Source organism: Corylus avellana, chromosome ca7 (assembly GCF_901000735.1).
Source record: "Corylus avellana chromosome ca7, CavTom2PMs-1.0".
Taxonomy (NCBI): domain Eukaryota; kingdom Viridiplantae; phylum Streptophyta; class Magnoliopsida; order Fagales; family Betulaceae; genus Corylus; species Corylus avellana.
This window is the reverse complement of record NC_081547.1, coordinates 29123906-29364327: the sequence shown is the minus strand read 5'-3', so window position 1 is coordinate 29364327 and position 240422 is coordinate 29123906. Positions and strand designations below refer to the sequence as shown.

The window sequence follows — 240422 nt, the reverse complement described above, 5'->3', positions numbered from 1 at the left end:
TAATAAATTTCATAAGATGGTGACACATCATTTAAAAACTAATTTTAAAAAAAAAAAATTTGAGATGCATATCACTTTTACTTTTCGTTTATCTTATCTTATCTTATCTTCTGTTCGGTGGACTAAAGAAAGCTATCTGTCCTTGTCTAAGCACACAACTAAATGAATAGAATTTTCGCGCCCATTGAATAAAATGATGTTTCATTATCTCTACAATGAAGGGTGGCCAGGTTTTGTCTGACTGTCAAAATCGAGAAAAAAAAATAAGGGTACGTTTAAATATGTGGAATAGGACCTTTATTATTATTATTATTATTATTTTTTTTTTTTTTGAGGAATAACTATTTCTTATTGTGAGAATACATGTGGTATATATGATGTATATATATATATATAACATTTTTTATATTTAAAAAATAAATAAAATGTCCTTGAAAATGTAAATTATAATTGTATTATATGGATGGCTTAAGAAATTTAGTTTTATATATATATTGGATGATCTATTTCATTATTACAACTAAATTAAGGAATGAAAATAATTATTTCATTCCAATTTTTATTATTCTCAATAATAATTATTTATTTTTTTAATAAAATAGTCATTTTGTTTACTAAATGCCATAAGTAATTTTTTTTTTTTTTGTTAAAAAAAAAAAAAAAAAAGACGTACTAGAGACTCTAACGATGAACAAGCAGGTGAACCTCCCCCGGCTTGCGGCGAGAACAAGGTGAGAACCATGTGGTCAACAAGGTGGGTTAGGTCGGTCGTTCAATTATCGAAAAGATTATGAAATTATGATATCTAGATGATTGGAATTATTCCACGAAACATTAAAATATTGAGAGTCCACCAACGTAACAAATAAATATGTGATAGAATATTAAGCTTAATTGTCCCTTTACGATAGAAATTATTCAAATAATTTAATCATTCAAATTTCCAAAGTAATTATAAAAGAATCAAATTTCGGACAATTCGCCTATTGGAATAATCTCCTCAGACTTGTATACACAAGATGAACCAAACAGAGATAAAGCTGAAGATCAAGTAAAATGCAATATTAGATAATATCTTATCTAATATTGATTTACTTGTTACGTTCGAAATTTGTATTTACTGTTTGTTATTGTATTTCAAAGCGAAACGTATATCTTGTATTTTGCTATGAATAGAATTATCTTTAAAGACCTCATTGAGGTATTACAAATTCAAATCATTTTATTATATTGTCCACCAATTTAGATAAATAGGTTTTATTGAGAATTTAGACAATAAATATTTATTAAAAAATCAAATTTAATAATAATCATCCGCTCATTGGAGATGTCGACTTGGCAATATAAATCCAAGGTTTAAAGTAGGATATGACTTGGCAAAATCAAGACCAAAACGTTGCAAGCAAAAGAAGACAATCTATCTTTATTCGACTCGTCTTTTGTATCTACATCTCCCATTCAAGACGTTAAATTGTTCACGACCAATAGCTTTGCCTTATGACTTGATTTAAATTATTTGATTTTCTTTTTTTTCTTTCTTCATTTTTTGAGAGGAAAAAAAAAGAAAAAAAAGGAAGGAAGATGTGTTATGATATCTCCATCACTTGTCCTAAAATGATATATAAAATAACACATTGAACTTTTCTTTAGGGAATCGATTCAAATTGCACTCAGCTGAAACAAGAATATAATAGCATTCAAAGTTAGCGTTAGAGTCGAGTTCGAGTCGTGTCAAAATATAAGTATAGGGGTGGAACCACTCTTTGGCTTGGGGGAGCCCCCCTCCAAGCCAATAGGGTGGTCCCAATTTTTTTTTTATTTATTTATTTTTAATTTTACCCCCCAAACTGAATGTTCTAGTTCCGCTCTTGCATATATATGAAATTATATAGGTCAACTCTAATCCGACCCATTTAATTATATAGGTTAAGCCCTCCAACCACAACTATCTAATTTTGTATTGAAAATTTTAAAATCAAGCAATTACAATCCTTTTCAAAATTTAATTGAACCACTACATCATCATAGTGAGACAAATGTATGGTTTTTAGCATTACTCATTTTTAATAGAGCATGTGATTCTTACATGTATTTTTGATACACATCAATTTAATAGATTGAGTAACAAAAAACTTCTCCAATTTAATTTGAAAGAAAACTTTTAACTATAATGTTTTATTATCAACGTTCTTTAATGCATTTACATCGGTCTACATTAAATCAAATATTTAATATTAGGAAAAATTTCACTAATCCCTTGAAGTTGAAGTATCATGAGTTTTGCAATTCTAATCTTGAATTTTCAAAATTTCAATGTTGGAAAACAATGTTTTAACCTTTTTTAATTTCACAAATACTGTTGAGGGTTATGGTTAAATCAAACGGTAAACAAGGAAAATGTCTCTTGTACCCTTATAAAGTTTATAAAAAATACAAATTTATCCTAATTTAAAAAAAAAAAAAAAAAAAAAAAAACCCCAAAAAAATTAAATATGACCAATAATTTTTTTGATAATTCAAAATTATAATTGCAAAACCTCGAAAAGTGATGGAAGTTTCTCCTTAATTATGAAATATTAATGGCAATTTAAAGTCAACCAACTAATCATTCACATTAATGTTATAAGTGTTCCTAAAATCTTTCTGGAAATCATTCCAAATGTGATGTGACTTTTAAAATCACGAATAGATCAAAGTTCAATACATCACATCTCAAATTCAACGATAATTTTAAAATTCATTTGCGAGGACCCTAAAACAATTCTAAGAGGACTCATAAAATTCCTCAATCACACAAGAGACGTCGTAGAAGTAACAAAAAATCGTCGTAGAAATCTCAAATTCCTCAATTCAAAACCTCGAAAAGTGATGGAAGTTTCTCCTTAATTATGAAATATTAATGGCAATTTAAAATCAACCAACTAATTATTCACAAGAGTAATGATATAAGTCTTCTTATAATATTTTTGGAGTCATCCTAAATATGATGTGCATTTTAAAATCATCAATAGATCAAAATTCAATATATCACGTCCCAAATTTAAGAATAATTTTAAAAGTTACATCACATTTATAATAACTCTAAGATAATTTTAAGAAGACTTATAACATTAGTCTATTCAAATGTCGTAACAATAACATTATCGCCAACAACTTTGCAAGTTCCCGTTGGATCCAACAGTCATCAATGTATCTGCTTCTATATTTAATTATTTATTGGTCACAATCAATGAGGCCTAACAAATCCACACCTGATCCTACAAGGGGAGGACGCTCCATCTCGTGGAATAATCAGACCCATATCTACTTTTTTTTCTTTTTTTGTGTTCTCTTGGCGTTAAAATACCCAAGTGTTGTTATGGAGAAAATAAATTATTACTCATTTTAAAATTTCAATTGATAAAAAATATAATTATTTAATTAATAATCTTTGAATTAATCATTATTAAATATAAAAAAATCAAATAGTTAAAAGCTTTGTAGCTTAGTTTCTCATAACATTTGGTGAATAAAAATAAATTTTTAGTTTAGGAGACCACGCTCGCTATATCAACCTTAATTAGTGGATGGAATGAGAATACTTGTGAGCACGCTCTATATCAATTGATAAAAATATATATATAATTATTTAACTAATAATTTTTGAATTAATCATTATTAAATATAAAAAAATCAAATAGTTAAAACTTTGTAACATAGTATCTCATAGTATTTGGTGAATGAAAATGAATTTTTAGATTAGGAGACCATGCTCTATATCAACCTTAATTATTGGATGGAATGAGAATACTTTTGAGCATGGGCGGAACCACCCTATGAGGTGGTCCCCCGAAAAAAAAAAAAAAACAAAAAAAACAAATAGACATTTAAAAATTAAATTTTATTCCCCCAAATATTTTTTAAAAAATTTTGCCTCCTTCAAACTAAAAGTTATAGTTTCGCCCCGTTGTCGAGTATATAGCATTTTTCTATAAATATATTATCTAGCTTTTAATTTTCTAATATTTCATCTTGTATGAGAGCTTAAATATTTGTTTTAATCTTTAAATTGATAAAAAAAAATAGTGAATTTAATTAGTTAATTACTATTTTAATATTCATTATTACTTGTAAGTTTAAACCATTTTGAATAAGCGAGACTCGTGAAATATTTAATTAAAATTAAATCAAATTATAAAGTAAAAATTTTAACTTTATATCTTTATTAAGATACTTTGTTAAATTATCAATTATCTTATAAACTTAAATCCACAAAATAATAATAAGAAGAATAATAATCGTTTAATTAGTAAGATAAGCTCCACGTGTTGATAAATTGGTAGTAGATGGCGACTGCAAAGATGGTGGGAAATACATTTCCAAATAATTATTCTATGTAGTGTGAGCTTCGAGGAAGCTCACTGTTTTACTCAGTCCACTTCTCTTTACGTAGGGTAGACTTCGGTAGCCCGTAGCCAAACAAAAAACAAGGGAAGTATCTAAAACGGTGAGAAAGAAAGAAAGAAAGAAAGAGACTGTGTTTGTCTGGTGTCATTTTTACAAAGTCAGTCGCCGGCACTCGAGTCACCAAAACTAAAGTTATCAGAATCCGAAACAGCCAAACGCGTCCTAACAGTGCTGGACCCCACGACTCAAAGACGAGGTCGCTTTCAGCCAGGCGGCTCTGCCGTAAGCTTTGGTTATTAGAAAGAAAAATTAGACCCAGTCCAATCATTCCAGTAAACTTTCATACAAGGAGATAATAGAATAACCAAATTACACTTTCAGTGTACGCGTTTTCAAACGTTAATTAGTTGGTCTATATTAGCTTGCATCCATGCGAACATGGTTTTGATTTTAATATCTAAGTATTATTTTTCACCGACTTTCAACGTGGGTTTCTTCGACAAGTTCTAAGCTTGATTTTTCCCCCGATTGAACTCCGTTTGTGATCAAACTGGAAGAAAAATTCGGTTGGAAGCGTCGTGTTCGTGATTGGGTTTACGTTGTTAAGGATTGGAATGGACCAGGAATGGAAACTGGGACGTTTGGTAGGCGTCATGGTGGTGTGCCTCTTGTGTATGAGTTTGCGTTTGACTTGGTGTCTCAACGATGAAGGTGCGGTATTTGGGGTTTCTGGGATCTGGGTTTTTCTTGTTCCTTGTTTGTTTCTTGGGAAGTGAAGGATAATGATGAATGGGGTATTTTCTGCGCAGGTTTGGCTCTGCTGAGGTTTAGAGAGAGAGTGGTGAGTGACCCCTTTGGGGCTTTGTCCAATTGGAAAGACGAAGATGGAGTCGTTGATCCATGTTCATGGTTCGGGATCGAGTGCTCAGATGGAAAAGTTGTGGCCTTGTGAGTATTTATTTATTTATGGAAAAAAGTGAAGACTTTTATCATTCTATCATCTGTTTGGTTTCAGAGAATAGGTAGGAGAAGGAAAGAAGGAAAGAATTCAAAACTTTAGAGTCTTTTTTTTTTTTCTTTTTTTTTTTTGTTTTTTCAGTTATTAGGGAGCTTAAGTTGACATGAAGGGCAAGATTTTAAGCTCTATTTTCTTCTTGTTTCCTCGGTTTTCTCAGCAACCAATGGAGGTTACTGATTGTTTGATTTAGTTTTATTTTAAATAGATCAAGAAAGCTTTAAAAGTTTGCGCTTTCCGTGAATTGGTCGTTATTATTTTGCAATTGAGATTTGACTTATGGTTTTAATTTAACTTTTAAGTCATTAACTAAGTTGTTTCGGCTCAATTTGTTCATCTGGTCATAGAAGTTATTCAAATATTAGGATTCCTAATTATCCTGTATCTTCTTAGAGAATTGTACTACACCGGTAATTTAATGTGCCTAAGGCACCCTAGCTTGTTCAATCAGCGATATCCAAAGAGACTTAATTTGTGATCTAGAAACCCATGGCGGTGGTGTTTTATATTGAGTTTACAACTCCTCTATCTTCATCCTAAATATCCTGATTAATAGCAGAGACACTGGAATGCGTCAGTCAATATCATATAGTTGTTTAAATAGCTACGCTGTCCTTTTGTTTCATGTTGTATGGAAGTAATACTTATAGGATGATGTTTGTTTTCTGCTTTTTGCCTCTAGTCAGTTCAAAAGGTTTGATATACTCTATGTGCAGGAACTTGAAAGGCCTTTGTCTTGGAGGAACACTGGGACCTGAGCTTGCAAAGCTAGTTCAAATAAAATCTATGTAAGCATTTATAAGTTCATTACCTAGTTGTGTAAAAATTTATAGTCGCTGCAGTTTTTAAGTTTATCTCTTGTGTGAATCATTGTCACTTTGCATTTCCCTGCAGTATTTTGCGCAATAATTCTTTGAGCGGAATCATTCCTGAAGAGATTGGAGAGCTGAAGGAGTTAGAGGAGTTGGATTTGGGGTACAATAACTTCTGCGGAACACTCCCAGCTGAACTTGGCAGTAATCTTTCCCTCACAATCCTGTAGGTTTGGTGTTAAACTGTTCAATTTTCACTAAGGAACATCTTTTTTATACGTTTCCCCCCTGTCCATATGCTAAATTTCTTTCCTGCTCACCTTGCAGTCTAGTGGACAACAATGAGCAACTTGGTAACTTATCTCCTGAGATTGATGGACTTCAGTTGTTTTCTGAATCTCAAGTAGATGAAAATCAGCTTTCTAATGCTGCTAAAGGATCATCTTGCCATAAAAGATGCGTTGCTTGGTATGCCACCACAATCAATTTGAAGCTGTTATTTTGTGGGTCAATAACTCAATATAATACCTCAACCTGGTAGACCTTGGGAAATCCCCCTTGGGAAATCCCATGACCTTGGGAAATCCCACATGGAATTTACTTCAATGCCAGAGCCAAAATGTAAAATGCTTGGGTACATTTCTTTTTTCACAAATTTGAAATTGGAAATTGCGTTTACTGATGTTGTAAACAATAGGCCCCCCTTTGATGATTTTGGGAGTTTTACTTTTTTTTTAAGGGATTTTATACATGGTTCCTGAATTCTACTTATATCATCTAAAGCTTGCCTTTTATCTTTGCTAGGAGCATTGCCCAAAATGAAGTCATGGTTCAGAGGAGACTGCTCCAAAGGACAGGACCGGGCGGTGAACGTGCAGACCCACCACCCCCAATCCCATCTCCATCCCCACCGGCACTAAAGGCTGGTCCTCCTCCACCTGATTCTCCCTCATCATCTCCCAATTCTGCTCCTACTACAACTAATTCTTCCTCACCATCTCCCAATTCTGCTCCTACCACAACTAATTCTTCCTCACCATCTCCCAATTCTGCTCCTACCACAACTAATTCTTCCTCACCATCTCCCAAGTCTGCTCCTACCACAACTAATTCTTCCTCACCATCTCCCAATTCTGCTCCTACCACAACTAATTCTTCCTCACCATCTCCCAAGTCTTCTCCTACCACAACTAATTCTTCCTCACCATCTCCCAATTCTGCTCAAGTGCCTTCCTCCCCAAAACTCTCTGGTTCCCATTCAAATATTCGTTTGGTTTTAATATTGGTTGGAGCAATAGGGGGTGCCATTCTAATTTCCATCATTGGTGTATATCTTTGTAAAACCAATAAGGTGGCCACTGTAAAACCTTGGGCGACAGGATTAAGTGGACAGCTTCAGAAAGCATTTGTAACTGGTATGTCTTCTTACTCACTGGGAAGAAAAGCAGAGGAAAAGAAATATATAATTTTGGACATATTTGTTTCATTTGCTTTACCATCTCATTTGTAATGGTCAACATCACCACACCATGCATAGCTCGTTTTGGAGCATAGTCTTATATGAGTGCATAAGTTAGAAGCTATCCTTTGAAAGATGAAAAATCAATCTAGTCAAATGCTCCCAAATCTGAACTGGATGGTTGAGATCATCTAATATATATGATTGGGAATTTGCATTACAGGTGTGCCAAAGCTCAAGAGATCAGAGCTTGAAACAGCTTGTGAAGATTTCAGTAATGTCATTGGTTCTTCACCAATTGGTATAGTTCACAAAGGGACCTTGTCTAGTGGAGTCGAAATAGCTGTGGCTTCTGTTGCTGTGACATCTGCCAAGGATTGGTCAATAAGTTTAGAAGCACATTTTAGGAAGAAGGTATTTGACAAACAAATTGCGTTGAACCCTCTGTGGCTTTTATGTGGTCCTAGAGTCCCTAATTGTTTCTGTGGTTCTGGTTTCAGATTGACACAATATCAAAAGTTAACCACAAGAATTTTGTCAACCTTCTTGGATTTTGCGAGGAAGATGAGCCTTTCACCAGAATGATGGTTTTTGAATATGCTCCAAATGGAACACTCTTTGAGCATTTACACAGTGAGTATTTCTATCATTATTGGTATTTTTCTGGACAGGCCATATATATTTGATAAATTATTCCAAGTACTGGCAAACTACTTTTCCTTAAGTTGTTTTCAGATGCCATTAAATGTTTTGAAAAGAAGTATGAGGTTTTCTTGAAAAGGTCTTTTTGTTACTGAATATAGGATTTATGAGCTTAACAGAAAAAGAAAAAAGAAGAGTAGTGGTTGCAAGGTTACTGACTCACTTTTAAATTCTAAGTACTCAAAATTCAACTAATTATGATATCAAAGTTCTTTAGCTGTCTCAGTCATTACAGAATTAAATTTATCTCTACATCATAAAATTTAAATATCCAAGAGCTCCATGATATTGTAACTGTGCCCCATTCAGGTTACTCCCAAGATGACTTGGCAGTCCAATTTATTTCTGTCGAAGTTGATGTGAACCTTCTGTAACAAGAAATAAAAGGAACTTGTTTTGCATGTTAAACTTAAGAGGTAAAAATTGGGTGCATTTGGCCTTGTCTCCAATTACTGTCATGTACTCGTATAAAATTTCTGTATCTTATGTGAAAAGAAATCTGCTATGGATGTGCAGAAGTAAACTTCTTGCACCAATGATGTGGCAACCTCTCAAATTAGAGGAGAAGAATAGGGTAATATTTTGAAACAATCAATGTTAAGAGGGTTCATTTGTTTTTTTGTTAAGGTTGCCAAAACATTAAGTTTTTGAAAACTTATGTCTTAGCATAGGAGGTTGAGGTTGCCACATAATCATCAGACCATGGAAGATTATAAGGAAAATTATTTGCTGTTTTTGATGATAGCCTCTTTTATCATTCAGCTACTAATATTATTGCCTAAGATATCTAATTTTGATGGTCCCTGCAGTAAAAGAGGCTGAACACTTGGACTGGAGAATGCGGCTGAGAATTGCAATGGGAATGGCTTACTGCCTTGAGCATATGCACCAGCTAAACCCACCTATAGCCCACAACAACCTGAACTCTTCAGCTGTCTGCCTCACTGAAGATTATGCAGCCAAAATCTCAGAGTTCAGTTTCTGGAATGAGATCGTCGCAGCCAAGATAGAATCAGCTGGATTAAGGAATATACATACACCATCAGTAGGCCCAGAAAGTAATGTTTACAGCTTTGGTGTGATATTGTTTGAAATGGTTACCGGTCGGGTTCCTTACTCTGTGGATAGTAGCTCACTTGAAGACTGGGCATCTGACTTCTTGAGAGGGGAGCAACCGCTTAGAGAAATAGTTGATCCCACTTTGACATCCTTCCAAGAGGTGCAACTGGAGCTGATTGGTGAAGTGATAAAATCTTGTGTCCACCCTGACCCTAAACACAGACCGGCAATGAGAGAAGTCTCCGCAAGATTTAGAGCCATAACTGGAATAACCCCTGAGGGAGCAAACCCAAAACTTTCTCCTCTTTGGTGGGCAGAGCTTGAGGTTGCTTCGGCGGATGGAAGCTGAGGCACAAAACTTATACTGAACTTCAAATTGCAAGCATGAAGGGGAATTTTCTGTAGTTGTATGAGGCACTAAAGATCGAAGTTGCCCATACGTTGATACAGCTTGTATTTATCATAGGGTAAAAAGAATTATTTGTATATAACTCCTACAAAGGGAAGTTTGGCGAATCTTCTTTTATTTTGATATTGTTGTTTTACATTTGGCCGGGAAACTGTGAAAGCAGACAAGGGCCGAGTCTACGTCCAACTGAGGAAAGATCCTCTTTTTTGTTAAGAGCTGCCCTGGTCGATCAATGTCTTGCAAATTCCTCTCTCTCTCTCTCTCTCTCTCTCCATGTGTCTTGGGTGGGGATGCTTAGCAATTAGCTCATGTGGGAAAATTTTGAGCGTGCATCCGTCCAGTGTCTAACATAACAAAAGACCTACTAATATTTCAGTTAATATTGAAAAATAATAATAATAATAATAATAATAATAATAATAATAATAATATTATAAGCATTACTTTCTCCAGCAAGATAATCCTAGATTTTTTTTAGACTTTATGGAAGAGCTGCTGACGAACTTGGTGCACATTTAAGCAATGACATTATAGAGGGTTTGCAAATGGGTCTCCAACAATTACCTGTTCAGGCAAGCAATTGCAAGAGATTCTCATGAGCCCATTTGTCCGAACAGGTGCTAAACTGCCTGAATTCTGTGAGAATTTTCTCACAATTACCTGTCTAGCAATCCGAACAAATAATTATTGACAATCTCAATTCGTCCATTTCTTATGCAAACAAGCTTCAATACAATGCCTTTATGAACTAGACCTTATAAGAGGGCCACAAATTTTGAAGACTCCACTCTCTTATCCATCATAGAAAAAAAAACATTGACAAAACACAGGGTGGCCTTCACGTCTATCTATACCTCTTCCAAGCAGTGCAAGTCGTTGACATGCAGCTTAATTAGTAGCCCCCACGTCCATCAGAAAAGCACTTGGCGAATCAAAAGATGTTATCTTTCCCTAACAAACTATAAATACAACTCTATCCCATTTCTCTTTACCCCAAACTCAAACCACTCTCCCTCCTAAAGTCTCAGAAAATGGCATTCAGCAGGCAGCTCTTGATCCTCTTCTCAGCGCTCATGGCCTTCCCAGCTGCCACCATAGCTGCTGACGCAGAGAAGAAGATTGACGTGGTGGTTGAAGGCGTGGTCTACTGCCAGAGCTGTGAGAACGCTGGAACATGGTCTCTCTCTGGCGCCAAGCCAATCCCGTCTGCTAAAGTCAGCGTCATCTGCAAGAACTACAAGGACCAAGTCAGCTACTACAAGGTGTTTGAAACAGACAGTAACGGCTACTTCTACGCACAGCTTGAAGGCTTCACGATGAGCCAATGTCTTTTGGAACATCCTCTTCAGTCGTGCCATGTGAAGCCCGTCTCGTCTCCTCTTGAAAACTGCAACCTCCTTACCAACGTTAACTACGGTCTCTATGGCGCCTCGTTGCGTTACGAGAACAAGAGATTGTTTGGAAGCAGCTATGAGGCTGTTGTCTTTGCTGCAGGCCCCTTGGCATTCCGCCCAGATCATTGCCCTGTTCCCTAATCACGTCTATATTACCAATTACCTTTGACCCTTGATTATTACTATTTTTTTCGATGTTTGATCTTTTCTTTTCTTGTGATTAAGGCGCTCTGTTTTGATTGATTTGAGGATATTTATATGAAATATAAGGCACTCTGTTCTGTTTCCTGAATAAATTACACTGCTGTAATGCAAAAATGATAAAAAGGATTTGGCCATCCCTTTGTCTAAACATATACGTAATACGTGTAATATTTATATATGGACAACAAGATAGTGGTAGACTGGTAGTGACAGTGAAGGTGCCGGTGACAATGGAGCTATGGTGATTATGGTATAGGTAGTGATAGAGGGCTAGAAAGAGAGAGTTTCAATTTTTAATATGCATCGAGATATGAATAATGAACATCTAATAAAGACAGTCGTTTCATACGCATTATTTAAAAATTAAATTTTTTTTAAAAAAATTCAAAGGTGGCTCAAGCTACCCTCTTTAGCCAAATGAGGGTGGCCGTCAAGTAATTCAACAAATTGTGCAATGGGACAATATGGCCCAAACTCATGCATATTTTGAGTAGAATGCTGTCGCAACATGCTATATTATTGTAATGACTCAAGAAAAAGTTAGTCATATATACGCTATTACTTTGAAATATTTAGTGGAGTTATGATGGGAGCTTCCTAGTCTTAACATAGGACTTAACACACATGAGCTTCTTTATAATCCACATATTCAATGTGGGTAATTCGCATTTTCAATATAACACTAATTTTCTGAGTTGTCACAATTGTGCTCTCACTGAAAACCTCTTTAAGGTGTAAATTTCCCTAACAAGTAATATTAGAAAACTATTTAAGTTGTAAATTTTCCTAACAAGTAATATTAGAGCCTATTGTAGTGTGCGGTATGGTGGAGTGACACATGCACAAATAAGAGTCCTTAGAGTATGAGCAAAGACGCAAAAGTGTGGGTATTGATGAGAGTCCATAGAGTATCCCTAGAGTAATTAAAGGCAAAGGTTCATGACACGAGCATAATCAAAAGTCCCTGAAATAGAGACAAAAGTGCAAGGTGCGGGCATAAATGAGGGTCCATGAAGTAAGGAGAAATTTCATGGCACAGGTACAAACGAAAATCCCTAGACTAAGAGCAAAGGTGCATAACATGGACAAACCCACATAAGTAATCTTGGAAACGATCCATAAGATTGATAAAAAAAAAAAAAAAAAAAAAGCTTTCATTTGAAGGGGAGTGTAATTATGCAACGATATAATCACACGTGAGAGGAAGATTGTTGAATAAACATGTGTGAATGTAAAAATATTGAATTCTTTATTAAAAAGCTGTTATATGTGTGAGTGTTTAATATGTTAGAGTTAGGCCCAAACTCATAAACTTAAACTTTTAAAGTAAGTAATATCTCAAAGTGCTATATTACGGTGTCACCGAAAGACTCACTAAATTGTAAATCTCCCTAACACATGCCACCCACAACACGTACAAGTCTACAACTATCCGAGACAACCATCGAGTATAAATCCCATCATGAAACTAGAATAAATAGACTCCATTGGAGCCTTCTCTCATACAGGGGTCAAGCAAGCTGCAATTCAAACATTAAATTACGGAATAAAATAATAATAATAATAATAATAATAATAATAATAATTGAAATTACAGCCAATCCCAATCCCTGTAAACCTGGCCGGCCGACTTTCTTTTTCTGTATTTTTTAATTGTATGTAGCCGGCCGGTCTTTCTCTCTCAAAAAAAACATGCGTACTTCTTAATTTTTCATGAAAAGAAGATGGCGTTCACGTTTCCAATTATGAAGAATGTCGTTGATATGCAGCTTAGTAGCGCGCACGTCCATCAATTTTTTTTGCAAAATTCACCCGAAAGTTGCACGGACAAACTATAAATACAACTCTAAAATCTCTCTTCACACAGGCATTTCCTCACAAAAGTGATCTCTATTCTCTAAGCAACAATTACTCATCGAAGAGAATGGGAAGCAGCCACCTTGTAGTCCTCTTCTCACTCCTGCTCCTCCCTTTGGCCTTCCCTTCCATAGCTGCTATTGGAGATGTCCCAACAAAAACACCAGAGAACAAAACAGAAGTGGTGGTGGAAGGCATTGTCTACTGCCAGAGCTGCGAGCACGTAGGAACATGGTCTTTGACTGGAGCCAAGCCCATCCCTTCGGCTAAAGTAGGTGTAGTCTGCAAGGACCACAAAAAAAGAGTCAGCTTCTACGAGGCTTTTGAAGCAAACGAAAATGGCTACTTCTATGCACCACTGGAGGGATTCAAGATGAGTAACTCTATATTGGAGCATCCCCTCCAAGCGTGCAAAGTGAAACTCCTTTCATCTCCTGTTGTAAACTGCAGCAACCCCACCAATGTTAATTATGGACTCTACGGCTCTCCTCTTCGTTATGAAGAGAAGAAACTGATTGGAAAGAACTATGAGGCTGTGATCTATGCTGCAGGCCCCTTGGCTTTCCGTCCAGCTTATTGCCCTATCAAACCTCACAACTAATATTGCTAACAATTGCTGTTTGGTCCTTGAGTAATCTTTGTATTAAGTGTTGATCTATCAGTTTGGATAGGAATATGTTGCCAATGTGTGCTATTTGATTGAATAAATGAATAAACTTAAATGTTTTGCATGCATTACAAAATGATATTTACTACTGCTGTAGAACACACAAGGGATACAAAGGACACATCATTGAGATAACAATGAGCTTCTGCTGAAATTTGAAGATAAAACAGCATAAATACACACAGAAAACTCATTAAGAAAAATAAATCCATGGACTCTAAAACAATTCACTTTCAAACACATGGGGCCAGATCAAAAGCATGGCTGACTGATTTTCTTTTTTGCTGTTAACAACAAATCCAAAATTTTGTAACACCTATAGCACTTTACCTGTTTTTAAAAATCCAATGGCATGCCAAACAGCTTATTTATGTCATCCATGGCCTCCTTTGTAAACACTGTTGGCTCAAACAGATCACATTCTCTTGATGTTCCAGATAAGTTTGACCGCAGCTGAACTTCTTGGTGTTCCAAGTCATCATCAGAAAGTATTGAAAACCCACCAAATTCTTTTTTACTTTCGGGTGCTTTGTCCTGCTTTCTCAATCTCTTGGTCCTAACAAAATCCATTGGCTTCCCAAACATGTTATTTATATCATCCATAGCCTCCTTCAAGTTGATTGTGGGGTCTACTAAGCCATGGTGGCAAACATTTTCAACTTCGACCGGCTCATCTAAAATAGTTGACCCAACAAACCTACAAACAACTGTGTCCTCTCTAAACTTTGGTTGCGGCGAGCTCTCAGGTGCAAGATCCTTTGGGCTAGGAAACACAAAAGCATTTCCACGTGAAGCAGAAGAAAGGGAACCTTCTGTCATACTTTCAACATCATTCTGCTCAAGGTTATCCTTCTCCTCATTTCTCTCTCCAATTTCACTACTTACTTCATCGTCAACGTATATTGCAAAAGGTTCTTGTTGAGGCAGGCAATTTTCAGTTCTACCATGCTGCAGGATTGAAGAACCTTCTTCTTTTGGTTGGCTTGTGCGTGATCTCCTACCAACTGGAGCTGTCTCTATAGGTTCTCGAAACATGCTGTTGATGACATTCATAGCCTCCTTCATATTTATCGTAGGCTCAACCAGCCCATGATGGCAAGCATCTTCAGCTTCAGACTTTCCAACAATGACAGAGTCTACAAACTTCACCGCAACCGTATCATCAGTGCAAAACATCCTCTGTCCATCTGACTCTCTTTTGGTAGTTGCCTGTTGCTTAGAGATACTTCCAGGTCCAATCTTTCCAATAGATTCCTTCTTTGTGGACAGATCTTGACTTGTTCTATCGTCGCAAGAGTTTTCTGAAACCCCGGTATAATTAGATTCCATTAAATACCTTCCCTCAACTCTGCATATATTTTCTTTGTTTTCTTCAGTTATACTGCCATTGGGAGGGATGCTGCAACCAGATAAAAACCCTTTGGCAGTTCTTCCTTCCTGGCGCTGCAGGATGTCTGATCATAGTTAGATAACCAAGGACTCTAACTAACTAGTAACACAGGCCCAATACACAAAACCTTAAAAAGCACTACCAGGGTCCTCTTGTTCTTGTATCTCTCCATCCGGTGAAGGAACTGCTCATATGATTTCTGCAACTCATCCATAGGCTCTGCAAGGCTGCTTAGCAGTCAATTTGAAGGTGAATGCAAGTATTTTCCAAGCCTCACGAAAAAACAAAAAGAAAGTATCCTATACCATCCAAATACTTGAACTGGTCATTATTATGTCAACGCATTAAATAATAAGAGTAAATATATGTGATAAATGGTTTGTTTACCGAGTTTCTAAACTATGATCTAGTGGCACTGGCAAGTTCAAAATTCTCGCAACAAAAATTAGTCAAATACAATGTAAGGTTACTATTTCAGTAATAAAAAATTAGCTCAACAATCCATTAGACTTTGAAACATTGCAATTGCTGCTACCCACAAAGAAAGTATGCGAGATACACTTCAAAACAGACTTTGAAACATTGATTGAAAGGCCTCTCAATTGCAAATATAAATTACAGTCTCCCATATATTAATTACACTCTTCAATTATTTTCCTATAGCATATAGTCTAAAACATATGGGTAATATTCCAGCACAGCAAACAAGATATAAAACGTTAGAGCACTAAACATAGTCAGAATTCATACATATGGAACAGAAACCATTGAGCATCGCAAGAACATAGGGCCTTTTTTAGAAACATTGTATGCATAGAACCTGAAAGTGAACATTTTTGTTAAACATGATGGTTACCATTTCCAATCAACTCGCTAATTTTTCAATTCAGCTACTTTATAAAGGAATTAATCGTTCACTCAAACCCAATATGAACAAATGTGGAAGGATTCGATTTCTTTTGGACATTCAAACGCCCCAATAAGCTCTAAAAATGTAGGAGAAAACTTACTTCTGCACCCCCAAATGGTACATTTTCTCAGCCTCCTCAAATTTCTTGATCTTCTCGTAGTAAAGAGCATATGCCAGGTAGAACAAAGACCGTTTTGTCCCGATGTGATTCACCTCCAGGGTCCTCAAAAGCGCTCTCGGATCATCAACAAAATCCATCTACTCACAAAGCACATGTAAACACATAACTACATTTTGGGCAACTAAAACAACTTAACCATCAGATTCCAAATTTAATCTTCCATTTTCGCAGGAACCAAACAACGGCTACGAAACTAAACCGAAACTGGAGGACCCAGAATATAAAATCATAGATGATGAAAAGAGTGATGGGTTTATCGATTACCAACTGTAACCAAACGCGGAGGTAGCGTAAGTCATTTCTGTAACGCCGATCGGACTCAAAGGTCTGCGCGCACTTCTGCAAAAACCTGGGGAGCTTCTCGTTCAGAAGCTGCGAAGGCAGCGACTCTTTCAACTTTCGGATCCCTCTATAGCCAAAAACACAAATCCCAAACCAAAAAAAATAAGAGAGAGACGCAAATTAATAAAACGAACACACACGCACGCACACACACAGAAGCAGAGAAATTGGATATACCGGAGCCAAGGGAGAAGAGGGTCTTTGCCAGAGTAGGTTTTGATGTCTGATATTAAGGAGGAGAAGAGGTCATTAGGGTCGTTGGCCATGGAAAAGTTTGGAGCAGAGTTGGAAGATGGTGATGGCGGTCTCGAGCCAAGGCCCTAATTTGAATTTGCGTTCCGGGAAATCTAGGCGTTTGCTTTGAATTTTTGGGATGTCTTGTGCGTGATCGCTCGGACACAATTTGTGGATCCTTTCTTGTTCTGTTTATAGACACGTGGGAGGGACAGGGACAATTGATTAAGATGACCTGATCATCATGACCGCTATGATATTTTCCTTCCTTTTTTTCTCTTTAAAGGCCAAGATTGTGACAACAAAGATAAAACGGAAAATAAAAATAAAGGGATGTTGAGGTGTTCTATCAAATATAAATTTTCTCAAATCTCAACTATCATTTTCAAATGAGATTATTAGGATTCTATAGAATTAGCATTTATCCCTTTTAAAGTAAGATAAAATATGATAAAAACTAAGTTAGTAAATCTTAATGTCAAAATATTAGTCCTTCGAGTTTGTAATTGATAGTAGTTTAGTGAGTTGAGTATAGTTTGAAATTTCGTTCAAAATTCGCATTTTATGAAAACTCGCTCAAAATTTGTATTTGGAGATTAACATGTTGAATAAAAAATTTCGCTTAACTTTTGCGTGACAATCGCTCATGTGAGATGAAACAACGACTTCACTCGACTCTCACTCAACATTTACTCTAGCAAGTTTACGATAATTGTAATTATGTTTTAAATATGATTACTTGTTTAACCCAATTATCCCTCTACCTGTAAATGCTACGTCTTACTCGATTTTTTGAGTTATAAAGGTAATATAGAATAATTAATCTAAAATTAATCTAAAGAACTCTGTAAAGAGAAAGCCTATGTCTCTTCTGAATTTAAAGTCCGGTTATGATGGCGTTGAAAAATATAAATTTTATTTATAAAAGAAAAAATATATATATCAAAAATAGCCTTTTAGAAGAAAAAAAAAAACAAAAAAAAAACTTATCTTGCTTTTCTAAAGCAAAATAAGTTTTTTGTTTTTTTAAGCAAAAAAGTCAAAGAAGTGCACTGGGATCTTGCACGGTTTTTTAATGTATTATAGTAATTTAATTTCTTAATGCAATTTCAAACAAGTTATTAGTATTCGTCGCTCATTTCTTCATTTTTAGATGAAACGTGCAAAACTAGTCATTGTTATTGCATCGCTTCCCAAGATTTTAAAAGTGGTTTAAAACTTCTCACGATAAGTATAAATGATAAATCACCCACCATCCACACTTCCATTTAAGATTTTAATGAAAATTGTTAAAATGGTACAAAAGCATCAATAATAATACAACATGTAACACCTATTGTAAAAAGAATACATGAGATACGTTTTGTATTGTTATAGTGTTTGCAATAAGCTCCTTGTTGTATAAAATATTAAGGTTAATTATCTTTTTAGTACTTATGTTTTCACTCTCTTTTTCTTTTCTTTTTTTTCTTTTATTTTCACTTAGGTTTTAATTCGTATCACAGATGATACATGACTTATAGGTATTTCCACTTAGGTTTTAATTCGTATCACAGATGATACATGACTTATAGGTAAATATCAGTTTAGTACTTCTGTTAGCCAAACTAACGAATTGTAATGGGGATGGTTTTGGCCACCCCTATGCCCAGTTTGAAGGTGGTTTGACCACTCCCATGGCATCTGCAGGGTGGCTGCCACCCTTTTTTGGCTATTGGAAGTGGTTGAACCGCTCCTAAGGACCTTATGAGTGATTCGATTACCTCCAAATTGGCCATTAAGGATGGTCGAAACCACCCCATGACAATATGTTAGTTTGGTTGACATAAGTACTAAATTAGTACTTACCCATAAGTCAGATACTATATGTAATACAAATTAAAATATAGGTGAGAAAAAATAAAAACGTGAAAACCTAGGTACTAAGAAGATAATTAACTCAAAATATTATGAAAGCCCCACATGTTATTTGTTATTTGCAATAACCTGTTTGTGGGATAAAAATAACAAATAAGTCCTTGCATCAAGGACTTATTTGTTAGTTTTGCATACTATAAGGAGTTGTGTTAACATTTTTACACCCACAAAGAGCTTATTGCATATCAGTGTACCAAGTAAATTAATTTTACATTAAAAAAAAAGAGAGTGATTTTTACTACGATATTGTCCAAATTGTGTGTTACGGTGTACTAAATAACATTATTAGTAAAAAAAAATTAAAGCTAAAATAAATAAATAACGAAACGCAGACTGATCTTATTGTCCATGGCACTGCCAAAGACTGTCACTTCGATTTGATACAATTCACCCACCGCCGCTCCTACTCCCTTTTATCGCTCGGCATGGCAGACTCAGCCGAAGAGGAACAACCCCAAATCCCGCCAAACCCTAACACCGACGGAGAAGAACACCAAGACCCCTCAAATGTCCAAGAAGAAGAAAACGATGTCGTCGATGACGAAGAGGAGGACGAAGAAGAAGACGACGACGACGAAGAGGAGCAAGAACCGCCGCCGAAGCCTCTCTCCCGAGAGTCCCAAATCCGCGCGCATAAGTCGAAGATGGACAACCTCTTCCGCCGAATGCAGAGCGAGAAGGTCCCTCTCCGAGTCCACGACGTTTTGATTAAGGGAAACACGCGGACTAAGGACTCGCTCATCGAGGCCGAGCTCGAGGGATTGAAGAAAGCCACCACATTGCAAGGTCTGCTCGAGGCGGCGGGGATTGCCAATGCGAGGCTTCAACAGCTCGAGATTTTCGAATCCGTTAGGGTCACGCTTGATTCGGGCCCGCCGGAGCTTCCCGGGACCGCGAATGTCATCGTCGATGTTGTCGAGACCAGTAGCCCTCTCTCCGGTGACCTTGGGGCTTACATGAAGACCACGGTACGGTGTCTTTTGCTGTGTTTTTGAGGGTTTTGATGTTTGTGTTAAGGTTAGGGTTTTCCTTATTCTGATGAATGAGTTAGCGCTGTGTTTAGTTGCTGAGAAACTGGTGGAAGATGGCAAAGAAAATTTGTAGAAAGATGTATGTATGCATAGTGTAGAGATGAAAATGTTAATCTAGGCTTCAAAGTTGGGAATCTATGTAGATATACTGATAACATAATTGCATTCACATTCACATTCACATAATTGCATTCACATTTCAAAATGTTTAGTTACTGAGAAACTGGTGGAAGATGGCAAAGAAAATTTGTAGAAAGATGTATGTATGCATAGTGTAGAGATGAAAATGTTAATTTAGGCTTGAAAGTTGGGAATCTATGTAGATATACTGATAACATAATTGCATTCACATTTCAAAATGTTACATATTTTCGTCGGCACTTTGCTATTGCTTATGGGCAATCTGACTTTAACAGCGTAGTGTGGTGTTTTTTAGGGGCCAGCCAGGTGAATTGTTGAGTAGGTTAGGAGTTATGTCTGCAATCTGGTTACAAAGCCCTGAACGCACTTTGTCGTTACCTGTCATAGATTCAAGTTGTATGAGCCTGAAGGCTGGGTTGTTCTATTGAGAAAAAAGTTAATTATTTTCTCTCTTTTTTTTTTTTTTTTGAAGGGGGGTGAGAGAGTTCGCTGGGGATGTAGAAGGGCAGCAGAAAGTAGCAAATACTGTTGATTGATTTATTTTGTTGAGGATTGTGGATGGGAGGAAGGTGCAATTTTGGTTGGTGTGCGTGTGAGCCTTTTTTTTTTCTTCTTATTTTTATGAATGGTGTGCCTGTGAGCCCTTCGCTTTATTGCTGGATCTTCTTAATTTCTTCATACTCAATTGGTCTACAGTGACAAGTTATATGGTTTGGTGACTGGTGAGGGAGAGCTACCTTAATATTCTGTGTTTGTATGGCTGTTCACAAGATTGTTTGTTTGACTACCTTTTTGCCTTACCCATGAGGCTGGAGCAGGCTTTTTTGTTGCCTATGTAGTGTACATAGCATGCCTCACTTACAAATGCTTAATTAAATAGGCACGACTACATTTATCAGCATGTACACTCTCATATGGCCAAATATGAAAGGAGATGCACTTTCAGCTTGATGCAATATTGTCTGCATGGACTAGTGACTACAAACAAACTTGAGAGTTTATGCAATATTGTAATGTTAAGCTGGCTGCTATCATGCTACATGTATATGATTTTTATATTTGTATAATGCTTTTGTAGGCTAGATCTTGGACGGTCGAAGGTTCACTTAAGTATAAAAACTGGTTCGGTTATGGGGATCTGTGGGATGGTTCTTTGGCATATGGTCCCAACCAGACATCGGAGGTTAGTGCTGGTGTGTTTCTGCCCAGATTCAGAGGATTTTCAACTCCTCTGCTGGCACGAGTATCCCTGCTTTCCCAAGATTGGCAAGAGTTCTCTTCTTACAGAGAACGATTCTTGGGCCTTTCTCTTGGCTTGTTTTCCACCAGGTACCATGACTTGGTATACAATCTTGGATGGCGTGCCTTAACGGATCCATCACAAATGTCATCCAGGTCAGTAAGGAGGCAGCTTGGACACAGTTTGCTTTCATCTTTAAAATACACATTTAAGATTGACAGGAGGAATTCAGCTGTGAGGCCTATTAAAGGATATGCTTTTGTTTCTACCACTCAAGTAGGTGGCCTCACACCAGATCATCGGAGCTTGCGATTTTTGCGACAGGTTCATTACTGATACTGTGCTTTTCCTTATACTACTTCAATTGTCCAAGCCAATTTTTCTGTTAAAAAATCATTGATTAATTTATGTAGCTCAATTGGTATGTGAATTGTAATGAGTCTTTTTTGATAAGTAAATCAATCTCAATAAAAAGTGCAGAGGGGCACAACTCTAGTACACAAGAAGTATGCAGGAGTGACCTCAATTTGGGAGGAAACAAAGAGCACAAGTCCAAAAATTAAGTAAAACCAGAAAAGTGAGTACTATTGTACGCCGCCATCCAGGCATAAAGGGATTTGGACGTAATGGTCTTTAGTTTTGCCACTGAAATCATGCAATATTTGAAGTTCTTCGTGTTCCGTTCTCTCTCCAAATTCACCACATTAAGCACAAAGGTGCTAGCCTTCAAACTTTCAAAATGTTACTGCTTTTCAACTTATCTCTCCAGCTAGCCAACAACCCTACTGCCTGACCTACTCTGCACCAAAAAGACAATATCAAAATCCATAATTCTCTCACAACTTCACAATGTAGAAGAAGATGATCTATGCTCTCTCCACTTCTCTTGCACATACAACACCAATCCACCACTATTATGTTCCTCTTTCTCAAATTGTCTAAAGTAAGGATCTTCCCTAGTGCTATTTTTCACACAAAAAATGGCACTATCGAAGAGGCCTTATATCTCCAAATGCTCTTATAGGGAAATGGGGAGCCTGTGGGAGTGCAAAGTGCATGATAAAAATATATTTCTTCAAACATTAACCTTTTGGAGGGAATCCAACAAATTTTATCCTTGCCGCCTTGTCTCAACCTAAGAGAATATAAAAGATCAAAGAATGAAGTGACCAAGTCTACCTCCCAATCAAGCACTGGTTTGGTAAAAAAATATATTCCATTGAAGATTCCCATTAGAAAATTGCACATGATCAGCCACCCAACCTCCTTACAACGAGCAATATTGAACAATTCCAAAAAAGATGCCTTCGAGGGATGGTCCTCACACCACAAATCATGCAAAAACTTGATCTTCAACCAGTTTCCCACCTCACATATGAAAAATCTAGAGAAAAATCCCTACCCCTTCTTATGTATTTCCACACCCCCACCCCGAAGGGTCCCACAACCTCATTAGAACACCAACCTCCTCTCGTGCTATCATATTTGGTTTTCACCATTGATCTCCACAAAGCCTGCCTCTTTGTAGCATAACACCATAACCATTTTCCCAAAAAGCTCAGTTAAACTAAATTAGATTTCTAACACCCAAACCACTGGAGCATTTCAGAGAACAAATTTTGAAGATAAATGCTATAGGTACCAAATTTTTTACCAAGTGATGGGTACCAAAATAATTTGGAGCTTATTCATTGGTACTCGCAACATTTCTTTTAATTAATTGTTTTGATCCTCTCTAATGAATGAGCTCCACATCATTTTGGCCCCATCTCTTGGTAAAGTTGTGTACTTCTAGCATTTCTCAATCTTGAACCAACTGACTAAATGGAACTTGAACTCATCACCAACTCCAACCCGCAAAAAATCCCTCTAAAGTTTCTCAATCTGGTTAGACCCATTTTGAGTCTATCCTACGAATTTGTATGAATTATAATGCAATTAGTGTGAGTAATAGGTTCTTACAATCCAATTGACCACATCCTGCTAATGGGGATTAGTATTACATTTGGACTTTCCAGTTTTATGAGTTTGGGGAGCCCAATTTCTCTTTATTGAAATTGTTGAATAGAATAAAGAAATTGATGAATAAAAACTCTCTTTTAAAAATAAAAAATCTCAATTAGATGAAGTGAAATTGGTAAATCCTTGTATAATTAGATTATCTTGCTTCTGCTCTAAACAACAAAGCTATTTATATTCATGGTTATGCAATTATGAGAAATAAAAATGAATACATAAAAGACAACAATTACTTGTCTATTAGTTGAAGACTTCTACTTTCCATGAACTATATACGGCATTGAAGCAAGGTAGCGCCTACCTGCTCAGAGGATATTTCAGTAAATCTTTGCCTTTTGGTTTGTCATATGTACTCACACACAGATACGCCCATGATATGGTATTCCAATTAGTTGATTTATTGTTGTGGTTTTCGCCGTAAGGATTATAGTTTTGAAGCTGATCTAACTTCATTCTAGTCAAGTTCTCTCTATGTATCATTTCTTATAGAATTTTTCTATCTTTACCAGGAGTTTGATCTTCGATATGCTATCCCTTTTGGGTTTTATCACGCTGCACTCAACTTTGGGATCTCTGGTGGTGTTTTATTTCCATGGGGCCGTGGATTCTTGGACAAGCCCTCGCCCCTGCCGGAAAGGTTCTTCTTAGGTGGTGATTTCTCTCCAGTTTGCACTATTGGAGGCCCAACAACTGTGTGGGGATTTAAGACAAGAGGACTGGGACCCACAGAGCCACGAAGGCAAATTAGAGATAAATCTAATGATGAGAGTTCTGATTTTCCTGGAAGGGATTTTATTGGTGGAGACCTTGCTGTTACTGCTTTTGCAGACCTTTCTTTTGACCTTCCAATTAAGTGGTTAAGAGAACATGGAGTCCATGGACACATTTTTGCTGGTGCTGGAAACCTCGCTCAATTAACAGAGAATGAGTTCCAAAATTTCTCTTTTCGTAAGTTCTTGGAGTCATTCCGAAGCTCTGTAGGAGTCGGGGTTGTTGTCCCCACCAAAATTTTCCGCCTAGAGGTGAGTTATCTATTTTGATTTTCTTTATTTTAAAGCAAGCAATCAAGTGTAATATGGTCAGTGTTATATGATTGAGGAAGGAAATCCTCATATGTTGTGCTTGGTGTTCTGGACACTTGTCTCAGATTTCTGGTTTTCACCCATGGTACTGCCTGAATGCAATGTTCACACAAGATCGGGGGTTGTGCTGGAAGTAATTTCATAATTAATTGATATTGTCATCTCTATTGAGGAAAGAAATTAAGTTGCAAAATGTGGTGCTTTTGCCACAAATTTAATAGAATACTTATCTTCCAAAATCTGAAGTGACTATCTCCTATTGGGAATTTCTTAAAAGCTGTTTTAGTTAGGATGGTTACTAGCATGTGATAGATGCTAACATTATCTGAAAGTCCTAATTTATTCATGTGCGTGCCTGCGGTCATGCTCCTTGAAGTTTTCCCCTACGCTTCTCAACTATGTATTCTGTATTTATTTATTGAAATAAAGATAAATGGGGGTGAGTGGAGAGAAAACTTCTATACATTCTTCTTTGAAAGTTCCCTAAAATATCTCTCAACTCTGCACTCTGCACTCTGCTGTGATATTATTTAATGGGTTATGAAGCAGGTATTGCTTCCTTTTTAATTGTAACTGGGATGTGATCCCATGTGATCTGATAGATTGGCATATTCTTGCATGAGTTCCTCAATGTTCCCTGAAAATAATGCCTTCCCCTGCTCCTCTGATTCATGCTTTCTATATTTCTACTTGTTTTAGCAAGACTCGGACCTAGGTTTCTAAACTAATGAGGCTTGATGTTGTTGTCAGGGTAATTTCTACTACATGCTCAAGCAAGATGTCCATGACCGTGGGAAGACTGGCTTTCGGTTTAGCTTCTCTGCTCCAACATAGAATCTAGATTTTTTTTAATGATACTTGATGTTCGGCAACCTTGAGGTGACACATGAAGCACACAACTTCAGGTACTCAAAAGTTTTTTTTTTGAAATTTTTTTTAATTGTTTGACAGCTCAATTTGAACGGCATATGTTGACGTGGTTTTGTAATCTGAAATCTAGACTGGAATTTCAGAAAGCATGATTGCTTTCTCATATTGAGGAAAATAAGCTTCAGATGTTGGCATATATGTCAAACTGTGGAATGGTCTAATATTCAAACATTTAATCTCACTGTTACCTGTATGTTTGTCAATATCACGGCGAGTATTTTGAAATATACTTTTGTGCAACTCCAGTTCAGATTGTTTTAGAAGGCCTTGTGTTCGTTGCCCAATATTTAATGTAAACTACTTTTTTTTTTTTCTGTTTTTTTTTTTTTTTTTTTTTGGAGGGGACTATTTTGTATTTTGAGTTGTTTGTTAATATATTTTATGGTTCAGGATTTGTTTTGTTGTATTTAACGGTGTACATGATGTCAATATTTAAAAATTTTAAATGAGCTAACAACGTATTCAATATGCAGCAGTATATACATAATTAAATATGTTAAATTTAATCCGGACAATGAATTGGATCTCTCCAATCCCTTGTCTCATCACCATCTTAAACAATAATCAAGCATAATTAATTATAAAACCTTTTATTTACATGGATTGAACAATATTTTCAGTTGGCTACTTGATCTGCTCGCTCTCCCCTGCGTAGTTTGAACTTTAGAACTGTTCATATATTGGGTGTCCCGCCCAATGAAGGGTGATCTGGGCCTCGCATTCAAGCTTGACAAATGATAGACTAAAGCCGACTTAAAATTAGGCTCCATAAAAAGTCTAGGTCGATCTTGGGCTTTGTGCTTAAAAACCCAATGTAAATTTTTGGTGCTGAAATTACGTAATGGGAGTTAGGGTATATGTTTGTTAATGTGTTTTGGTATTATTACTTTTTTTTGAAAAAATGTTGTAAAAATTGTTTTTGTGTTTGCACGAGTGTTCTGTGTTAATGTATTTGTCTTGAGAAGACAGGAGAAAACATGACTGAATTTTTTGTCTTACTAACATCTCTGTCGTTTCTTTGTCTTTTTGGACGAACAAGTCATTTCATTAAAGCATTGAAGTTCAAAACACGGCAATACAGCTACACGGATTCAAGTAACCTATCAGTAGGTAGACACTCCTAACTATAGGATACAACAGAAAGAAGAAACAGCAATTGTCTCATTTATAAGAACAGAACAAGGCGAATTCCTCATAGGAAATAGAGCCCTATTCAGTATAGAATTTTTAAAGCCATCCTTGGAAGACTCGAGGCTTTACATTTCATCAGACGATCTTCAGGATGCTCTCTCCACTATATTAGTAGTGTTGATTAGCTCTTAAATTTTTTTTAGATTTTTTTTTTTTTTTTTAATAAGATTCAATGGTTGGTCGGGATTATCATTTTGGCATTGCGAGATAGAAATGTGGTATAAGGCATTATTTTTTTCTTTAAATAATATTTTGGAAAAAATGCAGAATTTATTTACGTGGTTAAAATGTTTGCAATAAGCTTTATGTTGTAAAAAAATGTACAAAGAGCTCCTTGTCGTATGCAAAAATAATCAATAGATCCTTACAATCAAATTTCATCCAAATTTTTAACGAATTTCGTTTGTGTATCATGTGATATTTAATTATATATGACACTGTTACCCACGATAAATATATATAAAAACTAAATACTAAAAATTAAAATTAAAAATTTAAAAAAAAAAAAAAAATAGAAGCTGGAAGTGGGGGGGTCGACAGTCATATTCATTGAAACAAACATACATTCAGTATAAAAACAAAATTAAAACGTTAGACCAAAGCAAAGCATTGAATTAAGCATGGACTGCCCCAGTTTTTAAAATTTTCTTTTAAAATATATATATATATTCACACTTTTTTAAGCTTAAAAATTAATTTTGGTCTCATTTATACTCGGAAAAGAAATATTGGTTGTCTTGAAATTAAGGGTGAGAGTTACATGATGCCATGATGGCGTCAAGCATGGCATGACATGATATCATGGTGGCATGCATAAATGATCATAAGCGCACGAATAAAGTAGTAGGAGTTCGGTATGCAGAAGAAAAAGACAGACATCTTCATTCTGAAAGGATGTAGATCCGCATAAATAGGCTCACGTATTCTCATACACATTTAAAATTAATACAAAAACATAAAGAAATAGAAAAAACACAGGCTGCTGTTGGGGGTTGACTTTACAGCTTGGGTGCTTGATGCCGAATCTTTCATACCAACCTGTATTTTAATAGTCTTCACAAGCAAAAGCCAGCCCGCCATTGTTCACAAATGCTTCCTTCTTCACATCATTTTCTTAACGAAATTCTGACTTTTTTTTTAATTTTTTTTTTAAAATTTTAAAATTTAATTTTTAAGACTATATACATAACCCGTCGAGATATCATTTACTCTAAAGTTTAAGTCTGCGAGTTTAGACCCAAAAATATCAACGACCCTTGTATGTGCCTGTGCCAGTTTACGACACTGCATGTCACTATCAGTTATGATACTACTCATTCGAAAAATTGACAATTGTAGAAGTATTTCAGTGAAATCATCATATAGGCATGTTTAAACACAACTTGACCTAAAAAAACTTAATTTTTTAAGTTTAAGCTATTTAATTATGCTATATGAACTACTCACATTTTGTTACACCTTTTTAATATGCGACGACCTTAATATCAATCGGAAAGTGCTTTGATTAGAGTCTACAGACCACTATTAATTATATCAATCTATGATATTAATAATTTGTTAGACTGATGTTCCAATTAGCTTCCTTTAAAAAAATATTAAGGGAGAACAAAGAAACAATTTAATATAGTTGTGAGTACTTTCTTCAATCTTTCCTACTTTGTTTTGGCCTTTTCTGGGTCAGGGTGAACCAATTGAAGTAATTAAATTAAGTTAAATATGAATTATAGTATATATATATATATATATATATATATATATATATATATCTATAAATATATATGCTTGTCTTTGAGATACATTCTAAGCATAAATAAATTTATTGCTTCTTCCCCATGCTCCGTTCGAGGGGTATCCATCAGAACTGTTGACCATTTCCAAAGATAGCATTTCTTGGACGGCTGTGATTACTCTCAAGATGCCCGTGATATGTAGGGGAGTGGTTGTGAATGATCAATCTAGGTAAATGCATTTGAAGTACACGTACGTTGATAGAATATTCGGGCTCATGCAGGAAATGTTTTTATTAAATTAAAGCCCGTCAAATTTCAAACTCTCGTGCCTAGACTACGTGGTTCTCTTCATGCTGTGTTTAGAACTATTTGACAATGACCCACAAGGTAATTTGATTAATAATTAAAGACGTGATTAGGAATTCTGAAAATGATTTTTTTGCATTCACTTTGTTGGCCATGTCTCCAAATTAAAGTACCTATGGGGTGATAATTCATGTTTGTATATTGTATTTGAGTCGTATTAAGATATGAATATATAAGACTTATTTAATTAAATGGGACAGACTCCTCAACCTTGACCCACTAATTTTGTATTGTATTGAGTTCATGTCGGGTTCGCATACCGTATCAAAAATTGTTAGCCTTAAATGTGACGTGTCAGGTTCAGGTCGTATCAGGCATAAGTATAAGATTATATAGGTCAAATCTAATACAACCCATTTAATTAACGAGTCAGATCCATCAACCGTAAGCCGTTAATTTTGTATTGAATTTTGTCGGGTTCGCAAGTCGTATACAAAATTACTAACCCTAAATATCATGTGTCAAGTTCCGGTCGTGTTGATGCATGAGTATATATATAAGACTATATAGGTCGACCTTAACTTAACTCTTTAATTAAACAAGTTAATTAGATTCTTTAACCTTAAACTACTAATTTTTTTATCAGGTTTGTGGCCATATAAAAAATTCTTAGTCCTACCCCTAACTTGAGTAAGGCTTGGTATCTTGTCATGGGAAAAATTAAAATTTTAGGTTAGAAGGATTTTTTCTTTTTGAAGCAGCTAAAAAAATTAATTTTGAGAAGGTTATATATATATATTAAGAGAGTTTTGAAATTTTAGGAGAGGGTTGAAGCCTCCTACACCTCAATGTGGTTCCACCCCTGCTTCTTGTATTAGGGGTGCATTATTCGTGCATAAATAAGACTAAGAGACAAGCCAAAGCCCCTAACGACGCTAAACTTGAACAAAAACAAGTGGGGAATTCGTAACATACCTTCCCTTGCAATTGCCTGCACCAACTTGAAACAAACGAACAGTAGCATCTATTTTATTTAGGACTAGGTATTTTTTGTGTGGTCCATGACAGACATTTCAACCGACTGCAACACGTGCTCGCATTGCTTATTTTACTGATTTCAGAGCACAGTACTGTCTTTTTTTTGTGTTTTTTTTATCTCATCAAATTCTCAGGATACAAATTGTTTACTTCTCTCTCTCTCTCTCTCTCTCTCTCTATATATATATATATATATATATATATATATGCTACAAGTGGTCATCCCAATTTATTTATTTATTTATTTTTGACATATCTACATAAAAGAGAAGAAGGTGATTCGAATTAGTAATCTCCGCTTCATGAGGCGTGGTTCTAGCCGATTGAGTTACCTTTTAAGGATGGCCCATCCCAAACTACTTTGCATTAATAATAATAATAATAATAATAATCGTTAAACATGCTACTGTGAAACTCAAGAGGCCATCGGGATGGTCGAACTCTCTATAACAAATAGAACAACAAATTCGGTGTGACTTAAAAAAAAAAAAAAAATCTTTCGAACAAACAAAACGTGATATAAGCACATATCATGATAACAAGAAAATCTTATAGTTTAGGAAGCCCTCCCGCCACTCCCACCCTAAAAAAAAAAAAGGGACAATATTTAGATAAAAAGTAAGAAGAATAATTAATCCCAAAATAATCAATTTGTTTTACCCTAAAATGTCTTCTCTATTTTATGATGTTTGGTATGACGAAAAATTGTTGTCAAAAATCGAAAAAATTTTGGTTGACTAAAAAACTTTTAATTTTAATATCTAAAGTCATTGGGTCAACACGGCAAAATTGTTATCTCCCTAAGTTTTTGTTTTTTTGAAAATTTACTCCCTGGGTCAATTGAAATGACAATAAAATTCATGCCGTCAAAATTTTTTAACAGCCGTTAGTCTGGGTCAAAATGCACAGTTTCACTTCATTAAAATATTATTTTTTAAATTTAAATTTAAAAAAAAAAATAAAAAATAAAAGGACAGTTGTGGCTGAATCACCCCCTTGGGCCCTGGAAGTGGTTCAGCCACCCCGATATGGCCGATCTGGGGGTGGCCGAACCACCCCCTTAGGCCCTGGAGGTGGAACCACCCCTAGACGGCCGGTCTGGGGGTGGCCAAACCACCCCCAGGCAAAATGAGGTGGCCGGCCAAACCCTATGGGGGTGATCCCATCCATGTCCTTTTTTTAAAAAAAAAATTTTAGATTTAAATTTTAAAATTAAATTAAAAAATTAATATTTAAATGAGGTGAAACGGTGCGTTTTGACCCAGACTAACGACTGTTAAAAAATTTTGACGACATAAATTTTATCGTCATTTCGATTGACCCAATGAGTAAATTGTTGAAAAATAAAAATTTTGGTGTGTTGACCCAAAAACTATAGATATATTTACCCTTAATTTTCATATAAATAATTTTTCTTTTTTAAAACCGTAAACTATTTTTAAAATTTGATCTCTCCTTCTCAAGTATCCAGAGACTAGAGTTCACCGAACCTCTCCCAAAGACTCTGCCAGACCACTAGTAGAAGTAGACGCTTTTTATTGTCACTTATTTTTCATACGAACAAAACACCAAAAAAATATTTTAAATTAAATAAACAGATGAAGCCTAAATTGTATCTTAGGTTGCCCATGAGGAGCCAAATATCTCTATTTTTTAATTAGATTTGCATTGTGAAGCTGAAGTTATCTACTCATTTCATAATCATTTTAGAATAGTTAAATTTTTCTTGAAGCAACTCCAAGGCATATAATCTGACTCTGACCCATGTCTAAGCTTTATCAAACTGTCTCAACAGATAAGAGCCGCTAGCCAGGACTTGTTACCATCATCGATCTTTTCTAATTAAATGCTAATTTAAGGCAGAGCACCCAGGTGAGGGTTTTCAAACTGTCTGCACAAGAGAGAGAGTCAGCGTTATCTGTATCTGATCGGCAAGTCCAGAGAGAAAGTGGGAAAATCACCGGAGTCAAACCCTAGAGATTTTTCTCGGGATGGTTGACGGAGTAGGGCAAGAGTCTCCCAAAGTAGGGACAAATCCGTCCGTGATTCTCGACGGAAAGAAAACTAGCTTTGGCTTAAATATTCTCTCTCTCTATATTTTATGCATGGCATTGCGTCGTCTTCCAATTTACACGTCACGAGCTGACAAGCCCTTTCTTTTTTCTAGAGCCACAGGATTCCTGTTTTTCGTGCGCGTGGAAACGCTATTTTTTTAATCAATCAGGCCAAGTACGCCTAGCTCGCATCAGGACCCTAGAGAATGGAGCGCAGGATTAGAGGTAGCTACAATATCCGATTGCCCTTTTACTTCTCGTCCCCGGAGTGCACTACCGATTGTCGTCGAAAGTCGGAATAAAATGAAGCGGTAGAATTTTTATTTTGTTGGTTAATCAAACCGAACCGATTTTGGCCCTAGATAGTTTTTCAGTTCGGTGGACAAAAATACTTCTATAATCACTAATTACGTAAAATTGACTTATTATGAGTAACTTAAGGTTAGGGTCCTAATCTACTAGGGATAGATAGGCCTTATAATTAGGGTTTGACAACCTTTTTCATGATGAGTAAATTAGATACAAATCTATGATAAAATTAGTGAGTTATAGTAAATTATAAATAAGTTGGGTTATAGTTCATATATATATATATATATTATGTCTTAATATGACGTAAACTCTACATACGATATTTAGGGTTGACAATTTTTAATAATTCGTAAATTCGACACGATCAATACAAAATTAGCGAATTATAGTTGAGAGATCTTACCTATTTAATTAAATTAGTTAGATTATATATATATATATATATATATATATATATATATATAATCAAAGTCAAACACACGAACACAAATTACCACCCTACTTGCAACCCTACTTTTAAGCTGTCCAAATTTCAATAAAATTGAAACAACCTAATTAATTTCAATAAAATCCCAATCCAATATGCCTAAGTACCATACAGTTTCGTAATGTTGGAACGGGATATATATATACGATATACCGCTATACTGGTACTCTTTACAAACCTTTAATTTTCTCCGGGTTCCAGGAAACTTTTTGTGAAGAATAGCATTTTATGTCAACTCACGTGTAGTTCTATGCGTAGAGATTTTCAAGCTTTCAAGTCATCTTAGCTTCCCAACCATAAAAAATAAAAATAAAAACAGAGATAAAAAATATATATTTAAAAGTCGTGCTATGCCTTTACTTTTTTTTTTTTTTTGCTTGGGTGGGGGAATAGGCAACCAACAATTGATTTTTTTTTTTTCCAGAAAAAAATATGCATTTTAGAAATTTTTATTTTTATTTTCCATTTAAGTACTTTTATTTTTTTAGGGGGTGGGATGGAGAGGAAATGTTGCTGTATTGATGTATGAATAATACATGAAGGCATCAACGCATGACATCATGCAGATGTAATTTACGCAAAGCATAAAAAAGTAAGTAGCTAGGCAAACGTGGAGAGAGAGAGAGAGAGAGAGAGAGAGAGTGGCATTTCAATGTCAAAGGAAAATGGGTTTCTATTCCCAAGCTGGGTTACTTCCTATTTCTGCAAGAGCTCAGCTGCCTTATTCTAAAGAATTCATTTCCATCTGCTTTGGCCTGAGGCAAGAGATCCAGATTACGACATATCAAACCTCATTCCTTAAACACACAATAATCGAATTCTTATCGTTGCTATCTACTCAATCGAAACATCCCGATGGAGATGAAAGAAATAAGCTGTGATCACAGCACTGAAGTCTGCAAAACAAGCCATGATGAGAGTGAGGGTGAGAGTGATGAAACTTGCAAGCTAAACAAGGGGAGTGGAAGCTCAAGCAATAGCACAGTGGAAGAGAGTGAAAAGAAGGAAGCTAAATCATCAGGACCTGTACGACAATATGTGCGTTCTAAGATGCCAAGACTCCGGTGGACTCCTGATCTCCATCTTTGCTTTGTTCACGCAGTTGAAAGACTAGGAGGTCAAGAAAGTAAGTATTTAGATCTTGTCTCTCTTTAGTTAATTCAACCCATCATAATTATTAAAGGGAAAATTAATTAATTACCTGCAGAATATATATATATATATATATATATAATCAATGTGAATTTCAATATTGGTGCAGGAGCAACACCCAAGTTGGTACTTCAACTAATGAACATCAAGGGTCTTAGCATCGCTCATGTGAAGAGCCATCTCCAGGTATATATACTAGTTTGATCTACAATTAATATATATGCTAATCATAATTATTTGCAATTAATTCAATAATTAATCTTAATAATTTTGTGTTTGGGTTTGTCTTTAATTATTAGATGTATAGGAGCAAGAAGATGGATGACCACAATCGAGGTAGCTTTTTGGGCATACAAAATTTAGGGTTTGGTTTCTTTTGCTACTGTCTTTATTCCTCTGATCTCTGATTTCATGGATATTGGATTATGACAGTTACGACAGAACAAGGGCTTTTTATGGAAGGCGGAGATCACAATATCTACAACCTTAGCCAACTTCCCATGTTACAAAGTTTCCGTCAAAGACCTTCTTCTGGTTTAAGGTACCATCTCCCTATTCCTTTCTACTTTTTTGAGCTCTAAGAAAATAGTATATATATATAACCAGCTGTGTATTTCAATATTGAAGATATATTGATGATGGTTTCCGGAGAGGTCAAGAGAGCCAGATTTATAGGAGTGGAGTATATGGTTCAGTGACACAGAGAATAATCGGAAGCAATTACAAAAACAATATTTCAGAAAAGTTAAATCCAGAGATGAGTGATTCATTTTTCAAAGGACAAGCTACTTGGTGGACAAGGCATCAAAGTTTATTGAACAATGATGCTGGCTGTCGGATTGATAAAAATGGGAGAATAGTTGATGAAGAAGCGCAAAACAAAGAAGTGAAAAGGAAGGCTTGGGATTCGGATTCAGATGGCGGCATAGATTTGAATTTATCTCTTAAAGCACCAAACAAATTGGATGAATTTGAAAAGGGTTCGGATAATGGTGGTGATGGGGTTAACGTTGTTAGTAGTTTGTCTCTTTCATTGTCTTCATCTCCAACCTCAAAGCTTGGCAGGTTCAAGGAAGAAGATGGTCATGATACGAAGAGAACTCTGGATCTGACTTTATGAAAGAGACAATTCTGAGTGAGATCTTGAGCCTACTTAATTGATTGTCGTCGAGGCTATAGAGAGAGCAATTAACCCCGTACGTATTATATCATTTTTCATGTATAACAGCATACATACAACAAGGTAATGGTCATCACTTGTTCTTGTTTTGCTGTTTTCAATATTGTCTTTATATGCATGATATATAGCTAAATAAGCTTCAGTTGGTGAATATCGAGGAATTAATAAGATGAATATTTTTAGCATAGCTAAATATGCACGTCGGGTAATGCTCTTTTTTTTAGAATAAAAGAGAGGCTCCCATATGCTGGAGGAAGAACAAAAATATATGAGAAAGAGCAAAAACTATGAGAAAACCAAGGCACAGTTCCCTAATTAGATATATATATATACCCTCAACACAAACAAAAAAAATATGACCTCTCAATTAGAAAAAAAAAAAAAAAAAATCAGGGCCTTCTATCTTGAAAAGAAAATATATATGGTGTATGGGTCAGGGTCTTAATCTGCTTTAGAAAGTTAGAGATATAGATTTAGTTTTGGTGCAAATCATGCTTAATTAATTTCAGAAAGCTTCCAAAACTAGTGGTTTTAATTATGGAAAGGGCTTCGAATTTTAGAAGTAAAAAAGAAAAACAATATATATATTCCATGAAAATAATTATCTTTGATGCAACCCAAGTACTCTCTCCACCTCTCTCTCTCTCTCTTACACACATGTACACACAAAAAGATGAAGTATATATACTGGCAAAATTAGCTGGGAGGTTTGAAGCTCATCTCTATTATTACAAGGTTTATTTGTATTCATTTGCACTTTTTTTTAAAAAAAAAAAAAAATTTATTTAGGTGAGTCTTTATTAGTACTACAATTTTTATTTTTGAGCTTCTATATATTAGTATTACAGCCACATGATATAATCCATTTTCTTCAATGAGCTTATAATATTCAGTTTTTTGAAATTTGTTATTTGTTATTTTGTATTTCTTTTTCAAGTTAGAATAAGAAATTTTGTAGAGGAAGAAAGATTCTCTTCAATTTTCATTATGTAGTCATGAGAGTATGTTTATTAATTTGCATTATGTAATTAAGGTATATTAATATAGTTTCACTTAATATAATGTGCAGGGATGAACATATGATAATGAGGAGGTTACTGCTTAATTATACTCATGATTTTTTATTTTTTAAATTGAGTTATAAAATTAGGTCTATATTGCAAATTTTGACAAAATAATTAATCAAATAATGGTCTGGAGTTAAAAGGTTTAATGAGTTAATCAACTTAATCTTTGAACTTAATTGGTTTGGCCCCCCCAAGTAAAACATCCTAGCACCCCGGCTCCCACCACACCAAACGAGGAAAAACTTAGAAATAAAAAATAAAAAAAATTGAAGCTAATACTTGGCTGAAAACAATTCTTGAAGTCCTCAATTGGCAGGCTAGCCAAGAGATCATTTTATTTTATGTTATCCCTTTTACATTTTGTAAGTGAAAAGGACAAATTTTTTTTCTATTTATATCACTTTAAATATGAGATATGAAATTGTTTGTAGACAGTAGTGATCAGTATGTATTCATCAAGGAGCCAATTCCTATCAATTTAATAAAAACGTTTTTTTTTTTTTTTTTTTGCATAAAATATAGGCCGGCCAAGATATGTACATTGGTATATAATTCTATAATCTTTTGCATATTAATCCGTTAGAGATTACTCGTTATCAGGATTATCATTCTATAATACTCTTATTACATGCATTGGTAATTGACAGGACGTGCATATATATCAAGAGTTAATTAGGTTCAAATGAAATGCAAAATTGTAAATGATTTGGGGAGAAAAACATGATAAACTAAGTGACATGCGTTACTGGTAACAATACATGTGATCCACTAATTAATTATTAGTTTGGCCCATGATTACACAAGCTAAATTCACGTTTTTAAATTAAACAAAATCTCAAAAAGTGTTCAATTTGAGAGCACATTTGAGAGGAAAAAAAAAAATTGGTGTAAAAACGTGAAAAAAATTTCACTTTTTTCAAACCGAAGGTAAGAGATGCATTATATATATATATATATATATAGAAAGAGAGAGAGAGAAGACAGACAGAGAGAGAGAGAGAACATGCAATGCAAATGAATTATATCTTTGACGTAGCCATGGCCTTCATAGTTAGCAATCTTTAAGCGAATGGGTTTAGGTTGATCTAGAAGGTTTGCTTAAAGAGGAGATTGATCGTGGCAATCATTGGTGGAGATGCAGCTTTAGTATGAATGAGAAAGAGAGAGAGAGAGCAAATGGTTTTCTTTCCTTTTGGAACCGAAAATCAATTAACTGTTGATGATGCAAAACGTTTGATTTCCAAAATTATTCGTGTTTTACCATCCAATATATATATATATATATATATGCATGACGGATTTTGTGAATTTGCAGCATTCTTTAATTCTAGGGTACAGTTAAAACTGCTTTTATGGAAGAAAAAAACTTGATTTCTTATAACAGTACATAAAAAATAAATTGGGGTAATTACCTTTTTCTCTCATTAACTATAATGCATTGTTACTTTGTTCCTATGAACTGACAACTCTACTGCTCGACTTTATCAAACTATCATTTTGTGCCCAAAACCCTCATTTCGTCAGTCAAATACGTTAACTCAGACGGTCTACTCGTTACTTTGATCCCATGAATTACAACACATTGTTACTTTGCTCTCTTCAACTACAACGCATTATTATTTTCCTCTCATGAACTACAACGCATTGTCACTTTGATTGTTTGACTGACGAAATGGGCATTTTGGGCACAAAATTGCAGTTTGATGGGGTCGGGTAGTAGGTTGTCAGTTTATGGAGGCAAAGTGACAATACGTTGTGGTTAAATATTAGAGAAAAAGTAATTACCCCAAAGAAATTTGTGAATCTTCGTCGAGTTTGACTTGAGTTGATTAAATTGCTTTGATAAAAGGTATATATATAACATGCAATGCAAATGAATTATATCTTTAACGTAGCCTTCATAGTGAGCAATCTTTAAGCTAATGGGTTTAGGTTGATTTAGAAGGTTGCTTAAAGAGGAGATTGTTCGTGGCAATATTCATTGGTGCAGGTGGAGCTTTAGTATGAATGAGAGAGAGAGAGAGAGAGCAAATGGTTTTCTTTCCTTTTGGAACCGAAAATCAATTAACTGTCGATGATGCAAAACGTATGATTTCCAAAATCTTCAGCAAAGAATGACAACCAAACATGAATTCCGATTTCCTGCATTACTCGTAAATGGTAATGCTTGCATCTCGATGAAGGTGTCGCATTATAGTAATAGAAATGTGTGGTAAGGCTATGGAATACCATAAATTAACAATTCACTTTTAATTTTGATGGAGAGGAACCAGCGTAGAATTTGTGGGAATGCTTCCATAGGAATCGCCGGGGAGAACGGCCTATTTTACAACCTTGTAATGAGATATATTCTTTTTCATTTCACGAAATTATTTTATGTGACAATCTTGTAACACATTTATTAGTTGGCATTTATATATTCCATTAGATCTAATCAGATCGTACCACAATGGTCCTGATAGGCAAAATTAAACGCTCAAGATGGAAAGAGGCCAGCCCAGCCCATTATTTGCTAATTTCTCAAACCTCTTAACCACATGTTTCCTACAGGGCCGAAGCCCATAACCACAAGCACCATACGCTAGGAAAGAACCAAAAAATCAAAACCACTTACTACTGTGAAGCAAAAAACTAACCAATCCCCGCTCAGGAGAGGCCGAGATGATCAGGATTTAGGACACACCCCTCCACAGCCAGACACGCTATGGCAGTCGGCACGTATATAAACCGTACCCAACCGCTCATTTTCTCTCTCTCTCTGATATGAAGGATATGCTTCGGGCATCTCCGTCTTATCCCACCTTCCATTTTTTTCAAAATCTCTTCCTCTCTCTCTCCTGCTCTCTGTCTCTGTCTCTCTCTCTTTTGCTCTCTTTCGCTCTCTTTCTCTCTTGTGAATGAAGAATGGCGCTGAACTTGGCTCCTATTGTGCGCAACAACCAGCGCTTCTTCTTCTCCTTCAGCTCCAAAGCTTCTAATAATTCTCACCTTTGCTTCGACCTCACGAAATCACTTCTACCTCTCCCTCTCCCTTTCTCGTCCTCTCCGTCGTTGTCTTCACCATCGCATAGTCATGTCACGAGTGTCTCCATCGCGCCGGTAGAGTACGCGCCACCAGCGCCAGAGTTCGATTTTCACCGAGAAATCGCTCGCCTGAAGAGCCTCCGGTCCAAGCTCTCCGACTCGACGAGCCTCAGGGAGAAGCACGCGGTGGTTGACCGAGACGCGAGAGTGAAGCGGTTCTTCGATTCTATTAAGAAGGGTGGGTTCTCTAGGGTTCTGTTGGCGTCGCTGAATTTAGACTCGTACGAGTTGTTTCTGGTGAAGTGTTTGGTCGCGGCGGGGCAGGAGCACGTGCTCGGGTTCGGGTTCGAGTTCGAGCCGCTAGAGAGCGAGTTGGAGTCGGCTCGGAGCTCGCTGAAGAGCACGTTCTATGCGCTGGTAGAGATGATTGAGAAGCTGGACGTGGACGGTGGTGGCGGCAATGGCAATGGGCGCTTGGGGAAGAAGAGTGGTTTTGGTTTGGAAGATGAAGAAATTGGAGAGTTTAAGAAGCTCTTGAAGACTCTGGGGGAGATTGAACAGTTCTATAACTGCATTGGAGGGATTATAGGGTGAGCTTTCGTTTTATTATTTCATTTGTTATTTATATATTCATTTCTAAATTCGTTAATCTAATAATGTCTCGTTCTATTGTTTTGAGTTTCGGAACTTAGATTGTGAGATAATGTGCTTAGCTTATATGTGATTGGTAAATTGGATAGGAGCAATTGAAAGCAATGACAGTTGTTGATGATACTTTGTTGGTTCAAGTGAATTTGTTGTGTCTTGGATTGGCTATACTGCTTATGACGAATGTACAATTGGAAATGTGTGTATTTGGGAACTTTAAGCTTTCTGAAATGATCATATTAAGAGCGAATCAATGACTTTTTAGTTTCTTGTGTAATAATTGGAGTGGCAAATAATAAAGAAAATAATCTGAATGTCTTATTCATAGAAGAGTGGAATGAAAACAAAAGAAAGAAAGAAAGATGCATTTGCTGTCTTTGCCACTATAACTGTGCTTCTCTGGAAATTAATTAGTTTATATTTTCAATTGTGCACTTGCTGCAGATATCAGATTATGGTGCTGGAGCTTCTTGCCCGAGCAACACGTGAAAGGCAGACTACAAACTGGTCTAATAATTTGGAAATTCAAGTTCCTAGTGGACTTGACCTCTCTCAGAATACGGAATATGCATCTCAAGCAGCTATTTGGGGAATTGAGGTTAGTACTTTCTAATAAGAGCATATTGTGTACTTAACTTAAGAGATGTGTCACAGATTGTCTTGAACATATCTTATCCTTTTTAGGGTTTGTCAGACCTAGGTGAAATTTATCCTCTGGGAGGCTCTGCGGACAGGCTTGGTTTGGTTGATCCTGACACAGGTGAATGTCTTCCTGCTGCAATGCTTCCTTATTGTGGACGGACTTTATTGGAAGGTCTTATTAGAGATCTTCAGGTATAAGACCTTTGTTTGTCTAGCCTGAAACATTGTTTTTGTCTGGAAAGAAGGAGAATGAACTATTACTGAAATGTTTGATATTGGACAATGAGATTATGTGTATCTTATTTTTGTCTGTTTCAATTGCAAGGCTAGAGAGTTTTTGCACTTCAAGATGTATGGAAAACATTGCATCACCCCTGTTGCAATCATGACAAGTTCTGCAAAGAACAACCACGAACGCATAACTTCTCTTTGTGAGAGACTTGGATGGTTTGGAAGAGGTCAATCAAGTTTCCAACTTTTTGAACAGGTTTTATTTTTAAAACTATGGAATATCTTCTACCCCATTTGCTTCTCTAACATTTTATGCTATTTGAGCTATGAACACTATTGATCATTCAAATATATAATGTGATTTGCCAGCCTCTCGTTCCAGCTGTTAGTGCGGAAGATGGGCAATGGGTGGTTGCTAAACCATTCACACCTGTATGCAAACCAGGTGGCCATGGTGTGATATGGAAGCTTGCTTACGACAAAGGCATCTTCAAATGGTTTTATGATCATGGAAGAAAAGGTGCAACTGTCCGTCAAGTTAGGTTAGCCATAAATAATATATTTAATATCTTCAGTCCACTATTATCCATGAGTTGCACAATTTTATAATTGGGAAGCCAGACTCCGGAATTACATAGACACTGGTGACTTTGCAGTAATGTTGTCGCGGCGACAGATTTGACACTCCTGGCATTGGCGGGAATCGGTTTACACCATGGAAAGGTATCCTTCTGTTTGAAAGTCACCATATCGTTCTCTTTTGTGGCCCTAAGTTACTGATAGCTAAGTGCAATTTGTCATCTAAAAAGCATGTGTCTGTGGGCTTATCTGCTATGCTAAATTCACTTCGTTTATGTGAGAAGACCACTTAAGATATTATGAATTTTGACTCCAGTAGAAACAGTTGGACACATGCTGATATTAACTCAATTAACCAAATATGAACCAAATTTTAGGGACAAATATTAACTCAATTACAGTCATAGACCCAGATATGAACCAAATTTTGCACTCACGCACATTCACACACACATGTATGTATCTGTTTTCATCTGTATGCCAATAGTTAATCCAAATACTTCACGTCTTGGTTATGCATTTTCATTTTTGTGTATGTAACAATTTTTTGAATAATATTCTGCAAGTGTGTCTGACATGGCTGCATATGATTGCAATATTGCATAGTGTTGCATTGCATAAGGGACTTTAAGCAGAAAGGAAAATAACTAAACAATACAAAATTTTTATGTTCAGAAATCATCCTTTTAGAATGTAATAATAAACTAAGACGGTGTTTGTGTCCTCTTACAATGACATGAATGCAGTTTGGTTAACGGAATGCAGTTTTAAGCCTTCTTGTCCTTGTGCTCTCATTACTAATTGCACAATGTCGCAGAAACTGGGGTTTGCATCATGTGAGCGGCGCGTGGGAGCTACAGAAGGAATTAATGTTCTAATTGAGAAGAAAAATCTTGATGGGAGTTGGGCCTATGGGTTGTCATGCATTGAGTACACAGAGTTTGACAAATATGGAATCACAAACGGACCTCTTTCTCCCAAAAGGTAAACATTTATTTATTGATCTGGATTTTCAATTCAATTTATATGATGTTATTTAATGTAGTTCTTGCTCTAAATGAACGTAATGACTTATATGTTCTGTATATTGTATATGTCACATTTGCTATATCAGATCCTCGAGATGATACTGTCTATTCCTGCCTAAAAAAGTGAACACAAAATAAATTATTCTCCTTGCAGCTGAAACAAATTATGCTCAGTATCATAATGATTAATTGATCTTAAGAGTCCAGGATCCTTCTAATTAAAAAAACAATATGGAAAAAAAAGTATATTTTTTGAACTTTGCAATTATTTACTCAGAACATGTGTTCTTCTGATTTAAATCCCAAATTATCAATAATATGCTTGATCATATCTTAGCTTATTCAAAAAAGCAATTTGAGATTGTACTTCTCTTTTTCAATGTGGACACATTTGGACGAGTGGAGCTTATGTGGAATCAGTTGTGGGAAATCAGCTGCCTTTCTCTAAAGTGCATCTTCAGTAGCCTGTTGATGCTGATTGGGACTTGTCCAGTATCTTGTAGGAGTTGTTATCTTATTTGGTATTGATTGAGTTAAATTTGTTCTTGAATTTGGTTTATCAGTTTGAGCCATGATATCTTTGTATTTTTTTCTTTGCATGTGAATATATATTTCTTTGGTCATTCAATTCTTCCACTATTGAAGAGGCTTATATTTTAGCTACTCCAATATCAAACCATATTTTCTGGATTCAAGTTTGCAGGCAAAGTTCCCTGCCAATACAAACATCTTATATGTGGATTTAGCTTCTGCGGAGTTGGTTGGATCAAGTAAAAATGAAAACAGTTTACCAGGCATGGTGCTAAATACTAAAAAGCCAGTTGTATATGTTGATGATTTTGGAAAACGGCATAGGTACGTATTTCATCCCAAACTTGTAGCTTCTGTTCTAAAGTTTACTTTCTTATTGTTAATATATTTGCTGATGGCTGTGTTCTGCATGAACATTACTTAGATATGCATCCTGCAATATATCAACCCAAATGGAAAGTGTTCAAACTATGTTTGAAGTAAACCACTTGCAATTACTGTTATACACTCTATGATAGGATAACCATCATAAGGTACAATTATGTGTAGATGCAGATAACGTCTAACATATATACATCTATAGCGACAGTGTAAATGCCTTTACATATGTCTATATCTTCTGCTGCATATTTAAATCCAAGCTGGTGGCACCGATATACAGTTAAACATCTGTCAAGTATCCATAGTCACTGACACTTGCTGTGATTTATAAAATTGCTTAATGGTATCAAAAGTATGATTATGGGAATGAGGAAATCACCATAATTTATTTTATTGCTTAAATGATGGCACCCCATCTGACCAATAAAGAGAGGCATATGCAATTCACGTAAGCCTTAATCCCAATTAAATTGTGGTCGGCTAGGAATACTCAACTTACCTAAGCATACAAAAGAAGCATGTATTGGAATATAAAGCACATTCTCAGATTTGAAGGATGGATGGATATTTAATTTCGAAACATGTTCAAGATTGCTCGCATAAAATGGGCTTGCAAAACTGAGGGCTGGTTAGGAAGGGAGAAGTCAATTCTTGGTTCTACCAATTCTAACATTTTCATGAGACTTGGTTTTCTAGATATTGTATAAGGGAGTGGTTTTAAAATTCCTTTGTTCAAGTTCTATAATTGGAGGATATCAATTGATTAAAATGCTGTTTTGAGCGTTATATTATGATTCCTCTGCTTTAATTGTCTATTGTTGAGGATAAAATTTCAGTTATCTATATTTTATTATATATATCGTTTTCATAACGTCTTACTGGAATATCATATAGTGCTGGTCACTGGATTTGTTATCACTGATATTATGCTGAGTGCACTTATCAAAAGCAAAGATATTATGGGGAGAGCTAACCACATTTTACTTTTGATGTGATAGTGTCCCTGGTGGCAGGCTGGAATGCACGATGCAGAATATTGCAGACAACTTTTTTGATACAAGTTCTTCCCGTTGTTCTAACAGAGTGGAAGGTCATCTTTGTTAATTTTTCTGTTTGAAGTTTGTAACATCATTTCCTTTCCATGTTTAATATCCTAAGTGCTTATAAATTGCCATCTTGGCAACATTATTAGCAGATAAGCTGGATACGTTTATTGTGTATAATGAACGAAGAAGGGTTACATCATCTGCTAAGAGGAAAAGAATACATGCAGACAAGTCTTTACACCAGGTCAAGCTTTTCTGATTATGCCAAATTTCCATGTTCTCAGTGTATGGGAGACTTCCATTCATAGTTTAGAAGTTCTATTACATGTTTTACGTGTTGGGCCCTGATTGTCCTGACGGAACTGAAGTTTAGAAACATGGTGATCTGAAGTAACTTTAGATTTAAGGTTTTAGGAAATGTATTGAATTCCTGGGGTGGAGTTTGCACCAAAACCGAAGCTTAATCCTTGCAATTCATATGACAGACTAGTAATTGAACCTGATAAGTTCCCCCATTGTTAACACACTTTAGTTTGGATTTGCATGCAGACTCCAGATGGTTCACTTTTGGATATATTACGAAATGCCCATGATCTTCTTTCCGACTGTGATATTAAACTTCCTGAGGTAAATCCTCACAATTTTTCCCAGTGGGTTCGAGTGGGGATGTCATTGCATATTATGCTTTGCCACTGCAAATTATTCACTGCATATACATTGTCTTGTTTACGACCCATAATGTTGTTGGTAAATTTCATTTTGTAGCTACATTCACGTTTGGTGCTTCCTTTTTACCATGTTGCAGATTAAAGGTAATGATGAATATGTTGATTCTGGACCACCATTTCTCCTCCTTCTGCACCCTGCTCTTGGGCCACTTTGGGAGGTCACAAGACAAAAAGTAAGCTTATGATATTGGCCATTATCTCTTTAATGAATCCTCTCTCTCTCTCTCTCTCTCTCACAGCTGAAAATAATGTGTAAATATTGTTAACTACGTTGGATATGCCAACCTGAACTAACTAGAAACTTGATGGCTGGTTGCTTATTTACAGTGTGGCATTCATGCATTTGTTGTGCTAAATATCAATTTCATCTATATTGAAACATGCTTATTTGTCTTTTATGCTGTAATGCTTGATCTATTATTTTAAAATCTATTGCTAACTAAGGCTATATTGTTTGCCATTATTAGTTGAATGAAGCACTCAACCACTAGAGCAACAAAGATTATTAAATATGATATGTATCTCTTGATTTTTTCAGTTTCATGGAGGTTCTATATCTGAGGGCTCCGAGCTACAAATAGAGGTTGCAGAGTTTTTGTGGAGGAATGTTCAGGTTTATATATTCAAACAGATAATAAATTGAAAGAAATCTGGATTATCATTTCCTAAGCTGATCTAGCTTCTCTACTCCAGCTTGATGGAAGCCTCATCATTGTGGCTGAAAATGTTATGGGCTCAATGAAGTTTAACGAAAATGATGAACCTATCCTACAGTATGGGAAGAGGTAGCTTGGTCCCCGCATGTTTTTATTTATTCATCTGTTCTAAAGAATAATAATGATCAAATTCTAAGCTTTTTCATCTGGCTAGGTGTGGAAGATGTAAGTTGCAGAATGTCAAGGTACTGAATAAGGGAATCGACTGGAATTCTGGAAACAACACATACTGGAAGCATGATGTGCAGCGGTTTGAGGCATTTAAGGTCATACTGCATGGAAATGCTGAATTGGAGGCAACTGATGTCATCTTACAGGTTAGATTTTAGTGAGATTGGTATAGATATTCATACAAAATATCAGTGTTTCTTACATGCTAGGGACCAGGTCCTACACACATAATATTCTGTGGTGAGAAAAATAGCATTCCGGTTTAATACATTCTTTTGTGAAGTTAAATGAGTAAAGGACTTTTGAAATATCTGAACAATGGATCAGTGCAATTTCATCGTCCAATCAAATGCTAATTATTTTCATAGATGAGTTCTGTTCAATGGAATTTTCTTATTGCACCGCCATATTTTCATAGAACCATTTTCTTGATAGCTGGTTCTTCATATATCTTACAAAAATTAATTATACTTGCTTCTTATGATGCAGGGAAATCATGTATATGAAGTTCCAAATGGCTACAAACTGAAGATCACACCAGGAAGATCAGGTCTCAGAGTTCAAAAACTTCTTTAGCGTATTTCCTTTCTCTGTTAGTTTCAGCATTTTAGTGCTCAATCAGAAATTTATTAAAGCATGCCTTTCCTTTGTCTGTAGACTCTGTACCAACCACTCATAGGGAATGTAAATATTTCAACAATACAAGATCTAGTGAAATTTTAGTTTCCTTTTTCAACAATCTTTTTCATTTTCTATCAACTTAAAACTTTTAGGATAAGAAGTAATTTAACATGGTATTAGAGCCTAAGGTCTTAAGTTTGAATCTTGTATTCATAGTTCATCGCTCATTTTAATTAAATATTTCACATATTGAGTCTCACTTATTAAGAAATTTGAGCACATACGTGAAAGAAAATATTAGAATATTAATTAAATTTAAATCAATTATTTTCTATCAGCTTAAACTTTTGAGATAAGTAGTGATTTAACTCTTTCTTTCTCTCTCACAGGTTTATCAGTCCAGCTGCATCCTATTGAACAGAAATTGATGGATAGCGGAAGCTGGTACTGGAACTATAAGATAAAAGGCGTGCACATTCAGCTGGAATTGGTTGAGTCATAGACTACTAACCGGATACTTTTAACACCTCGATGTGAATCTTGGTTCACAAATGGTGTTGGAGCTAATAACATGGACCACTTCGAATCTGATTGGTTGAACAGAAGTTGAACCTTCCCACAACGATATTTCTCGTAGTAGATTTGTTGCATTGGAGTCTTGTAAGGGTTCCGGCTGCTGTTCATGTAATTTTTTTTTTTTTTTTTTTTTGGGTTCGGGATGCTTTTATGTCACTGTAATGTAGAAAACAGAAGTTCAAGCAATGAATTTTTTTTTTTTTTTTCATCAACATAGCCCTCTGTAAAATGTAGTCTGAAATTTCCCTTTTGATTCAAATCATGAGTTATTACTTGTAATAGGGAAAAATTTAACCAATTGCAATGAGGTTATTTTTGTGCTATCTACATCAATTAAGGGGTTATACCTAGATGTGTAGTTGACTACTTGTATGCTTGTTGATGGATTGTCGGCACCATTTGGAGTGCTTATGTGTGGAAGATGGACTTTTATGCCTTTTGTGATGTCTATGAAGGTAAATGAACGTAAGAAGTTTTGAGAATGGTGAGAGGATATTGAAGGACTTTAACATTCTGCATCTTTGAACAGCTGTTTTTAGTTTTCATTTAGTAAATAGATATTATGATTTTTTTTTCTTTTCCTTTTAACTAAATATTTTCTCTTGAATACTTCTTATGAACTTGAGGGGTGCATTATGCTTTTAATAATATCTCGATTATTTATTAAAAAAAATAAAGAAACAGATGGACACATCTGGGTAATCTTATTTTCAAAGATCTCTCTTACCATGTGATGAACTAAAACTCTCCCCTATTAAAGAGGCAAAGATACCAGTACCCCTTGGCTATAGCCTGAGATCTTTTTAAAAACAAACAACACATCATTGAGATACACAATTGCTATATCAAATTGAAGAAAAAATGACACCCATTTATATGATTCCCACAAATGTACACGTATGCTGACAGTTTATCCAACAGGATTGTGAGACTCCGAGCAACACCTATCGAGTATTCTAAGCAGTGCATCGGCCTTTCTTCCAGCTCTCAGAGATCCATCAGCAGCCAAACTCTGAAGAGAAGGAATGCTTCGTGGGTTTAACAGCAGACGTCTTGCCACCTCCTCTCCTCCATCTTTGCACAGCCCCAGTAGGAGAGCTATAGAATTCTCCTTACCTTTTGGAGACCCAAATCTCAGAAGATCAATAAGAAGCGGCACCAGAACTATACTCTTCCTTATCTCCTCCAACCCTTCAGAGCAGCCCAAAAGCAGAGCAAGAACCGACAAGGCATCATCTGTTATGCTTGCCTTGTCATCCATCAGCAACTCAACAAGCACGGGAACCGCCCCAGCAACCACAACAATGGCTTTGTTAGCATTATACACTGCAAGGTTAAAGAGTGCTGTTGCAGCATCTCTTTTCCCGGCCGGAGTGCCTTCTCTGAGAAGCCCAACTAAAGCCGGAATGGCTCTCGGCCGGCCGCCAATGGCAACCTTGCTGTCGTGTTTCATTGACAGGCTGAAGATGGCGGCAGCCGCGTTTTCTCTTGCCTCCATGGTTTTCCCCGACTCTAAAACGCCTATTATGCTGTCGACTGCTCCGGCTGCCATTATCAGTATCTTGTTGTTGTCGTAGATGGAAAGGTTTAGCAAAGAAGTGACAGCATTCTCTTGAATTCTTGGATCGTGGGAACTTAGTAATGTCACTAGAAATGGAATTGCTCCTGCCTCGGCAATCACCCCCCGGTTATCCATGCTAGTTTTAGCAAGCAACCGAAGCTCATACGCTGCCTGCCGTTGGATTTCCACCGAACCGGTTGCAAGTTTCCCCACGAGAAACTCCGCCGTCAATTTGACGGCATCGACACTCGCTTTGGCGGCAGAAATGTGGTCGATAGGATTCTCGGATAGTTTTCCTTTGCTGTTGTTTGAGAAAGATGATGCCTTATCTTCAACTAAAGGGATATGGTTCTCCTCGGACCATTGCTGCATTAGGCTCTTCAGTGCATAATTAGGCACAAGGGCCATGTGCAGTAGCTTTTGCCCACTTTTTGGGCAGGTATAATGCCCTGAATTGATCCACCGGGCAATCGAATTTCGATCGTATGTGTGCCCGGATGCTACAATCACAGGGTCTCTCATCAAGTCTAGAGAAACCGGGCAACGAAATTCATCAGGAATATTGGGAACAACAGTTTGAGAAGAAGAAGAAGTATCATGAATATTCCTGCTTATGGATAAAGACCGCTGCTTAAAGTGGTCTTTTTTTGTTCTCTCACAGCTTTCTACGTGATTGAAAATAATGGATTTTGAATATGAAACGAGGGATATGAGATTGTCTATATTGGATACCGCAATTAGTCCACCTGTTCCTGCCTGCTTCTGTCTTTCAATCTCTAGCTTTGAAATTTCTTCTTCGAATTCAAAAGGGCTTCTCAAACCTAGACAAGTCAAAATCTCTTTCACTTCTCCAGAATCAATATTGAAGCCGCCCTTGCTCTTGCTATATTTCTCGTTTGCCATTACTTGTAGAAGCTCTTGTCTTCTTTGAAGCTCTCGAGGGTCAATAAACAAATCAACCCTCTTAGCCTGCTTGTGAAGAAGCTCAACTTGCTCTCTTGTATCAGTTGTTATATTGAGCAAGCTTAGCGGTAGAATGTCAAGAGCCCTCCCCATCTCCTTGACCAGAACATAAAACTGATTTGAAAGGATTTCCGTCTGAATAAGCCCCCACAGACAGCTGCCATCCTTACACCCTTGAATCAAAGCCTTCACTCTCCGAATCACAGAGAAAAGCTCTGTAAGACACAGGACTGAAGAGGGTGGAAGCTGTCTGTTTGTTTCTTGAATCTCCTCGAACAGAGAAGAAAGAAGCTTGATCCTTCTTATCATGGTCGATATGTTTCTAACCTGCACAGAAGGAAGCTTTTCCATGGAAGCAAGCTCATGGGCAACATGAACCAACGACTCTAGCAAAGCCCCAGTTGGCAAGAGGCCTGTGGAGGCCATAATTGGAGCATGAACTTCATCCATGGTGTTCTGATCACTCTGATGATGGTGGGTAATGTCTCTTCATTGTTATCATCATCAACATTACCTTGTGTTTGTATTTAGCTTAACCTTAGGAAACCCTCGTGAGAAAGATTTTACATTTAATTACTATAAAATTAATATTATATTTAGTTGCATGCACTCTTGACCTTTTCTATTTGTATGTTACCGCAATACCGCTTAACCTTAGAAACAGTGGGAAAGGGGGGCTTCTGGGGGGCTTCTGGGTGGCTGCCACTTGGAGGACTTTCAGGCCTCGTTTGTTTTTAGTTTTATTCCCCGCCGAATTTATATTCAGAATCTTACCTGTAATATGGAGTTTGTCAAACTAATATATGCGGTGCTTTCCAGTTTCTTCCTATTATTTATTGATATATTTGGTTTGTCTTATTAGGGAGTGACAAGAATTGGGCAATGGAACCTCAAATAAATAAATAAATAAATTAATATATATATAATCTAGAGAGAGAGAGAGAGAGAGAGAGAGTTTTAATAGAACACTGCAACTCGAACATTTGCTCCATTAAATTAGTGTAGAAACACAAGGAGATGGCTTTACGATTGTTTCATTGATCCCAGCTGGATGTTACAGAATTATGAGAATATTTTTATTTGTTTTTCCTTTTATTTATTATTTTTTTTTTTTTTGTCATTTGGTTAGCCAGGTTAGGATTACAAAGAGTTAAGAGTTTAACCATATCAGCATCCACCAACCCAGGGATGGAGCCAGCTTTGATTTTGGGGGACTAAGGGCCAAACATTTTTTGAGGAAGGATCAATTAGCAAAAAAATACTTAAAATTTTTTTTTTTACCTTGAAAAAATCTTTTTTACTTAAAATTTTTTTTTTCCTTGTAATTTGAGGGGGGACCAGGGCCCCTACTAGTCTCCCCCTAAATCCGTCCTGCACCAGCCCTATGCAATGGTGGAGTTAAAATTTTGATTTACAGAGGCAAGATTAAAAAATAGGCCCCAACTGATCAGTGGCCTTCTCCACATCAAAACCTTTTTAAATTAGTGTAAAAGTAGTACATCAAAACGTAAGGTTTAGGAGGCAACTCCAGGGGTTGTTTGCCCCCTCTGACCCTTTGGCTCCAGCCATAATATTAGGGTTTTTGGATCGATGGCTAGGCCCTTAATACTTTCTTTCATTACTTACCAAATAAACAAAAAAATTATAATAATAATTTAATAAAAAAAGGATGATTTGCTTTGTCATGGTTTTGCCCAGCTACTGCCTATTTGCAAGTGATGCTTCGATGGTAAGGTTGATTGGCTTAGTCCGTGGTTTTGTCATGTTAAATGCTCTGATATTCTAAGGAGGAAGATTTCTTCTAAATTGGATTGAAGAAAATTTTTCAAACCCTACTTATAAAATGGTCATATGTTTCTTAAGTAAGTGAGAAGCATATGCTTTTTTAATAGCATTATAAGAGTTTAGAAAAATTCTATTTAAAAAGTTTTTTTTTTTTAAAAAAAAAAATGTGTTTCTCATATGTTAAGAGATGCATCTAAAATTGGGTTGTACTAAAATATTAATTAAATGATTAAATCAATCATTTCCTATTAACCTAAGTTTTTTTTTTTTTTTTTAATAAATTGTAATTTAACATAATATCATATTCAAAGATTATTAGTTCGAATTTGACTTCACAATTCACCGCTTATGTCAGTTAAATATTCCATGTATTGGCCTGTTGGGTGAGCTCACACGTGACACATGCATGACGTAGAATGCTAAAATATTAACTAACTAATAAAATTCAACATTTCCCATTTGCCTAAGCTTTTTGAAATATGGAGTTAGCTTAATTTTTTTTTTTTTTTCCTATTCAATTTCTGGAAAAGGAAAGGGAGACAAACAAAAAACACAAAAACAAATTATAAGGGAGGGTCTTTGCCACTCCTAATTCTTAAAGCTGAAAGGAAAGGAGAGTTATCAGGAATGCTTTCAAACATTAAGTGGGAAGCGGCCCATTTTGCAACCAAGTGTGCCCGGGAATTGGCACATCTAGAGACCTTTGAAGCGGTCCAAAAACTGAAAAAGGAGAGCAGCTAATGACAGTCGTCAATCACAGGAGCACAAGGCCAATTTGAGAAGAGGTAACCTTGGTTGATGGCCAAGATAGTAAGGAGGGAGTTGCCTTCCACGAGAATAGAGGGGCAGCTATAAGAAGCTGCCAAGCGGACAGCAAGCAAGGCGGCAAAGGCCTCACCAAAAGAAGCTTCAGAGGGGGGTAAATCCAACCATTATGACTACTTAGAACTGTAGAAAAGCAACGTCAAAGTTCACTTTAAAAGACCCATGAGGAGGAGGGGACCACTGGAGAAGAGTGCTCTGAGAATCAGCCAATGCCTTTAAATGCTTTTGAATAAAGCTAAGAATGGCTTTATGACAAACCTGTGGGTCTGGATTAAAGAAATTTGAGGACCTAACTCATATCATAAAACCAATACCACCATGAACAAGACAATTTCTAGCCATCCAAATATGGTCCATGGTGATAAGAGCAATAAGCTGAAATTCATGGACATAATTTATGGGGATGCCAAGAAGGGTAGAGGGATTAATCACTGCCTTAGCCATCCAAATGTGGTCCATCGTGATAAGAGCAGTAAGCTGAAATTCATGGACATAATTTCTGGGGATTAAGAAGGGTAGAGCTTACCTTCTTAACCCTTAACTTGATTCCTCAATAGACCATTTTACCTTGGCTAGCGGAGGGGTTCGAAGGGTCAAATTTGTATTTCAGAAATAAACACAAAAGCACGGGTCTTGATGCTCCATATATAGCTCGATCGATATTTTAATTCTAGAATTATATGACAGAAAAGATAATAATAAAAAAATAGGTATAAGAAAACAAAAATCATACGTATTTTTGAGTGCTAAACACGACCAAAACGTTACTGTAGTTTTCTCTTGAGTTTCCCCATCTTAATAGAAGCAACGTATTTGACTGGTCACCTACTGCTATGGAATTGGCTGTTTGATTCTTGCAGCTACACAACAATTTTGCAGTCAGTTCATATTTCTTTCATTATACCATTTTCCTTGTCATTATTTTACTCTTCTAGAGATCTCACTGAGGAATCAGTCAACATCTCGATGATATATATATAATACAGATTGATAAGTACATAATGATATTAGTTAACATCATTAAAAAGAAAAACAGAAGACATGGGGGCACCCCAATTATTGATTGGACAGTCTGGACATAGGCTACCTTTTTTTTATAGCTTGATCCATCAAGGCCATTCAATAGCCGTAGCATAATATCATAGACTAGTTATTTTACCTTAAAATCTGGTGAGATGTGTAGCTCACCAAATGTAAAGAAGAAAAAAATACTAATAAGTATTAAGTTTTATATTAATTTCTTATTAGATGATACTGAGTTTGTAAATGATTTTAGGAAGGTTTAATTGTAATTTGATTAGTCTTTTTGACGTGATAACCCATATGTAATTAACATTTTTTTTTTTGGGGGGGGGGTTGTTATAAATGGTATGAGAGCATGCAATCTAGTAACACCATGTGGGCACTACATGGCTTGGGCCTTGACGAGGACGTTAGAAATATGAGTGGAAAGATTGTGACGCCTCCATAAAGTTAGTCTCAAATTTGGTGGGGCAATTATCTTATAGTAAGTGCAAGGGTGGAAACAGAAATTTGCGTGAGGGGGGAAGAAACAAAAAAAAAAAAAAAAAAAACTAATTTTTAAGGGTCTACCTCGTAAAAAATATATATATATAATTTTAGATGAACGTTTAAATTTTTAAGCACCCAATTTTGTGCTAAATTTGCCTATGAAATAAATTTGGTTCATAACAAAAAGATAAAATATAAAGGTTTTTTTTTATTATTATTATAAAACTTTTATGGCATGAAAAATAAGTTTTTTCCTCTTAACTAACCATTTTACTATTATTGGTAGAAAAATAAAATAAACAAGAAGGCTGAAGAAGCCTTTAAGTTACAATTTTTCATAGTTTTTTCACATTGCACGTCTTATTCAAATATAATAGGCAAAAGACAACTGTTTTTCACATTGCACAAGAAGTGCAGCCTTATCCCTAGTGGATAAATATAATATAATAAGCAAAGAAGTGTAGCCTTGTCTGGTTGTCCCTAATATAATAAGCAAAAAAAAAACTTTAAGGGTACGAAATAGTAATTTGGAGGGACAACAAATGAAATATAAAAGGTAATAGTAGAGTTTTAAAAAAGTTTGGAGGACACTCATCCCCCAAATAGTGCATGTAGGTCTGCCCCTGATTAAGTGGTTTGCTTATAAAAGTATATTTGTAAGTACTAAGTTCCACATTAGTTTTTTTATTTAGCAAAACTCGGCTTATAGGTGATTTAAGATTAGCTTCAATTGTAACTTAATTAGTCTTTATGAAATAATAATGCAAATATAGCTACTGTTTTCCTTAGGTTATTACGTACACGCAACCAACTGAATTTACTTATCTATCTATTTTCCTTTGTTTAGTGAAACTAATTCTAAAATCTATGTAGTTTGGCATGTTATTTCTCCATAGAATGCCTTCTACTTCGGCCTTGTTCGGAAGTAGACCCAACTCAAATCAAGATTCTAGCTTTCAAAAATTCATGCAGTTATGCATGTTTGAGCGTTTGAAGTTTGTATCGAACATGAATTTTATTTATATATGGATCTCTCAAGTGGCTCAAACTAAATCACAATGGTTTAAAGTTCAAACCCATGATGAAGCCCATTTCATTGGCCTGCCATCTCCTCTCTTTCTCTCTCTAGAAACATGCACTTATATAGCTTTATCATCAAGTGGGCAAAAAAAATGGTGGAGGTGGGAAGCAACAAACACACACAAGCACACCAAAGTCAAGCTACAGTCGATCCCACCGCATTTTAACCCAAAACAAAATCAACCATGGTGGAACTCCATCGTCTCGAATGGGCCGGCCCATATTCCACACTCTATGAGACATAGCCCCGCTCTCATTTCAAAAGCGTGTAAAACACTGCACCGTTCATCTCTCATCGGATTCAGAAAGTGTGGTCCAAGCCATGCAAGATCGCGTGAGAAACACATCCAGCCTTCCATTTTCCAGCTAGTGTCTTTTGGGAAAACGACGTGCATTAACCCAAGTGGACTAGCCCCTTATCATGTTTGTCCCATTTTTCCTCTCTACCACCAAATGTTTGAGGTGACAATTTTCTTTCTTCTTTGCCCAGTACGACTCACAAAGGTAAAAGGTTTACCTATGACCAACTTGTCACGTTTTCTTCTAGATTTGGTCGGAATAAATTTATAAATCAACTTGTCTTTTTTTTTTTTAAGAGTTTAGACTATATATTTTTCATGTATAGGTTATATTTGTTCTTCCATTATGTGATTTTTTTGTGCATAATATATATATATATATATGTGTGTGTGTGTGTTTTTTTCACATTTGCCTAGAGAAGCTTACCAATCTATTCAGTATTTTACCAATATGAACGACACGATGAGGTTGGATCTGAATTATCTGATTAAAGTTTTCCACTTCATTCTCTTTTACTATTTCTTTGGCAGCAGCAGTGGCTAAAGTGGAATATTCTTAGGCTTGTAAAGCAGACTTTTTGGAGAAGAAAGATAAGCAATAATATGTTGCTTTGCCACTGAACCCTTGTTATATAACCTTTTCCATAAATCTATATTTCCAAAGATATTTTCATTGATTCAGCTCCTTAAACCCACAAAAATGTTCGCTGGGAAATTTTCAGTTCCATACTAAAATTTAAATATAAATTAAGGAAATAAAAGAAATTACCCCATAGAGATAGAGTTATCTCATTGTTACTCACTCGTAGGGTGAAAAAGCCTTGCGACAAAGCCTGTTAACGAGGGTATTCCCACCTCCACATGACGAAAAGAGGTGGGGTGGAACGGATGTGACTTTTTCACTCCCACAACCATCTCCTTGAAGTGAGGGTCTCCCATGAACTACCCCTACAAGGGTGGGTTGGGCGCTAAGAACCCTACCACTATGTACATAGGTGTGTAGACTTAATAAGCACCCCTTTTTTTCTTTCTTTTTAAGCAATATGAAGATGTGACAAGAATGGAGACACGGCAATATTTTGCAGGTTTTACGTGACTTTTTATACACGTGTCAAAAATTCCATTAGCTTTTAGATGGAATGACCATTTTGATAATGGTGAAAAGCACGAGAACCAAATTGGTCACCATAAGGAGTGTCGTTATAAAGTGGTAATCCATTGGGATCAAATTTGTGTATAAGTATATATGGTGCACCAAACTAATGAAAAAATATATATATAATTAGACTTGAAAAGATATAGTGCAACTTTTTCGCAATGGGTAAAGATATTTAAACACGAGACTCACACTTTGATGTTTCAAATAGTTCACGGGGGTGGACAGGGGAAAGGTCTGTTTTGGAAAAGCACAACCCAGCATAAGCCTATAGCTTTATCTTTGGCTCCACTATCAAGGGCAGATTCCTAGCTTGCACTTCCCGTTGCCTTCGTGCGGATAAGTCCAACTTTCCTGAGGATCAGTGGCTTACTTTTCTTGTGAAATTTCTTTTTCTTCAATCCAATGACGCATCCCCTCATCCTTGTTGATGAACTATCATGTCTCACACAACCTTGCCAATACATTTTATGTTGTCCCACGTTCAATTATTTGAGAGCTTTCCACTTCCAATACAAAACGGTGGTAGACCAATAGAAAATGGCCCATGCAGCTCTTGAACCTGCGACCTTCATTCTATTAGCACAAATACTAAGAACCCACTGAGAAAAATAGGCACTCTGTGGGTTACGATAAGAGGTGTTGAAGGTTTGAACACTTAACAAAAAGTGGATGTATTGAAACCATGAAGAGCCATGAGCCCCGTTCAACTTCTTCTTGTGCAGCCTGCAAGTTGCTGAAAAGAAGATGCACTCCCAATTGTATATTTGCACCGTATTTTTCCTCCGACGAGCCGACCAAATTCGCCAAAGTCCACAAGGTGTTTGGAGCAAGCAATGTAAGCAAAATCCTGGCCGAAGTGCCAGAGGAGCAACGTGAAGACACGGTGAATTCGCTCGCGTTCGAGGCAGAGGCGAGGCTTAGGGACCCTGTTTATGGCTGCATTGGTGCCATAGCTTTGTTGCAGAGAAAGATGGTTGAGCTCCAACATGACCTGACCATTGCTAGAGCTCGTCTTGCCCTCTACGCTGCTACTACATCATCATCATCATCTTCTTCTTCTTCTTCTTCTATTATATTGGATGATCACGTTAGCATGGCTCCCTTCCCTAATGTCCCTGCTTGCGATGGAGTACTGACTTACAGTTTCGGCCAGAATTCATCTGATTTGAGCAGATATGGACCGGTGAATGATTTTGGCCACGGCCCATACATAATATGACTATGATCTCTCTTTCTTCATACAGCAGCTACTGCAAAACATTGCCTGGTTTCTTTAATATGAATTGTTATCAGTATTATCTTTACTTTTTCCACTATATTATCAGTGTAATTTTTTTTCCAATTAGGCAATCTGAATCACCATCTGATTCTCTGACCAGAGTGTAATGGAAGGCAGAGCAGATTGTCGCTTGCTATAACAAACATATCCCAATAACAGGCAAGAATATTTTAGCCTTGGACGGTGGCACACCAAAAAGTAAAAGAGTTTGTGAGAGTCAATGCCCACTGTTTCCATGCACATAATGGATTATGATTTCACTAACCCCACAACTTGCCGTCAACAATGCGAATCCAAAGTTTCTCTGTAGTGTTTCGGCTATTAATCAACTTCATTGCCATCAGGTAGGGTGAGAATCCAATCCTCTCATTCAAATTCCAGAGAGAGAGAAAGTAATGCATTAGGGATAAATTGCATAAGAGTAATGCCAGAAACCACACTTTTTTTTCCCACTACTACCCCATCTTGCTGAAAAGTCTTCATGCAACATACTTTCTCTGAAGTCTTCATCCTTGGTGGGACTAAAAAGCTCAAAGCCCTGCAAAAGATTCTCTGAATTAGTTGGTAAAACTTTCAAACAGGAAATTGATACGCAACATAGAGATTGATGCAATAGACCATATCAAGTGTCGACCAGTTGATAGTTTCTTCACCAAATTACAGCGTTGTTACTCTTCATTGAGTAATGTTATCGACATGACATATTTTAAGTGACTTTCAATTTGTTTTGTTTTAAGTAACAAACATGAAAAGACATTTAAAACATTATATGAAATAAATGCGATATACCTGATCATAATAACCGTTGAGACTCATTTTGATTTTGATTTTTGATTTTTTTTTCTTCACTAATATATCTATATGTCTCAAGTGCCTAGAACTCCAAGGAAATCCAACGGCCCAGTAATTTGTAAACCATTGTCTTATTTTTACTATAATGCGCGGGGTGACCCATAAACATAAAATTAAGACAGACAAGTTGAAGCAACATAACTTTCCTTCATGTGAAAAACACGAATCACAAACTGATTGGTTCGCCAAAAAAAACTCTCAGATCTATGAGTAGAACAGGGTCTTAGACTCATAATCATACAGTGATTACAAAACACATCATAAGTACAAGAAATTTGGAGCAAAATAACTAATAATATACACTGAACATTACAACGATGGCAAACCATCTTCAAAAGCTTTGAATTTGAAACTGCGAGCAATATATCATGGCTAACGTGTGCTGTAAACAGGGCAGTCCCAAAGCGGGTTTCAAAAGAGATCACCATGCTGCACTTCCTTTTTGAAAATGAGAAGCATTCCTGCAATCTCAGCTTATTGCTTCTTGCCTGTTCAAGGTATGCAACATTCACAAAAGAACCTCATTAGACTAATTGGAAGGCAATGCCAAGTTTATCAGCATCATGAACTTCAGAAGACAGAGAAGACATGGCCTTAAGCTGCAATTGCAGATTTAAACAAGAAAGAATTAACTATAAGCAATGATAAAGGGAATAAATTAGCAGAAATTAGCAGTTACCACTCCTAAGAACAGCAGCCCCTCCGAACTCATGTATATCCAAATCACCACTTTCCTGACGAACTAAACCAGTTAACTGAAAATTGAAATCTACATAATTTCCTGGCCTAATGAACTAAAATATATCCACCTGCATGTTGAAGAATTAACCAAAAGCTTCTCATTACCGCTGGCACAAAACCATCCAACCATTTTGCGATAATTAAATCATGCAACTAACTACTTATGCCCTTTTGAGCATAACACCAAACCCACATCAAATCGTCGAGGTTAACGATTCCCCATCACAATAGTGTGAAAAGAGAAAATCCAAACCATTCCTCCTCATGCCACTCCCTTCTCATGCATTTGCTTCAAAATTCCCATCCAACCATTTTAAGATAACTAAATCTTGCAACTAATTCCATACACCTTTTGAGTAACCCAATCAAATTGTCGAGATTGCCGATCTCATACCACTCCCTTCTCATACATTTGCTTCAAAATTCCCATCCAACCATTTTACGATAGTTAAATCATGCAACTAACTACTTATACCTTTTGAGCATTACACCAAACCTAATCAAATCGACGAGGTTAACGCCTCAACATCACAATAGCGTGAAAAGGGAAAATCCAAACCATTCCTCCTCATACCACTCCCTTCTCAATACATTTCCTTCAAAATTCCCACAAACAATATTTGATAACATCCAACACCCAAAAATTTTAAACTTAGAATTTCTAAAAGTTACAATTTTCCCACACTAAACACTGAAAATCCAAGATCGCCCACAAAAGGTAAACAAATCCCAAAAAAGCACATCCATTTGCAGGTCAAGTAACTGTAATGTAACAAACTAACTCCAACAAACAATAAAAGTTGAATCTTTGATATCATTTTCACCTGAACTCGGAGCATACTTGGGGCGCTTCATTTTCTCAATCTCCAAATGAGCGTCCATGAACATATTCATCCTCTGAAACTCAAGGTCCTTAGTAAACTCCATCCTCTGCCTCTCCAGCTCCATCATCTGTTGCTGCTTCGAGCTCTCGATCCTCTCGTAGATCTCTCCAAACTTCAGTATCGCCCTCGCCAATTCCCTACACGCTGCCCCATCCGACAAATCTACGCTCTCCATCCGATGCTTTCTCGACACCCTCCCATCAAACCCTACACCTCCACCATCATCGTCGTCGTCGTTGTCGACATCATCATCATCATCCCCAAGCGAACTGTCCGTGGACCCCGCACCGGAGTAAACTACGAGATTAGAGTTAGGGTTAGGGTTAGGGCTGGGTTTGGGCTTGGAGGAAGGCTTGACGGTGAAAGTAACGGTGGTGGGCTTCTTGGAAACGGCGTTAGTGCCGATGAGCGAGTCGAGGCGGTAGAAGAAAGGCCATTGGGACGGAGGTGATTTGGCCTTCTCGAGCTTGTACTTCTTCTTCAACGTATCGATCCGGTTCTTGCACTGGATGTCCGTCTTGCGGGGCTTAACGCCGTTTTGACGTCCGTTGACGGTGTCGGCAACCTCCTTCCAGTCCTTTTGACGGAGGTTACCACGGTTGAGCTGGACATAACGGTCGCCCCAGGCCTCGATCAGTATCTCCGTGGCGCCCTCGCTCCAACAGTCCTCGCGCCCCCCGCTGCCGCCGCCTCCGACGGAACCGTGGTGGGGCCGGGTGGTCGGTTTCGGGCTCGGGCGGTCCATGTGTGAAATCGGGTTGGGTGAGTATTTGGACTATGAAGGGGATACGCCGGAGGTATTGTGGGTTGGGATTGAGTGGGAGGGAGTGAAAAGCATCGGATTTGGACCCAAAGGGAAATTGGCCGTGCATTGTGACCGGCGGTGACGTCAGCTCCCGTATTGGGTTTGGACGGAGCGAACTTTAGTCTAAGCTAGTCCCGTGCACATGTGCGACCAAAACACACCACGTCTCTTTCTGTGTTTGGTTTCCACATTTGTACATGGATCTCGCCGTTAAAAGCTTCCACGCCTGTTTTTACAAGGATCTCTCCCATCAGTTGAATCGTACTTGATCAAATTAACATTTCAAAGTATTTATCCTATTCCTAATTCCTCCATAAAATTTATTCAGGCAAAGGATGAGAGAGGGGCAAATAATGAGAGAGAATATGAGATTATTAATTATAGATGACTTATTTAATTAATTAAATTGATCTGACTCTTCAACTTTAATTTATTTATTTTGTATTTAGTTTATATTGAATTTATAAATCATGTAAAAAAAATTATAAATGTCGGTCATGTATTGAGTTCAGATCGTATTGAATCATTAAGATATGAAAATAATACTATAGGTCAATTCCAACATATCCATATAATCAATCAAGTTAATTTCACTGCTCTAAAAGCAATGTAAAAAATTGTAAATTGTCATCCATATATCCTGAAGTGTACATGCATATTTTTAAACCATTCGAGATACATGGATCACTTCCTCAAACACCTCAAGAGCAGTAGAAAAAATTCCCGAGAATCCAAATCCGTAAGAGAAATAACACATTTCTAATATTCTTCTCGCTTTAAGATTTCTCTATTTGCTCACCCAGAAAGTTCCCTTCTTTAGAATGACAAGCCCGAAGAGTGATTAATTTGCGTTGTGTAAAAGCTTAACATTTTCAAAATCAGAAGAAAATCGGGTGGCAAAGATTTGAGACGGGTATGATTGAGGAATGCTTTGAACAAAGTAAAAATATTATAACCAAATCACTATGGATCTTCTAAAATTAGTTCTTTTTTTTTTTTTCTGCAATATTCAGGCTGTAAAAGTCCTTTAATTTTATCTCCAATCACCAATCCTCTTTCTTTCTTTCATCTCCTCCAAGACCAACTCTGCCTCGCCAAACCTCTTCAACCGGATGAGCTTGCTAGCCAAACACCCGAAGTTGTTAGTATCCAGCCACTTGTCTCTTCCAGCAAAAATCCTCACAAACTCAATGGCCTACGCATAATAGCCCGACCTCAACAGCGCTTTTACAACATACATGTGTGTGGACAATAGCATTGGGACCCCATCATCAACCATACTCCTCCACACCACCAATGCAGCCTCCACCTTCCCCGCACTACATGCGCCCAGCACCAGCACGTCGTATGTACGCGTGTCTGCTTTCACCCCCTCCTCTACCATCATGGTCAACACCTTGGTTGCGGAAGCCAAATCTCCGATGAAACAGTACGTACGCCGACAAAAAGTAATTGTAAGCCGTCAGGTATGATACTGCCTCATCAGCTTCATCATGCCCTGCGCATGATTCATTTCCTTCTTCCTCGTGCCTGCGCTCCATCTCGTGCACCACGCGCACGGACTCGTCGATTTGACCTAACTTGCTCAGACGCGATACCAATGAATTGTATGCGCTCTTTCGTGGTAACCCTTTGTCGAGGCGAGCTAGGGTTTGGGAAAGGTCGTCGAGTACGGACAAGGAGGCCTCCGTGTTGGTGATGAAGTTGAATGTCTTGTAGGTGTTGAAGCAACCGCCCCTCACGCGCTTGTTGAGGAGGTGGCAGACAGTTTCAAAATCTTTGGACCGGCCTGCGGTGTGGACCGGGTCGTCATAGTAGGCGGAGGTGGGCACAACAGGGAATGGGTTAGGGTTGTGAAGCAACGGGTGATGACGGTAGGGATAGAAAGGGAATTATGGGGTTTATGTGGAAGCTTTCGGAGAAGCGACATTTCTTAGAGTTTTACAACCGATGTGGGGATTGAGAACGAAGGGGTTTTCAGCTAAAACTGAAAAAGCTCGAACGATTAACGAGAAATGGGATATATTTGATCAAGCCCATTGACAGGAAATAGAAAAATAACTATGGGCCCAGGTATCAGCCCAACCTTTTCAGTTGTTAAAGATCCATTCAACTTTGTTAACCAAATTAGAGTTAACAGCCCACAGTGGTACAATTGGGTCCAAAATTTCTTTAACAGCCCATCAATGAGAGCTGGCTGTGAAATGGAAGTAGGTAGAGTACAACGAGTATTACAGAGTGCATAGTCTCTGTATTAAGAATATTTAGGTTCGTCTGTTTCTGCCTAAAATAATTTTTAGGAAAGGTTTTTCTTAGTTTTGAGTGTGGTGTACGGTAAAATAGTGGTTAACTTGTAAATGTGTTCGTTGCCCAAGAAAAATAATAGTTACAAAGCTCAAAATGGTTTAGGTAAGTTATTTTTCACCTCTCTCCTACACCTTTGAGTAAGCAATTGAAAGAGGACATTTTTAGAACTTACCTGTTCAAGCAAATCTTGGACTGCTGGATTTTTAACCGTTCTCCTACACCTTTGAGCAAGCATTGAAAGAGCCAAAGATGGCTCTTTTTAGAGCCTAGGAGCCCAAGCAAGTCTTAGAGTTGTGAGAACACCTGTCAGAACAAGTGGGCCTCTAAAAGCTTACTCACAATTTGCATGTCCAAATTACAAGAAATATAGACAAACAATTGCACTAGATCTCAATCACACCCTTAAAATGTCTTTTATTCTCGCACTATATCGTTAACCACATAATTATCTTATAGTTGATTTCACTTTTTCCTCCCAAAATTAGAGAATTATATGGTGCACAGTAAATGGTTCGAAGAGATACTTAATTTCATTATATATATATGGTTCTTGATTTGCTGTTTTCTTGTGTTGTACAAGTGTTGTCTTTTTGGAGGAATTTGATATATAGTTTCATGCAGACGACTGATAGGTAGAAATTCAAACCATAAAAAGCTCATCAAGACAAGTGCATAGCACTTGAAACTTCTTTTGCAAAAAAAAAAATTATTTCTTGCCTTACCATTAAGACTTTTTGACTCCCTCCGTCCCTGCCGAGGATGAAAGCTAGCCAAATTGGTGTAGGAGTTCGTTCATGGCAAAGACTAAGAGCCGCCATTAATGACCAAATGAGTTTGTTGGGGGCCCATGGATGGAGATGACCGGAGCCACCAACTAAAAAACGTCAAAATAGTATTCATATTACTGATAAGGAGTTTGGATATTCCACTATGAAAAGCCTGCAAAAGTATTTTTTTTTTTAAGTTTAAAAGATTAGTTTCTTTCTTTCATCATAAAGATGGTGCTTTTGAAACTCATTCAAAGTTGTAAAAAAGATGTGACGGGATGAGGACTCTATGACCAAAATATTTGGCCACTCAGCCCCACCGCTTCATACTGTATATGACGTGTGTGATGCATGCCAGAAAGAAAAGTTTGTAGCCTATTACAATTTTTACTTTAATTTTTTTTTTTATATAGTAAATTATAATATAAATTAACTCAAAAAGGACCCAACATACTCCCATCAGCACCCATTGTTTTCTTTCTTTCTCTAATTTTTCATTAAATAAATAAAATATCTACAGACTCGAAGTGGATTGGAGCTCACGAAGCAAGATTGAGCATGTGAGAAGAAGTGAGGACATAATTTGTTTCCATCTACCAAGAGTACAATATTGTGCCCATTGGATTGACTCTATCACAAGGAACAAAATAATCGGGGGGCCATTAACACGTGTTTGATGAAATTAGTGTACATAAAACCCCATTTTTCACTGTCCCATTTGGTCTCGAGTCCACCCTATGAAAGCCTCTTTTATGTCTTATGTTAGCTACAGATTTTTGGGATCGCTAGAGTGGTGATGGGTTATCGATAAAAAATAAATAAATAAAAAATAATAATAAAATTAACAAAAAAAAAAAAAAAAAAAAAGCTACTGGGATGACATCAGTGAGGGGCCGACGGGGGACCTCCAATAGGTTTAGGAGGAATTGTCTATATTGTCGTATATGGGGTGTACCCCTTTTAATGTTCAGGTTTTTAATCTAACACAGTACTATCAGTGTTTAGGAGGAATTATCTATATTGTCGTATATGGGGTGTACCCCTTTTAATGTTAAAGTTTCTAATCCAACTCAGTACTATCAGTGCCAACAGTGCGTAATTTAACTTGTAGAGCGTGACTTACTATATTGATAGTATTAATGGCCATTTGGGGGCTGATGAAGGCGCACAATTTTCAGGTGAAAAAAAAAAAAAAAAAAAAAAAATTAAAAGTCATTTTCATTATGCTTCCTTGTGAAGGTAATTATGTGATTTGTTGGCCAAGTTACTTGTTTTGAGTGGGTTTAAGAGCATTTTTAGCAACCTCACCAAAATAGTCGGGCTATGACCAATCTGCCAACCTAGCCGGGTATTGGAAATGTAGTCTTTATTCCTTGTTTTAAAAGGCTGACCCCATTTAAATGTCCCATTTGATCTCAAATCCAAGCTATGAAAGCCTCTTTTTCGTCTTATTTTATAGAGATATTGGAGTAGTGTAGGGTGCCCTTACCCGCAAGTTAATCAGAAGTAATATTCGGTATCACAAATTGCATAAATTTTCATGATAAGATACTCAAAATCTTTGTCCTTGTTTATACACATATATCTAGTCTGAGATTTTGCTTTTGTGAAAAGACGTGATGGGTTTAATCACAACCAGTCTCAACCCAACCCCAGTAACCTGAGCAAAAGGTGACACATAAAGGAAGGAATAAGAAAGGAAGCGTAAGCTTGCATGCAGGTCCATACATATCCATCTAAGACAAAAGGCAAGATTTTGATATGCTCTCTCTTCTTATCTCATCCCGTGTTTAACCCTTTTACACCCTTCTTCAAAGATATGCTTCATCTTTTTTTTTTTTTTCTTTTTTTTATTCAATGTGATCAAGAGACAGCGCCGCCCTAAGAACAGTTGAAAATATGTCTCTTCAATCGCTTCATCTTTAGCTGCTTTGAAACCTACTTTGACCTTTAATCGCCAACACCTAGACACCAATTAATATATCATTTAGGCATAATTATTCTTTGGGGATGATAATCTTCATAAATATGTCGAAATTCAAACACTTTAAGAGAGGCTGTGAGACTTACTGTGTTTTGGATCGTTTAAGAAACTTGTGATAGGTGGACCTAACGACTCTTAAAAATATTTAAATTTTTGTGAAATTCAAACAATTTTATTAGGGGGTTTCAATCCATTCTTGTATAGTTTTTATTTTTTTATATATTTTTACCTCAAGGAATGTAACTCTCTCTCTCTCTCTATCTTCCACCCTCTCCTCCGTGTGTGCACAGGACATTTTTCACGGAAGAAGCCTCTAGAGTGCACAGGCCACACAGTAATATTTCTCAAGAAGAATTTTAATAGGGCGGTGGGTAGGTCAGAATTTGGATCCAATTCCTCGGATTTGATGAGAGAGAGTTGAGTGTCATAGTCGTTTTTTTTTTTGTAATTATAGTCGTTGTCTTGCCCATAGATGCCTTAGATATTCATTCGTTATCCCAAAAACTATGTATTGTTTCTTTGGCAAATTGTGTCATTAGGTGGTTGGTGGACAATTTTTCACACAATTTATAGATTTTGTATGAATTGATATAAAATTAATGAATTAAAGTTTAGTGTTTTTACCCGTTTAATTAAATTGGTGACCAGTCAATAATTGAGTTATATGTTCTTATAATTATGTCTCGACTTGAACCCAATACGCAAAATAAGAATTGATAATTTTTAATACAATTAGCGAACTTGATGGAAATTCAACACGAAATTAAATAGTTAAAGTTGAGGGATCTGATTCATTTAATTAAACTGATCCGGTTATAGTTAACTTATATAATCTTATCAACACAATTCAAATTCGACACGAGAACATAAGTAACTTTTACTAATTTCCATCTCATATATTGTATGAGTAGACCATGTATTCACTAAACATCAACATTTGAAAAGAAATAATGGTTGAAATATATATGATACCCAAAATTTTGAAGAGCTTGAACTAGGTGGTTGGATAACCTCAAATTTAAATGGACATGTAGATTTGATATATATTCTGTAATATTACCTACTCGTACCTAAATTATTTGATTTAGATTATAATACATCAAAAGATAACCTTTGACAAGAAAGATGTAAATGCTTCTCACTGAGTTTGTAAGCTAGCTAGAGTTTTTAAATTAACTAGATCCACGTACATACAGAAAGAAATACTGGATAAAAATTGGGTGTTGTTTATTTGGTTTGAAGCCCTTCCAACCATCTCTAAGGTCCGATTGGTATAAAGGTGCCAAAGGGATCGGAAAAGAAGGCTTAAATTCAAGCATATTCCGCAGGCAGTCCCATCAGTAGTACTACAAAATGGTTCCAATCATACGATCTTCACAAACCCATCCATTTGGGATGTAGTCCATATCTGCAGGAGGAATAAAGGGGAGCTTTGGGGCCGGACAGTGCCCTCTTTAAGGTTAGTATTCGAGGACTGCCCTCTACACATAGGGTATAGAGCCCTACGCCAATACATATAAAAACTAGGATATATCATATAAGTATATATATGCTGCTCTGTTTTCTCCTGCCACAAATCTTCACAACAATACGTCCGTCAAAAACCGACAAAGCAACAGTCTTTTATATATGTATACATATGTAAAAGCCTAGCTACCTAGATTCATTTAGGAGCATCCACCTACGGGTCTAAGGCTGCTTGCTTTAAATTAACTTTTCTCCAAGAATTGCAACACAAAAACTTAATTAATAGTCTGACTTACAAGGCAATGCATGTATTTGATTAAAAAGGTAGATCCACGGTTGGGGAAGAAGAAGACAAGTTTGTTTTAATTTTTTTTTTCTTAAAAAAAATTAAAAAAAAAAACCCTTTATGTAGCACCATATACGTCACCTCAACCAAACAAAAGAATTATAGTATAGTTAGATTTGCTTTATTTATAAATATTTATCAAATTGTATGCATATTCTTATCAAATAATATGAGTATTGCTATTTTTCTCATTTATTAATGTGTGATAAGTAATTAATACTTTTGTTTCTACTAAGCTACTTAAAACATCAGTATATGTGAAGTGGATATGAAGAATCTTATTACTTTAAGAATAAAAAATGTTACCGTTCTTCTTAGTGTTCTTTTCATCTTCCATGAATATTGTTTTATAAAAAATAGAAAAAAAAATAGAAAAGGACGAAATGATATTCTTGGAGACTAATTCTTGAAAGCCAATGGTGAGTTAGAGTACCGAATCTCCAAAAGCGTAAACCAAGGGGCAAAGTTTGTGGTGGGAAAGCTTTAATGCGACAATGGTCACCGTTAATTTGATACAGTTGGGTCCCCCCGACAGACACCGGCGTGCGACGTCAGCACCACTTGGTAGTTGATTCCCCTCCTCAAATATTAAGTATACCATGCAATCCAAAGTCCAAACCTTGATACTTATTCAGGAATATATAATTGGACTTTTTTGATAGTATCCCCTCTATGTGTTAATGTTGTCTTGTATTATGACTTATATATATATATATATATATATATATATGTTCGTTCTTGTTTCAATTTTTATTTTTTCTCGAAACAGCAAATAAAAAGAAAAAATTTGCACGGTCAAATTAAATAACAGGCCACCTGTAAAACAAGAAAGAACCATTGAAGTGGTGCCAACCAAAGGCCGGCATGAGCCTACGATGCCTAAGTCATACACTAAAGCATTTATAGAGTTTTTAGGAAGAAATTAAATAACTCTTATCTTCACTGGAAATGGTCTCCTCTTTTATTGGGGTAATTTCACTTTACACCCCTGAATTACCGTGCGATTTGACAAGTTCTCCTAAACTTTAAAACCTCTTAATTTGAACCCATTAACTTTCAATTGCAATCAATTTGAATCCCTCCGTCAAATTTTAAATGTTGAAAGTGAAACAATGACTTTTATACCCTGACTTTTTTATAAAATTCTAAATTAAAAAAATAATAATAAATAAATAAAAACAAAAATTATGGATATTTTGGTCTTTTTAGGTATTTCCGTTAGAAGTTAATGGTTAAATCTGATAGAGGTGTTCAAATTGACTGCAATTAAAAGTTTATGGGTTCAAATTGAGAGATTTTGAAATTTGGGGGGTCTTATCAAATTGCATGGTAATTTAAGAGTCTAAAGTGAAGTTACCCCTCTTTTATTTTAGACTCCTTGCTTAATTGCCACCTAGTAGGCTTGTGATTGTAGAGGCTCCAAGGTTTTTTAGCCTTTCTAAAGCATAGGTGTTTAGATGTTAATTGGGCGCCTCAAAGTCTTGGACACTATGCATACTTATGGTACCACTAACACTCAAATACAAAATATTCTTAAAAACTCAAAAACAGTTTTTAATTTTATGTCACGTCAAAATATTTTTTAAAAAACAAATTAAAAAAAAAAAAAAATTACACTTTAACCCCCCAAAGTTTGGGGCGATTTTCAATTCGACCACCAATGTTTCAATTTTTGCAATGCACCCCCCAAACTTGCAAATTTTTTTCAATTCGACCAATGTCATCCCAAAATTCTCATATTGCCCATAAAAAAATTAAAAAAAATAAAAATAAAAAATTGTAGGGTACAAAAATGGCCAGATGGCCAAAGGCCACCCCGAATATTTTTTTTATTTTTATTTTTTATAAAAAATAAAAAAATAAATTATGGGCAATATGAGAATTTTGGGATGACATTGGTCGAATTGAAAAAAAAAATTTGCAAGTTTGGGAGGGTGCATTGCAAAAATTGAAACATTGGAGGTCAAATTGAAAATCGCCCAAAACTTTGGGATGGTAAAATGTACTTTTCCCAAAAAAAAAAAAAAAAATACCCCTAAAACATATTAACAATCATACCTATGATTTGTGAGAGATGAAGTAAATACAAAAACCCAAATTAGTAATAGATCTACTTTATTAAAACTATAATACTTTCATTGGATATTTACCAATTATGGGGGCTTTATCTATGGAATGTGGGGTGATCATACCATAACAGTAGTAGACACCTTAAGACTATAATCTAGGGGTGATAAGTTGTGTTTGGGTTATGCCACGGTATGAGTATAAGATTATATAGGTCAATCCAAACTCGACACATTTAATAAAATGGTTCAAACCCCTTTAATTTCGTTTTGGGTCCGTATCTGGTTCATTGATTGTGTCAAAAATTGTTAACCATAAATATCGCGTGTTGAATTCGGATTATGTTAAGACGTATAAAGACTACATAAGTTAATCTTATTCTGACCATTGAATTATATGGTTTAGACCTCTGCTAATTTCATATTAAATTCATATAAGATAATAACCCCATAGAAGTTATCTATTTGAAGAGCAGGGAAATAACCCTTCACAAGAATTTGTTCATTTATAAAACAGGTGTATCAAAGCTTATAATTAGGCGGTAAGAGGCATTGATTACTCACATAATTATCAGGACCTAATTATCCTCCTTAGATTTCCACTCTCTCGAGAATTATCTATCCATTATCATTCTCAAAGGGACCTTCATAATTATCAGGACATCACATGCTTGCTTATAGCATTGGTTATGAAACTAATTAATTTTCATTAGGGCTTTAATATTCCCATGAACGGAGTGGCAATTATACTCCTTTAGTCAATCGTGGAGACGTGTAGAGAACTTTAAGGAAGGAGTTGGGCCATAAGATTATCCAAATCTCGTGGCCGTTGAAACCAACAATAATTTTAATGATTATTACAACAAACTATTCGGTCTATGAACCAGTTTTCTTAGGACCTGTTCTTTTCTTAGTTAATTACTTTCAATTATGAAAATTTAAAATAAACTATTAATTTGTTAATTAAACTAGCTAGCTAGGCAGATGTTCAGGGTCCATCCGAGAGACCTGTTGACATCTTGGCTCATTTGCACATGGTATCATCTGAGCATTTTCCTAAAAGACTATTCCAAATCAATAATTTTCGCGTTTGGGTCCATCAAATGTCCCAAAGAAAATCAACGAAAAATGATTTCCCAAATTGCTTCGAAGTCTCTAGACCCCACCCCAAAAGGCTCTCATCATCTTGATGCACCCCACCTGCTTTCATATATCCATTGAGATTATTGCATCCGATGATAAATGAACGGTACAAATAAAAAAATGTGTTGTACAATGGTTCGTACGTAGATGGTTAAATGGTTTTGGGTGGTTCGGCCACCTAACAATTATTCTTTTTAATTGGTTTTTTGCTTTATTGTCACGATACCCAAAAAAATGTCCAAAAAGAAAATCAACGAAATTGAAACCCCACCCGAAAAGGTTCTCATCATCTTGATGCACACAACCAGGTTTCATATATAATAAAACTTATACAGTACGTGCTTTTTGTAAAAGATACCGCAGACAATGGACTAGCTAGACAGGTATCAGCGTGCACGTCCATCAAGTCCTTGCTTAAAAAGAAAAAAGAAAAAAGAAAGAAGAAGAAAAATCACACATGATCAATAAACACCACGCAAATTGATATCAGAGAGGGGCACACACCTGTTGAAAAGAAAACGAAATAAAAGTTTTAGAGAGAGAAAGTGATGTCTATCACTCCGCCGAACAGACAGAAAGCTATGCCAAGCTGTTAATATCTTGTTTTGATATTCATTTTTTCCATAAAGCAATGCCCGGAGAATCTTGGCACAAATCTTTCACAGTTAGAAAGAGAAAAGATACACATGGGGTCGTTTACAATAATAGTTGTTGATTGTGTGTGCCTCCTCTAATTTTTTTTTTCCTTTGTCCTTGGTTGGGAAAAAATAATGTGTGCCTTAATTATAAGGGTCCCCAAATGGGCCAAATCCCTCTCCATACACATATACCCGCCCACCACACAACTCCAAAAAAAACACCGAGACTTTCACTTTCATCCTCAAACACAAACCAGAAAAAAAATGGCAACCTCTGTGCGTGTCAAAGAGGCTGTTATGGTCTCTCCCTGTGAGCCAACTCCAGCGCGTGTTCTCACTCTCTCAGCTATCGACTCCCAGCTCTTCCTTCGCTTCACCATCGAGTATCTCTTCGTCTACAGGGCTCGCCCTGGTTTGGACCATGGTGCCACCACGGCTTGTGTGAAGGCCGCGCTCGCCAAAGCCTTGGTGCCATACTACCCTTTTGCTGGAAGAGTCAGGGCTAAGCCTGATGGTTCGAGCCTCGAAGTGGTGTGTCGAGCCCAGGGTGCGCTGTTCATTGAAGCCGCTTCTGATAGATTCTCAATTACCGACTTCGAGAGGGCTCCAAAATATGTGACCCAGTGGAGGAAGCTACTTTCCCTCCACGTGGCGGACGTTCTCAAAGGGGCCCCACCTCTTGTGGTGCAGCTGACGTGGCTGAAGGACGGAGCAGCGGCGGTGGGTGTTGGAATCAACCACTGTCTCTGTGATGGAATTGGTAGCGCCGAGTTTCTCAACTCGTTCGCTGAGTTGGCCTCTGGGAGACGCGGAGTACTACTCCCCGAGCCGAGACCAGTCTGGGAACGTCAACTTCTCGACCCATTACCCGTAAGGCTTCCATGCAGTAACTCAGTGACGACTCACCCCGAGTTCAACCGAGTCCCTGACCTCTGCGGCTTCTTGACTCGCTTCTCCAACGAGAGACTCGCCCCTACCTCAATCACCTTCGAACAAAGGCATCTCAACCAGCTCAAGAATCTAGCTACTTCCACGAATCCGCCGAGTAATACTGAGTCATCGTACACGTCGTTCGAGGTTCTTTCAGCACACGTGTGGAGGAGCTGGGCAAGAGCACTAAACTTGCCTTCAAACCAAGTTTTGAAGCTCCTTTTCAGCGTCAACTTTCGTGACCGAGTGAAGCCGAGTCTACCCAGTGGGTACTACGGCAACGCGTTTGTACTAGGGTGCGCGCAAACGAGCGTTAAAGATCTCGTTGAAAAGGGGTTAGGATATGCCTCCGCGTTGGTTAGAAGCTCCAAAGAGAGAGTGGACACCGAATACGTAAACAGGGTGGTGGAATCGGTGAGTCATTCATCAGCGAGTCCGGACTCGGTGGGTGCTCTCATTGTGTCGCAATGGTCAAGGCTGGGGTTAGAAAAGGTTGACTTCGGCATGGGAAGTCCGAATCACGTGGGACCCATTTGCTGTGATAGATACTGCTTGCTTTTGCCAGTCTCTGATCAGAGGGACGCGGTGAAGGTGATGGTTGCGGTTCCCACAAGTGCCGTTGACAAGTACAATTATTTGGCAAGGAGTCCATACTCGTGAGGAGCACTGGATTGTAACTCCCCCGTTGACTTCATCGATTCGTTTGACTTTTTTTTTTTTCTTTTTTCTTTAATGTAAATTGATTCCCCAAGTCTAGTCCAAGGGAAGCAGTAGTTCCATTCCATTATTTCCATGAGCTTTTTTATCTGCTTTTCGAAGGAACGTGGTTGTCGCCCCCCCAAATTTTGCGTCTTTTAGTACGTAACGTGACCCTTCAATATCGTGAATACCTCCCTGGGGCCTAGGCTTAGTTTAGCTTATTATCTATCTTTGTTTATTGTTTTCTTCCAACAACTTGTTTATTTGATTAGGTTTGGCCATGCCTAAGTACAATGTTCAAGAGCATCTTGTCTTTTTTTAATTGATGCCAAAAGCATCGTTGGTGCATTGCCTAGACATCAAGCAGTGGCAACATGATCAATTCATGTGTTTCATGAGTAGGAAAAGTTGATTACTTGCCCAAATGCTCTGTTTGATTAGCAACTAGCCAACTACACAGACATGGTCAAGAATATACATTTGATTTATGGGTTTTTAAAAACCCGATGACATCATTGCAATAAAAAAGTTACATTATGATATACTAAAACATACATAATGCCCCTAGGCACTAAGGTTTAGGCCCCTTTGGCCAAGGAGAAGCCCTATAAAAGCCACCTCAACTAGGCACCAGCACTGTTTCATCAACACATTGTAAAATAAAAGTACAGCTTTTAACATTATGCTTTTACTAAGCCTTTTTTTTTTTTTATTATTATTATTATTTATTTAGTAATGTTAAAAATTACACTTTCAATTCTTTTTTTTTTTTTTTGACATGTCCACACAAGGGAAAAGAAATGGGAGATTTGAACTAATGACCTCCGCTTTATTAAACGTGGTCAACAACTGATTGAACTACCCATTAGGAACAATTATACTTTTAATTAATCACGTGGTAATGCCAATTATTGCTAATAGGCACTGTGAGCACTATCTTGTTAACAAAGTTGGATAATTGTAAAATAAAAATTATAATTTTTAGCATTATTATAATTGCTAGCCGGAAACAAAACTGAAGGCAATTTAAGTTACAAATCTTTAGGAAATTTGGGCTCATATATGCTTAACATCCCCAATAAAGTGACAGAATACGGAACAAACTGGGAGCCAGCCCCTCTATTTTAGGTTTCGGCCCTTTGGTCGAAACACACCACATCTAGCTGGTTAAATTTGCATATTTTGTATAGGCTTACCTATTTAACGGCCCATGAGAACTCGACAGGCCAGTTTACATGGATTGAACAAGAAGCCCGCATATCCCTTTGGGAAGCCACTAATGTTCGTGCTGAAGCGGATTTGAAATAGTATAAAAGAAAAATGTTTGGATTACCCTTTTTATATATATAAAAATTAAGCAATAAAATCTAATAAATAAATTTAGTGGTTTAGTGACTTAAGAGCATTCCCAATTAAGGAGCTAAATTTTTATGCAAAATGGCTCCTCAAAACTCACTTTTATCTAGTTTAGCTAATGATTTTTTAAATGCATCCACATTCGATTAGCTATATTTTTATCTATATCATTAAATATTATTAAAAGTGAGAAAAGTTTTGGGAAAAAAAGAACATGTGAGGAAAAATGGGAAAAGTTTTGAGAAAAATTGGAACATACAGAGAAAAAGTAGGAAAAGATTTGAGGAAAAAAAAAAAACAGATAAGAGAAACAATAAAAAAATAAAATGGCTCCCTTAAAAAATGATGTTACATTTAGCTCTTTTTTTTAGCTCTTTCAATCAAATATCTATTTTACATTTTCTTTTGGCTAATTCAATGTAGGGGGTTTTTAAACATTTGAAGAGCCATTTTAGATAAAAGTAACATTTGGCTCTTCCATTAGGAATGCTTTAAGTGGTAAGTGTAATGTAGATTATCACCTTAATTTGTAAGAAATTTGTTATAAAAATTATAATAATTATAGTAAAACTCTACACATGTAATTGTCTCACTCGCTAACCCTCATCCCGAAGCTGATCTAGAGTCTGTTTAAGATTGTGTTTGAGGGTCTTAAAAGTGCTTTTAACACTCAAAAAATTCGTTTGAAGAAAAAAGTACTCGTTTGATAAAAAAATTAAAAATGCTTTTAAAGGTCCAAAAAGCCTAAAAATGACCAAAACGCATTTTTGACAAAAGCCTAAAAACGAAGCTTTTGCCCAAAAGTTTTTTTTAATTTAAAAACTCTATTTTTCAAACGCAATTTCAAACAGATTTTTAAAAACTTTTGAACCGGATAATAATAAAATAATGTTAAACATCATATTTTTATTAAACTTTTATCTCTGTGTTTTTATTAATATGCTTTTGATTGAAAGCAACAGTCATCAAAATAGGATAAAAGTATACTGTATCTTAATATTAAAATGCATCCCGAAAATCGTTGCTAAATAAGATATTGAGAAGAAAGCGGAGGGGAAGGGATTGGAGGTGTACACTAGTCACCATCTTTGGAGGCTACGCACACTTTTTTCTTTGATAAAGTTGCGGCTCTGATTGGAACAGCTCCCCTCCAACCTCACAATTCCAACCAACACTTTTATTAATTATATAAAATGGAAGACAAAGAAGAGCAGAAAGTCGCCGAATACTGCGTGCATGAGGTAGCATCATCGCAGAAACTCTCTCTCTCTCTCTCTGAGAGACTCTGGGTGTGGGGTGGGTCATACTCCAACTTGTGCCTTTTACTGGGTGCCTTTGTGAGTTCCGAGGCACTAGCTGGCTGGGTGGCACCACATGCTATTGCTAGCAGCGGCTCCAAACAATTCCTCTGCTTCATCTGCTACCAAGACTCGTCAGTGCGTCACCCTCTTCATGCAAGTCGCTGAACAGGCTTTCCTCTCACCACGACCGTTTGGTAGTGTTATGAAATGTACACCATTAAAGGAAGGTGGCAACTGGCATGGAGAGTTTTTATTTCCATTTGATTAGAAGAAATTTCTTTTTATTTTGTTTATTAAGTTCAATTAATTTGATATCTATCTTTTACAATGTGATTTGCACGTAAAATCTGTACGAAAATCAATTGCTTTAAGAGATTTTCTTCAATTTAATTTGAAGGGAAATTTGGTTCAGTTAAAGCAATATTAATGTTAATTCTTCCCTTTTTTTTAGAGCTTCAGCATAGTAAAGTAGAGCGTTACACTTTGATCAAGTTTCTTCGTTCTTGTTGTAAAAGAAAAAAACAAAACAAAAAACACTTGTCTCTTCATAGCTTCATAGGGGGGAAAAAATTATTTGCAAATTGCAAATAACGCGGCCCTAGTGCTTTTTTTCCGACAATGAAGGTATAGCAGGTCTTTCATGCGAAGTCTTGTCCCACAGTCCTTGGCACCTTGCTTTGCTGTGTTGCTTTTGCACGTGGCAGGTTTTGCGCCTGCATGCAAATGCCACGTAACATTGAAGATGAAAAGGTCTTTACCTACTTTTTATTTATTTATTTATTTATTTTTATTTTATCACTATCTGCTTCTTTCTATTGGGAATAAGATCCCTCAATTTTATTTTATGATTAAGGTTAAAATGATACCACGTGGCTTCATACATACCACATTATTTAAAATTTTAATGTTAACCTTTACAAATTACACTTAAGTATATAAATATATATTTTCTCAAATTTTAGTATTTATTTATTCAAAAAAATTAATATTGAATACCCGAATATTGAAAGGCCCTTTGGCCCAAGTAAAAACCAATCATATATATATATATATATATATATATATATAGTTAGTTACCACATGCTAATTCAAGCCATCGACTGTTATAAACTTTGGGTATAACTCACCCTTGAAAATTGGCTTGCAAAAAAATAAAGTTTAAGAGCTTATATACGCATGGTCAAGATTAAACTTAACCCATGTGGGACACTAGGATCGTAACATACCACCACACTTCTGTGATTGATGTCTACGGTGGCCCACTCTATTGACACTGACCTGATGATAGCTCTTTCTCTTTTAGTGGCTCCACTTACTTATCAGTATTTTAATCTAGTTCATAAGTCGCCCACTCCGTGACTCGAACCCCTCGACTTTGTGGTTAGCTCTGATACCAAATGTTACAAAATTTAGATATAACTCACCCTTAAAAATCAGTTTGCAAGGGAATGGTGCCCATGAGCTTATATGAGTCCCTATAAAAGCCCAAAATCTCAAGAATAAGATCATCTCAATTTCATTTAAAATAGAGAGAATTCAATTAGTGTAAAATGATTGGTAATATTGTATATTTTGTCTTCAAACTTTAATGTTAAGAACTTAAGCCAATATTACCCATCATTTTATACTATCTTAATAAATGAAATGGAGAGGAACTTCTCCATTGGGTCTCAAGAGGCCGATGGGATTTGAGTCATTTGACATGTAATAAACCACCTCCAACAGATGCGCCCGCATGCATATGGCCTGAGGCAAAAAATGTTGGACCACCATTATGCCACAACCATACACCCCACTCGCAATAACCCTCCTAGCTAGATTCTCTTTGTATGACACTCAACAATTATGGATCATGTTGAATAACTTTCCCGATACTCATGAAAAAAAACCACCCATGTCCAAAACTAGTGTGTTGGAAAGACGATCACGCTTTGTGAAGCCTCAAACTATAACACTATATTTATAATATCTCCAAAACTATAAATGTTACCACAAGAATATGTCTCATTAGCGTCCAGCTTATTAGCAATGCCCTTCTACACACACAAAAAAAATGACAAGAATACTTATTGGAGTCCATAAATATTACATTCTTGAAACAATGAAGAGAAAATCTAGCCCCATGTTTCCTCCTTTTCTTTGGAGGCAAATTCTAGAATCCTTTTATGCACGTTCGAGGAGATTTGCTTCTCGTTTTCACACAATAAATATATAATTTTCTGAGATGAGGTCTTTTTTAAGTCCATGGTCATGAATGAAAAAAGAAAGAAAGAGAAAAAAAAAAAAAGATGCCATTATATGGACAGTACTCGGCTGCAATTGAGAGAAGGAAGACTTTTCTTCTTCTTTTTGGTTTGCTGGGCCCTTCTCTGCCTGCATAATCCATTCGACTAGCTAGCAAGGGAAACAGACCTGCATACGCATCTTGGTATTGGCTGTGGAGGCAAAAACGATCACCAACCCAATAAAAAAAGAGTGGTAATTAAATTTAAAATACAATAAAACTAATATGGCAAACATCCATATCCCCTCCTTAACATATTACTTAATTCAGATGAAGTTGGCAGGCAGTTGCTTCAACGTGCTGGCAACATGTGCTATATAGTATATATCCAACGTGTTCTATCCTAGGCATTTTGGAAGTCAAAGGCCAGCTTTAAAATGAACTTAATTTTGTGACATTAACACGTGTATTCAAATAAAAAGTTCATTATAGTTATTTATCCTAATTTATGAGGTAATTAATTTATGTGTGAATCTAATTGTTTAAACTATTAAGTAATTTATGGGACGAGAATTGAGATGGAACATATGGTATATATAAATTAATTTTAACAAATTAATAATCTCACCACTTGAACTATATATTAAGTAATTTATTAATTTTAACACTAATAATTTTGATTACACTGATAGCTAACATACAGCATATAGGCTTCCCGTAGTCTTATTTTCGCATGGGAACCAGTCTTTTCGTCTGCTTATATTTGATAAACGTCCTAATTTTAGTTACTACACTTTTGTAGAATGATATGGGCATGACCACTTTAGGTTGGAATTTCTTACCATTAGACTATTGGAATTTTACAGAAATTCGAGCAATTTAAGATAAGAATTTGCAGGGTCCATCTATCTCAGATAGGTGAATCTTATGTTGTAAGCTGTTTGGAATGAATAGCGTACGTAACTCTATTTTCTTAAACTGTCCGAATTTTATAAAATTTGAGCAGTACTTTAGCAACAAGGAATCATATGGTCCTAACCACTTTACACTTTACTTAAATGTTAATATGGAATAAACTACTACTATTAAACGTACAACAAAAAAACATGGTAAGATTTTTACATAAATATCGTAGACATTGATTTTTTTTCAAAACTATCATGTCCAATATTTCTATATTGAGTAATGTTAGAAACTATATTTTTATCCCACAATAATAGCTTGATAGTTCCAACTAACCTTTAAAATTGGTTAATATTGTCATGTAAACATTGTAAGATAGTTATAAGACAAAAATGTAATTTATAGCAATACTTCTTTACATCCGAATCATCCGATTGAGTTAGCTTAGTCGTATTAATAAGAAACTTTTGTCACCAATTACTATTTAGTGGTTTTATTCTAGTTTATAAATCCTCGTAGTCATTAATTTGAAGAAAAAAAAAATGGAACCTTCTTGTTTATCCTTATTGAGTAATGATATGGACTATCTTTTTATCCCATTTTTATCTTCCTAAAGCTGATGCGGTTTTCAAAATCACCATTGAATCAAAATTTAAGTATGGTTCATCTAAAATTTAATGGTGATTTTAAAAACTACATTAACTTTAAGAAGATAAAAAGATAGTCACTAACATTACTATCCCTATATATTCCAAAGCTTAAGTTGTCAAATTTGTGTACCAAATCTTGTAACCTTTATTGATCTTGTTTTTTGGTAAAAAGTTTCAATGATACTCGTGAGTAAAAATATTATATTCTTTAAAAAAGTAAAAATAGTAGATAACTTGGTGTACATATAAATAATTATTGTAAGCCCACTCTGTCATCACACTACATATATGGTAATAATCATACGGTCACAAATCTATCCCGCGACAAGCATCCAATTAATTAAAACTGCAATTTTGTGAAGTGGGAATCTAGGATATATACACAAAAGGTTGGCCAATGTTCAAAAGCGAGAGAGAAATCTAGCTAGGTCTCTAAAAGTAAAAATTTCAGTAATAACTAGCTAGGGTTTTTCCAAAAACGAAACATTAAATATCTGATTGAAGATGGAAGGAAAAAATAGAAAAGTAAACCAGTTATAATGATTCCAAATTCCCAAAAACCAGATGCACGAGTCCTTTCGTTCCTTCGCTGCTCTGCAATCGTCTCTCTCTCTCTCTGTGTCAAAAATATAAATACGCAAAAGACAGCACCGCCCTCATCCACCATTTATAGAGATGACATTCAAAACAAAGCTCCAGAGTCCTCTATTCCGACTAGTCAAGAACACTGAACGAGGCGGTTTCCATCTTTAAAGCTCCCTCACCCTATGGACGACAGTCATCACCCTCCCCAAGAGACCCACCCACCCATCCCTTCCTTCTCTTCCATCACAGACAAGATCACAGACACCGACGCGGCCGCCACCACCGCCACCGCCGATAACTGCTCAAGCAGTAGAAAATGCAAGGGCAAAGGAGGCCCCGACAACAGCAAGTTCAGGTACCGTGGAGTCCGACAGCGGAGTTGGGGGAAATGGGTTGCCGAGATCCGAGAGCCACGCAAGCGTACACGCAAGTGGCTCGGCACTTTCACCACCGCCGAGGACGCCGCTCGCGCCTATGACCGCGCCGCCATCATCCTCTACGGCTCAAGGGCTCAGCTCAATCTCCAGCCCTCTGGAGGTTCCTCGCCCCACTCCTCCTCCTCCACACGTGGCACCTCCTCCTCGTCTTCAACTCAAACCCTACGCCCTCTTCTCCCTCGCCCCTCTGGCTTCAGCTTTACCTTCTCCTCCACGTCTTCCACCCTTCCAACCATGCCTTCTTCGGGTATTGTGCCTTACGGGATTTACCCTACCGTTAGTCCATCCGTACTGTGTCCTAACAACATGGTCCAAAATCCCCAACAAACGGTCCAACAGTATCAGTATCATCATCAGCCGTCTGATTGGACTACTGTTGCTGATGGAGTTGACCGAACCGCAACAACCTCGTACTCAAACCCTAATCACCATCAGGGTTACTTGTGCAACGATATAAGCTCGCTTGTGGGCTCAGTGGGTTCGAGCTTGTCTCTGTCTACATCGCCCCTGGCTGCACCGGTGGTTCCGGATCCGGTTGGGGCAGTACTCGGACCTGTATCTCCATCTATGTGGCCGTTGACGAGTGACGTGGATTATACACCGAGCCTTCTAGACTATTGCGATCCTGAGTATGGCGATCCTTTCTTGTTTGATTTTAAGTACTGATCGATTGAGGCTTGCATGTCGTATCGATCGGAAAACAAAGGCTCGGATTGCTCAATTTCTTTCAAGGTTTATTTATACACAGGCTTGCATGCAAGTTCTGGAGGAGTTTTTGATCGCAGGTGAGGGGCCGATTAATCATCTCAATGGTGTTTCTTGCTTGCAACGTTCTCTATAAGGATAGAAGAGATCTAAAGGTACGGTTGCTTGTATCAGTGAAGATATATAGGTATATATATATTTCATTTATGGAGTTCCCGATAGGAATTCTTCATATCATGGATCAAGGTTACTGCAGGGCTCTACTCGATCGGCATGCGCATGTACTTTGGCATTTAAAGAAAGCATATTTTGAAGGAAAATTCTATTTTTATTAATAGTCAATCTAATATTAGAAAAATATATATATATAATCCTTTTTTTCTTCTTATTTTTTTGGCTTGCATTTGGGTTTTTGATTTGTAGTTGCTCTTTGTTCTGATTGCTTGCTTTGAAATAACATTAATCAATTCTACGGCCCACCCAAAATCAATGTCTTTTTTGCCATTTATTTTGAGAGGGAATAGGAAAACAAAATGTTCTTTCTGTTCTATGGTAGGGCACGGTTTAACTTAATTTCATAATTTCTAAGAACTTTTAAGAAATTAAAATCCAGGCCTCGGTGTGGGATGTGGAATTCGATATACATCTACGTGCGACGAGTTCTACAAATGATTATTAGTTTGTAACGAAGTCTTATAAAAAAAAAAAGTTAACTATTCTTTGGTGATGGCTTTCTAATGGATTCTTCATATTTCCAAACTGCTTCAACTGAATTGGAAATGAGCTTTTTTATGATAAAGATTAGATTTTATGGATGGATTGATAAAAATATGCCAATTTGCTGTTGTACACTTGTATATGTTGTCGCAAGTACTATTGATTTTATTTAATTTTTTTTTTCTTTACTATACTACATGATTTTTCAAAAGGGTGGACAAGAGAAACATCTTTGGCTCTCAGAAACAACATGATTTCGAATAAACATCTTTCCCTACTATACTACATGATTCGAATTTATGAAGCAGTTTTCAGAAAAGAGAAGAGATGGCGAATAATATCTATAATTGGATTTTTAAAACAACATGATTTCCAATAAACACATTGCTTTGTTGCGCGCGTCTGATACGTTGAGGTTCTTGGATTGTTATTTTTTTTCATAATTAATCTTCCTTGTACTTCATAATGTTTGTCATCTATTCTAAATATTGTCGTGTCAATGACATATACATATTGTTTTGGATCATTGATAAAATAAAAATGTTTTTAATGATGATTGATCGTATATTTATCTCAGTTATCTTGTGTTGCATTCCATTTGAAGTCTCTTCTGCACGACTTCTATCTAAGCGCTAGCCCAGTATGATAACTAATTCCTTTAGATAAAATGGTGGCCAGAATGGCCATTCTTAGAGTTTGTTCTTGTCTTGTAAAAATTGCTTTCAAGGGGAAAACCCAAAATGAAATTTTTTCATGAGGCAAGTCCTTTGTATTTGGTAGTTTCTTTTGAACATATAATTACATCACCTAAACTGACAAATACTTAGCCGAATGTAATATTGCATTAGATTATCACTCAATAGTCTCAATTCATGTTTTAAAACATGAAGAAGCATGTGTGTTGTATTTCAACTAAGAATTTGTTGACTTTCTTAGTAATCAAAATCAGGTTGATTTAGATTTGTCTGGTTCCATGCATATTTGAAACTCTCTCATCTTTTTTCTTGTTTATGGTGAAGTAAGATTGTCATTTTGCTGATTATGATATATATGTCTGGCCACCGATTGGGTTCTTCAGCAATTTGGCTAGCTAGAATTGTGAGAGAATTCATATGAAATCTACTTGCTCAAATAGATGGTTGATCCCGTATGATCTCTCTCACAATTGTAGCCATTTGTTGCTCAAATTGATAGTGTACATCCCAATTATCCATGTCCCACTACCTATAATATTGTTTGTTGGACTGTATAAACTGTGTAACTTGTAATTAGTTTAGGGTTTTTTTCTTTCCGGAGGTATCAAAACTGTGATTTGCTGAATTGATTTGCTATTAATTAGTCATAGGGAGTTGAATGATTTGGACCGTTGCCTAGTTTTTATCATATAGGCTATTAGAGAGACATTTTTTATTTATTAATATATAGATATTGACACTTTTAGGGAGTATTTTAGATAGAATTAATTAATCACAGCTCGTTCTATGATAAATTTTTAATGCATGATAAATTTTTAATGCATGATAAATTTCAATACTAGAAGTGTATACGTCACTACATTGCTAAATTTCCCTTCGATAAGAAACTTAATTCATTACTTTCAATCTTTTCTAGGGTCCTTTTGTTTGTGCCACAAGTTCTGATCTCGTTCAAATTGCAAAAGGAACCATTATCGTCCAGCATAACGCACACGAACCATCAACTCTAATACAACTTGTTAAATGTAATACAACATGTTAAAGGGAGTAATCTATAGTATGTTTGAGACATCAATCAATTCAAAATTTTGAACGTATAGATATGGGTTAGCTACATTATATCAATTAGTCACTATTGAAACATTTTCAATTTAAGACTTTAATGTTTCCATAACACGTTCACAAGTATTAATATATATAGTTTAAATGCAATCGTAACAATGAACCGTCCATTCAAAGTGTTTGAATCTTCAACCACTTCATGATATGTAAGTTATTGGGCACTCCTATTTTAAGTGATTTTTTTAGAAGTAGTTTGAGTTTAAAAGTCTTTTTCGGGATTTCACATAAAAAGAACCCATGTATATCATTTTTTTTTCTGTCATATTTAACGATTTTAATTAATGGAAGGGATTTTTTTTGCCCACAATTGGTAATTGAAAGAGGTGAAGTGTGATGTGATAGTTCGTGTGAATAATATGTAAATGAGTGATAGTTGAAGGAGTCGAAAAAAATGGAGAGTTATTAATGTGAAGAACTCTAACAAATCATCTTGTTTTTACCTTGATTTACAATGAAAGATAGAAAAACGTTAGATTTAGATTTCATTTATTATGTTAGATATATCATATGGTGTATATAAATGAAAACATGTTACTTTGTTCTTACCTCAAAACAGGTATAAAGTGAGAACGATTCTCATTTTCTTCCCCTTTTTTCCTCTAGGAAAAAAGGAAGAAGAGATATAACATTTGTTGCTTGCAAATTGGGCTCACACATTGGACCAATTCGGATTACTCTTTGGATTTCTATTCTCTAATTAAAATAATTTTGACAAAAATTTTAAAATATTTGAGCCGAAGAATGAGAAAGGGAGATGTTGATGTACATCGTTATAAAATAGATATTATTAATTTCATTTAAAATAGAAAAAATATATATATTTAAAAAAGTATCTATTCAATCGGGGAATAGTATTGTTTCTTTAACCTCCCTTTTCTTTTTAAGATGGATAATCTTTAACTTTCAAAAAAAAAAAGAAAAAAAGAAGAAGAAGACAGATAATCTATAAAAACAAAAAAGCACATCATTTCTATTGTTAGAAAAGGGTAGTCCAGTCACGCGCTGATTGTGGGAGTAGGCTGTTCAACCATTCCTGTCGGCTTGAATACATCCATCTATACAACTATACCCACAACTGTTTAATCTCTGAACTGTCACTCAACTAAAAATCTAACATCCCTCAAAAGCAGCCAGCTATTACTGTTCCTGCTGCCCTCAACAATGCGACAGTCACCGCTGCCGCCGTTAGATCAGCCGTGGTCTTCCACCTCCGCCAGCCCCTGACCACCGCCGATAACCTTAACCCACATACTCATTTGCTCGCTCGCAATGTCATCGTCTCCGCAGTACCCTCAGGCATTCGAATGGCACTTCACCGCTTTAGATGACCACAACTTCGAGATCCAAGGCCGCACGCTCTTCCTCGTCGTGGTCCTCTTTTCCGTCATCCTCCTCCTCACCCTCCTTTTCCTTTACGCGCGCTGGGTCTGCCGCTACCGACACTACATCTCCCACGCGCAGCCGTCGCCTCCGCCGCCGCATCGGTCTCGTGGGCTCGACCCCTCGACAATCAAGAGGTTGCCCATAACCTTACACCGGCCATCGGAAGCTCCGAACTCGGGGGGACAGGCGGAGTGTTGTATATGCCTCGGCGTGTTCGAAGATGGGGACAAGGTCAAGGTTTTGCCGCTGTGTCGGCATTATTACCATTCCGAGTGCGTTGATAGGTGGCTGAGTGGTCACTCGAGTTGCCCGTTGTGTAGAGCCTCTGTCCTGGTTGACACTCCGGTTGGCTTGGCCATTCCGCAGATTGTTGTGGAATGAACCTCCAAAACTAGCTCTCTTGGTGGGTTAATTGTTTTGTGTAATTATATATTTTAAGCCAATTAAAGGTTTGTCAAGCATTAGTGTGCTATTGTTAATTATATTTGGCACTATTAACTTCTTCTTTCACCCAATTTGTGTTAGCTCTTTTACTAATAGCTTGTTCATATGCACATTCTATCAACTCTGCTTTTCTCCAATTCACCCTCGCTACCTTAGCCATCAAAGATGGTTTCACCGTCTCTATGGCATTTTTGGCTTTCTTGCACCGGAGGCTTGACGTGCGAGATCACTGTATCATATTCATATTCTATCTATTTTTCTTCTCTTATTCATCTTCACGAATCGGAACTGGTTCTGCTCTCTACTCTGGCTTAGCATTCTTGCATGGCTCCGACATCATAAGCTTGTCGTGGTGGCCTCTATATCAACATAAAGAACGGTAAAGATCTAAGTCATGCTTATGTGTTAGTACAATGTGTTACAGTCTGTTCAATGGGTCGTGAATTTTGAGTTAAATTGATTCCGGAGAAAATGCTGCTTACGGTTAATTGGCAGGGTCATGTCACTTTGAGTGCCACCTGTTTGATAAATTTCCCTAAAGAATTTTGTCTATCGGTCTAAGACTTGGAAAATGAAGTCTTGTTTTTTAAGCTGTGGCTAGAGAATATATTCACTACTACCAGCAGTAATGCTAGTTGAAGAGCGGTCCTCATCCGATTATTATAAGCGGGAGCATTAGTTATCCCATTGAAAAGCAAGCCAATTGCTCAGAAAGACAAGAAGATAGCAAGCCAATTGAAATTGATCAACGACTTTGAATTGGTGTGACCTTTGGGATTGGCGTCAGCATAATGAGTTTAATGAATCTCTTAAGAACACTCGGGATTATCCCTGAACATGAAGCTGAGGATGCAGGGGTAGGCTTGATGTTACAGGAGGACATCATCGGAACAATATGTTGTACTTTTGTGAGTTTTTTACCACTATGGCAAGCAGGATCCAGATTCCCAGCCTTTATATGGGGCTCACAACAAGTGGGCAGACTAGAACAAGTGGGTCTCAAAAGAGTTCTTTTATCATGTCAAGAATCTGTCAGTTTTCCCATTTAATATCCAATCAGCCAACTGAGCCAAGTGACCTTGGAAGACAAACATCAGGAAATAGATAGGTTGTGCCCTTAAGCCTACGTAGTCAGCCAAAGAAAATCAAATCAGCAAGACTGGAATTAGACACTTCTGGCTTTCGGAGAACTTGTATTACAATATTTAAGCATGTTTGAGATTGTATTTAAAAAATAAAATTATAATTCAAAAAGTATTTTTTGGTAAAAGCTTTATTTTTAAGTTCTTATCAAAAGTGTGTTTTTGGCTATTTTTATACTCTTAGACCCTTAAAAGCACTTTCAACTATCATTTTTTTTTCTTTCAAACTAATTTTTTTAGTGTTAAATATATTTTTAAGCCCCTAAACATATCCTTAGAATGTAAGTATGTAACCTATGAGGTTGTCATTTGCGACTTATGAGTCAGAAACGAGGAAACAATTGGTTCTTTTGCGAAATCAATAAACGTACGTAATCCGGTGAGGATGATACCTGTACATCCACATGCAAAAGTAGATGTCGGATTCAATACAAACATAGACTTTAAATGTTAATTAAATAATAATAATATATATATTTTTTAACATTTAAATAAATAACAATTTAATATACTATCAAAGCATAAATTTTAAACCTTTTAATGGTGCGTTGCAGCCTCGCAGGAGGACAACCCGTTCGCAGCATTCATGCTATGTTCCTAAGTCCCTACTCAAATTAGGTGAGAATTGGTGGGCCGTTGAGTAATTATATACCTAAGTTGGAGTGATGGGCTTCTGATTCTGAAGCATGTGGGTAGGTTCGTTTCTTTGTGGGGCTAGGGCAAGTCAATTTATTTGGATTTATTCTCGCCTACTTCTTCTTACTATTGAATACAAGCCACTGACGAAACTTGATGCTTGGAGTGGGTCGGAAGCTGCATACCAAAAAAGGATTCGGTTTGGATCTAGTTTTAGTTCGAATTGGTGCACATGTTTTAATAATAATATGTGTCTTGTTATAGAACATGCATTTCAATCTTAACAAATCATAACCAAACTCATATTAAAACTCGTTTTAAATTGATGATTTGTATAAATTTTTCAAGTGAAAACTGTTAGTCAATGTAAACTTTGTATCCATTTTTAGTTAGCATTGCGGCACATGTTAGTAACATGTGCCTTGTTATAGAACACGTGCTCCAATCTTTACACTTGGACACAGACCGACACATTAAAAAATTGTTTTAAATTGATGATTTGTGTAAAATTTTCAAGTGAAAACTGTTGCTCAAAAAATTTTTAATGACATTGTGGAGTTGGTGGTAGCTTATGAGGCAACCTTTATCTTATCTTTGTTTAATTTCAATCATATAAGAAGGCTTGGATATGGCATTATGACCTTAACGCATAAATTTAACACAATATATTGATGTCTAACAAGCTAGTAATTGCTTAAGTTAGCACATAGCTTTTTTTTCATATAAGATTGGGATATATTATGGGTGTCAAATACACAATCAAGAGTATTGTTATTTTTCATGCTTATTTATCACTCATTTCGCACTGGTTAACTTCGCTTGCTTTAAGTGTTTTCAATATTAACCACTTAAAAAAAAAAAAAAAAGCCACATAAAACATTTTATGTCAACCACAATCAATTATGAAAAAAATAATAATAATGAAGAAGAAGAATAAAAAATAATAATAATTAAAAAAAAAAAAAAACACCAAACACATGTTTCTATATTTCCAAGCTCTTTTCTTCAAGAAAGAGAAATACCCAAACACAACCTTAACTACTGTGCCCAAAGGTCCAAGCTCAAATACTCCGAAGCCCAAGTATAGCGATCGTTTCGGCCTGCTCATCTGAAAGATAAAAAGCCCACTAATCTCCATAGGCCCGAATGAAGCCGACTATACATTAGGGTTTCTTCTCGAATCATTATAAATACTCTCAAACCCTTAGACGATTTTAGCGTCTAGCCCACTTGCCTTTTGAGCAGATTAGGGTTTCAGAAGCGAGGTAGCGAGGAGAACAAAGGAGCCGAATCACCATGCGTGCGAAGGTAATCTCGGTCTATTGAATGCCATCTTCCTCGAACCTTACTATCTGCTCGATCCTAAAATTAACTTTTACTTTTGGTGTTTGATTTGTTTTTGGGTCTTTTCAGTGGAAGAAGAAGCGTATGAGGAGGTTGAAGAGGAAGCGCCGAAAGATGAGGCAGAGATCCAAGTAGTTCTTCTACCATCAATAAATCGTCGTTGTTTTGTTGTCTAATCGCTTACTGATTAGAGAGTCGTAGCGTATTTTGTTTTTTTTTTTTTTCTTATGTTTGGATTAAAGGTCTGAAAACCGCATTTATGTTACTGCTTAATGAGATTTCGTATTGCACTATTAAATTTGAAGCTTATAGTGATGTGGAAATTGGCTATTCGCTATTTATATTTAATGTTTGTGATGTTCTGGATTTTGCTATGGTTTCCTTCCTTAGTGGCTTGCTGAAAATATTTTAGGATGAAAGAATGAAGCTGTTTTTTAGTTGATTAGTTAATGGAGTTGATCAGTATAATACAACAATTTCCGGCCATGGATACTGTTATTGGTGCTATTATTGGCAACGATCTCTAACTCAGATGGAACAAGGGTGTTGGTTCAAGATTTATTTATTTTTAATTGGGTTTATGTTGGATTGAGTTTTCCTCTATGTTTTGGTTTATGGTGGGTTGATAGAGTGCCTTGGGCAGCTCTCTCTTATTAATATTCTCAGGGGATTTGCTGTAGTGGCCTAGATGACTGGCTGTTTTGATTCTTAGCCTTGGCCATTTGTAAGAGTAAGGAGATAATAAGACCGTGGGTGGCTATTCAATATTTACATACCATTGATAGTCATTGTCATTAGCTCTACGAAGTTTTGTTCATTAGGTCATGTATTTTGTGTTTATAAAGGGTGTGATTGCTGCAATGAATATGTACTCCCTTGATGTTTATGGGTATGTAGATTTTGCTTACTCGGTTTGTAGGAGATGTGTATGGTTAATATTTGCAATGGTGTACATTAACCCTGTAACCCATTTGTGGTGTATAAAGGGTGTTCCCTTAGCTCCCATGATGTTTTTTTGTGGCGGTGGCATATGAAGGCTTGTAGTGTATTATTGTAATGGTGGTGATGTCGTAGATGGTTTTAGGTGGTGGTTTACATGCGCATTTGGGTTTTTCATTTTAGCGTATTGTTAACTATCCCACATTTGTTTCACTTTGGTTGACAGCCAAGTGGTAGGAAAGTCGCATAAAACAGGCTACATCACTGTGTGTTCTCGGGTCTGTAGAATATCTTAAATGGTGTAGATTAATTTTGAAATCATCTTGTCATGATGGCTTGGCTAACATTGAGCTCTTATTAATATTAATATTAGCTTGCGTTGTGCGGATAGACTTTAAATCTTCTTTGTGCAATCTGGAAAATTAATCTTATGGGTTTTTGTTGGAAAATATCTATCACTATAGCCCCATAGAGAAGGATGGAAAGATTTGATCTATGTTGATTAAGTTTTCGAGTCAGTTGTACTATATCAAGGTGGTTTCAATAGATGAAAACCAGGGCTTTGAAGATATAACGGTTAACATTTTATCATATATACGACTGAGGAAATCTCTCTCTTATTGTGGCTGCGGATGAAATTAAAGGGTTGTTTTTGTGAGATTTTAAGTATCGTTTACTTGGGAATTAAAATTTGAGATCCTTCTGTTTTTGGGTGTACGGGAAGAAAGTAGTTCATTTTTTTTCATCTATTTCTCATTTCCTTTATAAATCATCTAGAAAAGTTAACCTTGCCGTCAACAGTTTGATGTTTTCTATATTTGAAAATCTAGAATTTGATTTCTCATATCTGATCAATTTGTTTGCACTACATGTCGCTGGTTTTGTATTTAAGGTGAAAAATTTAACGAGAATAGTGGTTAAAATATAAAATTGCAGTATGTCTATAGGGCCTTTTCTTCTTCACTCCCTACAATAAGAGATGTTATGGGACTTGTGACGGGAATTCCAGTAACAGTAAGAGCATGAAACTAACTATAACGAAGGGTATTTTTGTTTTTTTACTTTTTGAACGGACAAAAATATTTTTTTACTATAACTATAACTATCTGTCATGACTTGTCATTCAAACTTGACAGGTCACGCGGTCGAAAACACACCAAACTCATAAGATTACATTAATCCTTTTATTAAGTTCATTTGAAATGGCTAAAATCCTAATTCAAAAATTGTGCACCCGTTTCCAAATTTTCCTTGTGCGCCATGTCTCCTCTTTTCGCCACAATTACAGCAGCTACATGTCATACTCAAGTTGTGCATTTCACCAAGGAGACAATTATTAGATGCAGATAAGAATTTTTATTTCTGAAGGAGATTGTAACATATAATCACTCAATTATAAAATAGTGTCATATCATCTCCAAAAAATCATCCAAACACGTATCCACACACACAAAAGACCTACTAATGTCCTAAGTCACATATGGTACGAGCAGCATTGGCAACATAAAAGCGTCAGAACTTAAACTAAGCATATATTTAAGTGCATGTGTTTTCAATGGATAATATAATTGCAGTGGGCATATGAGGGTTCTTACTTATAATACAGAATACTCAGGTATATATATTTGAGTATAAATAGAAATTAATAAATGACACATTGGTTCATAAATTCATTATGAAGAATATAAAATTAGTTAGGCCTTCATGTAATTACATATGTTTAACAAATATTTTCAGGCTTTGGTTTCTCTGGGTTCCAGTTACTTTGACAATTCTTCTGCATATTCTTTTGCTCATTCCATTTTTTACTTTAAGAAATGCACCAGAAAGAGTATGTCATATGAATTGGTCAACAAGAATGCATCAAAATTAGCTGTTGCAACACTGTGAACTGGGACAAAAATGTAGTGATTCTGTATAAGGATCCTTTAATTGTCCGTGAATCTTGTATTCATGAACATCTCTAACCTTCTTTCTCTCTTGCATCTCTTCCTCCTAGTGGGCGGTGTGCGGTCATTGTACCAACGACTTTGAAGAAGCAATTCAGGATGGATGCCACTTAACTCACTACAATGCACAGATAATACTTTTTAAGAGCCGGCATTTTTTTTTTTCCTTCTATGTTCAATTATGAATAATAGATTCATTTTCATTTATTTTATGAATGATTAAATTCCATTATGAATAATAAATAGATAACTCCATAATTTAGTAAACTATCATCATTTTGTTGTGAACCCACTAATAACAAGACATTAAAATAAAATAAAAAGGATAGATTGGCTCGTTGGGGCCCCAAGCGCTAGACTAAAAAATGGTCGTGAAAGCAACTCGTATTTGTCTGGTAATGAGGATAGGCGTTTAATGAAAAGTTATAATGAGTATCTCTTTTTTCAACTTTCAATACTGCAAAGCAGAGATATTTTCCACAGAAAAATGTAAAAAACAATTCTGCAAAGTTTTCCCATTTTTAAATATGTTTTTTTTAATAACATTAAAAGAATTAGAAGAAATTTTATTAAAAAAAAATATTAGAGAAGTACTAGAGAATACAAAAATATCTCAAAACATACGTGATTTTTATACGTATTAATGTTCACTGTGGGGCAGTGGTGTTTTGGAGGAAAGCTTTGCCATTTGCAACTTGCAAGGCAATTAAATTAATGTTTTAAATGAATGATGTAGAAGAGGCATTTATGGGTCATATTGGCTGCTCGTTGTTCATTACTATAAATTAAAACACGACATTTGTAAACGACATTTGTAGAGCTTGTGATTAATTCTAGGTTAAAAATTTAACACAACTTATTAAGTTTTAAAAACACTCTAACATATTTTAAGGTCTTTAATATAATCTCAAACATGCTCGTAGAGGAGAACTTGTATTCATAACAATGTCTTCAAAGGAAAAGTAAAAAGCCGACCATTAATGATCAAACGAAGGTATAAATTGAGTAAACATTAGAAGTACTAATTCGACGGCAAACTTTTCATCCCGATTCGAATACCTTAGGGGAAACTGAAAATTCAAAACAGAGGATAGACGGAATGTCTATAAAATATAAAAAGAAAAAGCACTAGACTAATACATATGAGACCTAGAGACCCTTTTGGGCCTGGGCCTTGGCATGGGCCTGGGCCGGTTCAGGGTCACACCCAGGTGGATGCCCATTCGTAGCCCGTAAACTATCCATGTAACTCTTCACCTCCGCCGCTATCATCTTCTGCATGATCGTCACCAAGCACGTCTCCTCCTCTTTCCTCCCGCCACGTGCAGCCTCCTCATCGCCCTTCGCCACAACCTCCTCCTCTTCCTCCTCCTCTTCTTCTTCTTCTTCCTCCTCCTCCTCCTCCTCCTCTTCCATCTCCTCCGGTTTCTCACCCGCAGGTAAGGATAGCGTGAGCGTCAGAGAAGTCTCTTGAGGCCCCACCAAATTTAAAGCCTTTTCCCCAACGGAACTACTGTGCTCCGGGGACGCACTCAATCTCTGCCGCTTCATCCCCGAGTCCGTCTCTGACGACAACTCGCGACGACGTCGTAGCGTGGAGTTCCAGTGGTTCTTGATCGCGTTGTCAGTACGCCCGGGCAGCATTCGGGCTATGGTTGCCCACCTATTGCCGTGAACGGCATGGGCCCGGAATATGATATCGTCCTCCGCGGGCGTAAACGGGCGGTGCTGCACCGTCGGGCTCAACTGATTGCACCACCGTAACCTACAGGACTTGCCGGAGCGGCCGGGAATGCCCTGGCTTATGAGGGACCAATTGCGTGGGCCATGCTGGCCCACCAGCTTGATGAGAGTGGCGTCCTCTTGCGGGCTCCATGACCCCTTGATTCGATCAGCAACGTTCCTCTTCTGGAATACACTCACCATTTTCACACGATTTCAGAGATGTGTTGCGGGGTTTTGATTGCTTTCATGAGATTATATTGGCGTCAGTTTAATGATGTGAGGGGTTGTTGGTGTGAACCGCAAAACCGCTGCTTCATATAACGACTTACTTGTTTCTGTTATTTCATTGATTTTATTTTGTGTGCTTGCATATATATGGATTGGAAATGGGGTTTTGAGTTTTGAAGTGGGTGAGAGAAGGTGGGAGTTATAACTGCCTCTGCTTCTAACTGATCCAAGTAACGGACTTTCCTAATAAATCTAAATGCTTGGGATTTTATGAATTCAACGGCTCTGGGTGTATGTACAGCTCCGAAACCGTGGAAGTTAGATCTCTCCACTCTCTCTCGATCGGTGTTTATCTTATTTAAGTATTAATTAATTAATTAATTAATTTTTTTTTTGTTTTTGAAATTTATAAACTGGAATACAGCGACGTAACGTGTAACGGCTACGCGTAGACGAAGAATACGGGAAGTAGGTGAGAGAGTAATGGTGTCATTGTAACGGTCGACACACGTAGAAGCCGCCGTATATTGCCGAAACCTTAACCCTCCCCACGTGCTTTTGTCCACTTTTGCTCAAACTAGTAGGCTCTAAACTTGGTTTTCCTAGAATTCCATGATCCAAACCAACTGCCAATCGCTTTCGGTGTTGGATTTGGACCGAGATTTCGGTTTTGTTTTGATCCCATCATGTTGGTGAGTCCATTTGGCCCATTTCGGGGTTTTTTGGACCTTCCTGATCTTTTATTTATTTATTTTTTTAATAATGGACCTTCCTGATTTAGTCCATCTTAACTTTGAACTAAGTCAATATATATATATATATATATATATATAAATAAGATTTACCTATAAAAAGTATTTTGTGTTTTGAATTGTTTATTAATAATTTTTGAAAAATATGTATTTTTTGTTTTGAATACATAAAAGTATTTTCAAAACTGTTACCAAACGAGAAATATGTTTTTTTGTTAAAAGTTTTCTTTGAAATTGGAGTAAAATAAATTCATTCAACTCAATATATTAAATTGATATTTGTGTTTAGAGTGCATGATTCTCACATACATTTTTAATTATTCTAAGAACAAATTTCAATTTAATATGCTGAATTTTTTTTTTTTTTTTTTTAAATCTTCAACTCAATTTGAAGGAAAACTTAGTCCTATATTTTTCCATTTTAGCCTTTTCTTGTCTAGAGTAAAAGACTCCCCAATTTCAATTAGTACCCAATAATGTATAATGAAACCAATATTTGCCCTCTATCTAAGAAGCTATGAACACTAACAATGGAAAGAAAAATGAATAAAGAAAAAGAGGGAAGGAGAGAGAGAGAGAGTCATAAAAAAAATGATGCATCCATCTACCATGCTTCCCTACATTTCGGATAAACACCAAAGATCACGGCGAAACTTTCTCTGGGCTTGGGGGGGCCAGGGGTTGGAGGTCCCCCAATTTTATTTTTTTTTTTTTAAAAAAAAAACTTTGTCCTCTCCAAACTAAATATTCTAATTCCACCCCTGCCGAAGATGAAATGCAAAGAGTAATATTATATTATCTTATTTTGTAAGTGTGACACTATTAATTACCCTTTAGATTTTTTTTTTTTTTTTTTAATTTCCCTGTATCAATAAATTAGAATAAAAGGGTGGTTAATAATATTTCTCAAATTCAAAAGAGTAACATTATACCCCTCACTTTTATTAATTTTGTCGACGTGACATTTTCAATTAATTTTAAAATCTATTTTTAAATTAATGAATAATTACCCTTACCATGCTAATAAAGTGCGTCAAAAGTGAAATAAATATAGAGTAGATAACATTTTCCTTTTGCATTAATGTGATGCACCAAGGGGGAAGCAATTAAAAAAAAAAAAGGGGGGAAGCACCTTGGAATGGATACACTCGGTTTACTTTAGCTGAAATAAACGAGTAGCGATGTGTCTCATCAATACTCGAGTATTTCCCTGGACTAAAATGTCGAATCATGGCAACTTGTCCTAAAGCCACGTCGAGCCAAGTATATATTAACGAATTATGTCACTCTCACATGATTTTTGCAGTCGTTATTTTAGGTATGAGGAGGAATCAAGAGTTGGGTCAATAAATTGTGTTATTAAGAGCAGATAAACTAAAATAAAAAGGAAAAATTACCTTATAAATTATTATTTTTAACTTTAATTTTTTTCCTTACGGGTTGGGTGGACCATGACTTATATGGCCACCCCTTTCCTCCGTCCCCGGTTATTGTAGCTGAAAATAATTGATGTGATTTAAAGTTTTAAAAAATTTTGTTTTATTGTGATTTTTTTTTTTTTAATTTAAATAATAATAAAAAAATAAGAAATATAATTAAAAAAAAGTGAAATATATATATTGATGCTGATTTTTTTAGGAAACGGTGGAAACAAGAGATTACCAAAAGGCCTTAAACTTTCATTATTTTCTTAGTAGTGGTGAGACTATTGATTAGTTTGACTTCGAAAATATTAAATATGTAATCAAATCACTCCTCTCCCCTCGATTATTGTTGCACTGAAATTCTTGTTCTGTTTCTGCTACCAATGTGATAAAGTCTGATAGAGTTAATTAAATTTATATAACCTGGACAAAACATACTAACAGATACAACAATTGTTATTATGAGGCGCAGAAGAGAAAGTGTGGTCATACAATGAAGTCCACTTCTTTATATGGTAGGAAACGACATGAATAATTCGCGTACTTTGCTCTTGCCACCCAACATTTTTCTACGGTTCCCTGACAGTGACTGAGCGGGGACAAAGCATGTCTCAAGGGGGGGTAAAAAAAAAAGGAAGAAAAAAAAAGCAGTGTAACTGAGATGACCCAGAAATGTTTCAGCAAGATTTATTGTGAATAATAAGAAGGCAAGAAGAACCTCTGCCGTTTGCTTCTAATACGACAATTTGATGCCATAGGTGATGAAGCAAGCTTTGACAAAACTAATTTAAGGGATCGTTTGAGAGTGCTCAGGGAAACACCCGCTTCATCACTTTCCTTGGTGCAGAGCACCAAAGTGCTCTTAATTCTGCCACCCACGCTGGCCATATCGGCTTTAACTGCCGTCAGTCGTAGGCTCTTGAGGACTTGGATGAGCTCCGGGAATAGCTCCGGCCGGTCATCACAGCAGAAAGAAGCTCTTATGAAAATATTGTGTTCGCCCTTTTCCAAGCTGGGGAGGTTTACGTCTTGAGCATGGTCGGAGTCTATGGTTACTTCATCTACTTCTGTTGGAAGTGAGCAGGATTTGCTTACTTCCATTGCTTTTCGCTTCAGATCCTTCACATGCTCGATCACTCTCCCTAATAGAGCTGCCTTGTCCATCTACATATAACAACAATTCATTGATTTATTTCCGTTAAATCACCCTTATTTCAAAAGCTTCAAATTAAAACGCAGGCGAATTACGGATATCGGGTTCGAACCCAGATAATCATTTCAAAACCCTTTTGAATTATGCGGTAGTTTAACAATTTCAGATTCTAGTATATATGCACAGAGAAACAAATATGTATAGAATCATGTGAAAAGAGAGATTTTTTTTTAAAAAAAATTTTATAATTTTTTACCTTATCAGACTTGGGAATTAGTTTCCTAAGAGTTGCAAGTTGTGCATTAATCCTGTCCCTGCGGCGCTTCTCTGCTTGGCTATGGCTCTTGGAAGGAGTTGCACCTCCATCTTCTGCAACCCCTCCTCCTTCAGATGGGAAGCCATGGAATTGGAATCTGGAGCTGGTGGAGGCTGAGACATGGGGCGGCAGGGGCCAGGGGACTAGATAGGGCGACTCGTCGTTTAGTACAGCAGCATGAGCCCAATTTTCTTCCCCTTCAGGCCAGGCAGAGTAATAGCAATTCTCCATGGCCTAAACACAAGCCTCCCTCTCAGCAATCGAACCACTCCCAACTATCTCTCTCTGCTTTTTATGTGACACTCTCTGCAGCCACTGTTTCTTGTGCTGGCAATGTGCGATCTTCTTATCTTGATTGTGATTGGTGTGATATCCAGTAATCTTTCATTTGTCAAATGAAAATCATGTTTGTCCCTGTTTGCCTGTCACCTCAGTTTGACAATTTGCTGATAAACATAACACACACATCAACTTAAAGGAGTTCTTCAAAGGATCTAAAGAGAAAAATGCATGTTAACATGCCATAAAAGTAAACCATTTTGTATCTAACTTATTTGTTAACGAATTTATTTCATTAAAAAACAAGAAATTTTAACAAACAAAGCCATCAGCAAAGTATATATTTACGCCCATGTTCACCAAAATTAGACAGCAAAACGTTTACAGTCCTGCATGAAGTAGATATTTATCTTGTACTGCAGATCTAGAGGATCATTCATTCTATTGGAATCCGCCAAAAGTATTAAAGTAAATCACACTGGAATTACCAGCTGTTTTCGGTTGGTGGAACTCGTCCTACTAATTTCGTGCAAGGTCCTTGTCTAGGATTTGTTTTCTTGCTCCTTTTTCTCGTTTTTTGGGTGTGAATTTTATATATATATATGATTGAACTACAAAGTAATTTGACCAGTTTAACACAGTAGAACTCATATATTTGACAATGTTTTAAAGCTTATATATTAATATAGTTAAGATTGCTCTTAAATCGTGTTCATTAAACACTTAAAATCGTAACCGATAGCATAAATGTGACTAGCATTTACATTTCGTGCTCGAGAGAAATTCATCTTTGAAATCCTGAAGTCCATCAAAGTGGAGTTTTTAGGCTTTAACCCTTTTTAGGTAGAAGTTTGAGAGAAGAGAATTTCAAGGAGGCCACTCATTGAAAAGATAGCGGCTTGGTTTGTCGACTTCCGCATGTTCTCCTACACAAGCAAATGCAAAGCAGAGAGGTTGAATTGGCATCAACAGGGGCTTGTGAAAATGTAGGGTCCAATACATTGCAACTCACCATAAAGTTTGATACGACCTTTGATCAACCACTCACTTTGCAAACTTCACTCACAAAATTGTGTGGTGCTCATGATTCCCCGTATCTTCTTCTTTCTTTATACAATTCTAAGTTCTATCCATTCGGGACATCTGAGCGCACGCTTTTTGGGTCCCATTTCTTTCAACAAATTTAGTAGGAGCAAGATTTTATTGTCGGCAAAGATCCACCATAAAAATGTGCCGAATCTAGCAGTCCAACAAGTTAGCAGTGCAGAAGTAGAAGAAGCAAAAACATACGATGATTAAACATAACAAGGTCGGTTTAGAAATCATGCATATACGACCGATAAAACAAGCTAAGAGCCTAAGATCATGTGTCAGTGACATATGTTTAACCAAACACAGCTCACAGCTGATTTTGGCAATAAATATATGTCTTATATGATGATATATCATCTCCAATTACGGGCTATTAGTATTAGACATCACATGGAAAACCAATCGATTGCGGTAGCGTGACTAGAAACGGAAACCAATCGATTGCGGTAGTGTGACTAGAAACGGAACTAGATAGATACATGAATGAAGGGCCAAATCTAATTTTGATAGGGACCTCTTGATTGCTTCTAAAAGTGACATTTCGTGTTCACGTGTCGGGTCCAGATCGTGACGAGGAGTGACAAATCGAACCATTTAATTAAACAGGTCAAACTCCTCTACCCTAACTTTTTAATTTCGTGTTAAGTTCATGCCGGGTTTAAGTCACATCGAGGCATGGGTATAATACTATATATAATCTATATATATCAATCATAAACTGACTAATTTAATTAAATGGGCCATTACCTTTTAACCATAACCCATTAATTGTGTTGGATTCATGTCGAGTTCACAAGTCGTATAAATATTGTCAATCATAATTCTGTCCTAGTGTGCCATTTTAGCACGTAAGTTGGCAGTGCAATATGGACCTGCCACGTACTGTGAAATGTAAGACGAAGACATTTATCTAAAAGGGCAAGCTCATATACTTGGCTACAATTTCCCCTTTTATCAGTACATAATGGTATACGAAATGCATTCGAGAGAAGTTTGTGAAGGACCACACATGAACCTCAGCTTATGGCTAACCAGCATATGCAGTAAAAATTCCGAAAAAGGCAAGGCTATGGTTCAACAAAACCCACACGTGAAACACGTGATTTCTACTTTCAGGTAGATGAGATAAGAATTCCAGGAGTAAGTTGAAGGAATTGATTGACTTTCACTATCATATTAATCTCACTTTTATGATGCAAGAAAAACACCCCAAGCAGTAAATGTTGATCACCGACATATAAATAACTCTTGACTGAGAAAATCTTTTGTACAATCAAGTATATATACTGCCTGAAAACAAAGATTCAAAATCCTAGTCTTGCAAAAGATGAGTATCCGAAGTACCTTAACTTCAGCTAATTTGAGAGAGATTTACAAGGAAGAATTAAGAAGGTAATTCGTCTAAAAAATGCAGAACCCCATGGCCCTCCACCTTAGTACTCATTAAAATGGATTGCACCAGCTTTCCACACAATGTACGTCGTAGCAAACATCACTGTGCTGATGAAAACAAATGAAAAGGCAATTATGAAAAGATCAAAACCCCCTGGAAAATCAAAAGTGAGGCCCTGCTTTGGCATTCCTCGCTTGCTGTCATCAAATAAGTTTGTAGGGGCTTCTGGGAGCCCAGATCTTTTCTTGCCACCATCACTTTCTCTCATTGCATCCAAAACTCTGCTGCCCATTTCTGATTTAGTTGGTTTTGATTCCATGTAACGATTGAGAACCCGGGCAGCCCTTAGTCTCTCTTTTGCTGTCAGTGGCGATCTTTTTGGCACGGTTTGCTGGTTTGGAGATGGTGATGTCTCCTGCTTCAAATCTGAAGAAACTGTGGACCCGTTAGAAGCTTCAACGGCTTGAGACCCTGTTTCATTATTAACACTAGCTTGCAACTGCTGATTTTCTGTGTTTCCAGAACCCTCATCACTGGTTTTTGTTGTAAGCCGATCACTATCTGCAACTGAAAGAGACATGCTCCATCTTTTTTCCTTTGCAAGACTCCTTGATCCCAACCTTCCTAGGAAGGGTGTGAATTGGATTACTTTTGGTACTGAAGCTCCGACAACAGATCTTGACACATTCTGGTAATTGGCCTGCAACTTGTAATAAAGATGCTTGAGTAAATAATCAAGGGAAATAAATCACCCAGATAAACTTCGTTCCCAAAGAATAACTAATAGTGCATCAAAGAGTTTCTAACGCAATAAATAATATATGTTACACCACTTAGATGCATCTCATCCACAATTCCAAATTCAGTCATAAAAGTAGTTTTGAAGAGTAAAGTACTCCCTTCTGACTAAAGCTTAACCTGAAAGGAGACCTGACAGCCTACATGCATACTAGATACAGCAATAGAAGACATTTGATAGAAAGAGGCATCCCCTTAGAACAAAAAACGAAAAGCATAAAAGCAAAGCTTGAAACTATCAGTTCACAATCAATATAGTTGCAACAAAGTTGAACATCTACCAGAGATAATTTGAATAACTGCAATCCAGTAATCCTAGAGTGGCTATAGGGCTTCATTGTATCCTGTGAACGATTTTGCCAAATCCCTTTAGCACTTCAGAAATGAGACAAAATATGTTCTAAGAATATCGTCGTTGCTATCAAGTTTTGAATTCCTTATTTTGTTTTTGCCTTCATTTTTCCCTGTCCTACTCATGTTTTTCAAACATATTGAATATGTTTGCAGTAAGTTGCTAATATTTCATCTAGTAACATCTGCAATCGCTCTCAATGCTCCTTTTCCGTATGACGGTCAGAGATTAAAACACCATTTTGATTATCATATAACTTTGGAGGGTAAGATATAATGCAGGAAATACTAGGACAGCCAACACCTGCATTTTAAGCAATCCTGCTACAAATATTTGAGCTCCATTAGACAAAAGGGTTTCAGGAAGTGCTGAGGCCCACAACACATTATCAATATTCAATAAACCTCAACGATCCCTTTAAATTTTAGTAAAGCTTGATCCTAGACCCCACTTCTTTACTTAATAAAAGAGAAAACCAAAACTTTTCCAACCTTCTGTAATTCGAGAATCCTAACACCGAAATTTTGTTAAATCTGGGATTAATTTATAGAAACTAAAACTTACAAATTAGTCATGAGCCTCTGAATTTTTTTCAAAAACTCAAGTGAAATAAAGCCAAATCCCAACCATCTGAGATTGGCTACAATGAAAAATATTTTCACCCTTATCTAACTTTTGTTTATTTTGTTTGAGCTCTACCACCATCCAATACCCACTTATATTGACAACTAAAATCAATATAAAATACACAAACCCATTTGATAGTATCATAAAACATAATCCAATATGACAACAGCACTAGAGGAAACTTCATAAAAGTAAGTGGGAATTCAGACATGTAGAGGAAACAAAGAAAAAAACTGCAAATCTAGTTAAATGAGAGAAATAAGGACAGCTTTACCGTTGAGTTGAAGCCCACGAGTGAACTCAGAGAGATAGCCATCTTCTGTTCGTTTGAGGCTCAACCATGAAGAGAGGGAGAGCTTCTGAGTTGAACTGTGTCTGTGACAAGAAGGTGGGTGGCCTGTAATCGAATGGGAGAAGATGAGAAGTTATCAGAGCTACCGTCATTTTCAGCGCGTGATGTTACGGACTCCCTACTTTGCATATAATTTAAGCTCGAGCCCATTGTCAAAACAAGGATCAGGCCCAGGTCTGCCAATAGGCAGAATCCCACGTAGGCCGAGCCGGCTAATCCGGTCCTAAAAGAATAAATTTTCCCTAAAATATACATTTTGTTTTGCACAAAATCTTGTTTTCAAATTTCATTTTCTTACTTTTTGATAATAAAATAATGGAAAAAAAAAAATCAAAGATTAAATTTTATTTCCCCAAAAATAATTACACGTCGATTGATAAAGGCTATTGATCATTAATGAAGCAGAGATTACTAGTTTGAATTTCCCTCCCCCCTCTTGTGCAGACATGTCAAAAATAAAACTAATAATAATAATTCATATAAAAGGCAAATTACTCTATAAAACATTTTTATAAACTATATTTTTAATAGCAAGTAATTCAATCTAGTTAGAAAGCATAGAAGAACATAACTTAAATACACAAGAAATATACAAGAAAAGCGCCCAATTATAAAAAACAGAACACAAATCCATATAATCAGGAAAACTATTTTATAGATAGATAAAAAAGAATTTAACTTTTTTTTTAATGTAACTAACAAAGGTCACAGGCCATTAAAACCATGAGGCCATAGTGGAGATCAATTATAATTGAGATCCATTCAACTATATTGGAGATCAAAAATGTCGTCAGCCATTTTGACAACAAAAAACTTCATCCACCTTTCAATTAGGGTTACAAGTTACAACTAAATGGGCAAAGGCGAAAGATGTCCACTGGACTGAGTTACAAGTAAAAAGCTGTATGTGTTATTAGTCCATCATTTGGAACCATGGCATAGAATAGGTCGGATCGCGGCTTTGAAATCTTCATAAAATCTTTGCTCAGAAAATCTGCCTGCCCGTCTCCTTGCAGCGGCAGCCATCTGGAGCCTCTCAGTTTCAGGCATCCTTATAATTTTCAGGATGGCATCTGCATATTCTTCCACACTGCGAGCAAGAAATCCTGTTTGTTGTCCATCTTCTTCTAAGACGATGTCCATTTTTGGTCCAGCAGAATTATGAGCTGAAGAGAGAAGGAAAAGTATGAGCAACAAATATACGTAAAAGCATTTCTAAAGTGTGGAAATGTGTCTGCTTTTCAAATGGGTAATTATAAAAGATGCTAACCAATTGGGATTGCGCCTGCAGCCATATACTCTACGACGCTAATGCCAAAATGTTCATCTGTCATGGAGTGGATTCCTGCAACAGCACCAGCCAAAAGTCTCACCAAGTCCCTGCAGATTGTGAGGAAGAAACCAACGCTAAGACAGCAAAAACAAATGAAACAGGTATAAAAGATTTACAAGACAGAAACTAACCGATTTTAAGTTCAAGAGAATTTCTTACAAAATACTAGAGTACTAAAACGATTATAAAGAAATCCACAACTTCAGTGCCAATACACCATGCATGCCTTACTGCCTAATGAAAAAATAATGGGAGCTATGAATTACAGATATTGTTTGATGCAGCTTGATTAATTCCTTTACGTCAACCAGCCCTCCTAAACATATTTTATAATGAAAGCATAACATTTGGCTCCCCCCAACCATCCTTATTTGAGACTTAAGTGGAAAGGCACAGTTCCCAATTTCTTAATCAAATGCTGCCCCACATAAGGTTTATTATAGGCTGAGCATTACCATAATCTGCACCATCATAAAGTCATACAAGGGGTGACATACCCATTCCATATAAGTTGGTTTTGCCCAGAAGCTCTAGACAGTCATGGTTGCTGTTAATTTCAACCATTTGATTTTTCAACACAAAGAAGCACAATCAAGTTCTCTTCATCTGCTTAAGCGAGGACATGTTGTGGAGCAGTAATCTAATTAACCTCCGCAATTGCTATGTGATACATGTAACAAGACTGAGTGGGGGAAACCCATCAAATTGGCAATATTTTCCACTTGTGCGTATGAAATGTACAATACCTCACATCACACGGTTTTTCATCCTCAGAGAGGAAAAGAAGGTATTACGCACATGCATCCATAAAATTGCACACTACATAATATGGCTGTATAAAGGATCAAAAATATAATTTGACAGGCTCAAACCTGTACATCAGATTCTTATAGAATTCCACGTCCCCATCCACCTTCAGTTCAATAGCTCTATTTTCCAAATTTTGCAGCCTTTCCTCATCTGATTTGTTTCGACAACTACCCACAAACTGAAGCTTTGGTCTAGGCAAGTCTGCATCTAACTTTTTAAGGGCGACTGAAAAGGCCTCAAGTTGGAGAGTGTGTGCCTTAGACAAAAGAATCAAGTTACGAAGTATGCACTATAACTTTAAAAGACCCGAAAAATGCGCCATCAAAATCATAGTACCTTGCATTCACAAGGATAATACAAGTATGCGCACCTTCTCTGGACGAAATTGAGCAACAGATATAATTATTGGAGTTTTAGATGGTCTATCCAAAGGAAGAACCTGTTTGGAAGGCAACTTGTTAAAACCCACAGGCTTTTTGGATCAAAATTTTGACAAGAGGTATGCATTATTGTATTCGAAGTACTGTCAAAATGAAGAGAATACGCCACCAACACCACTATATCAATACTGGTTTGAGAAAAAAAAATAAGATGTGACTAAACCAACAAAACTTGGTTAATAAAAATTTAACAAGAATTATATGCAGAAATAAAAATTGAATGCTAAGATCAATAATCATGTCACATTACAGGTCATGAATGCACATGAAACAAAAAAAAAAAAAAAAAGAAGAAGGAGAAATTTGGACCCAATAGAATTGAACCAAAAAAAGTACAAAATAAATAAAAAGAAAAAGAAAAAGAAAAAACTACAAAGGCCTTTCAACCCCACAATGCACGCAATATCATTAGATTGAAAAACAAAAAATTACAAACCTGGAGTCCTGAAGTATCACAAGGAGGATACACTCGCTTAGTTCGGTTAGAAATTCTCCAAAGCTTTTCAATATGAGACTCAGTCCATGAAGAGTTGACCATTGCAAGGTGTGCACAAGAGCCTGCAAACCCATACATCCAGCTAAAGATTGTGTAATAGATGATTTTGCACCGGGATAGCCAAATGCTGCCACATCATAAGAAATTTTTACAATCAACATAACAGGAGAAGGGGTAATAAAGTTGTCTACATCTATGAAAGACACAAGCAGGAGCATTACGAAATCCAAAAGATCTCTAGTAGTCCATCAGTGACAGCCTAGAACAGCAATGTCCTTCAACACATACACTTTCCTGTACGTGTTGAAGGACAGGGGTAAAGAGGAAGAAGGGAAAACCTGGCTCTGGAATATTTTGGAGAGGGGAACATGCAAATTAATTGTCTTTTCCATGGAAGTACCCAGCACAAAGGCTTGATACATTTTAATAATTTAAAGAATGTCTAAAATTCATTTTTGGGTTCATGTCTTAGAAAGAATCCATGCTCAAATAAATCAACACTAGTTGGAAGAATTGTATGAATTCTATCTAATGCACAGCAGATGCACGAGGAGCTATAACTTCCCTACCACCCTCCCTCCCTTCTATTTCTGCCATGGCTTTTAAGTGTTCAATCCTTGTAACCATCACATGATCATAATCTTCGTCTACTTTTTCGCTATTACAGGAGGAAACAAACAAAGAAGGTTCTAATATTTGACACATACCCTTTGGGGCAGCTATCACAAAGAATGCATACAAAAAGATGCTTGACGATCTAAACAGTTAGAAAACAAACCTCTGAGCAATCAAGGCATCGTTGTTATACATCGAGCTCCTATCGCGAACACGAGATATCATGTCTAAACTGATAGTAGGGTAATGTGTGTAGCAGACAACTTTGCACCCAAATATCCGGGCAAGCGGATACGTAAAAGCATATCCGCTGGTGTCAAAATAATATAAGGGGGTAAATTTGCACAAAGCTTCCCATGAGAGATAGACTGAACCCAGACTTTGACCAATCATTGTGAAGTGAGGGTAAGTGGTTTCTTCAATCCACTTCCTTTTATACAGATGCACCACCTGAGCATATAAGATATTGAAAACTAAAATAATACAAGAACGGCTTTACGGTAACAGCAATAGAGAAACTACAAAGATCGAATTCTCAGTAATGCGTATTGTAAGAGCTACTAACACCAAATGAACAAAGAACACAGACCCAAAATCATCATAATCATTGACAATTGAATTACCGATTTTCCCAAAAGTTTAAACTCTTAAAAAGCTGATTTGAATAGTTCCAGATCATTCCACACAAAGTGAAAAATCAGAGGGAAAGAGAGAGTGCCTTGGGTGGGAAGAGCAGCTTGACCCCGAAGCGATCGAGAGCTCGGGCCGTCAAGCTCTGAGGCGAGGCGTCGTGGTCGCCGGTGTAGACGACGCAATCGAGATCAGGGATTTCCTCTTGGATGGCTTTGACGGCGCACCACAGCACTCGCTCTCCGCCGCCGCCATCGTTGGTGTACGGATGGAAGAACCCCACGGCTCTGTTTCTGTTCCTTATACCACTGATTATGCTGAAAGCTAACTTCAAAGTAAAGGCTGAGAGAGCTGTGATCAGAGCCCAAATCAGAAACCCGATTGCCATGATGTTAATTTTTCAGCGAATTAATTTTGCCTTAAGAGGTAGCGGGTGAACATATGGTGATGCACAAGCTCAAAGTGAAGATCCTGAGACGGGGGCACCCAAAGTCTTTGGGAACCATAATGAAAATGAATAGCCGTTTGATAAAAAAAAAAAAAAAATACACATTTGTTAAAAAAAATTAAAAACGCTTTAAGGGTAAAAAGTTTAAAAATAGTTAAAATGCATTTTAACAAAAGCTTAAAAATAAAACTTTTACCAAAAAACACACTTTTTAACTTATATTTTTCAACTTAATCCCAAACAAACTCTTAAAAATTATAAGGTACATTATAAACCATCGGCGTTCATTTCCAAGCTATGTACTAGACATTCTCAAAACTTGTACAGAAAATAAAATTAGATTTTTCCAAATTCAACCTAAAAACCAATATTGAGGTGGCGTTATAGTGAAAGAGTAATTCTATACACTATTCTTTTATCTCCCTTTTATTTCTTAAAGTTTTTTTTTGAAACATATCATACTCATTCATTGATAAAAGTTGCGAGCCTAAATCTCTTACAAACAGAGCAAAAAGTTTTGAAGTAAATCATAGTCGAAGCTAAAGATACAGTCATCAACAACAGACCAAATCAACCAAAACACAGCATCCGCTAACCTATGACTAAATATCAAGTTGAAAACTCAAATCTGCATCAAACAGACACCATCTAATGCATAGGTAGCGCTTATTCCTCGTCCTTGAGAGCAAAACTCCCAAGTCGATACTTATTCCTCGGCTTTGAGAGCAAAACCCTCAAGCCGATACTTATTCCTCGGCCTTGAGAACAAAACTCACAAGCCGATACTCATCCTTCTCGACTCGAAAGCCAGGATAAATTTCACATCCACAACCCAAAGGTTTGGACCAGTAATATCGGGCAGCAACCGGGCGCAACAAAGCAGGAGGAAAAAGCCTTCTTACAAGCATAAATAAAACCATACAGGGAAATAAAGGGAACAATAAAACTAATGCAGGAAAAGAAATTACAGCAAATAAAACCAAATACAAGGGAATTCAAATGAAATGCAAAACAGAAAAACAACAAAACAGGAAAATAAATGCGAAAAACACTCAAAGCGAGTGACGGCAGCCAGAGGAGGCCGATCGCGAGCTGGTCGGAAACCGTCGCGGAAGGTGGCACAAAAAGCTTGGCGTGGGAGGGGCGTGTGAAAAGACCCGACAATGAGTGGTGAGCAGCGAAGCGAGCGCGGAGGAGATCGGCGGCACACACAAACAAACAGGGAAGGGGAGAGTTTGAGTGAAAATCCCCCAAAGCAATACCCATCAAGAGAAAACACAAGCACAACAGAACAGAAAACACCAAAGACAGTAACAAACCTAAAACAAAAATCGGGAAGCAAGGAAGGGAGGAGGGATGCAGGCAACGGGCATCCCTCCTCTCCTAAGGCGGCGGCGCTCTGGAGGGGGGCTTAGGGTTTTACAAGGCTTAAGGTTTCTCAACTACAATTAAGTGGGAAAGTAGTTAACCCTTTTATTTCTTAAAGTTGATTTGGCATAATCTCTCATAACATTTAATGCATAAAATTTTATTTTATTTTTGAAAAACCACGCCACATCAACTTTGAGGATAAAACAATGGTGTATACTATATAAAATTACTCTGAGCGAAACTAGATATCCAACTATAGTAAACTTTAGGCATTTTGATGTTTTTTTGCTCTTAGAGAAAGCCCATGTTTCACTCAAGAGGATCGCACGTCAACTAATATAAAATGAATTTGACAAAGAAGTCTCTTTAGAGAGAACCCGTATATATTTTTAAAATTCTTTTACGCTTTTTTTTTTTTTTTTTTGGGGTCTTACTTGACCATACGGTTGAAGAGTATTTAAGCGTATAGCCCAAATCTTTTGAGGGCCTAAAGGATTGAGTATCAGTATTAACAGTTTCAAAACAGGGGGTTTGAAAAAATAACATTTTCAAAATACAGTTAATGAAAACATAATTTTTAAAAATGCAATTAAACATTTGATAAGTTTGTACACAGTAGGCTTTCGAATTCCTTTCCAACACCAATTCGCCATAGTCTGAAGGGAAACATTTAAATAAACCAGAAGTAAAGAAAATGTGTTACAAATGCCACATTTGAGTAGAATGGTAATTAAACTGTATTAAAGAAAGAATTCAAAACACGTACCCAGATAAAATGGGTCCAACAGAATACTTCTTTTTTTGCCGTTAAAAAATAAAAATAAGAAAACAAAACTCATTCATGTGTCACTTCATTGCACTAAATACATAAATCATTCAAAGGAATACGAGCAGCAGGCTATATACGTTCAAGAAAAATAGCTGTAATCAAAACATAGCCATAATATATCAAACCGATAGTTGATGATCGATAAGAATTGTTTTGTACTATAACTGACAGATTCCTGGACCACAAGAAAAATAATAAAATACAGAATCCACAAGCTTGCCCTCTACCGGCAGCTCAAAAAATGCCTCTGCTACCAAAAGAATATTACAACACATATCCACACCCTTGTGACAAAAAAACAATTGACATTATTTAAACTACACCTTCACCCCATCAGAACAAGGGAAAAAATGAGGCACCAAAACCCCACGCAATGAAAAAGACAAACATGCCATAACTGATTGGTTGCCCTCATCCCTATACTCTAAACTTACATCATTAACTTCAGCTCGAACAATTTGCCTGCGTATCAGTAGCTGCTCCCCATTGGAGGCATCCCAAAGGGTGGCATGGGAGGCATCCCCATTCCACCCATACCGGGTGGAGCATATCCTCCCATTCCTGGTGCACCTCCCATACCAGGCATTGGAGGTGCAGGCAAAGCAAGAGGCAGCAACTGAGCATACATGTTCTGCAACAGAAAACCCATCTCATCAATCAAAGCCACTGTGTGATTGTTAAACAAAAAAGATGAGAATGCCGAAAGAGAAGGGGAGACTGTCAACATGGTGGCTAAAACATATAATTGGGAAAATATTTGACTCGCTAAATAATACCAGCACTCGAAATTTATAAAAAATCCATAGCACAGGCAAAAATGATAATGTTACTCTCAGGAAAGCCCAGAACAATGATCAAACTTATCGTCCGTACATCAACAGAAAAGTAGCCTTAAAATGATTACCTGCTGTTGAATTACATCCTTCTCTTCCTTCTCTTTAGCCTTAACTTCAATCAAAGCTTCAATTTTGTCCTTAACAAGCTCATCAACTTTTCCGGTGTACTCACGGATGAACTACAAGAGATTAATTGTAAATCAGATTTCAAACAGGACGTCCATGTTTCTACAGCACCCCACTGTAAACAAAAGGGTATCACAGAAGCAAAAAATCTTTCCAACCCTCTTCACCCGTCTTCCCAAACCTTTTCCTCCTTCCCAAATCCGATGCAAGTAAGGGGCATATTCATGTACCCAACACAAGACTAAAAATCTTACTAGCAAAGCACGAACTTGAATGATCAACACAACAGAAGCATAATGTAGCAAAGAAACATAATTCAGTAACACCCAACCCTACATCCACGAATGATCTGTGCCAAGCATGAGCTCAATACTCACCTTTGACAAGGCACACAAAGCACCTAAACATAAGCTTAGGCCCAACATAAGAGAATGTAATTGAAGTATAAATGATATAGTAAATCACCTGCAACAGATATGGGAAAGCAAAGTCGATCATATTGTTCATCCAGGCAAGTTCTAGAGCAATGTCCGGCCGAATTAAATCATAACAAACAAAGAGACACGAAGCAAAGCATTCCTTCTTTCCCTGCACAAGCACATACAACACAAATTAAAATAAAGTTATAAATAAACATATATTATCTACACCTTCATTCATTAGATGCAATCATGCTTGAACAGCAAAAGCAAAAGCAAAAGCTGAAAGAAAAGAGGGACTTTTTCTAAATCTAGAAAGTTGATTGTTTGACATCCTTCACATGCCAACATCCCCCTGCATCCACCAGGACTGAGTAGGAAGTAGAACAGAGATCCCAACACAACTAACATTGCAAACTAACCATACTATGAGTGAGAAAGCTTTGGCTAACGCAAAAGTAGATACCTAATCATTCTCTCATTATATTTACAGTGCCTATGAAGGTGTGTAGCCAAGTAAAACCTATCTAAATCTCAATCCGTAAAAGAGTATACATTTTTTAGACTTTGCTAGGTACCTTTTCAATGAAGTAAACAAGTAACTCCTCTGCAAGTTCGCGATCACCGGATTGTGAGGCTGTCTCCATGGCATCTTTGTAAAGGTTGTCTTTCTTTGATAATGCAATGGACTGCTTCCACCTGCCCGCTTTCTTGTAAATATACGCAGCAACACGCCTCATTTCAAGTAGCTCATGTTTCTCAATCTGCTCAAACGCATATCAATTAGGCCTACGCAATTGGACCCATTAAAAAAGAACCACAAAGTAAAATAATTGCACATCACCTTCTGTGCAAGGCCAATTTGATCAAAGTTATCATGCATATCAATTGATTCACGCAATCTCTCATAGTCCTCCTCCTCAACATATATCCCATTCAACGCTTCATTTACAGCAGACACGTTGTTACTCTGAACTGCAACCATGTATGGCTTCACAAGATGCAGGTGACCAGCCTGATGTAACATGATTAAAAACTTGACAGAGTTAGAGCCATGCAAAGAAAGTTGTCAACTTAGATCTCAATAAGATCATAAACCTGCAGAAGTAATACCTTTCGCATAATGTCAACAACACGTGTATGGTCCACACGAAGTGCAAGTACATTGAGAAGATCATTAATAAGATCGGGATGTTCTTGCAAGTAGAAGTGCACAGCCTTATAATATAGCTCCACATTAGCAACTTTAACCGAAACATCTTTAAACTGCATGTGATCCCATGCCTCGGGGGAATGGTTCATTATGGTAGTAGCTGCATTATCAAACTCATCATATTGGATATACAGGTAGGTGAGTTCCTTCCAATGCTGTTGTTCATCACAGGCTCGTATAAGCTTTGGAATATTGAGACGGGTTGAGAACAGTTTGATGTGCTCCATAAGCTTCTCGGGACGGTATCTAGCATACAGAACTCCCAACTCAGTGAAGATGCCCATATGTGCACGTTCTAAACCTAAACCACTCTCCATAAGAGAGATTAGCTCATTGAAACATCCTCTATTCTGGTAATATTCGCTGACCTCTTCCAAGTCATCCACCTATTGAAGGCAGAATAGAGCAAAATTGAGTTAACGGTTACATAAATTTATGAATTATCAATCTAGAACATGCTGGATATGCAACAAAAAAATATATCAAGCATTGACCCCAGCCAAGCACTAAAGCAAATGCTTCATCGTTATACTCTGCAGGGCCCATCTTTCAAACCTGCAACTGAAGCTGAATGAAAACAGACCTTCAAAACTCATAGAAAGTAAATAGAATGCAACAGTTCACCTGTATAATAATGTTGAGCCCACATATCTGAGCTAAGCGGAACTCCTCTGCATCAACACAAGCAAAGCAAACTTCCTTCCATGTTTTTGAGCTGTTAGCTTTCCTTGCTGCATCAACTGCACTTTGGAACTGTCTCAGTTTCACAAGTGTGATAGCCAACTTGGCCCAGTTAGATATAAAGGCAAATATTATTTTTGCAGCCTCGTATAAGGCTTCATCATATAACCGGTCACCAACGTTTTGGAGATTTGCTACATTTGGCATGAGAATGAACTCTTCAATCTCACTCAGCCTATCAATCTTTGCATATGCATAGATGAGCTCACTGTCCACCTTGGGCTCTTTCGCCTTCTGCCTAACCATCAGGAGGTACTTCACCAAGTCATGGTAAACATTTGCATCCTCAGCAGCACGAATTACATCCAAAAATTCTGTTGCATCATCTGCACGAATGAATGACTCAATGGCATCGCTCACCAGGCCCTCCCTGAGTTGAGCCTTGGCCACCTGGCTCCAAACAGCATCTTCTTCAACACGGAATGCAAACTCCACAGCCCGTTCAATGCTCCGGATATTATCCAATAAGACATTGACAGCCTGAACATTCAAGTTAAACTTCTTGAAAATTGCAAATGCTTCCTCATACAGTTGGGCTTCCACAGCCACTTCCCCAACTGCGGGTCCATCGAAGTTATCCAGTCTATTAATGTAATCCATAACTCTAGATGGATCTGCCTTGATAGCTGTCAAAATGAGCAGGTTTTGCAGATTAAAGTTCCCACTGAATGCGGAGTTCTGAAGCACAATCTTTTCAAGGAGCTCAATTAATTCATGAGGCAGATCAGCAGTCATGAAAGCCTTAACAGCTGCAGAAACTTGTTCTGGGCTCTTGCTTTCGGGCAAAGCAGTAGATACAACTTGATCAATAAGCTGTCTTCTATAGACATTCTCAGGGTTAAGAACATTCTCCCAAAGATCACCATCCATCCTTTCAACCACATATCTGCAACCAAAGTCTGAGTCAATAAATCTCCGAAAAAACACAGGTACCATTGAAGACAAACTAAATAACCAAAAGAAGTCACAAACCTTGCTTGCAGCTTGAACAAAGAATTTTTATTCGTGACATTAATAAGCTCTTCATCACATTGTCCTCGCCGGTATGCCACAACTGCCAGGGTAGGATCACGTTTCTCACAATACTTACCCACAACACGAGAATCATAGTAGGGGTTGGTGGTGAGGAAGTGCTCTGGATTGTTGTTGCTATCAATGATGATTTTACCCAGAGCATTGTGAACATGAACATCTTGGCTTCCCTCACTCACGAGATGCTCCAAGAATTGAGTGAGCAAACGAAGTCGATTCCTAAATATCACAAAGAAAACATAAGAAATAAAATCAAGAAATGAGAGTGAGAACCACAAAGGAATGAAATAGAGTTGGGACGCCACCTCTTCTCACATTCGTCCACAAGGGGTTCCACTGGAAGCAAAGAACGGACAGAGAGAATCAAGCCTTTGATAAAATCTTCAGGACACTCATCATCTAGAAGCTGCCCCACAACTAAAGGAGCATTACCAGGGTTCACCTATCAAAAGCGACAAAAAAGTCTCAAGGGCAAGAAACAAGTAAAATTCATATAACAGGTAAGGCATTAGCGAATGTTCAATGCATCACAAATAAGACTTCAAACCTCATACCTTTTGAACATAACCTTCGATGTAACGAAGCATATTGTTTGTGTACAGATAGTGTGTGAGATCCGGGACAAATCCAAAACGGTCACAAACATTAATTAGCGGCCGAGCATCTGGAAGCTTAGCTTCCATTAAAAAGTTCTTTGTTTTCTCAGGATCGTAGAAATTTGACTCTCTCGTAACACGCTCGACCTCTTTGATTTGACCAGTTTTAGCAGCAGCCTCAATGTACTTAAAATGAATGTCGGGGTCCTCACTGTCTCATATATGAAAATGAATTAGCCAATAATAAATGGACATGCCATTACCCACCAAAGAGAAAGAACTTCTTAACAAAATAGATCACCTGGAGCTTAGATATGAACCAAGAAAAAAGTATAACCCTTCATACGACTTAAATTGCTCAAAAAGCTTTATGCATGCATCAACACCCAACTGTTCACAATACTCCTTGGCAGCCTGCACAGAGGTATATAAGCATGCTTCAGTAAATTACTAATCAGATACTTTTCCAATTACACAAGACAATGATGTGTACCTGCACAATTATCTGAAGATTGCCTCTTAGATTGACCAACAAAAGGTCCTTCATACATTCCAAAGCCCATTCTCGTGACAGCGTGCCAAAAAACTCTACAAGTGACTGTAAAGAACCACATAATCAGTAGGAAGTTTAAAAAATCCATCAAACACCAAAAGATATAAGCACTGGAGTACATAAACCTGTGGCTCAATTGCATGCGTATTCACAATGACACGTTTAATATCTGGCAACTCTGTGTAATGCTGCACAAGAAGTGAAACATTTAACAACAATTTTTAACTAAATGTGCCAAAAAAAAAAAAGAATGTTAAAGAACTGCTAGAAGACATTACTTGCAGAGCTCGCATATAAAGACCAGCTTTTTCACAAAGTTGGGCAATTCGAGGACGATCATAGTGGCTGAACATTCCATTAGCTAATATAGCATCAGCTACATTTGGAAAAGTTACCAAATTGATTTCCAGGACCTATATAAAAAGTGTTAAAAGTGCTGCAACCGGGTGCAATTATACAAACAGAAGTCACATAAACTTAACAAAGAAAGAGGTGGTCAATAAAACCTTTGTTTGAAGGAAAGCATGTTCAGGAAGATTTGGCTTCAAAACATCTAATAGAAAAGCTGTCGCCTCACGAATCAAGTTCCTCTATAAAACACAAAGCACAGAAAGCAAAAAAAACTATTAGTTCTCCTCCTCATTTATCGATTAACATTCTGCAATATTGTAACGATGAGAACTAATTAATGCCCTATGAAGCTTGTTGATAGAGTGACAAAAACTAGAGCAATACAAATGGAGAATAAACGAATCTTATTATTAAATCAATAAAACAACTCAAGCACCATTGCAATCAACAAACCTGAAGAAAGAGATCTGTTATGGTATTGTAATCAACTGGACAACCTCCCTCCATTTGAGACATCATTAACGCAAAATTAACAGCTCCCTGCATTCCAAAAATAAATATTAGCTCTATACTTTAAAAAAAAAAACGCAAAGTCTTCCTGGATTAAAATTGTCTTCATAAAACTGGTCTAAAAACAATTTAATACCAAAACAGAAGTTACTAAGAAAAAGGTTGTTGGCAAACATATGAAAAGAAAGGGTTTGACTCCCATAGAACTTGTGATTTGCTTGTGCTTTCGGTCTTAAGGTACTCAAACTTACAAAACATACAAACATACAGATAATACAATGCAATACCTGAGGATCTGAACGAAGAATGGTTTGCAGAAGGAATAGATAGTCTGGAGTGTACCCAACCTAAAGCAACAAAGGAACAATGTTACGCTCAGACCACAAAATAACTTGAAAAACACACTAAAATATACTAATAATCACAACAATAACAGTAGTAATAAAAGCATGTCTTCACCTGCTTTGAGTATATTAGAATTTTGTCAAACTCCCTCCGTTCAGCAAAAGCAGCAACGACTTTCGGAGTTGCTCTGGCTTTAATATATATTTTCAATGCAAGATCATTATCCACAGTCTACAATGAAACAGAACTACCAATATGTAAACAAGAAAATAACTTCAAATCTGGCAGCTTTGGGATAAAGTAAACAAGACATCCAGTAAATTATATTAATGATTAAATCTCAAATTGCACATCAAACCTTCACAAGATCCCCTAGTTCCTCGCTGCATTCCAGCTTATCCTCGGCCAACCAATTTTCCAAAAGATTCTTTTTGTTCTGATTCACAACAAGACGTGATAATTCCAATGACTCAAATGCATTGAGCTTTCCTCTTGTCAAGAGTGTCCCAAAATACTGCAACAGGGGTGGCGTTTGCCCAGCTTGAACAGGAACACTCTGCAAAAGAGCAAAATGTCAACTTCATATGACAAGTCTATTTCAGGAAATGTTCCATTCAGGCAGGGAAAATGAACACAAAACTTAGTAGCTACTAAGATTTCATCAAATCTCAACTGATCGAGTACATTTCATGTTAATTTGGTTTATTAAGGTGTTTATTTCTACCCATCCTTTATAAATTTGCAAATGAGGACCATGCAAAATATGTATTTTGTTTCCTCTCTAAACAAGCACGTCTACTATTTTAGGTCTTAAATAGGCCTTACAGTGAGATTCTGATTTGCAAGAAATCAAATGAAGACATAATAACATATGCACGACATACACAAGGATGAACAGTGTTGAAGCTATCAACATATAAGCAGCAACTAATAAAATATGTAGGATTGGAAAAGCAAAATGTAAACCTGAAATTTGGCAACTGTGTCAGGCGTACGGAGGAGTCCTTGTGGAGACTCAGCAGCAAGCTCAGCAGCTTCTTTGTATTTTGTTTGGGCAAACAATTCTTGGAAACGTTGGACAACCTGAGACACCCAATAGCGCACATCCCTATGTTCTCAGTATTATAGGAAGGCACACAGCAATAAACAATATGGACTATAAGCATATATTCATGCATAACCAGTTAAACAACAAGAGAACCTAATTAGAAGTGTGTGTGTGTGTGACCTGTCATGAAATGCAACATAAAACATCATTGTGTCCATCACCGTGAGACCCCAGGCTCTAACTGCAACAGTGATAATGCATGCCCATAGGACATGCATAACAGAATAAGAGTAGAAGATCAAACATGACACACATCAATCTCTACTCTTGCGATTAAGGGCGAGGCGGCACTAGTATGCTTAGACAATCTACACAGTATTTAAACCTTTTAGATACTTTCACACTAAAAGAGAGAGAACTTTTTTATAAGAACCCTGTATAAAGAGAGTGCCTTGATCATTACAAAAACCAATCTTTCAAAGCATTAGCAAAATCCCAAACCATGGCATGGTTGCATCACTACCTTAAATGCACAACTAAGTTTTAACGTTAATGGTTATTTTTATCCGTAGGAATTGTTAGGTTTTTAGTGTTGGCCTATTTCGGTGATCAAAACATGAGTTGTGGAATTATCTGAATGAACAGAATTAATAATATAAAATAGATAGAACAAGAATCATCTTACAAGCTGCTCAGCACCAGGAAGATTCCCTCTTTTTGCAAGATTGACAGCTAGCTCCAAATTGTTCAACTGTGAAAATAAAAAGAAAACATTTATAAACACAAGAGTAATTCTCCCATAATAGAATGAAGGAAAATGCAAGCCTGTGAATATACCTGGCCACTGACAAATGGCACAATTGTTTGTTCATTAACAGTAGCCAATAACACCTGTCCACGCCTATTGACAGCATAAAAACCTCCCACTGAAGAAGCTTCCGCTGTCAAAAATATTGGATCTGGACTAATTCTATTTCTATATACCGCAGAGGCAGTCTCCAAATCATACACAAATAATAGCCCAAGCTTGGTGATCACGTAGATCAAACTGTATTTCTGGGATATCTGTCAATTAAAGAATTCGTGAGTAACAATTATGCTGCTGTTTACTAAGACAAGTAGCAAGAAGTAGCGACTTTGATACCTGCATTGCAACCGGAAAGTCATCTGCAAAGTCTGGAGGGAAGAAAAGATCTGCTTGTTTCTTTGTAAAAGACGGCTTCCCTACCAACAAAAACAGAAAGATAGCTGTCAGTAAGAACTATAAATTCTGCAAACTGATTCAATCTGCCTCCAGATTCCCACTTTTTTGATAAGTGCTCATAGATTGACTTCCTACTTCCTTTTTTTTTGATAAGTAATAAGAAGATTGACTTCCTACTTCCTACTTTCATAAACTCCAACACATCCCGACGAGTCCAGACATAGTAAACATTTAAAATAGTTATCTTGACAAGCCCAAACATAATAAACGTTAAATAATTTAGTCCAAGTCCAACATCCCTAAAATCACCCCAAAAAAAAAAAAACTCAAAAGTACAGCCATGTGAAAACAGTTATACAACTATCTTCCATAATTTTTCTCATCTCCCCTTCCTCCACTAAAATTTCCATAATTTACAACACAAAGCCACACTTGTCCAGGCTTTTTTTTGGTAATTTGTCCAGGCAGAAGTTATTATCAATATTTCAGTCCAGATGACATGAATATTAAGACTTAGATGCCTATTTCCATTACCATTCTAGCAGACCAAATCCCTTTTTCTTTTCTTTTTTATAATTTTAAAATATATATATATTTGATTACCACCAAAAGTAAATATGCATTTTCATTCTTGACAATCTCTTCTTGTTTCTAGGGCAAAAGGGCAAAAGAACAAAGGTACTCTTAGCTGCTTCTTTCAAGAAGTATAACAGGCCGAATATTAATAACAAAGAGAGAAGAACAATTTTTTTGGACATAGCAATTACATATGTATAAAATGTGGAACGTGGCAGCTAAACTCACAACATTTCAACCATGCGCATAACAGATTCAGTTACATCAAAGTTCCTTTCTAAACATAGCCCTTCACCCCCTATGTGGAAACAACACAAGGATACATCACACCTCATTTTACTGAAACGAGAATCAAACATTGGATGGATGGAAGAAATGAAGGAATATGAAACAGTTATAGGCGTGCCAATTAAAGACTACAAAAAAATACAAATAAAAGGTAATTGGAACTAGTATATTTACCTGGCTGGGCACCAAGCTCAATAACATGTAACTTTGATGTAATCTGTCCAGCATTGAGGGTCTTTGTGGCAAAAGAAATCAGAACAGAAGGATTCTCGTTTCCTGGGACCTGTAAAAACAAAGAAGTTTAGCCAACATTCATAAAATTGTGTGTATGTGCACATATTACACTTTTTAATGAATTTTGTTACTTCTAAAAGAAATTTTGTGAGTCAATGCAATGTTGAAAACGGATTGGGACAGGGAAACCACCACACCTTAAATTGGGCAAATGATGCAGCATGTGCTTCAAGAGCTTGACTACGCTGCTGATCAACGGAGAAAAGTTGCATATTCCCTTTAACCAATTGTGGCCTCTATAAACAAAATCACATGAGGAAATCAAACCATAATACCATGACAGTCGTGAAAATTTTTGTCAGAGTAAAAATCATCATATAGTTCTACACATGGGGTAGCATCTACAAATCACGAGATTTAAAAATAAAAAGATGCATGAAAAACAAGACTCATAAATAATATAATGGCTGGATCTAAGTGCTTGTATGCAGGAGAGAGGAAAACTGAACTGTGTTCCAAAAGTTTAACAAAAAACAAGACCAGGGACACATGGCAGTTTAAACCAGGGACTGCAAACTTGCAAAGCACCCAACCACATTTAGGAACTTCTCAGGCCAAGTTGGCTAGATCAGGCTCAGATAGCTTGGAGCAGCTTGGGTTCAATTACATGTGATACTATCATGTATTTACTAGCTTTTTACTGCAAAGCAGGTTTTTGCTTGGAAATAGCAGTTCTCTATATTTCCCTTAGATGTGAAAAACCATCAGGTGTCCTTCATACATGAGAGCATTGATGTAACATTTTTTTGGCAAGTAATGATGTAGCCAACTTTTCTGTTGTTAGGAAGTTACACATGCACCCAGTGGGTTTTGAATCTACAATCTCACCCTCCACCTCATTCTTAAAAGAGCAAGGAAGCACCATTTGAGGTAGAGCACATTGGCTTAGTGAAGCGATCAACTTTGTATAGCCATTAACAGAAATAGTAACATACCTCAGGTGCACCAGGAGCAATTCCAATCAAAACCAGCCACTTTTCAGAAGGGTCACATCGGTAGTTTATTATCTGATTGTTTGCCATATTAGCGGTTCTATCAAACATCTTTACTGGTTCAGAATCACCTACATTAGAGATGCAGTGAGGACCATATAACTGTAAACAGTTTGAACATAACATGAATCTTATAACCTGAAAAACTATGGCAACATGATACTGAAATAGATTATAAATAAACACATCTTACCCTCAATTGACCAATGATATACCGAGGTCTGTGTCACTAGGCCCAGCATCTTTGGTGTAATCCACTTCCAAAAAACGATCTGTAAACAACACAAGGAGAGTTGGTTTAGTTGAATGATATCAATCTCAATGGAACAAAGTGGACCATCAAAGTATCGCAAACTGTAATGAAGATGATACGAAATTAAAGTTCTCACCTGCTCAGGCATCTGATAAGATTTTATTTTTGCTTTCAGCTCAATGTTAAAGATTTGCAAATGATCCTGATTGGTTCCTTGGAGTTGGGCTTCAAAAGAATGTCACAGTTTTATGAGCCAAAACAATATAAGACCAAGGAATAATAGAAGCATGCACAAACCAAAAATACATACATATACATGTACACATATGTATATATTGGTTTTTATCACCAAAAAACATAAAAATGAGCTACATTAGGGAGTTTCATGATTAGCATCCCAACAGTAATATTCTCATTTAACCTGGAGAGCCAAGATATGTAGGTGGCAAGGAAAAGTAGGCAAGGGAGTAAAACCGGGCATGACACCACTGGTTCTGCTAGTTGCATCAGAACAAAATGGATTATAATATTAACGTAGAAGTACATGAACTATGTCAAGCAGTATGTGAAAAGAAATGAGAACCACAATTTCTGAAGTTTTATGATCGCATGGCATGAGCGGCAACAAACAGAATTCTAATCCTATCAGCAATTCCACACACAATTATGTATCCACAAGGCAAGTACATAACCGATAACTAATCCTACCTTTCAAAGCAAGAATTCTGGAATTTGGATTCATAAGCGCCGAGTCTGCAGTAATAGGCCTCCTCAAAGGCTGCATTGGCATACTCATATCAATAATAACAACGCTATTCTGCGGCGACGTTTCCCGTACACATATATACTTATCCGATTCCATAGTAACATGAGTAAACGTAATGAATTGAGGATTGATCCCAATGCTCGGTAACTGCAATCACATCAGATCACATAAGCCATAACTCAGGTTCAATTTTCTAAATATGGTCCAAAAATAGATAGTGAAATTATAGCCTATGAAATAACTTATGAAGCAACCTCAAAAGAATGTAATAATTAACAGATCTGAGTAGAAACCATAAATTTCAAATCCATATAAAATTCCATAAAGACTGAGCATTAAAAGCACTGTTGAAATAGCAAATCGCAGAAAGTTGTAGCACAGTAAATTGACCCAGAAACGAAATTTAACAAAAAGAGATTACTAAACTTCTTAATTATGAGAACAGTGCCGTTTCAGCTCAAAACACAGTTAAAATTTCAAACTATGCATAGAGTTCAAAGAGCAAGCATCGAATCGAAGCCAAAAAAAGAGGAAAGTGAGAGCGAGAACTGACAGTTAAGGCCTCTTTCATGGTGATCGGAGCGTTGGCGGCCGCCATGGTGGCTCAGATCGATGGCGAGTTATCAAATGCTCAGATCTGTGGCTGTGATTGAATACCAGCTGCGAGGCAGAGATCGAAGCTCGCGGGGGTTTCGAATCCCTGCGAGATCTGAAGCAGCGATCAAACCCTGGGACCCTCTGAGCGAAGGAGAGGGAGAGATCTACAGCTAGATATAGAGAGAGATAGAGAAATGGAAGCTATGATTTTGGGAAAAATAAATGGAAGAAGATTGTGTTTGCAACGGAATAACGAGAAGCAGAGATCGCACAGGCACAAGGAAAGCAAAAGAGAAGCGCTATATAAAAAAAAAAGAATCTTCCCTTAGAGGAAAGACGTGTTAAGGTGTGGCCTTTGTGCGAGATGTGGCATCTGGTTGATACGGTTTTATAGAGTCCGGGTCGGATCTTGATATGGGTCCAACGACTCCTTAGTCGATCCTTCCAAGTTCTAACCTTTATTTGTGCCTTTCGGCTGCTGGGTTTTTTGACCCGACCCGTGTGACATTCTGTCCCTTCGGCTGGAAAAATTATATATGTAGTCGTAGTACATTTTTAACTGCACTATCGATATCAAGTGCGACATTTTAAATGACGTCGCGAATATATTCCCACGTAATTTTTAAGTAATGCTATAAACATTAACGATCTGGTTGACGATTATCAATGGCTTTTCTGAGAATTTAGGCCCTGAGTTTGGCTGCAAAATAGAGATCAAGTGCAACATTTTAATTAATGTCCCAAGTAATGCTATACATTATATTTTTATTTCACAATATTAATATGACAATCCCAATTAATAATTAAATCTTCTTGTTAAAAAAATTAAAAAGTTAATTGGAATAACCACATCAAGTGTTGTAAGATAATTGTAGTATGAGAATAACTTCTAGGTGGTCTGTGTACAAAACAGGGGTTTTGTGCAAACTATTCAGTGGTTGCCACATCAGTTAGAACACTCTAAGAAGAAATAAACATTCACACCTGATTATATTAATTTTTATTAATTTAAAATAAATAAATAAATGTAGAGGATGGCAGACGGAGATGGGGGCGGTTCGCCACCTCGCGCCACCCCACGGCCACCCATGCCGGTGGAGTGAGAGAGGGAGAGAGATCCGACTGGACGGTGGGCGGAGGAATCTAGTCGTGGGCGTGGGCGGTGGTTCGATTCAATTGACGGTGGCTAAATGGCTGTGTGGGAAATTAATCCTATACTTCGCAAACATACATTTTTCTTGCAAATTTTTAAAATAGATAATATGTTGGATGCTGAGTGGTTTGCATAAAAGTTGGCAGGCTTTTGTGCAACGACCACACAGCAGATGCTCTCTTATAGTATATAGCACTTCTTGTCTGCCTTTTTTTTTTTTAAAAAAAATTATTATTATTTTTAAGAATAAGAAGAATTGTCTCTTTCTCCTTCCACAATAATTGAAAGAATGGTAAGATCGATGATTTAATACCAATGGGCGTGTATTTAGCTTACGGATCATGAAGAAAAAAAAAAAAGGTTATAGATAAAAAGTTGATATTTCACAAAATATTGGTAATTTGATTAAAGATTGTCGTAATATTTTATGTGATTTTAATCAAAGATGATATGAAGAGAAAAGGAATCATGAATTAGGAAAGAGGAAACTCTAGCTGCCCAACCCCCCCCAAAAAAAAAAAAAAATCCTTAGATTGACGGAAAATAACTTGAAATGACAATTCAAATGAAAAAATAACAGATTTTGAGCCCATAAGTATCGCTTACACTCAATAACCACATTGGGCGTGTCTAAGGTAGCTTTTTCATGTTCTTATGTCGTGATTTTGACACACGTAACTCAAGTTGTACCAAATTTACTGTCACAGACTCACAAACACGATGTCGCCTAATTAGATTGAGTGCGAATAGACTCATACGCTTTTTCGGGTCAATTGGAACTCAATATTTTACTTTTAAGACTTAGAAACATTTTAGCATCAACGGTCCATATCAAATTAAACAAAACCAAACCACTAACATACAATCATACATGTCGTTTGAACGGAGGATATCTTCATGTGGCAGCACAAGATCGGTTTAATAACAGTGAATCAATAACCCCAATTTTATCATAAGTAGAAAAAAGTTTGATTTGACATATTTAATACCGAAATACAAGATGACATTTGAACGGCGTAACATAAGGAAATTTTCATGTGTCAATTAGCTTGTGATAAGACATGTATTTTGATGCTTATTAAGCGCCATTCAAACAACAGTATCTTCGGTTCCACCGGCTGTGTACAATAATGCAAAATTTGCCAATTTAAAGAGGCAGAACGTTGGGAAAGTTTCACTTTTCTTTCTCCCTTCATTCCACTGCAAACGGCACATTCATAGAGAGAAATATGCAGAACAAAGTCAGCTGCAATGGCAGAATATGGAGTGAAATAAGCTTTCTATTCATTTTGAATAGAAGTATATATATATGTTTTATATCCCTTAATATTGCAAGTGCAAGCATAATACTAATACTAAGATCTACACTTTTTTTTGGGAAAATCCTAGCAGAGGTTTAATAACAAGCTGCAAGTTTCTCCTAAAAACCACTTGCAGGACAACTATAAGCGAAATCATGAATCAAAAATGGCCTAATTGGATTATCATCACGCTTATATCATCAATGGAGCCTCTTATTACTGCTAGCTCAGCAAGCCTTTTACAAGCAAAAGCCGTCATCGGCTTCTCTACTCCCATGCACAAAGGGCGAACCGCATCTACTGCCTCTTGATTATTAACCTTGTCCCAAAGACCATCGGAGGCTAGAATCAAGAACTCACAGTCTGGCTCAATCCTTAACACTCTTGTCTCTGGTTCTGCCGTAATCCATTGTTTGAGATGTCGGTCTCCAATTCCTCTCGATACAGCAAGAGACCCCTGTACTCTCCAAACACCCTGGTAACAATCCACATAGCCACCCTGCAAAATGGTTGTCGCGAAGCTTTGATTAGCTACAATTTCCTCGCAAGTCAAAAGTATGTTTTTAGACAAAATTGTACACCATTATTACTCTGCTTACCAGGGTTTCGATTCGCTCCTTTTCATCTTCCCTGGAGGGCCGGTGATCAGATGTGAGGGCTTCAGCAACTCCTTCTCGGCTCATAACCGCACGACAGTCGCCGGCATTTGAGACCACAAGATTACCTTCTTGTATCAAAGCAGTCACACAGCATGTACCACCGCCAGAATGCTTCTTCATAAATTCGGCATCCGTGGTCAGGTAACCATCTCTGACTGCTTCCACAATTTCTTCCTGAGATATCTTTTTCGATTGATTCATTATATACCTACCCATGTTATCCGCTGCAAATTCAGCAGCATTTGCACCCCCGTGTCCATCAAAAACACCAAAGAAAGCCTGCAATCATAGGATATGATCAAGTCAGGTTATAAGAACTAAAGAAAGCCAATTGAATATACTATTTTACACAATTTATACTTTTTTTTTTTTCTTTATCTTTCTCTATTGAAAGCTTTTCTTACAAGTTCCTGACTTTTAGTCTATCTGACATAATTAACTCCAGTTACTAAATAACTAAATTCATCTATCAAATTTTGTGTAGTAAAAGTTATCCAAACATTTTTCTATATTCTGCAATTTATGTTATCCACTATTGATATCTAATCACTAGGCTATCAGCCAAATTTGAATCTTTTACAAAAGAACTCAGTACCTTCATATTCATCAAAATTAAACATGTTGATTAATTTGCTAAAAATTAAACGAAAAGTCAAAATCCAAATCTTAAATACTTTTGGAGACACATAAAAACAATTTAAGAAATCTTTTATTTTCCTCTATTTCCTCTGCAGCAACCAAAACAGAATCTAAATTGACATTACCTGTCTAGAATCTCCATGAAGATCAACGACAGCCGAGTAGCGGTCCTCCATCATTCTCCTTCTTCCTCTCTTACAATAAAGCGCATACCCATCATCTTCAACGTCCACCACGTCCACTACTCTCTCCGCACCTCTAGGCGTATCAACGTCAAAACCCGATGGCACCAGCGGGATATCAAGCATCGCCGGCCTTTTCCTCTTCGAAACTGCGCCCCCAACCGAACCCAAAGACTCCTTCTTGTTACTACTAGTCCCATTTATCTGTTTATCAAAGCGGACTGAAAAGGGTAACGATGAAGACGGTGATGGTGGTCGTGGTGCTGAAGATGACGATGATCGTGATGGGGTTGGTGGTAGGCCATGGAGGACTCTAGGAGAAGAGCAGGAGGTCGAGGATTTGCAGAGGATTGAGGAAACTCTTGGAGAAAATATGGGGGAGTTTAAGACCGTTGCAGCGCAGGACATGTTTGCAGTTTGTTCCTTTAAGATTTTTGAGGGTTTTGTTTCTTCTCCGTGAAATGCAGAGTGCAAGCAGACGCTCCTTCGGGAGGGAGACTCAGGTGAGTACGTAGATATAGTCATGGAAATTGCAAAGTAAACGACAAAGCAATTGACTAAGTTCGAGTGGTGGAATTTTCTCGTTTTTCTTTTCAATAATTCAATTATTTTTTTCTTTTGCGGTTCTACGTTGTGGGACGAACTTACGGAGAGCGTGAGGGATAAGCCCGTTTGACTTGGGCGCGCTGACTGGGTCCTAACGGCCGTACTTGTGCTAGTGGTGACTGGTAGTACATACACGCGCTCTCATTGCGAGTGTTTAATAATATTCAACGAACTAAAGTCAAAGAAGAAAATAACCGTGGCCTAGTGGGTGGTGGGTATTTTGTGACTGTACTCGTTGAACGGTCAAACACATTTACTGGTCTGGCGCTTTGCTGGAGACTGGGTCTTCTTTTCGTCGCCTCCTTTCCCCTACTTTTTTTTTTTTAGTGCTTCTTTTGCTTCTTCTTTTTTGTTTCCTCTTCCTAATATGTCTATCACTCTATCTCTCTCTACTATGATATTCTTCTTAGTTGTGAGACTGGGTCTTCTTTCGCCGTCTCTTTTGTCTTTTTTTTTTTACCACCGAATAGGTAAAATAAAGGAAATATATGATGTGATATTATATACACAATTAAATATTATAAAATAAAATATTAACTGCAAAATAGTAGTGAAAGGGAGAGAGTTTGAATCGTCTACCAAACAAACTCCTTCGGATATTCTTATCTTTTGCCCCTAAATGAATGGTATTGTGGCTGGTCCAAGCCGGTGGTCAGTTCATAATTGCCTGTTTCAATTCATATTGATCATATGACTACAGTCGGTGAGCCGGTGGCATGCATGTGATGTGATATATATATAATTTTTATTTTCCACCAATACACTTTTTTTTTTAATGTGAATTTGGAATTATAACAAACCTATATATTGGGAAAAGCAAGGAATGATCAGAAGTAGATTGATAATGATGAAATAATAAATTATATTGCACGCTCTTTCTTTTATTTTGTTATTGGCGATGAAAATTTTAGCTCTACCTACAAATTGATTTGGGTAAAGGGTGCTACTTTGCGTTTATGGTATTTTTTCCATTTCAAGTGAATTTTTTTCACAGGTTTTTTTTTTTTGATTTTGAAACACAGTTTAGCTACATTATTTAAAAATAACATGATAACATATTCCTCGTATGCCAATCTGCATCGAAATTTCCTGTCATCTGAAGGAACTGAAGATGAGAAAACATGACATTTTCCAAGGTTTAGCATCTAGATGTTCGTTCTTGGCTTCTGCATGAATAATTAATGCTTCAACAATAATAATAATGCTCCTTTGACGTGATGCATACGGGTTTGACACTTGTTGATTTAGTACGGGGCACTCATTTCTACAGCTGCAGACCCCGGTAAGTTGACACAAAATTGTACTCGCATTGGATCATAATTAGTGGGTCTTTTTTTAGTTAAACCGAGTTCTAGAATTGGGTGAAGCTTTACTTAGACAAATTAATTGAGAATTATAATATTTTTTTCTCTTTATTCTTCGGAAAATATCTATCTCACTGTAGTTCCGATTGCTCCTCCAATAGACATCCAAAATAACATTTCAAATAGCGAAATTCAGCATCAATGCATGAGTCTCCAACCGAAACAAGACATGCATGCATACGTGCCATGGAAATGGGGCTCTTTCACATCGTTGTCACAAAGCCACAACTCGTGTCATTCTCTTTGCAACGTGTCACCTAGGCCTTTCTCCCAAGATGCCATATCATTATCCACGTGTCATCGAGTTCAGTATGCTTTTCCCTCCCAGTGTGTCATATTAAAGCTAGGTTCACTTAGCGAAAAGTTGACGCCAGGGCCAACTTTGTTTTTGCACAACATGCATTAGCTAGGTTCACTTAGCGAAAAGTTTCCAACAAATTAAAGAGAATCATGTCTTCGGAACGGCAAAGAGCTGAACTTGACGCCAGGGCCAAGCAGGGAGAGACTGTGATCCCTGCTGGAACAGGTGGCAAAAGCCTTGAAGCCCAGGAACACGTCGCTGAAGGTCAATTAATAAACTATATATGTATTTGCTTCATGTTTTCTTAATTTATATGCTTAATTTGCACGTATATATATTGTGCTTGTTTCCTACTTTGGCCTGGTTGACTAATTTTTGTTGTGACTTTTGTGTAACGGAAGGGAGGAGCCGAGGAGGGCAGACAAGGAGGGAGCAGCTCGGGCCAGAAGGGTACCGGGAGATGGGTCGCAAGGGTGGTCTAAGCACCGTGGACAACCCTGGCGGAGAACGTGCTGCTGAAGAGGGTATCCCAATTGATGAGTCCAAGTTCAGGACAAGGAGCTAACTAATTAATGTATTTCCAAGTTGTTTGCTACATATGTTAATGTAGTTAGGGAGTGACTCGGCGTACGTGTCTGGTTTTTTTTTTTTTTTTTTTTCAAGGTTGTCAGTATTGTGACCATGCATGTTTGTGTACTTAATGTACTTGACAACTATATATATATATATGAAGGTTTTATTATCCTTGGCATAGAACAAATGTTTACGTTAAAAAGATTTGGATCCCTGAAAATTGTAGGGGCTGTGAGAGGGGTCTTCTTAGGACAGAGGTTCGAGCCTCCCTCCCTCTTTGGCAGGGGAATTATGAGGATCCTCCATCCATAGGTTTATGCCAACCAAGAAATCCAAGAGATTAAATTTCAGGTGCCCCAACTGAAATTCCAACTGGCAGTTGAATTAATCTCATCTCTGGAAGTACTGGCAGCCGATTAGGATTTTGTATGTTAGCTTTCGTTTTTTGTTTTCGAAATTTTGAAAACGAATTCAACATAATAGGCTTTACGAGCTCTTATTGTGTGACTAGCGATGTATTCCAGCTGTTTTGGATGTTGACTTTTGAGTATGCATGAATGGTTGGCTGAATTTTAGTTTGCTCCGATAGATTTGATCGTGTGGCTGATGTGGGAGCGGTGTTGCCTTGTGTTTTTTCTTTAATAATTTTGAGATGGAAGGCCGAAGGTATGTAATATAAGATTACTGTAATAAAAGATTGAAAGAATATTGGATAAACTACGGTAATCAAATGTTGTCTAGACTGCATTTCTTGTGTATTTCCATGGTTGACATGTTTGCAAAATGCAATAAAATTTTTACTTTGGAAAATGCTGGAAAAAAATATCATGTGAAGTGGGATTTAAGCAAACCAGATGCCACATGGGCAAACTGCGAACCAAAATTCTTACTTTCAATGTGAATTTGCGAACCAAATGGGCAAACTGCCCATAGTTTAGGTGATGGCCAAATACCAAAAATTAGTAGTTTTTTTGAAAAATATGTTAAACTAAAAACTTCGTAATTTTCGTACTTTTCGCAATAATAGTGGTCAATGGAAAATATTTTATTTTTTATTGAAAATTATTCTTGTTCAAAACTGTAAACTATTTTTCGACTTTGAGCATCTCATTCTTAAATCGACGGATCCTGCCAAGACCCGCCCAGGACTTCACCGGCCCAGGACCCACCCAGGACTTATTGGGAGTCACCTAGGATTCACTCAAGACCCTGCCAAGACCTGCTCGGGACCTAAACGGGACCCGCCCAAACCTGCTGGGAACTTGACTGGGACCCTGCTCGAGACCCCATCAGGACTTGCCTGGGACCTGCTGGAAACCCAGCTGGGACTTGACTGGGAGTCGTCTAGGATTCATCGGAAAATATTTTCAGCGGAAAACATTTTCCTTGAAAATTATTTCTTATAAAACATTTTTCGGTATTTGGCATGTACAGAAAATCAGGCGGGTCCCAGTTGTCGAAAAACATTTTCAGCATAAAACATTTCCCTGTAAAACATTTTTCAGTATTTGGTGTACGCAAAATCATATTAAACATTAAATTACAGAAATGTCCTTATCGGGTCTTGGGCGGGTCCTGCCAGGGTCTCAGGCTGACCTCGACAGGGTCCTAATAGGGTCTAGGTGGGTCCTTGCAGGACTCGCTTTGGACATTTCTAAAACTTGGTCATGACATTTTCGTAATTTAAAATTTAATATATATATAAACAAATTTTGAATTTCTGTGCACGCGGTAAACGCCATAAAATGTTTTCAGCATAAAACATTTTCAGAGAAAATGACTTCCCTGAAAATATTTTCCGATAGAAACGTCAAAGTAAACGGAACCTAAAAATGTTTTAAGTCGAAAAAAGAAGAAGCTTTGAAAAAAAAAAAAAAAAACGTAAGGATATTATTGGGATAAAGTTTTATTCCAACCTGGTTGAAGGAATTTTTAAAATATATGTAATTTTTATATACATTTTTATTGGTACATGCATTTTAAATAGACCATATCATTTTCATAACATTCTGATTTGTGAACATTTGGGTTGGATGGATTTTTTATAATCTAATTTATAAAATTGTCATGGGTCTCTTAATGTGTGAAAACTACATATTTATTATATACTTATAAGTTCGTGTTAGTTTGCAAATTGTGTAAAAAATTGTTAACTTCCCTTAAATTTTCTCCATGGGAAAAAATGGTTCCATAATTCCTGAAGAGGTCCAGGATAATCTTGGCTAAAGTTAGATAATCCTTGCACCCAAACAGAGCAAATTCTAGGGTTTAAACCCACTATCAACAATTCCCCACCCGTTAACTCATCAAACACTGAAAAAGAGCGGGAGAGAGCTCTCACACTGTCCTCCACTCCAATCTGCTCCATTTCTCTCACTCACTGAGCCAACGCTGTCACCGGTACGGCTCACAATGTCGGTGGGGGTTCGCCAGCTCACACTGCTCGGCGAGTTCAAGCCCTTCGGCTTAATCGCCGAAGCCCTGGACGGAAAGCCCGCCGATGATGTCATCGACAAGTACGACTATTTCCTCTTCGATCCACAAGTCGTTCGAGAAAGAGACGAAGCCGGTGAACCAGACGCGTCAGCCTCCGCGTTCAGCGATCGTAGCGATCACGAGCTTTTCATCAGAGGGAACCGGTAATTCTTTATTTAGTCGCACATAAACAATAGTTTAGAATTCGAAGAGGAATTTCTTATCTTAGTGTTTAATTTGATAAGTAAAAGTAGTTCGTGTGGTCACCTGAAATAGGTTTTCCCTTTCTGGGGCCTTGAATATGGAACGTTGCTCAGTTCGAATTTTGCCTTACATTTTCTCAGCAGCCAAACAATAATCAAAATCAATTCCTAGTTCTTTAAATTTTAATCATCACGTGCGTTAATTTTTGTTCATGAGCAACCTGTTTCATACCCCTTTTTTATTTATTTAATTTTTTTTTTATTTGATTAAATTGTTGTAATTTTCTCCACTTGTTTGTAACAGGATAATATGGACGACAGGTGCACGAGTGTTTAAGAGATTCACCTTACCCTCCACGGTCATCAAGGTACTTATTTTTTCTGATGCAGTGGATAGATTTGATGTTTATATCTTTGAGATATGCTAAATGCAAGTTCACTCCCCCTGACGTGGCACCACCTATATCTTTTGTCGTTGTGGTGAACTTTGGGAGTAATATACCTCTTGTAAAATGATATACCCTTGCTCTCTTTATAGTTACTTTGTTTTTTAATTGCTTTTCTTTATATTAATGGAAAACTTTACTCCAGAGTTAAAAGCAGGGCTCTATAATTTTAATGTACCTATTCTCATAGAGCTGCTAGGGATGGCACCAAAGCACACGGGATTGCCAGTCTTCCTCCATCCGATTGATAAAGATTTAATTATAAGAAAATGAATGCAATTTTTTTACAGCAAATATGTTGACTGACTTGCTTTGAGGCAGATGCTATTACATAAATTCTTTTAGACATTTTTTATTCATTTTTAATTTGTTGTGAACCTATGATGTATACTTTTTTTTGATAAGTAATTGACAATATTATTAAAAGCGTAAAGGTGCCCCTAAGTACATATGAAATATACAAAGGGGAACACCTAACTATAATTAGCAAAAAGAACAAGGAAATCGTTGTAACTACTCGTCAGAGGAGACACATAAGCAGCTGTCCACAGATACAAGTTTTGAAGAATAAAGATATAATAACTTCCTCCAACGACCTCTCCAGGTCCGGTCCTCGACACGTTAATGCATTATTTATTCTCTCTCTTTGTTCATAAGAGATTTTTCATTGTATTTTATAAAAACTTGACATCTCTTGTTACATCTATCACTGTGTATGTCTGTCAGATAGAATGATATTTGTTAAAAATTGTGCTCTATTTCAATGAACTCTCAGTTTTGGCATTAAAAATTTCCAGGTGTGCTGGTGTCGTCTGGGCAATATGGCTGAAGCTCTGCTCTGTGTCTTACAAATAGATTCTTTAACAATCTACAACACGTCAGGTAAGCAGTCCAGGATAGGTTGAGTGGTAATTTAATTGCTTGATAATAGATGTTTCTTTGTTTCTTAGGACATGGCTCTCTGCAGCAAAAAGAAAAAAAGTGTCTTGTAAATATTACTCGTGATCTTGCCACTTCGGCATCAATAAAAAGATGCGAACTCGTTGATGTGCTATCAATAGGCAGTAAATATTAGGGATGTAATGATGGACTATTTTATGGCTCCTGTTTAGTAGTCCCAGTGTGCCCAAAATATCTGGTTTTGTTGCTCTTTGAAGAGAAAATAAATCCAGAATCAGGCTCATGATTATCTATGTGGTGCATTGGTTAAAATCCATCACATGGTGGGTTGCAAGTTTATTCTTTTTAATGCCGATGTGGCAGGATTAGAGTCGGTATCTGCACTTCCTATGTATTAGAGTTGTGCCCCACTGTGCTTTTTTTAATTAGATTGAATTACTTATAAAAAAAAAGTTATGAAGTCACTTGTCCTTTATATGCTGGAAAGGAGCCAAAATCATTCTACCAAACTATATCTCTCAATCTTTAGTGGGAAATGTTATCAGTTTATTTTACTTGGAAATCGTAAGGAGTGACTTTTAAGCTTTTTCTTAAAGAACCTTATTTATTTCATATTATGTGTTGAAGCTGAGTTCCTACTTTGTTGAATAGGTGAGGTAGTATCTATTCCACTCCCTCGTACCATCACGTCGATATGGCCTCTTCCATTTGGTTTATTACTTCAGCAGGCAGCTGAAGTGTATTCACCAGCACATATTCCTTTTTCATCTTCAAGTACTTTGTTAGGCGCATGTGATATACCCCGTCATAGAAGAGAAATTGGGCATAGTCCACCCCATAAATTGGGATCTCTGAGTGCATTTGATTATGGTTTTAAGGGAGACACAAGTTCAATGTGCTCACATCTAATGCTGAAGGATCCGCTGGAAGAACCACAGGTACATACTTTTTTTTTCCCTGTTACTACTCATATTTGCTTGATGGCCTTTTCTTGTTAGCTTTTTATTTTGTTTGCTTCAGATACGTGCTATGCTCATAACTCGTTCCTGGACTCTAGTTTCTGTCAATATAGGCTTAGTTTTTTCTTTTTCCTGTTCTTTGTTTCTTATTTATAAATAATTTTTGTTAAATGAAAATTTCAGTCGACTTATATTGAAGAGAGAGGAAAATTGAACATAATGAAGGAATTTGATGAAAGAACAATATGGACTAGTGATCAGATTCCTCTGATGGCATCATACAATAAAGGTTTGTTATGCATCTGTCATAATCAATTTTAAATTGGCCCTTCCCTGTCTCTCTCTCTCTCACACACACACACAAAAGCCCTTATCTTCGTTTTCAATATGCATCATTTCTGATACAGTCATTCTTATGCAGGAAAGATGCAACACTCGGTATGGGTCGCAGAAGCAGTTAATTCTAACCTTGAAGTGGCAAATGCTAGTTTAGCTGATGTAGTTCCTGCTGATGTAATACCAAAACAGTTCTCTTTTCATAGAATATGGCAGGGGAAGGGTGCCATGACAGCTGCTTGTAAGGTGTCAATGTACTTACTGATCTTTGGTGTCTTTTGAATGAAAATCTGATCAGGGAATCTCTTTTTGTAAATTAATGATTGTCTTCATCCCTCTTATTCTCTTCTTTAGAGCATTATGAAGCTCTATAAAGGTTTCAAAAGAATTTTTCTCATTAATGGATTGCACTTTATATTAGAATGGAGAAGCTGCATTGGCATCTTTGATCAACCAATGGATAAAAAGTAGAGCATGGAGCTTCACATAATGTGTTGGGGTTCATAATGGTTTAAGGTCCGATGAGGCAATGACTGCTTGGGTCTATTTAATTGGATCTGCCTAATTGCGGTTGCTGGCTTGGGTTTGCCTCTTTGATTCTTCCTAAATAGAGTCAGGAATATAGCCACAAGTTTTTACCCCCCCATTGATCTTCAGGGTGACTTTCATTTCAGTGAAACAAATATTTAAAAGAGACATGGAAGAATAATGAGCAAACTGGATTTCAACTTTAAAGAAACGTTTGGATCTTCGCAGAATTGAATTGACTTAACTGATGTGGTTATTGGTGCATGCCTGGTTTAATAACATTTTTGAACTTCATAGTTTTTTGTGGCAGGACTTGACTTTGGACCTCCTGGTTTTGCATGTCTTAAGATCATAATTACCCTGGCCATCCTTTTCAATTTTGGATTGTTGTTTTTCTCTTTGTTTCTTCAATTCTTATTTCTTTTAAGATGCTTTGCTCACCTGGGATTGGGAACATTCTCCTAAAAGGGGGCCCCTTTGGTTTTATATTTTTGCATACTATGTGTGTTTGGTTGCTTGTGATATGTATCTAATTGTTCTTGTTACATTGCTGTTTTCTTTTTGAGTAGTTGACGATAAAGTTCATATTTATATATGGTTCTTCCGTTTTCTTTTGAATTTTACTGTTCTCTAATGTTTACCAGGTTTTTCTGGCAACGGATAGTGATGCATCTCCTGTAATTTGTTTTCTTCACCAAGAGCAAAAAAAATTGTTGGCTGTAAGGCTACAAAGTGTTGAAATAAATAATGAGATTCTGTTTGATATAAAACCTGACATGAGCTGGAGCATACCTGCGGTTGCAGCTGAGCCTGTGATTGTAACGCGCCCAAGGTAGAGTTGAATTTATATACTTTTTTTAGGGGTTTTCTCTTGACCAATTGCTTTATTATCTTGTGCCCCTTTTTCAGAGTTAAAGTGGGACTGCTATCATACTCAGACATCATTGTTTTGACTCCAGAAAATAGCCTTCTTCTCTATGTAAGCTATATGCATATGATTATAACATAGCTTACATCAATTCTGTTAACCTTTTTTTAATTTTTAATTTTTCTCTCTAATTGAATTTCAATGACAGTATGTGTTTTGCATTTTCCACGCCATCCTTTTCAAAATCATACTTTGAGTACCACGTCTTTGACAGGAATTGGTCATGTTTGAGTATTTCTAGAGACAGTTTGTTCTTCACTACTGATATTGGGATTACATTTGCTTGCAATTGCCAAGTATCAAGTATAACTGTTGTTCTTATACTGATATGTTGTATTTATGTTTGTTAAAGTAATGGTAAAGTGATTAGATTTACCTCTTTCTATAAGCTTAAACTTTTAGGATAATTGGTAATTTAACATGGTATCAGAGCTATAAGCTCTTTTTTTTTTTTTTTTTGATAAGTAATGATGCATTAAAGAGCGCAGAGGGACGCAACTTAAGCTTATAGGAAGAGGTAAATCTAATCACTTAACTATTACTTTAACACTCTCTCACGTATGAGCTCAAATTCCCTTTTAATAGGTGACGCTCAACACGTGGAATATTTAATTTAAATGGGGGTGAATTGACGAAGTCAAGGTTTGATCCCAGGACCTTTGTGTTAAATCACCACTTATACTTTTAGGATAACTGGTAGTTTAACATGGTATCAGAACAAAGGTCCTGGGATCGAACTTTTTTTTTGATAAGTAATGATGATATAAAAAGCGCAAAGGGGCTCAATCCACATACACGGGAAGTATATATAGAGAGCGCATAAGAGGGAGAGAAATGAAAAAGAAAATCAGAGAAACTAATCACTAAAGGAGCTAGCCAAACGGCTGTCCAAGAGTAAAGAGTAAAGAAGAAAAAATGAGTCAATTCCTCTATGGTCCTAGTGGAATTTTCAAAACATCTATCATTTCTTTTATTCCAAATACACTACATAAGACACAGAGGGATCATCTTCCACACAGCCGCGCTTCGAGACCGACCACCCGACCACCAACTATCAAACAAGTCCCTCACTCGGCAAGGCATGATCCAATACAACCCAGACCGCTTAAAAATCGTGTGCCAAAGAGCGCTGGCGATCTCACAATGGAGAAGAAGATGATCGACTGACTCTCCATTCTTCTTGCACATACAACACCATTCCACTACCACTATGTTCCTCTTACGCAGAGTATCATGAGTTAAAATTTTGCTTAGAGCTGCAGTCCATCCGAAAAATGCCACTCGCTGAGGTGCCTTAGTACGCCAGATGCTCTTCCATGGAAACTCCTCTTGATTAGACTTGAACAAGGCCTTGTAGAGCGACTTAACCTCAAACTTGCCCTTCATGGACGCTGACCAGCAAATACGATCTGCACTGTCTATGGAAACCTTGCAAGAATACAACCAAGCAAAAAAAGGAGAAACCAAATCCATCTCCCAATCTTGGACCGGCCGTACAAAAATGACATTCCACTCGACAACCCCATTCCTCCAAGTAAGATTATCCTTTATCCAAGCTTCTTTGTGTCTGGCGATACTAAATAAGGACGGGAAGGCTTGCTTCAAGGGATTGTCCCCACACCAAATATCATGCCAGAAACGTATTTTTGAGCCCTCCCCCACCTCAAACCAAATACCTTTGGCAAAAAAAATTCCACCCTTTGCGAATATGCTTCCATAGACCCACACCATGAGAACTCGAAACCTCCTTCGTGCACCACCCACCTTCTTAGTTTTCATACTTAGCTTTGATAATCTTACACCAAAGAGCCCCGCTCTCATTCGCATATCTCCAAAGCCATTTCCCTAAAAGAGCTTGATTAAACTGGAACAACTTCCGAATTCCAAGACCACCATAGCGAAGAGGGCGGTAGACTTGGTTCCAACTTACAAGATGCAACTTATGCTCATCTCCCATTCCTCCCCACAAGAAATCTCTTTGGACTTTCTCAATCCTTTTAGCTACACTTAAAGGAGTCGGAAACAGGGACAATAAGTAAGTTGAGAGATTAGCCAAAGTGCTCTTAATGAGAGTTAGACAACCTCCTTTGGAAAGATACATTCTCTTCCAACCTGCTATCTGACGCTCCATCTTCTCGATCACCTCATTCCACATAACCGTATCCTTGAACGGCGCCCCAAGAGGGAGACCCAAATACTTCATAGGCAACTCAACAACACTACACCCAAGGATATTGGCTAAAACCCCAATGTTCTCCACCTCACCTATGGCCACAATCTTTGACTTTCCCAGATTCACTCTCAATCCCGACACAGCTTCAAAGCATAAGAGAATGAGGCGTACATGCCGGATTTGCTCGATAGAATTTTCACAAAAAATCAAAGTATCATCCGCAAATAAAGAGTGAGAGACCATCAACTCCGACAAGACCCTATTCCCCATCGAGAATCCCGTCAAAAGGCCTTGGTCTACCGTCACATTCACCATCTTACTCAAAGCCTCCATAACAAGCACAAACAATAACGGAGAGAGAGGATCTCCTTGCCGAATTCCCCTCGAACTGTTGAAGAAACCTTCTGGAGTACCATTCACAAGAATGGAGAATCTTACCGACTTAATACACCACTCTATCCAAGCCCTCCACCTCTTGCACCTATGCAGCAAATACAAAACAAAGTCCCAATTTACATGGTCATAGGCCTTTTCCAGATCCAGTTTACAAAGAACACCTGGCACCCCTGATTTCATGCGACTATCCACACATTCATTTGCAATGAGAACGGAATCTAGGATTTGTCGACCCCCAATAAAAGCATTTTGAGAATAGGAGATGACCTTACCCAAAACAGTTTTCATCCTATTGGCAAGAACCTTAGACACAAGTTTATACACCCCTCCCACCAAGCTAATGGGCTGAAAGTCCTTCATCTCCACCGCATCCGCCTTTTTTGGAATTAAGGAAATAAAAGTTGCATTCAAGCTCTTCACTAGTTGACGCCTACGATGGAACTCAGCAAAAACCGCCATGACATCTTGTTTAATAACACCCCAGCAAGCTTGAAAGAAAGCCATGGAAAAGCCATCTGGACCTGGAGCCTTATCACCATCCATGCCTTTTACCACCTCCCAAACCTCATTTTCCTCAAAATCTCTTTCTAACCACCTATTATCCTCCTCATCAATGGGCAAAAAAGGCTGGTTATCCATTTTAGGGCGCCAAGTGCTTTGTTCCGAGTATAGGCTTTGGTAATACTGCACTATGTGCTCTTTTACCTCAGCTGGATCACCGGATAACGCGCCATTGATACGAAGCACTTCCACACGGTTATGCCTTCGATGAGAATTAGCCATCTTGTGGAAGAAGCAAGTATTCCGATCCCCCTCCTTGAGCCACAAAGCTCTCGATTTTTGGCGCCAATGAATTTCTTCACACAACAAGGTATTTTCCAATTCTTTCAACATGTCCACCTTCCGAATCTTCTCCTCCTGATCTAAGCCTCTCAATTCTGCCAACTCATCCAAATCCTGGATGCCTCCCAACAACTCTTTCTTCTTCCTCTCAATATCCCCGAACACCTCCTCATTCCACTTTTTCAAATTCACTTTAAGGGATTTCAACTTATTAGCAAGCACAAAACTAGGTAAACCCTCAAACGAATACGACCCCCACCAAGAAGCAACCTTGTCAACAAAACCCTCTGTTTTAAGCCACATATCTTCAAATTTAAAACACTTCTTACCTCCACACGGATTCCCACAATCCAATAATAGAGGAAAGTGATCGGAGAGCAAGCATTGAAGTCTTCTTTGTGACACTGCTGGGTAGTGATCTTCCCAATCCGAGGAAAGCAAGAACTGGTCAATCCTCGACCAACTCTCATTCTCTTGATTATTTGATCAAGTAAATTGACCCCCCATCATCGGAATATCAACCAAATTGTTCTCTGAAATAAAGTCCGAGAAATCCATCATGCCCGAAGAATAATAAGAAGCACTAGAGCGCTCACTAGGAAACCGAACAATATTAAAATCCCCGCCAAGACACCAAGGGACCTCCCACACCCTCATCAAGCCGGCCAGCTCTTCCCAAAGAGCCCTTCTCTCCACTTCCTCATTCGACCCATACACCCCCCCAAACGCCCAAACCCAGTTATCCTCCACATTTTGAAAAGAGCAAGCCAATGTGAAATGCCCCACACAATCCTCCTTACACTCCACTATCCTCCTATCCCACATTAGTAACATCCCCCCCGACAAACCATTAGAACCTTTATACTTCCACCCCACATGTTGACCTCTCCAAAGACTATGAATCACCTCCCGGGAGATATCCTTCATCTTAGTCTCAATCAAACACGCTATATCAACTTTCCATTCTTTCAAAAGACCCCTATTGCGCAACCTTTTTTTGAGGGCGTTCAACCCTCTCACATTCCATACTACGATGTTAAGCTTCATAATCCACCAACATGCCCCTCTCACCTTCCTCAACCTCATCAAGTCCTTTGAGTGCAGGAACATAGGTAGACAAGCCTCCCAAATCAGAATCATACTGCATTCTAGATGCTTCAATGGCTTTGAACAAAACCTCCAAGTCCTCCTTTTTCCCCTCATCAGAAACACCAATTTTAGGACAAAATTTGAGGCAATTATCAACTACCCAGCTGGAAGAAATCTTGTCTGACCCTAAATCCTCCAATCCTACAGCTTCAGAAATTTTGTCCTCACCCATGCCTGGATCAAACCTTGACTCCATCAAATCACCCCCCATTTAAATTAAATATTTCACGTGTTGGGTCTCACCTATTAAAATGAAGTTTGAGCCCACGCATGAGGGAGAGTGTTAAAGTAATGATTAGGTGATTAAATTTACCTCTTCCTATAAGCTTAAGCTTTTGGGATAACTGGTAGTTTAACAATGTTTGAGTACTTTTTGAGGGTTTGACTTTCAGACTAATATGATATCTAATTGTACTTCACTAATATTGTATGTCTTAAAAAATTATTGTAGTGGTTACCTTGTCGTAGAATCGCTTAATTAGGATTTAGGTCTGAAGCCCAGTGAAGTTTGACTGCTTATCTCCCTGGACCTTTCTAGTGTTTTAATGCATATATCATATATGCAACTGCAAATGGATGTCCTAAGAGATCATTGGCAAAAAGGATTCACATGGCCAATCCAAAGTGACTAGTCTTAAGTTTTCCACTGAGTTGAGTTTGCTTGCCATATGCAGAAATATTTATCTTCAAGGAAACTAAATTTTTATCCACTAAAAAGTGAGATTGCTGTTCTTCCTCTTTGTTATACAACTTAATGCCTGTTCTGTCTAAATCATATATTAGTTTGTTCTGAAAGTATTTCTTCTTTTCCTTTATGAGACATGCTAGAGTTGGTTGCTAAAGTTTGATGTGTCTTTTTCTCAGATGTGTATAATTTGACATATATGTTATAATTGCAGTCAGGGAAGCAATGCCTGTGCAGGTACACGTTACCTTCTGGTTTGAGTAAAAGTCGAGCTTCACATAATTTGGATTTTCCAGAAACATCATCTGTGTGGCATGACTTAAAGATTATAGGACTGGCTGATGCTGTTGAGGGGCGTATCAATGTGATAGCAAATAATGGGCAGGTATGCTTATTTATAACTGTCATTATGTTTTATATATATATATATATATATAGCTTTTTGCCTTTAGTTGACTACTCTGCAAATTTTCTTGATAATCAGATTGCCTGAGTTTGTTCTTGTATTTGTATTAGACTGTCGATGTTTCTATCTGTTTAAGTAACTTACTTTGATAGCTGTTGCTATAGCCTTTTGAAAATTCTTTTTTTATTCTTTCTCCAGATGTTTCGATGTGCATTTCGAAGAAGCCCATCATCTCTGTTGGCAGATGACTGCATCACAGCAATGGCTGAGAGGCTCAGCTCCAGTTTCTATGGTCATTTTCTTGGTCTTCTTTGGAAAGATGGCGACTCTGCCTATTTAGCAGATGCTGATTCTAGTGTTAACTCAGAATGGGATTCTTTTTGTAGTATTATTATGCAAATGTGTAAAAGCCCTTGTGTTGTTTCTCAAGAATTTCTCAAATCAGTGCCACACTCATCTTGGGAGTTCCTTATTAGCAGCAAATTTCACAAGAATTACAAACTTAACTCTATCAGTGGAATTTCTTCCGGGATGTCACATGATGTTCTGGGATTTTCCCCTGGGTCAAATTCAGATGGTAAACGAAGTTTGCAAAATTCATTTTATTCTGAGTTATTGATGGAATGCTTGGATTCTCTGCATGCAGTTTATGAGAATCTGAAACTGCACATTCTTCGCAAAAGGTTAGTCTTTTCTTTCTTATGTATATTCTTGTTGTTTCTTTGTGTTAGAATTTGGAATGGTCGTGAGTTATATGCTTCTTGTGAGCTGAATAACTAATAATAACTTTTTAACTAAGTTGCATTTATATTTGGTAGTGTAGACACTGTGCATCTTTTTAATATTTGGATTTGCATTACTTATATATATAATAATAATAAAAATAAATAAATTAAAAAAAAAAAGAAAAAGGATTTGCATGGTTCCTTGTCTAGTATACATGCCAAGTCAATAAGCATTAGGGTTTGCTTTACTTCATACTAAAACAACCCCTTGGTACTATAGAGTACTTAAATTATTAGTTATTGCACTTCTACTGCCTGCTATATGCATTTTGGGTTGAGCCCTCTTACGTGTGATTTCTTACCTTGAATGGATTGTAGCAATGACTTGTGGTACATTAGTTCTCAACTTTTTTTTTTTAATAATGCTTTAATACTTTAATTCTTGCAGGGACTTGGAGCTTCTGGCAGTTTTATTGTGTAATATTGCTAGTTTCTTGGGTGTGGAAAGCTATTTAGATCATTATGTTCGTGATTTTCCTGGTCTTTTCAAGAAAATTGGGATGTGCACGACCTCCTTTTCCTGGAAATCTGCTCCAAGTTTATTCAGATGGCTTGAGAACTGTTTGCGACATGGAAGTAGTTCTGCTAATATTGATGATCTTCCACCTTTAATTTGTAAAGATGGAAGTTATGTTGTTAGTTGGGCCCGAAAGGTAGTCTCCTTTTATAGCTTATTATCTGGCGCTAAACAGATTGGGAGAAAGCTTTCATCAGGAGTTTACTGTAACATTGCCCCGGGATCACATTGTATAAATGAGGAGCTCGTAGTTTTGGCAATGGTTGGGGAAAAATTCGGACTGCAACAGCTAGACTTACTGCCTTCTGGTGTATCTCTTCCTCTACGGCATGTAAGTTGGTCCACAATAATGCATCAGATGTGATGCTGATCTTGAGTTATTGATAGTAACTGGAATATAAATTGTCTGCGGTATTGTTTAAAAACAGTGTCAGGAAGGTGATTGTTGGAAAATTGAAGGTGCCTGTAGGTTTATTGTATGTTTATGACAGCATACCGCCAGACGTGATACTGATCTCAAGTTATTGATAATTGCCTCTATCCATTGACACCTAAAGTGTGTTGGACAATATAGGATGATTTTACTATTAAATTCTTTTATCTGGAAAAATGTAGGCTTTACCATCATTAATTTCCTCATATTCAGCATATTTTTTTGTTTCTGCACTAATCAGGCATTGGATAAGTGCCGGGAATCTCCCCCCTCTGACTGGCCTGCAGCTGCATATCTTCTTCTTGGTCGGGAAGATTTGGCTTTGTCTTGTTTGGCATGCTCGTTGAAATCTAGGGAACTTGGGGCTCAAACCAATGTGAATTTGATCTCCATGTCTACACCTTACATGCTACATTTGCATCCAGTTACAATCCCTTCCACAGTTTCTGATACAATTGGGCTTGAAAGTACCAAATTTGAGGAAACAGATTCTGTTGATGGGTCAATGACAGATGGTATGGAGCATATCTTCAACTCAAGCACACAGTTGCGTTATGGTCGTGATCTGCGATTGAATGAGGTCAGTCTAGGACCTTTAAGTTGAACTGGTTATATTAACATGTTTTTAATCAATTCTTCATGTACTTACATATTAAGAGCAGAGTTTGCAAACAATATACTTCCTGTGGACCTGGAAATGACTTACCTTTTTATTGATATTTCGATTACTTTAAAAAAAAAAAAAAATGGAGTCTGCAAACAAATCAACGATGAAATGGTTCAAATAGTGCACCTTAGGCAACAAGCAGTCCTTTACTCTACCCACCTGGTTCTTTGGATCCATTCTGCTTAGATTTGTGTTGTGTAATCTAGTTTTGCTCGTGCTTTGACGTTGTAGAGGTGTTCAGTTGTAACCATATATCATAATGTTCCCCATAATGCATAGAATGATTCATACTCTATGGTCTTAAGTTTAGTAACAATGTATACATGGTCTGCAGGCTTGTGATGGGTCACCCTCGAGAGTAATAGATGGAGGTGATTGGACCTCTAGATTTTACTTTTTCCAACTAAAATGTTGTTTTTATTTTAATTTTACCATATATGGGGAGTGGAAAGCTCTGAGGATACAGTCATTGTTTGACCTGTTGACTTCTTTTGGTTTGGCATGTGTTTTTGCGGGTTTTCTAGGACTTCACATCATCCATCTCATAGTTTTGAAGTTCAAGATGTTGACAAAACACGCTTTCAACTAGGATGTTTATAGTATCCCTGTTTCTCTTGCCATATTTTTGTTCTATATAGGTTGTATATTTTGGTAGTAATCTGTGGGATTACAGTATTCTTTTTCCGAGTACACGAGCTTTTGATATGCAATTGTTTGTTCAGCTGTCTTTATGTGTTGTTGAGCCTGTTATGTAGGCCCTCAAACTTCAGGATCTTATTTGATTTCTCTTACCATTATTGTGAATATCTTTCCATGATGACTATCAAGCAACCTCTTACATAGTTATAATTTTGTTTGACAGTAATTTTTCTCTAGTTGCATTCTCAGTTCCCTGCTTTTCCTTAAAGTGTACATGTTATGGTGATGATTATTAAAAGCATAATTTTAAATTCAGTTTTATTACACATGTTTAATAACTACTTTAATTTCAACTAGGTTCGACGCCTTTTGTGCTCTGCTAGACCTGTGGCAATTCAAACATCTGTTAACCCTAGTGCCCCCGATCAGGACCTCCAACAGGTATGCTTTATTGTACTCAGTTGAATGTTGAATTATTCATTCTTTTCCATGATATATTGTAGCTCTTTCTCCCACCATCGTAAATTCAGTTCCTTGGTCTGAAATGGCATGGTCTTTAGTGAAGCTGAATAAGTATGATGGTAGGAATTTGTAGTGGTAAAGCATAGGCCATCAAGGCCTGATATGGTTCAGAGACTGTTATCTTTGGAGAAAGGATCTTCTTTTATTGCCTTTATCCAGCTGGCAACGGAATTTATATATTCCCAAGATGAAACTTGAGATTATGAGACAGGATTCTAGACTCTAGAACTATTATGCTATCCTCCTGGCTTTTTTATTCTTGAATGCAAGACAAGGCTGTATGGCTTTGCTAATGAAGTTTAGTGCTTGTATAAACTTGTAATAACAAGGGGCCCACATAATAAATGTTATTTTCAATTGTGTACTTTGGTCTAGAAAATATTTGCTCTTTGTTGAATCAAAACCAAACTAACTTGCAGATTGAACCAAATTGAGTTGGGAAGCCCTCCCAGGCTGTTGCAGAAAATTTAAAAAGAGCATCCACCTTACATTTTAGTAATTGAATCTGCTTCTTTCTTCATCTACATGACTTATATGCACAGCTATAAGGATTGGATAATGTTTCTTGTCAATTTTCTGTATTTTGTGAAGGTGTTGATATCCTTTTTGCTTCTCCTGCTTAATGGACATAATAGTTCACAATGCTATTGCTTCATTGTGTTGCCTTTTCTTTTTTGGTTTATAAAGGCTCAGCTATGGAACCTTGCTCAAAGAACCACTGCTCTTCCTTTTGGTCGTGGGGCGTTTACTGTTGCTACTATATATACTCTGTTAACAGAGGTACTCTTGTATTAAAAAATCTCTCACCCTATAAGGAAAAGGTTTTTCATGGAATGTGTTTCTTTGAGATACACTTATCTTTTCCTGATAGATTGTCTTTAATTTTTTGTAGGACTTCGCAGTCCCGAAGCTTGTTTTAGCAGGTCGGTTGCCTGCCCAACAAAATGCAACTGTATGTTCATATTAAGTTCTTCTGTTAATATGTTGCATTCTTGACCATGTTCTTTGGAATTCTTGTTTGTTTTCACTGATTCATTACCGCATCTATTATCATAAGCTGACAATAGAAAGGTCTTTCAGTGAGATATGGAATTTGGTAATTTTGTTTTTCTTAATTGTTCAATTGTAATTGTCTTTTCACCCTAGTCATTTCGGTTTGAAAGGTTCCTTTCTTTAATTTGTTTTTTATTCTCCATTCATTGCCATATTTTGTTATTTTGACTTTTGACTTTTCCATATTTTCCTCGTTTTCATTTTCAAATGTTTTTACCTTCACATATCACTTACACATTTTTATTTGGTCCCTTTGTAGGTTAATCTAGATCCAAACTTACGGAATGTACAAGAAATTAAGTCTTGGCCTGACTTTCACAATGCTGTTGCAGCTGGACTAAGACTGGCCCCCCTTCAGGTTTATCTTTATTTTTTAAAGAGTTAAATAGATTTTCTCTATTGTGAATTAAATTCTTGGTATTTCTAATGCAGTCTATATAGATATGGTGAAAGCAAGTTCGTTGTTTCTATTCATTTGGATCCCATCCACTTGTTTTTCTTCCATATAGTGAAAGCAAGTTTTTTGTTTTTCTTGCATTATATCTGTATTTTTACCTATATATAGTATATCTTTAATTTTAGGTGATGTATATCGACCTTTCATTTGCAGGGTAAAATGTCAAGAACTTGGATAATATATAATAGACCTGAGGAACCAAATGCTATTCATGCTGGCCTTCTTCTTGCATTAGGATTACATGGATACTTGCGCGTTTTGAATATTACTGACATATACCAGTATTATAATCAGGTGGAGTTACCATGATCTTTGTCACTTATCATCTTTAGTTTTAGTGCCTCTTATTCCTTGAGTCTTCTTTTCCAAAGGTTAATTTTCTACTATTAATGTGATGTGTCGCTCTGTTTCAGGGTTTAATTTTTTTGCTTAAATTAGTATTCATAAATCTGAGATTGAGTCATATTTGTGCTGCTTCTCTAAGGATCTTTTGGGTCATTCAAGTATATTTTTCGCTTAAGTGTTGGTGATTTTAAAGAAATGTAGTGTATGGGGAAATTAGATGTAGTGCATCAGTATTTTAATGGAGTAAATTAAAGTTACCTTTGGTGATCTATTGGTAGTTGAAATCCTACTTGATTTGTTATAATCTATTCTGTTGAGTATATCTGAAGCCGGTTTTAAAACCTACTCTTGTTTGACTGTCCAAAAAGTTTTAAGTTGATAGTAGATCACATCAACAATGTGTATCAAGCTTAACACACACTAACACTTCCCTTCGCATATAGACTTGCAACAATTATAAACAGATTGTGAGCCTTAATGTGTAGAGCAGAAGGAATCACCAGAAACATCTATAGATAGAATAGGCTCTGATACTTCAATGGTCGCCTATCCAGAAAGTTGAGTTTGTAGGAAATGGGTTAGCTATGTATGTCAAGCTGAATTCACTAACATTTATGCTTGATAAGGCAGTGGTGTGAAACCAATGAGTAGGTATGAGTGTGCACTTCTTTTTTCTCATAACTAATAAGAAGTCCTTTGCAACTAAAATGGAAAAGTAATCTTTCAAGTATGAAAGATTATTTTCAAAACTCATCACATGAACATGGACATTCCTTTGCGTTCGAATGCAGTGAAATCTTGTTTGAACGCGACATCACAAATTCAAAATCTTTTAAACTTTTAAACTCCAAAACCTTAACGTTTTGTCAATTAAAAGCCTATGAGCCTCACTGTGCTCCATTCATTTACACCAAAATATATATATTTATCTCTATTATTTTATCTTCAAACTCTAATTTCTATATTCTTTTTGTATTTTTCTTACGCTGGGTGCTACAACTAGTCTCCATTTAATGTCATTTATTTGCTCCACAAGCAGCGTGGTACAATTCATTAGACTTTACTTGTAGTGAAACATTTATAAAGCTAAGTATTATTCCTTGGTTGTTTTATTGCTAATTTTGCTTTGCCACAATGGTTTGATGGACTTAAATGGATTTTTGTTAAGTTTGTACACAGGTGTTTTGTATAAAAGACATTCGTGTCTTTTGTTTAATGCCTTCCTTTCCATTTTCTCCTTCTTCATCTTTTTCTATTCTCTTTTATTCTTTCTACAATCAGAGTCTCATTTTGCTTTCTTGACACACTGCTTTTTTAGGAACATGAAAGCACAACTGCAGGATTAATGCTTGGCCTGGCAGCTTCTTATAGGGGGACAATGCAACAAGCAATAACAAAGGTAAAAACATATAATCTTTTGATCTTCACCTTTCCTTCTATACTGATCTCTTTTTTAGCAAAAGCAACTTGATGGTTTTCGTTCTCTTTGCCTCAGAAATCTGTCTTTGTTGCTTACCTTTTCAACTTCACATTTTTGCATCAAAACTATTTTTCCCTATTTTTATGATGGAAAACTTCCATTTTATTGTATGTTATATTTTGTATATTGATTGATAAGTTCAAGTTGTTTTGCTTCTATGCGGTGGATTATTGTTTGTCACATTTTCTCAATGCCCATTTTTCTTATCTTTTCGTTAAGTACACCATATTTGTTGTGAATGAGCAGCTCCAAATTGATGATAGGAGTTTTAAACAGTCCAAGCATGTAATTATAGGGCTTTTGTGTTTTGAGCAGCCAGCAAACTTGACATCAAGTTTACTTGTAGATATCCAGTTGAATTATTTCAGTGCAAATTGTAGACATGGATTTATAATTTCTATAGTTTATTTGTTCTAGATTTATTTTTTTTGTTCCTGATTTGTACTCACTCATAATATATGTTGCACATAGTTTAAGCTGATCTTTTTGCATTATCCCATGGCAGTCTTTTTATATTCATATACCTGATCAACCTCCTCCATCTTCCTATCCAGAGTTGGAGTTTCCAACCCTTCTGCAGGTATGCATCATGAGCTGTTGTCTTTTGATTACCCTCTCAATTTGCCTCTTAAGTTTATCTTTTGCAAATACTTGTTTTCTCCCCATATGATTTGTATATGGATATGTTTTGAGCATAAGAGCACCAAAGTTAATTTATATTCTAAAATTGACTTAGAAAAAGCTTATGATCATGTTAATTGGGATTTTCTGTTGTACATGCTAAAAAGGTGCGGGTTTGGGGGGAAGTGGTGCTCATGGACAGTTTATTGTATTTCCTTGGTGCGTTTCTTGGTTTTGGTAAACGACTCTCCTAGAGGCTTCTTTAGCAGCTCTCGTGGCTTGAGGCAAGGGGACCCTCTGTCTCCTTTGCTGTTTGTTATAGTGATGGAGACGTTAGATAGGATGATTTCAGCTGCAGTGAGTGGGGGCTTGTTGGCTGGCATCTCTATAGGGATATGGGTTGATATCTTCCATCTTTTGTTTGCTGATGATACCTTTCTTTTTTGTGTGGCCGGCCCAAATCATCTTTGCAATTTATGGAGCTCATTCTTATGTTTTGAAGTTGTGTCTAGTTTGAAGACGAACTTAGCCAAGTCGGAATTGGTTTCGATGGGTTGGGCTGGCTGGGATTCTGGATTATGGGGTTATGTCCTTGCCCTTGAAGTATCTTGGTCTTTTGTTGAGGGCATCCTATAAGGCCAAACATATATGGGGACGGTGTTATTGGGAAGATAGAACGTTGGATTTTAGGGGTTCTCTTGTATACTCCCTATGTACTAGGGTTGCAACCCTCTCCACCTTATTTATGACATGACATTACTTATATAAAAAAATTGTTTCTATATTTGATAATATGTTTACCTACAACTTCCAAGCAGCTTTTGCATGATGCTGATGCATTTGATTCTTTGTTTAGTAGAATCAGATTTGAAGGGTTACTTGTGAACTCTCCAATATTGATTTTTACCTTGCACTCTTTTGTTGATGCTCCAGTCAGCAGCATTAATGTCACTTGGGCTTCTTCATGAAGGATCGGCGGACCCGCATGCAATGCAAGTTCTATTGGTACTTTTTTGTCTCGATGCTATGCTAATGGATTGCTCATGATTTTTTTTTTTTGGGTACTAAACCCCAACTTCATTCTTGAACTATCAATTGTTTCAATTTAGTCGTTGAAATTTTAAGATTGTCTCAATGTTATCTTTATCTCATCTTATCTTCAATATGACAACAATAATTATCAATTTGGCAGATGTTCTTTTGCATGCATGCTCTTATAATGCTGACATGGCATGTAAGGCCACATACAGGTCTCACAAAATCGAAATATATGAAGACACAAGAATTTAATATTAAAAAAAGTGTAAAATAATAGATAACATTGTGGTTCTTAACTTAGATGTTACTTGTTTTTATATGTTTTGATTTTGTGAGAACAGCATGTAACTTGAGGTGGCATATAAGCACTATAAAGACTTGTATAAAAAGCGTTTGCTAAATAGCTTTGTCATTTACTTAGTGACAGTAAGGCAAATTAAGGGTAGTATGGGGCTGTTTTTTAAAAAAATTGTCATTTGCATAGTGACAGTAAGGCAAGTTAAAGGTAATATGGGGCTGCTTTTGAAAACCTTAAGGACTACATTGAAACAATCATTATGAAATTAGAATTGGACACATAGTCTAGGACCAATATGGGATTTTGTGCTATTTGTTTCTACATTTTGGGTTATGTTATTCATTATATACGAAAATGAGTATGAGTATGCCTTGAGAAAGGATAGATGTATAGAATATTTCAACGACATAGGGCTTTTTCAACTCTCTCAAAATGGAATCTATATCATATATGTATTCCATGGTTCCTTACTTCAACAGTGTATAAGTATCTTTATTTAGCTTTATTGGACGTATAGTTGGCCTTGTATATCAATGTCATTTCTTTTTACAGGGTGAAATTGGTCGTAGAAGTGGAGGTGATAATGTCCTTGAAAGGGAGGGTTATGCTGTTTCTGCAGGATTTTCGCTGGGTCTTGTTTTATTGGGTATGAGTAGTAGACACTACTATTAATTGAATTTTGTTAATCTGTCTTAGCTAACAGTGCTTTGTTAACTGAAGGTCGGGGTGAAGATGCACTTGGTTGCATGGACGCAATAGTTGATCGATTGTTCCACTACATCGGTGGCAAAGAAATTTGTAATGTATGCTGTTAAATTTATGTTTTATTCATTATTCCTCACAGATAATCTGGATTGGTATTATTGAATTTATAGTGCTGAAATCTAAATGCTCTTTAGTCTATTTGATGTATGTTACTTGTAATTTGAATTATTAATTTTCTTTTTGGTTTTATTCTTCATCAGGAGCGGTCCCTTTTCTTGACTCTATCAACAGAGGAACAGAGTCGTGGTGCTGCGAAGGTAGTGTGATTTAAATAGCTTCGCGTGTTCACTCTTTCCATAGTTTAAACCATGTGTCAAAAACATTTGTGGATTTCCTTCTTTTTGAGCAAGTGATATTCACATTTCTTTTTATCCTCTTGTTATCTTGTAGATGATGGATGCAACAGCAGTCAATATTGATGTCACCGCACCTGGAGCTACAATTGCTCTTGCTTTAATGTTTTTAAAGGTGACTTTTCCATGAAGGAGCTACTGAGTTGATTTGTATGAACTTTTAATAACAAGTTCATCAGTTCTAGACCATTCATAAGTACAAAATGGCTCACATTTTATTTTTCTTTTTTTGATAAGTAAATGCCTCACATTTTCATTGTCCTTTATCAAGATTTTCTCAGTTTGCCCCATGTTTATAACAGACTGAATCAGAGGAAATTGTGTCAAAGCTTTCTATACCTCATACTCGGTTTGACTTGCAATATGTGAGGCCTGACTTCATAATGCTCCGTGTCATTGCTCGGAATCTGATAATGTGGAGCAGGTAGAGCTAGTCTTGTGAACTATTTCAACAACTGAACTTGTGACCATTTTTGCTGTTCTTTAGATCTAAGATGATAAGGTGTTTTCTTGTAGGATTCATCCTTCCAAAGATTGGATTCAGTCCCAGATTCCTGAAATTGTCGAAAATGGTGTCAAAGGCCTCGGAGTTGATGCCATTGATATCGATGATATGGAAATGGAAGCATTTGTCCAGGCTTATGTTAATATTGTGACTGGAGCATGTATTTCTCTTGGTAAGTGGTTATTCCCTTTTTTAGATGAAATGTAACTTTTGTCATGAGTCAGTCCTTAGTTTTTGTAAAAATATCATTTCTCGCCTGGAGGCCTTCATGTTATAGGCCTTTTTGGTGGGGTTTGTTTTGTGTGTCTTGGGTTGCTATGTGGTTTTTTTTTTTATTCGTGTCCTTGTGTATACTTCCGTTGTACTTAGGACTGCTTTACGCTTTTTTTTTTTTTTTTTTATAAAGCTCTTTGATTACCTATCCAAAAAAAAAGAAATAGGGATTGTTTGATCCGCCTTACTTCCGGTGTACTTAGGGCCTTCCAGTGGCTAGGGTTTTCCCTAGCAACTTCCACTAACTCACATATGCCTATAAATATGGAGCTTATGTGGGCATTAAGATACACACAACTACATAGCCCCCACTCTTAGATATTTGAGAGAAGGTATAGAGGTCTCAAAACCCTAACCCTAGTGGTGCATAGTGAGTTTGGTAGAGAAAATCAAATCAGCCCCTCTACATCGAGGAGTAGCCGAATTACCATATGTAAGTACGCTTCTTGCATAATTTTTGTATTGGATACATCCATACCTTGCTCTGTTGAAGCTAATTCCTGGGATTCTTCTGCTGTGTTTTATACACAGAAGCCCAACAATTAGTATCAGAGTGGGGCTTCATAGAAAGTAGGGCTTAGATTGAAGTTTTTGAAACTTCTGGCATTCAGGCATACTGCGTAAATTTGGTGCTGCTGCTGGAACTTTTTCCAGCAGTCCCTGCCACTCAAATATGATCGTCCTTGGTCCTTTGCCATGCCTAATAACATGTTAGGACCTTGATTGGATCATCCCAAGTGGCTGGATGCATGTTTAATGCATGATTAAATTATTGCATCAAAAAAGTGCTGCTCCAAAATTCTGCAGCAACATGTTGTTCATGTTTTGCATACTTTAAATTGATTCAAAAATTATTTGATTGATTGATTTAGCACGTTAAATACATGGTCAACAAGTTAGAATCAATGTTTTAGAAGCGTCCTAAACATGTTTTCGAATTGTTTTTATATGATGTATTCTTACTGTTATGGTTGCCATTATTTTCTTTTATTGCTTCTTTTTGAATCTTCTTGTAGCAAATTAGTAGAAGTTTAAGTTAGATCTGTTTTTGTTATCTATGTTTTCAAGTTTATTATCTTCATGTTCAGGGCTGAGATATGCTGGTACAAAGAATGGAGATGCACAGGAGTTACTTTATGAATATGCTATCTATTTCCTTAATGAGGTTTGACCTTAAGCATGAGGCTGCTTAATTTTAACATAAGTTTATCTGTCTATTTAGACATAAGTGATATAGTTAATGTTTATAGATCAAGCCTGTTTCTGCTACAAGTGGAAATACCTTCCCAAAGGGATTGTCTCAGTACATTGATAGGGGCACATTGGAGATATGTCTTCACCTCATTGTTCTTTCCCTCTCCGTGGTAAATGAAATTACTGTTTGATTTTAAATTTTACTATTACTATCATATCATCGTCATCATTATTAAATTTTGCTGTTTTCTGTTCTGAAAATGATAACTGTGGCTTATTGCCTGGTACAAATGTTCTGAGGGAGCAGATTATGGCTGGTTCTGGACATCTGCAAACCTTTCGATTATTGAGATTTCTCCGCAGTAGAAACTCTGCTGATGGGCATGCTAATTATGGTATTCAGATGGCTGTAAGTTTTTGTTTAGTTTTCATCAGATCTCATATTGTTTCTAGAACCGCTCATCTTCACTGTTTTTATCATATTTTGAGATGTCAGACCCACTACTGGATTTGTTATGGGCTTTTCATGATTCTCCTGGAACATGGAGAAAAACTTGCAAGCCCTTATGGATACAAAAAATGCTTTTGGATGTGTTCCTTGAACTTTAAGATCATAAACCAAGAAATGTGTTACAAAACAATGGTAAGGATAAAGTTGAATGATTGTTTGATCCAGGACAATGAATTATGCAGTTCATCAAAGGGAAAGTAAGATGTATCCCTTTATTTCAACCACGTGTTTAAGATATTAATAAGGCTTGCACTGCCTTGTGAATTGCTTTCATTAATTACTGAGGCAACGATAACTGTGGATTTTTTGTAATTTTCTGCTTCCTTCAATTGTATTACTTGCAGAGCGCTTTGTGATGTGAAAATATGGTCAAATCCTTTCTCACGTTATGTGAGGAAGATGCTCAACATTTCTCTTTTTTTGATAAGAGAAATTTTATTAAAAGCGTAAGGCGCAATGCTCACCATTTCTATAAGATCCCTTCAGTCTTAAAATAATATGGAATGCATTAGACACATGTTTGGGTCACTGTTGACCTAAAGGTATATCTGGTTACATTTGTCATATGTGGTGGATTTTGCATTCAGGTGGGCATCTTGCTCGATAACAGCACCATGTTTAAGTGTTTTCATTTTAAGTTGAGAGATAAATTGTGCTGATTGGCTTTCTGTTGAAACTTCACGTGATCGTAGGTAAGCTTAGCCATTGGTTTCTTATTTCTTGGGGGAGGAAAGCGAACGTTTTCAACAAGCAACAGTTCCGTTGCTTCTTTACTGATCACTCTTTATCCACGCTTGCCTACTGGACCAAATGACAATCGATGCCACCTTCAGGTATGACTATCTGTGATTGAGTTAAAGATCAGGAACATATAGTAGAGAAATTTCGTAGATAAACTGGGAATAGTTTGAAGTGCAACAACGTCGTCGTAAAAATTTTAAATTGGTTTTGAACTGTTCAAGTCAGTCTCATTTCATATTAATAGGCCTCATGAGCAGTGTTCTGAAAACTGGATCGGCTGGTTGAACTGGGTTAATGGGGGAATCGGCGTAAGTTCCGGTCCAGTTTACACAGACCATTTCTGTGATGGGAGGCTTGAAGCATGCTTCTCCCCTTCCTACTTTGTCCAATTGTTACTTTTCTTTGTTTTTCTGAAGGAAGTTTATGTCCAGGCATTCCGTCACTTGTACGTCCTTGCTACTGAGGCTCGCTGGGTCCAGACAGTTGATGTTGACACTGGTCTACCGGTGTATGCCCCTCTTGAAGTTACTACTAGGGAAACTGAACATTATGCGGAAACAAGTTTTTGTGAGGTTACCCCTTGCCTTCTGCCAGAACGTGCTGTTGTAAGTTCCATATGTTCATAAATAAACTCTGCAGGATATACATAATTTCTTATCGTGGACTTGCCTTTTGATTTCCTTTCCCTTACACATTTCTCATGGTTGATTGACCTTGGATAGAGTCTTCTCAGCTAAATTTGTCGTACTGGGGAAAGTTATTTTGGTACTAAAGGATTATTTGATATGCTGCTTGCAGTTGAAGACAATACGTGTTTGTGGCCCTCGGTACTGGCCTCAAGTAATAGAGCTTTACCCTGAAGGTAGTTGGATTCCACTGCTTGGATTTTTTTTTTCTTGTTAATGTCTAACAGATAAATCGCTGCTCTGCTTTGATTATTTCATTGTATTTAAGATGCTTCAGATTGATTAAATTTTTATTTTTCAACAGATAAACCTTGGTGGACTTTCAGGGACAAGAATAACCCATTTAATTCTGGCATTCTGTATGTCAAACGAAAGGTTGCAGCTTGTTCGTATGTTGATGATCCTGTGGGCTGTCAGTCTCTGCTGTCACGGGCAATGCACAAGGTTGGTAATTTACCACATATAGACAATTTACTGGTTTATCTAAGATCATTCAGTGTGTATCAAGTTATCTTTTATTCAGGTATTTGGCTTGACAAGCTCTACAGCATGTGATCCAAGTACTGTCCATTGCAATGGGCCTAGTTCTGTAACAGTTGATCAGTTGGTCAGTACCTTCTCCTCTGATCCTAGCTTAATAGCTTTTGCACAACTCTGCTGCGACCCTTCCTGGAATAGCAGGCAAGTATATTTGTATTCACCCCTTGTTTAAGTGGCCTTGTTGTTTTTGATTTCTCGGATTTAAAAACCCTCTAATGTTGGTCTTATGTGAATTCACTCATGTTCTTGTTTTTTAATATTCTTGATCCTGCTATACATTAGATGCTTCTTGAGTTAGGTTGCTTGTATATTTGTTTTCTCCTTGTATTATATTTACATATAACATGATCACGAACAGTACACCATTTAAATGTTAAAACTGCCTTCAAAGTTCAGGAATTCAAGGCAAGGAATTTTGTTTCATTACCAGCATGTTTGAGCATTGCCTTCTTCTAAGAATATTTAATGCGACAACTTATTGGTAACTATTTTTCACAGTGAAAACATTTGGGGTTCCATTTTAATTGGCTATGAATGAGAGGATTATTCAAGACTAGTAACTTATTGGATTTAAAGATAAGCCCCGAATATAATATATTGAGAATATTTTTCAATACCATACCTATAGTGCAGATTGATACTAGTGTCCAACAATGTGTAGAATAACTGACAATTGCTGGAAGTTGCAAAACAAATGGAACCAAGCCTTCCTGGCAAGCTCCCCCAGTTCGATTATTATTCTTGATTTGACTAACACAAATGTAGCTTAATACATATATACGTGCACATGAAATATGCTTTTGGTATGTAGAAATTTCTGAAAGTTGTGAATAGAAGTTTGGAACAAACGTGCAGTACATCATAGAGTGGATTGGTACGAAAGGATTTCATGTATGCAATGCTTAACTTGGTTATCGATTACTAAAATCTGCACTTGCTGTAGAATCATAGAATAAATCAACCTTCTAATTGAACATGTCGAGTTATAAGAATAGTGCTAACTGAAGTACATACAATGCTGCTATCTTTTCTTTTTCTCACCTTGAGCAGAGGATTCATTTCTTTTTTCCTTTATTCTGCTCATTGAAAATCTTTGCAGAACCGATGTTGATTTCCAGGAATTTTGCTTGCAAGTATTATTTGAGTGCGTGAGCAAGGACAGACCAGCTCTTCTACAGGTAACTATAAAATTTGGCGAAGACGAGCTAATTTCTGTGCCTTCTACAGTTTAACCTGAATAACCAAGTTAGTTCGCCTGATAGTGGTAGCATAAATATGTTGTTATCTTGTGATTATTTGAGTCAAAATGCCTTCTGTGAACCCCACATACAACTCATGTGTCAAACGTCGCCCCCACCAAATCAATTTTCCAAAACTCGTTTGTCAAACGTGGACCCTTAGTTTTTCTTTGATGGAACAAATGTAACTCGTTTATGCTTGCATCATTTTATTGAATGCTTGCCAGATTGCATTTCCTACCTTATGGAAACTTCTCTTTTCTTTCTGCCGTGATATTGTGCAGGTCTATTTGTCATTATACACGACAATTGCATCTATGACTGATCAAGTTACCAATGGTACTGTTGTTTTTGTTGACTCACTGTTTATCTCTAGTCTAAAGGTAAGTTTCCCAAGTTCTTGCAGTTTGTTCTGCTAATTGTACCAAGTAAATGTATTCTGAAAATCAAGATATTGCAAAAATTTGTCTGGGTATGTGCTGAAACAACTAGATTTCTGCATTAAGTTGATAAGCAACCAAAATTGGACTGGTGGTTGGGAGGATCCGATCTGAATTGGACCCGGCTAAGATTTTATTTTCATATCGAACCAGTTTTGACAATGCAAATTTAAATCAATCTCTTAATATTTGATCGTAATCAGATTGGATGGATAAAACCCAATTACTCCATTGAAAATAATAATTATATAGCAAGTTATGGAAATGTATGCATATACTATTAATTGTGCCAGTGCTGCCTTTGGTTTTATTCACGAATTATCAGGAGAATAATTTTTCACTGCCTGTTTCTGCTTACAGCTTGCACTGACCTACGCTGAGGCTCTGTTAAGTGGAAGATTGATCACTTCTAGAGGTGGCATTGTTCAATCTAAATTTATAGGGTCTGTTAGGAAGCGGGTAGACGAGCTCCTAAATTGTTCTCCAGCATTGAAGGACGATTTCTGTAATTATTTGAACTCTGGAAGGTGGCCCATCGGTGGATCGCAGGGAGAGAAAGGTTCAATACTTCTTTCATGGTACCTTCAGTGGTTTGGGGTACCAACCCCTTCTATGATCAAGATAGCAGTCGAGAAAATCAAGCCCAAGCTCATATCGTCATCTTTGGTTCCCTTCTTGCGTATGTTATTTCCAAGCACTCACATCATTGCCATTGGTGAGATAGACGAGTCCTTCTCTTCTTGTCAGTCAGCAGCGTGAGTCCTGCTGGGCTATCACCCTCAAGATGATCGGTGAGCATTACTTCACAAGCACCTACAACTACCACTACAACGTAGGTCAAAAACTAGCCATTAACGTCACTGGCAGCAGCACCGCCTCTCCACCTTCCAGCCCTGGCCGCCATCTTCTGGCACCGTGCACTCTCCTTCAAGCAGCACACATGGTCCCACTGCGGCTCAACAACTAGTAGGTGTGGCCCCGCTATTTACTCATCCCCTTTATCATTGCCATGGTTGTCTTCTAGTAATTATTACTGGTTTTTTGTTTCTGTATGGTTTCCGTATTTTGTATCTATTCATATCGCATGTTACCATGAGGCTCTTTCCATGTCTTGGTAACTTCCTCTTGTATAGTTCAGTTTTTTTTTTTTTTTTGGTAATTGAGCTTAATAAGAGGGAAAGAATGGGCAGTGTATCAGATTGTTACCAGCAATTTGTGCCTGCATGGGCGGAGCTTTGTTGCTGTGTTATATCCAAGTCATTCTTAGAATGTGACCTAGACTTGTTCCCAAGTTAAGAATCAACGTCGTAGCAAAATTTTCATGAAGATTGGACGAATGATCATGCGACAGTGTAGGGGTGGCAAAATTACATAGGTTTGGTTCCAAATGGAATTGACCCTTTGGTTAATCCGTAAGGATTGAGATCCCTTGTTATTAAATTCCAAATTTCATAGAAATTTGGGCAGCTTAAGAGAAGGGTTTGCAGGGCTCATTTGTTCTGAACAATTGGGTCTAGCATTCTAAGCTGCTCGGAACAAGTGGGTGCTATAGCCCCATCTTTTTAAGTTGCCTGAATTTGGGCAGCTTAATAACATGGATCCTAAAACAATCTGAAACATATCCAAATTTGGACCGGAGACAAAAGTTAAAAGTAAATGTACAAAACCAAGTAACTGTGCTTTACATACAATTTGTAGTTATTTTATTTTCTTTGGTATACATTGAACAATTCAGATAGGTGTGTCAACTGCCCATTTTGTTGTCTCTCGTTTAGGCAAATTTTGCCTAGTTGGCAGAAATTTGGCTTGCTCAACTCCCACCTCCCAAATAGGCAGAACCCAAAAAATTCAATGGTTCAACCCTAGAATCAAGCCCTAGAAAGCTAAAGGAGGAAACTGAAGGGAAATTACATGGACTTACAAGGGGAACAAAAACTGAGATGGTGAGTGAATGAACCCAACAAAAAAATTTATGAATGGACAATAGTTATGAATTTGCACATGTCAAGATTTTGCGATGATACGTGTGTAGAGGAACTCATTCCACGTGTCGGGCAACCCGGGAAGACACCAATGGATGCAATCTGCATAGGTGGCCGGGTCAGCCTGTTGTTCCTTTGTTAGCATCTTGCCTTGACGGATGGTGTGGACTGATGTGTGTGCATCTTTTCGGTACTCCGAAAGGGTGGTGATGTTTATGAAGTGGACGCCCATTTTCATTGATTTTGTCACATTGCTTGCAATAACAAAAAGCCTTCGATCCGTGCCTACCTCCAATGGGGTGGACATGTTTAGAACTGGGGTAGTCTCCTTAGCACACTTTATGCCATCCGGGTTGTTCCAGTCCTCACTCCTATTACAATTGCAGAAAAGTCCCAAAAGGATACATAATTTTAAACATATGATCATGATTGGAGTATTAAGAAGCATATAGTGGTTAAACCAACCAAAGATTGGAAAAAGACCTAGGTGACATCAAATCATGCATTTAAAGGTCACTGGCCCACGGTATCAACCACCAGGGCTCACCTAATGCAATAATTAGAGCAGGTAATTTGCTGAGCTCAGTGCAATTTCTCAACAAATCTCTTGGGCCTAATTCGATTTGAATAAAAATTTGAAATGAAAACTAGATAGAGTTATACCATATATTTCATCTTACTTTTATCTCAATGGATTAATTCTATATATCATTTAGATGGAGAACGTTTTCGTTCAAAAAGAGTTGAAGAAAATTCTTTAAACCCAGTCTTTTAAACTGATATCTGTTTTTAGAAATTGTGATCTTTAAGAATAGATTCCAGTTTAATAGACTGGGTTGGAGATAAATCATCTCTTACTTGGTTGATCAAATTTTGTTTTTATTGTTTCAGTTTAAAGAACAATGAAAACTGAGACCCAGCAAATCAATAGATAATATAAGATTTAATGAATGAAACATTACTTGATATGCAGAGGAGACATGCTGCTGAAGAAGACCATAGTTCGTTCAGGATCTATATTTTTATCCACCCATTTAGCCCACGTCCTCAAAACCCTCCCATACGCTACTGGCCGTGCGATCTCGTCGTACTCTGTGGCCCCTTCATCGAACGATCCTCGCCTTTTCCACGAGATCAGAAATAAAAGAAATCAACCCCAACGATCTTTTACATAAATACAATAGCGTAGAAGGAGCAAAATTAGGTCAGCACTTACAGAACTTTCATGTTGAAAGTGTTCATCCACCAAATGTACGTGTTGAAGATCAGGTAGTCCACATCCTTCCAATTAACTCCATGCTTCTTGATTGATTCGGGCATGATTATCCGATTCAATATGCTGTGCATGTTTGGATCGTCTGAATTTGACTCAACTAAAAATGGAGCCCAATAAAACTCCACTGTAGCATTATAGCCCTACAAATTGACATGTCATCAGTATGTATATGTTCATGGCGGCATGCCAAAGCAATGCCAGTTCTTGTCCTCCAACTACCATGTCATATCTCAGTTATGTGACCTCCCTCCTAACCATCATACATTTGAAAAGGATAGAATTTTTCTTCAAATTAAATGGGTGAAAAAAATTTTAACCCTTTTTTATTTTTTATTTAACCTATTAAATTGACATTTTTTTTAAAAAAAAAATTGCACGAAAAAATTAAAGACAAATTACTTATCCAATGGGCCTCATTGTAGGCCTCTCCAATTGCTTATGATATTGTAAGGAATTGGTGATGTGTCCATTTGTAGGGTTGTAGGGAATTTGTCCATTTGAAAATGTCAAGTGAATTGGTGATGTGTCTGGTCTATCTAGGTGGCTAATGCGAAATTATTATTATGTCAATCGAGGTGAAGAAAAAGAAAAAACGCAATAAAGTACCAATAACAAACAAACCCGTGTATCACCATTATGATTAATCATCATTAGAAAAGACAAAAAAGAAAGTATTTAATACTGTGCACATTTTGTTTAATTAAAGTTTAATTTTGTAAAGAAGAAAATGACCCAAAACATCTAAGGCTGAGAGAGAGAGAGAGAGAGAGAGAGGTACCTCAACTCTGAAAACAGAGAGAGAGCCAGATTTCTTCAAGCTCTTTCTCCCTGCAGGAACAGCAGATTGAACCAAACAAACCATGGACTCCCATTGATTCCTATTCAACGAGTCTCCTACGAACATAAGCCTTTTTCCTCTGAGCTTCTCAAGCAGCAATCTTGCTTTGAACCTTGACACCAACACACAAAACCATAAGCACAAATAACATTAATCAATAGAAAAAAATAAAAATAAAAATAAAAAAATTCAAGAATTCAAAGAATTCAAACTCGCTAACTTTGGCAAAGAGCAATCTCTGGGCTGCCACTTCCAGTTCTGGTACAGAGAATCCTTTCTCCCATTCCTCATGCATGTCACTTGGGCCGTCAGAAACTCACATTCATCTTCTTTGTACAGAGGATGGGTGACGTTATCGAAAACCCAATCTCCTGTAAACAAATCACACTCTTCTGGTGGCAATTCAACGTCTTCATCATCTTCCTCAACAGCCGGGAATTCGATCTTTTGGTCCTCTTCCTTTCCCAGAATCGATTTCAAATCGACGACCGTGTCCTGTTTTTCCTCGGAATTCCCTTCCTGGGATTCTTCGAGTTTCGTTCTCGATTTCATCGAAACCGAGACCCCACTTCCAACGTCGTCCTTCTTGTTTGTTTCTTGAATTGGGGCAGTGGGTTTGGACGGTTCCTCTTGAATTTCTTGTTTGGGCCTCGAGAAAGGAAACTCTGCAATGGACTTCACGTCTTCGTTGTACATGAAGACCCCGAAAAGGAAAACCGAAAACACGACAACGAAGACAGAGAGGTTGTTGTTCTTGCGGCCTTTCATTGCTCCTGTATCGGAGAATAACAGAGGTCCTCTGCGGCGAGGTGGCTGCATGAGAGAGAGAGGAACAGAGGAAGGGTGAGAGAAGAAATGGGAGAGAGATGGAAATATAGAGAAAGAAATGAGCAACATGAGAGAGAAAGAGAGAGAGTAGGGTTGGTTGAATTAAGCATAATTTTTCTTTAATTGGGGTTTGGTGAGATGGTTTTGTCTTGAAGAAACTGGCTTGCCTTATGATGGAAGGAGTCTTGTCTTTCTCACTTCATTTTCTTATAGTCATTCCCTAACTACTTCCTTCTCCTTCTTCAACAAACAGCAAAAGAGAGAGAGAGAGAGAGGAGTGGTTTCAAAGCTTTCCCAAGTCGGTCCCAATCTCAGTCCGATGAAAGGTATGGAGGTGTTCTGGATCTATGGTAGACAGAGTGTTACTGTCTATCAGACTGGGGAAGGGGAAGATTGAACAGTGAAAAGCTTTAAAATGGCAAACAGAAGCCCAGATTCTATGGAGACAAATGGTCAAAATCTTTGGAGAGGTCACCTTTTCTTCTTTCTTTCTTTGCAGTTACGTAAACTGTGTGCGAGAATTACATATTCTAAAAATATATATTATATTTATTTGAGGAAAGCTTTGTCCAAATGAAAATGTGTCGAATATTGTTTTTTTTAAACAAAATTAAAGATGATGATATGACTATAATTGGATCACGAATTCATTTTTATTTATTTATTTATTTTTGTGATAAGTCATACCTAATTTCACTTCATTGAAACCTTCGGTGTGGATTTATTTCGTGGAGTTGGTGTATCCAGGAAGGTCAATGAAACATAACTACTCAAGACTATACAAGCAATGAGAAATGTGGCATGATGCATCTCATTTTACTCTTATTATTTGAGATGAGATGAAGTATTACTCAAAACAAGAAATTAATATTAAAAAAAAAAAATTATGTAGCTAAACGAAAAAAATGCAGGGAAATGTCTAGTGATTCTCTATGGCTTGTGACATTGTAATCAAACTGGACAATTTTGGACTTCCCCTCAATTAAATTTAGCATCTAGCTTGCTTTTATAGTGTCATTTTATTGGAGATCAAAATGAGGATGTGACTTAAATTGATTTATATCATCACCCAGTGATAGTAGTTCAATAGCCTCGAAAAAATTCTCAAGTGGTTAGATACGTATTAAGGTGGGAATTCTCAATCCTATTAGTATTAGCCGTTTTGAGTCCCACTAATGTCTTGATGAACCTATGCTAAACTATAGTTTAATCGGACTTGAAATAACGCATACGGTTTTCAAACTCCATCCTCTTAGGATTAATTTTTTTTTTTTTTTTTTATAAAGAAAACTTTACCCCATTGGCCAGTCCGACTATGTGTATCACACTTCTTTTGTTTTTTTGTTTTTTTTTTTTTTTGTTCATTAGGATCACGCAACCTGTTCCTAGCAAAAAGCATATCAGTCATACTATCATGGAGGCAAAGCTTTGGATACCCCATCTCTCTCTCTCTCTTCCCCATTCCTCTCAATAACTTTCTACAATGGCACAACTTTAAGTTAGTGAACTTCCCCTAACTACCATATAATTTGTAATATCCTTTCTTTCCAACTTTCAATTATTGTAATGTTCTCTAAATTACCATTGGGTCACAATCTAGTCTCTTCCTGCCAAAAATATATATATATATACTATTGATAAAAAAAATTTAAAATGAAAAAATAATAATAATTCTTTTTTTATTTTTTAATAATTTAATCAAGAATAGTTGTCATTTCTTTGTACCGGTGGGTATATTACAAATTACATGGTAGTTGGATGGGAGTATATATACTTTTATTATTATTTAATATTATTTTTTCTAAGACAAGGTAGGCCCCATCCAAAAGAATGATTATATGGTAAAAATCATTGTGACCAGGTTGTTCACGCTCTCAGCTAATAATTTTCTATGTTTTAAGTTGGCGTAAATTAATTAATTATTTTCATGTAAAAATTAATATTACAACATCACGGATGCCTTCAGCAATTTCTTCTATTTAAACCCTATTCATGATTTGTTTTACTGCTGCCTTTGCTAGACCATGAGCAGCTCAATTTGCAGCTCATTGGTCTCGATGTGATATTTACTTTGTCCCAAGAACTGCTCAACTGCAGTTGATGCATAATTAAGGCTCTTAATGATGTTAACAATTTGTTTGAAACCCAAAAGTAATGAGAATACTAATGGAGTGACTTTATGTTTGAGAAAAGTAAAGGCTAAGGAACCCCCATGTGTGTGAGTTCACCAACATCTTGTTTGGGTACTGCCTGACTTCGCTTCTTTCGGGTGTCTCTTTGATGGTTGGAATATCGCTTTTTTTACAAGCTAAGGCAACTATGCAAGAAAGAGAGAGGGGATTTACATTTCAAGTCAATTTCATAACAAAATAGCAAACCATCATAACCAATTGGATAAAACTTGGTGCCCACAGGATATAATATAGTCCATCCTTTGCCTTATATTACTATTCATGATTCTATTTTCAACAATCTTTTTTTTAATTTTTTTTTTTAGTATAACAAACTGATATGTGTTCAAAATGCATATGATTGTCAAATGCATTAATTTTTTTTTTTTAAAAAAAAATTAAAGTAAATTGCCAGTTTAATACACTGAATAGGAGAGTATCCCTTCACCTCTGTTAGGTTTTATGCTGTTGACAAATTCAGTATCAAAACTTGTTGTGGTGTAAGTCTAAGTTTAGGGTTCAAGTCGGCCTTAAGACGACATTCAAAACTTGGTTCAAGTTGAAGATTAGAAGAGCTCGATCGCAAGCTTGTTGGAAAGGCGTTCAAACAAGAACATAAAAGGCACTTTAAGAGCAAGGTCCAAAATACATCGATTGCAATCATGATCGTAGGCCGTTCGAAGCAAGACTTCGAAGCATTAATTTTTAAGTTCCAGACAGGCTTGATCACAAGTGCGATTGCATTAAATTCGACAACCACCAAGTTATGGGTTAAACCGTTAAAGCGGATACGATTCGTTTGTGACGGTGGTCCTCTACAAAAATGTCAAAGGTTTTAGAGGCATTGTAGTGATAGGTGAATGAGTCGTTTGTCGGCCTTACAAATTGAGTCTTGATAGCTATAAAGATTTTGTAAGATAAATTTATGACATAAATCTTTTATAGTGAATGGTTCCTTAGGGTATCAGTTCAATCGACTGGGAACCACGCCTCATGAAATTGAAATCATTAGTTGAATCTTCATTCTCAATTTCCTTCCTACATGCAAAAAAAAAAAAAAAAAAAAAATCTCATTTTTCAAACGGGGTGTTCCCATCACACTTAAACCTTTTAGTAGATAGTTGACATGCATGCCCCACCGCACTGAACCAATTGGGAAAGTATCCACACCAAACATTCCTCCAAATGAAATAACATACCAAAAGGGGTTTAATAAGATTCCATGTATGTTACATCAATTAATAAGATTCCAATATTTACATCTCACTTCATCTGATTGAGTCTTTTCCCCTACATACCAAGATACCCCCACCCAAAAATTACAATAGTTTTAGTTTTTATTTGTTAACAGTTTGAAAAAATCACATTTTAAATTCAACGGTGATTTTAAAAATCACGTCACATTTGTAATAATTCTAGGAGGATTCTAGAAAGACTTATAGCATACTCGTTTTAAACACTGGGAAAGCTGCATTTTAGGGTCATCTATGTTATTCGTTTAATCCTCAAAATAGATTTACTAAATAAATTTGGAGGGTTTATGAACTTTTGTGTTCGGTTATCGTCAAATTAATTTTGAGACTTGTAGCGGCGGAGTTGTCGACTTTAAAACACCGAGGCCCGCTTCTAGAGAAGGCATCTTGTGGGCCTGAAAAGAAACCCATTTTTCGTCCTAAAATGGAAAGAAACAAAGCCGAGAACGATACCTAAATATTTTTGTAACAGATCTTCATGGGCCTTGAGACTGGACTGCGTCGAGTCCTTGAGACATTAACAACTCAATGGGGCTTCATCAAATCTTTGGAAAAAGAATTGGGCCTTTCATAATGCTACATGAAGCTCCGATAAATTCAATTGACTTGTTCTACTTTAGCTTAAAAATTGGGGAGCTAACCCCTTACTAATTTGGCCAGCATCCTTGCTCACCAAACATTAAAAAATAAAAAATAAAAACTCAATATCATTAAGAACAGATTCATTGAAATAATGATTTTATTATAAATTTGTTACAAACTGACGTAACAGTTTAAACGACATTTACCACGTCAGTCAATAAGCAATTAAATTTACTTTCATGATATGTCACGTGATACCCATTAAACTATCACGTGAATTTGTAAATGAATTATAATACCACAAACATTTTTCACAAAAAAAAAAAAAAAAAGAAGCTTAAAAGCATAATGTGTAAGGACCATCACTCCAATATCATTAAAAACAAACTGGGAGGGAATATGCTGAAATAATAAAATCACACAAAAAAATCCAAAAGATCAGATACGGTATCTGTGAAGTGGGTCTTTGAAGATAAGGCGTTCATGGTAGACCCTCCACGCATAGTCCTCGAAACAGAAGGAGTTGAACAATTTCCCTTCTTCCTCGCCCGTGCTGCCTTCAATTTGTTCATCTTTTTCGTCATCGCCACATATTGCCTTGGGGATGATGAGGGGACAGACTTCACTGTCCATAGGGAGAGTGATCAGCAGCGACATTGATATGCAGCGTGAGTTGTTGGCATCTCCCAAATGCCCCACTGCTCTCCCTCTCACTTTCTTTAACTTCCCATTGCTCCACACCTACGATTCATTCATTCCAATAGGGTAATTATCTAGTTAGCAATTTTTGACTCATGTGAATTCGACGTAAACTCAATATAAAATTATTGAGTTAATATCGAAGATCTAACCAGTTTAATAAAATGAGTTGAGTTATGATTAACTTATATAATTTTTTGTCTAATGTCTCGACACAACTCAAATCTGACATGAGACATTTATACTGAATTGTCAATATGAATTTAGGTTAATTACCTTAAACATGGCCATCATGTGACACTTTAGAGACCAACATTATACAAAAACTTAAAGGATCAAATTCATCAAATTAGAACTTATAAGAAGAGACAACATTGAAAAAAAAAAAAGAGGGTGGGGAAAAGTCTACATGCTTATCTTGATCTATTTTTGACAATTTGAAAAGGTGTTGAAAATTTGAGAGGACATTGTCAAATTGGTGATGGTAGTTTGAGAGAATAACTGAATTTAAAAAAAAAAAAAAAAAAAACTAAACTGAGTATATTTTAGGCAAAAATGAATTAACAGAAAAACTCACGTGAGCAATGTCGCCAAGCGTGATCATGACTGAATCCACTTGTGGCGAAACAGGAACCCAACCCGAATCCGCCGGCAGCGAATACTTCTGGTTCCTGATTTGATAATGTAAACCCACTATATACGGGTAAAACCCACCCGACAAGACCGTTTTATTCCCGGGTACGCCCTCGGAAATCCACATCAACGAACAAAACCGGGACGGATCCTCCCCCACAGGATTCTCAAACCCCACTGCTCTCGAAAGCAGCTCGATGATCCTCAGCCCGAGCTTCTGCAGAGCGCGAGTGAACTCGCGCAAAGAGTCCAAGGAAAACTCGGTTGACGACTCAGTAGAACACGAGGAGTCCAAGCGGAACGACTCGCCGAGTCCGTCCCCGTCTTCGTCATCGCCACCTTCGTAACCCAGAGGCCAGTTCTTGGGAAAACATGACTCTTTTTTGTCCCGAGGAAGGTCAAAGAGAGCGAGCGATTCTGACTCGGCCGAGCAAGCGAGTTGGGAAGGGATCGTATGGTCGGTGACTTGGAAGAACCCGAGTTGGAGGGCGTCGTGGGTGATAGTAGTGGAGGGGTTTTGATCACCGGAGAGAGAGACTATGGGTGGACACGTGGGGGGAGGTGAGCGGCGAGTGGGGAGGGAGAGAGTAGGCGAGGGGAGGCGGTGGAGGAGCCTGGAGAGCGCGTCGGCGGCGTCTGACGTGGCAAGGAGGTTGTCGGATTGCGTTGATGGCGTAGGTGGCGGGGCTGCGGTGGCGCCGTACATGTTTGGTAGCTGTTGTTGTTGCTTGTGAGTTGAAGAGGTCACGATGTATGTGAAAGATTTGTATATATTATTTAACCGTGCAAGTTGCAACAGGGCAAGCTTATAATTTATAAAGAAATGCCCACCCTCGTAGAGATACATCAATTAAATTAAATATTTGCTTTTAAAACATATAATTCTAAAAATTACGTGTCATATTAAAAAAAACATATAAAAATTACATATTAAAACCCGGTAAAGAAAAGCTTTATCTATACATTAATATGTCATAAAAAAAGTCATTTATAAACGTCACTAAGAAAAAGAAAAAAAGAAAAGAAAAAGAAAGGCAGATATTGATGATAAATAAGTCATTTTCACTGAGTTAATGAAATATGTTAAATTTCGTACTTAACTTTCTGTAAACACAGCTTTGATCCAACTGAGATTTGTGGGATGCAAATAAGTTGTATTAATCATTTGTACGTAGCTTCCTTTTTTTGGTAAGGAGGGGTTTTAAATTAAATAGGAAAAGCAAGTGGAATATCTAGATGGAAACAACGAACTGCTCTGCGATCAGCAGCACTGGTGAAATGCATGCTTCTGAATTAGTTTAGTTTGGCTAGTCCCAAAAATTGGCAACTTTTTGGAGGTTTAGTGGCAGGCTGCTCCCTTGTTGTGAGGGAAATTATGCCTCGGGTGGTGTCAGGTTTGAGTTAAAGGGGAGCAATCTTTTCTTTATTGGTTTAAAGCATGGCCATGGGTGAACACTTTTGTGCTTTGTCGGGACAAATACCAATTATACTTCGAAACTTTCAAATACTTTTGTTTAACAAATTGGTGTGTAGGAATTAGCTTGATTCTTGCTTCTGTTTATTATTCAAGAATATCAGCTGGCGTGATCTGAGTCTTCTGAGATAAGGTGGGGACGCATGGTGTAATCAGGGGGAACAAAGATGGGCTTAGGTGGCAGCTTGGGCGAGTGCCATGGGCATGGTTATCGGTTGGGCTACGGTTTTCTTTAGATAAGTCAATTTGTCGTAACGAGAATTAGTTAGGCCTGTAAAGCATGTATAAAAAAAAATTAAAAAAAAAAGCCCAATTGTATTGTAGAGGGATCAGCTGAGTAAAATCCAGATCCAGATTTCTCTCTAGTTATCTGAAATAACTACAAAATTACAACCTTTTCATATACTTTAAAATCTACAATAAATTGAGCATATCCGGCAGAATAGGTAAAAGAGTAATATTAACTATATTTAGTTATTATTGTTTTTTTTTTCAACTCCAACAGATTAGCTCCAGAAGAGCTAAACTAACTTTTTTGCTACAGTAATAACAATATCAAGCTATTCACTATAACACTATGTTCATGTTTTTTAATTTTTTTTTTCTCTCTCTCTCTTCTCTCCTCCCTCTCCCTCTTCCTCTTCCTCTTCCTCTTCCTCACCGAGGCATTCTTGGCTTTCTAGACAAACCCACCCAATAACCCCTCCTTTCATATTTCTTTCTAGTATCAAATCATTCTTCCTCACCTACACCCCATGAGACTGACCCAATTCCTCAAGACCAAGCTTTTGATTTTCTCATGTTTGTTGCATTAGCTTTCGATTCCATATGGTTTTGCAAGTAAGAGAGCTGTCCATTGCAGAGAAAGCACCTAAGCCATGCCCAGCATGAGCACCAAAACAAACAAAAGATCTGAAATCTAGCTCTTAGCTTCAAATTAACCATACCTAAAATCATCTGAAATCCAAACAACAAATTTCCCAACATGAGCACCAAAACCTACCGTCGCAGATGGGGTTTAGATCCACCATTGGCCGACCGTATCAAATTCTTCTTTCTTCTAGTATCCAATCCTTCTTCTATGACAGCGTTGTTTAAGCTCCAAAATTGAAAGTTTTCTTAGTTGTGGTGGTGTGGAGGGAGAGAGAGGAGAGGGAAGAGATAATTGCAGAGGTTGGTCATGGAAGGTTTGGGTTGAGGTGGAGGGAGAGAGAGAGAGAGAGAGAGAAGTGAAAAAAATAAAAAATAATAAAAAGAATAAAAAAGATTAAATAATAATATTTAAAGAAAAGTATATAATAGAATAAAAAAGCTGTTGAAGTGTATAAAAAATGAGTAAATAAAATAAAGAATAGTATTTTTTTCACTAGGTAAAATACATAATGCTGCCAGAGATGATCTTAAATATCAAATTACACAACATAAAATCTAACATCATTGGACAAAGGTATCTCTGGCTCATTTGCTATGGTTCAGACTTTTAGGTTGTGGATGTGAATGTTATTCAGGTTTTCGGGTAGAAGAGGAAGAGTTGCGTTAGTGGATTGGTTTTGGGTTTGAAATGTAATACGTCATCTGTGACGCTTGTAACCTCGTAGTTTTGGCTATAGTTGCTTGTAAGAGCTTTATGCTTATAATTTCTATGAATGAGACTGATAGAAATTTCCTTTAAAAAATAAAAAATATAAAATCAGCATTCAGAAGTTAAAAATAAAGACGGTTTATTAACTCTAGGATAAATTTGTATTTAAAAAAAAAAAAGTTAATAGTTAATAAACATAAAACTAAATTAATTTAATAAAATAAAAATGTGATGAAATGAGAGTGCTGCACGCATTATTTAAAGTCCATTGGTCTAAATATAAGAAAGACCATCATACAAAGCCAATGACGAGAACATGCCCTTTAAGAACTCTGAAAATATAATTTTGTGTTCTTTTTTGTTTTTTGAATGCGTGTTCAATTAGTCATTTGGACCATTTCAGATACGGCAATATGGGGGCAAAATGGGAATGTTGTGGGTCCCCAAATTGTCTATGAGATTGCCGAAGGAAAGTACCTAAGCCCAGTAGAACAAACGAACCTAACCGTCACCGAGAGTCCTAGACTCCTAGGCCCATCAACCTTGCGTTGCCGTCGATCACGAACACAATTCCCGATAAAGATCCAATTCACGACGCATCAAAGTTATCGTCCGTACCATACCTGAAAAGTCGTTACAGAAGCAACGAGTTGTAGCGGGAGAAGAAGAAGAAGGAACAGCTCGTCTTCGATTTTCGCCATGTTCGCCAAATTGCTTCAAAAGATCACCGCTCAGCAACAGTCTTCTCAGGTTCTCTCGCCCAATTTAATTTCCCTTAATTATCGCATTGCAAATTTTATTTTATTATTTGTTAACGTTATCAACTGTATGAATTTAAGAAATACTTGTTTTGATGATTTTTTCTCTCTTCGATTTTGGCCATGTTCGCCCAATTGTTTCAAAAGACCACCGCTCAGCAACAGTCTCCTCAGGTTCTCTCGCCCAATATAATTTCCCTTAATTTTCGCAATTGCAAACTTTATTTTTATAATTTGGTAACGTTATCAATTGCATGAATTTAAGATATACTTGTTTTGATATATTTTTTTTCTCTTCGATTTTCTCCATGTTTGCCAAATTGTTTCAATAGATCACTGCTCAGCAACAGTCTCCTCAGGTTCTCTCGTCCAATTTAATTTCCGTTAATTATCGCATTGCAAAATTAATTTGTTTATTTGTTAACGTTATAAATTGTATGAATTAAGAAATACTTGTATGTTTATCTTTTGCAATTTCTAATAAAGTTTTTTCAACAGCATGATGTGCCTCAGGGAAGTCTGACACCCGCAGACTTGGGTCCACGCGTAACTCTTCACTATGGGATCCCATCTACTGCATCTATTCTTGCTTTCGACCCAATTCAAAGCCTGTTGGCAATGGGAACGCTGTGAGAATTGACATAATTAGACTTGTCAATGAATCTTGAAACATTAAGCATTTGTTGACACCAAACGCATCGGTTGTGATTGATTTGATGATTATTAGCTTCTCTCTTCTTTGCTCACTGCAGGGATGGCAGGATAAAAGTGATTGGTGGTGACAATATAGAAGCGCTTCTTATATCTCCTAAGCAGCTGCCCTTTAAAAACTTAGAGGTTTGTGAGTTTTAAATGCAAAGAGTAAATTGCTTGTATCTAGTTTGTGCACCAATCTCATTTTTACATGTCTGGTTTGCTTCTTAATTCAGCAAATGTTTCTCTGACAACATTATACATTTTTTGTTTTCTGTTTCCACAGTTCTTACAAAATCAAGGTTTTCTGGTCAGTATCTCAAATGAAAATGAAATTCAGGTATTGATTCTTCTTGGGCCATTTAAATTTCTTGTGAACTATTTTTTATTTTTTTTCACTTACTAGACCTCATATGGGTCTTCACTATTTTTTATAGAATTTCTTGTTATATTGATCCTTCTCTCTTTCTTATATTTTATTCTTCCAAATTCCCCCCCCCAACTGACATAGATTAATCGGTTTAATAGGTTACTGATGTTGGCAGGTTTGGGATTTGGAACACAGGCAAATAGCTTCTACTTTACAGTGGGAGTCTAATATAACTTCTTTCTCTGTCATTTATGGCACACCTTACATGTATGATACTTTGTGGTTTATGCTGCATCATGTTACGCTTATATTGGCTGCAAATACAGTTGAAATCTTGACCCTTGAAACATTTTTACACTGTCATTCCGTACAGGTATATAGGATGTGAGTTTGGGATGGTGTCTGTGCTAAAGTATGATGCTGAAGGCAGAAGAATTATACAATTACCATATAGAGTTCCCACAAATATCATAGCTGGTAATTGCTATATTCTTACAATTGGTTGATGCTGAAGGGAGAAAATTTTACAATTACCATTTGGCTATCATTCTTGTCTGAGTTCTCCAAACTTCAAATTATTTTATGGTGATACCTGTCTTTCTGAGTCTAGTTGGCGATAGTATTCTGTGGTTGTAAAGATGTTTCATATATTTCATTTCACATGTGAGGTTTTATAGGGATTTCCCTACTAAAATTTACGAATATAGATATGGATGACAGAATGAGTATATACTAAGAACTTGACCAAACTAGGTGTGGGATTGGCTCAAGTCACTTTCTAGTAATCAAAACATTGAACAAAATGGAGGATGATAAACTAAACAGGTCACAAGCATGCATCCATGGCATTTTTATTTTCCTCAATGAACTTTGCTCAGTAGGAGCAATATTAGATTATCAGAATTATTTCTGATAATCTAATACAAACTACACTCTTGCAAACATCCATTTGTTTTTATTAGTATGTATATTGTTGTCAGCTCGATATGCCAGCCAATGTTTATGTGCTGATCAGCCTAAACATCCCATACATGAGTACTTCAATATAAATTTGAAAATACAGAGATAAAAAATTGATGAGTACAACAAAAACTTAATACATTTAGCCATAACACTAATTTTGCATCTCACCTGCATTATGTGTGGTGGCCATTTATGCTGTGTTTACTTTCAAGACAATTAGGTAGCTTTGTAACTTCTAATATATAAATTAAGTATAAAAATTTGTTCTTGCAGAGGCAGCTGGGATGCCATTGCCTAATCATCTTTCTGTTGTCGGAGTTCTCCATCAACCTAGTTGCGAGGGAAATAGGCAAGACAAGATTTACTTGAAATTTATCTGATTAAAATTTTCTGGTTTTGCATTTCAAAACCATGAGCTTGGGTTTTGCGATTCTCTACTAGTAGCTAACGTCAATACTTTGCATCTAGAGGCTATGGATTGGGTAGGCCCATGCATGATTTGAGGCTTATGTATAGATAATTATATTATTCATTTAGAACACTAAGCATGGCCATGGACCGACCTGGGTTTGAAGAGTAGCAAAACCAGGATAACTCCTCGGGACAAGTTTATAACACAGACACACACTGAATTCAGCAGACATTAATATCTAGAAACAACAAAGAGCTAAGTTAGTAAACATATAAACTAGTAAATTAGGTTTAATGGTGTATGCTCAAATATTCACGAAGAATAACAAATTATTGCATAAAGAGGTTGAGCTCTTTCACCATTTTTTGTTCACTTTTGAAATGTGTTAGTAATGTCTTTTTATTTTTCTCTTTGATTGCTTCATCATTTTCCTCTCTCCCCCCCCCCCTAATACACCCCCCGAGTGGGGAGCCTTCCTGGCTCTTTCATTGGCCTAACTTTAGGGCATTGGTGTCCCCACTAAACCGAGCATGTATTTTGTATGTATAGTTTTAAATCTCTCTCTCTCTCTCTCTCTCTCTCTCTCTATATATATATATATATATATATATCATGTTGTGTGTGTGCCCCTAAAAAAACGTGGTTTATGGATGATGAATCTAGAAGGGGAATTATCCATGAATATTGCTACATTACTTTGATTTACTTGTTCTACTTCATGCATTTTGAAATAATGTATCTTTTCACAGATTGCTGATTGCATATGCGAATGGGTTGATGATACTATGGGATGCTTCTGAAGATCGTATTGTTCTTGTTAGAGGCTATACGGACCTCCTGTTAAAGGACAAAACAGTGGTTGATTGTTCAAAAGACACAGGACATGAGCTGTCTGATGATGTGTCAGATGATAGAGAAGTGGAGAAAGAGATAAGCTCTTTCTGTTGGGCATCTAATAATGGATCAGTTCTTGCTGTTGGCTACATAGATGGAGATATAATGTTTTGGAACTTATCAAATGCTGCCTCTTTCGAAGATCATAAAGCTGAAAAATCGTCTAATGATGTTGTTAAGCTACAATTATCGTCGAGCAACAAAAGACTCCCTGTCATTGTTTTACATTGGGCTAAAAATGGATCTAATAATGATTGTGGGGGCCAACTCTTTGTCTATGGCGGTGATGAAGTTGGATCTGAAGAAGTTCTGACGGTGTGCTTTCAACTCAAAATAGCTTTTTCATATATTGGTCTTAGTTAAGCATACGTTCTTGTGATAATCAACATATAGTGATGGAAAGTACCTGTCTTTTTTTGTGATGATAAGATTTAAACATGAGACCTTTCACAATCCCACCCAGCCCTTTACCACCCGAGCCAAGAGCCAACAGATAATAGTGACCAAAGCATCTTATTTCAATTTTATAGGATTACGAACATGTTAACGTGTACATAGCTCCATTGCTATACTGTGCTATACTTGAGATGAATTCCAAATTACGGCAATATAACAGTAGAATACTTAGTCAGATTACTGATTTTTTCTTTCCCCATATTACAGATTTTGAGCCTATATTGGTCTTCTGGGATAGAAAGTATGAAATGCATTGGACGTGTAGACCTTACACTTAATGGCTTTGCGGATATGGTTCTATTACCAAGTACTAGTGCAACGGAGGGTAGAGGCATGTCTCTAGTTGTATTGACAAATCCTGGAAAATTGCAAATCTATGATGATACTTGCTTGTCTGACTTAATTTCTAAGCAAGGAACAAAGGCTTCTGCGGCTACAGTGCAGTATCCGATGCTCATACCCACTCTTGACCCAATCATGACTGTGGCAAAGCTTGGTTTGGTTTATAGAAATGGGAAGTTCTCAAGAGTTCTGTCTGAGGTACTGTTTATTTGTTAGCACAAGTACTGAATATAGTTTCAGTTGAATATTTTAATAAATACTCTTTTTTTTTTTGTAATATTACCACCCTGATATTAATATGAGTTACCTATTTTCAATTAAATATTCGAAGCTGCAAAAGTTAAATAGAACATACTCCAAGGATAGTACATATCATCGAATATTGCTGATTTAGGTTTTTCTTGTTCATTTAGATTGTCTCAGCTGCAAAACTTAATGCTGCAAATACTTCAGATACAAGGGGTACAAAGTGGCCTCTGACTGGTGGTGTTCACAGTCAGCTTCTCGAGACTGAAGATTATCGTGTGGAGAGAGTATACATTGCAGGTTATCAAGATGGATCCGTTCGAGTATGGGATGCAACATATCCAGCCCTGTCGCTTATTCATATTTTAGGATCTGAGGTTAGCCTTTTCTATTTATTTATTTATTTTTAATTAATTTATTAATTTATTTTTACTTCTAACGTTTAAATGTTACAGAGAGCTTAGCTCCTTACCCTTTTGGCTTTGGATATTAATCTGTAGCTCCTGTCGATATATGTTTTTATTGATAGAACATATATATGTATGACAGGTGAATGGTATCAAAGTTGCTGGTACAAGTGCATCGGTTTCAGCACTGGATTTCTGCTCTGACACTTTAACATTAGCCATTGGCAATGAATGTGGTCTGGTAAGAGTTAAATTCTTTCTGCATTTTTCGAATGTGGTCAAGACTCAATGTTTAGGGCTTGTCTTCACTTTTGAGAGCATGTAGGTTCGCCTATACGAGCTAATAAGGAATTCAGATGAGACAAGTTTGCACTTTGTGACAGAAACTGTAAATGAAGGTTTGGCTCTATCCTCTGTGTATTCCTTTCAAATATCTTTGCTCAAAAATTAGCTCTACAAACAAAGAGCAAAAGGAGGTAAACAGGTGATTAGGGGAATTTTGTTTTGATTAGGGGAACTTTGAGGCCTCAACGGCCTAGAGTCTATATAGAGTTCAATGGTCAAAAAAGATTGACATGGGCGACCCCTAGTGATTGAGATTAAGGATTTCTACAGTTGAGGGTGGTTGGAGTCTCAAAGGCTTACTGTTGTTTTTCTGAAGTTGCTCGATTTTTTTTTTTTTTTTTTGGATGTGACTTATCCTGTTGACCCTACTGGGCCTACTCTCACATGGTCATGGCCATGAATTCTCTCCAGGAGGAACCAAAAGAATATGGTTTTAGAGGGTGTTATATTAGTTTCTACCCTCTTCCTTTCCATCATTAATTCAGTCCATCCATATACAGTTATTATTGTTATTATTGTTGTTATTATTATTATTATTATTTTCTATTTCTGTTTTTGGTGAAGAAATGGTGCTTTATGCCTGTTAAGAATGTGTTCTGGGAATTTTTTTCCCTTTTGTGAAAAATTATCATTGTGGTTCCATGTCCTGCAACCAAATTTGTGATGCCTCAGAAACTAGGCTGATCTGTTAGCGCATATTTGTGGTTGCGTATGAACCAGATTTTAATTGTTTGTAGATAACTTTTATTCTTGTGCTCCTGTCTTTCATAAATGACTACAATGATACTATTAAAATGGCATAAAGACTCAGGCTGATTAATGTTCTAGTTAACTATAATAAGAAGTTGGGCAGATTAAGGTTGACTGTTGGATGGTGGTCTGATGATTAAAGACGGTATTGTCTGTGATACATCTATTTGCCTTATATAATGCGTACTTAATAGTTTTGATTTTTCTGATCTTAAGTATATGCTAATTGTTGTGTAAGCTGCTTGCAGTTCACAATATGGACCAAGGGGATGGGCCTTGCTGCAGAGCTGTATTTTCACTCCTCAATTCTCGTATATGTGCCCTACAGTTTGCAAACTTTGGATCAAGACTTGCCGTAGGATTTGAATGTGGCCGGGTGAGAGTCTTCAGTTTAGGTTTTAATGATAGTACTGTTCTTAAATTTGCGGTAGTCGTTGATTGGAAATTTCAGCTTAATAAGTTTAAGAATTCACATTTTCCATTCATATTACAGGTTGCAGTGCTTGATACTAGTACATTATCATTTCTGTTCCTTACAGACTGTCTATCCGAATCATGTTCCCCTATAATTTCTCTCACTGTGAAGACACTTTCAGATTCTAACAGCTTAATAAATATTACTGAGGTCTCTGAATCTGAAACTCCAGAAAATCTTGGAAAGGGGCTAGTGTTTGTAATGACCAGGGATGCACATCTCATTGTCATAGATAGTGTGACTTTCAATATGGTTACCATTCAGTCAATGTCTCCAAAAAAGGATTCGACTGCAGTTTCTATGCACATTATAGGCAAGTATTTTCATTGGAGGAAATAGTAGATTTTATACCTTTGAATTGTAGCTGAGAACTCTCTTTATGCAGATGGGAGCAATTTTATCCCTGAAACGAGAAAAAAGCATTTGTCGAACTCAGCTCAGAAAAGTGAAGCTAAAAGTGAATCTGCACCAACTAATTTACAGTCTGGAATTACAGTGCATGAAGTTGAACTTGACACCCCTGGTGAAACTGCGGATTTTGGGCAGGGATTGATAAACTTATTCCTTTTACTTTGTTGTGAAGATGCATTGCTCTTATACTCTTTGAAGTCTATGATTGAGGTGACTCTTGTTGTATCCATTATCTTTTTCAGCATTTCCACATCTTTATTTGCTAGTAAAGGGGACTGCCTTATTTCTAGGGTGACAGTAACTCAATTTGGAAGGCGAATCTTGCAAAGCCATGTTGTTGGTCTACAACCTTCAAGAAAGATGAGAAAGAGTGTGGACTGGCTGTACTCTATCAGAGTGGAGTCATTGAGATAAGGTGAGATAAGGTGAAGTGCTCATTAACTGCCTTTCTTGGTTTGATGCCTAGAAAGTCTGATGTGGTTTTGATGACCCTAATGTTTATATCAATTGTTAGAATTCAATGGTTTTGGTACCAAATCTTTTTTAACTCAGACTTAATATCTGTTAAGAGGAAGTTGATATCGTCTTTGGACAGGTCTTTGCCAACTCTTGAAGTACTGGGAGAAAGCTCTTTAATGTCAATCCTAAGGTGGAACTTCAAGACTAACATGGAGAAGACAATGTTTTCTTCAGATAATGGGCAAATTATGCTGGTTGGTTTTATATTGATTTATGAAATGGACCAGTTATTCATTTTTACTATTTTATGTGTCATCAGAAACAATTTGATCTATAGTCACATGATTTTTTTTTTTTTATTTATTTATACTAAATCAACTGGGAAAGATGAAAGACATTTCATTTGTTTTGTTTTGTTGTGTTTTTTTTTTTTTTTTGGTCTTTGATAGTAAATACAAAAATGTAGATTACACTTCTATGGTTAGACTGTAATAAACTGATGTACATGTGATTTAGTTTGTGACTCCAAGCCTCTCTATGGTTTGTATTCCCAAGTTATAGCTTTATGCTGTAATATGTAACGTGAATTTATGACATTTTGGTTTTATAGGTAAATGGGTACGAATTTGCTACAGTATCTCTGTTGGCCAGTGAAAATGACTTCAGGTCTCTCTCTCTCTCTCTCATGTGAATGTTTGTAATCATTTAGCCATCAAGCTCTATGCCCATATGCTTAATGCAAAGATTTTGTACCTTGAGTACTTTTTAAAAGAGCCTTTGCCCTATTTAGGATTCCTGAGTCTCTGCCGAGTCTTCATGATAAGGTCCTTGAAGCTGCTGTAGATGCCTCCATCAGCTTATCTCCAAATGAGAAGAATAGAGAGGTTGTGCTTTATTATTTTGGGCTCTCTCTCTCCCTTTATAAATGAAGAATATATGATTTTATGGCTAACTTCTGAAGACACAGGACGCTGCCCCTGGGCTTTTAGCTGGTAGGATTAAGAGCCCTGAAGCAGGTATAGAGGAGCACGATGTATATCTTACTGAAGTTCACAAGAGTAGCTTCGCACATTTAGAGAGCTTATTTTCAAGTCCCCCATTCTTAAAGCCTTCCACAGCAGTAACGGATGACCAAGACAGTTTGGAGCTAAACTTAGGTTGTCCATCTTTTGCTCCAATCATCTTCCTTCTGCCACATCCTCTCCTCTTTTTGACTGAGTACTCTGTCTTGATGCAGATGATATTAAAATTGATGAACCCATGGAACTAGATATTTCGGATCTTAACATAGGTTCTCCATATCTTTTGCTCCAATCATCTTCTTTCTGCCACACCCTCTCCTCTTTTTGACTGAGTACTCTGTCTTGATGCAGATGATATTAAAATTGATGAACCCATAGAACTCTCAGCTTCATATCATAAGAGCAATAACGAAAGGATAGGTATTTCTATTTCTTCTCTTTCTGGTATGTGTGTTTTAAATGGGATGAACATAACATTCTTATTATTGCTGCAGATAAGGGGACAGAGAGGGAGAGATTATTTGAGAGTTCATCTAATGATAGAACGCCAAGACTGAGGACAGCAGAAGAAGTTAGGGCTAAATACAGAAATGCTGGGGTAATGTTGTGTGTGATAATCATTTAGCCAATAAGAATTTTATTTAGAACATTAATTAAGTGCTTTACATGTATAAGTTAAATATTCTGACAAGGTTAGTGGGTTCAGGATGCCTCTGCAGCAGCTTCACATGCAAGGGATAAGCTTGCAGAACGCAAAGAAAAACTGGAGGTATGTTATCTGTTGATGAATGTCTCGTATTCATATTCTATCTATTTATAACACTGGATGAACTTATCAACTGGAAAATTTTAGTTTTCTTGAGGTATAGACGTTTGAATAATGCACATTATTTAAGTAGGATGGAAATTTGGATAATATACCATTAGACATCAAACTTTTAGAATTAGCAATATAGAATTCCATATATTGGTAGCCTTTGTTAATAGTTGCAGCCTATATGCTTTGGAGTTGAAACAATTTATGCTGCTGATATTATCTTATAAAAAAATATGTCTAGCAAACGGTTATTAAATTAAAATATATTGGAGAATGCCACTATTCCAGTGCATGGTTGAGCTCCCTTTATCTTCTATCTATTTGCTTGCAGCCCTGCCCTGCCACTTTTAGAATACTGAATTCCAGTTTGAGTCATAAATATGGAAAAAAATGTTGGTCGGGAACAGAATTGTTCTGGATGTGATAGTTCAGTAATGGCAGTTCTTAACACAAGAAAAGAAAGCTTGTTTATTAGGTGCTTTACGAGCTCCATTTATTAGGCCTCCGGGTAAAAAGGTTCTTAATATGGTTGAATTGAAATGTGGTGCAATACCTTTTATCTAGGTAAAATAAATAATCCGAATCGGGACAGCAAATTTTTTTTTTAAAAAAGAGTGGTGGCTGTTAGAGTAGCCCGCCACCACCTTTAGGTTTGGCCATCCCCCAAACCGGACCATTAAGGTGACCAAACCCCTATAGGGAGGGTTCGGTCACCCACAAACCAGCCTTGGAAATGGTCAAACCCCCCTTGACCACAGATGGTGGTTCCACCACCCCCAAACCGGCCCTAAGGTGGGCCGAGCGGCTCCTTTTGGCTATAAGAAGGGTTCAACTAGCTCTAAACCAGCACTTGAAGGTGGGCCATCCCCCCTCCCCCCTGCCATAGGGGTAGGCCGAACCACCTCTGTGGCCAAATGGTTGTTTTTGCTACTCCAAACCACCACTTGGGGGAGGATGGATTGGCCACCCCTTGCACCGCAAACATTGTAAATTATCCTTCTTTCTTCTTTTTATTTGCTATAACAACTTATACCATTCATTTAAAACAACCCAATAAAAGATATTGCACCAAGCACAGGATCTCAATCCCTAATGGTTGCCCATTGCATAAAATTTCCTCCAACAAAAGAGGTTGCTCAATTTTGACTAAGAATATTTGTTTTACTGTTTATTTCAGAGACTCAGTCAACGCACTGAAGAATTGCAAAATGGGGCTGAGAACTTTTCATCAATGGCAAGTGAACTCGCAAAGACAATGGAACGTCGTAAATGGTGGAACATATGACAAGTTTGCATCAATTGATAATATCATGAGTGACCCGGTTTGGAGTGACTTAGCCCTTATTAGGCTCTTTTCGAAGGAGGCGAGGGCCTTTTTATCCAAGATTCAACTTTATATTTGGATAATGCATTCATGCCAATTACTCTTGTTAATATATATATATTGATTGCTAATTCTTGGGTTCATCCCATGTTGTATTGTGTAAAGTAAATGATTTGCTAAATTCTTGGGGAATAGAGACCTACTTTGATTTTTTTTTTTTTGTGTGTGTGTGTTTTACACTTGTATATATGTATTGGTACGACTCTCTCTATCACACTCTCTCTAATAAGTGTATATGATAAATTCAGTTCCATAACAATTGAGTTTGTTTTTCTCTTGGTGTATTTGTATTTATAGGCTTTTGTCTTATCCAATTACAGTATAAGGTAAACTGTTTGGCATTCAAGGAGGTATCGGGCTGAGCAAGTGAGCTCTGTTAAAAACTCTTTTAAAAACTCTTTCAATTGCTTGCTCTAATTAAACAGGAATCTCGATCCAACAATAAGTGGCTTGGAACACTTGTGGGATTTTCTTTGGATGGGTTTGTGCTAGCGTAAACAACGAGGAACAAAACACTTGAATTAAACCACTTCTAATATGATATTCCTAATCAATAAAGTTAACAAAATCTTTCCTAGATAACATTAACATAGCCTTTGGTTTGCAGGATCTAACATTACTCCGACATTCTAGTTCCCATGAATGGAATGTAAAAATTTCCCCTTCAAAAGTTACAAATGGCAACACGCAAAAGCCTTCTATATATCTATGCGTATTCCCTCATTTCTTTTATTATTTCATCAATTTGTTTTCCCTATAACCCCCTAAGGATATGTTGTCTAGCAAACATGATTAATTACAAGCAACACGACATTCAAAGAGAGTTATGAAATACCAACATTTTGTTAATGGGTTGGGTTTTATCGATTCTTATTTTGTGTTAACAAGAAAAAAATGAATAATTTTTCCATTTAAAAGAAAGAAAATTTTCCCAAAGGCATGGCAATTCACATTAGGGATGAAAATTTAGATCCACTAACCGCTTTGCTAACTGCTAACTGCATTAACTGCTATATATATTTATTTATTTATTTGTATGTTGTGTACAAGACTACAAGTGAAGTGATGATTTACAAAAATTGTTGTAATTTTATTTGTATTATATGTTGTATAGATTCATAGAAGGTGACCAACAAGAATTTTGGTATATAGCAATTTTTAATGCTAAAATGGCCATGAAAAGGAAAAGAAAAATGGTTTAAAGTGTGCAAAAAACGTTTAAAGTGAGCCCCAAAACCGGCCAAAAAAGCCCAAAAAAGCGGTTAGTTAAAAAAATGGTTATTCGGATGCGGTTAACGGAGGCGGAGTAAAATTTACTAACCGCCTAGGTGGTTGCGATTAGCGGTTTTAGCCACTAACAACTAACCGCAACCGCCTTTTTCACCTCTAATTCACATTCTCAACAAAAATTAATTAGGAGAAAATTCAGGTTCTTTTAGATATTTGAATTCCTTTATCTTAATTGCAACCAAACAAAAACACCTTAAAAGATTACCACGTCCACACGCCCATATGATCCTTGTGGATTGCGAGATTATGACTAATTCCACAAAATTAATGGCCCCGAATCAATAAAGTTGTCCAAATCTTTTTGAAGTAACGTTGTAAAGTAGAGAAAGTTTTGGCATCGTTATTTTATGATGCTTCGTTGCACAAGCCCCCTCGCTTTTTCCCTCTCTCTATCTCCCTCTTTGATAGATCAAAATATCAAATCAAGACTAGTCAAACAATTTGAAACTTTTGATATACTTATTATAGGCTGGCCAAGTTGGGTCATTTGATAACCCACAATTTCGACCCAGTAAGCGTGTGATTCTTCAACAAAGTGACCATGGGAAACCAACAACTTTTCAAAAACTTGTGCTGACCAAATGAAAATCCTTTCCAGTGTGAAAAGTTATTCAAAAACCAGAAGCGACGTACATATTGCCTTATTATTATGGTACAACTCCGACCTTGGAAGTTGAAAGAAAACCACCCCGAGAAAATCGCAAAAATTCCACTGGCTGACTGTATGAACCAGACTAGACCACGTCAACCCTCTTTTCCATTCACACACCTTGTGGACTCACTCCCCTTAAAGCCACCAACCAGAAGTCCATGTCTCCTTTTTCACACGGGATTATACGGACCGTATTCTTCTCTAGAATAGGTAATGCTTTTAGTTCATAAAAGATTAGTTAAGACTAATAGATTAATATCGTAAGATAATTATGAGATAATAATATAATTTTTAAAATGATTTTCCACATAAATGTTACATATTTTATCTTATTTTGTTGATATAACACTGCCAATACGGTGTATTACATTACTCGATCTCTTATAATTGAAAGATTTTAATTGTTAAAAATTATACTTTTATTTCATTATTATGTGAAGTACCGATCATCTTTTGAAATTTTAATAAAATTTAATCTAAATTAACATGAAATATGTGAAATAAATAAGAGTAAAAGTGCATTGCTCTCTCTTTTTTCTTTTTTTTTTGTTCTTTTTGCAGTGATATATGAGAGGGTTTCCAAACTCGGGAGAAAAGTCCTATATATCCGATGAGAAAGCCCACCCACCCAAGAAGCAAAAAGTTCTGCTCCGGCAGGGACTCCTCATGACCCTACCCGTCCCTGCCTCTTTGGGCAGAAAATGGTAAGAGATCCAAATCCGGATATCACACCCGGCAAATCCACAATCGTAAAGAAAACAAAAAATAAACCGAGTTGGATTACCCGAATAGACGACCCTCTTTTACTGCTCTTCCCATTTGTGTAACGCAGGACCAATTAAAAGATACGTCAGTCAGTACATGCAAGCGTGTAACAATATAGGTAAATACATAAGAGGGAGGGAGAGAGGAGAAGAGTCTGAAGAGAGAGAGAGAGAGAGAGAGAGAGAGATCAGATAAGGGGACTAGTGACAAGGAACAGGAAGCACAAGTTGAGGTTTGTTGTTGGAACTTGGAAGTGGAGGAGAAAAGCCCTTGTGTTATCTACTTACGTCCCTTCTCTAAATCTGTTCATAGCCTTCATTCTGCGCTTCCTGACTCTCTGTCTCTCTTTCTGTGACCAGAAAAGACCCGGAGCTGAGATTCTTGCGTCTTCTGCATCCGGGCCTCCAATGGCGACCTGGGTCTTGTCAGAATGTGGCCTCAAGCCTCTTCCTAGAATATTCTACCCTCCGCTCAGAAATGGGCTAGCATCAAACACTACCTTCCCTTCCAAGATAAGGCCGCCACCCATTTGTAAAAAAAGCCTCTGTGTTGGTTCTTCTTTGAGACTATCAAGCGGGCTTAGAGGAAACAGTTGGTGGGCACTAAATGTGAGTGCGCCATTGAGGGTCCCGTCTGTGGGAGAGGAAGATGAAAAGAGCGATCAGAGAGTTAATGGGGTTGAAGATGATGGAGAATTCGACCCCGGTTCACCTCCTCCTTTTCGGTTGGCCGATATCCGAGCAGCCATTCCAAAGCATTGTTGGGTTAAAGACCCTTGGAAATCAATGAGCTATGTTGTGAGGGATGTGGTCGTGGTTTTTGGTTTGGCGGCTGTTGCGGCTTACTTCAACAATTGGATTGTTTGGCCTCTGTACTGGATTGCTCAGGGGACCATGTTCTGGGCTCTCTTTGTTCTTGGCCACGACTGGTAGTAAAACATTCTCCTTTTCTTGAATTTAGAAATTCTTTCCGTGGGTTAATTTACTTCTCTTTTGAGTATAGAAATTTGTATATCTTCCTGTTTATTTTCATTTGGTAATGTTAATTGTGCTTGGCTTTAATTAGTTTTCTCTGTGCTTCCGTGCTAATTTTAATACCAATCTCTTTGATTTTAATGTGAATTGTGTTACCTTTTAATTTGGCAGTGGTCATGGGAGCTTCTCTAGTAATCTTAATCTCAATAGTGTTGTGGGGCATCTCCTTCATTCTTCAATCCTTGTCCCCTACCATGGATGGTTAGCTCCTGAAAAACCTGGTTTAACCTTGAAGATTCTAATTTCCTGTTTAGTTTATTTAATTTTTTGAAAGATGAATTAGGAATTGTCCTGCATTAATGAGATATCAGCAGTATGACATGTCTCGTAATCATAATGATATAATTTGTCATGGCTACTACAGGAGAATTAGCCACCGGACTCATCATCAAAACCACGGACACGTCGAGAATGATGAATCGTGGCATCCAGTAAGTTTTTGTTTGCAGCTCTTTTATGTGGATCATTATTATCAGTAGTCTTATAGTCATTACATTTCGAAACGTTATAAGGGCTTTTGAGAAAAATAATAATGATTTCATTTCATTTGATGAGATCCAATACATGAACAAAAGAAACAACGTTTTATGGAACATTTATCTTTTTAATCATAAGTATTATTTCGGGAGCAGTATGAGCAAATGAGGCATGAGGCTCATATTAGAATTGGGATCTAAAGGAAACTTGGGTGGGTAGGAGAAATAGAGGTTTGGGCTTTAGAGGGGTTTGGTGTTCGTCATATGTTACAGGAGATGCCTGCTTATAAAACTCATCATATTAGAGTTCATCAAGAAGTACTTGGTACTACAATCATTGGAAAAAACCGTACTCAAACTTGAGGGTGCTGCAGAATCTTTTTGATTGCTCGTTTGAGAACTACGATCTTTGGCTTTGGATCTCTCCCTCCTTTTCTCTTTTGAAAATGATGCATTTGGCTATCTGGAGTCCATCATGAACTTAATTACTGAGATGCGTTATTTGTATAAACAGTTGCCCGAGAAGATGTACAAGAATTTGGATTATGTCACCCGATCATTGAGGTTCACCTTGCCTTTTCCAATGCTGGCTTACCCTTTCTATTTGGTGAGCCTTCTGCTTCTTAGTTGATTCGATCTATTAATGGATTCTTTTATCCAAAACAAAAATCCATTTTTCTGATATTCTTTGGTATCTTGTTACAGTGGGTTCGAAGTCCTGGAAAGAAGGGCTCTCATTACCACCCCAACAGCGATTTGTTTGTCCCAAATGAAAGAAAAGATGTTATCACCTCAACTGCTTGTTGGACCGCAATGGCTGCACTTCTTGTGTGCTTATCCTTTGCAATGGGTCCTGTCCAACTGCTTAAACTCTATGGCGTTCCCTACTGGGTAGGTTCAATTCCTTGATGCTTGAATTATTTCACTGCCACGGGAAACAATGTACTTTACTCAATTCACATTGAAATGCAGATATTTGTAGTGTGGCTGGATGTAGTCACTTACTTGCATCACCACGGCCACGAGGACAAGCTTCCCTGGTATCGTGGAAAGGTAATGGTTTGAATTTCTCATGTTTTGTTTTCGATTTCACATAATCTTCATGTTTAATGGAAATCTTAGTGCCCCGGATGGAACTACTTGTTGGCCAGGGAACTCCTATCAAAATTAGGCTTGACCTCTCATTCTTCTTTTGACCTCGCGATGAGAAATCCGTTCCATCCTTAGAACTGCTCCTACATGATCCATCTACTTATTGTAATAAGATAAATTTCCAGTTCTGTTTGAATGGCTCCTATGATGTCATGTCACAACTAACACACTACAGCGCGAAGCCAACAACTATTTAGTCAATTTTTGTAGGTTAACTTAGCAAGCAAGTTCAGTGCTTTGGCATTTTATTTATATAGCTTATTGTTTTGTTCTGTGTTCATCAAACAGGAATGGAGTTATCTGAGAGGAGGACTTACAACTCTTGACCGTGATTATGGAGTAATCAACAACATCCATCACGATATTGGGACCCATGTGATCCATCACCTATTCCCCCAAATCCCACATTACCACTTAGTAGAAGCAGTGAGTGTTGCTCTCAAGCTGATTTTAGTCTAATCAACGGACAAAGTTTTCTTCATTTCCTCTCATCTAGTCTATTAAATTGACATATGTCTTTAGAGCATGTCGTTCTCACATGAATTTTTAATATGATTAGCCGAGCACGTAATTCTCACGGACGTGCTCTAAAACAGATGTCAATTTATTCCAACCAACGGAGGAAAATTTTGTCCAGAATTTAGATTTACAGACCTTATAAACTTTTTCTGATGGTTCTAAATTTAACCCTATAGACGGAGGCAGCTAGGCCAGTGTTCGGGAAGTACTACCGGGAGCCGAAGAGGTCCGGTCCTCTCCCATTTCACCTATTGGGAACCCTTATAAGAAGCATGAAACAAGATCGCTATGTGAGCGACGCCGGAGATGTTGTATATTACCAAACAGACACACAACAATATGAACCTGAGGCATCAAAATGACGTCGTGAAGGTTTTCAAGTATAGCAAGTGAAGCCTACCAACCAATTGATTTGTGTCACTTCTGACAATTGTTTGTCTCTGTATCACCAGTCATCACTCCTATAAAATCATCTTTGTTTTGCATAGGTGAATGCAGCCTGTCCATTGTACCATTGACATGACTATCACAGTATGATAAAATTCTGAAAAAAATAAAAAAGAAAAAGGCATTCTTTTTCCTGGAAATCTCCATTTGTTGTTCTGCACTTTTAGTTTGTCCCATTTGTTGGTTTTTTTTTTTTTTTTTGTAGATAATTTAGGAAATTGAAATTGCTGGATAATTTAGGAGAGTTAATTATTACTTTTTAAAATTTGATGGGATGATTACAAATTGAGTATGCATTCGAAAGAGTAATAGTAGTTTTCCTAAACTTTTTCTTTTTGGTTAAGTTCAAAACACTAACGTTGGACAAGAATTCACGTCATTTTAGTAAATCTGGTGGGGGACAAATCACAAATTCATATCTTTTTCCGTGGGTTTCAACAAATAACAACTTTTTTTTCTATTTTTGGTAATGATTAGGACAAAATTAAGCCTGAGGCCCATTAAAGGCCCACTCTCACACAAGCTCAAAAAAATCCCTAAAGAAGCCTCATATAAAAGATCCCTCGTCTCAAAACTTAAGTACGTCATCTTTCTGTCGCGAAAGATTTCAAGTTTAGGGTGACAAAACTAAAATAAATAAATAAAGCAAAAAAGCAATTAAAAAAAAAAGATTTATTGGGAGGTAAAAAATAAATTTTTAAGGAAAAAAATAAAACTAAAAAAAAAATGAAAAAAAAAAGGAAGATTTCTAAAATTTTGGGGTGCTTGAACTCCAAGGCTACACTTGGTCCACCCCTCTCTCCCTCAAAGAAAATTCTCTCTATTTCATCTCTCTCATACAAAATCCTTTATTTAACTCGTCAGGGGTTGGAGGCTCTTCTGCTGCCCCAACCCGACGCTACTACAATAATTTACTTCTTATTTTACAAGGAAATCTGATATCATCAGAACTACTTTATTAGTATTTGCAGATTTAACCAAGACCATCTTTCCCTTACACGAACATTAGCAAAGATGGGTTTATTACATTCACAATTCAGAAACTCATAAACTAATTTTATTCAAGAAAAGAGAGGGGGGAAGGGGGAATTTCTTCACCTTTCAATGGCTCAAAACTTCCAACTAAATGGAGCTGACAACACCATCACAATTCAAATCTTGACGTTCTGAATCATTTTGTTATTATCCTTCAGTAGTGTGTAGAATTTACGGCACTCATAAAGGAAGATATTCGCAATTGGTCTTTCCGGATACCATCTGAGGCACAGATACCACTACTAACATCAATCCCTTGAGGTTGGAGAGTAGAAAGAGCTTCACAAACATTCTCAGGGTTGATCCCTCCAGCCAAGAGCCACCCATGTTTGCTTCTAATTATTGGTAGCTTAAACTGGGCCCAATTGAATCCTTTGCCACTGAAGGCATATATGTTATGATCAAGCAAAACCAAAAGTTTATATTATATTCTTGCGCAGAAAGAAAGATTTAAAATAACATTTATCTATTTTAAGTTGCTAAGAAGTAGGCATGTTAAGCAAGTTGACAGTCAGAACAGAGCAGAAGGATCTCTTAGGGTGGCAGGTAATAATAACTATTCAATTTGAAATTTACTTTCTGACTAGACACACCAGACAATTTCTTGTTTTGTTTTAACTATATCTCCATATTATATCTGCAAAAACTGTCCCAACTATATGCCCAAAAGCAGCCAACTCTCAAAACATGGATATTTTTTGGTCGGTTAGAGATGACAAATCAAAACCAATGAATCAGGAACTAGAATAATTGCATGATATAATTCAATCATCTCCATATAAATGCATGATCATACAAAATGAAGTGCAATAATCGAACCGGATGAAGAGACAATATTTCTTACCTGCCACCCTTTGCACTATCCACAAGAATCCAATCGACTAGGGAGCATTCGTCATCAGAAATTTGGTTTAGAAGGTCTCCATCTTCATTTGCATGAAGAACATATATTATTCGTTTTTCTTGCACTAAAACTGGAAAAGCAGCTCGAGAACCATTTCCATGAAGCTGCATCATCTCAAAGCATTACAATGCTAACTAATTTATTATACTATATGCAAGGTGATGCAGATCAGACAAATTTATACCTGCACATATTCAAGATTTGAAGAATCAGAAGCTCTTAATATGGTGTCTGTGTCGTCATCCACAAACACTCCAACAGGCTTTGCCCCATATTCCCTTGCAACTTTCGAAATCTCCTTGGCAACCGAAAGTGAAACAGAGCGTTTTGAGTTGGGCCAAATAATCATCCCAATGAAATCAGCACCAGCTTCTGCTGCCATTGCAGCATCTTTAGCTGATGTAATCCCACACATTTTAACCAAATGCCTCTTCTTTTCATGTTCCTCAGGACTGAAGGAGACATTTTCTGACTGGCAAAACTTGCAACTAATTTTATTCTTTGGATATAACCTAATTCTTGACAAGTTCAGTTCTCCCTGCTTTACACCTGCAAGTACAGTTGAGAGATAATCATATTTTCAACATCCATGAAGCCACTCATATTAACAAACACTTATCTTGTATATGCCGTAAAGCAAACATAAGGAATGAGAAAATAAAATAGTACCAGTGATTTGCCTTCTGTGCAAATTTACAACCTTCGGCTGAAAGTGGCTTCCAATAGTTAGCCCTGCAAACATAAGATACTTAAGGTGAAGACCTCAGGTCAAATGTATTCCAGCCACCATCATACAGATTATGTAAAGCAAAATGATTACTGTTGCTTGACTGAATTCTAATAATGCAACTTACTTACATCTTTCATCACATAAAAACTACAATGCTTTAGTTAGCTATTATAAACGACGACTGAGATCAACATAGATATATGAATTTACACAAAGCAGTCAACTACACGTCTGGGTAGCCTTACCTTAAACACCAGAGGTCCCCAACCTAATGAAGTGGGGATAGATAAGCCGTAATTAGACTAAACAACAATGTATTACCAAAAAACATAAAGGGTAAGCAACAAATAAGCCAGTGATCCATCATGGTTATGGAAATATAAGATAGCTTATTTTGCCGAGGACTAGCAGGAGGCCTCCCTGCTCCTTAAGCGCATCTATGGGTCCATAAGAGTCCCCAGCATAGCCCAGTGTTAAGGCAGGAGACTTTGATGTTGGAAAGCCGATATTGCAAGTTGCAACTGAGAGTCGAGATTCTGACCACCATAAAATATGGTGAAAGTCATGGACTCATTGGTAACTGGATACGTGACACATATATGGATATTTCCAAGGAAAAAAGACACAACCAAGAAAAAAAGATTTGAAAGAAAGAAGAGTCAAAAGCCAAAAAGATCAATGATCAATGATCCTGGCAGTCACAATGTTTAAACTACAACTAAAAAGCCATCAACAACTAGCAAAGTTCTTCTTTTACAGAAAAGCAACCCATCTCACTTTCCATTGATGTAATCATACAGAGAAGGAAAAAAAAAAAAAAAAAAATTATCCCAACGAAAAAAATGCCTTCAACATATTCACCACCTAGAACAGATTGAAGAGTGAGACTACTACGAGTCTACGACCAAGAATATCATCGAAAATGCCTTTGGAACAGTATAATATATAGCGAGAGCTTGACATCAAACTTATGGATATCTTGAAGGTTCAATGAAACATAAAGAACTCGAGTTACCAAACAGCATTATAAACTATACAAAATATCTCTCTGAGGAAATTCACCAAGTAGTTAACGTGCAATGCAATAACACACACACATGAAGAGAGAGAGAGAGAGAGAGAAAGAGACCTGAAAGCATATTCTTTTCCGAGCAAATTGCAACGTGCTTTCAGGAGGCGCCGGTGCCGAGAGCTTGGAAGTAGAAGAAGAAAGGAGCAAAGATAGCTGAAAAGGAAGGCGATGGTCGATTTTTGTCTCAATGCACCCAATCGACCACTTGTGACGTGCGCATACATTACCAGAAAAGGAAAACAGAACACCTTTGGTTGGGCTGGCTCAAATACAACGTTACATAATCAGGTTTGCTTTGGCGCCCCCCAGGCCCCAGATATTCGGGAACCATTTCAATGGGTTTTTAGTTAGGCTGTGGGCTAAACTTTTGGCCCAAAACTTAAAGTTGCTAATACGATATGTTCTCCCCAACCCCATACACCAAATTTATCCAAAGCACTTCGATTTGTACCGAAAACCTAATTAATTAGAAGTATTACACGTCAGACTAATCAATTAAGTTCTCATTTAACATGACATGTGTCAATTGTACGTGTCATATGACATAGGTACTTCAAATTACAAATATAAATAAAAATTAAAAACGAGTAAAATAATTATTTTTTTAAGTAATTGTACCATGTGGCAAATAGAGTTGGAACATAACATATCAATTCAACATATTGAATTGACATGTGTTTAAAATAAATATAATTTTCATATATATTTTTAATTCCCATATACATTTTTACTATAATATATAATTCTTGTATATTCTAAACACATTAATTTAATAAATTAGACTAGAAAAAATCTATTCAATTTATAATAAGGGTCAGTTCAACCTATCCCTTCAACAAGAATCTCTTTCAGCATGTTGAATTGTTGATAATGTTGTATTGGGGGCATCACAAACGCCAGGGGTACAAGTTGACAGCAAGAAGCTTGAAAGAAGCTTCTTTCCAAGTGCAATCATATTATATTTTAATAATTGTATACCTCAAAAAAAAAAAAAATCATAGGTTACCGTATGGTCGAGAATTAACCTCGTGGGCGGCTCAATCATAAACCCCAGCTCATGCTTGTAACATATTCTCTCGTGGAGCGACTAAAGAAAGACGGGGGTCAAAAAGTTTGGGCCCACGCGCTATTTCATGTTCGGAGATAGATATAGAATACGACATAGGCTATTATAGTCACGCTTAAATAAATTAATTATTTCAAATATTAATTTTTTACATTTTTTTGAATTAACAAATAAAAGGTTAGACCCTTCTTGTCTTATACAACCCTCTAATTCTCGGAAGAAGATTCTCTTTATTTCAGTTGTATGTTATTTGTGTTGTCATATTATTTAATAAAATTTAAATAATGTGATATTATATATACGGTTAAATGCTTTAAAATATAATTTAAATTATGAAATAATTTCTCTTTATTTAAGTAGGATCAACTGTCCACCAAACAAATAGTACACTTTTTTTTTTTTTTTTTTCAAATAGAGTACAATATATGAAGACAAGTAGAAAAGATTATGTAAATTAGACTCCGTGATAGAATTTGTCCGGGTTAACAAAAGTATTGTTAGGAATATTATTGCTTTTATTACAATTTTTTTTTATGTATTTTATATAAATTATTAAACAATTAAATTTATCTATCAAATTTTGTTGCTTATTTTTATAAATAGTTGTGCAGTTACTTGTACAAAAACAAGAACTTTAGTCGTTTGCCTAATGATACTTCTGGCAGCTAGGGAGTTGGTAGAGACTAAGGGTAATGCTAACTACAAAACACATTTATTCTGTAATTTGTACCAAGAACGACTAATGTAAGATGTAGGTGAAATCTGCATTAGGTGTTTGTTAATGTCTTTTCTTAAGGTTTGATAGACATATATGCAGTGTTGTTTTTGATGGGACAACAAATTCATACAAAATTTGGCCATCAGTGCCCACTAAATTTCAGTGCGCCATTGGCTTGGTTATCTCCCACTGTCCTTCAATGGTGTAAAGTAACAAAAAGTAAGCAGGTTTGGAGCCAAACTCGACAAAATTTCATGATCTAGTAATCAGCATTTCCAGACTTTGGCTTTGGAAGTGCAGTGAGCTAGGAGCTACGAACCAATCACTATTTTTACCTTTATCAGTGTCTTGTACCCAAAAACAATTTCTTCGGAATTTTTAAGAGATAAGTAAGAGATGAAAAGAATCTGTTTTGTTTTTGAAGTAGATACGTTAGAGAGCACAAAGAGGCGCAATCACAGTATACATGGAAGTGTATAAGAAAAAATACCAGCAAAGATGTTAGCATTCAAACAAAGATTTAAGAAAACCATAAGAGTCTATCAGAACGAAATAAGGCACGAAGAAAGGTATACATACATTTTCCAAATGAATGTTCACAATTTGTTCATGGATACACAAACTACTTTCTTGCCACTGATTCGTGTATCATTTCAATATTAATAAATAGACCCTCAAAGGAGAGGGTAAAAAATACAAGAATATGATATAAATAAATAAAAAATCACCATCTTTGCTCCATCGATCTTTCTCAATATTCTAACTAACCTAGCAGGAACAGGTTTTTCCTGCACAAATTTATAGGCCTTGATTGACCTGAAATTCGTTTCTCTATGGCCTTTCTCACTTCTCCTATCTCTAAATACAATTATTGAATACTAAATAGACAAAAATAAATAAATTCAAAGAATATCAAGCTTCGTCAATATAATGTAGGAGCAAATTAGGCAGAGATGTTTTCCTTATGCCACCATCTGCTCCTGCTCTATGTACAGCTGCTCAACCCACGGTGGAATCATCTCATGACCCCCTTTAACATGATTATACTGCTGCTGCTCTTTGCGAAACAGCCCAGAACTGTCATGAGAAACATCTTTAACCAGGGAATTAACCCAAGAGACGTCTGGCTCATCAACTGCAGATGGCATGAAGGTTCTAGTTGTTGCCACATTGTTGTCTCGGAACCCAAAAGAAGCAGACTTCTTGAGCTTGCTCAGCTCATCTCCTTGAATGCCCCAATCCAATTTCCCAGTGGGTGAGCTCCAATCTGAAAGACCAGAGGACACGGTAGATACAGAGTTGCCAGCAGCAGTGCCAGCAGCAGTAAACCCACGATGGTTCCCTGCTCCACGATCAACAAAACTCTGGCTTCGCTTTGCAAAGGCTGCAGACCTGGAATTCATCACTGCTGCTGCAACTGCAGCAGATGAGTCAAACCCAAAGGATGAGGGTTTTCTCACCGGAGAGGAAGAGAGATTGGTTGGGTAGCTTGCACGAAGTTGGTTCATGTTCTGGCGATTGTAACTGGGTTGTGGAGATTGCAACTGGGTTGGTGTCGAGGATTTTAGTGAAAGTCCTTGCAATTGGGACAACATGGAAGAATCGAGAGATCCAAAAACATCATCAAGGTTGTTAGGTTTCAAATCTCCAATCCTGCTGAACTCCTTATTCCAGGGGGACGGCGACGAGAGACGATTTATCTCGTCAATCAATTGCTGCTGCTGCTGGTGGTGGCTAGCATAACTTTCTAGCCCAAGCAATTCCATCTCCAAATCCAAATCCCGAGCACTCAAAGCAGTCTTTAGCCGGCTACCTGGGAGCTGCAAGGCAGGAGGAGTGAGATTAATTTTGTTTTGCCACAAGTTCCCACTCTTGGGAGATGAAGCGGCTGCCAGGGGAGACATGGGTGGTGTTGAAGTGGTAGGCATCGGCGAAGATGACGAACTGAGAGCCAATGGACTCATCATTGTCATGTCTATTGCACCAGCTGAATGGGACTTTGGTGAAGGCATCGCTGAACCTGTGGAAGCATATAAGGGGCGCAATTCTTCAGGCTTGTGAGCAAAGAAGCAGACTTTGCGCGAGCACCCCATCTCATCCTTGCAAAGCCGGGTTCGGTATTGGGCAGGATGAAGCCAGGATTCAAAAACACCATGTGCATACTCACAAGCATCCGCCTTTTGGCATGTCCCTTTCCGGAATTCTGGGCAAGGAACACAGCTATAGGGGTACTTCCGTGGGTCTCTTCTCCTCGCATTCTCCCCGGGATGGACAAAGGGACACTCTGTCCAATCATGGGTGTATGCCCTTGAGCAAGGCTTCACCTTGAAAGTATACATCCTAAACTCATCCGTCCCATATATCCCGTTGTTTATGTCGGGCAAGGACACGTCGACAGGGTATTCTTTCTTCTCAGCTCCTTCCTTCGATAACTGAGGCATGGCCATCTTCTGCTGCGCTTCCTCTTGGTTCACAGTTCGATCACCTTCCCCCACTGAATTATCGCCATTTAGCAACAACTCCATCGCCTTCCTTCTTGAATTGGAGGATGACTTCAACGCACGGCCAATCAAATCAACAGGCTTATTTCCATTGGCATTAACACAATTAGCATCAGCGGATGCATCAAGCAAGAGCTTAACAATCAGAAGTGAAGAATTGGTACCACCAGCAACAGCACAGTGGAGCGCAGTGACCTTATCCGAACCACAAACCCTGTTGACATCAACCTTGGTAGTCTCAATTACATACTTCAAAACCTTAGCGCTACCAAACATGGCAGCAATCATAAGAGGTGTCCTCTCTTCAAACGCCATCTTCTTCGACCCAATTCTTCTACCATACCAAAAGCTTGCCTCGTTGACATCGAAACCCTTCTCTTCTACTTCACTCCTGAAGGCCTCGAGATCATCGGTAGCAGACAATTCAAGCAAAACCGAGCAGTCACAGAAAAACCCATCTCTCTGTTTCTGAAATTCGCCTTCCATGGCAACGCTTCTGGAAGAAAGTCTACTCTTTGAACCAGGACACATATCCAAGTCCTGAAAAATTTAACAAAGAGTAATTTAGCATTCCTTACAACAACAAAAAAAGGTAAAACAAATTCTAGATTATGATAGAAATATCAAGAAAAATAGCATCCCAACTCGATAACCCCTGCCCAAAACCTATATGCGAAACTTGAAGTAAATTTTCCTCGTTCATAAATCACAAACACAGAAATACTAGTATTACAACAAAATCTTACTTATAACCAAACAAACAGAGACTAAACTAACAAATCGAGAAATTAAAAGCAGAATAACGAAATTCAGAACGTGTCAGCCGTGTTCCAAGTCTAAGCCTGAGAATTGGTCTCCTACAGAATACTCTTTTTCTTTCAAAACCTTTAGGAGAACAAAAAAAAAAAAAAACTGAAAACTAGAGTACAAAATTCCAAACTAGAACGGTACTGAATCAAAATTCCAAACTTTAGTCCCAAAAACTCGAGCCCCACGATTTTTTTCCGGAAAAAAAATCCATCAGAACAACCCAAATTCAACAAAACTTCACAGATCAACTTAAACCATCAAAACCAACACTTAATTATTTCACCAAAATCAAACAATAACATACCTTTGACTACGTTGTGCGATCTGGGTGTATGAGAATTGCAGAAAAACTTCGGTTTTTCTAAGAAGACCTCGCTTGCGAAGCGTGATATACGAGGAGAGACGAGGCGGTCCTTTTTATGTGTTTCTTGAAGGCCAAGGACTCGGAAGGAGAGGGGAAAGTGAGACTTTTCTTCTTCGCTCTTTCCTTGCTTTCCTTACTGGTCAAAGTCAAAGCTCCAACTAGGAGGCTTGGTTTTGTTTATTGAGAAATTAATCCCAAATGAAATTCAAATTCGAGTCAAATTCGCAACGCCTCCTTCAACGTGTATCTGACGGCCTTTACGGGTTTCCCGTCACGTATCCCTATTTCACGCGCGCTGACGGGCGTTTTCTCCTCCCCCGTCCATCGGTCAATTTGGTGAATTTGTTCTGTCGAATTTTTTTTATTATTCATAATAAATGTCGAATTTGCTTCCAAAAATATTTGATAATATAGTTTAAGAATTTGAGTATTAAGTCTGATCAAATTTCTTATAGTTTTTTTTAAATTGTCAAATTACATAATTTAAGCTATTTTTAGGCATTAAAACGCTTAAAAAACTGATATGTTATACTATTTATTTATAATTATAAGGGATCCTAATATCCATTAAGTCTGCTATCATATTTATTTTTAAAGTAGATGCATCTCGCCTCTTATTTTAGCTACTATATTTAATATATTATTCTTTTATTCACTTAATAAGTTGTCTGAAGGTGCATTAGCTCGCTTTGAGCGCGAGTAGAAGATAAGCTTAGAGATGTGGACGAGAGTGGGAGGAAGGGTGAGTCTGGGTGACACCTGACAAGGAGAAAGAGATTTGAAAGTCTTGAGGTTTGAACGCGTTGGCTTTCTGTGTTGGTGGGTGACACCATTTGACACCGCGACAGGATACTCTCTGACTCATCCTTCCACTATGGACGCTCGAAGTTGCCTCTCATGACTCTCATCTCATTACCTGTCATCCCATCAAACAGTAACAACGTTTTCTTAAAGGAGGAATTATAGATGTTAATATTTTTTTAAAATTTAATTATTAAATTTGTGAATTTATGTAAATTTTACGTAAGTTAATAATAAATCTTATAAATTTAATGATTAATCTATTGAATTTATAAGATAATATAAGTAAATATAAAAAACTTATTGACACTTAGCATTTTATTTTTTTTAAACGAGTAAAAGGATGCTGATGTGGCTGTATAAATAAGTTTTTTTTTTTTGTTAAAATGACATTTTTATTGCATCACTATTATATCTTTTTTTTTTTTTTGTTCTATTCAATGCGAAGAAGAGGAAATGAGAATTACCAAAAACAAAAACTACTGAGGCGACAAAGCCTTCTTGAGAAGAGTTAGAAATTGATTGAATAAATGATCTGGCCTATCAAAGTAATTGATACCACCAACAATAGTGGTTAAGGTAGACAAATTTTTGTAAACGAAACAAAACTCCAAAGAATTAACAGCACAACCATCAATAGTCAGCTTAAACAACCATTCATGACCATAAGTGATCAATGGAAAGAATGAAAGCTCTGTAAAAAAAAAAAAAAAAATTAAAAATTAAAAATTAAAAAAGGTTAGCACAAGATACTAGCTAGAAACATAAATACATAGAAGATAAGATCCCATAATAGAAACCCCAACAAATGGCATGGCGGAGGAAGCAATGGAGACACAGTTGTGGATCGGCATTGTCAGAAAATATGATAAAAGTGTAATTTTTAGCATTATTTTTTTCTTTTTTTCTTTCAATGAATAATACTAAAAATCACACTTTAAATTGATATGTGACATAGTGTTGCTCCTATTTTAAAACACTCCATTATCCTTTTTGATTTTGTGGAATGTGGATAAAGTGGACAAACATATGGACAGTATTTATTTTAATTTATATTTTTATATAATGTGTGATACCATTCCATATTTGTTGGGTTCACATGAAACTTATATAAAGTTCAGGTTCGAGTCAGAGTGATAAAGAATGTATTGGGATCAACTCATTGACAGGTCATAGTTAGGCAATCTTTCAATGTAAAGGTGCTGTAACCTTTTTGGAAAAAATAAAATAAAAAAAAGGGTTAAATACTCCAAAAGTCCCTGTGGTTTCACAACTTTATTTTTTTCTCCCTAGGGTTTCATTTTTATCACAGGAGGTCCCTGTGGTTTTGATAAGTGACCAAATTAGTCTATCCGTTAGTTGACCGTTAGTTGACCGTTAAACTGACACGTGGACCAATCAGACGTCGACCGTTGGCACGTATATTAATTTTTTTAATTTTTTTTAATTAAAAATGTTTTTTTTAATTAAAAAAAAAAAAAAATCGAAGAGGGGTGTGGCTTGGCAATTTGGGGTGGCTAACCCAGCCGGCCGGATGGGGTGGCGGCCACCCGGTGGAGAGGTGGTTTGACCACCAAGGGCCAGGGGAGAGCCACCTAGTCCAGTGCCGGCCACCCATCCAGCACCGGTGGGGGGTGGCCAGGCCGCCATGAAGATTAGAACCACAAATACAGGGGTGTAGGAGCCCAGTTTCTTCCCGATTTTCTTTTTTTTCTTCTTTTTTTTTAATATATTTTTTTTAATTAAAAAAAAAATTAATATATGTGCCACGTGTCGACGTTTGATTGGTCCACGTGTCAGTCCGTACAGTCAACTAACGGTCAACTAACGGATGGACTAATTTGGTCACTTATCAAAACCACATGGACCTCCTGTGATAAAAATGAAACCACAGGGGGAAAAAATAAAGTTGTAAAACCCCAGGGACTAATTTAGTATTTAACCCTAAAAAAAATCATGTCGGTTTTAACTATTGCCAATTTTCTCTAGTTTATGTAAAAGTGCAATTAAATTAAGGACCTTCAACCTCGTTTTTAAAAATAACATATGTCCATTCATACTTTTTAAATAATATGTGAAAAGTACATGACTTTTTAGTAAATATTCATTCAATTTTGTCCTTACAATTAAAAAAAATATATATTTTTCACAAATAAAGGATACATGTCATTTTTGTAAACTAGGTTAGAAAAATTTTCTCCAATCCAATTTAGAGGAGAACTTGTCCTTATTAACCAACTTGAAAAAAAAAAAAAAAAAAAAAAAAAAAAGAAGCAATCAAGATGTTGTCCTTTTGGTTTGTTTAAGACATTCAAGGGAAAATATTGTTGAAGTCAGATATAATGAAGCAGGCAACGAGACCAACTTGTAGAATAAGTCCAACACCCCGTGGGTGTGGATAAGATAAGACCAAGAGTACCTGCGAAGGAATGACTCTTCAACGTGCCTTAGAGATTTTTATTGAGATTGAATTGGAAAATATAGTTCTTTAAAAAGGGGGAATTGAAGGAGACCTAGAAGTTCAATAGAAAAGAATTGCCTTATTTTAGTATTTAGACTATTTCAGTTTATCTATCATTTCAATTGTGAAGTTATTTATACTGGGGAGACACCATAATCATTCTTGGTGCAAAATTGGTGTGGCTCTGATCTTTGCCAAGTTATTTCTTTAATTGTTCTCATTTTTTTTACTTATCAGATCCTGCATCATCCTAGTTTTCCTTTCCCTCGGATTGTTTTAGATGAGTTTTTATTTCAATCATGTTTTAGATTAGTAGCTTCTTTCTTATTCTTATTCTTCTTCTTCTTCTTTGATTTATTAAATTCTGCCAAAAATTAGTTGATTTTTGAAAGATGGACATAAATTTCCTACGAATCAAACGAAACCAGCGTGTTTTTCTTAATTAACGTGTGAGAAATATAAATTTTTTAATAAAACTATTAAAAAAAAAAACATGTATTTTTCACATGCTCAAATGACGTACGACAATTGTCCTTAAGGGGTAACTTAATCGATTGTAGACCATGTCTAATAAAGCTGAAGTCACTAGTTTGAATCTCCCTTCCTCCTACCCTTGTGTGGACATGTCAAAAAAATAAATAAATAAACAGTACGACAATTTTATAGAGCAAATTCATGTCCGAGATGAGATTGGGTTAGCACCATTGTTCATTTACAACAGTAGAACTTGTTAGCCCATATGGGCCTAACATTGAGCTTTGCATGAGTTAAGACTAGGCTGGAATGATATGATAATGGGCAAATATTTGTTGGGGATTCCTACTTTGGGCTGATCTGGAGCCACTTCAATATGATCACCGGACTTAGGGACCAACGGGAAGAGCTGGAAAATGGGATCCATGGGTCTTGTCATCTGGATCGGGCTAGTAAGGGCCTTCAGACATATATAACTTAAAGCCTATTCTGGCCCATGGATGATTACGGGTCTTCGCCATTAGACCCACTATCCTTGTCGAATACTGGAAATAATTTTCTAGTTAAAAATAATAATAAAATGAAAAATCAAGTTTTACTTTATTGTTGGAACAGTTTTCGAGATGGGTGACTCAGCGATCAGAGAGATGCAATTTGCAAAATAATGAGAATAGGATAAGAGCTTGTCAGGGGGCTGGCGGGTAGGGGTGTAAAAAAAAACTGAGAAACCGGTTGGGAAAAAATTGGTAACCAAGGTGCCCAATTCAGGTTATCAGTTTTGGGGTTTTTAAATACCCGGTTATAACCGGGTATATATAATAATAATAATAATAATAATATATTTTTAATTTTATATATATTTTCGAATTTAGTATATTTATTATTATTTTTAATTTTTTTGTTTATATACTTGTTTTTATTGTTTTCTTCGGGTTTGTTTTTGACATGTTAATATTTACTATTTACTATTTAGTGTTTAATCTCATAAGAATGAGATTTGTAGTTGAATCGGTTGATATATCATATATGTAGTCTATGTAAGCTTTTAAAATGAAATTTTAGGGCTAAGGCTAATTGTTTTTGTTTTGTTTTGTTTTGTGTCTTTTTTTTTTTTTTTTAAGGGCACAAAATGGTTAAATTAAGCCCAAAAAATATGCCTAATACCTAAAATAAGCTCAAAATGCAAATAAAAAAAAAATAAAAAAAAAACCGGTTATCCAAGTACCAACCTGAATTGGCCGGTTATTGTATAACCAGTTAACCAGGTACCCAGTTCCGGTTTTCAAAAATCAAAAACTGGGTGCCCCAGTTCCGGTTGCCCTTTTTGGCCAATAACCGGGACTGGGTTTTCATCCCTACCGGTGGAAAATAGCTCCGATGCCTAAGTCAATCAATGTTTTTCACAGAAAAAGCAAATGAATTCTTTTGAGAGTAATTAACTAGATACTTGGTAAGAGCTTCCCTTTTACAGGCATTAAGTAGTGGTTATGGTCGAGTATGCCCCTGAATTCTTGGCCCCCATGGTCCCGAGGAATCCAGTGTGAACAATGTTGAAATCGTGGATAGTGGCAATCATGGGATCGTTGGATCGTGGGGTCTTGTTGAAGTCTCGGTCTCGTTCATACATAATGTGGGTTGGTGCTCTTAGCTCAGTCACGTTCATTGGTTGGCTTGACACTTTAAGCTCGGCCACGTTCCCTTTGAACATGGCTTTTACCTCTAGATGATTGGACTTCCATTTTTCCCCCGGGCTTGCATAAATACTTGTTCTAGGCCTTTTATCCATGGGTCTGCACCCAACATGTACAAAAGTGGTTTTTTTTCTTCTTTTTTTTACATGTCCACATAGAGAGTGAAAATGGAAGAATGAGATTCTATCTCATAACTTTCACTTCATGAGGTGTCTTTGATTGAGCTACCTTGAAAACATGTACAAAGGTAGCTTTGATTGCTGGGAACAAGTCATTTATGGGTTAGGTTCATGTCTTTGTTGTTTCTTTTTTCTTTTTGTCTTTTTGGAAAATGCCCATGTGCCTTTGTTCTAATTTTGTTCTTATCTACGCTCTTACTTTACATACCCAAAAAAAAAAAAAACAAAAATACAAATACAAATAAAGAAGTCTTACATGTAATGCAAGCGAAAATAAATAAATTAAAAATTAGCAAGACATTTTTTTTTTTTTTTATTGTTTAGAATCTTCTAATTAAGTCTTCATTTTAGATCTACAAAAGTGATATTTATTTTTTAGTATTCTTTATCTAAAAAATTCTAAACAAAAAAATGTCTTCTTAATTATAGTTTTACTTTCAAATTAAGTTATGGAGTGCTTGAATCATTGTTGAGGGCCGAACCACTCCCAAAAGAAAGTTAGTTTGGAGGGTAGCCACCACCCATCTTGGCCCAATTTTTATTTTTTATTTAAATTTGAAAGTGGAATTATAATTTGATAGGGATATATAGATTGAAAAATAATGGAAATTTGTAAGACCAAATCCTTTTTTTTTTGGAAAAACCAAATCATTTTGTTACCACATGAGGATATTTATTTATAATCTAATTTATATTTATTTACTACAAGGTCAAATCATAACACCAGTTTAGTAATTTACTCATAATCATGATTGAAGTTAAAATAAATATCCATTAATTTTTTTTTTTTTTTTTTAGGGAATTCTTTCATCTTCATTCCATAATAAGAGATTCAGAGCGTAAACCTCTTACAAAGAAATATAGCCAAAAGTTATGAAAAGTAGAACATAGTAAATACACTGAAAATCTAACAATAAAAAACATATCTACCTCCTCCTATTCAACCCATGTGTGTGCACATTTTATTTTAGGAGTAGATCTGTTCTATGTAGACTAAATCTAAATACATTGATAGGTCTTATGTCTAAATAAACAAACTTTATTGAACAGAAGACCCCACTATCTAAATACATGGGCTCCATGTAATGTTTAATCCGCAAAGTTAGCAAAGAAAGTTTCAACCATTGAACAGAAGAAACATGTGTGGTTAATTAAGGCTCAATAATTTGCTGTACACTCAGCAGGAACACATCCGATTTTGGATTCCCTTTCAACTGAATTATTCGATGAATATCTCCGTCCAATCGTTCCAAGTTTGAGCATAAGAAACATGTGCTCTTTGTGGTTTCGCTTTCAATGTTCAGAGTTGAATCCTCATACGTCGTCGACAGCTAAAACTAAGCGATAGATAATCGGCATGTCTCTGTCGTACGCAGTGCAAGTTGTCATGTCCATATCATGGCGCACAAGTGGCGCACAATGCTCCCCCTCATTTCACATTACACGTACCCACTCACATTAATTACTATTATATATACCAATTGTTTTTTTTTTCTTAAATAAAAAAGTAAATTAAGCCAATTTATTTATGTTATTTGTATTTAATTTATGTTTTGATTAATTTTCTGAGAGTTAAGGGTGTTATTTTGTAGTTCAATAAATGGGTTTACCTCAAAGTTAAATTAGGGTTAGAGTTTAGTCATTGAGTCAGGTCTATATAAGCATGTGTTTTTGTACTCCAATGGGGGTGGACGGAAATTTGATGAAAACAGATTTTGATTTTTTGAGGTATGACTGTTCTTTTTTCGGCTCTCTTTCCTGCTGTTCTTTTACTTTATTCTAAATTCTTCTTTCATGATTGAAGAAAATTCATTCAACCTAAACGGTAGAATGATGATTTGAGAACGGTATTAAACTCAAAACAGGAGCCATTATGAATTGGGTTCGAGCATCTACGTCAGGTTAACGAAAACCATGTGCTTGAACGTGTCAAAGCATTACTATTTACTAGTCCCAAAAGAAGCGTATTAAAGAAATATGATTTCCACGATTGCTTATCTCATTGGTATCATGCATGCACCAATTGATATGGTCCCAATCACAGGGTGTGAAACGCAAATTCTGGTCAATGCTCGTGTTTCTTTAATTATGGTTAATGTGACGTTTTTGTATGGTTGTTGTAATTGAAAAGATCGATAGATTACTATATATATTTAAAAAAAAAAAGAAAAAAAAAAAAAAAGAAGATACACGACAATATATGCCACATGCTAGCTAGGCTTGTTCGAATTACCCTAGTGGATAATACAGACTATAAGGTTTACATTTAATCCTATATTGTTTAAGTCTTCAATATGCTCGAGGTTAATTCAATCATGTAAATATTAATGATACATTGTTATCTAACGACATGACCCCTTGATTAGTGTTTTTTTTTAAAATAAAAAATAAAAAATTAGCTAAAATTGACATATATGTATTTTGAAATGGTTGTATAATACAAATGTGATATATAGCATTACTCTTAAAAATTTGAGATAAGTCATGGCGGCGACTTAGGATAAGCTTTTCGATAAGCCATGGTGTTAAAAATTGTTTGGACAAAGAAGGGACGTGTGTTTTTGGCCATCCTTTTCACAGGAATCTTGAATAAAAATGATTAAGTAGTAGAGATCCATCATCAGATTATGATACATGGTATGCTAGATACATTTAACCAAGATATATTTAAAGCACTAGTCGAGATCTGTCAAGCTCCAACAGTTAATTATCCTTGCGATGTAACTTAGATCATACAAGATGATCATGCAAGCTAGTGATTAAAATTAAGATGGATATTTAATCAACCGAAAGAGTAGTGTTGGAAAGATGGTGCCGAAAAGAATGGTAATAGTTAAGACCCCATCATGTGCAGGAGAGAGAGATCAGAGAGATATTATATTTAAGATGATGACAAAGTGATGTAAAACTATGGAGGAGGGGTTAATAGTAGGGCCTTAGAAGAACAAGTTTGTTTCCAATCCGCTCGGATAAATCTAACTTGAACTCGATTAATATATATATATATATATATATATAGTAGAAAGTGAACACATGCAATATTGTGCTCGATTATTAAATGAAGCATATCGGTATAAACTCGATTCAACTCAATTAACGCTCTTGAACATAACTCATAAATAAACCTAGCTTAACTTGTTAGCTCATTCACACACACACACATGTATAACATACTTATTTCTTAAGAGAAATGTTATTCCTACTTTCACATCTCTTGACATGATATTAAAAATTTTGGGAAACCTCAGTAAGCTCCCTCAAACTTTTAGCCGATTTGACAAACACTCTCTGTACTTCAAACTCTCTCATTTTACCCCCTTGAACTTTCAATTTATATCATTTTTCCCCCCTCTATTAGTTTTCACCATTAAACCAACATTTTGTGCCCATTATACTCTCAACCAAAACTACGTCGTTTTGGATTTCAAAACTACACCGTTTTGGGCTTCAAAACTACATCACCACCCAACCCAAAACGACGTCATTTTAAGCATATATATTTTTTTATTAAAAAGCAATATATATATAATAAAAAATAAAAAATGGGGGGAAATCGGGGTGGCTCTAATCACCCCCTTGGCTAAAATGGGGTGGCCGAAACCACCACAGGACCTTGGGGGTGGTCCGGCCACCCCTAAAAACACCCGATCCACCTTTTTTTTTTTGGCCTTTTGGGGGTGGCCGGACAACCCCCAGACCGGCCAGGCCACCCCGATTTCCCTTTTTTTTTTTCCTTTTTTTTCTTAATAAATAATTTTAATGTCTAAAATGACATCGTTTTGGGCTGGGTGGGTGCCCTAGTTTTAGGGCACAAAACGGTATAGTTTTGGGGTGAGGGTATAATGAGCATAAAAAGTCAAACCATTTGAATTTAATGTTAAAAAAACTAACAGAAAGGTTCAAAGTGAGAGCAAATCAAAGTTTAGGGAGGTAAAGTGAGAGAGTTTGAAGTACATGGGGTGTTTGTCAAATCGGCTGGAAGTTCGGGGGAGGGGCTTACTGAAGTTTCCCTTAAAAATTATCATTGGATTCAAAATTTAATAGTGATTTATCTCAAATATAATAGTAATTTTCATAGTCATGCCAATAAGTTTGCACTTGAGAGTGAGAATGTGTGTAGCATTTTTCGTTTCTTAAATAATAATATCCTATATAAATATAAGATTTTAGTGTATAAGTATTAACATACTAACTAATTAGTTAATATATACTAAGTAAATGTAGTTAACTGTACTTAGTATTATAAAGAGTTGAGGGGAATATTTCATATTCATTCATGTAAAAAAGATCAAGAGTGTAAAACTCTTACGTCAGAAAGTATAAAACTCTGATAAATCACAGTTAAAACTATGAGGTTACAACATCATAGAAATACAACATAAAAATCTTACAATTAGTCAATCACGTTTTATCTATGACTTCAACATCTGCTAACCTATGTCCAAACTCCAGTTATAGAACAGATCTACTCTAGGCATACTCAATCTAATACATAGGGAGCCTATATTTCCAACTTATATTTTCCCGGCCATGGGAGCAAAACCCTTACATCGAAACTAACCATCATCGACCAAAAGGTCAGGACAAAAACCTTTACCACAAAGATCGCTATGAAAGCAGATCTAAGGAGAAGTCAAACCATTATTCAAAAAAACAACAAAACCATAGTTAAAAAACCAGCAAATAACTACAACAGCTAGGGCAAAGGAGGCAAAGCGCACCGGTCGGCGCGTGGTGGACAAGATGGAGTCATTTTGTACCAATGGCCAGCTAAGGAGCTGGGGATCACAGTGGGCTAGCGTGTGGCTGAACAAAACTAGTTGAGGAGACTATGTCTAGATTTAAAAAACTAGATCTAAAGTCCAACTAATTTCAAGGAGGTGAAGAGTGGCGCATTACGGTGGAGGGTAGACGAAGGCGGCGCAGCATGAGCAAAGGGATGGTCGGAACAACTGGACTGGTTAGAAAAATCAAAAAAATAAACTAAAAAAAGAAAGAAAAAAACAAGAAGGGGAGGGAGAAGAAAGAAGAGGGGAGCCCTCCTCCCCTAAGGTCTGATATTTTATCTCTAGGTTTTCTCCTAGAGAGAAAACCTAGAGAAGGCCCTAATAGTACTATAAAGAGTTAATATACTATTAAGAATTAACCAATACGGTATGTTGATATGCTAACATGATTAGTTAGTTAATAATTAATATGTTACTGTGTTAGTGTATATTAAATATAGTTAGTTATATACATCATATCAATACATGTGTGAAGAGGTGAAGGAGTGGGTTGTAGCCATGGGAAAAATAGTAGGTCAAGTGTATGAAGAAAAACCCCAAAGAATCAGATGAACAAAAATTTTGACGTTTAGTCGTTTAGCTCTGACAAGTGACACCATAAACAGTTTTGAACCAAGAATGGTTTGATTTGATTCCCGTGAATGTTATGTTGACAACTAACTACTCAATTGCAATCTAATCATTCTTTTTCATCTGAATAATTTTCTTACCGTCATCTTCGTTGATCCTTATCAGATATTGTCGCAATAATTGATTACAGGCGCCATAAATTGCTGAGTTAACAAAAAGCAGGATTTCTTTCTTTATTTTTTTCTGTGGGTGTACGTACGGAGCACAAGGATGGTCATTTTGGGGGTCCGGGCCGTGATAGATGTTGGTTAGATTATTTCATGCTCTCTGATCTAATTACAGCTATGGATTCTCTTATAAGCTAAGCAAAGATTTTAATAGACGTACGTTTTTTAGTTGGGATTATATAACTTTTTCCTCACACTGTGACTGAGCTATCAAATCACCTTTACCTTCACATTTATGTTAAGCGACTACTCTCCTTCAAGAAAAAACCAACATCTATCATATCATAACGAATGACTTTGTTTTACGTGCAAAATTGTCACATTTTTCACACATTTCGTGCACGTACGATAGAAAACTGCACTTCTACGCTTTGGTTGATGTGATGATTACATATATATATATATATATATATATTGGTTCGCTTAGGTTGGACGTGTAATTGGCAAACGTCACACTGTCAAATTATCCACTGTCTAAAAAAAATATTCCTCATTAGATAAGAGCCCTTGGCTCTATCTAAGGGCCAAAATAAGATAAATTTGTATGAGAAAATGTTTTATCACTCTCCAGTGTTGAAGATGGGGAATACACTCGATCAATTGCCCATTGTTAGGAGAGAGACTATACGACTAACAACCCAATGTTAAGCGAGAAGAATACGCTTAACAATTCAGTTATGTTATGAGGCTGAATACGACCAGTGACTCATTATTAAGTAGAGGAATACGCCTAACGATCCAATGTTTATAGAGAGAATAAGACTAGTGACTCAATGTTAAGTAGGAGAGTACGTTTAAAGAGATTAAGATAACTAGTCACCCAGTGTTAAAGGGGGAGAATAGTTGACAAAACTATATATATAAAAGCTTCATTTAAGACAAGTTAGACTTTTGGGGAGAATCTACCCAAGCCAATAGTGGCGCCTCCTTTGAGTATGCGAGAAAATGAATCAAAGACGATCTTGCTCTTGTAGAAAAGAGGGCCTTAATATGTGTCATTTTTGTTTCTGTTACCGCTATATACGGCTCTATTGAGAGGATTGTGACACTTATTTTTTATTGTTTGTTTGTAATTTTGTACTATTATTTTCGTTTTGAATATATTGTTGGGAAGCTCACATCTTTTTTCGATTTTTGTTGTTTTTCATTAGGATTTCTTACTTTCTCTTTTTTTCTGGATCAAGAGCGGTAAGAATCTTCTTATAATCCTTTTCCGAATTCAATTTTTTTTTAAAAAAAGAAAGTAAACCCCGTGTGGCGTGTATATATCCAAACACAATTTTAAAGATTTCCTCTATATTCTGTCTCAATTTTATAAAATGAAATTTCTTAATTTCTGTCCCAGCTAAGGTAGTTCAGGGAGCTCGGTACCCAATCAACTTTGTCGCCATGCATTGAAATTGAATTGAATTTATTTTAAAGAAATATATATTTTTGAGTCCTGATACAGAGTACGCGGCGTGCCATGCACGCCCGTACAAAAAAAAATTTTTTTTTTTTTTTTTTTTTTAAAAAAAAATTTTTGCACGCGGCGTGCGTGCTGTTTGCATTTACCCTATATTTTTTAGTTAATTATCCCACGGTACGGGATTAGACCTGGCCTACAACCTCTTACGTACCAACCCACGCTCAACCGTGGAGGTGTCATGTTAGCTAACTGGGCATACAAGCGTAATCAATCCAATTAATTATAAATATATAAAATTAACCTATCTAATTTATATGCACGTTTAATTTATAAAAAACGATCAAATACATATTATAAAATATAAATAGCTATTATTTAATTAGGGAGGCGTTGAATGAGTACAAAGAGCATTATTCTTTCTTCTTCTACTAAAAAAATCATTTTGCTTTCCTGCTGAAACCGTACTTTATACAATACACAATATATATATATATAAATATTTGATAAAATAGATATAAATTGGTGGGTTAGCCACAGGCCGGCCCACAACTCTAATTAATTAGTCAACTGAAGAATCTCACGGGCAAAAAAATAAAAAATAAAAATATATAGTTGAAGAATAGACGCTTCCAAAATAAAGAAAATGATGAAATCCCAATGAGCTAGTTAATTAAGATTAGTTATTTTCCTATTTAAATGAAGCACTCAACTATTAGATTGAGAAAATCTCGCTAATCAGGCCAACCTTGAAAATTATATATATATATATACTCTAGGAGGGAGTATATTAGGGTATGAATGTATCATAAGATTGATTTTTTAACAAAGGATTAAGAAATTGTTCGGACACTCCAAATCATTCATCGGAAGTGACCTATTATTATTTGGACGTGATCGAACAACAGTTACCTAACTATTTTTTCTTTTTTTTTTTGGTTAATTATCGGTATTTTTTTCACGATACAAGCCATTCATTTTAAATGAAAGGCTGTATTTCACCGGATCCAAATCCTTGAATATCAACTGGTGTGTCTTCATCTAAACCGTGAAAATAACTTTAAATTTATGAAATTTGAGTTTGAAGGGACTTTCATGTGTTGGAGCAAAATGATAGACAGCCAGAAGATCTGTGTCCAATCTTTAGACATGTTCGTCCACGCAGAAACAGCAGATTCCACACATTAACATGTGGTTCAAGTATATATGCTGATATATATATTTATATATATATATATAGAGAGAGAGAGAGAGAGAGAGAGAGAGAGTACCAGTACTGCAAATCTGCAATCAAATTTCCATTCTAAGATTAATTGCAAGAGCTGGGCCATCCGCTTTCGCTACATCGTCTTGCCGACAACTCACAAACTGAAACTTAATTGCAGGTAGCTGGCTATGATCATTTCTCAGTTCCCCTGTAGCTACCTTTACATAGTAGAGATTTTCGGCAGGCTAGGTTCATTCCAGCGTCTGCCAAAGTCTGACGTGACCAATTTTTTTGTTTTATAAATAACATCGGATATTTTGCTGCTTCTTTTTTCTTTCTTTTTTTTTTCCTTTTTTTTTTTAAAAAAAAAATTGAAGAAAAGAGATATTAAAGGAAAATTTAAATTTAAGGTATTAATACTAAATTTAAGGTATTAACACCAAATTTAAGGCATTAGCACCAACTTTAAGATGATCGAATCCCTTTTTGGTGATACAATCCCTAAAGAATTAACCTTCCACCTCTAAATTTTAGTTTTGAATACAAAAATAAATTTTAAGGCATTAAAAATTAAATATTAACTCATAAAATTTTAACTAATAATAAAAAATGACAAATTTTATTATTATTATTATTATTTTAACGTTTGTCCACAGCCGCATAACATGACTCACTTTTACAACTTGTGTCGCACAGAAAACAATTTGGAAGTTTACTAGTTTTGTCTTTTGTAAACGAAGACAGTTTACCTTTTCTCCTGCAGTTATATTTTGCGGTAAAGTCCATGGATTGGAATCTATGCTATTTAAATTTCAGCCGCCTTTAAAAAATAATAGGAACTAGAGATTTGTGTTTTTTGGGGGTAAAATTCTAAAAAAAATAATTTGAGGGTCAAAACTTAAATTTTATGGTAAAGTCTACATACCCTCTCAAATTACCACTCAATTGATAATATCTTTCTCAAATTTTCAATTGTAACAATGTCCTCCCAAACTACTAAAACATTGTCAATGTACCCCCCAAGACTTGTAATAAGACAAAAATGCCCATATAAATATCTCAATAAGACAAAAATACCCCTATAAATTCACAAAAAAAATTGATTTAAAAAAAAAAAGAAAAATTTTAATTTAAAAATAATAGTTTTTAAAAAAAAAACAATTTTTTTTAAACGAAAATTTTTAATTTTTTAATTTTTCTTAACGGAAACTTTTATTTAAAATTTTTTTTTATTTAGTTTTAAAAAACGAAAATTTTTATTTTTTAAAACAAAAATTTTATTTTTTTAAATTTAAAATTTTCTTTTAACAAATTTTTTTTTAAAAAAAGGAAAATTTTCAATTTTTATTAAAATAAAAATCAATTTTATTTTTTAATTTTTTTCTTATGAAAGGATTTTTTTAAAAAAAATTGGCCATCGTTTGGAATTTTTTTTTTTGTTAGTTTTAGGTTTTTTCTAGAAGTTTTAGTATTTTTGTTTTTATTTTACTAAGGGTAATTTCATTATTGGAGGGAACATTGACAATTTTTGGTAGTTTTGGGGGAACATTACCACAATTGAAAGTATGGAGGGGAACATTGTCAATTTGATGGTAGTTTGAAAATGGTATGTGGACTTTCTCCTAAATTTTATAGGAATTTTATAAGTTTTTTTTTTAGGACCATCACCTTAGGCCTTGGGGGGACCAGGGTCCCCCGTGGTTCTACCCCTGGTTAGAGCTTGGGCCTTGGGGGGACCAAGGTCCCCCGTTTGGGGGACCAGGATCCCCCTGTGGTTCTACCCCTGGTTAGAGGGTTGAAAGATGTTACACATCATTCATTTTTTTTTAGCATGAATACAATTTTTTAACAATTTGAAATTTAGCTGTCCAAATAATTGAATGGATGGGTAGTTCAAAACTTACGTAGACAAATAAGTTATATTAATTATCCATTCAAACCCGCATCCTACACTATTCAAAATATCTTTCTTAAGCTACCCAAATTTCTATAAAATCCGACAAACTGAATTTGTGGTCTAGATAGAAGTGGGAAACCAATAGTACGAAAGGCCAATAAATACTTTCGTTATCTAATTTAGTGTGTGGTATAGATAGAAGGAAGAAAGGAAAGTAAATCAAGTTGTACACGGCGCCGAAACGGGGACCAATACTTCTCAAGCTTCATCCTCCATGAGTTATAAATGGGGGAAATTAATTGATAAAGTTGTGCCCCAATATCTCTATCTTTCTTTGTATTGTATGTCGGCCCGTCAACCTCAGCAAATAAACACAAACACACACAGACATAACATAATGTCATAAACCTTCAGTTTCTGGCTCGGTCGCATGCACAGACAAATTGGATGACCTTCCACACAAATTCACGCCCTTTAAAAACCTCCATATATTTCACGTTTCTCTTTCACGTCCATTTCACTTCCCACTACTCATCCTCCTTTTTAACTACCACTCCCATACTATCTTCCCCATCCCCATCTCTCTCTCTCTCTCTCTCTCTCTCTCTCCTCTCTCTCTCTCTTTCTCCCTCACAAGAAATATCGATCATGAGTTGCATAACAGATTGGCCGGAGCCAATAGTTCGGGTCCAATCTTTGTCGGAGAGCTCGGTACCCGAGATTCCTGACCGATACGTCAAGCCGCCACCTGAAAGGCCGTCCTTTAATTCGGATGTTGATGACGCTGGCGGCGATGTTGTTGTTAATAATAATAATAATAATAATGATAATAATAATATCCCAATCATCGATCTTCAAGGCTTACATGGCGACGACGAGGCTCTCCGGGCCACCATACTCACTCAAATATCTGAGGCTTGTACAGAGTGGGGCTTCTTCCAAATTCTCAACCATGGAATTAGTCCCCAACTGCTCGACCGTGCCCAGGAGATTTGGCGCCAATTCTTCCACTTGCCAATGGAGATCAAGCAATCTTATGCCAACTCACCAAAAACTTACGAAGGCTATGGCAGCCGCCTTGGCGTTCAAAAGGGTGCCATTCTTGATTGGAGCGACTATTATTACCTTCATCACCTTCCATTATCGTTAAAGGATTACAACAAATGGCCGAGCCTCCCGGCTAATTGTAGGTAATTTAAAATGTTATTTAGTAGACTATTATATATATATATATATATATATATAATGCATGTAATTGGAGTTGGAAGATTAATGGGTAAATTCAGGTTTTTAAATTATCATGTTTAATTTAGGGAAGGATAGACGAGTATGGGAAAGAAGTGGTGAAGTTGTGTGGGATAATAGCTTGTCGATAAACCTGGGATTAGCAGAGGATGCGCTTCCAAAATGCATTTGGCGGGGACAATATTGGGGCGTGCCTGAGGGTGATTTTTATCCCGGGTGTCCACGCCTGACCTGATTACTCTGGGTTGTCGTCGCACTTCGATCCTGGCGGCATGACACCGTTACTTCCCTGGATGCCCAAGTCCCCGACTTGGCACGGAGACAACAAGTGGATCACCGTCAAGCTGGCCCACCACGCTTTTATCGTCACTATTGGCGATCAAATTCAGGTGCATGTTTCTTCTTTTTTCTTGACTTTGAATCTGAGATTACCCATGTGTTTTGGCTAGAATTCATCAACAATATTATGCCACTAGCTCCTATTAACCAGTCATCAATTAAACTGTGGCCACTTCTGTATGTTTTCATCCCTTTTTTTTTTTTTTTGACTTTTTTTTGTTGGGGGGGGTGGTGAAGTAGGGGAGGGGAGAGTTTCAAACCTTCATATGATGGAAGAAGCCTCACGCGGCACGCCCCATGATGAAAATATCAATGCATTAATACTTAATCAATTATTAATTATTTATTATGCATTATTTAGGAACTTCCTTTGCCCAATATATTTTTACTTTTGAGAGACAAAAGAGCTTTTGATTACGTTTATTGCTTAAGCAATGCCATGTTATTAATTAACATGCCAAGACAATTGAAATTGGTGGTGGACAGTGGACATGCACCTTGACCCCAGTGGATATTCCCTCACAATTCACAAAGTACTATTTTTTTTTGCACCCTTTCTTGGTAGTAATCCCTTTGCCAATATATAGTGTTTATATATAGTTCGGAGTAAGATAACTTTTATCGTAAGTAACAATTCAAATAATATTTATCATCTCAACCACTAAAATATAGACGATTAGATAAGTTTGCAAGGAATTGTAAAAGAAGTCATAGTTCATTTTTCCCAATAATTTTATTCCCGGCCACTAGAGGATAATAGTAAAACTAGTACCAAGTCTTTGTTAATTCCATTTATTAATTATTTGCTGACGTCTTCTTAATTTTGACTACATAAGAGTCATGTTCTGTTTTACTTAATTGTATGTTTTAATGTTTGATTAGGTTCTAAGCAATGCAATATACAAAAGCGTGGAGCATAGAGTGATAGTAAATTCAGCGAAAGAGCGGGTTTCTCTGGCCTTCTTCTACAATCCAAAGAGCGACATACTGATAGAACCTTTGAAGGAGCTCGTGGCACCAGACAAGCCTGCTCTGTATCAACCGATGACGTTTGATGAATATAGGCTTTTCATAAGAACGAGAGGTCCCCGCGGCAAATCACAAGTGGAATCACTTAGATCTCCATAACAACGCTGTTTAATTCACTGTAAATGAGTACATTTACATGTACATCAATCAACCCCTTCTTTGATCATTGGGTCAACTGTACATCTTGTAATCATGAATGCATTCATTCAAACAACAAATTTGAAATAGGAAATACAAAAAATTAGAGATTTGGTCGATCCATTTTCATCTAATTGGTTTGTATTCAGCTTGAGTTCATGAGTTTCAATTGGAATCATACCTTTAAAATTGAAACATGTGTTTCATAATAAGACGCAAAAGATACGTGTTTCAATCCTAATAGATTCATTTCTTGTCCAACTGGTTTATCAAGAAGGTTTCACAATTAAAATTACTTTTTATGACACTTTTTTTCCACTAGACAATATTGGTATTATGGCAGCAGGTGGCTAATAAAATATTTCCTTAACCACTTATTCTTAACATGAAGATTAAACTATTGATCTTGTAGTACACACATCACTAACTACCAACTACCGGTGTAGTACAAGTTTGTTTAATGAGAAATGTTGTATATACTTTTATTCTCACACTTATAAATATATATTCCATAACGTGACATCGAAAATCACCATTAAACTTTTGATGAATTACTATTGAGTTTTAGACCTGATAATGATTTTTACTACTATGTCAGAGACTGTGCACTTGAGAGTATTGTAAGAATGAAAGCACGTGTATAATTTCTTTTTGTTTTATTATCATTTTCTAAAGCCGCTTTTTATCTTACAAGTTGGGGAGGTACACGTGCTTGATTTTCTGTGTACGACAACAACAAAAGTGTTACTATATGTTCGATAATAATAGAGTAACATTAAAAACTCAGTACTTTATCTAATTAAAAAAAATATTTATGAAAATTAACATCTGAATCCTTACGCAATCGCATATTTAAATTATTACCCAATAGAATTGTTAGTATAACATTACGAAAGTGAATAAATATGATACATACAGGCAAAGTCGTATATAGCCTGCTATATATAGGCTGTCGGGTCTTCTTTGTTCTCTCCATTTCTCCCTCGTACTCTTTGTAAAAGACAAAAATGAAAAAACGCATAGAGGCTGCAGCGTTAAGATGAAAAGACGAAAAACCCAAGGCTTCACCCTTTACAATTCAACAATGTGGAAGGCAAGAAAGGGTAAAACCTTTATTATATGCAATTATGCATCTATCACTGAAAAAGACAAAAACACGTAAAAAAGTCTTCAATCCTTTGCATTCTAGAAAGGGTAACACGGTAATTACATTGAAGGCCGATTTTAGATAATTCAGAGTATGACATTTATGTACGTATATAAAAATTAATGAGTCATCCACCATGAATTATCCTATTAATCTAGTGATCAACTGAGTAAAGATTGACTGAAAAAAATTACAGTATTAAAAAAAATAATAATAATTAATATCATCATTGGTGCACAACAAAAGGCATTTCTATGTGATCTTCAAACTTATCATATAGACATATATTTATTATGCTCAAGTGTGATCTTGGAATACCTTTTTTCACTGACTTATTCATCTCTATTAGTCTATGAGAGCTTTAATTAACTAACACTAAATGTGATGATATTATAAAATAATCACATATATATCTTTCTTGTGTTAATTTTTCTCTGTTCTTGCTCAATTGTTTAATGCATCAATCATGTTAAAAGTCATGAATAGTGCACTCTAGGATCCTCTAAAAATAATATTTTTATTACCAAATTTAATCACATGTTTGTGACTGTATAGCCCTTTTTCTTTATTATTATTTTTTAAGATATTAAATTGAAATAGCTCATAATCTTTGTTTTGTAATGGAGAGGTCTTCACCTAATTTATTATTATATACTAATTAGTGGAAAATATATTGTGGTTTACATCATTGGTAGTTTAGTTGGTTTGAATTTTTGAAACCTTTGAATGGTTGTTTACTATCGATCTCACAGTATTCAATTCACATGTATGAGCCAATCCTTGATGCTCCTCAACAGTTGATGTGTCTAAAAGATTTGTCTCCATAATCCAAAGAGGAATGTAATCCTCTCAACTATGATTTGGTGTTGCCTCTTTAGTTTGTCTGTCCCACTTGAAAGGTTAAGGTCCTGTTTTCAATACTTTTGAGCAACTAAATACATGAAAGTGATTCCACCCGTGAATGTCGGGACGGAGTTTTTCGAAGGATTTTTTTTTAAAAAAAAAATTCAATCAATAAAATTGTCATGTATTTTTTGAGTATAGAAAAAACTCTACTAACCCAATTTAGAGGAAACTATGTCCATAAGTAACAAAGTCAGCTATTTCCTTTTTCTTTTGAAAGACTCATATTTTTTGAAAAAAATTATATATTTCCATTGTTATTATTATCTACGTAAAACACGGGGGACATGAATAAAAATAGGAATTTGTGAGAGGCCAGGATTCTTCTACCTCTACAGAGGGCTCCACGAGCAGACTTCTTGCTCAGCCAAGAAAGGGAGAGAAGCTTGAGGAGTAACTAGGACTGTTTGGATAACTGATATTTGAAAATAATTCTCATGCAGCATTTGAGAAGCAAAAATCCTTTCCAATAATTTCGCCAAACCACCCCAATTCTTTCTCTATGATTGCTTGCTGCCATCTGTCGAGACTTCAATGGAAAATTATTCTATCATCCAAGTCACCATTTTTTTTTTTCTTGATCTGTCAGCAAAATTCTTCTAAGTATCAAACTCTCATGCGACAAATTTTCCCATTTCTTCTCATGTTATATCGTTTTTAATTATCTCAAAACCTACAACCTTCCTTTCCCCTGCCTCCTCATTTTTATTTTCAATAAATAAATAAAATAAAATTATGTCGTAGTAATAATCTCTGCAAGAATTTTAAAAGGAAAAATAATAATAATAAAAAAATGGTATGACCTATGGTTCTGGGAAAAATCGGCACGCACATACACGTGTACTGCACCACCCAATAGAAAATGGCATGTGAACACAACAGGAAATACTTGCATCCAAAGTGGTGAAAGATGGGCCCCCAAGTCACATGTTTGCCATCCAATACACTTTTACCATGTCATCTCCGATGATAAGAATAAGATCAACTGTTACTATCTACATAAAACAGAGGAGGCATAAATAGTAACAGATAATAGTGGGAGGAATTCTCTTGCGCGAGTGGCCTTCTTGCTCAGGCAGAATTTTCCTGCTTGAACAGAAGAGCTCCTCTTATCTTATATATCCTTACCCAACTCTTAAGAGGACGAATCCCTAATTGCAGGAATCTCTTTTCTACAGTTACATTCGAAAAATTCCACTGACCAACTTCATCATTTGTGTTTCCCATAAAATGATGTGACCTACTACTATACACATTCATCCAAAGACCACTGACCTACTAAAGAGTACTCTAGATTCGCACGTTGGAGCAAATGCTCAAAAAATTGTAAAGTCACATCCAACTGACATTTGTTTCCTCGTATTATCCAAATCTTCTCAAACTTAAAAAAAGATGGTAAAATTTATCTACTAAAGGGCTCATAGAATTCTATCATCAGATTCATTCTGGAACAATGGGTTTACTACAAGTAAGATGGTTTGAGCATACTTTAAAGCATGAAAAAATGGAAAACCATGACATATAAAAAATATAGGTGTAGTTGATGATTATTAGAATGACTAACAAAGATATAAGACAAATGCTACATGAAAATTCTAATATGATAGTGAAAATTACTATTGAATTTTCACAGCAACATTAAAGAGTTGGAAGCACAATCAATAAATAAACAAAAGAAGGAAGGTAAGAAAGCAGTTGGTTGGAAGGTGTGATCCTTTCATCGTCGGAATAATTACCTCAGAACTGGGGGCCACGCCCTTGCCCTTCATTAAGACTGTAGAGTAGTAGTGTTCATAAGTCACACATCAGCACCAAAAACAGAGGTCAAGGAACATGTTGGTTGAAACAAAGGATCCTCGGCAGAGTGGTGGGAATGAGTGTAGATGTCACCTGATATTCAATGCATAATGCATTCACCGTTTGTCAAATTCATCGTGCATGCTCTGAACCCAAGGCAAAGGAGTGGATCCAGCGCATAAAACACCATCAGCTTAAGAGAAGAAACACATGTTTTCGGTTCCCCTCCTCTTTCAGAATTTTAACCAACTCCTTAAGAGTTATTTTATGCTTTCACCTCTAGAATTCAAACAATTTAGAAAATAACAATAAGTGCATTCACATTGAACTAGGCAAAATTTCTCTAAATTTTAACCAAAACAATAAGCCTCTTTCTATATTTAACTACCAACTTTTTCAAAACCCCATACATTTCAGTCTCTAAAACTCTCTACTTTATTAAAATAATCTTTTTAATAATATTATATTCATTTTTTATACTATCTCAATTTTATCTCTCCTCCAAATCTCTCTCGCGTCTCTCCAAATTTCCCATTTTTTAACATAACCTCGTAAATGAAATTAAAACAGAACAGAGAAGAAACATTGTTTAATCACGTGGCACAAAATGATGTACCCCTTGGATCAATCTGAGACTTCAAAAACTAGCAGCTTATATACACAAATGCAGAACAGAAAAAAGCCAGTATTGGTACTACATTAGAATTAACTCTACCAGGATGACAGAGTTTCAACTCATCACCAATTGTGGTATGCCACTGGATATCATCCAGATGCTGTGAAAACATGACTAAACTATTACAATAAGACATATTATAGATTAATTGCAAACATTTAGCACTGAGCATTTGTGATTAAACTATCATAAAGCAGTTTTCTATATTACACATACATAAGAAGGAATTTGCGTCGAAAAAAGTGAATACGAGCTTCAACCAATGCTAAAGAGTACCTCTTAATGATAAATATTTGATGCTCAAAGCCTACTGCATATACCATCACTTCATTACAACAAAATCAGTGACCAAAACAATGAGGCTAACCTCTCCAAAAGCTTTACATTGGATACTACTGCTTGCCCCTCTTGGTGCTGCAAGAAGGGCATTTGTACTGCTTGATACTTTCTGCCCTGGCAGGAGTTATCTTCACACACTTCCCATGAAACCACCTCTCGCATATGTCACAACCAATCCAAAACTCATCAGCATTGTAATTTCCCCCACAGCTCCCACAAAGGGTTTCACTGTGCTCATCTTCATCCTCTCCAAAACTTTCGTCAAGTAACTTAGCATTGCTTCTCATCTGCCCATCAATTGATCTCTACAAAGCAAAGATGGGTTTCAAACCTAAAAATTGGTAAGGAACAGATTGAAAAGGAAAGAATAGAAAGTTTAAAGGTTTTTATTACTTTCATCCCTCTGGGAGAAAAAAGAAGAAACAATTTCACCTTTGTGCTATTCTTGGCTTTGCTTCCACTATCCATACCGGGCTTGTCTTTTGTAGGCTTCCTTCCAGTTACGACTTCAAAGACAGTGGGCAGATCATTTATCATGCTAAATAGACGCTTCCTGTTGAGTGAAGGCGTATAAAGTCTCAATTAAAGTCCCTAGGACATAACATCACTTGAAACAAGATGCGTGACATACTAGACGAAAAGGGCACAACGTGGAAAGGCACTATGTATCAGAACCAGTGATACATTAGACAAAAAGAGCACAAGGCGGAAAGGCACTATGCATGAGAACCGATGACCATTAGCAGCAATGCCAAGGGTTTGCCACCATCTTAGCTAAATGATTTGAAAAGATATAAGGAAATTAAAGGGACAAGAAGTAGAGCAGAACAAAGAAAATTGGACAGACAAGCAAATTATTCCAAAATGTGAGACAGCATGCTGTTGCATATAATGATCCTAGATATAAGTTATATCATGTGATCTCAACTATCCAGATAATATGATCATTTGGTTGTCCCTAAGGAGTGTGATGGTCTACAACAGGAAGGAAAAAACAAACTGGGTAGAACATTACATTAAAAGACTTTTCACTAGTCTGGAAGCATATGACATGTAGCATCCAACAGAACCTAACTACAACATCATGTGAACTTCTTCTATAAGAAGAGCATGGCTAAAATATGCTTCCAGCAGAATGAACTTTACACCTATGGCTTCTCCAAATGAGTACTTTTTCCCAATCTTTAAAAATACACTTAATACTTTGCACATACATCTCAATGCTATTAGTTTATGAGGATGATATCTTCTTCTTTTTTGCAGTAAAATAAGCATCAAACAGACACATGTAGCCTTATATTATTGACGATGGTTCATTTGATGATGAGTATTATGAACACAATATCCACAAGTAAATTTAAGCAATTTAATTTTTGAAACCAAAATCCAACACACACACCCCAACCCCCACCCACCAAGGCTCATCTTGATCTGCATAAAAGGGGGGAAAACTTCACTTAACCCTCCTGAAGTTGCATCACTTTGTCAATTAACCCTCAAACTACAAAAACTCTCAATTTAGGGTCACATTGCAGAAAATTGAAAGTTCGATACACTAAATTGGAGGTTTTAAACTTTAGAAGGGTATTTGCAAAAGTGATGAAAGTTCAGAGGGGTTTAGTGAAGTTTATCCAAAAAAACACATAATGAAAAGTCCACACTTCCCTCAAACTATCACCCGATTGTCAATGTCCTCCCAATGACAACAACAACAACAATAATAATAATAATAATAATAATAACCCTAGGTTGGCCAAACCACCTCCAACACTTGGTGATGGTGGTCGGACCACCGCCAATCATTTTTTTGGGTGACTTGGCCACTCCCGTCTGATTTGGGGATGGCTCGGCCACCCCATTAGTTTTGGGGGTGACTGATCCATCCTTAAGGGTGGTTTGACGACCAACCCTTCTTCTTTTTTAGTTTTTCCTTTTTTCGATATAAGGGTATTTTTGTCTTATTAAAAAAATTATGATAATTTTTGTATTTTTGCTAGCCTGGGGGACATTGACAGAATCTATAGTTTGAAGGGAACATTGACTATTGGGTGGTCGTTCAAGGAAGGTATGTAAACTTTTTCCAACAAGCAAAGAGGAAAATAACAGGACAAAGTAGCCTGCCAATTATTGGTAACTTGTGTAAGATGCTTAAGAAGACGTAAAAGCTTTTTTCTACATATATTCCAAAAGATTTCAGTTTCCCAACTAATTAAACGGGATAATATAAATAAATACAAAAGTTACAGCAACGGCAATGCTTTTCCAAAAGCTTCTTTTCTTTTCCCTTTTTCGCCTCAGACTTTCTCTTATTTTTCAAAAGGTGAATGAATCGTAGAAGAGGCATACTATTAGTTTTGAGTAGGTAACACTACAATTTAGGCAGAGGAACAAAGAAAACAAACTGTCATACAAGACCCTAAGGGTCAAGAGCTGCTAACTAATCACCCTACTGGGGGCTGAATCCACTTTCAGGGCAAATAACACTTAGAGCAGATTCTCTACAGATCCACAGCAGAATTTCAATGCTCCAGCATATATATATATATATACACGTAATTTTGGATGCTCCAGCATATATTAACCGCTTAATTGGCCAACTCCTTGGGTAATCCATGATCAAGTAAGTAGCAGATTACATTTACGTATATAATAATAGGGTTAGGTAATGTGAATTATTAAAAAAAATAGGGTTAGGTAATGTGGTTCAACAAAAGGGTGACATATTTTAAAGAAAGTTTCAACTCTACTTATCAAAAAAAAAAAGAAAGTTTCAACTCTTGTAACAGCACGAGGATTAAAAACACATACAACTAACACACTTGACATCCCTTACCACTGGGCCACGCAACTTCCAATGATATGTGCATCTTTCTTGGTTTTGTCTACTGTTATTAACACATCTGATTAGCACAACCTTGTATCTTTGCCAGTTGTAAATGTGGGTATTTATGTGTCTATGCATCTTTACTGCTTAGCAGTAAAAAAAGAAAATCCAAATATGAAAAGATGATGTTTGGACATTATGGAGATAGAATTATAGGCAGAGATAATTAACTGCAGCATTGAGGCGCTCTTTCTCTCAAGAAAACTGAAGCTCTTGCATCTCCCTCACTCTGCAAAATGCTTAGCTAGACTCAAATACAAACTGCCCAGCCTTTAAAATTGTTATACAGATTACAAGTTTCACGCTTCAACTAAAGCAAACTTCAAGAAGAATAAACTCTTTATGAAGACAGCAGAATACAAGTTCCTTAAACAGAATAACAATTCCAATAAAGAAAATACAACGCTAATCAACCTATAGAATTTGGAGACAAGATAAAACAGAAAACACGTTCTCCCTAGATACAAATCTAAACCACAACTCCACAAGGCCTTGAAAACTGTCATCACAAGTTTCACGCTTTAACCAGCATTAAAGCAAACTTCAAGAAGTACAAACTCTTTATGTTAACAGTGGATACAAGTTCCTTAAACAGGATAATAATTCCAATAACAAAAATAATATGCTTTTTTTTTTGATAAATAAATTGATGAGCGCAGAGGGGTGTAACCCTAGTACACAGGAGAAAATACAATGCTTATCAACCTAGAGAATTTGGAAACAAGAAAAAACAGAGAAAAAAAATCTCCATAAGGCAGGCATATTCAAAATTCACTAGTTAAGACAAATCTGTGGTGTGCAGGAAAACATAAAAACTCATTGGCCTAAACCTCTGCGAAAACATCGAGGGCTACTAAAGCAGTAATTGTAATATGTAGCTCATCAGCACTAAAAGACCAACAAAACGCAATTCACACAAAGCATATTGACCTAAAACTGAGGTGAGAAAGAACAATGTACCTCTCATTGCGATTAAGCCGAGCACCAAAGTAGAAAGCCACAGAGAGCAACCAACAATCACTGTGCACGGCAACCAACGAAAGCCAGTCTGTGCGCTTCATCCCATCTCTTGCGAAATTGATCCCCAAAGCTGGCTCGGGAAGCTCCGGTGGAACTTCCTCTGCCGGCAGAGTCACCTCCCACGACTCATTGGGATGTCCGTACAAACACAAATTCTCCTTCTCTGAATCTCATAAAACCAAAACGGTTGAGATAAAAAGAAGCCATAGTTTTATAAATAAACCATGAATGCAAAGCGAGTGAAGCAAATAGAACCAAGAAAAAAATAAAACAGTACTAAACAAGCCCTAAAAGCTACCACTAGCGCTCTGTTTGGTTTATGACAGAATGAAGGAAACCAGAGAAAATAAGGATAAGTGTAGAAAGTGCCAAGCTTTTGTAAATTTCCACCTAACTTTAACCCATTTCGACTATTTCCCTCACTAGTAAGTGACATTTTCATCTCTTCTAAAACCAAAACATCACAGTGAAAGGTCCGAAACCCAAAAAAAAAAAAAAAAAAAAAGGTCAAAATATTCCTCATTTGTCATATTCCACACTTTCTCGGCACCCAAACAGAAGCTGAAAAAAAGTTCAAAAAAAAAAAGCGAAAACGAACTAACCTGGATCGCAAAGCGAATAGAATTCGTCCACATCTGGAAAAAGCACACAAACAAAAAATAACGCCAATGAAAATCAACAATCATGCATATAAGTATACACACATTATGAATGTAAAAAAAAAAAAAAAATTAGGGTTTTGAGGAGAAAGAGAGAGAGAGAGAGGCAGTGGTGGGGACCGTAGGTGAGGGCGCGAATGAGGGCGGAGCGGCGAGCGGTGTAGTCCTTGAAGATCTCTTCGACAGAGCGAGGGCTAGCGGAGATGGAAGCCATTTTCACCGCGAAGTAATTACTGAATGGTCGACCAGGATTTTGGGTTAGGGATTTGCATTTTTCACCACCAGCATCGACGGTGTACGGTCGCTGTGTGAGTGGCGTTTTCTGATTTGTCAGCAAAAAGGCGTGCGAACTCAATGGCTAAATGGCTATTAGAGTAATTTCGGTCTTATACGACATGCCGCTTTGCATGCATGAGCAATATAAAACGACGCCTTTTAGAAGTAAATTAGAGGCCGACGTTTATATCATGCACCCACCAGAAACGGAAAAGAATTCGAGAGAAAAAAAAAATATCGAAAATTGGACAAGGCAGGAAATTCGGTTTTTGTCTTTGTTTGCTTTGAAATATCTCTCGGAATTGAAAATAAATAATTAGTGTGGGCTAATTTCATTAGCCATCATAAGGGCACTAATCAAACAACCTTGGCCGGTCATGTGACGTGGCAATCTCTTCCAAATAAAAATAAAAACTAAAACAAATCACTTACTCCTAAAACAAACTGTTCTTAAGAGATAGCTCAATCGGCTAGGACCACACTTAATGAAGCGGAGGTCACTAGTTCGAATTTTCATCTCCCCCCTCTTGTGCGGACATGTAAAAAAAAAAAAAAAAAATCAATCTAACTAACATGTGCACTCGATTGTAAGTAAACACAATAATTTTCAATATCCGACCAACTAGAATAGTTAGCCATGGAACATGGAAATGAGAGGCTATTGGAGTACCCACTTATCCAAGTTAATTTAATTATTTAATTAATACTTTAATAGAAACTATGCTATTTTATATTTACATTTACATTTGAAAAATGAGGTTGAAACTTGTTCACTAAATGATATATTTAAATAACGATGATAATTAATTCACAAACCTTTGTAGAACTTTTATAAACACAAATTCTAGGAACAAAATTTAGGATAGAGAAACCAAGACAACTGATTTAGTACATAGAATATAACCCCACAAGCACTAGCCACAGATTACATATCATACACAAAGCACGGCCTGGAAACGACCCAACAAAATATGGGACTAAGAGGCTAAAACAAGGGTAACTAGATGCTAAATGCTAACATTATACATCTAATTACAATACTAAGCTTTCTAACATATCAATTAAGAATAATTCTAGGGGGAAGGCAAACTCCAGGGGCTAGTTCCTCAAAAGTAGAAAGTTTCACAATTGAATGAGCAGTGAGGCTGTATCTCTTAGGAACTTCTGCAAATGCCCTGCTGAGGACTCGTTCCACCCAATCCTCAACCACTCTGTTCCTGTCTGATATACATGCAGCTGAAAGTAATTGATCCATGACTTTAGAGTCAATATCTAGTGAACAGTCCGAGCCAACAATCTTGTGGAAGCTCTTCTTGATCTCCTTCAATAGTATGTCGGCAAGTGCATCGAAATCAAATGGCTTGAAAACTACTGTTTTATCCACCTGATCAAAGAAATCTTGCAACCAAGCTTTGGAGTTATTGGAGATGGAATTGTTGTCAGAGTTTCCGTCATCGGTGTCGCGCACCTCAATCTCTTCAGCCGGAAGGTTCAAATCTAGATGCCTAGTTGACGTCATGTGAGCCCGTTTGGCCATGTCTGAGATTTCAGGCTGCCCCGGAGATTCATTGCCACCGATAAGCTTCCTTTTATTAAAAAAGGTTGGACTGGAGATGTCTTTTCTCATTGTGTCAGACACACTTATGTTTTGGCTTTTGGTATTGTCTCCAAAGGCATGTCCAATTCTTATCTGCATTGGCCAGCCTTTTGCTCCTAATATTCTTTCCTCAGAGTAGTTTGAGGACTCCCTCCCAAAAGTGCGAAGATTTTTTCCCTTTGAGAATGTTGAAGTTGTCACAAACATTGCATTATTGATGCTGATTTCTCTTCCATGTGAGTCTGAAAGTTTACCAGTCCGAATAGCCTGAGACAAAAGATTCTGAGCTGGCACATCAGCTTTATCTACATTTTCAAGGAAGACAACAGACCAGGGTTTCTTGCTCAACTCCCCCGCAAGATAATCAACAAGAGTCTTCCCCCTGAACTTTACATCATAGCCATTCATTTCTTGGCAATCAAAGATCGAGTTTGAATAGATCATCTCATCTTGGGAACTCAAATCCATACAAATGAAATGTTCCCGGCTTCCATGTAATATCTCAGCAAGGGCAAGAGCAATTTTCTTCTTACCAAACCTATCAGGTCCGATGAAGTTGAACCATATATCCGCTCTCAGACTTGCTCCATGGCGCTTTTCACTTCTTGTTCGGCAGCAGGCTATTGTTTGGCTAATAACACAAATGGCTTCATCTTGCCAGCCGACCCTCTGAGTCAGTGCTCTAAATAGTGTCTTGAACTCTCTTGGGCCAAACTGCCCACCGTAGTCAGGACTTGAGCAGGATGAAGATTGAGTCAGACGATTAGAGATATTCCCATTGACCAAATCAACGTCTGCAGAAAGGCAACCTGAGAATTCATGTGAAAGCTCTACTAGATTTTTATTTATAGATTTCTTTGGCTTATCACTAGTGGGAGAAGAGCATATTCCCAGTCCTAAATCTGTCGTCACAGAAGTTGCAGATGTGGGAGAGGTTCCACTACCATCACCCACACTGGAATTGGATAAACTGCGTGGAGAATTGAGGCCACCTGACTCAAGATCTTCCCCTTTTGAAGGTTTTTCCCATTGTTTGGATAGCAAACTCTCATTCTTAGCCTTGCTAACCACAGTAAAAGGACCCCCTGATTGTAATGTAGCAATCTTTTGCACATCCATGGACGTGGATGAATCCACATTCACACAGTTGGTTTCACTTGAAGATGCATCTGTGTTGTGGCTGCTGTGATTATCAGTGTTTTCCTTCTTGTCTTCAACAATTTGAAAGCCCAAAAGAGTTGGAAATGTGTTTGCTTCAGGGAATTGTTGAGTTTGATGAAGACGATGGCATATATTGTCCCATTTCTTTTGTACTCCGGTAACTTTGGCACCCAATACCACTCCATCATCTTTGGTCTGCACTGAAGAGATAATAAACTGGTTTTTAAACAAATTCTGTAGAAGATTCTTAAACTTCTAGTGAAAGCTTTCATTGTTCACACAAATAAAATAGCATCACCTGGTTCTGGAACCAAACCATGATAGATAGTGGACCTTAACCACTAAAAGTCTAAACCCATCAAGTATGTCATTTTGGACATAAATATCACCCCTTATTTAAGACATAAAGGTCACCTATTTACATACTTATCTACCACCCTCCCTCTCCCCTCTCCCCTCATTGAATAGACAAGAAAAAAAAACAAAAAAAAAAGACCTTTTCTATCAACCAGCTGAAGCTCTTTCAGCTCTTTCAAGAAATCATATCTTTCTTTGCACTAATGGACCCATTATAAAGGATTAAAGGCTCACACTGCAAGAAGATGGCAACCTATATCGGTGAACAATGAAATTTCCCTATTGCAGGGGTCATGCATATTGCACATATTAGCAATTAAACCCTTGGTTCCAATGCCCTACTCATAAGAGAGAAGAAAAAAAAAGCCTTGTTTCACACGCCAGTGGACACTAGTTGACAAACAGGAGCATAGATTCAAGTCATTGTAAGGTGAAGTCAGACTGCATTTGAAGAATTATATGAAAGGGATACACACCTTCATATCCAGTCCCTTGTTAGTGCCAAGTTCAGTCATCTGCAACCAAGAAGGCAAGCTAGATTTGGATTGATCTGCAATTGAAGCAGTAAAGCCTTCCTTTGAAACATCAATTACTTCTTGTTCACACTTTTCATTGCACTGATGACAACGGGGAATGCAGCGATATGAGCTACTGAATGGGACCTTTAAGTCAGAAGGTGTTGAAAAGAATCCACCAAATGGAACAAATGAGTCCATCAAGCTGAAAACATATCATGACAACATAACTGTTAAATCTAATGGGCCATATGTATCCAAGTCAAATTTTAAAGATAGTACAGATAGGTAGTCCAAACATATTCATATTGCTCAAAATCACAACTAAACCTAGTCCTAACAAGTTGCTAAGGCTCTTGCCAGTTGCAACCCTGGCCAACTTTTATTGATTGAGCATACATGGTGGAGTATGAGCAAGTAAGCAAACAGTAAAAGGTGCTGCATTAACAGATATTTTGCAGTCTTAGATTGCAAACGTCATGCCAGGATTGGGTAAAGTTGGAGATATCAGGTGGTCATACATCTGCAGCCAAGACAAGGACTAGCTATGGGTTACAGAAGAACCTGAAAAACTCCATTTCAAGAAGTATGTAAAGTGTACAATATAAGAGTATAACATTAACAAAAAAGCTGCCAAGACACCACCAGCGGAAAAAACAGAGCGAGAGAGAGCCAAGGGAATTGATGAAAGAATTGGAGAGAAGTTAGTCTATGATTATGGCATCAATCTAATTCTATTTCGAATCATTTGAGAGGCACTGCCAATTGATACCCTAACGTCCAACTACTGCAGTTGAATCCTGGACCACTTCATATAACATGCCATACTGAATAAGAACGTTAACTGGAGAAAGAAATTAAACACAAAACTCATCTTAGCTCCTAATTTCCCTAAAATCCTATAATTCACCATTGTAAATGTTAATACCCTAACCAGTGCATCCCTGGCAAGTTACATGGCCAGGTAATCAACTCTAAATGATGTAGAAAAACATGATTCTATATATTAAATAAATTATAGATAAGATAAAATAATATTTAATACTAAACTGAAATAAATATTCATGTGTAGTTTAACACGGGAAAAAGAAATTCCTCAAATTTTGTACTCATACATGATAAGATAATTCTCACTCTAAAATTACTACATATAAAACAATATCCACCAATTCGACTACGTGGGGTATAACCTCACTCCTCCAAAGATTGTGATTTGAAAAAAGAAAAAAGAAAGAAACGTTGGAAACTACAAGCCACAGCAAGACAAGATAAAAATTTAAATTTCAAAAGTAAACAAATGTTATATATTCAGAAATTTGATTAAAATAGTATCCCCAGTTCTTCAGAAGTACAATATGCTAATAACATAATATATGACTCTAAATTTAATATTGCAATAAGAGCAAGGCAATGCAATATTAAATTTCAGAAGCAAACAAAGATCCTACATGCAAACTCATATAACGACTTCAAAAAATAGAGAGCCCTTGAATATAATAATACAAAGCAAAACCCAAGAAGTACAGTATAAACAATAAATCCAGACAACTTTACCTGGACCTGGGGTATGATTCAGCCATGGAAGGCGGCCTGAGAGAAGTGATGGGTAGAAGCTGCAAGTCCCAGTCCTTCTCAATGGATGGAAATTTATTCACAAACTTCAAATACGACTCGTAGCTCGCGGCTGCACCTATCAACCATACTTTCCCAGCATGAAGCTCCAGCAACTTCGTCAGTTGGTCAACGACATGGCTCACTGCTTCACCTGAGGCCTCGTCACTCACAAAAGCCTTCAAGTCTCCGAAATTCACGACCAACCCAGGTCCCAAACTTTGCTGCAGCATCGAACCCACCTCACCAAACCTCAAACACACAGACCCTTTATCGCTATTCTCCGTGACGAACTCTGAGACGTCGTTTTCAATGCAAATTACGTTCAACCCAGAAAGCTCCACAGGCAAAACGCTATCTTTTCTCTTCTCTGTTGCCTCTGTGAAGCTCTGGAGTGCACTGTAGGCGCATACACCCACAAGCAGAGGATTCCTCCCCTTGTTCCTGTTCATCACCTCCCCAATCCGCCTACAGTTCTCGTCTCCGCCGCAGAACCCGGGAAACCCCGAGAACGGAAAGGCGAAGCTCCGACGAGCTGGAGCCGGACCCCGGTCCGAGTACTCGCTCAGATTGCAGAGAAACAAAGGCGGACCTCTGGAGCGCGAGTACCTGAGGAGCTGAGGGAGAGGGCGAACCATAGCTAGCTTGATTTCGGAGCTCCGAAAACCTGCTTCGCCGAACACCCGGCTCACCACCGGGTCATCGAGAATCGACAAAATCAAATGCTGGAGCTCCACTTTGACGCACGAGATCGATGATTGGTTTGGAATCTGATGGTAGAGATGGAAATTCTCGGGCTGTCTCCTCTGGTTCGCTTGGGAGCGCTTTATCGCGGCCATGAGCGAGTTCGACACGGGCGGGTCGTCGGAGAGTTGGGTGGAGGCGACCCGGTCTAACGAGACGCTCAGGCACAGGTCTAAGGCCTTGAATTGTAGGCGGGGCGAGTAGGCTGAGTTCCTTGCACGCGCGCAGGCCTCGCGTAGGGTGGAAGAGGGAAGTGAGAGGAGCGCTGACACGGCGTGGAGCGACGTCGTTTGCCCGTGTCCCCGTCTGCGCGCGACGCCCACGGCCTCGTCTAGCGCGTGGGCCGCCTCCGGAGTCAAGCATTGCCTGGCCACACTAACCGGCGTCGGCATCGCCGGCGAAAATAAAAATTATTTATTCCTTTTGACGTTCGTTTCCGTTAGTTTATTCAACCAAAACGATAATGTTTTAAAAGTAGTTTAATTCTTTTTTAACAAAAAAATAAAAAAGCTTGAACTTGGGGCATAAATTTATGTTGCTTGTAGGGGCTCCTAATTATTTATCGAGGACGAGGAGGAGGAGGAGGGGGGGGAGGGGGTAATGGTGGTGTGAGGTGGGGCCTACGGAGAAGAGGGTGGGGGTGGGGCCTATCTGGACGAAACAGGCGGTGAGAATAGATTCTGTACATCACATATCTTTTTCTTTTCTGTGTCTTGGACTCGAGTATCATCATCATCATCATCAACGCCTATGCTTTTCTCTGAGACTGAGAGAGAGAGAGAGAGAGAGATGCCGCGTCCACTTACACTTTGTGTGGGGGCAACAATGACAGTCAGCGTCACTCTCTCTCCTTCCATGTAATTTTGATCGTTTTCTCTTGGAGGGTGGTGGGAGAATCAGCTGACATGAGTGAGTTGAGTTGATGATGAGTCACGGCAACCCAACTCAGTACCGTTGCTTTTAAAGCAAGTTGAGCCCTTTGATGTCGAAAGGTTTTAGATATTTATACAATTTTTTTTTAAAAAAATTCTTAATTATTGAAAAATAAATAATAACGCTCTTCAAAATAATTTAACAAAAATATAGTAAGATTTTCTATAACAATTAGAGCATTCTACCGACTAAATTTATTTAATTCTTAAGTATTGGTTTGGAATTCAATGATTTGATATTAACCATATCAACTATTGAGGTGATATACGACAAAATCCTAACCGTTGAATTCCAAACCAATGGTTGAGAATTCCAAGAATCTTGATCATAATTTTCTTTAATATATATGTTATTAGATTATTAGATTAGAGTGGTTTGTTAATTATTCTTTTGTTTGGGTCCAAACTCTAAAGGCAAAGAGACATGGCAGATTCTTATTAGTGAGACATTTGGGTTTCAATGGGAAGAAATGAAAGAAAGAAAAAAAAGTGGAAGAATAAAAGTATATAGGTAATAAAAGCGTGACTTAAAACTGCATGGGAAAGAAGATTTGAAGAAAGAAGCGAACAATACCAAAAAAAAAAAAAAAAAAAAAGGGGAAGCGAAGGCATAAGTTCAAAAGGCAATATAAAAGGAATGGACTTTTTAGCATATGTGCCCAACACGTACAACTTCATATTCCAAGTTCCAACCAAAACCAAGCTTCATCATATTCTATGTTTGTTAACGCGTTTTAAATGGTGTTTTTTGTTTTTTGTTTTTGTTTTTAAATAAAAAAAAGCGTATTTTAATGTGACTTAAATGTAAAAACAGTCTCAACAGTTTTTCAAGTTTTGAGGAGTGTAAATGGTTAGTTTGTGTTACACTCTATGTTTTTTGTTTTCATTATTCTATTTTCAAAATAAAAAATACTAAGAAACAACCCTAAACAAATAGCACAGAGTTTTCTCTACACTAGGTTGGACGAATTTCCTTAAACCTAATATATAAAAGTGACACGTGAACATGTGAAAATCACATATTTTTTTAATAGTAATGACAAAATTAGAATAAATTTTATTAAAAATTCATGTGCATCTCACATGTTATTAAAAAAAAATGACACATGTCACTTTTACAAACTGGATTGAAAATTCCTTCAATCCAGTTTGAAAGAAAACTCTGTCCAAACATAAAATACGCCTTGAAATAGATTTTTGGAGAATGCTATGTGCTCTTATAATGTTCTCTTAGTCCTAGGTAGATATTATTTCCTAAAAAGCAAAAAAGAAAATTTTCATTATTTTTTTAATCAAATTTTAAAAAAATAATATTCACTTAGATAACACCTACCATTTCAAAAAACATAATTTTTGGAGCTTTGAGTTTGTGTTACTCCTTTTTTTTTTTTTTCTTTTTTTTCAAAATAAAAATATTGAGAAACAACCCAAAACACATTAACAAACGAATAATGTTTTCGATTGTTTGCTAATTTCTTTGACTTGAGAACCGAAAATAAAAGACAAAAAAGGGGGTTTTGTTTGATAACATTTTTCCTTATTTTTACTTTTTAAAACAAAAATATTAAACAATCAACTCAAAATACACATAAAATATCTTCTTCTTTTTCAAATTTTTTTTTTTTAAAAAAAAAAAATTATAGAAAAAGTTATTAACAAAAGGAGCCTTTGTCTTTAACAAACACCACCTTGTAAGAGAGAGAGAGAGAGAGGAGACACGGTTCAATTTGTAAAGGTTGAGAGTGACGGGGAGAGAAAGAAAAAAAACCCCCCACAAGCACCACACACATATCATTCATCATCATATTGGAGTGTATGAAAGCATTTGTGTTGTTTTTGGGGTTGAATCATCTTTGCGAGCGTGGGGGCCTCATCAAACCTTTCTCAATTCCTTCTCTCACACCCTTACTATTCATCAACACACTACTGAGGGGGGGGTAAAAAGGAGTTTGATTTGATGTGTTTTTTTGTTCCTACCTTCTTTCTTCCACTTTTCCCAACCTTTTCAGCTGCTTTTTCTCCTAAATGCATATATTTAGTCTCACCCTCCCCCTCCTCAGATATGACCTATCCCAGCTACCTTATAGACCCACCCCCCCGGCCCCGGCCCCAAGGCTCCAACACAGTTGACTCAACCAGCCAACTATTGCATTTTCTCGTTCAACAATAATTTCCTTGGTTACTGGGGTGTCTCTCAAGTTTCTCTGCCTTATCACTTCAAAATATCTAATTACATTATAATTGGAATCTCAATCTCAATTACTAATAAGAAACTTAATGGGAGATTTAGCACTTAAAAACATTTTTATAATTTATCCTTTTAATATAAAACTAACTTTCTAGTGTGTGATAATTATAAATTATCCAAAATACTCCAAACGTATGTGTGTATATAGTGAATAAAGATATAGTTTTCTCTTCGTAAAGACACCTACGACATATTGAGATTGTATTAAGAAATATCACTTTTGCTTATAGAAAAAAGCTTAAATTAGTTTTTTTTTTTTTTTAAAAAAAAAAAGTTTCATTCTTAAGTTTTAACCAAACATAGTTTTGGGCTTTTATAGAGGAAAAAAAAAAAAAAAAAAAGCTACCCGTTTTTCATTTGACACGACTTTCTATGTACTAAATGCATATTTTTAAGCTTAACACAATCTCAAACAGGCTTAAAATGAGTTAAGACCGAGCTTGAAAATATATTTTGCAAGCACTATTAGAAAGAAAAAACTTGAGATACATCTGAGAGCCTTTATTAGCATATTGAACAGGCTACCACCTCAATAAATTTTGATGTTTAATACAATAAATTTAAGTGAGGTATTTTTTTTTAATTAAATAATATGTATTTTAGTTCTATAGTTTTTTTTTTTTTTTTTATTGTTGAAGTAACACTATGAATTCTTGTTCAACTTTCTTTATTTGTATGTTTTGAAAAGTAAATTAGCAGAGAACAAAATTCTCTCTATTTCAAAAATTATTAAGCGAAAGTCACTAATTAGAATCATCGTCCATTTTTTTTCTTTCTCTTGTTCAGATATGTCAGAAAAAACAAAAACCAAAAAAGTGATTAAAAAATTATTCATCTCACACCTCTCGTTTCTTTTCTTATTTTTTCAATTTTTAAAATCATCATTGGATATATGATATATAATACGCCCACATGAGAAAATGAAAAAAAATCAGAAGATGATATATAGCCCGTCTGATTTTGATTTGTCAAGAATCTTTTAATACTATTTATGAAGAGATTTTATTATTTAAGGGACTCATACGTTTGAAGTGTTAGGCAGCCATCTAATTAGCTGTCTATCCCTTGAGCCCCACCCCCACCGGTGTAGGGGAGGGGGGGGGAGGAGAGAGAGTTGCGTGTGCCTTATAGCACTGTCGTTTTCGCATTTATGTTGTTGCCCTCTCGACGGCCAAAGAGACATTTATACATTCTTTGTCTCTCCAAAATCATAGGTGTATGTATATTTAAGAAAAAAAAGGAATTAAATTTTGTGAAAGAGAAAGGGGAAAGGGGAATATATAGGAGGAAAATGGAATCTGGGATTTATTGTAAGATCTCTTGAGCTTGGAATCTTCACTTTATGTTTCCTTTTTTTCTGCTAAGAATTTTGCATTATTTTCCTTATTATAATATGCTCGAAATTGACTTGGCTTTAGTATTCGGTACAGTACTCATTCACCACCTAGCCTTTTCAGCCAATCAACAGCCTCCAAAGTCATCGGCTAGCTTACTTATGAAGTCTATATATGGAGACTGAAAGCAACACCACCATACACACACACACGCCCAAAAAAAAAAAAAAAAAAAATCGGTTCAATTATTTATCAGACAAATTCCTGGATGGTTGAGCAATGTTAAGCTTTCATATATATAGAGAAAGCCTATATATAGGATCATTGGTGACAAAGAGCGCAACGGGGAGAGCGCAACGGTTAATTGTTCGGCTTCTATACCAAAACCGTTCTCGTCTCTTAGATGTCTCATATAGTGATGAGATGTGTATATAAAGTGAGCATTAGGGTTTTGAGTGGACATCTTAATCACATATTTATAAAGCCTTAAATATTCCATCTTGATTCATCGTAACGAAATGGAATTTAAAAAGCATCTAAATTGGTCTCTATACATGGGTTTAGCCCGACCAGATCACATTAATGCGTACGTAATAACAAATAAAATGTGCTTTTAGAAACATGTCAATAGCATAGCATATTCCGCATTAATAACGCTTAACGGGTCTTGCCGACGCCGCTTATATTTTTGTTAACAAACAATTTCTAATAACTAATAAAATAGGAGGAGAAACTAACAGGTCTTGCTGACCCTAAAAACTAATAACGCTTAACGGGTCTTGCCGACACCACTTATACTTTTGTTAACAGATAATTTCTAAAAACTAATAAAATAGGAAGAGAAAATTTTAAAAAAATAAATAAAAAAATTGAAACAAATCTTGAGGTTGCAATAAGTCATAGTCTATAGATGCTAATGGCATGAAGCTAAAAGATTTGGGTAACCTAGAGTTGATGATGTGTACGGAAAGCAAGCCAAAATGTGGACAAAATGGGGGAGAAAATAATCGCAAAGGTTGGTCTGTTAGGGGACCAACACCTATTACCAGTTTCCTGTTTGATGGGGCATCACTAAAAATTAATTTAAAGGCATAATATTTTTTTTTTTGTGTGTGAAAAATATTCAACATCGCTCTCGCTTCGCTGTTGAAAGCTGCTTTGCACCTTTACTGTATAAAACTTTATTTTTCTTTCTGTATAATAAAAGGGTGATGGGATTTGACTTCATTTTCTTTATGGGCCACCTCCTAATGCGCATGAGTTCCATTCCTTTTGTCACAAATTTACTGCTCATAATATATATGTATATAGTTCTGCTTTCCTAGTGGCCTTTCTCCACAAAGTTATGATTACTGGGGCCATTTCCGCATCATTCACTGGTTAATTAGTAATCTGGGAGATTATAGTTTGACATATTTTCATTCTCTCCAATCTTTGCTATATGTAATTCCTAATGCATATTATTTTTTGGGATTGATTTGTGTTTTGTGCAAGCGTACACAATATACAAGTTGAGAGTACCATGCGTCATTCTCCTCGCTTATTGATATGGCAACCCCACCTTACGTCTCACGCATATTAGATGCAAATTTCGTTGTTTAAGATGTTGAGCGGTGGCCCATGTGATGATTCGTATAATTCTCTAAGGATTATAGCAATCTAAATATGACATGGGGCATAGTGGAGAAAAAAAAAAATAGAAGAAAAAAGAGAGGAGAGTATACTTTAGTTGTATTAGACTAATAATTAAATAAACAAATTAACCATTTCTTATTATTTTAAGCTATTGAGAACTTGGTGTTAGAACAAATATACTGAATTCGAACCTTATCTCTATCAATTATTTTACAAGTTAAAATATCATTATTGAAAAGTGTGTGTATATCTTTCAGAATGGGCTTATGGCTCGTGGTTTGTGACGGTTGCTGTTAGGGACAGTGGCTCATCATTCATATTACATGTATGTGAAACAAATGAATTCATCATTCACATACAAGTAGTGCTTTTTAACACGTTGACACTAGACTATTGTGCTAAGAATTTTGTTAATGGGAGGAACACGCAATTCGCTAGTTTAGCTTTTCCGTGGCAAAATATTCACCAAAACTTTAAAGTACATACAAGTGTTGCCCTAATTGTGCGGAGGGGATAGATGCCATTGCCTTTGGCACACCGCAATGAAAAGGATTGGCAAAATTCTCCATGAAAAGGAATTCAAACCGCATGACTGATAATTTTTTATACGACTTGTGAATTTAATATGAAATTAACATGTTATATATGGTTGAGATATCTCAACATGCGATATTTAGAATTGAGAATTTTTTACACGGCCTCCAAAACTGATATAAAAAATTAGCGAGATAGTACGACTCAGAAACCCAACACGTGAATATGATTTATCATCCCTAATTAAAGGTATGCAAGCTGAGAAGAAAAAAGAAGCACTCGACAAGGTGGAACCAACATCAATAATAATCGAAAGAAATTTAATGGGCAGTATATATTGCGGGTTGTAAGGTTTAGTAGAAGTGGCCACGAATATTATAACGTGCTGTGTCACCTTCCCTCTCACTTGGCAACTGAAAATGGGATAGCAGTTAGCTCCATCACTTAAACGACATGCATGTTTGCCGCTTAAAAGGTGATTGGATATCACTTCACTCTTTCATTTTTATTTTTTATTTTATTTTTCTTCTTTTCTTCTTTTCTTGTTGAAAGTTTTAGTATGGATATAATATTTGATGAATTTTCTCTCTCTTTCTTCTTTTTTCATTTTTTATACATGTGAACTTAAAGTTAACCAATATGTATTTTTATGTGTTTTTTAGTTATATAACTCAAAAACACATAAAAATTAATGATGGAGCTAAAGTGACACATCAATAAAAATTTTATTGACGTGTCGCATTTCGCACGTCAATAAATTATTGATGTGTCATTTTCGCATGACAATAAATTATTAATGTGTTATTTTGACACATCAATATTTATTGATGTGGCATTTTAACATGTCAATAATTTAAACGTTAATAAAGCATGTTTTTGTAAAAATACTTGAAGATTTAGTCATAAATCAAATTTTTAGGTTTTATTTTAGAATTATATTATATCTCTTCCAAACAAAATCAGGGTTTTTGTCAAGCATGTCTATTATGCAAAATAATATAATAAAAAGAAGCAATAATGCCAGAAACCACATTTCTGTCAATAATGTGAATAAAAATATAATTTATAGCGTTACTAAAAAAAAAATATGGAAAAAGAAGAAGAATCACAACAATAATAACAATAAAGGTGTTGTGATTTTCCTTTTATGCTTTTTGTGAAATAATTTAGGTACTTTGGCTTCTTTCTTTTTCATTTTCTTTTTTGGTGGCAATACTTGGGCAGCTTATTTGCTATAGATGGAAGTGCTGTTGGTGAGAAGACACTAATTTGAGCACCAAAAAGAAATTGAGACGAAGACATGACACCAATAATAATAATAATTTTCAAAGACCCCGACAGAGAATTACCCCACTTACCAAAAATAAGAGGCCCTCAAGACACCAACCTAAATAATTTAGGTCATAGTAGAGCCAACCCACCAATGCCCACCCCACACATAACCCTTGAAGAACCTCCCCACTCGTATCTTCTTTTCCATATTTGGTACCTATATATGTCCTCAGATGTTTTTTGTACCCATCCATTTACTTTAATTATTTCAATTACTCAACTTAGGGGTACCGATTCCTGACTAAGTGTTGAGTTTGAGTTCAATTTTAACTCGATTCATTTTAATTAAACGATTAAACCTTTTAACTTTAATTTATTAATTTTGTGTCGAGTTTATGGGTTGTGTTAAAAATTATCAATCATTATGTTGAGTTCATGTCATGTTGCGACATATGTATAAGACTATATAGGTAAACTCTATGCCAACTTGTTTAATTAAATGGACCGGACCCTTTAACTTTAACTCACTAATTTTGTGTTGGATTCGCAAGTCATGTATATAGTTGTCAGTCCTAACTCATGTGAAGCAAAACTAAGAAATATTCCTTACAATTTGTTGCTCAAAGAAGAGAGACGAGTATAATCGTAAGAGAGTTGTGAGAGGAGAGTTTTTGCTCCGAATAAAAAGTCTCTTGGAAGGGCCCTTCTGCTCGGGCGAAAAAAATCCCCTCTCAAGTACTTTTGTCCCAAAAATAAAAAAATAAAAAATAAAAATAACAGGGAGGGAGGAGATCCCAGTCAGAAGCAACATCAAATAATTTGTTTATTTTTATTTAAAAAAAAGAAAAAAGAAAAAGAAAAAGGTGTGGGGGGAAAAATACAAGTGGGTGAATTGTATGTGGGGATTCCTATTCGTGAGTAGGAGATGCGTATGAGGATGTGGAAGGGGGAGGAAGTGATCCATGAACTGTGGAAAAAGTTTTTCTTTTGCACGTAAAGAAACAATTATGGAGAGGTGGAAAAGAGAAAAAGCGAAACACGGAAGAGCGTTGAGTGTGAGTGGGTGGGTGGGCAAGTGGTGCTGCTGCTTGTCTTGGGTTTTGCCATAAATAGGAATATATTGTTTGGTGGTAGTGCCCAACCTCTTTCCCTTCAATTCCATTAGTCTCCTGACCTTTGACAATTTTTCCCTTTTTTTTTTTTTTTTTTTTTTTTTTCTCAGTTACATCCACCACCATCTTTCTCTCATAAGATTTTCCCCATTCATTATTTGAAAAGACACAACAACACCATTAAATTATATAAATAGAGAAATGCTAGA

The 240422-nt window shown here is 36.6% G+C and overlaps 29 protein-coding genes, 1 long non-coding RNA gene and 2 pseudogenes across 35 annotated transcripts; 16 read left to right on the top strand and 16 right to left on the bottom strand.

Moving 5' to 3' along the window:
• The first annotated feature begins 4712 nt into the window (after nt 1–4712).
• On the top strand, nt 4713–10055 carry LOC132186897 (inactive receptor-like serine/threonine-protein kinase At2g40270). Its single transcript, XM_059601009.1, has 9 exons — nt 4713–5097; nt 5196–5334; nt 6118–6189; nt 6296–6439; nt 6541–6681; nt 7018–7628; nt 7896–8086; nt 8173–8305; nt 9184–10055. Exons 1-9 carry the CDS (start codon nt 5001–5003, stop codon nt 9780–9782), a joined length of 2127 nt encoding a protein of 708 aa, XP_059456992.1. The 5' UTR covers nt 4713–5000; the 3' UTR covers nt 9783–10055.
• An 818-nt stretch (nt 10056–10873) lies between these two features.
• LOC132188141 (non-classical arabinogalactan protein 30-like) lies at nt 10874–11377 on the top strand. Its single transcript, XM_059602543.1, has one exon. It carries the CDS (start codon nt 10874–10876, stop codon nt 11375–11377), a length of 504 nt encoding a protein of 167 aa, XP_059458526.1.
• A 1987-nt stretch (nt 11378–13364) lies between these two features.
• Nucleotides 13365–13898, top strand: LOC132188140 (non-classical arabinogalactan protein 30-like). Its single transcript, XM_059602542.1, has one exon. It carries the CDS (start codon nt 13365–13367, stop codon nt 13896–13898), a length of 534 nt encoding a protein of 177 aa, XP_059458525.1.
• Nucleotides 13496–17136, bottom strand: LOC132187321 (uncharacterized). The gene is made up of 6 exons (XM_059601600.1): nt 16965–17136; nt 16710–16854; nt 16365–16522; nt 15497–15581; nt 14295–15407; nt 13496–13579 (listed from the first exon to the last, which is right to left on the bottom strand). Exons 1-5 carry the CDS (start codon nt 17051–17053, stop codon nt 14301–14303), a joined length of 1584 nt encoding a protein of 527 aa, XP_059457583.1. The 5' UTR covers nt 17054–17136; the 3' UTR covers nt 13496–13579; nt 14295–14300.
• Nucleotides 17137–19279: 2143 nt separating this feature from the next.
• Nucleotides 19280–25586, top strand: LOC132188433 (uncharacterized). The gene is made up of 4 exons (XM_059602879.1): nt 19280–19906; nt 21189–21674; nt 23879–24391; nt 25202–25586. Exons 1-4 carry the CDS (start codon nt 19364–19366, stop codon nt 25283–25285), a joined length of 1626 nt encoding a protein of 541 aa, XP_059458862.1. The 5' UTR covers nt 19280–19363; the 3' UTR covers nt 25286–25586.
• A 7768-nt stretch (nt 25587–33354) lies between these two features.
• Nucleotides 33355–34771, top strand: LOC132188139 (two-component response regulator ARR18). Its single transcript, XM_059602541.1, has 5 exons — nt 33355–33625; nt 33761–33837; nt 33951–33987; nt 34084–34192; nt 34279–34771. The coding sequence occupies exons 1-5, from the start codon at nt 33355–33357 to the stop codon at nt 34769–34771; spliced, it is 987 nt and encodes a 328-aa protein (XP_059458524.1).
• Nucleotides 34772–38612: 3841 nt separating this feature from the next.
• On the top strand, nt 38613–47168 carry LOC132186972 (UTP--glucose-1-phosphate uridylyltransferase 3, chloroplastic). Of its 2 annotated transcripts, none has more exons than XM_059601103.1 (17): nt 38613–39512; nt 40015–40168; nt 40255–40404; nt 40538–40699; nt 40813–40985; nt 41100–41166; nt 41840–42006; nt 42747–42905; nt 43961–44052; nt 44158–44252; nt 44558–44635; nt 44814–44909; nt 45275–45319; nt 45430–45521; nt 45607–45769; nt 46113–46173; nt 46634–47168. In XM_059601103.1, the coding sequence occupies exons 1-17, from the start codon at nt 38803–38805 to the stop codon at nt 46744–46746; spliced, it is 2577 nt and encodes an 858-aa protein (XP_059457086.1). In that variant the 5' UTR covers nt 38613–38802; the 3' UTR covers nt 46747–47168. The 2 variants fall into 2 exon arrangements, with proteins under 2 accessions (XP_059457086.1, XP_059457084.1); XM_059601101.1 differs by having other exon boundaries at nt 38616–39512; nt 45275–45349.
• A 331-nt stretch (nt 47169–47499) lies between these two features.
• On the bottom strand, nt 47500–49867 carry LOC132186300 (U-box domain-containing protein 1-like). The gene has a single exon (XM_059600197.1). The coding sequence runs from the start codon at nt 49792–49794 to the stop codon at nt 47731–47733; it is 2064 nt and encodes a 687-aa protein (XP_059456180.1). The 5' UTR covers nt 49795–49867; the 3' UTR covers nt 47500–47730.
• Nucleotides 49868–56108: 6241 nt separating this feature from the next.
• On the top strand, nt 56109–58174 carry LOC132186302 (LOB domain-containing protein 21). The gene has a single exon (XM_059600199.1). The coding sequence runs from the start codon at nt 56687–56689 to the stop codon at nt 57221–57223; it is 537 nt and encodes a 178-aa protein (XP_059456182.1). The 5' UTR covers nt 56109–56686; the 3' UTR covers nt 57224–58174.
• An 88-nt stretch (nt 58175–58262) lies between these two features.
• LOC132186301 (trihelix transcription factor ENAP1) lies at nt 58263–60731 on the bottom strand. The gene is made up of 2 exons (XM_059600198.1): nt 59701–60731; nt 58263–58623 (listed from the first exon to the last, which is right to left on the bottom strand). Exons 1-2 carry the CDS (start codon nt 60503–60505, stop codon nt 58610–58612), a joined length of 819 nt encoding a protein of 272 aa, XP_059456181.1. The 5' UTR covers nt 60506–60731; the 3' UTR covers nt 58263–58609.
• Nucleotides 60732–61545: 814 nt separating this feature from the next.
• LOC132188138 (pentatricopeptide repeat-containing protein At3g56030, mitochondrial-like) lies at nt 61546–62495 on the bottom strand (annotated as a pseudogene).
• An 8934-nt stretch (nt 62496–71429) lies between these two features.
• LOC132186119 (alcohol acyltransferase 9) lies at nt 71430–73152 on the top strand. Its single transcript, XM_059599942.1, has one exon. The coding sequence runs from the start codon at nt 71548–71550 to the stop codon at nt 72871–72873; it is 1326 nt and encodes a 441-aa protein (XP_059455925.1). The 5' UTR covers nt 71430–71547; the 3' UTR covers nt 72874–73152.
• A 6787-nt stretch (nt 73153–79939) lies between these two features.
• On the top strand, nt 79940–81305 carry LOC132186120 (ethylene-responsive transcription factor ABI4). The gene has a single exon (XM_059599943.1). The coding sequence runs from the start codon at nt 80114–80116 to the stop codon at nt 81032–81034; it is 921 nt and encodes a 306-aa protein (XP_059455926.1). The 5' UTR covers nt 79940–80113; the 3' UTR covers nt 81035–81305.
• A 3321-nt stretch (nt 81306–84626) lies between these two features.
• Nucleotides 84627–85493, top strand: LOC132188302 (RING-H2 finger protein ATL66). The gene has a single exon (XM_059602726.1). It carries the CDS (start codon nt 84877–84879, stop codon nt 85369–85371), a length of 495 nt encoding a protein of 164 aa, XP_059458709.1. The 5' UTR covers nt 84627–84876; the 3' UTR covers nt 85372–85493.
• Nucleotides 85494–88392: 2899 nt separating this feature from the next.
• LOC132188287 (uncharacterized) lies at nt 88393–88925 on the top strand. Its single transcript, XR_009440871.1, has 2 exons — nt 88393–88520; nt 88626–88925. It is a non-coding gene; the product is annotated as an uncharacterized LOC132188287 (long non-coding RNA).
• A 3557-nt stretch (nt 88926–92482) lies between these two features.
• On the bottom strand, nt 92483–93488 carry LOC132188642 (transcription factor MYB77-like). Its single transcript, XM_059603158.1, has one exon. The coding sequence runs from the start codon at nt 93368–93370 to the stop codon at nt 92594–92596; it is 777 nt and encodes a 258-aa protein (XP_059459141.1). The 5' UTR covers nt 93371–93488; the 3' UTR covers nt 92483–92593.
• A 2558-nt stretch (nt 93489–96046) lies between these two features.
• On the bottom strand, nt 96047–97475 carry LOC132187414 (transcription factor bHLH51). Its single transcript, XM_059601715.1, has 2 exons — nt 96983–97475; nt 96047–96737 (listed from the first exon to the last, which is right to left on the bottom strand). The coding sequence occupies exons 1-2, from the start codon at nt 97271–97273 to the stop codon at nt 96261–96263; spliced, it is 768 nt and encodes a 255-aa protein (XP_059457698.1). The 5' UTR covers nt 97274–97475; the 3' UTR covers nt 96047–96260.
• A 2150-nt stretch (nt 97476–99625) lies between these two features.
• Nucleotides 99626–102008, bottom strand: LOC132187098 (uncharacterized). The gene is made up of 2 exons (XM_059601272.1): nt 101858–102008; nt 99626–100506 (listed from the first exon to the last, which is right to left on the bottom strand). Exons 1-2 carry the CDS (start codon nt 101897–101899, stop codon nt 99847–99849), a joined length of 702 nt encoding a protein of 233 aa, XP_059457255.1. The 5' UTR covers nt 101900–102008; the 3' UTR covers nt 99626–99846.
• Nucleotides 102009–102570: 562 nt separating this feature from the next.
• Nucleotides 102571–106762, bottom strand: LOC132188397 (GDP-Man:Man(3)GlcNAc(2)-PP-Dol alpha-1,2-mannosyltransferase). Of its 2 annotated transcripts, XM_059602835.1 has the most exons (7): nt 106348–106762; nt 105793–106079; nt 104955–105141; nt 104449–104517; nt 104141–104334; nt 103206–103315; nt 102571–103101 (listed from the first exon to the last, which is right to left on the bottom strand). In XM_059602835.1, the coding sequence occupies exons 1-7, from the start codon at nt 106645–106647 to the stop codon at nt 102857–102859; spliced, it is 1392 nt and encodes a 463-aa protein (XP_059458818.1). In that variant the 5' UTR covers nt 106648–106762; the 3' UTR covers nt 102571–102856. The 2 variants fall into 2 exon arrangements, with proteins under 2 accessions (XP_059458818.1, XP_059458819.1); XM_059602836.1 differs by lacking the exon at nt 104449–104517.
• Nucleotides 106763–109000: 2238 nt separating this feature from the next.
• On the bottom strand, nt 109001–121946 carry LOC132188299 (clathrin heavy chain 1). Its single transcript, XM_059602722.1, has 30 exons — nt 121604–121946; nt 120993–121197; nt 120421–120509; nt 120225–120303; nt 119975–120102; nt 119177–119275; nt 118920–119028; nt 117822–117901; nt 117515–117742; nt 117363–117428; nt 116596–116712; nt 115988–116185; nt 115744–115860; nt 115572–115631; nt 115228–115314; nt 114930–115013; nt 114702–114836; nt 114549–114611; nt 114364–114468; nt 114172–114284; nt 113829–114081; nt 113580–113716; nt 113215–113493; nt 112126–113128; nt 111402–111887; nt 111133–111303; nt 110867–111052; nt 110335–110457; nt 109812–109922; nt 109001–109538 (listed from the first exon to the last, which is right to left on the bottom strand). Exons 1-30 carry the CDS (start codon nt 121646–121648, stop codon nt 109377–109379), a joined length of 5118 nt encoding a protein of 1705 aa, XP_059458705.1. The 5' UTR covers nt 121649–121946; the 3' UTR covers nt 109001–109376.
• Nucleotides 121947–124127: 2181 nt separating this feature from the next.
• On the bottom strand, nt 124128–126055 carry LOC132188216 (probable protein phosphatase 2C 25). Its single transcript, XM_059602626.1, has 3 exons — nt 125525–126055; nt 124701–125039; nt 124128–124600 (listed from the first exon to the last, which is right to left on the bottom strand). Exons 1-3 carry the CDS (start codon nt 125987–125989, stop codon nt 124262–124264), a joined length of 1143 nt encoding a protein of 380 aa, XP_059458609.1. The 5' UTR covers nt 125990–126055; the 3' UTR covers nt 124128–124261.
• A 1873-nt stretch (nt 126056–127928) lies between these two features.
• LOC132188579 (em protein H5) lies at nt 127929–128506 on the top strand. The gene is made up of 2 exons (XM_059603078.1): nt 127929–128116; nt 128254–128506. Exons 1-2 carry the CDS (start codon nt 128002–128004, stop codon nt 128415–128417), a joined length of 279 nt encoding a protein of 92 aa, XP_059459061.1. The 5' UTR covers nt 127929–128001; the 3' UTR covers nt 128418–128506.
• A 2232-nt stretch (nt 128507–130738) lies between these two features.
• LOC132187528 (anaphase-promoting complex subunit 1) lies at nt 130739–157784 on the top strand. Its single transcript, XM_059601868.1, has 37 exons — nt 130739–131064; nt 131408–131471; nt 132347–132431; nt 133101–133387; nt 133592–133697; nt 133830–133990; nt 134917–135104; nt 135182–135251; nt 140661–140831; nt 141051–141535; nt 142026–142485; nt 142829–143167; nt 144251–144334; nt 145103–145195; nt 145308–145367; nt 145728–145826; nt 146079–146219; nt 147589–147669; nt 148256–148330; nt 149305–149376; nt 150260–150353; nt 150428–150510; nt 150673–150729; nt 150863–150940; nt 151128–151249; nt 151342–151502; nt 152692–152768; nt 152854–152967; nt 153105–153206; nt 154001–154141; nt 154481–154654; nt 154848–154911; nt 155040–155179; nt 155259–155416; nt 156375–156453; nt 156798–156896; nt 157314–157784. Exons 1-37 carry the CDS (start codon nt 130838–130840, stop codon nt 157710–157712), a joined length of 5490 nt encoding a protein of 1829 aa, XP_059457851.1. The 5' UTR covers nt 130739–130837; the 3' UTR covers nt 157713–157784.
• An 819-nt stretch (nt 157785–158603) lies between these two features.
• LOC132187529 (xylan O-acetyltransferase 1-like) lies at nt 158604–162385 on the bottom strand. Of its 2 annotated transcripts, XM_059601870.1 has the most exons (6): nt 162045–162384; nt 161270–161862; nt 160990–161161; nt 160152–160351; nt 159898–160056; nt 158604–159306 (listed from the first exon to the last, which is right to left on the bottom strand). In XM_059601870.1, exons 2-6 carry the CDS (start codon nt 161815–161817, stop codon nt 158958–158960), a joined length of 1428 nt encoding a protein of 475 aa, XP_059457853.1. In that variant the 5' UTR covers nt 161818–161862; nt 162045–162384; the 3' UTR covers nt 158604–158957. The 2 variants fall into 2 exon arrangements, with proteins under 2 accessions (XP_059457853.1, XP_059457852.1); XM_059601869.1 differs by having other exon boundaries at nt 161270–162385.
• A 3849-nt stretch (nt 162386–166234) lies between these two features.
• Nucleotides 166235–168062, bottom strand: LOC132188137 (gibberellin 2-beta-dioxygenase 1). Its single transcript, XM_059602539.1, has 2 exons — nt 167160–168062; nt 166235–166624 (listed from the first exon to the last, which is right to left on the bottom strand). Exons 1-2 carry the CDS (start codon nt 168060–168062, stop codon nt 166322–166324), a joined length of 1206 nt encoding a protein of 401 aa, XP_059458522.1. The 3' UTR covers nt 166235–166321.
• A 2723-nt stretch (nt 168063–170785) lies between these two features.
• On the top strand, nt 170786–181628 carry LOC132187632 (uncharacterized). Of its 3 annotated transcripts, none has more exons than XM_059602013.1 (27): nt 170786–171021; nt 171177–171203; nt 171362–171388; nt 171528–171658; nt 171782–171866; nt 172009–172062; nt 172268–172359; nt 172466–172569; nt 173329–173404; nt 174217–174676; nt 175025–175357; nt 175573–175782; nt 175955–176053; nt 176138–176210; nt 177156–177283; nt 177401–177695; nt 177768–178003; nt 178084–178208; nt 178389–178506; nt 178863–178918; nt 179043–179136; nt 179220–179409; nt 179490–179543; nt 179626–179694; nt 179769–179872; nt 179981–180043; nt 181269–181628. In XM_059602013.1, exons 1-27 carry the CDS (start codon nt 170971–170973, stop codon nt 181374–181376), a joined length of 3462 nt encoding a protein of 1153 aa, XP_059457996.1. In that variant the 5' UTR covers nt 170786–170970; the 3' UTR covers nt 181377–181628. The 3 variants fall into 3 exon arrangements, with proteins under 3 accessions (XP_059457996.1, XP_059457995.1, XP_059457997.1); XM_059602012.1 differs by having other exon boundaries at nt 179214–179409; XM_059602014.1 differs by lacking the exons at nt 170786–171021; nt 171177–171203; nt 171362–171388; ... (3 more) ...; nt 172268–172359; nt 173329–173404 and having other exon boundaries at nt 172511–172569; nt 179214–179409.
• A 2729-nt stretch (nt 181629–184357) lies between these two features.
• On the top strand, nt 184358–187935 carry LOC132186916 (omega-3 fatty acid desaturase, chloroplastic). Its single transcript, XM_059601034.1, has 8 exons — nt 184358–185110; nt 185328–185417; nt 185581–185647; nt 186207–186299; nt 186398–186583; nt 186665–186745; nt 187133–187270; nt 187540–187935. The coding sequence occupies exons 1-8, from the start codon at nt 184590–184592 to the stop codon at nt 187723–187725; spliced, it is 1362 nt and encodes a 453-aa protein (XP_059457017.1). The 5' UTR covers nt 184358–184589; the 3' UTR covers nt 187726–187935.
• Nucleotides 187936–188626: 691 nt separating this feature from the next.
• On the bottom strand, nt 188627–191838 carry LOC132186917 (N-(5'-phosphoribosyl)anthranilate isomerase 1, chloroplastic-like). Its single transcript, XM_059601035.1, has 5 exons — nt 191609–191838; nt 190419–190481; nt 189934–190298; nt 189690–189853; nt 188627–189225 (listed from the first exon to the last, which is right to left on the bottom strand). Exons 1-5 carry the CDS (start codon nt 191616–191618, stop codon nt 189000–189002), a joined length of 828 nt encoding a protein of 275 aa, XP_059457018.1. The 5' UTR covers nt 191619–191838; the 3' UTR covers nt 188627–188999.
• A 2134-nt stretch (nt 191839–193972) lies between these two features.
• Nucleotides 193973–197139, bottom strand: LOC132186828 (zinc finger CCCH domain-containing protein 29-like). Its single transcript, XM_059600917.1, has 2 exons — nt 196951–197139; nt 193973–196376 (listed from the first exon to the last, which is right to left on the bottom strand). The coding sequence occupies exon 2, from the start codon at nt 196365–196367 to the stop codon at nt 194298–194300; it is 2070 nt and encodes a 689-aa protein (XP_059456900.1). The 5' UTR covers nt 196368–196376; nt 196951–197139; the 3' UTR covers nt 193973–194297.
• A 16023-nt stretch (nt 197140–213162) lies between these two features.
• On the top strand, nt 213163–215629 carry LOC132187671 (jasmonate-induced oxygenase 3-like; annotated as a pseudogene).
• A 4603-nt stretch (nt 215630–220232) lies between these two features.
• Nucleotides 220233–225223, bottom strand: LOC132186896 (PHD finger protein ALFIN-LIKE 1). Its single transcript, XM_059601008.1, has 5 exons — nt 225006–225223; nt 224829–224861; nt 224167–224389; nt 220755–220875; nt 220233–220627 (listed from the first exon to the last, which is right to left on the bottom strand). The coding sequence occupies exons 1-5, from the start codon at nt 225097–225099 to the stop codon at nt 220376–220378; spliced, it is 723 nt and encodes a 240-aa protein (XP_059456991.1). The 5' UTR covers nt 225100–225223; the 3' UTR covers nt 220233–220375.
• Nucleotides 225224–225946: 723 nt separating this feature from the next.
• LOC132186996 (protein SMAX1-LIKE 7-like) lies at nt 225947–231688 on the bottom strand. Its single transcript, XM_059601136.1, has 3 exons — nt 230346–231688; nt 228753–228996; nt 225947–228114 (listed from the first exon to the last, which is right to left on the bottom strand). Exons 1-3 carry the CDS (start codon nt 231536–231538, stop codon nt 226219–226221), a joined length of 3333 nt encoding a protein of 1110 aa, XP_059457119.1. The 5' UTR covers nt 231539–231688; the 3' UTR covers nt 225947–226218.
• Between the last annotated feature and the right edge of the window lie 8734 nt (nt 231689–240422).

Coding starts and splice junctions, on each gene's coding strand:
- LOC132186897 (XM_059601009.1), top strand. CDS start 5,001: ATGGACCAGGAATGGAAACTGGGACGTTTGGTAGGCGTCATGGTGGTG. Junction 5,098..5,195: donor TTGGTGTCTCAACGATGAAG/GTGCGGTATTTG, acceptor TTTTCTGCGCAG/GTTTGGCTCTGCTGAGGTTT. Junction 8,087..8,172: donor AAGCACATTTTAGGAAGAAG/GTATTTGACAAA, acceptor TTCTGGTTTCAG/ATTGACACAATATCAAAAGT.
- LOC132188141 (XM_059602543.1), top strand. CDS start 10,874: ATGGCATTCAGCAGGCAGCTCTTGATCCTCTTCTCAGCGCTCATGGCC.
- LOC132188140 (XM_059602542.1), top strand. CDS start 13,365: ATGGGAAGCAGCCACCTTGTAGTCCTCTTCTCACTCCTGCTCCTCCCT.
- LOC132187321 (XM_059601600.1), bottom strand. CDS start 17,053: ATGGCCAACGACCCTAATGACCTCTTCTCCTCCTTAATATCAGACATC. Junction 16,523..16,709: donor TCCGCGTTTGGTTACAGTTG/GTAATCGATAAA, acceptor CTTTGTGAGTAG/ATGGATTTTGTTGATGATCC. Junction 15,408..15,496: donor ACAAGAACAAGAGGACCCTG/GTAGTGCTTTTT, acceptor GACATCCTGCAG/CGCCAGGAAGGAAGAACTGC.
- LOC132188433 (XM_059602879.1), top strand. CDS start 19,364: ATGGCAGACTCAGCCGAAGAGGAACAACCCCAAATCCCGCCAAACCCT. Junction 21,675..23,878: donor GCTTGCGATTTTTGCGACAG/GTTCATTACTGA, acceptor TATCTTTACCAG/GAGTTTGATCTTCGATATGC. Junction 24,392..25,201: donor CCAAAATTTTCCGCCTAGAG/GTGAGTTATCTA, acceptor TGTTGTTGTCAG/GGTAATTTCTACTACATGCT.
- LOC132188139 (XM_059602541.1), top strand. CDS start 33,355: ATGGAGATGAAAGAAATAAGCTGTGATCACAGCACTGAAGTCTGCAAA. Junction 33,626..33,760: donor AAGACTAGGAGGTCAAGAAA/GTAAGTATTTAG, acceptor ATATTGGTGCAG/GAGCAACACCCAAGTTGGTA. Junction 33,988..34,083: donor GATGGATGACCACAATCGAG/GTAGCTTTTTGG, acceptor GGATTATGACAG/TTACGACAGAACAAGGGCTT.
- LOC132186972 (XM_059601101.1), top strand. CDS start 38,803: ATGGCGCTGAACTTGGCTCCTATTGTGCGCAACAACCAGCGCTTCTTC. Junction 40,169..40,254: donor CAGCTATTTGGGGAATTGAG/GTTAGTACTTTC, acceptor TATCCTTTTTAG/GGTTTGTCAGACCTAGGTGA. Junction 45,522..45,606: donor ATCCTACAGTATGGGAAGAG/GTAGCTTGGTCC, acceptor TCATCTGGCTAG/GTGTGGAAGATGTAAGTTGC.
- LOC132186300 (XM_059600197.1), bottom strand. CDS start 49,794: ATGGATGAAGTTCATGCTCCAATTATGGCCTCCACAGGCCTCTTGCCA.
- LOC132186302 (XM_059600199.1), top strand. CDS start 56,687: ATGAAGAGCCATGAGCCCCGTTCAACTTCTTCTTGTGCAGCCTGCAAG.
- LOC132186301 (XM_059600198.1), bottom strand. CDS start 60,505: ATGGACCGCCCGAGCCCGAAACCGACCACCCGGCCCCACCACGGTTCC.
- LOC132186119 (XM_059599942.1), top strand. CDS start 71,548: ATGGCAACCTCTGTGCGTGTCAAAGAGGCTGTTATGGTCTCTCCCTGT.
- LOC132186120 (XM_059599943.1), top strand. CDS start 80,114: ATGGACGACAGTCATCACCCTCCCCAAGAGACCCACCCACCCATCCCT.
- LOC132188302 (XM_059602726.1), top strand. CDS start 84,877: ATGTCATCGTCTCCGCAGTACCCTCAGGCATTCGAATGGCACTTCACC.
- LOC132188642 (XM_059603158.1), bottom strand. CDS start 93,370: ATGGTGAGTGTATTCCAGAAGAGGAACGTTGCTGATCGAATCAAGGGG.
- LOC132187414 (XM_059601715.1), bottom strand. CDS start 97,273: ATGGAGAATTGCTATTACTCTGCCTGGCCTGAAGGGGAAGAAAATTGG. Junction 96,738..96,982: donor TAATTCCCAAGTCTGATAAG/GTAAAAAATTAT, acceptor TGTTATATGTAG/ATGGACAAGGCAGCTCTATT.
- LOC132187098 (XM_059601272.1), bottom strand. CDS start 101,899: ATGGCTATCTCTCTGAGTTCACTCGTGGGCTTCAACTCAACG. Junction 100,507..101,857: donor TCGTGGGCTTCAACTCAACG/GTAAAGCTGTCC, acceptor TACAAGTTGCAG/GCCAATTACCAGAATGTGTC.
- LOC132188397 (XM_059602835.1), bottom strand. CDS start 106,647: ATGGCAATCGGGTTTCTGATTTGGGCTCTGATCACAGCTCTCTCAGCC. Junction 106,080..106,347: donor AGCTGCTCTTCCCACCCAAG/GCACTCTCTCTT, acceptor TTATATGCTCAG/GTGGTGCATCTGTATAAAAG. Junction 103,102..103,205: donor TGCAGGCGCAATCCCAATTG/GTTAGCATCTTT, acceptor TTCTCTCTTCAG/CTCATAATTCTGCTGGACCA.
- LOC132188299 (XM_059602722.1), bottom strand. CDS start 121,648: ATGGCGGCCGCCAACGCTCCGATCACCATGAAAGAGGCCTTAACT. Junction 119,276..119,974: donor TTGCTCCTGGTGCACCTGAG/GTATGTTACTAT, acceptor TTTTGTTTATAG/AGGCCACAATTGGTTAAAGG. Junction 111,304..111,401: donor TTGTTGACATTATGCGAAAG/GTATTACTTCTG, acceptor ATGTTACATCAG/GCTGGTCACCTGCATCTTGT.
- LOC132188216 (XM_059602626.1), bottom strand. CDS start 125,989: ATGTCCTGCGCTGCAACGGTCTTAAACTCCCCCATATTTTCTCCAAGA. Junction 125,040..125,524: donor TTCATGGAGATTCTAGACAG/GTAATGTCAATT, acceptor CTATGATTGCAG/GCTTTCTTTGGTGTTTTTGA. Junction 124,601..124,700: donor AGGAGCGAATCGAAACCCTG/GTAAGCAGAGTA, acceptor ACCATTTTGCAG/GGTGGCTATGTGGATTGTTA.
- LOC132188579 (XM_059603078.1), top strand. CDS start 128,002: ATGTCTTCGGAACGGCAAAGAGCTGAACTTGACGCCAGGGCCAAGCAG. Junction 128,117..128,253: donor CCAGGAACACGTCGCTGAAG/GTCAATTAATAA, acceptor GTGTAACGGAAG/GGAGGAGCCGAGGAGGGCAG.
- LOC132187528 (XM_059601868.1), top strand. CDS start 130,838: ATGTCGGTGGGGGTTCGCCAGCTCACACTGCTCGGCGAGTTCAAGCCC. Junction 131,065..131,407: donor CTTTTCATCAGAGGGAACCG/GTAATTCTTTAT, acceptor TGTTTGTAACAG/GATAATATGGACGACAGGTG. Junction 135,105..135,181: donor GTGATTGTAACGCGCCCAAG/GTAGAGTTGAAT, acceptor CCCCTTTTTCAG/AGTTAAAGTGGGACTGCTAT.
- LOC132187529 (XM_059601869.1), bottom strand. CDS start 161,946: ATGTTGCTCATTTCTTTCTCTATATTTCCATCTCTCTCCCATTTCTTC. Junction 160,352..160,989: donor TCTCTGTTTTCAGAGTTGAG/GTACCTCTCTCT, acceptor GTCAATTTGTAG/GGCTATAATGCTACAGTGGA. Junction 159,307..159,897: donor ATGTCTCCTCTGCATATCAA/GTAATGTTTCAT, acceptor CAATTGTAATAG/GAGTGAGGACTGGAACAACC.
- LOC132188137 (XM_059602539.1), bottom strand. CDS start 168,062: ATGTATCTCTACGAGGGTGGGCATTTCTTTATAAATTATAAGCTTGCC. Junction 166,625..167,159: donor CGCTTGGCGACATTGCTCAC/GTGAGTTTTTCT, acceptor AATGAATCGTAG/GTGTGGAGCAATGGGAAGTT.
- LOC132187632 (XM_059602012.1), top strand. CDS start 170,971: ATGTTCGCCAAATTGCTTCAAAAGATCACCGCTCAGCAACAGTCTTCT. Junction 171,659..171,781: donor CTGTTGGCAATGGGAACGCT/GTGAGAATTGAC, acceptor TGCTCACTGCAG/GGATGGCAGGATAAAAGTGA. Junction 175,358..175,572: donor TCTCAAGAGTTCTGTCTGAG/GTACTGTTTATT, acceptor TTGTTCATTTAG/ATTGTCTCAGCTGCAAAACT.
- LOC132186916 (XM_059601034.1), top strand. CDS start 184,590: ATGGCGACCTGGGTCTTGTCAGAATGTGGCCTCAAGCCTCTTCCTAGA. Junction 185,111..185,327: donor TTTGTTCTTGGCCACGACTG/GTAGTAAAACAT, acceptor TTAATTTGGCAG/TGGTCATGGGAGCTTCTCTA. Junction 185,418..185,580: donor CTTGTCCCCTACCATGGATG/GTTAGCTCCTGA, acceptor TGGCTACTACAG/GAGAATTAGCCACCGGACTC.
- LOC132186917 (XM_059601035.1), bottom strand. Junction 190,299..190,418: donor GCACAGAAGGCAAATCACTG/GTACTATTTTAT, acceptor CTGTACTTGCAG/GTGTAAAGCAGGGAGAACTG. Junction 189,854..189,933: donor CAAATCTTGAATATGTGCAG/GTATAAATTTGT, acceptor GAGATGATGCAG/CTTCATGGAAATGGTTCTCG.
- LOC132186828 (XM_059600917.1), bottom strand. CDS start 196,367: ATGTGTCCTGGTTCAAAGAGTAGACTTTCTTCCAGAAGCGTTGCCATG.
- LOC132186896 (XM_059601008.1), bottom strand. CDS start 225,099: ATGGCTTCCATCTCCGCTAGCCCTCGCTCTGTCGAAGAGATCTTCAAG. Junction 220,876..224,166: donor CGGCTTAATCGCAATGAGAG/GTACATTGTTCT, acceptor TTCACTCAACAG/GAAGCGTCTATTTAGCATGA. Junction 220,628..220,754: donor AAGCCAAGAATAGCACAAAG/GTGAAATTGTTT, acceptor TTTGCTTTGTAG/AGATCAATTGATGGGCAGAT.
- LOC132186996 (XM_059601136.1), bottom strand. CDS start 231,538: ATGCCGACGCCGGTTAGTGTGGCCAGGCAATGCTTGACTCCGGAGGCG. Junction 228,997..230,345: donor GAATCATACCCCAGGTCCAG/GTAAAGTTGTCT, acceptor ATATGTTTTCAG/CTTGATGGACTCATTTGTTC. Junction 228,115..228,752: donor ACAAGGGACTGGATATGAAG/GTGTGTATCCCT, acceptor TCTTCAGTGCAG/ACCAAAGATGATGGAGTGGT.